This window comes from Odontesthes bonariensis, chromosome 17, assembly GCF_027942865.1.
Source record: "Odontesthes bonariensis isolate fOdoBon6 chromosome 17, fOdoBon6.hap1, whole genome shotgun sequence".
In the NCBI taxonomy this organism is placed as follows: domain Eukaryota; kingdom Metazoa; phylum Chordata; class Actinopteri; order Atheriniformes; family Atherinopsidae; genus Odontesthes; species Odontesthes bonariensis.
Genome location: NC_134522.1, coordinates 8,653,095 through 8,941,452, shown reverse-complemented (window position 1 = coordinate 8,941,452; position 288,358 = coordinate 8,653,095). Strand labels below are relative to the sequence as shown.

The 288,358-nt window shown below is 40.9% G+C and overlaps 12 protein-coding genes and 1 non-coding gene across 17 annotated transcripts; 6 read left to right on the top strand and 7 right to left on the bottom strand.

Annotated features, from left to right (window-relative positions):
- Positions 1 to 1,199: 1,199 nt before the first annotated feature.
- Positions 1,200 to 3,208, bottom strand: kcnf1b (potassium voltage-gated channel, subfamily F, member 1b). Its single transcript, XM_075447861.1, has one exon. The coding sequence runs from the start codon at positions 3,068 to 3,070 to the stop codon at positions 1,754 to 1,756; it is 1,317 nt and encodes a 438-aa protein (XP_075303976.1). The 5' UTR covers positions 3,071 to 3,208; the 3' UTR covers positions 1,200 to 1,753.
- A 3,252-nt stretch (positions 3,209 to 6,460) lies between these two features.
- atp6v1c2 (ATPase H+ transporting V1 subunit C2) lies at positions 6,461 to 15,252 on the bottom strand. Its single transcript, XM_075448628.1, has 12 exons — positions 15,097 to 15,252; positions 14,554 to 14,621; positions 13,030 to 13,115; positions 12,507 to 12,601; positions 11,359 to 11,450; positions 11,178 to 11,273; positions 11,021 to 11,089; positions 8,648 to 8,740; positions 8,469 to 8,556; positions 8,286 to 8,383; positions 8,076 to 8,206; positions 6,461 to 6,549 (listed from the first exon to the last, which is right to left on the bottom strand). Exons 1-12 carry the CDS (start codon positions 15,223 to 15,225, stop codon positions 6,461 to 6,463), a joined length of 1,134 nt encoding a protein of 377 aa, XP_075304743.1. The 5' UTR covers positions 15,226 to 15,252.
- Positions 15,253 to 16,799: 1,547 nt separating this feature from the next.
- On the top strand, positions 16,800 to 31,313 carry nol10 (nucleolar protein 10). 2 transcript variants are annotated; one of them, XM_075447835.1, is made up of 21 exons: positions 16,800 to 16,950; positions 18,479 to 18,524; positions 18,613 to 18,711; positions 18,814 to 18,891; positions 18,978 to 19,015; positions 20,407 to 20,543; positions 20,639 to 20,704; positions 20,814 to 20,874; positions 21,545 to 21,630; positions 21,847 to 21,925; positions 22,267 to 22,416; positions 22,910 to 22,976; positions 23,406 to 23,458; positions 24,978 to 25,104; positions 26,333 to 26,412; positions 26,547 to 26,645; positions 26,949 to 27,041; positions 27,840 to 28,016; positions 28,253 to 28,566; positions 28,755 to 28,857; positions 30,714 to 31,313. In XM_075447835.1, the coding sequence occupies exons 1-21, from the start codon at positions 16,885 to 16,887 to the stop codon at positions 30,873 to 30,875; spliced, it is 2,181 nt and encodes a 726-aa protein (XP_075303950.1). In that variant the 5' UTR covers positions 16,800 to 16,884; the 3' UTR covers positions 30,876 to 31,313. The 2 variants fall into 2 exon arrangements, with proteins under 2 accessions (XP_075303950.1, XP_075303949.1); XM_075447834.1 differs by lacking the exon at positions 30,714 to 31,313 and adding an exon at positions 30,458 to 30,706.
- Positions 31,314 to 41,514: 10,201 nt separating this feature from the next.
- On the top strand, positions 41,515 to 46,147 carry odc1 (ornithine decarboxylase 1). Its single transcript, XM_075488122.1, has 11 exons — positions 41,515 to 41,649; positions 42,442 to 42,590; positions 42,759 to 42,878; positions 43,032 to 43,205; positions 43,342 to 43,514; positions 43,597 to 43,813; positions 43,895 to 43,978; positions 44,093 to 44,255; positions 44,354 to 44,469; positions 44,569 to 44,783; positions 44,878 to 46,147. The coding sequence occupies exons 3-11, from the start codon at positions 42,792 to 42,794 to the stop codon at positions 45,014 to 45,016; spliced, it is 1,368 nt and encodes a 455-aa protein (XP_075344237.1). The 5' UTR covers positions 41,515 to 41,649; positions 42,442 to 42,590; positions 42,759 to 42,791; the 3' UTR covers positions 45,017 to 46,147.
- A 27-nt stretch (positions 46,148 to 46,174) lies between these two features.
- Positions 46,175 to 52,727, bottom strand: LOC142402582 (G-protein coupled receptor family C group 6 member A-like). The gene is made up of 6 exons (XM_075488121.1): positions 52,527 to 52,727; positions 52,126 to 52,438; positions 51,215 to 52,003; positions 48,704 to 48,904; positions 48,488 to 48,605; positions 46,175 to 48,099 (listed from the first exon to the last, which is right to left on the bottom strand). The coding sequence occupies exons 1-6, from the start codon at positions 52,691 to 52,693 to the stop codon at positions 47,159 to 47,161; spliced, it is 2,529 nt and encodes an 842-aa protein (XP_075344236.1). The 5' UTR covers positions 52,694 to 52,727; the 3' UTR covers positions 46,175 to 47,158.
- A 930-nt stretch (positions 52,728 to 53,657) lies between these two features.
- Positions 53,658 to 67,465, top strand: LOC142366185 (uncharacterized). The gene is made up of 8 exons (XM_075448003.1): positions 53,658 to 54,016; positions 54,354 to 54,518; positions 56,020 to 56,595; positions 58,933 to 59,052; positions 59,460 to 59,579; positions 64,917 to 65,036; positions 66,964 to 67,065; positions 67,228 to 67,465. Exons 1-8 carry the CDS (start codon positions 53,701 to 53,703, stop codon positions 67,278 to 67,280), a joined length of 1,572 nt encoding a protein of 523 aa, XP_075304118.1. The 5' UTR covers positions 53,658 to 53,700; the 3' UTR covers positions 67,281 to 67,465.
- A 2,233-nt stretch (positions 67,466 to 69,698) lies between these two features.
- On the top strand, positions 69,699 to 83,657 carry wdr35 (WD repeat domain 35). The gene is made up of 28 exons (XM_075448315.1): positions 69,699 to 70,093; positions 70,178 to 70,295; positions 70,696 to 70,767; positions 71,023 to 71,115; positions 71,200 to 71,328; positions 71,425 to 71,558; positions 71,678 to 71,843; positions 71,955 to 72,100; positions 73,086 to 73,211; positions 73,422 to 73,607; positions 73,720 to 73,755; positions 73,876 to 73,936; positions 75,035 to 75,179; positions 75,636 to 75,696; positions 75,971 to 76,024; positions 76,108 to 76,217; positions 76,343 to 76,562; positions 76,674 to 76,754; positions 76,940 to 77,076; positions 77,621 to 77,824; positions 77,917 to 78,063; positions 79,194 to 79,326; positions 79,447 to 79,557; positions 80,179 to 80,343; positions 80,970 to 81,110; positions 81,237 to 81,393; positions 82,621 to 82,861; positions 83,143 to 83,657. Exons 1-28 carry the CDS (start codon positions 70,070 to 70,072, stop codon positions 83,291 to 83,293), a joined length of 3,549 nt encoding a protein of 1,182 aa, XP_075304430.1. The 5' UTR covers positions 69,699 to 70,069; the 3' UTR covers positions 83,294 to 83,657.
- Positions 83,658 to 86,393: 2,736 nt separating this feature from the next.
- LOC142366300 (delayed-rectifier potassium channel regulatory subunit KCNS3-like) lies at positions 86,394 to 87,810 on the top strand. Its single transcript, XM_075448136.1, has one exon. The coding sequence runs from the start codon at positions 86,394 to 86,396 to the stop codon at positions 87,684 to 87,686; it is 1,293 nt and encodes a 430-aa protein (XP_075304251.1). The 3' UTR covers positions 87,687 to 87,810.
- A 13,756-nt stretch (positions 87,811 to 101,566) lies between these two features.
- fosl2 (FOS like 2, AP-1 transcription factor subunit) lies at positions 101,567 to 109,346 on the bottom strand. The gene is made up of 4 exons (XM_075488054.1): positions 108,625 to 109,346; positions 105,993 to 106,247; positions 105,667 to 105,774; positions 101,567 to 104,205 (listed from the first exon to the last, which is right to left on the bottom strand). Exons 1-4 carry the CDS (start codon positions 108,751 to 108,753, stop codon positions 103,660 to 103,662), a joined length of 1,038 nt encoding a protein of 345 aa, XP_075344169.1. The 5' UTR covers positions 108,754 to 109,346; the 3' UTR covers positions 101,567 to 103,659.
- Positions 109,347 to 126,561: 17,215 nt separating this feature from the next.
- babam2 (BRISC and BRCA1 A complex member 2) lies at positions 126,562 to 218,674 on the bottom strand. Of its 4 annotated transcripts, none has more exons than XM_075447509.1 (12): positions 218,572 to 218,674; positions 217,891 to 218,046; positions 214,779 to 214,855; positions 205,760 to 205,854; positions 185,369 to 185,563; positions 183,622 to 183,696; positions 150,143 to 150,252; positions 134,712 to 134,811; positions 128,533 to 128,603; positions 128,337 to 128,419; positions 128,075 to 128,228; positions 126,562 to 126,982 (listed from the first exon to the last, which is right to left on the bottom strand). In XM_075447509.1, exons 2-12 carry the CDS (start codon positions 218,025 to 218,027, stop codon positions 126,919 to 126,921), a joined length of 1,161 nt encoding a protein of 386 aa, XP_075303624.1. In that variant the 5' UTR covers positions 218,028 to 218,046; positions 218,572 to 218,674; the 3' UTR covers positions 126,562 to 126,918. The 4 variants fall into 4 exon arrangements, with proteins under 4 accessions (XP_075303624.1, XP_075303625.1, XP_075303626.1 ...); XM_075447510.1 differs by lacking the exon at positions 218,572 to 218,674 and adding an exon at positions 218,333 to 218,418; XM_075447511.1 differs by lacking the exon at positions 218,572 to 218,674 and adding an exon at positions 218,378 to 218,399.
- Positions 218,675 to 218,860: 186 nt separating this feature from the next.
- On the top strand, positions 218,861 to 266,952 carry rbks (ribokinase). The gene is made up of 9 exons (XM_075448100.1): positions 218,861 to 218,939; positions 223,219 to 223,280; positions 234,991 to 235,123; positions 236,132 to 236,195; positions 236,563 to 236,625; positions 237,505 to 237,669; positions 248,150 to 248,241; positions 254,243 to 254,431; positions 265,255 to 266,952. The coding sequence occupies exons 2-9, from the start codon at positions 223,222 to 223,224 to the stop codon at positions 265,426 to 265,428; spliced, it is 939 nt and encodes a 312-aa protein (XP_075304215.1). The 5' UTR covers positions 218,861 to 218,939; positions 223,219 to 223,221; the 3' UTR covers positions 265,429 to 266,952.
- mrpl33 (mitochondrial ribosomal protein L33) lies at positions 265,537 to 268,728 on the bottom strand. The gene is made up of 4 exons (XM_075448101.1): positions 268,611 to 268,728; positions 268,265 to 268,283; positions 267,558 to 267,664; positions 265,537 to 265,959 (listed from the first exon to the last, which is right to left on the bottom strand). Exons 1-4 carry the CDS (start codon positions 268,630 to 268,632, stop codon positions 265,910 to 265,912), a joined length of 198 nt encoding a protein of 65 aa, XP_075304216.1. The 5' UTR covers positions 268,633 to 268,728; the 3' UTR covers positions 265,537 to 265,909.
- An 11,991-nt stretch (positions 268,729 to 280,719) lies between these two features.
- On the bottom strand, positions 280,720 to 280,791 carry trnaa-ugc (transfer RNA alanine (anticodon UGC)). Its single transcript has one exon. It is a non-coding gene; the product is annotated as a tRNA-Ala (tRNA).
- Positions 280,792 to 288,358: the final 7,567 nt, after the last annotated feature.

Here is a 288,358-nt window from a genome sequence, read left to right as displayed (position 1 = left end):
AGTCATATGGCAACGTGGAGAAAGATACAGAAAGATGGAGACATGAGTACACATAGAAATACACAAGGATCAGATGCAAGATCAACAATGCCATTCATCTGGAAAACGCTGACCCCTGCCTGTTATGACTCACCCTCTCTCGGAACGATGAATTCTGTTTCTCAGTCTGAGCAATCAAGCTTTTTACTTCATCTTTCTTGTGCAAAAAAATAATAATACTTGCAGAAAGAAATGACTCATTGTGGCACCTTGCAGACAGCTTCTGCAGGATTTTTTAGATAAATACATTTTAGCAAATGTAACCACCTCTTCAAAGAATCTTGGAGGATATGAAATATGATTTTTTTTCAAAAACATGTTAAAGCTTTTAATTCATTGTGTTCTTAGTTTTGCTGTGTGTCTTTTTTACTCTCCCTCTGGATTCAAGCACTTCAGCCTCTTTATGTTTTACTTATTGGACTTCACCTGCTTGGGTCCGGCATTTTGGAGCTGAAAACTGTTATATGAAATTATAAATAGAATTTCAGATTTCTTTGTCCCAAAAACACTCAAAAATATACTGGAAATAGGATATTTGTTCACTTCATTGGTGTGACTGCTTAGCGGAAACTTGAGGTTAATTTAGATTTCAAATGAGAGATAATTTAAAGAAAGAAAATGTGGGAAAAGTGTTGTTTCTCTTAGGCTTACACAGCAAAAGCTGCAGTTCCTACCAACTTCCCAAATTAAGATTTAAAAGCATTGTCTTAATTTTGAATTACTGAGGAAATCTTAATTCAAGTCAAATATGTCCCATTTTGTCTGGATAAGCAGTTATTTTAGAAGTATATCAATGTACATGCTTCATTATCTACACTTTGAAAGATTGCTTGAAATTTGTCTTTTTTTATTTTGTTTCAAGACATTTTGCAGAAATTAGACTTTAATATCCTTACCACCAAAAAGGGATGTAAACTGAAAGCACAAGACAGTTTATATGAAGTAAATGTGGCCTTTTTATGCAGCTTAAACCTTGATTCTTTTCTCAAGGACTTTTTTCTTCATGTCCCTGGGACATTATAACATTAGACACACAATTATCATGGCCCAGTGTGGGATCAATGAGTCAACTTTGATAGTCTTCAAACAAAATATTCCTTTTTAATCCATATTACAGACCACGTTGCATCTTGTGACTCAGTTCTAGTCATACATCGTCTTTGCTCTTCTAATTTTACAATTTGAGATACTTCTTAAAGTGATGGAGGTAACCTTTCAATGGCTCTGAGTCCTTATTCACAACTTATGCTCCCAAAAAGTAAGGAAGATCGCAACTTATTGAAGAAAATTAATATTTTTCATGTCTGTCATAATATAGTGGTCAAATTTCTCTGTGCACAGAGGTATTATAAGTATGTTCAGAGGAGAGATCTTTTTTTAAGAATTTTTATTCTCATTTACTTTACCTGTTATTGGTATTGATGTAATGATTCTCCAAGTATATGCACAATTTATCATGCACATGTTTTTATTTTGTAACAACTTTCACACCTACAAAAGCAGCACATCATATGTTGCCCAAAGAACGCAACAACAGAGTAAAGGTAACATCTGTGTTATAGCAGTATGTACAGGCGTCCCACTGCATCTACAGGTCCTTGATAAGTCTCATATGGAATCTTGTTTCATACAGTATTATGCTATTCTTTTTATTTTGGAGGCAATTTACAGATTTCAAATAGTCTTAACTCGCTCAAACTGTTGTTTCTTCCTCCTACTCCTCACTTTTTCTGCGCGTCTGCCTGCCAGACTTCAGCTCCATCAGCTCCACTTCGTGCTTTGCTGCAGTCTCCAGAATTTTCTGCTTATTGTAGAACACGACAAAGTTATTAATGATGGGGTGGATGGGCAAGGCAATGGCTATCACTCCACAGAGAAAGCTCACGGCTGCGTTGCATTTGCCCAGGGTGGTTTTGGGGTAAATGTCTCCGTAGCCCACGGTGGTCATGGTGATGATGGCCCACCAGAAAGACTGCGGGATGCTCCTGAAAAGCGTCTCCGGATGGCTCTGCTCCATAGTGTAGCCTAGGGCAGAGAAAACGAATATTCCCACACCCATGTACATGAGGAGCAGCCCCAGCTCTTTGAGGCTCCTCTTCAGCGCGTAGGTCAATGTCTGCAGTCCCGAGGAGTGGCGCGCCAGCTTGAAAATACGCGCGATACGCATGATGCGCAGCGCCTGTACAGCCTGCTGGACGTTCACCAGCTCCATCATGGAGGTACCGAGGTAGGTGAGGGACAGAACCACATAGAAAGGCATGATTGCCATGAAGTCTATGATGTTCATGATGGAGAGCACAAAGCACAGCTTATTCGGGGAGGAGGCGAGACGCAGCAAGAACTCTGTGGTGAACCACAGCATGCACGCTGTCTCTATCCCTTCCAGAATCGGATGCTCCACCAGTTTTCCCTCCGCATCTGCCACCTGAAGCTCCGGAATGGTGCCTACACACATCACCACGGCTGAGACCAGAATGGAGAGGAAGGATCCAATGGCGATGATGCGCGCAGGCAAGGAGGATTCTGGCTTCTCCATCAGCCTCCACAAAAACTTCTGGCACCGCTGGGTGCCCGTGATGCACTGGTCCACATCCAGATCTTCCAAAATTACTTTAACTTTGTTTGCAATCTCTCTCAACTCTTCCTCCTTCTCACTTAGATAACTTTTACAGCATTCATCTAAAACACTTTGGTCTATCTTCCAGAACTCCATCTCCTTGATGAAACAAATGGGGCAAATGCCGCGTTTTATGTGGATTTCATCAAAGTAGTAAACGTCGATGATGCACTTGAAGGCGTCGGGATCTCGGTCAAAGTAAAACTCTTTTCTGCTCGGATCAAAGTCATCACAAAGGGACGAGATAACTTCAGAATTCTGAGTTGAGCAGTCCACCAGCTCCGCCAGTCTGCTCTCCGGGTAACGCTTTAAAACGTCCCCGAAAAGCATCACTCTGACTCCGCCAATGTTCACAGCGATCTCCCCCTCCGCGCAAACACCAGTTCTGTAATTTGGCTTCGGAATTGTCCACATTTTATTCAATGTTTGAAAGAATAAGACTTTATCCTAAAATGTATAATTAAAGCGTCCTAACCAGAAATAATGTCCATAATCTTGATGTGTAAAATGTTTCTCCTTCAGACTGTTTCGTGCACAGTGGCACAGCTTGAACGGCCAGCTCTCCTAACACCTCCCATCTGTCTCTTCCTCTCTCACACACACATGCACATGCATGCACATACATAGACAAGAACTGAACAAACGTGACATCTACTTGAAGAAAGATATTAATGTGCATCTGTTTGATTAAAAAAAACAAAAACAAATAAAAAGTCATTATTTTCCTGATGGAGAATTGTCCAACTGTAACATGTTTGAAAAATAAATAAATAGCTACAGCCTTATGCTTCATCTCTCTCTCAGATAAATAAGAACATGTCTTATATTGCTTGATGGGGAGGGACATTTAACCAGTTACCTACTGGAACTGACAGTGCTGCTTAAATCCAAAGACATTCTTCCAAAATACATTCAATGGATAAGAAAATCTGTGAAACTGGTTGCCTGACAGCAGAGAGAGTGCACTCTCTGGTGACTGAGCACTGAATAGCATTCAGTGGTAGAAAGTAACTGGATACATTCACCTAATTACTGCATTTAATTTTAATATACTAAATAGAAATATTTGTTGTCATATGTCTAAACTAGATACTGTACTAAAAAAAAAATCTTATTTGATTGACAAGCAATTTACAGACTAATGTCAACATTCTTGTCTTGTGACCCCTTGGAAATAATCCAAATAGAGTGTCACTTCAAACCGACTGGCCAAACATGGTTGAGGGTATGTGGTGGTTCGTTTTTTTTGTACATTTTAGTTATCTAAAGCATGTATACTCCAATCCTGGTGTCAGGTTTTGAGAGAAAAACTGCATCTGAATGGGTATACAAATAGACACAAGGATAATGTTACAGGTAAACACCTCATCCAGGTCCCTCAAAACAATTTTTATTGGTATAGAACACAGTGAAAGGATATATTAGCTGGACTACATTAATGGGTTAGCAGTAGATCTGTGTATTTTTGAATAACCAAATTTGGCATGTTTCATGCAATATCTGAAATAACATAAAAAGCAGCAATAAACAGCAATGGCAGTACAAATGAACAAAGACTTAGTTAATTCTTCCCCCCTGTCCTCCCAGATCATTTTATTTACAGTTTAAGCCAAATGTGCCAAATCTCTCCAGAATTCCACAAAGATCAGATGATATATGTTTGAGCAGTTGTGGAGCTTTATATTAAGACAGGCTTGTGGTGCCCAAAGTTATGACTAATGGTGGCCAGAAGGAATTTGCAAACATTTCAACCCTAGGAAATCATACTTCAAAAAAGTATCTCTACCTCACTGATATTTACACAGCATCTCAGACATAACCTGTAAGTCTTTGTTTGGCTCAAAGCTTTATTCAAAAATAGCTGTACTAAAATAGCAAGCTGTGTATCATGTAGTCTAAAGCATATTCAACCAGTTTAGTATTGCAGTCACATTTTACTATACCTTACAATTCATATACATAATAATCCTTCGCTAATTTATGACTCATGACTCATGATCTGTTAATTATGATAGAATATATCATGAACTCCTGTTTGTGCCTGAACTGGTGATCTATTCGCTGTGGTTTCATATGATTTCTTCACACTTAACAAATCATCAGTTAATGAATGTAAATTCACTGTTACTTCATGCATTGATTGATATGCCACCAAATGAACTGATCTCCACAAATATTCATTTAAATCACTCACCGACTGAAAGAAATAGCTTAATCTGAGGTGCTTCTTCTGATCAGTGGGTGAAACTTACGCATGAAAATTAGTCTCTGATGACAAGTTATTGATTTATTTTCAAAATGGCTTCAAATTTTATTATTTGATAACAGGTACGGTTCTTCTTACATGTAACCCTGAATGTATATTTGGCGAGACCAGCTAATTTGATTGTATCTCTATTAATGTTTGAAGTAACATTGTTTTTATTAAGTTGAAAGCTGTTGCAGAAATCGACAGTGAGCGAGCACCAGTTCATGGGGACAAATAAGAATTCATGATATATGCTGCATTCATTCACTTATGAAATCAACATAAGTCATGCATGTTGGGGTAATAGGTTATTCTAAATGTGTGATGGCCTTGTGATTGACTGGTGATCTGTGCAGGACATACCCTGCTCCTTGCTCCAATGGCAACTGCGACAGGCTTTAGTGACAGCCCCCGTGAATCTAAACTGGATTAAGTGGGTAGAAAATGGATGGATGGATGAGTCTGGAAAATGGATGGATGGGTTTTATGCCATTGAAATGACCTGCCAAATGGTCAGGGTTACAGTAACACAGCAGGATGGGATCTTATCAAAAAGTCAACAAAAGAATGCGTAGTTTAACACTCACTCACCCCCCCAGACTCACACTATTCAGTTAGATTCTCACTCAAAATGAAAAATGTTGTGTTTTGGCTCAGATAATCTTAGAAATCATTCTGCTTTTGTAAGGCTGTATATTGGACCATTTGCTTGAGAAAGTTGGAGCAAGAGAAAAAAGAAGGCAAACAAAATTTTATGTGGATCTGGATCACTTTCTTTAAAACTGCAGCTAAGACTTTGACTCTTGCAGTGCAATATACTGCCTAAAAACAGACACTGGGGTCCTGACAACACTTGTGTTCTTTTACTTCAAGTATTTGTCTTTAGAGTTTCAGAGCTGGATGATTTGGATTCAACTTCAGAAATGTCAACCTGACAGTGACAGCTACACTGTGTGTAGTTTATATGAATAGACTGAAGGGCATGGAAAATCCTAGCCAGATATATAATTAACAATGGGGATTACAGCTTTGGTTTTAATTTGCAGGACTTGTAAAGGAGCGTTTTTTTGCTGTTTTGGTATTTATTTCAATATTTGGATCAAATATTACATACAGTATAAACATTCATGATATCTGTTCCCTGTGTAATATACTGAAGAATTTGCTGACCTTGCTTTGTTGAATATCCACTTTCTTGAAAGAATGTGTTCACTTAAAATAGTTTAAGCCGTACAGTGATATCAACATTTACTGTATGGACTCTTTCAGGATTTAATGCTGCAGATATCTAAATGATTCTATACTTCCATATGCAGCACATTTCAAAGAGTAGTCCTCGTGCAGCCGGCATCGTTGTGATGACCTTCATTCATCCACTGAAAAGAATATTCTGCTCCTCCTGGCTCAAGATAAATGATGAAAATTATGATACCCAGAGAAATACTCTATTGTTGTGTCCTGTTTTACTGGTGATAGTCTTTTTCTGGCTCTGACATTCTAAGCTTGCAGCCGGTGTGACAAGGTCCTCTGTGCTTTGCTGTTCACGCTGCCGACTGCTAGCTAAGCACACTGGTGTTGATGTGGAAACAGATGTAGGAGGAGTACTCCTGCTGACAGAGTCCTGGGATGTCAGAGCTCACCTGATAACACAGAAAAAAAGTGTTACACACACACACACACACACCAATAAAACTGATCCTTGTCCTGGAGGAGGGCCTGCACCATCCACCAACAATACACCTTTTTGCAAGCAGCAAAAGTGAAACTGAAAGCTTTTTCTTTGATCTGGCAAATCTCTATTTGCATGAGAAAATGTTGTTTTATTTGGGATGGGCAGCAGATGGTTGAGAGTGATCTTCCTCATTCAAATAACACGAACACCCAGCTGGATGTTTCTGGTCTTTTAACAAAGAAAAATCATCCAAAATTTGCTCCAGTCAGCTTGTGGTTTTGTGTCCATATCAACCCCATTCTCCGATTTCATGGACCCTACCTACTCTGGAACCACGTCTTGTGGATTTGGAGGTGTGATGATTGCAGGTAAGCGTCTTGTTGTTTGTGTAAGAGATCTCCCCTGCTTATCCATTTAAATCGTATAGGCCATTTGCTTGAGTATATCAGCTTTTCCAATAGGCATGGCTGCTGGATCAAATTGTAAAAAATTTTGAAGTGAAAGTGTCCGGATGTGGTGAGGGGAAGGACACGGATGCAGACTTTTCCAAAAGAAAGCTTGGTTTATTAACAAAAATCAAAGTATCAACAGAAAGCGCAGCTGAACCGGATATCAAAAAACATAAACAAACAAAAGACTTTCATGGCATGGCATGGAATGGAATAAATAAATACTTAACTTTGGTCAGAACAGGTTGTGGCATGGCATGAAGGGCAGGGAAGACAAGCAAAGAACCAACAAACTGAGAGGGGAGGCAGGAAACTAAATAGGGAGTGAGTGATTGGTGACTGGGTGCAGCTGGAGGGGAATGACACAGGTGAAGTGAGTGAACCTAATGAACAGAATGCAGGGAAACTATAACATGGCTAACCTAAAAACTAAACATAGACTGAAACTCAAAAACTGTGACCTAAAACATGAAACTAAAAACATAAGTCCATGGGTGTGACAGAAAGATGTTTTTAGGGTGCAATCATCAAAAGTATTCAGAATCATCATGAGGCAAATCATCCCCCAGTCTTTAAAGGCTGCATAAAACTTATTGAAGTATAACTACTGTGCTTTGAAATGTGAGCAGCGTGCGACAGATGCTACACTAATAACAAAAGTCAGCAAAAGTTCTTTTGCTTGCATTGTATTAATGTTAGCAAACACTTCTTAATGATGTTTGCTTTGTCAATATGACCTTTGCCTGCTGGTAGATACAGGTCCATACATACTCTCTATACTCTTGATTTTATCCCTTGTATCTATTTTAGTGCCTGCTATACTGTACCTGATGCTGTAACAACGGGAATTCCCCGCTGTGGGACTAATAAAGTCTAATCTCATCTAATCTCATCTCAAAAATTATAAATGGCTTACAAACATAGTTGTGAAATAATTGTATAAAACAGCATGAAATGCTAAACAGCTGCAAAATGAATCACATCAGACACTGTTCTGTGTTTTGGATTGCATCAGTGTAATGCTGTCATGATTCTAACAGTTAGCTAGGCCACTTACATCTGTCGTACTGGCAGTTGGGTCCAAATACTCAAACAGTGATGAAAGTTCATCTTTCAGTTTTTTCGAGCGCTTCTTATCAGTCTGCAGCAGAAGCGCCTGATAATTCACAGGTAATCCATACCTGCCAGGACATATCATGCACATAAGTCTCATTAAAATCAATCATATTTTTACTGATCACTAATGCTATCATCACTGACCTGAGAACAGACTCCACAAACACCCTTAATGCTTTCAAGTGAATCCAGGCAATGAACACCTGACTGAAATTCACCTTCAGCCAGCGCACAAAGATTCCCTGTGGAGGAAACAATTAAAGTATTAATACTCTACATCGCAGTCTCGCATTAATCTATAGAGGGCGGACAAAATATCTGGCTCACATATTGCTCCTTTTTGTGAGTGCTGAGCTGCGTGAGCTCCTGCTGCTTCTTCTCCTCTAGATCAAAGCTGTACTCCCGCACAATGAACCTGTGTGGATCAGAGACTACATTATGGTAATTGACACAGATTACGGAACGTTGACTCCACTCGGTGTTTTCTGGCAAGTCCTCGTGCTTACTTGCTCTCCTGAGCTTTGGTTTTGAATTCGCACACAGCTCTTTTGAAGAGTGTAACTGAGAAGAGTCCCCCCTCTCCATCCTCAAGCAGCTTCCTGATGGTCAGAAACACACAATTATGACCCAAAAAAATTTATAAATAAAATAATCAAAGCAACATAACAACAGGTGAGGTTAAACCTGTGCAAGCTGCTGTATGGTTTGTTCCCCAAAAACCTCCAAAAAAAGTTCTTTCAGGCTGAGTTTGAGGGACTCATAAATTCATGACTTGAATAATCTCACATTATCCTTATTTTACTTCTGAAGTTACAGCAGAGCACTGCAAGATACACTGATATCCACGTTAATTCAAGATCACAAACTTTTGCCTGCACAGAATAACCCTAAATCCACCACTGATCCTCCCCCATGCTGGACAGTAAAGATTACACACTGAAGGACGATGCTTTCATCTAATGATGAACATAAATGCAACATTTTGAACCGTAGACCTTTAACTTTAACCTGTCTGTCCACAAGACTCTATCCCATTCATTCTCAGTCCGGTGGGAATATTTCCTTGGACCGCTTCTTTTCTTCGTGTTTACATGAGATCTGAGGTGTTTTTTGGCCTTTTAATGCTTAATGAAGGATGTTTCAGCATGCAATAATGATGACATTACCTACGGATATGATTAAAATCTACTATGATATAAATCATCAGACTTGTTGAAATAGGAGACTATAGCTGATCATTATCATATTTAACCTTACATTGTTTCCACATGCCATTGATAAGCGTGTACGCTTCACTTCCTCTGAAGTAGAGCTTTAAAAATGAAAAAACACATCTCATAATCACATACTACAGCAACACTACAATTACTTTCATTTAAATGCATATAGTATGCAGTTAGAGAGCTGACCTTACACTTATTCACACACACTGACTAAATATTGCTTCTCATAGAACCTGTGGTCACGGTTGCCAATTGTTTAATAAATCTAATACTGTTCTCAACAACATTCAAATGCAACATAACTGAGCCACAATAACATCACAAATTAACCTTTCCACAAGTCTTTGCACTGACCTCTTTTTCTTTACATGTTAGCTAAAACTCGAGTTTCTTTCAAGGATGCAACTTTATGCTTGTTAATTTAAGACTAAATTCATAGGAACTGTTTGTGCGTGCCAAACATACAGAGATGGTTTTTACAAAGTTTAGAGGCTACGAATGCAAAAGCCTGGTGCTCCAGCCTAGACCTCCAGATAGTTAAAAGCAAACGCTCAGCAGAACCTAAGTGGCCTTGAAGGGTTGTATGCTTCCAAAAGATCTGAAAAATACAAAGGAGCAAGAGCCAGTGAAAGGAAGCAAGTCCTGGGGAGAAGAGCCCGTATCTGTGTGTTTGTGTTGGAATATGAGCTGCAGCATTTTGGCCCAACTGCAGTCATGAGAGGGAGTCATCATCATCGTCATTTTTTGCGAATGTTACGCTGAGCCTTCCACTGCAGGTCTCAGCTCCTTATGTTTAAGTTAAGTTAAGTTTCTTGGTTGCCAAACTTGATTAAATATGTATTTTTGTTCAACTGGGTTACAAGTTTCTCTCCTGAGTCCCACTCTTTTGTCCAAATACGGTCACTTCTGCCCTCAAATAGGTCAAGATGTTCACTGCCTATTCAAAACGCCACATTATAAACCAGTGGGTGAAATCTCGATGGCTACATCCACTTCCTATATTCCTGTGTGTCTGTTCTCAGCCTTAAGAGTCCTCGTTCTTGTTCAAGATTCTCGTTTATTCCTGAATTTTATATATTTATTTTTTACTTTACCTAAGATCAAGGTCAATCTCTATTAGGTAGGACAATTATGAAGAATGGAGCAACTGTTCTATCCATAAATATCCTGCAACAGCTTTCAAAAAACCCCACAGAAGTCAAATAGCATCTCATCTAATCCATAACAAAATCTGAGATCTGAAGCTGAACATCTTTGATCTGCTGTTTGAAATTCTGTGGCAAAATCATTCGCCTTTGAAGTCTTTATTTACTTTTAAGTGTGCTCTACCTGTTGGAGGAAAACCCTGTGTCATTACCTCTAGTTCTTACTCTATTTACAAGTAATTTATATTCTTCTTGTGCCTCACATGATATCATAAAGTAATCAATTATTAAGAGCTTCTACAGGCTCCTGGTCTGAATACAAAATCCTCTTCTCTGTTGCTGATCCAAGCTACACAGACTCTTACTTTCTGCTGGTAATGGAACACCTGTTGTTACTTAGTCTGACCTCTTGGAGGCTGGGAACAGGTACTTAGAGCTTTGGTGGTACACTGACACTCAGTCTGAGTGGACTAGCTAATTCCTCAGCTCAGAGAGCGTAAACAAAGCTCACCTGCTCGACCGGGGAACCACAAACGCTGAAAAGGATTCATAGCTCTTCTCCCACAGCAGGTAACTCCCCCTGTAAACAGTGACGTGCACAAACACATTTACATCAACAGAATATCACAATAACACACACATACACACAAGCATGTCATGTGACTGACCTGCTCACCACTACCAGCAGAGTGGTGAGGTACTCTGAAACCACCAGATCTTGTTTCCTTATGATGCCATTCAGACTGCGAGTTTGCATATTCCCTCTAGAAAGACAGAAAAGCCAGCTCAGAAAATATATAGATGAAAGAACAATGTATTTTCACATCATATCTAACAGATATCACTCACTCTAGCTTGTGTTCGAGGCTTTGTAAGTTGGCTTTCACCCTGTTGTACGCCGCAGCTCGGGATTTTAATTCTGTCTCCACCAGCAAAACTTCCTGCAGAATAAAATATTCAGCAAGAATGTTTGATGTATGTTTGTAAAGACAGTTGTATAGGCATGCTTGCCATTATGCCAATCACTAGCGTTCATCTCATTACCTACAAAACTGTCTTGGAGACAGGGGCGATTTTAGGATCTGGTCTTTAGGGGTGCCCAGCCCCCAGTGCTCACAGAGGCACATTATTTCTCACTAATTGAGGCGAACTAGTACATTTATAAATTTTGGAGCCGTATTAGTTTTGCTTTGAGTAGTGTTTTCCCCTACAACATTCAATTTTGACCTCTTCATTTCAAAAGACTGTGGCTTGACAGGGATAACAGAGAGCCTGAGACAAATATTGAAGATAACTCAACATTTATTTTGGGAGTAAAGAGTTAAAACAAAAACAAATGCTAGAAAATAAATAAAATGGTCACTAAAATAATGCATCCTTGATCAAAAAAAAAAGTGTTTTTGCATGATATAATATTTTTAAAATGTGCTGAGCCAGGGGGTGCCGAGCTATCTCACGGTGGTGCCTTGGCACCACTAAAAATATCCTAGCCTCGCCCCTGCTTGGAGATGATCATTTTACCAATAATATCATGCACCACTAATTCAAAATTACTTTCTTTCATCCATACTTTTGCAACACTTAAATCACACCAAGTTAGTGTCAGAGACAGTGAGTCTGTTAGTTTAAAGTCATGTATGACTGCTAGCTTAGTGGTAGCTAGCAGTGCAAGATTCCACACTTTGTAGCTGGAAAATGGATTTGGTTTAATCTAATTTATTTATTTAGCCTTTACATAAGTAATTTATGTGGTTGAAGAAGATGTGGGCAGAATGAACTGATAATCCAGCCCTATCGCTACAGCTGTGAAGTATTTGCTTGGCCATTTCCACCATAAAGAAGTCCAGTCACTTCAGTGTGAGTCAGTATTTTTATGTAGGATGATCGCTGACACCTTTTTGGCAAAACTGCAATAGAAGTAGTTGTAAAACTACATTCAACTTAATAATAATCTGCTACAACTACCTTTACATGTCACTAATCAAACTAGTTTGCACCTTGTTGATGAGGTCTGCCAGGTTGGAGAGAGGCAGAGCTGTGGGATACTTGGCTTTGTCCCACTGAAACTTTGTCACGTAGCTCATCAGGTCCACTGAGAAACACACGCAGACTCTTGTGTTATAATCTAACTTAAAATTTTGCAATTACTAAAACATACAACAACAAAGCAAAAAAATACAGCCGCATTGCAAATATGCACACATTATAGGCACTCCAGCTCAAAGAGCACACTCCCTACAGGTAAAATACCCCTGAGAGATGTGAGGTAAGCTTTCTGGGGCGACAGGATGGCTCTCTGGTTCACGCTGTGCTCTGACGGGGAAGAGTGATCAGGTTAGTCGGGTTTGTGTTGATCAGCTGTTTTCTGATACAAAACTGAAGGTGATCGGTGTGGGATGAGTTGGAGCTCAGTTGTAGTTTTTTTAGGTGGCCTCTTTACACTGACTGATACTGTAATTAACACCTTCAGCATGAGTGTGCGTGTGTGTGTGTGTGTGTGTGTGTGTGTGCGTGACTCACCTCCATTGGCTAAGGCATTTTCCAGCACTTTGTCACTGGATGGCTCCATCACCTCCTTCATACACTGGCATGTTGTTTTTATCACACTGAGCAGGCAACAGGAAAAATACAGTAAGCATTCATGCTGAGAAAAAGAGAAAAATCTTTTTCTCATAGATAGATAGATAGATAGATAGATAGATAGATAGATAGATAGATAGATAGATAGATAGATAGATAGATAGATAGATAGATAGATAACTGTCCTTTTATTCCAAATTGAAAAATAAATCAATTTAATTTGATTTCTCTACCCTATGTTTTATTGAATGTGACACACAGTACATAAATGTCACAGTAAATGCACAACAGTTGGTCGTAATAGAAATTGACCCTTTTGGTTGCCATCAAGCTTCTGTCAGAATTTGACAAACATACAGCATTTGAGCACTCTTTGGGTGAAATCAATTGAGTTGGTTTTCTGTTATGAATCAGACTTTAAAGCAAGGTGAGCTAATCTAATTAGGCCAAAAGCTTAGGGAGACTGTTCCAAAAATCTTAGTTTTGTCCCGTTTTGTCCAGAACCAGCTCTGATGGGTGTTTGGGTCATTCTCATGTTTGAACGCCAAACTGTGTCAAAGTTTCAAAAATGGAGCTGATGGCTGGGAGAAATTTGGAAGAACACCTTCATGTACATAATTGGATCGTCTTTGGTTAACCTACCACTTCCACTAGCAGCAATTCATCCCAGAGGATGAGGATGCCACTGCCCTGCTTAACAGTTGCTGCATTGTTCTTTGGGTGTCATTTTTTATTTTTATTTTATTTCTGCAAACATTGTGACCAAACTAATACATTTTTTGTTTTGTGTATCTGTAAAACTCTCATTCAGAAGCCTTGACAACTATAGCAGTGTTATTTTCCCCTACATATATACAGCTTAAATTTGCCTATCTAAGTGTGAGCATATGATGTCTACTTTTCATATCTCACTACTTTTTACTTGGTCCCAAACACTCATGGTGGAGGGATGGGATGGGATGGTGGGAAGAGCTAAACTACATCCTGTTGTGACACTGAACACTTTGAGACTAATCAGGCACAATACTTTCAACACTGTACTTTTCTACTTCCCTGCCACTTGCATTTCCTATACTGCATGCTCGCCTGCAATTGGTTAGGACTAGTGCACTAAATTCTCATTTTTATGTTGAAACTCTTTCTCTATCAGTAAAATTAACAATATGATCTTCGGCCTGGAACTGTGCTTAGGTGCTAATTTCACCATTTACAGTGTATCGGCTCAGAAAGACCAGCAATGAATTTAAAATCAGGGGGAAAAACTAACCACAAGCTGCCCCTGACCATGAATTAAACATGACACAGACCGCACACAAGCTCAGAGTTACCAACCTTAATGAAGGACAAAAGCGGCACATTAGGCTACAAACATGCAATTATCATTTAGACAAATGGGCCTCAAGTTTATGAACAGATTAAGTGGAGAATACGTTGCTCAATCACTCTTTGATTGGCCATTTTTACCTCTCAGTCAGCGTGTCGAGTTTGGAGAGATCATCTGAAACGCTAAGCAGACTGTCCAGGATTCCCACCTGCAGCCACAACATACACAGCACAGTTAACATTTCTGTATATAATTTCCTGATATAACAAAAGACTCAACTTGTGAGACAGTTTCGTATGAGCGGTCACTTTCGAACTTACAGGCTTTAAAGATTCAGCCCATAAATCACTCTCAGCACCACATTTCAAGGGTTTTCGTGTAATACAGTTGAGCTACAGTGGTTTAAAAGTAGTTCCTGGCAGGCAGGCCGGACATTGATCATGTTGAGTGAAATGGGTCAGATGGAAATTTTGCCTCAAACTGTAGAGAGCAACCTGAGCCTTGATCCCTTCACCAGAGAAGGACACCAAACACCATCACCCTCCTCAACCACACTCTACTGTACTGGTTTAAACAAAGAACAAACATTCACTTCTTGCAGGGATGCCTTCTTATTTTGTACTCAGTAAAATTTAATTCAGTGCATCTTCAGACTCTTCAGTGGTATAGTTACACACCCTCACCTTCAGGTCTGGAATGGAGAACCTCCAGCTGGAGGCAAGGTGTGTTTTGGTGATGGTGCGCTTGAGTTTCTCTACACTGGTTAAACTGGTCTTGTCCATTGGGACAGAAATCAACCAAAAGTCTGTCATGACTTCCAGTGCTTTACATAGAGAGCTCCACTCAGAAATCCTCCCCACGACAACAGCCTTTGGCTCAAGAAAGCCTGTGATCCAGAGCAAAACATTGTACCGTCATATTATTTCTGTTACTGAAAATATATGAATATATGCATTTACTTTCATTCTAAACTAACTTTGTATGAAAGAATATACAGAATTGACAATAGTTTACTCTTTCCTCTATGATCACATCATATTTTCCTTAATTATTGATACATAAAACTACCTAAGTTCAACTTTAGGATAGAGACAAACTAAGGCTATCAAGGCATGGACTCACCTTCAGGTTACTCTCATGACCATCCTGTAAAAATTCCTCTGAGTCTTTTGGTCTGAGCAGCAGCTTCAACTGAGACTGACTGAGCCTGAGCAGCAGCTCCACTTTACACTGACTGACAGCCAGCCTGCTGTTTTCTGTCAGTCACAGGAAGCCCTTCTCACTCCAGGAAATGTCCAAATGTCCATTAGAAGAAAATGTCCATTAGAAGAAAATATCATTTGTAATTTTATGTTGCTATTCCTAAAACCTGCTAAATTTAGTTTCTCAGTGTTCTTGGACCTGTGTGCATAGATATGTTGGGATCAACAATGATCAAATAAATGTTTAATTAGCTGTTCATTTACATATATCTCTCTGTAATTTGCACAATAGGTGAGTCCCTAACAAGGACCATTTTCTGTCACGTATTACAAGCCTGTGAATAAATATTTTGTTTGATATTTAAACACTAACAACTGCGAACACTGAACTCTTCATCTGAGTATTTCTGGAGGTGAGCTTTACTGAATATCTGAAGTGAACATATAGTGCAGAGAAACAGTGAGAGTACAGTCCCTAAACAATCATTTGGTCTTATAAACTGTGGTTTGTTTGTCAGATGCAGTGCAGGCTGAACTGTGTTAATGCGCCTGTAAAATCAAAGCATATGAGCCTCACAGCTGTGGGCATTGTCGATGTTTAACAAAGCTCTATTCATAGTCAAATGTGTTTTTTTTTTAAACCTGGTGTTATGCCGAGAAGTGCATGTCTGCCGAGAAATGCATACCTAGTCGCGGGAACGCGCGTAAGACTTTTCAGGTGTAGATTATTACATTTATCCAGTAAAGTTAAAGTGATAATATTGAGCTGACAATGGTGTTTCATTCATTCATCTTTTTCCCATTTCTTCATCTAGATGAATAATACATGTTTACTTGTGATAATCCGACAATTGTACAGTTTAGAGCATCTCTTTCACCAATTATTATATTATTGTACAAATATTCCAAAGTAAGGGCCGTGAACACTTTTGTAGTAAGCCCGAAAAACGGTTGGAGACATTTCCCAGATGAAATGATCTAAAAATGAACCTAAAACTATGAAATTTGATTATTTTAAATTTAGAGACAATTTTGGACTTGTTGAAATTCGAAATTCGCAGACTTATTGGCAGACCAGTCCCGCGAATGGAGGTGCATTTGTCGGCATAACACCGGAACGTTTGAGAAGATAGTGAAAATTAAGGTTTCCAATCGGAACCAATTTCGACAAACTCAGCTCGGCTTCCGGTGTTTGGCTCGGTGAAAACAACGTGGATGTAGTGCCGTTTACAGTGTTATGAGGGGCGAGAGTAGCGTTCACTAATTACAATGCAGATATCCAGTGTAAACGATGTCAAAATTTATAATTTAAGCCATGGAAAGTCTCTTCCGGAGGTAAGAATTGCGGTTTGCTCCCCCCTGCCGCACACTTAGCTTCGAAGATTTGCTCAGTTGTTGGCTAACTCAGCTAGCCACGGGAAGAGTGTTTCTAACAATGTATTAAGGAAATATCAATGCTGATAAAAATATCTGCTTAACTCGCTGAAACTCCAAACCCGATGGCGGGGTTGACACATTTATTTATCTAAAATTACACCTTTGGTCCCAGCTGGAAACCATACAAATTAAAGATGAGTGAATTCAATTCAATTTAAAAAAAAAAAAAACTTTATTCGTTAGAGCAGCAAACAAGGCAACAATGTAAACACTAACGCAACTGTAAACAAGGACAAGAAAATAGTCGCACAGAGTACGGTCATTGCACAAATTTGGGGCTAATGGATTGAAATTGGTGGCTGCACGGTGGTGTGGTGGTTAGCACCGTCGCCTCACAGCAAGAAGGTTCAAGGTTCAACTCCCAGCTGGGGCCTTTCTGTGTGGAGTTTGCATATATCTATCCCCGTGTATGCGTGGGTTTTCTCTGTGTACTTCCGGTGTCCAAAAGAACATGCATGTTAGGTTAATTGGTGTCTCTAAAATTGTCCTGTATGGTTGTTTGTCTCTGTGTGGCCCTGTGATGGACTGGCGGCCTGTCCAGGGTGTACCCTGCCTCTCGCCCACTGACCGCTGGGATAGGCTCCAGCCCCCCGCGACCCGACCGACGGATTCAGCAGTATAGAAAATCAATGGATTGTAGTTAGTAGGTTGTGTTCCTTTAGAACAGAAAGCCTTGTCAAATGTCACCACTAAATATCCTAGCCTCGCCCCTGCTTGGAGATGATCATTTTACCAAGAAAATCATGCACCACTAATTCAAAATTACTTTCTTTCATCCATACTTTTGCAACACTTAAATCACACCAAGTTAGTGTCAGAGACAGTGAGTCTGTTAGTTTAAAGTCATGTATGACTGCTAGCTTAGTGGTAGCTAGCAGTGCAAGATTCCACACTTTGTAGCTGGAAAATGGATTTGGTTTAATCTAATTTATTTATTTAGCCTTTACATAAGTAATTTATGTGGTTGAAGAAGATGTGGGCAGAATGAATTGATAATCCAGCCCTATCGCTACAGCTGTGAAGTATTTGCTTGGCCATTTCCACCATAAAGAAGTCCAGTCACTTCAGTGTGAGTCAGTATTTTTATGTAGGATGATCGCTGACACCTTTTTGGCAAAACTGCAATAGAAGCAGTTGTAAAACCACATTAAACTTAATAATAATCTGCTACAACTACCTTTACATGTCACTAATCAAACTAGTTTGCACCTTGTTGATGAGGTCTGCCAGGTTGGAGAGAGGCAGAGCTGTGGGATACTTGGCTTTGTCCCACTGAAACTTTGTCACGTAGCTCATCAGGTCCACTGAGAAACACACGCAGACTCTTGTGTTATAATCTAACTTAAAATTTTGCAATTACTAAAACATACAACAACAAAGCAAAAAAATACAAAATACACTGATCATGTCTTTGTTTCTTCTGCAGTGGTTGTCTGATCGGAAGAAAAGGCAGCTCCAAAAGAAAGATGTCGGTGAGTCGACGGCACCACAGACTGGTTAATTTCCTCCAAAGTGTTTGGGGCATTGTTCTGACTTCTCTGTCCTTTCGTTTTCCCCCAGACATCCAGCGCAGGATTGAGCTCATCCAGGACTTTGAGATGCCCACAGTGTGCACCTCCATCAAAGTGTCCCGGGATGGTCAGTTCATCCTGGCAGCGGGTAAGACGAGATCCGCGTGTTTGGTTTTTCAGAAAACCTTCCTGCAACTTCCTGTTTAATGTCACTTCTGGAAAGTTGAGGTGCTCATTTAATGCTTTTCAGGCACTTACAAACCCAGAATTCGCTGCTACGACACCTATCAGCTGTCCCTGAAATTTGAGCGTTGCTTGGATTCAGATAGTAAGTCTGCAGCCACATCCTCTTGTTGCTTTACCTCCACCTTGTGGATGACTCAATTTAATGATTTTCTCTGCTCCCTCTCAAAGTTGTGGCCTTTGATATCCTGTCGGACGACTACTCTAAGGTGAGACACCAAAGGTGTTTTTGTCGCATACCTGTTCAGTTATTTATCGGTATAACCCGAACCGCTCATGAACCTCGCAACTCTCATGTCTCGAGCAACGCTCTAATGAAACCCCCTGCAACACAATACAACATGACATCAGTTCCCACCTGGCTGGCTGGGACCTAACACAACAATACCTTCACCCATGCTGCTGCTTTTTGGATTCATGTGTAATTTATGACATTATGTGTGAAGATTATGGTGGCTGCATTTGGTTCAGTAGGGTTATGGATTGTGAATGCTGAGTATTTTCACCTAAATGAACAAATGAATAATATCACACATATGTAGCCACATATATAAAGTCACATATGTTGAAATTTGTGGATCTGGTCACATTCAGAACAACACAATTAATGTACAAAGCGAGAAATAATCTATTGCCAAAAAACATACAAGGAATGTTTAGTGATAGGGAGGGGGATATAATCTAAGGGGAGACCTAAATTTAAAAAAAAAAAACAAAGGTCCGAACAAATATAAAAAGCATGTGCGTATCGAGCTGCGGGATGACTTTGTGGTCTGGAGACAGAAATAAAACAAAGTGCAAATATAATTCTGTTTTAAAAAAAAAAAAAAAAAAAAAAAGTACAAAAAAACATTTTTAAACAAGTACATGGAAGAGGAAGTATGTTAACGGAGGACGATGAGGGATAAATATATGAATAGAATAGGGTTAATTGTTATATTGTAATTTAATTAGTTTATGGTATATATTTATTAATGGGGATAGTTATATGAATATATATATATATATATATATATATATATATATATTGATATATATTCATATTTACATTTATATTTGCAAGGATATGTGTGTAGTATATATTTATTTTTGTGGTTATATATTTATATCAATATTTAGGAAGTGTATATATGGCATATATTTATATAGGTGTATTGTAGTTAGGATATTTACAAACTGAAGAGTTGATAAAAAGGGTGGGAAACTAAAAAAGTATTGTACTTCTTCCCATTCCTTTTTTGAACAATGTGCGGTGTTTTGTTATGTATTAGCACTTTATGTGATTGAACTTTTTTTCTTTCTTTTGTATGTACAAATAGTTACATACATTTTCTTTTTTATACATGTTTGAAAATAAAAATGATCTAATCTAATAATGAGACATGAATAATAGCAATAGTCAGCTGTCCCTCTCTGCATATCATCCCTGTTTTCTCACCCTTTTTCTGTCTTATGAAGCCACCATCCATTGGCTGAAACTATTTTTATTATCTGATTATTGAGTGTGATACCCAACACACTTGAATCTTCTGTATTTGTCTTTGTACTCCTGGTTTTGATTTGTATTAATTTGTTTTTATTTCACTGTAATTTTGTGCAGCTGGTCTTTCTGCACTGCGATCGCTACGTAGAGTTCCACTCCCAACACGGACACTACTACAAAACCCGGATCCCAAAGTTTGGTCGGGACTTTTCCTACCACTATCCCTCCTGTGACCTCTTCTTTGTGGGGATGAGGTGAGAATGCGAGTGTTGAGATCAAATGTTTTAGCCTCATTCTGTCTGTGTCACAGGACTCAGATACTATCACAGTTTTTGTATTTTACGTTCAGCTCAGAGGTTTACAGACTGAACCTGGAACAGGGACGCTTCCTGAATTCACTTCAGACTGATGCTGTGTAAGTACGGCCAGTTATTTTCCCCCTTCTGCTGACACTCTGCATATCTGAATGATCTGATGTGACCAGCTCATGCTCACGATGGATCTTTTTCTTGACTCGTCACCAGGGAGAACAATGTGTGCGACATCAACCCTGTCCATCATTTGTTTGCGACTGGAACCTCTGAGGTAAGCACCATCACAGGCTCACGGGTGGAGATAAAAAATGTCTTTGGTGCACAAGGGTTTTCTTGCCTGTCTCTTTTTTCCAAGTGAGTCAGCATAACCCGGTGGGAGATCATTCGGATTAGCTGTTTGCTGGAGAATTGATCGTTTTAGCCACTTTAGTAGTTTCTCTTTCTTTTCATCCTTACTTCCTTCTTTCTTCTTCTTCAACCAACAAGCTGAGTGTTGCCAACGCCACACGTGAAACAAAGTTCTCACTAACTGTATCCTTGAACTACACTCAAATTTCTTTCATAAACAAACACAGCTTTGTTGGCATTTGAAGTCTCTGTGCTCTTCAGATTTCCCTTGTTGAATACTGTGAACTGACTACAGCTGAAATGTTTAAGGTTAAGAGGACATGAGCAGCTCCCGGGAGCGTCGGTTTGGACCCAGAGCTTTGGTGCTGTTCCCACAGCTGTCTGAGTTTTTGTGAACTTTCTTTCTGGACTCTAGAAAGAAAGGGGGAAAACAATCCTAGCTGAAACCCATCTGCTTGTGGAGCGCATGTTGGGGAAAAAAATTTAATTTCCAAGTCTCACTCCTGCTGTGTTTTGCTCCTAAAATCTGTCTCGGTTCAAACTGCAGCTTGAGTTTCTCAAACTGTCTGAGATTTCCTCTGTTTGGTCTGCAGGGAAGGGTCGAATGTTGGGACCCTCGTGTCCGGAACCGAGTGGGCCTGCTGGACTGCGCCCTGAGCAGCCTCGCTGAAGGAACAGAGTAAGTGCAGCTGATCTCACCCTCATGGTGCAAATTTAGCTACATGGTGCTTTTCTGCAGACTGCAAGCTGTTTTGTCATCATGGCTCTCTGCAGAAATATCCAGCTTTTATTTATAATCTTGTCACAACAGAGTCCCAGGATATTGTCTCCTTTCTTTGTTTCACCTTTCTGTTCTGTTGATTTGATGATATTTAGCTTGTGTCTTTGCTGACAGAGTTCAAAGTTTGCCTTCCATCAGTGCGCTGAAGTTTAACGGCTCCCTCACCATGGCAGTAGGCACCAGCACGGGACAGGTGAGCTAAAAGATTCAGTCTTAGCTATGTTGTTTCCTCCTTTAAAGAGGAGTGAGAGCCAGCTCATGCATTTCCACATCTCTCTTCATCAGTCTGTTCAGCCAGAAAGCTCAACACTTCTCTGCTGCTGCATTCTGCGTCTGCTTTGTTTAGTTACTTACAATGAAGCCGCTAATGCAAAATAAGTTTGGACTAAAGTGTCAGGTGCTTTTGGGGCATTTGCAAAGTTTGCTGCAGTCAGAAACATACTTAAAACCATAAACCCATCCTTGTATTTCTCGGTTTTTGTGCTTCCTAAAGGATTCAGACGGTGTTTTTTCTTAATACGGCGTCTCTTGCAGGTGCTGCTGTATGATCTGCGCTCCAGTCAGCCACTGTTGGTCAAAGACCATTTCTACAACCTGCCAATCAAGTCTCTCAACTTCCACAATCAGCTGGACCTGGTTGTGTCTGCTGATTCCAAGATAATAAAGATGTGGAACAAAGACACCGTAAGTAACAGCTGTTTACAGAAGCCAAACTACAGCACCGATGCAAAGCTTTCAGATTGTTCTCCAGATTTCTCTCAACTTAAAGTATACTCTACTTTTTTATGCAATTCCACAACAATTCTCCAAAATCAAATGGAATATTTTAGTGGTGGATATAAGTGTGTGAGTCAGGATCGATAGAAAGATGGAAGGAAGAGGGGTTAACATTTCAACAAACCAAATACCTGAAGCGTCTTCAGGAAATCTCTAAAAAAAAAAGTCCTGGAGTTGGTCTGAGTTAGGACCTGAACTCAGCTGAGCATCTCTGAAAAAACAGGAAAATGACTCTCGTCTTACCCGGTTAAGCCTAAATGTTTGGAGGAAACTTGAAATGAAAACATGAGCTACCGGTAGCAGTATCTTATAAAAGTTGTCAGAAATCTTGCGCGTTATCTTGTGTGGCTGCAGAGACGTTAAAGTATATCGCCTTATCTCTGTCATATCTTCCCAACAGGGAAAGTTGTTCTCCTCCATACAACCTCAGAGCAACATCAATGACATCTGCATCTATCCTGATTCAGGTGAGAACAGCTCAAGCAGCAGAACATCTGTAAACATTTACACATCTGTTTTTTGTTTTTTTTAGATCAATGCAACATATGTAACAGCATAACTGAAAATGTAATTATGCAGAATAGAAGTGTTTCAAGCTCGAATTCTTGTTGATTTCTGTAAATTCAATCCGTCTTCTTCAGCTTCTCTTTACCTCCGGGTGGCGCCATCCTGCTCTTACATTTCCAAACGTTTTCACATTGTTAACTCGGTGACTTTAAGGGAATGAAATTAGAGGACTTCTCAGGGTTATTTAGCCCATGAATTCTTCCACATTTGGCCTCACTGCCTCTCAGCCATCCAAAGCTAGAACTCTAGTGGGTGTTTACAAGTGTTTTCATGACTTCCCTGCTTCTGTCCTCTCATTATTTTGTCGGCACTTCGTGTTTCTTTCACAGGTATGCTCTTCACTGCCAATGAAGACCCAAAGATGAACACGTTTTACATCCCGGTGAGTACAAACATGGGTCACAGTCACACCATGCTCATCAAGTGCCGCGATGAGCTCATACGTGCGTGATAGAAACGGATCCATAGTTCATAGTGCAGCAACAAATACCTGGTGTGACGGTACACACGGATGTGGCTGACAAGCCCTACGAGCAAATTCCCGTGTTATTTCAGAAAGCGTGAGTGTACAGTAAACGCCTCTTTGCTTTGTGTAAATGGGTACAAATCAACCATGACAGACTGGAGGTGGTGAACCATCTTTCTCACCCAGAAGAAGGTGAATGTATCAGATTCATTGCTAACTATCATTATAATGTGTTCATCCCACTCCGTTAACATGTTTTTATCATGATGTAGGGAGGATATATATGAGCAAACACGGTGTGATCATCTGTTTACTAAACCTTCTAAAAGAAACAGGATATCCGTTTAGGCTTGATTAAGGAACCTTCCTTTTATGTCCCTGCAATGTTTCCTGTGATGAAATCCTTCTCTGAGCGCTCGCCTGAGGAAGAAATATCAAAGAGAATAATATTTCTGTGGACCACGTACTGCCTGTTCTGTAAAGTCCCTGTGCTTGCCTCTAGAAAAAGCTGTAAAACGGGGATTTTTGTCCATTATCAGATTTGGACGAGGACTTGAGGCATTACGCTGTGGTCCAATCTAGTCTATGGGAATTTGTTTACAAAAATAAAGAAATGGTAGTTCAAACCGGTGTGTGTGTGTATATGTATATATATATATATATTGTTCTTTAAGTTATTTTACTCTGTCCTAGTGACACTTTAAGTGAGAAATAATTTGCATATTGGCTTTCAAAAGAGAACTAAATCAAGCATTTACTCTCATTTTACTGTTAATATGCCCTGGATTGACAAAATTAGGTCAATTATGCCAGAAAAAGGGTCAAATTCAAAGAAACCCATGTGTGTTGTATCCCTTAGCCCATCAAGCTGCGCCTGACAGGATAAACATGTTAAAGTCCTTGGATAGTTTCGGGTAGATGGGGGGCCAAACTCGTTTCTCTGGCACAAAAGTCTGAATTTCACCACTAAAAAGAGAAAACGTAGTCCAAACCCAAATATGTTCAATTTGTTAACATAAAACAAAGACATTTTGCAAAATCCCACAGAGTAGAGTAGCTGGAATGGGAGCCTGGCTGGCATCTTAAAAGTCACTTAACTGGGATTTAATCAGGAATCAACCTCATTTTTAATTAGTTTTCCATTTCAGACGACTGCATTAAACTTTGTATATTTGCTGAGCCTTTTTTTTTTTCACCCTCTGAAGAGGCAACACTTCTGCTCCTCTAATGATTTTAATGCATCACATGTGTTTTAAGTCGGTGCAATTCCTCTGTGATTCTCAGAAAAAAGGACAGGGCCATTTACTTCCAACGAGAATGGAAACATGAGCAGGAATAGTTCGTCTATTTTTGTTTCAACAAATACGTGACAGGTTTCAAACTCACCCAACAGTCTAAATCTGAACCCAGCATAAATGTGTGTGTGTGTGTTTAGGCTCTGGGCCCTGCACCACGCTGGTGCTCCTTCCTTGACAACCTAGCAGAGGAGCTGGAGGAGAGCCCAGAGAGCACGGTGTACGATGATTACAAGTTTGTAACCCGGAAGGACCTGGAAAATCTAGGTGAGACCTCGCTGCCTTATTTTCACATCACAGACCTGTCAACATGTGGAGTAAAACACTTTAAAGTAGAGCAGAAAACAAATCCCCAAAGCAAGCATGACCAAAGAGATTTCAAGAAATCTCAGGAAAAAAATAGTAGACTTAATCCCAGCCTTGGTCGTTTTACCCAAAACTGTGAATCAAAGTGAGTTCCTCCACTGCCATGAGGGCCGTTAGGATGGATAGACTGTCTAAGCAGAGGCCTGGGCAATGGTTGAGAGGTTTTAGGTAAGAAAAGTAGGGTGCTGGGGGGGAGCAAGAAGGGGGATGGAGTGGACACTGAAGGGGTTGAATGAACACTGGAATGCAGGCTCAGCAGTAAAGAGATCAAATGACAAGAAGCAGGAAGGTGGTTGGCTGACGTGGAATAAAGGAGAGGGGGGTGGACGTGGGGAGGGGCAGCAGTGTTGATTTACAGGAGCCGCGTAGTGTGGCGCTGTTATGTAACCTCGTAGCTGCTGGGGTCTACTGAGTACAGCGCATTGATAGAAGTTCCCGGGAGGAGCAAGTCATGATTGCATTTTTAACTCGACAAATATTTGCTGCAACGGTTCCATTAAACTGCCTGCCGTACCCATTCCCACCTCGGTGACTCACTTTTTGTGTTGCACCATGCAATTTGTCGGCACACGATCGAGTTTCGCCCTGTTACATAAGTTCATGCAGAGATGATGCAACAATACTGGTATTTCACACTCGTTCACATACGCAGGCAAGAGGAGGAACATGGGGGGGTGGGGGGGTGGGGGGGTGGGGGGGGGGGGGGGGGGGGGGGATCCAAATCTGCGCTGTTTGCCCAATCCCCAGTTTATATTCTAAGAAGAGCAAATCAATTCAATGTCCACAACTTCGACTTTAATTCCAATAATTATGGATTTATTAACATTCTTTAGCGAGGGCACAGCATGATCGCTCAATAAAAAAAGGTAAAAGATCAACATACTGGTAATACTCATTTTAAACAACTAAGTTTGATTACAACAGAGCTGTGGCTGGTGATTCCAGTCAAAATGAGGAAGCAAGAGAAGGAGTGAGACGCGATTGTTAAAGTTTTTTTCTGATCATATTTCTGAATATTTTTCATTTATTCAGTGTTTTTTTTTTCCTTCACAGATATTTTCTTCCATGTTTTTTGAAGATCTATATTTGACAAACGTCTACTTGAATTAGTTTTCCTTATTTGTTACAGGCTTGTCTCACCTGGTGGGATCGTCTCTCCTCAGAGCCTACATGCACGGCTTTTTCATGGACATAAGACTTTATCACAAGGTATGAGTTTAGCACTGCATCAGCTTCTCACTGTACCGCAGATATTTGTTGACCTCTGAACGGTTCTACAGCGATCGTGCTGTAGCTTACTGAACACTCGGTTTGACAGTTTTGCTTTCTGTGTTTGGCCACAGGTGAAAACGATGGCAAACCCGTTTGCATACGAGGAATATCGCAAGGATAAGATCCGTCAGAAGATTGAGGAGTCCAGAACTCAGAGAGTGCCGGTTAAGGTGAGAAAAGATGATTCATCTTCCCTGAAATCGTTACAGCTGAAGTGTTTAGCTCATGTTGATTTGATTATCAGTTTTATTTTTCATGATTCCCCCTCAAAAGCTAACTTCCTTCCAGTTGAGCTGTTAGTTTTTATGAAAAGTGGAAAAAGATCCTGCACTGTAGAAATTGTTAGATTTGGGAAATTTTCTTTAACACTGTTGGAGAGGATGTGTGTCGTGACTTGTATTTTAAGCAGATAACATCTTACACGCTCCCTGTTAGGATATCTGTCGTCACGTTTATATTTTGTTCTGACACAGAAACTGCCGAAGGTGAACAAGGAGCTGGCTCTCAAGCTGATGGAGGAGGGGGATGATGAGGCAGAAGAGGCCTTAAGGAAAAAGAAGGGCAAGGTAGGAAAACATAATTACAGATATCTCTATGGTCACACCCTGTTTCTGCTTTGAGATTTTTACCTCTTGAGTCACTTATTAAATTTGTTGAGACAAAGTCCCGTCTTTCTTTGAGCTCCTCCTGCTCCTCAAACATTTCAGACTTTGCTTTTGAATTACTTCCATACATTTCAGTTCCACCATGTAGAAATAGCTCTTCATTTCAGGGCACCATAATGTTTGGGTCACAGTAAATGTGGGTACATTAAAGCAGTCATGTTCAGTACTTTGTTGCATATCCCTCACCTGCAATGACTGATGCTCTGCCAAGCCTGCCTCTCCTGCAGCCACCTTCAGCTTCTGCTTGTTCAGGGGGCTTTTCCCTGGCTTGTCTCCATCAGCACATAAAAGACATGCTCAGGTGGATTTAAATTAGATGACTGGCTTTCCATTGTTAGGCTTTGAGTAACTCTGGTGTTGCCTTTGCAGTGTTTATGGGATCATTATCTTGTTGCAGGATGAAGCACCGTCCAATGAGTTGGGAGGCATTTACTGGAACTTAAGCCTTAAAACTTGAACAAGTCTGGGTATCTTATTCCTGCACTAATGAAGCGATGAAACAGACCTGAGTAATCGCAATCACCAGGGAAACCTCCCAAACATTATGGTGCCCTGAAATGAGGTGGACTATATATTAAAACTGGAAAGTTGCACCTGATCTAACGCTCTCATGTTTTCCATTAGAGTATCTGTAGGCAGTGTAATCGATTCAACCGTCAATCCAAACATTAAACAGTATCTGCTTTTGCCCAACTGCAGGCTCTCCCCAGCATCCTGGGAGACGACCGTTTCAAGGTGATGTTTGAAAACCCAGAATACCAAGTGGACGAGCAGAGCGAGGAGTTCCGGCTGCTCAACCCCATTGTCTCAAAGGTGGGACAAAAAAGGAAGAAGAAGCTGCGTCTGCTGGCACAGCAGGCTGCCGCCGCCGACCAGGTAATGCAGGCCTTTGCTTTGTTACTGTTCTGGAAGGTTTGGTCGTCTCCAGGCTTTAAGAAATGCAAACACGGAGCCGATTACATTTGCTTTCCTGTTAGAAAGGAAAAAATTCCAACGGAGCACAACTAGTGGCTTTTGAAATTGAATTTTATTTTAGAAATTGCACATTTTTATACGTCTGGCCTACAATCACAGGTGTGAAAACATAAATGAATAACTTTTTCTCTGTCCAGGCGGCTGAAGACGAAGAGGAGCCAGAGGGCCGAGCCAGCTCTGAGGAAGAAAGCTCAGACGATGACAAGAGCTGGGTGGAGGAAGTTAGGGAGCAGAGGAGGTTGCTGCGGGAGGAGGACAGAGACCGCAGGCGGCAGCGGAGGAAGCAGGCAGACCGCAACACCGTCCTGCTGGACAGGGAAGAGGACAAAGGGGAGAAAACCTCCAACATGGCCGAGAGCAAGAAGACGAGTCAGCCGCAGTTTTATCAGATCAAAGCCGGAGAGGAGTTCAGAAGTTTTAAAGACATGGCCCACAAACAGAAACTGCAGAAGTACGTGTTGGCAAATGTTTATAGTGGAACTGTTAGATGAGTGTGAGACTGTCTTTGAAACGTATATTCAGATTGCCTCAGAGAGAATCACCTTATCTGCTCTGTTCAAAGAAACCGAGCATCTGCACCTTACATACTGGGCACATTGGTCAGATATTCTGTCTGAGGATTGTGCCGCTTTCTTTCAGGGCTTCTCTGGAGGATCGCCTGAGGTTGGAGGAAAACTTTGGAATCAGCAACATGGCCGACACTGCAGTGGGCAGCAAACAGCTGACCTTCACTCTCAAAAAGGTACAAAACTAGTTTAATGTCAAATCAACTATTCTGAAAATGTTTCCCATCGTTCTGCTGCAACGCAGTCACGCAAATATAAAACACTTCTGTACTGTAGATGAGGTGTGTAACGGTGAAAAGAACGAGCTAATATGGTTTAGTTCATCCCCACCAGAAGAAGTACCATGTTTTATACAACAGAAGTCGGCACGGAGGCCCGAAGCTGCAAAACGCAACAGCAATGAAGTAAATGCAGCAAGAACTGCAAATGTCCAGAAAACACCACAAGACAATAAGTACTGTTGACTGAACAGAAACTACGTCATTTCAGAGAAGTTAACAAAACATTACAGTGAAACAGAAGACACGACATTTCAGGGAATGTTTCAGAAAGCACCAAAAGTAAAAGTTTAAAACACATCAAAGCAGACTGACACAGAAAGCAGGATTTCACTAAACACAATTACAACAAAGTACAGGGTTTTATATATATATATATATATATATATATATATATAGTACAAAGCAAAATGGAAAAGGAGGGGAAAAAAGGGACCTCCCTGGAAATGACATTTCATCTTCTACTGCTTAGAATCAGCTCAACCATCTGAGCAAAGGTCCTCAGACCTCTCTTCCTTTGGAAGAAGCTCACTTCAGCCGCTTGTATTCGCAGTTTCAGTCTTTTGGTCACTACCCACAGTTCATGATTACAGCCCAGCTCTCTCTTCACAACATACTGTTACAGCGTCCACATCACTCCAGACGCTGGAACCATCGCTCGCTCCATCCTACCCCACCTTACGTGAGGCAGTGACTCATTCGCTACCCATAGTGGGCAGTCCACCCTTTTTCTGTCTGGGGACCATGGCCTCAGAACTGTAAATCTTAATTCTCATCCCAGGTTCTTCACACTCTGCTTTAAACCGGCCCAGTGCCTGCTGGAGGTCTATGCTTGATGGAGCTAACAGAACTGCATCGTCTGCAAAAAAAAAAAAAAAAAAAACTAAGATGAAGTCCGAAGCCCACCAAAATGTCCAATGTTGAAGCACCTAAATCACAAAATGTACAAACACAAGCCAATATAATAGAAAATAACCTGTACAAGATGGTGAAAATGAACAAAAATAGAGCAAATACAAAAAAAATAATTCGGCATCTTAAAGAGGCAACGCCTCTTTTCCAAAAAAAAGGATCAAACAAACAGTTTCCAACTTAATGGGAAATACAGCAAGAACAAAGAAACCTGAATTCTCATTAAGAAACTAAATGGGTCACGGGTAAAGAATTTCAACTAAGGCGAACTGTTATGACCCCAGGTCTAGGGGATCAGGGTGGTAACATAAAATGTGTCCAGAGGGAAGAAGTTTAAGTGTAAAAATAATTTATTACAACAAAAAAGGTTCCCAAAACAAAAGAGGGGGTACACTGTAACCAAACAAACAACTAATTCAAAACACTAAACCAAACAAACAAGTAAAAGTACAAATCCAATCAACGTTTCCGTAAGTCTTTAAAGAAATGACTGCAACAAGCCAAGTGGGGGGATCAGCTGCACAAAATGACTTCCTAAAGCTGTCCCCATGGTGAAATGACTTCAGGAGCCTTTTATGATTTGCAGGTGGACCTCATCCCTCATGATTGGGTCGTCATCTCCCGCTGGTCCAATAGCGTAGCTTTGCAGTTCCCAGGCAGCCAATCACCCAAGAGTGCTCCAACACTCGAATCTGCATACACAAAGAGTCATGCACATCCTCTAGAGGCCAGGGGCCGTAACACGAACCAAACCACAAAGCCCTTGAAAAACTATTAATAAACTGTTATTCATTTTATTTAATAATAACGTTTGTTGAACACGCTTCTTTCCTCCTGCGCAGTCGGAGCAGCAGAGGAAGCAGCAGCAGCTGGAACACGAGCACCACGAAGAAAGGAAGAAGCTGAGACGCTCCGCCGGACACCTGAGCAGTGGCAGAGGAAGAGGAAGAGGCTGGGGTGGTAGAGGAAGGGGTGGCAGAGGAAGAGGAAGAGGCCGCCACTGAAAAGAATCCTCCACTAAGTGCTTGGACAGCTGAGGCATCCGAATCCTCAGTGTTGTCAAAGTGGTGTAGTTTTATCCATGAACTCACGTCTGACCAGTGGAAAAGGAACACTCCGTGCTGCTCTTGGGTGGTCGGAGCTCTGTTTAACTGCTCTCTGCAAATACAGAGCAACTGAAAAAATAACCTGTTATTACCTGTATGAATTTTCCAAGCTATCATCTGCGTCATGACTCCAACAGTGAGACATAATGAGTAATGATTCTGACTTCAGAGCATCCGGTTTCAGATGAAAAAGGATTTTGTACTTGTTTTTATGTTGTTTGATAATATATATTGACAAGCCAACTGACTGTGTGCATTGTATTTAGTACAAGATTTACACATAAGCATTGTTTTGGTTTTTTTTGATTGATTAAAAAAAAATCCCCATCCATTATTTTTATAATGACATGAAAATAGGTACTGCAGTTTATTGAAACATCTGCAAACATAAATGTTAAAACAGTATATCAGTAAAAAAACAAAAACAACTAACAAGCTAGAAAGTTAATATCTGGTCTGAGCTCTTTGATTCTCCAACACAGCCTGAACCCTCTGACGAGCTTTCTGTCCTTTCTTTAAGGAGTCTTCAGGAATAGTTCTCCAGGCTTCTTGAAGGACATCCCAAAGCTCTTCTTTGGATGTGGGCTGCCTTTTGTTCCGTTCTCTGCCAACATGATCCCACACTGCTTCAGTAATGTTGAGCTCCGGGCTCTGGGGAGGATTCATCCCTCCATCAGACCTGCTGCCACTGATTTTCAGTCCACTTCTTGTGTCATTTGGCACAGCTCAGCCTTTTCTCCCTGTTTCCCCTCCTTAAGAACGGCTTCTTGACAGCCACCCTTCCATGGAGCCCATTTCTGATGAGGCTTGGGCCAACGGCAGATGGATCAGCTGAAGGTCCAGATGCATCTCTCAGCTCCTGTGTCAGGTCTTTGCTGGATTTTAATCTTCTTTTGTTTTGCATTTATCCAGGACACACTGCACACCATGCTGAGATATGCCAGGTATTTGGCAACCACCTTGTTGATGGGTGCAACTAAGGAAATGGGAACAAATGATGTGTCATTGTTACTGGCTGCTAAGTAGTCTGTTATGTGTAGACACAACACTGGTTCATTCCTTGAGGTCAGACCCTCTTTATGCTTTAATGATTCATAGTGTTGAGTAGCCTAACAAACAAACGCATTCTTCTGAAAAAGGAAAGGACTGGACTAACAAATTGATAAAAAAAAAGGGGGGAAAAGCAGCCAATGTCAACACAGAACTGTCAGAAGCAAGACGAGGGGCAGAAAAGAATGTGAAGAATCAAGTGCGTCTCAGACCCATCCCCCACTGCGCTGATGATATCAAGTGTCTTTGCGTCAGCATTGGTCCAGTTCAAATATGAGGGAGTTCTCTGGCTTCCTGGCTCTTTTGAACTCATTTAATGTCACATTACTCTTCCACCACCTCAACTTTTATGATGGAATGTAGAGCGGCTCATCTATAAGAATTCCACTAAATTAAACTTGTTTTAGTCGTATTTTACTCTGGACTTCACCTCACGATAAACTTCTAATGTACTTCCACCCTTCAAGGAATATTTAAACATCTTCAGACACGTACTGATTTAATTCAGAGGGTTTGTTGATCAAATTGATGCTGCTCAAGTCTGTATGGTGGATATGAAACTAGTAAGGGCATTCTCCTTTTGCTGGCTCGCTTGAGTCTTTTCTTTTCCACAAACATTACTTATTTTTAGTTTGAGGGCACATCCTCTCACTTTCTAAACAGATGGAGGTTAACAAGAAGCATTAAGATTTGTTGATATTGTCATCAGCTTAGTGTTTTATCTGTCCTGATGACAAAGCTCCAGCCTGCTTTCCTCCTTTGTGTTGAGACATCAGTGGCACTGCTTCTCTGTGGGACACATAAACAGCATTGACTAACATGTCATCTGATGTTCCAGGAAAATCGTCCCCATTTTGTTTACACTGCTTTGGTTCACCGTGACAACTCGCAACTGGGACGCAGGAAGTGGGTCACCTAAAACAAAAATGAGGAAACAGAGTTTAACCCCATTAAAAATGCAACCCATGGGACTGCCTGAGTTGGGGGCGGGGGGGCGGTTCAGGTTTTAAACCATCACAAAAGTCTGCTTTGTGATAGAAAAGAATAGAATAGAATAAAAAAAATTCTTTATTCATTATGATGTAAGATATGAAGATAAGTGGCATGTGCATATTTCATTAATGTATGTTTTCAGGTGGAAACATGTGGAAACATGAAAAAACTCTGAGAAACAGAGGGATCATTTCTCCCATTCGATTTACCTGACTTACAACGGGGCTCTCTGCTCAAGTTACATTATGAACCACGCCTAAAGTTCAGATGGTCCAGAGCTGTAAAAGAACCACAAAGTCAAACGTCTCTCTCAGATGTCTACCATATGCCTTGAGGCTGGCAGTATGACGGATCATTGGCAGACAGATAATGTAAATTATTGCACATATGTGCGTCTTTTGACTGTAGCCTTTAATGTTAGCGACTTTTAGATCAGCCCGAGTCCTCCAAGCAAAGTGTATCTGTTATCTATGAAGTTAATTTTAAAAACAGCACACTGCTCAGGAGTGACTGTAGCTAATAAAATGAATTAGTTTTGGGGGGAAAGTGTTGACTAATGAGAGAAGATGCTTTTTGAATTCGAGCCTATTGGAGACAGAAATGTCTTTGAGCTGCTGGTGGCTATAAGTGCACTTTAAGGCACTTTCTTGTTAACTTTATATTTCTATAGTTGCATCCACTTTTGTATATGTTGTCTGACTAGCCCCACCCATTAACTAAGACGCTTCACTTGCATCGAATGCAGTGCTGTTCAGCCCTTAAACAGCATCTATTCTGAGGTTCCAACACCTGATCAGGTTGACGATATGTTCCCACTTTCAGTGTTTTAACAAAAGCCTGCCGAGCTGATGCAACTTTGCAGTCTTCTGTAGACGGTGTGAAGATAAAAAGAACAGTTAGCACCCCAGCTTGGGGCCCTCCCATCCTAGATTTCATGGAGTGAATGGAAGAACCATGACACCTAAAGTATAAAGCTGTGATATATATCTTCTCTCCGTGTCCTTTTTTTTTTCTGCAAATGGATCAAAGGAGTGAAATGTGCTGATGCAGCCTTTTCACAAGTGCTTCAGGCCAACCCAGGAACGCACAAAAGATGTTCCAGTGAAAATATGGTCACTTACTTTTTTTCCTTTTTTCTTTTTGGTCGCTGTCTCCACGCTGCTGAGCGAACGAACAAACTCTTGGCAGCGCAACCCTGAAAGAAGAGGAGATGATGAGTCAGCAGAGTGTCAGATTAAACAGTAGGAACAGAGCTGGGAAGTGGGGCAGCTGCAAGGTCAAATTTCACCATTACAATCATTTTAGAATTTTGTCTTTTTTTTTAGACAGGAATTAGACTTTTGTTGGACATTAAATTAATTTGGTGATCATTTTGTAAAAGATCACGGAAAATAAATCTGGTTCATGCTATTTTTATGTTTATATCTCTGCTTTTTTATTATACATTTGCTATCCAAGAAGTATAGCAAACCAAAATAGAAGGTTATTAAAAAGCAATATTGTGGTTTTCAGATTAAATGCACACATGATAGAGTTAACACTGGAGCTTCATTATCACTGTGACATTTAAATAATAAGCAGGACGTGTCCTCAGCAAACCAAACCTAATATGAAAGGAATTGGTTTGTTTGTCACTGAACCAGAATCAAAACTCATTTGCTTCCTTTATAAAATGCTTTGAGATGGCCTCTGTGGTGAAATGGTGCTACGTGAATAAAACGAAATCCAATTAAACTGGTCTTTTGAAGTAAGAAAGCACTTAACTAAGAACACATCCCTAATACCAGGTGAGGCCTCCATTTGCTCCCATACAGCCTCAGCTCTTGGTGTCATGACCTCTTCAACACTTAAAGCTTTCCTGTAAGATCTGGTCCATCTTGACATGACCAAATCTCATAGTTGTTGCAGATTGGTTAGCTGCACAGATGTGAAAACTCCCGTTCTTTCAAATGCTTGTTTCCTGCCCATCGACACTTCAGCATTTGGCAAAGCGCACAAAAGATCAAAAGTCAAGTTAAAATCTTATTTGGAAAACAAACAGTGAATAAATGAAGTAAACTATTTCCTTCTGAAATGTAGTGGGGCATAACGAATGAAAATTTGGATCAAATTAAGGTTCTTCCCATAGATAGTCTTGCTTCAGGCATCTTAAAAGCAACTGAAATACCCTCAATTATTTCTTATTTTAGTTTCCTTTAGCACTTTGATTTGCTTAATTTACTTTGGTTCTCTATTTAGTTCTTAGAACGTGTATATGACAGTTCTTTCTCTCACAAATATAAGCAATGAAAGGCACAATCACTCAATTTAACGCTCCTCTCTGTTTTTCTCTGGTTCGTTCTTACCTAGCACACCACAGTATATCACATCACAGATTTTTCCTTTCCTTCAGTGTGTTAAATCACTTTTAGTGCATGAGGAAGACAACAAAAAAGGGTTAAACTCTACTTGAGAGAGCAGTGCTGCTGAACTGCCTGGAACAACTTATCTGATGTCCAGCTTTTTCTTCCACATCATCATCTAAGGCATGGGCAGCCTGTGTAGTGGTTGAGTTAGATAGTCTCAAGCAAAAATGAAACACCTGCCTTGAACTTTGACATTTTAGATAATCAGATGGCCGCTCAGATCAATGCTGGCCTTAAAGAGACAGAAGTAAAAGCTTAGCTTTAAAGGTTACTGCACAAATGCACAGTATGAGAAATACAGTATATATATATTTTTTTAACATTAAGGCAGGTAAAGCTTTTCTGAAAGGCTTCTCACAAAGAAGTTACAAACCTGTATATAAGCATAATACAGGTTCTTTAGCATTATCCCATAAGGACTACTTGTGATGATAGGCTCCATAGTCAAATTGCCTTCTTTAGAAAAAGAGGGGGAAAAAAATACGAGTTAAGCCTGAAATCTCTGCACAGTTACTCTATAAAGAATGAGAACAGTAGATTACAAAACAATTCAAGAAGGTAGCAGCAGGGTGATGTCATACTTTTGAATTAACCAGCCATGGATGAGCCCAGTCAGCACCCACAAGAGCAAACCTTTAATTGACTTTTTTTTTTTTTAAAGGTATTGTGGTAACATGCCTGACACAACAGCCAAACCTAAATTACAAGCCACTTACTCTCTTTGGATACAGTGAAAATACAGAGCTTTACCTCTACTCTTTCCGAGGAATGTCTTTGTCACTAAAAAGACTCATTGTTGCATCTCTCATCTTATTTCATTCCAGCCTGCAGAGATTGCGAGAATAAAAGCATAAATGAATTGTAACTTATTGTACAATTTGCTACCAAGTGCTTCCTCTCCATGGTCACAAAATCCATTTAAATTTTGTTTATTATTTTGTTTATTGCAGGAAATGGAGCTTATTTGTGACTTCAACAAGCAGAATAATATGTTAAAACTTGACATTTAGCTAACTAAACCTGAGACGACCCACCTTTACAAGAGGATGCAAGATAAAACCAGTCACAAGTTTTTTTTTCTTATGTAAAACTGCACATGTGAGTTACTCATAGTATTCAGATAAAGAAGTGTTGCTCTTAGGCATGCACAAGGACAATCTTTAGACAGTATGTATTAATGGATGATGACACACGACCTTTCTCCCACTGTGCAAAGGTGGAGCCAAAACAGGGAACTTTGTGGTGCAAAGCTGAGTTGATGTCTTAAGCCCAGATTCTTTTTGCACTTAATATATACAAACAGTCATATATGCACCACACAGGCAGAATGCTTTCTGCTCAGGTTAAATAAAAATAAAAAAACTGTGAATGTCCAATGAGCTATTGTGAAATACTGACTTATCTTATACGCTCTGACTGGTGATTCATGTTGTCAGTCATCCCACTTTGAAATTCCTCACCAAATGTCCATAATCAAAGAGGCTAGGAGAAGTAAAATCTTATATTACCTGTTCCCAAAAAAACGGTGCCTTTATAAACACACAATCAGAGATGCAACATTATTACTAAGTAATTCTGTTTTTAGTGCCAGCTGTTAGCCAAAGGAAGAACTTGTTTAATTCTAATTCTTTATATATAAAAAGGAAGGCAGAGCATTCATTTTGGTGATCTGTGAGTTCGCTTCATCCCTGAAAAGCTTTTAAAGAATTCAAATTGTTTTTGATCATACATCAAAATTAAATAAAACCTCAAATTAAAAAGATTTCCTTCAAGTTTAGAAGTTTTTACTTGAGTAACAATCATCAAACGTTGGTTAAAATTAACCGGGTGACTCTTTGTCCCCGGGAGGGGTCATGAGATAATTTGAGGGTCACCAGATGGTTGTGAACAAAAAATAAGATTACATTAAAGTAACACATTTTAGAGAGGGGCTTTGTTTATAGATTGCATCAGTTGTACCAGTGACATGATTTGTATTAGTACAGATTTTATCGTGTTTTTGTGAACGGCAAAGAGTCTGATGATCGGGAACATGGTCACCAATCTGATTTGATTTTTTATGGGGGTCATTATTCAAAAGCAGAGGTTTCCACTTGAGGGTTACTATTGGTTTAAACATATGATGATACAACATTCTCAACATTTTTTACTTAATCATACATGCAATAACCCATAATTTATATTTAATGCTTTAGTTTCCAACATTATCTTTTATCATCATTATTTATTTTCATCATCTGCAAAGAAAGATTTAAATCTTAAACTGGATTTGAATTGGCATTCTTTCAGGTGATGGTAGTGTAGTAAAAAGAGTTTATTTTAATCTTAACAATCATGTTTCTTTCAAATAGTTTTGTGTTCTAACCAACCAAAGCAGCATTACTGTTTAAACCCAAACAGGAAGTGATGTTAGGAAGTGTTTTAGTAAAATGTGGTGTTATCAACAGAACGTAACCCAGAGATGAAAGAAGCAGTTGGAGAAAACACTCAAGAATGACGTTTGCTCCGATGTAGAAACACTCATATGAGTCGTATTACCCTCCTGCTGTGTGTTGTATTTAAGGGTATGAACACGCAACCTATTTGGTCGTTTTTGACTTTCGAACTTGTTGTGTACTGTAACGTTACTGTCAGATAACTGCATCAACTGTTGTCCGTTTGCTAGATAAATATCATTTTTAAATTGTCCCTGTGAAGCACTTTTGCCCAGACTGTACAGTAAGTAATGATCATGTATGTTTTAAACATCAATAAGCACCCCTACAGTTTACTCTGTTTGACGAGTTTTGTTTTTAAGTCATTTTGATACACTTTTCAACCTATTCCTTTGCTTCTCAAAAGGAATTGCTTGTTCCAGTGAAAATTATCTTTAATCATCTGGAATAAATCCCACAGAAGACACAGGAAATAAGCAGACTGAAGTATTTCATTCTGCAACAATGAATTAACAATGAAATAAAGAGAAAAAACACAGCTGGATGCAGCGATGCACTCACTGTCCCCAAGGCCTCTAACATCGCACTGTATCTTGTGGGTGTCCAATAACAATCATGATCCTTGTCTGTGGTGAGCCATTGCAAATGTGGGAGTTGGATCACAATGGTCCACAGTGGCGATAACAGCCACTGCACTCAGAGTCTGAGCTAGACATTACAAGAGGAAGGGAAGGAGAGGGGTGAAGGAGAGGGTAGAATTGCATGGGCACAAAAACCGAACTGAAAGGACACTTCTGGAATGAAGTACAACTTGTTTTAATGTTCTATTTTCTTGTGATTTTAAAGCTGATGAAAATCTGTTGAAAGTTAATTTGCGTTCAACTGTGTACCCATTTCCTGCCTGAGGGATTGGTTTGTGTAAGAGTTGAGGCCTGCCTTACAGCTGCAAATTCGGATTAAAGCAGGACTTTGAGGAAAACTGCTATGTATGAAAATGACTCCACATTATGTCATCATACAAATTTCCTACTTAACCCCATTTTAATTTCTAACCAATTCAAAAAGGGCTTCTTCTCTTTTTAGATTCTGACAATTAGACAGCTTGGTAAGAATGACTTCATTCACCAACCCTGCGTCAGATCTGAATGGAAACCCTGTTGTGCAAAGAGGAGAATGCCATCTTGATTGTGGCCTCAAGACCTGGAAAAGTTATTAAACCCACAGATATGTGGTCCTTGAGAAACCCTAAAGCTTCCTCTTGGTGTCTTAGTTGGGATGCCTGTGCAACATTTCCACATGTGTTAAGTCACATTAACCAAATTCTCCATTTTCCTCCATTTGGTAATGTCTGCTTGCAAACCAAATGTCTATGAAAGCAACCTTTGGACTGATTAAACTGTGTGGTAAGGGGGAAATGTCTGGGGTCTGGTCAAAAAAAAGCATTTTACTGCTTAGATGTAGAAGTCTCATTGAGGCCTTCTTTTTAAAGTGCACCCTATTTCCAGTGTTATACAGCAACATGTGCATTTTAAGTGATGTTAAACTGGGCATGACTATAGCTTTAAAGAATGTGCCAATCCCAGATTAGTGCTTTAATTATATATTTACAACTTTTTCTGGACTGTTGTGAGTATGAACTTGTGGTGATGCCTTGGCACGTCAACTATCCTGTGATCTACTTTAATCTCATCAGGCACGTCAGCAGCTCATAGCGAGACTGAGCAGGCTGCCGACAAGCCAAGTCACATCCCTGCAACCCAGTTGTCAGCCAGACTCAACAGATTGTTGCAGTCTGCCAGCATGAGCAGGCATCTCTGGGATTAACACAAATGTAGTGCATGTTTCTTGGAAGACAGCTGGCCACGTTGAACCTGCCTGTGCTAATCACCATCACAGAAAAGTCTACAAGGTGTATGAGACTTGACCAACATGGATTTTTTAATGGCCGGGCAATGAGTAATGTGTAATGCCATAATCGTGTTGCTGACGTTTTTTGTTTAATGAAATACAACAATTTAACAATATTCAAAAATGAGATACAAAATCACTGAAATGTACAATTCTAATGAACAATGATTAGTTTCTGGTGGAATATCAACTGCTGCAGTGGGAATCAACCAGATAAATGTCCATGAGTTTCTTAATCATTCAACACCAGCCACACTGGCTGTACAAACGTTACAGTTTCCCGACAATTCACCTAAATAAGTCAAAGTTCAAATTATATATTTTACATGAGATGATTACAGGATATTCTATTTTGATTATTGTTTATATGTTACAGAGCATAGATTGCATGATGAGTCATGGGGCCTCTCCAAAGTCTTTGTCACATCCGTGTCTTTTTCAAACAAGGAGCATTTGCTTTCTCCTTTACCCCAAAGAGAATATCTTCATTTTAACCTCGGTCTTCCTGTTCTGCACTGACTCTGTTGCTGGGTTCGGTGTTATTGATCTTGTGGCAAAAGCAAGGAACCCAATCACTTAAAACAAGTCCAAAAGTCTTAAAAAGGAAGCCCAAAATCACATATTATCAATGGACATGTCAACAGCGGAGACAAAGGTTTTTGTTGTAAAGTAGTATTGTGTAACTGACAGCCCAAGTATCTTAAAAACAGCAAATAACCAGCACAGTTTATCAGTCAGTATGAACATGGCACGAGGGGAAAAAAACTCAGACATAGTCGGATCAAAATCAAAACTCAATGAGCTTTTCAAAATCAGACTAATACACCCAGAAGTTGAGGTAGTAGCTTGATTTACTCCTGCATGTAATTTGCTCAACTAGACTCAAATAGGCCTCGCAGCTCTGTGCATGTTCCAAAGTTCCAGCTTTTTGTAAAAACAGTAAAGCCAGACGGCTAAGCAGATGGCAGGAAAGCTGCCCATTAGGACTATGTATGAACATGCAGTTGCTTAAAGCATTTCAAGGCTGTTGCTCTGCTCAAATAAAATCCTGATTTTATAACTGCATCATCATCCGACAAGATCACCATTTAAGTTACTTAAAGATAATGTCTGTGCAGTAAATTCAGCTGTACTTACACGTAGGACGATGTCTCAAAAAGAATGTTGGAAGCAGCAGAATGTCTTGAATGTTTGCTCAAAGTCGAATCAATTTGAATTCAATCTCTCTATTCCCCTCTTGTGCATGCAAACATTTCTTAGCACGGTGGTCCTGAAGATTTACTATTCAATACCATATATGACAAAGAAAAATGTGCAATAAGAGACAAAAAAAGTTTGTTTGCATCCATCATTCATAATAACTGTCAAATCATTTGAGAGTTTAATGTTCATCATAAAATTGTTCTCTATCTCTTAAGGGTTTTGCAAGAATAAATACATTTATTTTTTCAGTAAAAAAAAACCTGATGAAAGTGATTTCATGGTCTCTTGTGTGTGCTAACTAGTTCATACTTAGACATGTATTATCCACGCTGTAACGATTCACTTAAAGGTTGAACAGGCGGCAGTGCTTACAGTAATCTTATGTGTGATGGCTGCAGCGTAGAGGTCTCTTTATATCCTACCATGTGGATGAGGTGACAAGCCTGAACCGGTTCCTACTTGGATGGGAGGCCGGTTTCAGCTGGCTACGTTGCCGTGGTAACGGTCGCCCTATAAATACTCCGGAGCTCCTTCACCGGCTTGGCGGCTTCCAGTCACTCAGTCTCTGCGTAGAAGTAACACGGCCACCAGCTACGCACCTCATCGTGAAGGGGAACTCACTTTTTTAAACCCAGCTTTCTGGACTCATGGGCAAACTCTTTGTAAATGCTTTTTAAGGTAAGAGAATACGTTTTGTCGCCGGTAATATTAAATTTTAGCTTACTATTAGTACGCTGACACGGTTATAACGGCTTCTGTAAGAACTTTAAAAATAAATTGTGGTAGTTAAAAGTGTTTTATTTATTTATACGCTACTGTAACTGAAACCTTGGTTTAATTAAGAGTGGAACGAATATGTGGCGTTACAAAACTATTACGTTGTCGGTATGACAATCGGTTGATTCGCTAGCTAGCAATTTTCTTTGTTAACACTATGTAGCGGGTAAGCGTTGAGGGTAAGTCTGTGGCGTTACATTTTTAGGCTTTATAAGCCTAGTTCTGTTGTTTTTTTGTTTTTTTTATAAACCCAACGTTTTATTAATCGTTTGTCAATTTATATTAACCGTGTTAAGTGTGAATGAAATACTATATCGCCTCATGGCTTGAATGGTTCCAAGCGGAACCGGTATAAGAACGTCAGCGTAATCCTAAAACACTGATTGGATCACGTTTACTCCATCTTGTCAAGATGAAGGTGTGTCTTCTTTGTGATTGGCTGAATTGTATCAATGGGCGCGGCATGTCTCTTTCGATTACTTTTTTTTCCCCCAGTATTATGTTGTCGTGTAAGTTATAAAATGGACAGCTGCTGAGGGAAAACCAGAACTTTGTATATATTTTGCGGCTTAATGCTAATCAGTTTTAAGTGGAGTTAAATGATGCTCAGGATTCTGAATAAGTACAATAGATGACACTAGAAAGTCACTAAAAGTAATTTAAAATGTTAAGATAATATAATTTCCTTTATAGAATCCTCACTCTAGGAAATCGCACTCTGGCTGCTCAACAGGCCCTGGCCTTGAGTCTTATTTGAAGGGATTTAACTTCACTGGTGAGCCACCTTGGCTTCTCTGCACCTGAGTCACAGCAACTCCAAATTCCATCTCTTTCATATCCAAGTAAGTGACTCACTTCAGTCAATGCTTTGAGAATTACTCATCTTTTGATGTCGTCAGGCTTTTCTCATGATTGCAGAATAAAATGGGCTTGAGTATTTATGGCCACAAGAGAGGCTTTTGTCAAGGCTGCATGTGATCTAACCCTGTCCCCTTTCCCTCCCTCTTCAGTTTAGGAGTGATAAAGCAAAAGGACTCATCACCATGAACACTGCTGCATTCTCTTTCCTTGAGGAGGGTTTCTCTGCTCGGGATATTGTGGAGCAGAAGATCAATGAGTCATCCCTGACTGTAAGCAACCTGTGCTGGCATTGTTTGATACACAGATGGTCTCGTTTGCTAAAATATATCAACATGTTTAGTGCTGATTTTCATGTATTTACAGTTTAAATACTGAACTAATTTTTAGTAAAAACATGGGAATTTTATTTTTCCGTCTTACAGGATGACAGGGATGCCTTCTATGTCTGTGACTTGGGAGATGTGCTGAAGAAACACCTACGCTGGGTGAGGGCCTTGCCTCGCGTTACTCCCTTCTATGCCGTCAAATGCAACGACAGCCGGGCTGTAGTTATGACTTTGGCATCCCTGGGAACTGGCTTTGACTGCGCAAGCAAGGTATGTTTTGGGAAGATTTCCACACATTATCACTTTCCTTGGGATAAATTGCACTGGCAGCTTGTTTCTAAACTGACACTTTTTTTTTTTTTTTTTTTTTTTTTTTGTGCTGGCTGTTTACATTGTCACCCTTTAGACGGAGATTCAGTTGGTTCAGTCTCTGGGAGTTGATCCAAACAGAATCATCTATGCCAACCCCTGCAAGCAAGTTTCCCAAATAAAGTATGCGTCCGCCCACGGAGTGCAGATGATGACTTTTGATAGCGAAGTGGAACTCATGAAAGTCGCCCGTTGCCATGAGAATGCCAAGTAAGACTTTTAGCCAGGGAGCTATTTGGTTTTTACTCTGCGGTTTTGGCCTGTTTCTCAACTCTGTTTGTGTTGTGCCCAGGCTGGTGTTGCGCATTGCCACAGATGACTCTAAGGCAGTTTGTCGTCTGAGTGTGAAGTTCGGGGCCACACTCAAAGCCTGCCGGGGTCTTCTGGAGAGGGCCAAAGAACTGGGGCTGGATGTGATCGGCGTCAGCTTCCATGTCGGCAGCGGCTGCACTGACGCAGAGACCTACACCAAGGCTATAGCAGATGCCCGCTTAGTCTTCGATATGGGGGTGAGTTGTGACTGCATTCATGTGGCTAGGATCCAGGAGGGTTCTCTCTCAAAAACTAAGTCTTAATGTTATGACCTACAGGAAGAGCTGGGCTTCAACATGGATCTGCTGGACATCGGAGGTGGTTTCCCTGGTTCAGAGGATAGTGAACTGAAATTTGAAGAGGTGTGTGTGTGTATATATATATATATTTAGATTTATTTTTTTCTACACAAAGATGTGGCATTTGCAAAAAATGAAGTGCTTTGGTCTAATTTAAATGGTTGTATTCTGTTCTAGATAACTGCAGTAATCAACCCAGCCCTGGACAAGTATTTTCCTGTCGACGCTGGTGTTAAGGTCATTGCTGAGCCAGGACGCTTCTATGTGGCCTCTGCCTACACGTTGGTTGTTAACATCATTGCAAAGAAGGTCATCATGGATGACGAGTCGGCTTCTGATGGTAACCTCCTTGATTTTGAGTCGATTAAGATTTTAGAAAACTCTTTCCTCTTGACCTGACATTTGTTTTGACATGATTTCTGCCATTTCTTTCTGCAGAGGAAGACGAAGCGCCCTGTGACAGGACTCTGATGTACTACGTCAACGATGGTGTGTACGGATCCTTCAACTGCATACTGTATGACCATGCTCACTGTTTGCCAACACTGCATAAGGTTAGTGAAATTCAAGGACAGACGTGGCTGTTTATCATTGCTTATGTGGGTCTGTAAAAACTTTGACTGATGGCTATTCTGTTTAACTATTTCCAACAGAAGCCAAAGCCCGATGAGGACTTGTACCCCTGCAGTATCTGGGGCCCAACATGCGATGGCCTTGATCGCATCGTGGAGCAATGTAACCTGCCTGACCTGCAGGTGGGCGACTGGCTGGTGTTTGAGAACATGGGTGCCTACACTGTAGCTGCATCTTCCACCTTCAACGGCTTTCAGAGACCCGACATGTACTATGTCATGTCCCGCCTCGCCTGGTGAGTCGTAACACCAGCTGAAGTAGATTCATCAGGAAATCTGTTTAAGATGAGTCTAACTTTTATGTAATGCTCTTCTCCTCCCCCTCTTCAGGCAATATGTGCAGCAGATCTGTTCCCAGGGCCTTCCAGCTCCTGCAGAGGAGCCTGCCCTGTTGGAAGTGCCAGCATGTTGTGGCCGAGAGACCAGCTTGGACATGCCTACTAAGCCTTGTCCTGCCCACATGGTTTAGAAGTTCTGTAGAAAGAAGCTACGTTCTATCTATTCCTTTTTTTTTTTTTTTTTTTTTTTTTAAATTCCTAATTACCTGGTCAAAGTTCTTTGTTTGCTACAAATGTACGTGACATTTCAAGGCCAGTTACTTGAAAGGAGAATGAGAGGGACGCATTGTTGCGCACATTTTGTGTTCTGTATGGAAGCTGGGGATCACCCCTCAATGAAATGAGGCTGAATCACACTCTGGCCGTCTCTGTGGGTTCCAAGGCAGAGGTACAGGGCCGCTTGGTGCTTGAAGTATAACTGTAAACTGCAGTGCTATAGCTCAATATGAGGTGATTTGTTCAGTTTGAACACTGTAAGGAAATGCAGCTACATTATGAAATTTAAGAACCACTTTACTGACCGCTTCCCATCCCTGCTTAGCTCACAACTTGGAACAGATTTCAAAGAGGCGATGGGATAGTTGTTACTCCCCTGCATCACATGAAAGGAATCAGTTCATCACTGGCATTTTAGGGCCCTGTTGACATCTGAAGTCAAATTTCTAACTCATTAGTTGGTCAGATGTGTGTTTTTAATCCCTCTAATGGCTGCTATGTTAATATTTCTTCTCCATGATCTCCTCTTCAGTACAGAACCTATCCAGTGTTAATCCTAAAGATATTAAGAAGTGCTATGTGTTCTTTATTGGCATTTGTAAAAGTGATTTTAGTATTTATCTAACAATGCAGTCAGTTAATTTCTGTTGCATCTCACAGAAAAAGTGCCAGCATGCATCATGTACTGCATGTCCCGTGTTTACTCTTGAATCTGTGCTTATGTGGCTTCCCACCATAAATGCACAGACTCTGTAGACATTACTGATAAATGGGACTGCAGGAACAAATACAATCTTAAAGATTAACACTTTAAACACAGGGACTCAAGAAGCACACTGCCCCTCTCCTCTTCTCCTCTTTTTTTTTTTTTTTTTTTCTTTTTAGTTATTTGTAGAAGGAGAATTCTGACTACATTAACAAATCTCCCAGTTCACCAATGCATTTAAAATGGATATGAAAGAGACGGGATTGCACATTCGTATTGCTTTCCTATGGAAACTTTGAAGTTTTGTATTTTTTTTATTAAATAAAACATTACATGCAGAGCCAAATTATTGTGTGATTTGTTCAAGTACAAGCATCCAGGCACAAAGTGAGCAACTCAGATGGCTGGAGGGCCCCATCTGCTGGTTAGATGGTGTTGTTTCTTTGTTGGTTATTCCTGACATCAGTTTTTACTTTTACACAACATGGCTGAATTGTATAATAGAGGTAATCTAAAAGATGATGGGGTCAACTGTGGGGAATATTTGGCGTAAAACACGTTTCAATGTATGATTTTAAAAATTCAATCGAACCTTTTATCTTGCTTGAACATCAGCGGCTTCAGGTGAACTCAAGGCATAAATAAAACTCCAGGTTACATTTTCAAGTTGAATGTCTTTATTCTGGTTGTTTAATCATTAAATTTTAGCGCAAATCCTTCCATAACTTTGAGTTATCCTGCCAACAGACAAGCAGCTGAACCAACCACATGACTAAATCAGTATTTATTCACAGTACTGTATATGGATATGTACAATGTAAGAGCAAAACATGTAATTTACTTTAACTTTCACTTCACCGCAGACAGTATGAACTCTAGATATTTCATCTTTAAGCTCGTAAACTTAATTTAAATTTAAAGGGATATGCCACCCCCAGGCCAAATTAAGTGTATCCCCGCATTCCCGAGACGTTTTCCAAATCTCACAGCACTGACCACTGCTTGGTTGCGCATAATACATACATGCTAGCGTCGCCACTCGAAATATTTCGCCCAACGTGAATTAATTTACTTGATTTACCTTCTAATTACTGTGTGAGTGGTGTACTTTCACATCGAGTGCAAATGACTGTAAATCTACACAGAAGGCTTGTTTTGCTCATGTCGGTTTGGGAACTAGTTTCAGGTGCGGAAAATACAGCCGAAGCACACTCCCCGCTACGTCTTTGGGAATCCCCACCCCCGCTTTCTTCAAACAAACCAGCGTGAAGGGGGGTATTCCCAATGACGTAGTGGGGAGTGTCTTCCTTTCAGTGTGGATAACTACCAAGCTGCCCTGAACTATTTGACATTATGATTGCACCACAGGGATGCCTTTCTGCTCATAATGCTTCCTGATGTATTCAGTGATGGCTCTGTCGTTATTAAGCTCTTTTCTGAACAACATGATGTAACACTTGGGGGCCAAGTGACAGCCAAGGATGCTGAAGCTACAAATGAGGATTGCTGCACTGCTTATGGCAGGTCTGTACTTCCCCTTCAAGGTGAGGTAAAGTGGGAGGAATACAATCCATATGATTAAAAACAGCACCATACTAACAGCGATTAACTCTCCATTTTTGTATAAATCTGGCAACTGTTTACTTTTGTATGCGAACAGGAAACAAATAAGTCCCAAGAAAGCATTGTAGGCTATCGTGGCTATGAAAAACACCATTTGCGTACCATTTTCGACAATCTCACACTGGTGCAGAACTACACTGTTCTCTGGCTCCATCAAAAGATCTGGTGGTTTTACGATCAGCCACGCCACTGACAGAGCCAGCTGGATTCCAGAGATGATGATCACCACAGCTATTGGCTGATTAATCTTCTTAATCCAGGAGTCAACCCTCAGTTCAAATTTGAAGCCCACCAAGATCTGAAGCAGATTGGCCAAAATGCAGGAAATGCAGAGGGAAAAGGCAATTGCGAAGAGAGGGATGCCGAAACAAGAGGACCTCTTTTGGGGTTTTCCCAAAAAAGTAAATGTAAGGCAGAAGCAGCAAAGCAAGGACAAGAGCTCCAGGAAACACAAATAACCTCCAACAGCCTTCACAACAGGAGTTGTACGATAGCGTATGAAAATAATAGCAAACCCAATTGTGACAATTATCGCAAAGACCGCCAAACAGCTCAGGATGATGGAGACGGGATCCGTCCACTGGAGAAAGTCCTCATTTTTCTTCATACACGTATCCCTGAGTTCATCCAGTGAGTATTGCTCATCACCGCACCGTTCACATGCCGTACCTGCAGAACACAGGTGCAATTTAAATCGCATTAGGAAGGAAATGATCAGGATCATCATTGATTATTTACCCTGACTTGAAACTTTATATTCAAAATTATTGACATTCACTTGGATCTGATTTTTGTCCTCAGGATTGATGCTCAGCCTTTGAAAAGATGTCATCTATATGCAGTATTTTGTGTGTTTCATTGCACATTTTTCATTAAATTCTCTATGTAAGAATAAATGTGCATACTCTTTTTGCCAAGCATCTCACTTTATTGAGCTTAGATGCTATTTATTTTCTTATTATTTCATTTTTGTTTTTCTTATGATTCTCAGGTGAAACGAGTGAATGTCTAACACATAAAAGGACAGATGAGTGTACATTCGTAATGAAACACTGACCGTTTCCAGGGGAAAACTCCCCAGATGCACATGGAACACAATCGAGGCAGCACTTTTTCCCTTGTATTTTCAACATTTTTCCTGGTTCACATGTTTTGGAGCAGTTGAAAACCGTCACCTTCAAAGAGTGCAATAGAATTGGTGCATTAAATTGTAAAAAAAAAAGGGGAAAAAAAGACAATATTTTGTAATATAAAGAAATGATTCAATTTTCACCTCAACTTTCATGCTTCTGCTTAGACCCTCGTCGAGTTTGATTGTTCCATTTGGCCAATATTCTCCGATGTCTTGTATCTGTGTGACCTCTTTGGACATGTTCCAGTATACAATGTCATATCCTAAACTGGGGTCTCCATCTTTAAAGTATATACGTGTGCCGTCCACAGTGAAGTTGACTTTCTCGATTTCCTTCAGAAGCTGTGGAGATAAAAATAAACAGAAGTCGACTGAGATAAATTAATATATTTTGTAATAAAGTAACAATTCCAATCATTCAAATACATTTCTGTCTCTAAAATGTTAAGTGCTTAATATGTACAGAAAAATGCTCATAAATTAAAGAAAAAACGCCTGATGATTGTGCTGCAACTTCCCAGTTAATGTAGTTTAAGCACCCCAGAACTGCAACGTCAGCGCTAAAAATGACACTTTCGACCTCAATAAATCTCCACGTCGCTTCTGCTGTCTTTTAGTGAGTTTGACTTTTGGTTATAAATGCAGATATTACGTTTGTAGAACAAATGAGGTAAAGTTGACTCTCTTACCTTAAAGTAGTACAAATTGTTGATGACATTGATGTATTTTCAAGTAAAGCTAATTGATTTGATTAACTACTGCTCAAATAAACCCATTAAAAGGAGCAAACATTTGTCTAATGCTGTTAATTGTACAGTCTTCTAATTTGAGAAGTCAAGATTAGAAATCAAAGTTATAGGTAGTTCTGTTGTGTTTTTTTCCCCAGTCAGGATTCAGAAAATCTAACACACACGTTGCCACTGTCATAGAAGAGATGATCAGTTTTAACAGATGAAAACAATTCCATGTTTGTAGTTCAGAGGGGATTTGTCGTAGCAGCTTGTCAGTGCAGATTCTCAGTAATCCAGCTCATGGTAGTCCTGAACATTGGGTGGGTTAGTTTAGTAATTCTCACTACGAGTTGTTTACCTGCCTGAACAAGCATGTTTTGGTCACAAGATCCAATGTGTGAATGGTTGTTTAACCCCCCGGGAGGAGAGTCAAGGTGGATGCAGTCTCAGGTTTTACCTTCTGAGCATCTACAATGCAGCCTTGACTCTCCTCCCTGGGCAATGAGAGGTGGAACGTCTTCAAGAATCAAGTGGCTGATTGACCTTTCCAAGCTCTAGTGATGATAGGAATGAGACAAGTTAAAGAGGAGACTTTGAGGATGTAGGGTGGGAACAAAATGGAGAAAAAGGAGGAGGAAGTTTAAACTGTCATAAAAGTCACTGTCACAGCCTATGGGTTTTGTTTTGTTATTTCTTTGCTTGCTTTTGTGTTGTCTTTGTCAGATGATGTTCTCTATTCTAGCTTGCTTCATTTCGTGACTGGTTTATCACCTGCATCTTCACTAACTTCCCTTCCTGTTTAACTCTGGAGAGCTTCCCCCTTGTGTATTTGCTTATCGTCTCACCTGCATCATGTTTATTATCTTTGTATATCTAGTGCCAGGGTGCGTTTGCTCAGTGTCAGATCCTCATTGTTGTTATTGTTTGTGTAGTTTGACCTTCTTCTTTTTCCAACATTTCTTGTAATTTATGTATTTTTAGTTTGTGAGTGAAGTTTAAAATGTTATTATGTCCCTCACCTTGCTGCCTCTTCATCTGTGAGCCTGTATTTCGGTAATCACATTCTACTTATACACACCTTTGTCTGTCTACACTTGGTAATTGCCCTTAAATGTTGAAAATTGTGTACTGTATAATTATTATTGTTATTTTAGAAAGACATGGCTGCAAGAATGAATTTTGACTCTAACCCCTCAATCATCTCAGACTTCTAAGGCTGATAGAGACTGTTGACCGAGAGGCAGAAATAAAGTAGGAGGGATTGTAGTGCTTGTTAACAGAGGGCACATGCTCTCATGGAGGTACCCATTACGGGCATTAAGCCTCTGTAGATGGACAAACTTTCAATGCAGATATGCATTGCTAACAATGCACAGGTTCCGGTTATGATACTACACATTGATTGAATACTGATTGGTTAAAAGTTACCTTGAACCGGCCAACTAAAAGGTAAAAAGCCAAAAACCATAAAATGCAAAGGAGCACATGACCACAGCTGCACCGAACAATCTTAATTATTCAACAATTAGTTTCACTCTTTCACAAAACAGATCTTTCCACAGCAAAGCAAAGCTACAGGACCAACAACAGCTCTAATACAACTTAGAGACTGCCCCCAAGTAGGAGCAAAACACTAATATCTAGACGTACGTTTGCAAAGCACCAACAGAGAGTGTACGGAGAGCTATTCTGAAGAGGAGAATATCTGCACCTATACTGAACTGTTTATTTTTTCTTTTCTAATTTATAATTTTTCCTTAATGTATACTGCAATTAAAAAAACATTGTCTTGAGGAAAATACAGTGATATTCATAGGTTACAGATTATCATATTTGACTGACTTTTTCATACTCTTTAAACTTACTTAGTCATTTATGATTTACAGTAGCAACACAGTTTAGCAGGACATATTTACTGTACCTCAGCGGTTGTAAATCCGGTGGTACGTTCACAACGTTGGTTATCACATTTCAGCAAACTTCTGAGACCCTCAGCAACGACCTGAACGGCTAAATAGATGCTGTAGGATTCATCCTCGTCGATGTAAGAGGCCAAACAGTGTGGGTGCAAACACTGCATGGAGCAGTCATGTGCTTTTCTCTCCTCAGACTGATTTGAGCAAAGTGGATAGAGAGTCAAGTGATGTCTGATAATGGCGTTAGTCGTTCTGTTGAACATTGTGCTGACATAGTTTTCAAAACCAGGAACCTCATTTCTCTTAAAGATGAATCCAAAAACCTTTCCAGCCAGCTTAATACCTGGCATTTTAGAGATTCTAGAAGAGGTGGACCATGTGTCACTTGCAATCCAGGTTCTGTTGAGCTTTTCTTTGATAGCAGCTTCCATGATGATTTCAATATTAGCGTCCTTGGTGAACATGATGATGGCCTCAGCCGAAGACTTGTTCAAATTTCCCACTAGTTCTTTCAGCTTTAGTCGGGTATGGGAATTGTTTAGGCTGAAGTCACCAGACAGAATCTCAACAAATTCAACGCAGACATTCATTTTATTTAAGGTGTCTTCAAGGCGATCGCTACCATACTTCCCATACTCATCATCGCTTCCTACGATGGCCACTATTGTCCAGTCAAACTCGCACACCAGCCGAGAAATGCCTTCTGTTTGAAATTCATCACTGGAAACAGTTCGTAGAAAAGTGGGAAACTTGAACTTCTTGCTGAGCAACTCACTGGTTGATGCATAACTAATCTACAGTAAGCAGGAATGAATCATGTTAAAATATATTTACATCAAAAGACAGATTAGTTTCATTGATATTGGATTTTTAAGAAACTTGTTTCTAACTGTAATAAGATACAGACAAGACAAACCTGGGCAACTGATGATAGAGTAAAAATCCGTGCAACAGCTATAGATACTTCAGAGTATCTTTCACCAATCACCACTTTTGTGAGGGGCTCAGGTAAGGCTGAATGGATCTCTGAAGGTAGTAGACAGCTCTGAGGATCTGACTGGTTCTTCATCAGCTGCAGAGCTGCTCTGATGGCAAGGCTGACATCTCCACAAGTGTCGTACATGTCATATCCAAGGGTGAAGCCAGGTAGCACTCTCGGTATGCGCTGGTTTATTTCTTGGATGGCGTATATCATCACTTGACTGCGCAGGAACATTTGGATACTGTATCTGCAAAAATTGACAAAAGACATGTCATTTCAGAAATGATATATTTTCACTCTTGTACGTAAATTGATAGTACAGAGACAATACTTACTCACTACAGGAGAATTTCTCAGGCACTGTACTTCTGTTGATTTCTAAATGAATGGGGAAAAGTCCCCCAATGATGATGTCCCCAGAAGAATAAGCATGAAGAGGATCATCGCTCAAACAAGAGTGAGATACACCAATGATGCTCACAAGTAATCTCAAAAGGAACATTGTGCATGCAAGAAATGAGCGCAAACGTGTTTCGGCTTTATACTGATCTCTAGACTGAACTGGTTCTCAAATAAATTTCCCCTTTTTGCATTATTTTGACAGATAACAGAGGACATCCTCAAAATCCAAACAGACACGGAAACAGCAAGGTGATTTGAATGGCTTACAGGGAAACATTCATATGTGTTACACACGTTTCATTGTGACATCTCATCATCACGAGAACGCCACCTGAATCCGACTGTTATGTCTTTTACACTCTTCTAAAACCTCTGTGGTGCAATTTGAACTAAAGTCCATTGGATGGCAGTGTTTTTCTTTTATTTGGTCAAATATACAGTACAGAGAGAAAGTCCCGAGGTATTCCCAATTGCTTTATATTTCGCTTCCAAGCAGCCAGTCTTTCTCATAATCTGGTCATAAAGTGATCTTGAGGAATCCTGCCCAGAGCCCGGACCTCAACATTATTGAAGCAGTGTGGGATCATCATGTTGGCAGAGAACGGAACAAAATGCAGCCGACATCCAAAGAAGAGCTTTGGGATGTCCTTCAAGAAGCCTGGAGAACTATTCCTGAAGACTCCTTAAAGAAATGACAGAAAGCTGGTCTAAGAGGGTTCAGGCTGTGTTGAAGAATGTATATTTATTCTTTTTTTTTTACAAGATTCTATCATCTTTTAAAGTAACAACACTGAATAAATAAGATATTGATCGATGGAACAACTTATATTTGAGAAATGCAAGTGCATAACAGTGCTTAAGTGCAATGTAAACGTTTTATTAATTAAAAAAAACTGTTGACATCAGTATAATCAAATCTTACAGCTAAGCAGGAAAGAAATCTAATATCGGTTGCTGCTCTGAAACGACCCTCAGTTGGGGGTAAATGTGCCTGGATTGGACCTCTGGCTCCCCACGCCTTCTGTGGCCGTGGACCAGCTTATATAAATGTGGTTGTTAGTGGACACCCAGAGAAGGATCACAGCTAAACAACTGTGCTCAGCCGACATGACTTCTCCAATATGTGAGGTGATCGTCTTCATCGGCATCCTGGCAGCGAGTTCTCGGGGAACTTTAGCCCAGTCTCGGTCACAACAGCGGCAGATTCACTCAGCCGGCCCCCTGTTGTCCCCGCGGGTCCCTCCACGGGCCTACGAGCGCACCGACGATTTCGGATCTATTGAACAGACCTCTGTAGAAACGCAAAGCGCGGAGAGCTTCCAGGAGGCCCAGCAGGGTGATTACAGCTTCGAGCAGCGGCATGGCGCGCGAGCAGATGCCAATAATTACCTGACGCACAAGGAACGGAAAGATATGCGTAAAGGTTGGTTGGTAGATGCTGTGTGTCATCATGTTTGGTGTCAGTGTCCATCTGTTGTACAAACTGTGGATGAGTTTGGAAAACTCCAGATTATATTTTCCACAAAACTGACAGTTTTTTGTATCTATGTCTATTTCATATTTAGCCCATAAGGCCTTCATATGGCCCTTATCTTCCAATATATCCAAAGACTTTACTGGTGCTTTGGTTGAACCCCAATAATTAAAGGAAAAAGTTGTTTAAATTCTAATTCTAATAGCCTTTAGGCTTCATTTGCTCATCTTTATCCAAACCAACATCTGCTCTAATGGTGTCCCTCCTTTTGTTCTCTTTGGCACAGCTAGTGGCACTGATTCCAGGTTTAATCGCTATCAGCCCTCTCATCGCCAGCCGCCACTGAGAACCCAGCAATTCTCAGTGCGGCAGCAAGAAGCTGCACCATCTGAATCCTGGCAGCCTGCTCGAGAATCAATTGGTTCTCCAGTGTCCATCAGAAACAGCGCAGGTAACAAAGATGCGGAGACAGGGATGGTCTTTTGTCTCATCTCCAAGCCAGCCTCCTAAAATAATGTTTTCAATATATAATTCTGCAATGATTTACTCTGCCAATGCTACTCTGAATCTTGCTAAGGGTGAAATGCTCTAATGAGTCGCTGAGGAAGAAGTTTTTTAAAGTTGTGAGCCAAGTGATTACATCACGATTTCCTATTTAAAGTAGATCACATGAATGTATATAGTCCATTTTACATTCAAGCTTTACAAGCAATCTTTAAGGTGGAACCCCTTGTTTTACTACAATACAGTAATTTATGGATCACCCCACACCAACTCATTTGACCTCTTTAACTCCAAATACTTCCTTTTGTTGAACATTTTTAAGTTTGGCTTATAGAATGACATTTTTACAAGTTTTGTAATTGTTTTTAGGATTACTTATTGCTAAATTTTCTCTGGATTTGCTCAGTATTGAGATTATACTACTTGCATATAATCAGCATACATAAAACCCTTAAAATACTTTGCAGGTAAACAATTGTTACTTTACTGTTTAACTTAACATGGTAAAACAAGTAGCCCATCCTCCATGTATGTCAGTGGTGTGGACCTCAACAAAAAGCAAATGTTTCTGAAAGAATTTTAGGGGACGTTTATATCTGATTTTGCTGACATACCTAACAAATTTACTGGTGAGTGTTGGTGTCACACCACAAACCTTTAAGTCAACATTGCTCAAAGCTCTGATATGAACTTATTAAATTTATTATTGCTGCCAGTGAAAGGTACAGATTAGTCATATGATACATTTTAATATCTTCCCAGTGACCTGTCCATGCACCCCACCTCTTGTAATAGGCTTTAGCCCTCGAAAACCCTGAATTTTACTCTGTATGTTTCACATAAAACATTTTTGGGAATGTTAAAGTAATATATCTTGTAAGAAAACATCAAACAATCAAATGGCATATTTTTAAGCGTCAAAGCTCACACAAAAGTTTTACATGAGACCAAAAAAAGTAGTCTTTAGACATTTAAATATGAAACATATTCGTCAAAATTTAGTTGCAAGGAAATCCAAAATACAGAGCATATCGATTTTTAATGGAATATTCTTAATTTTAGTTGAAACATTTTTGGTTGGTGTAAATGTGATTGCTGGAAAACATGAGGCACCAACTTAGCAGGTAATAGTCCTCAGAATGTTATGGATGTTTAGTTCAAATTAAAAACCTAATCAAGTCAAAAGTAACTGATGAGGTATAGAAAGTCTTGGAAATGTCATATAAAAAAAAGTTGTCACACTTATCCCAATCACAGCTTCTGGTTTCCCAAAATTTAGTCATAATAATTATAAACGTTGGTTAACAGGTGTCCCAACTATTGAGTAGGTATTGGGATTTGGCTTTGCACTGTATTTCACCTGTTTATTTTCTACTAGTAACAGTTAGAATTTAGCATATTCACCCTTGCAAATATATTAAAATCATCAATTTTCAATTTTTTTATAGCAACAAGATCCAATTGCAGAAATCAGCCAATAGACCTGGTCTTCATCATAGACAGCTCGCGCAGCGTACGCCCTGCTGAGTTCGAAAAGGCCAAGGACTTTCTGCAGGACACGGTGGACAGCTTGGCCATCGGCTCTGATGCCACTCGAGTCGGCCTCGTTAATTATGCCAGCACAGTGCAGATCGAGTTTCTGCTCAACATGTATTCTGACAAGTCCTCCCTGAAGCAGGCATTGGCTCGTGTTGAGCCCCTCGCTTCAGGCACCATGACGGGCATGGCCATCAAAACCGCCATGGAGAAAGCTTTCACCAAGGAGGCCGGGGCCCGAGCTGGCTCCACGAACATCGCCAAGGTGGCCATCATAGTGACAGACGGGAGGCCTCAGGACAAGGTGGAGGAGGTGTCAGCAGCAGCCCGAGCATCTGGGATTGAGATCTACGCAGTGGGAGTAGATAGAGCTGATATGACGTCCCTCCGGCTCATGGCCAGCCGCCCTCATGATGACCATGTCTTCTATGTGGAAACCTATGGTGTCATAGAGAAGCTCACATCCAAATTTAGGGAAACCTTGTGTGGTAAGGATGATGATAATGGGAGTGCAGATATTCCAGTAGATGATAACGGACTAGACCTAAATGACAGGAAAGACGGTAATGGAATAGATAATGAACGTGACAATAAAGGAAACAACGGTATGTCAGATCCGTCCTCTTATATTCACCTGTGATCGTCACCTGGCAGCACCATAGAGGGAATCTTCATTCTAAAGTCACCAGTCCTCTTCTTTGGTCTTGAAAAGAAGGCCATGGTAACCACTGGTTGTCCCACCAACTGTTGCCATATGAATGGTGAGAAGTTGAGTGGTATTGATGCTTTCAGCATTAAACATGTACAAAAAATGTCACACTAACCAACTTAAAGAAGGGGACAAAACTCTGATCACTTGCTGACTCAGAGCAAAATTTACATACTTTAAAATGTTGGAAACTCAATATGGTGCTGTCTGTACTGTTCACAGGATGTGCAATGCTGTTCGCTGGCTGCACTGCATTTTGTGCTGCATGCCATATGTGCCATGCTCCATTAGCTGGAGGTGTGCTAAGCTAGTCCCCAGCTCAGGCTTCTGCAACCGCTGATAGCTTAACAGCAACTATCGTGCAAGGCAAAAGTTCTACGAGATTGCGCTAAATGTGACTGAAATGTATTTGAGTGGACATATTTTTACTGACAAAATTTTATTCAAAGTTTGCTCCGAATGAACCTCTAGCCTAAAGTTTATCTCTAACTATGCTAACAAAAATGCAAAAGCTTACAATGAGAAATTACTTCTTGTCATTGTAACTTTAAAATGTAAAAATTGTTCTAAAAATGTTTGGAATATAGCTTTTTTTTTTCTGCACAAGCTAAGCTAAATTAAGCTAACAGAGTGTTTGATTCAACTCTTAGTTAGCTTAGCTTAGCACAAGTGCTGGAAGTTACTGGTTGGCTCTTTCCAAAAGTAACTTTTAAAACTTCCAACCAGCACTATGGTGTAGGCTACAAATTATATATAATTTGTTGAAACCTTACAAAAAGAAAAAAAAATAAATATGTACATTAGATTAAACCCAACATAAAAGGAAGAACTTGTTATGGAGAAAAAAAGCAAAATGGTGCATTTTGCTGGTTCATATATGCATATTTAAGTGTTCTACAGAGGCTGCAATAACTCCTGATCTAACCCAACTGCAAAGTGCTAAGAAGAATTTGGGTGATATCAGAAGTGGGAAAGAATGAGGGTGAATTTAAAATGAAAGCATGATTTTTCATATTTAACATTATTTGTAGAGTACCCAAAGAGTAACAGTAGGATTTATATCTGAACTATTTTTGCACTCCCTCATGGAGTAGCCTACTTGCAATGTCAGATTGAGGATTGAGGTAAGGCTATACATGAGTCCTGTAACTAATATATCTGATAATTCCAGTAGTATAGCATTCAAATGTCTGGCTTTTTCCTTTACAATGATTACGTTTATAGCTGTTAACAGACAACCAGGGTTTGTAAAAAACCCTCAAGAAGAAAATCCCATTCTCTTGGAGAACAGAAGATGGTACTGACTACCCTTTGTCAAAGCCAGCTACTGATCTGGCTAATGATAAGCCGATGCCAGTTACAGTGGGAAATGAGAGGGCAGCCATTGATAAGTCTAACCCAGTAAGTTGCTGCATCAGATTCTGCTTTGGCTGGAAACTAGCTGGCCGGTTAGGACTTCAAAGCAGGCGGATGTTCAATTCTCTATGGTCAAACCAGCTGCCCCTAAGTTTGGTGCGTCTCTCCCCCCCCCCGTTATTAAGTTTTCACCATCTTAATAATATAAATGTCCATATTTACATGTCACCCTCCAACTTGTGGTAGCACCTAAACTAGCAAGCTTAAGGCTGCATGTTCCAGTCACACGACTTTCTCGATGCGTGTCATATGTATGTTTGGCGGGAAAGTTTGCTCTTAATTATGTGGTTGAACCTATCAAGTGTATTTAACCACACTCTGTGTTTCACTGAGAATAACTTCTGTTTAACAGCAGCTGTGATGGTCCAACTGAAGACACAATGGATATGAAAAAGCTTTCAGTAGAATTTTATATTTGAACTGTACTGTCTTGAATTTTCTTGGAAAATCCAGATGGTGTTCTAAGTTCAAAAGCCAATGCACCGTTACAATATTCCTCTCTCCCCACTTTCAAATGACTCTAATTTGAAACAAATAAATTCAGTATAACATCACTGTGGATGAATCACAGAGATCCTGCAATAACCTGCATGTTGTAGATTATCTAACTACTCACATACCCACTAACACAAAATTAAAACACTGAATAACTGATTTCACTAGACTTAAGCCAATAAGACAATCAAGTATTTCCTTTCAGGTTCGGATCCATGTGCTCAAGGACACAATTGCCAACATATTTGTGTCAACAGCGGCAACTCATACAACTGCAAATGTCCTCCAGGCTATGTCTTAAATCCGGACATGAAAACATGCTCAGGTAAGAATCTTTGTGTTTATGTTTGGACTTTTGCATCTAAAAAGCCCACAGCTTTATTCACTCTTTAAAAAAACTGTCACAAACATTGTATTTTGACTGAATATTGTTAAGATTTGATCTGGAATTAGATGGAAAGAAACAAAAAATGTTTTTGTAGATATTCAAATGGAACCATGGGATACTAAGTTAGTACATTGTACTGCCAACACTGCATACCATCTCTTGTTGTAAGTGTTTTTGCTTGTCCCAAATAGTTGGGCTAACACCATTCAGCACAAACTATGTAAGCAGAGCATGGTGAGAGCCCAGACTAATGAGCGTCACAAACTCCTAAAAGCAGAAACTCCTCACTGTTATCTCCCAACTAAAAACTGTGTCAGTCTCATGAGGGATTTTTTTCTTTGCAGGTTCAGATGCTTGTGCCCAGGGGCATGACTGCCAGCACATTTGTATCAACAATGGTGACTCATACACCTGCAAGTGTCGAATGGGATATGTGTTGAATGCAGACCAGAAAACATGTTCACGTAAGAACGTTAACTTTCTTTCTGAATTATATTTCTAAGCTGTTGTGACACATATCTGTTTTCATTAACATGTCAAGATTAAATGTCAAGAGTTATGGATGCCAAGAACAATGACACAAAGAGCATAAATGATTAAAGGAATGAAAAACGTCTTCACAATAATTTTCTAGGTAACATTTGTTAAATGCCTCGACGTGAATGAGACAGCTTAAACCCTGATATTTAACTTGTTCCACTAGCCCAAGCAGAGTCGATCTAGCCATCCCTTATACAGACCAAACATAAGTATCTCAGTGTCACTCGCACTTTGTCACATACAACTGTAGGTCACTTTGATCAGTACACCATTCAAATTCTAATCTATAAGTACTTTGTATCATTTGCTCATTCGCTGCATTGAGAGATGTTTTAAAGGCAATTCATGTTTTTTTTTTTAATTTGCATGTTTGCAAGGCCTGTGTGATGTAAATTTGATGTTCTGCGCCAGTCTGTGAGAGTCCACTGGCTCCCTCTGTCATGCCAAAAAATGTCTTACCGTGTAGACTGAGCACACTAACACATGAGCCCGGATCAATCTCCATTCAGAAAAAAGACAGACTAACAAGACGCTAGATTTGAGGAGAGCCTTTGGAAGAGAATCTCCATTATCCACATCTCTACAACCTATTGCAAACTGATTACATGCCATTGCATAGGAAGCCACGGCACAGTCAACTCAGATGGTAGTATGAATAGAAACGAACCACAACCAGAACCAGACCCGTAGAAGTAGTTTGTCTTGATTTAGCAGAGGGCGCTCAAGTATTAGCTTGGCCTTGATCCGCTTGTCGTTATGCCGTCATTCAATTTAGTTAACGGTATGTTTGCTGCTGCAAATATTGAGGAAACTAGTGAGTGAAGACATCCGAAGTGGACTCCTAAATTATTTTCTTGGTTCTTGAAGACATTTCACCTCCATCCCTAGAGAGACTGGCACAACACTAAAGTTTTCTGAAAAGCAGTGTTTGGAAGAATTTGGATTTAATACCATAAATGGCAATGTGACAAACAAAAATAAGGTAATTTGTACCAAGTAGTTGTCTTACTTGACAACAACAGCAAATCTGTAGATTGATCTCCTAGCTTGCCACCCAATTGAGGTAGTGGAGTGGGTGGAACCATCAGGGTGGAATCCAAACATTTCTGGACATCACATGGTTTGACACAACTGCCTATTATTTGCGGGAATGGAAATTTGAATGCATTTGAAGAAATATGTGGAGAGTGACAGCTCTGTACAGTAGGGACAATTTGAAAGGAACATGCAGGTTTTAAAAAGGCTTCATTATACGCCACAACAGGATATTTTCCGAACCCAAACCAAATTGTTTTGCATATACAAATAACAGGCATCATAATGTCAGAGATGAACCTAAGTGAAAAAACTGAAATTACAATGAAGTTTAACACCAGAGCGCAGGGTGTGCTGGAAAATGAAAAATGTATGCGTGTCTGCAATTTTAGAAACTGAAAATGATAATATGTCTTATACAAAATTATTACAAAAAACATAAAATCAAACAAAGTTACAAGAAGACACAAGACCCAAGTTAAAAATGATTTAAAGGGATAATATACAACCTCATGAAACTAGTGTTGTGGAGATTTAATCTGTGATATATTACCCCTTTAAAGCAGTGATACGCCACCATTTTGAGTCATCAATTTTGAGTCATGACCCTCAGGTTGTGGGTCATGATCTCCACCTATTAATGTTTGTGTACACTCAGATAATGTGATTTATAATAAGTCTAAAATGTGTTTAAACTGAAGAGGGATTTGTCCTCATGTGATATTTAGATAATTTAGAGCTTCTGCACAAATGCAGTAAGACTCAGTTATTTTAGAGATGGAAGTGTCTTTTCAGGCTCAGATATGTGCAGAAGGACATGACTGCCAACAAATTTGTCTCAGCAATGATGACTTTTGCATCTGCAAATGTTGAGAGGGACTTGTATTGAATGCAGACCAGTAGTTTTGGCACCTTGTTTTGTGTTCAGCATGGCTGAAGGTTTATAGGTATCATCTATTAACATACTAAGAGTTGGTTTCCAAAGCACAGCTTAGCTTTGGTGAACACAAGAGGGTTTAGCTTGTGTGCGATTTTATGTTGTTTATGTGAAAGCTTTTCTTTTCAGGTATGGACACATGTTCCCAAGGACATGATTGCCAACACATTTGTGTCAAAAATGGTGATTCTAATGTCTGCATGTGTCACAGTGGATATCTGTTGAATGCAGACACCAAAACATGCTCACGTAAGAACATTTTATACCATCTCTTGGTGCATTGTCCCAGGTTTTACTTACAACTTTGTTTCATTTCTACAGGTTTGACAGAGTTATCAATTGATGGACTGTCATTAATGTTTTGAGTGGCAGGGAACATGGTTTAGATTATTTTAAATGAAGAAAAGCAAGTACGCAGATATGTTGATTTATGATGCATGGGATGTACAGTGCTGTTTGAAAGTGTTGATCCATCCCTCATTTCAGACTTTCTTGTAATTTTTTTAAGTGTTCTTGAGAAACAGTTCTCTGAACTTTCTGTGGATAGTGGCTGCTTTTTCACTCATTTTCACTGTAGTCCATGTACCCGACCATTTTCAGAGGAACATTTTTTTCCTCTTAACACTGACCTCTAAATCCATCCATCTACCCCACCTGCTTCATCCAATTCAGGACCAGTTGAGTCATTCAAGCATTAAAAGGCACCTAACTCAAGGGGATGAACCAGTGTTCACTACACATAACAGATGACTTAGCAAAGAACAATTTTAAATGGTGTCTGTAATCACTTTGTTACCAGCAATTTGTCACAAAGACACCATGTGTTCCATTTTCCTTATTTGCATCGCTGAAAAAAAAAACTAAAGCTAACCAATTTGACAAAAAATCATATTTTTGTTCCAACAAGGTGATTTCCAAAGAGCTATTAGCTGAAAACTTGGCATATCTCAGCATGGTGTGCAGTGTGTCTTAAAACATTTGAGGAAACTGAACAAGTGGAGGACAAAAGAAGAAGTGTCAGGCCTAAAAACTAAGAATGACTGTCAAGAAGCCATTATTAAGGTAGGGAAACAGGGAGAAAAATCTGAGCTGTGCCAAAAACACAAGAAGTGGGCTGAAAATCAGTGGCAACAGGTCTGATGGAGGGATGAATCCTCCCCAGAGCCCGGACTTCAACATTATTGAAGCAGTGTGGGATCATGTTGACAGAGAACGGAACTTAAGGCAGCCATGGTGCTCATACCAAATAATGTCTTTCAAGCTCATCAGAATAGCTAATCTGTACAGTTTCTGTTTTTGATATATAAAATAATTCCACTTATGTTTGCGCTTATTTCCCGTTTTCCTGGGAGCATATAAAGAAATGACGGGTTTTTCAAGATTTTTGCACAGAACTGTATGCATCAAATATTGCAAGTTTCCCATGACTTGCATTTATTAAAAAGGCATAAATATCTGTTTTATTGCATAAAATACAACTTGGCAGGAGCCACCTGAAAGCTCTAGTTAGACTATCGCTGCAACTGCTGAAGCTGAAACAGAAATATCTTTATAGTAATAAGACATAGTAAAGATTTTGATTGCTTTTAGCACTTATAACTGTATCTTTTTTTTCTAAAAGCTTCGGTAGAGTCTTTAGACTAATGCAGTTGTACAGTGACTTCTTTTAGGCCAAGGAACCACCAGCTCTTAGTGATTTGGGGAGTTTTTTTAAGGAGAACATAGCAGAAGTTTTCATTTATTTTTCAATATGTAACTTCTTTATTTGTAGCTGTCACAGCCCATAAAACCAAATTGCAGCAGCATGTACAGATTTACATAGAGTTGGTGTTTCTTGTGTGCTTTTTCAGCTGTTAATCTGAGTCTGAATAACATTAATTGAGCATCTTCTTAAACTTAAACAATGGCAGACAGAGCATCTTAAAGGCCAAACTCCATGTACCTGATGTCCTTAGTTGTCAGATACATGCTGATGTGTCTCTTTTCAGGTTCTGATCCATGTGCCCGTGGACATGATTGCCAGCACATTTGTGAAAACAGTGATGACTCTTATATCTGCATGTGCCAAGTGGGGTATATGCTAAATGCAGACCAAAAAACATGCTCACGTAAGACTTTCCTATGATCACCATGTCTTGAACGGTTGTAAGTGCACTGTGCTTGGTTAAAGGAGGGATTAGATATAAAGTATGTGATTGTATCTGTCTAGATTTGTTGGTGTAAGTTTTGAAGTGTTTCTTTCAGGTTCAGATTTGTGTATCCAGAGGCATGGCTGTCAGCATATTTGTGTCACAAATGCTGATACTTACCTTTGCAAGTGTCAAGAGGGATATGTGTTGAATGCAGACCAGAAAACATGCTCTCAGAAGAAACTGGATTTTTACATATGTGTATATTTTATACATACTCGCTTTAGGTCCATGCACATGTGCTCAGGGACATGAGTGCCAGCATATTTGCATCAACACTGATGACTCATATATCTGTGAATCTCAAGAAGGATTTGTGTTGAGTGCAGACCAGAACACATGCTCATATAGGAACCAGTTTTCTAATGGTCTCTTTCTAATGTGGTTTACAGCAATCAGGTTGTTCTTCTATTGTTGAAGTAAATTTAGCCAGGTAGATGTGAAAGTCTTCCCTTTCAGGTTCAGAAACATGTGCAGACGGACATGACTGCCAGCACATTTGTGTCCGCACCGATGACTCGTACACATGCATATGTGAAACAGGATATATGTTGAATGCTGACCGTAAAACGTGCTCACGTAAGAAGCTGGAACTTTCCTTTGTTTTCCAGTACCTTAACATGTCATTTTCCAAACTAAAGAGTGATAAGAACGGAGCTTCTTGGATTTCGTCATCAACTATGGAAGTGTTTCTTTTCAGGATCGGATATATGTGCCCAGGGACATGACTGTCAGCATATTTGTGTCAAAAGTGGTGACTCGTATGTCTGCAAGTGTCGAGTGGGATATGTATTGAATGCAGACCAGAAAACATGCTCAAGTAAGAATTTAGATTCTTCATTACACTATCCATGTTTGGTGTTTTTGGTGTGAACAGACACAAGCACTACGTTTGTGATTGGTTTCCATTGCTCTAAATCTAAGTGAGCAGTGAAAACCTCAGGTCAATGTGAAGAAGGTATGGGATAGGGCATGCTGAAGCCAAAGTTCTCATGCCTGTGGGGTCCCTTTCTTTTGAAGACACATGAGACCAAAGGCTCACCAAAACCCAGATGATCATTTATGTCATAAGTTGGTGATGAATGAGTTTTTCCTCTCAGGCTCAGACGCATGTGCTCAGGGACACGACTGCCAGCACATATGTGTCAACAACGGGAACTCGTACATTTGCAAGTGTCGAGTGGGATACGTGCTGAACATGGATAAGAAAACATGCTCACGTAAGAAATTTCATTTCTCTCTATATTTTGTGTTATTAAAAAACAGATCCTAAAGCTACTCGGATGCTTCTTACATGCACAGGGTATGTCACGGTTTGGCAGAGGTTTTAGTGAATACGACTGGAGTGACAGAAAAATGTTGACTGAAGTGCAGTACCTCCTAACATATATTATTTTGCATAAGCAAACTTTCTTTCTGCTTATGCACTTCTCATCCACCCATATGCAATTAGTGTTTTAAGTAAGAAAAATTGATTTTGAAAGAATGGAAACCACAGCAACACTAGCATCTATATACCGATATTTCTACATCTAGTTAACTTTGGCAGCCTAATTGCTTTTTTAAATCCATGTTTGGAAATACTTCACCTCATAAAAAGGGAATCCACTCACTAGGTATGCTAAGAACGTTCTCTCTCATTTTGACATGTCTTCAGTATAGACGTGTCGCCATCTCCTTGCTTTGCATTATCATTTCTGCGACTGTGCAATTTTTTGTCATTTTCATGTGGTCAGACGTATTTTTTTTTTCAAACAGAGGGAAACATCTGTTTAAAAAAACATTTGGAGTATTGTAATTTAGGCCTGAACTACAGTAAGTCAGTCAGCAGTCAGTGTATCAGCAGGGGTGATTTGTAAAACTGAATGGCTTCTATAAATATGCCAGTGCAGAAATTTCCAATGTTTTTTTAATCATATTACAGCAGTTGTGCTCTAAGACACAAATGAAAATATCAAAGACCCTGCAGAAATGTTTTTCATTCACAGATTTTGTGTTAATGTAGCTGAAGCTTACTTCCTGGCTGGTCTGCTTTCTGACCAGTGCCGCACCTTCGACACTCCTGGAAGATTTGCCAGAGAGGAGCAAACACATCAGCAGATTTAATAAGCCTAATCTACCCTTGACCTTAGACTGCAATGGAAATGCAAAAGATATGAGCCTGAAATAATCTTTTTAGCTCTGTTAACTGGAAAAAAAAGCCCCGGGTGGGTAGACACACACAGTAATGACATTACATACGATCCCTTTTAGCACTACGTAACTAAACCATGTAGTTAAGGTGGCTATGGTAGGTTTGTTTTCCTCAAATATTTGAAAAGACTTTAAAATGTGCTTTACCAACGAGTAAAGCAGGATGTTAAAAGGTTTTGTTCTGGGTGCTTCTGGTTGAAAAGCTCCTACATCAGTGCTGACGTGAAATTATCCTGTACCAACTCCACAGAATAAAGCCAAGCCTATGATGCAGATTGGGTTTATACGTGTCAATAGATTTAGATGGCAATGCAACTCCAACAATAACTTCAGTTTTAATTATAATGGTATGACATTTATATATTTCCTTTTGCATTGCTCAGTTGTGGGAAAGTCTGCATCTAACTGTAACCAAGGCCTCAAATTCCAGTGACAAGGAGCACTTCTACTGGTCCAGCATGGTTTATAGACCAAAGAAATATACAGTGCAAGAAATGACACACTGGATCCAATCAGGAACCAAAGCAAAGATCTAAAAAAAATTATTTGACACAATTTGCATGTTGTTTGCTGTGATAGTTTTATTTTCAAGTGTTAAAGTTGTGTGGATATTTTGATTGAATTAAAGTTGATGTGTCTTATTATCCCACATACAGCTGTGCACAACTGAGCTCCATAAGTAAGCACTCTGGGGTGATGATTAAAGGATTTATATAGTTGAAACTGATTTTACTCACAATCAAAATCATGATTAATATCAGCTGCAGTATGGAAACCAATATGTTATAGTTTTCCTTTCAAATATCACCTAACTTTTATCTGATTTTATCTAACATTGAGTGTTGACTGAAACAGAAATAAAAACTGTGTTTTTTTTCTAAGTGTCCAGAAGGTAAGCACAGTCCTCTCATGCACCTCTTTGATACTTTTCGTCTTATCTTCTTATTGTTTCAGAGGAATTGCGGAGTGAAATAACTGAAGATGCTTGCATGTGTGAAGCTCAGATTGTGTTTCAGAAAAAAGTGCAGTCCACCATCCAGGAGCTGAGCAGGAAACATATCCTTTACCTGATACACACAAACTGAATCTGATTGCAGGATTTCAAACATTTGACTGTGATGTAAGAAAAATGGGCAAATGAGATTTTCTTATTGTGTCTAATTGGCACTTTTAATGAAAACCTACCAGGGAATTTAAGTTCCTTTACTACTTGATCACTTGATGAACTTTCAGACAAAGTGAGCGCATTTGAAGGTGATCTTCGACATTAAGGACTCTGATGCAACCCAAAGACAAATTTCCAGATTTTCAGTGCATCCAGTGTAATCAACCAGACGAAGTCACAATTTGTAATCCACAAATCTCTTCATTTTGGAGTAAAAATGTAAACAGTGTCAAATTTTTATGCAATATACTGGTGGTAGATGTGTTGTTTTTATCATGAACCTGCATTCATAGCTTAGGCTGCTCTTGACAGAGAGACTTAAAATGTAACCAGGTTAAAAACATTTCTTTTCTCATGTGTCTATGCATGAAATATCTTTTAACTTATCTAGACTGTTGTCTGATTTTACATTCATTTAAATGATTTTATTTGTTTCTCTTTATATTATTTTATGTATTTTTAATGCTTCTTGCACTCCCTGCTGCAATGCTTTTATTTTATGTAAAGCACTTTGAACTGTTTGTACATGAAATGTGCTATACAAATAAATTTGATTTGATTTTGATTTGATTTGATAAATGTTTACATCTACCTATATGATTAAAAAAATTAAAGACCTGTTTTTCCACCTAAAAGGTTTAGTAACTGAATTCAGATTCATAATTAGTCAGATGATTTGGGAATGTAAACAGCAAAGCTATGAAAACTATTCATTTAACAGACTGAATTTACAATTTCATGATGGTTTTCCTTTCTTTAGAGTGTGCTGGTGTTGCAATGCCCTCTTGTTCACTGCTTTGCAAACATTTTTTTAACTGTGCAGTTACATTGTATAACACAAAGTCTCCATCCATAGCAATAGCACAGCAGCTAATCTTTTATACAACAAGAGCGTTGTTGTTGATGTCAGATTGCAACATTATAGCAAGGGCTGCACTAAAACTGATCCAACAAGCATGTTACGTCACACTGAATTACTATAATCCTTGTCTTTGACACAAGAAATATATTTTTTAAATCTATTACGCAACTCTGATCGGTTATTACTGATTTGTTTACTACAAGCAGGTATAATTATTTTGGCAGGGAGGAGAAACAGTTCACAGAGTTCAGAAACGACTTAACGGTGACACTTGGCAAGACTTAGCTGCAGTCCTGGCCATTACAGACTTTTTTTTTTTAATGCAAAGTTTTAAGAACTTAGAGTATTATTGTTACACAGCAGGTTTACACACATGTACTGTATTTTCTCTCTCTGTTATAGACATGGTCTTTATGTGTAGCTGCATGTGCATGATATATTTTAGTGCCTTTGTATAAGAAGACAACTGTATATGTTCTAAGTGGAAATAACTGCACATGTGAAATAAATATCATGAAACGATGGACTATACACATCTATTGAATTGTCTGTTTGTAGTATGATTTAGCACGCAACTTAATAAAGTTATTGAAATGATGGTCCACATAATATCTGAATATATTCTGAAATGTTTTCATCTGAGAAGAAGTCAGTAGACTGACAAATTAGCTTACTTGTGATTTTTTTTAGGCTTACAAACAGGTTAGTTAACCTATACAGGGAGCCTGAGAGTATCTTGAGACAGATGTCTTTTCTTTATATTTCCCTGAAAGCAGGAAATGGGTGCAGAGATTTATTGAAATGTGTGAAAACATAAACGGTTATACAGTATATAACATAAAAGCTGCATTTGTACAAATTTAACAAGCTTGAAAGTCAGTATTTGGTCTGAGCACATTTATTCTTCAACACTACCTGAATCCTGTTTGATAAGCTTTCTTGTCATTTCTTTAAGCAGTCTTTCGGAACAGTTCTAGAAAGCTGTTCCCTTCTCTGTCAAGATGATCCCACACTGCTTCAATAATGTTGAGGTCCGGGCTCTGGGGAGGATTCATCCCTCCATCAGACCTGCTGCCACTGATTTTCAGTCCGCCTCTAGTGTCATTTGGCACAGCTCAGCCTTTTCTCCCTGTTTCCCTTCCTTAAGAACGGCTTCCTGACAGCCACCCTTCCATGGAGCCCATTTCTGATGAGGCTTGGGCCAACAGTAGATGGATCAACTGAAGGTCCAGATGCATCTCTCACTTCATTTCTTAATGACATCACTTTCACATATCGTTCATCTGATGTAAAAAGTCTTACACTTCTTTTTTTGTCCTCCATTCGTCCAGTTTCATCACAAATAAACTTTAAAGAACACACAGTGCACTTTCAAAGCCAAGAGCAGCTTTCCTGTAATTATTTATTTCTAAGCAATTATCTTGAGATCACAAGTTGATTATTTGTGTGTGCTAAATTTTGTGTGGAAAGGTGTTAAATGAAATATAGTTAAATAAAATTTGTGCTTGTTCTTCCCAAAAACTGGAGTCCTGAATAAAAACGTAATTAATAACTATTCAGCATGGAGGCAAAAATTATACTGACTGTTGGAGTTTACAAGAAAAAACTACAAGAACCAGGGGAGATCGCTCTCAACGCTTCCGGTTTATGGTTACCACGGGAGACGGAGGAAAGCTGCAACCTCTACTTTAGCCTGACAACTCAAGGAGTGAAACGTCGTATTTAAACAGTTTTGCAATGGTGTAGCTAATGTTTTTGAACATTAAATCAGACTTTGAGTATGTGAATCTATGACATTATCAGCGTGTTTGGCTTCGTATCGATAGTTAAAGCTAAATAAGCTAAGCTAACGGTCCAGGCTAACGTAAACGCCACATTCATATCAAGGCCTCGTGATGTACGTCGGAAATGTTTCCTTGTTTTAACGGCTTAGATTCATTACCAGTGTTTGCTTTTTGTAATCTGGAGTTAATTAGGATAATTACGCGGTAAGCCGTTATTCTTGGACTGACAGATCTGCTATCACCACCACCATGTTCATTTATCTCAGCAAGAAGGTGAGCAGTGTAACCACCGGTTAATATGTCAATAAAGTCAAAGTGTTGGTTAACAACATGTATGTCGTTTCCCGTGTCTTTTAGATTGCTATTCCCAACAATGTCAACCTGAAGTGTGTCTCCTGGAACAAAGACCAGGGCTTCATTGCCTGTGGAGGAGATGACGCTCTGCTGAAAGTGCTCAAGCTTGAAACTCAAACAAGTAAGTTGAGGATGTGAAGCTGGGAGCCACCTCCAGCTTTACCTGCTTTTTTAGGGGATTTGATGATAAAACCATCAGTTTAACTCAAATTAAAATACTTATACTTAAAAATTATGGTTGTGTTGATAAATGTCTCATATGTTCAGTTTCTTTGTTACAGTTTTGTTATATAACGTGCATGTGATTTAGATTTTGAAGGCCTTTAAAACTACGGCTTGTGCAGTTTGAAGGAAATCTTTTTAATCAGTGTTTTGGCTCAGCTCTGGTTCCTCTTAATCCAGTCACCGTAAATCGAAATGGTACCACTGTATTTGCTGGACAGACTTGCCATTGTTGTGTAATTGCTAAAAATGAGTGAATGATGGATGTAGAAAACAAAATTGCTGTTCTTTGTCAACAGATGATGCCAAACTAAAAGGTCTTGCTGCACCCAGTAACCTGTCCATGAACCAGACTCTGGAGGGGCACATCGGTAAGTCTTTGTCAGGCCTCTTGTTGTTGTAGGGTTAAACAACAAAAGTTCAGGCAGTGCACCACAATCAACCTGTTTTTGCTCTTAATTGCCAGCCTATTGTTGCCTAAAAATGATTGTTGACGCCATGCTGTTTGTTGGTTTTAAAGCCAGACTGTAAACCCAACACTATAAGAGGAAAAGTCGTGTTTAATGTCTTCTTTAAAGTAAGCCACGTGAACATGATCTCACTTTTTATCATTCAAACATATGCAGGTGCAGTGCAAGTGGTGACATGGAATGAGAAGTACGAGAAGCTGACGACCAGTGATGAAACCGGACTCATCATTGTGTGGATGCTTTACAAAGGTGAGAACTGCGGTCAAACTGAAATACGGGTTGATTTGCAATGAGCTTGTCGTGTTTAGCCGTCTCTCTTCGTCCCCTCCTGAGGTGCGTGGTACGAGGAGATGATCAATAACAGGAACAAGTCAGTGGTGAGGAGCATGAGCTGGAATGCTGATGGTCAAAAGATCTGCATTGTGTATGAGGATGGAGCCGTCATTGTGGGATCTGTAGATGGTATGATTACATAGAAAATCAATGCGTAGCGTCAGATCAGAAAAGCTCCCTTTTCAATGATTATTATGAACACATATTGCCTTGTGTTTTCTTTAGGAAACCGGATCTGGGGAAAGGAGCTGAAGGGAAGTCAGCTTGCTCATGTGGCATGGTCACCTGACAGTAGGATCCTCCTCTTTGGGATTGCCAATGGGGAAGTACACATCTATGACAATCAAGGAAACTTCATAGTGAGTGTTTAAGCTTAATCTTGTTTTTTGAACACGCTCGCCTGAAAATAAGATAAATAGCAATTCAGCTTGTGCTTTTCAATGTTACCCACTATAGAATAATTTGTGTGATGTTTCAGATGAAAATGACCGTCAGCTGTCTTACGCCGGCGAATGGAGCCGTCAGTATATCTGGTATCCACTGGTATGCAGGAACCAGGGGTTATGTTCAACCAGACTGTCCGTGTCTTGCCATATGTTACGACAATGGAAGATGCCAGATCATGCGTTATGAGAATGATGAAAGTAAGCAATAAAAAAGATAAACCTTTCAAGGACCTCATTGTGCTTTCATGTTTAAACTTAAATGGGATGTTTTCTGACGTTGCAACGCGATGTTTCTGCCTTTATTTGCAGAACCGGTGTGTATCGACACTTTGATGAACGTGGTCAGTATCCAGTGGAACCACTGTGGCAGTGTGCTGGCGGTGGCTGGTTCCCTCAGAGCCTCAAATAAAGAGAAAGAATTCAATGTGGTTCAATTCTACACACCATTCGGAGAGGTGACATGTCTTACGTTTGTGTATTGATTTTTTTTTTTGGTCACATTTAAGAATGAAAAACTTTGAATTTGACATATCTATACATTGGGAATTGGGGTTTTTAAGGTAGAAATTTCAGTTACTGGAAACAAAACTACTAAAATTAAGAAATCAAAGTGCATAAATATATTAGTGGTACATGTTGCTAATAGTATTCTGCATTTCATTCAAAGAATCTACTCGCTAATATCAAAACAAATTACAATAAAAGTGAGCGCAATGCAGTTCTTGTCAAATTAAGTCAAAGAAGTGATGGAGTAAATTAAAACACTCCTCAGAAGGCTTACTGCCTGGGAGCTTAGAGTAATGAAAGTTTTAAATCTGTAAAGAAATAGCATGCATTACTTGTGGGTAAAAACATTGTGTTGGTCCTTTAGAAGGTTTCTATAAGCTTAGTGATGCTTTCATGAACAGGTTACAGCTGTCAGTTCACAGAGCTCCACGGCCAAAGCCTTTTTATTTGAACAGTGTGGCATTGTGCCTCAGTGTAGCGGGTCCATGTGGAAAGACGTTTAATGGAGGTTTGCTCATTCATGTACCGAATGCCATTTCCTCCAGACATCTTGTCTTTTTCTTCTTTTTAATGTGTAGCTACTTGACAGTCTTCCAAGATTTTATTCAACCATTTTGAACTGGCTAGTTTAGATTTTTATGTCTGCTAATTAGAGGAGCATTGTTCAAGTTGAAATATTTTTACTACTATTTTCAGTTGAATGCTCTCAGTTCTTTACAATCCTGTCAATAACTCAGAGTCCAAGATAACGTAAAATAAATCATTCACATCATTACCAAAACTCATCATGAGTGAGGGGTTGTGGGCTTGAACTTACTACCTGAGGGATGTCTATCGAGCCTCATACACTCATACCAGTGTGGCTCTAAGAATGCTAAGGCATGGTGAAAATATGAAAGCGTATAGCATTATTTACTCTCTGTGTCCACACAGCATATAAGAACTCTCAAAGTACCGGGGAAGCAGATGTCAGGGGTTGGCTGGGAGGGCGGAGGGCTGCGAATCGGCCTGGCTGTAGACTCCTACATCTACTTTGCCAACATAAGACCAGATTATAAGGTAAATACTGTCACTCACACTGTCCAAGATACTCTTTATGTATCTTAAGAGTTTAATTTCATGAACAAAATTCTTGTTGTTGCTAAAAACAGGATGTTCAGTGTCAAATGTGCAGCTTTCTTCAGAGCAGTTGATCAGCTCCATCTGTTACAGTGTTAAAGACGATGCATATATAACTTGCGTCACCAGCATTTTCGTGTGTCTCAACAGTGGGGCTACTGCTGCAGCACAGTGGTGTATGCCTGCACAAAGCCAGAGCGGCAGGAGTACTGCGTTGTGTTCTGGGACACCAAAAACAATGAGAAGTTTGTCAAATATGTCAAGAGCTTGATGTCTATCACTACCTCTGGAGACTTTTGCATCCTGGCCAGCAAGGCGGATGAAACCCAACCACAGGTACAAAATGAAACAGGATCTGTATGCTTGTGAGACTGATGTCAGAGAAATAGGATAACAAATATGTTTCTGTTTTCTTGCCTTATTTTTTTTCTAATTTGTTGTCTCACAGGAGGATGCTGGCTTAGAAGCTGGGAGTCCTGCGAAGGTAATGTTGAATTCAAAACCTCACAAACAAACAAACAAACCTCAAACAGGGTTACATGTCTTGATATATTGTGCAGACACTGACTTGTGGAATGAAGTTACTCTGTTGTGTGTTTTTCAGTACGTCCTGATTCTCTGCAACTCCATTGGAACTCCACTGGACTCAAAATACATCAACATGGGTGAGTTTCAGATAAAATTGGTGGCTATACAGTTTCAAGTAAAGACATTGATGTGATTGTTCTTGTATCATAATCCTTCAGGCTTGTGTGCACATATATAAGTGAATGTGAAAATCTTGCACAGCACTGGAGTTATCAAAGCCCTGATTTGGCACAAGGTTGGTGAAACTCTCCAAGACAGTGTGAGTGATCACACTGTGTACAGAGACATCAGAGTTAGCATCCTGCTTCTTGTCACAGTTACTTCATCGACCCACAGTTTCCTTTAGCAGAGAGCACTGGGTGCTTTAACATGTCACAGTTACTCCGCACTGAGCTTCTTTCAGGAAAGGTTAAAGGTTTTCAAAGAGGCAAAGTTCAAGTTCTGCATGTTGGAAAGGCTCAGGTTTCTGGGTGAATTTAGGATAGCTCGACTTGATAAACAGTAAGAGAATGCGTTGTGTGGAGATGTCTGCGTTGTGTGGAGATGTCTACGTTTGTGGCCCCACAATGAATCGATGTCAGACTGTGAAAAGTCTGGGAACAAACTGCATTTTCCTCTCGGGACATGTACGTACGAGTTGGCCCATTCTGAAATGATTGTGTCTAGTTTGAAGTCACAGAACAGATTTGGAGTTGAAGCATTCCAGCATGTATACGCTCAACTAGACAGAAGTTGTGTTAGAAAATCAGCCAATTAAGACGATGCGTCGACTAACTAATAAAATCCTGTTTTAAATCATCTGAGAAAATCTCCTTTCGAGTAACTGAAAGACGACATCTGTGCATTGATTTCTTCATGGTCTCCCAGAGAGAAAGTTCAAAGTTGAATGTTTTCTAACACAATCCACAGCATTTTGGCATCTGACGTACTTTGGTCAGTAACTCAATTCCCCTCATGCATGCATGGCCAGATCGAAGTAGCTCGACTCAGCTGTTACCTAAACTCGCACAAAAAATGTTTACAAATTTGTCTTAAAGCAGTCCTCTACAATTGAAATGTGAGACCTACAGCCAATCATACTCTGATCCTCAATCAGTTAAGGATATGTGCAGAAAACTATTTACACTCCATTCAGAGTTTTATTTTGTTTTAATTTTACACTTCTTTTTGCTTAGATCCACTCTTTGTTACCATGACGAAGACACATGTCATTGCTGCATCCAAGGAAGCTTTTTACATATGGCAGTACAGAGTGGCAAAGAAACTGACGGCCCTGGAGATCAATCAAGTGACCAGAACAAAGAAAGGGGGGAGGGAGAGGTGAGTCTCCTAATATATACACATAGACATTTACAGTTGTCTTAAACTTCATCTAACTTGGATGGCATGAAGGCTGCAAAGGCAGGTCGTGGATTAGAGGAAGATTTTTACAGAAAGTCCACTTCAGGACTTGCAGTGCACATCAAGCAGATCATTGAACGCTTACAGGAAGGCAGGAGCACCACAGTGCGAGATTTTGTGAGTCAGTAGGTGAAACCTCGGCTGTACTGGCCCACCGTTACAGTGTGAAGTGTTGGTCCTGGCATTGCAATGAAAAGGACTCATTCATCTGAGTTGAAGTGCCACAGAGGTTCCAGACAGGCTGGGTGTGATGTGATGTTCTGCCAGGACCGTCCTCGCACCTGGACCACAAGTCGTGACAGGGGAGTGGGCAGCTGTTTGTCTGTCTGGCTGTCTGACTGCTTTCTCATGTGTTCCCACTTCCTGTCCCTCTAGGGTCTATCACATTGACAGCAGTCCATCTGGGGTCAATGACAGTTTTGAGAAAAACCTCCCAGTAAGGAAATTCTTCTTTTATCTCTTGTGCAAAGACTTTTAAACACAAAAAAAAAACAGACTGAGGAGACACTTCCGAGGCATTTTTGATACAAAAGTAAAATGACATTGAATTACAGTTAAAATAATTTTTTTTTTTAACAAATACCTAAAGGATAACAGGATTGGGGAGAATATTAGTTAACAATTTATACCAGGGACGACACAAAAACAGAGTTCACCATGAAGCAGATGAATTCTTATGGACTTATGTGTGTTTTTTTTTTATATATCAGGCAACTCGAGATCCCATCTGTTGCGTTACAGCAACAGATAAAACCCTGGTGGTGGTATGTACCTTCCTGTTTTTAACGAAGACTTTGAAATTAAACAATGAAATGAGACCAAGATAAAAGTGTTTGTGTCCTCACAGGGTCGTGAGTCTGGCACCATCCACAGATACAGCCTTCCAAATGTTGCTCTCATCCAGAAATACACTTTGAACAGCCGAGCCTATTACATGTCTCTGAACTGCAACTCCAGGTATGCATTGTTTGGTCTATTCACTGTGACAGACTGAGATAATGGTCAGTCTGATAGTCAGCTCACACACTTGTTGAGTTTTGGAACCTATTTGCTAAAGTGCCACGAATCTTTATCTTCTTTAGTCGTCTGGCCATAATCGACATCTCTGGTGTGCTGACGTTGTTGGACTTGGAAGTGCGTTCCACCGTAGAAAATGGCACGGGAAACCAGGCAGCTGCCGGAGATCCGTCCAAGTTTGAGCGCAAAGATGTTTGGGACATGAAGTGGGCGAATGATAACCCCGATCTGTTTGCCATGATGGAAAAGACCAGGATGTACGTCTTTAGGAACCTAGACCCAGAGGTGATTCTACAAGCTGGTTAAAACACAAACCAAGGATCTAATTTTCAACTAGAACTTCCTCTGCTCCGCCATGTTGTCACTAATTACACCCAATCTTATCTTCAAAAACAGGAACCGATCCAAACTTCTGGATACATATGCAACTTTGAAGACCTGGAAATCAAATCTGTCTTGCTTGATGAAATCATGAAGGTCATTTTTGAAACAAGAGACTCTTGATTGTCCTGAAACACAAACTTGTGATTAGATATTGTTGTTAACATTTAACAGCTGATTGCAAATTTGCTAGCTCATGGCTGTGCAGTGTTAATAGACAGGAGGAGAGGCTGTTGACTTAAATAAAGGCTCATAACATCTTAAATGATGTTTCCTTACAGGACCCAGAGAGGCCGGACAAAGACAACCTCATAAACTTTGAAATCCGCTCCCTGAGAGACAGTCGAGCGCTGATCGAAAAAGTGGGAATTGAAGACGCTTCACAGTTCATTGAAGACAATCCTCACCCAAGACTCTGGTAAATGAAAAATATGACTCCCATGTTTACACTTTTAGTGTCTGTGAGGACAGTTTTTGTTCGTAAAAAAATTTTCCTCATAACTTCTTTAGATAAAGTTAGTTTCTAAAGACTGCGTAACTCAGGCTGCACATGCAGATCCCCTTGTTCCTCTGTTGTTGTGCTGTTAGTAGAAATTATTTTTCTTTAGATATTAAAATTCAAAGCTTTTTGGGTGCCTCGTATAGATGCAAATAAATGTTACAGTCTATGTGGAGATCCTGGCATATATCACACTAGTATGAAAAAGATTCCTTTAAAAAAGAGATTAAATTCTAAATTGGAAAGAACTAACGGAGGCTCTTTCTTTCCATTTGAGTATATGAGGGAATATATTGGTGTAGGAGGGAAGTGATCAAGGAACAAAGATTCATTTGATCACTGTTGCATTTGTGTGTTTTCTGGTTAGGTGTCAGTTCTTGCAGGATCACTTCATGCTATGTAACCGTTCCGATCGGTTTTTAAACTCTTATCTGTTTATGTCTTTCCTTTCTGAACCCTTCAGGCGTTTGCTGGCGGAAGCAGCCCTCCAGAAACTGGATCTGAAGACAGCTGAGCAGGCGTTCGTCCGCTGCAAAGACTACCAGGGCATTGAGTTTGTCAAGCGCCTGGGCAACCTGCAGAGTGAGCCCATGAAAGAAGCCGAGGTAGCAGCCTACTTCGGCAGGTTTGACGAAGCAGACCGAATGTACCTGGATATGGATCGCAGGTACATCAAGCCGAGTTATGCAGATCACGTATGCTTTTGATGTGTTCTGAATTGGTTTTAATAGTGGAAAGCTGACATGTCTGTCTTTGTAGGGACCTAGCCATCAACCTCAAGATCAAGCTGGGAGACTGGTTCAAAGTGCTGGTGCTGCTCAAAAGCGGCTCTGGGGACTCTGATGATGCTCTGCTCGAACAGGCGTACAATGCAAATGGAGATTACTTTGCTGATAGACAGAAGTGGTATTTCATTTTTTTTTTTCCTATTCTTTCTATTGTTGTACAGAGTATATTTATAATGAGTGTAAAGGTATTTCCTTATATTAGATATTTACTTTACACTTGTGATACAAAGTATGTCAGCTTTTGGAAAAAGTTCCTCCGTGTGCTCTTTGCAACATTACAGCACGTGATGTACTTTTTACGATTTGATACTTGAATTTCCTCAATTACTTAAGTGTTTATTTTGAAGGAGGGTTGGGTTTTCATCCGCCCCTCACTTTTCACACCCTTTTAAAGTCATTAAATTGATTTAATTGTTTTTTTCTCATCAGTCTTTGAGCAGTTCTCCACAACTACAAAGCTAAAAAGAGGTTTTTTGGAGTGTTTTAATTATCTATTAGAAAACATACACCGACATGTTTTGATTAACAAAATGTTTGACTGTAGAAATCGCGTTAATGAAGTGATGCTCAGTGCCTCTAACACATGCCTTTTTTGTGGTCAGACTGCTCCGTCTTATTATTTCATCAGAGGACCTCAAGGATAATTTTCTGTTCTTTCGTGTTGTCATGTGACAACTTCACTCTGGGCGTGGTCGGTGGACTACCACACTGATTGTTTCCCACATAGGAACTCTGGGTTTCAGTCATACTGAACACGAGCTTGTTGGTTCCCTGTCTGATCAAGGTGTTTTATCCCAGATTCTTCCGTTTTGCAGCCCAATCCAAGAAGTCTTTTGGTGTTTTCGGGGCTTCAGAAATTTGAAACCTTTGATTTCTTGTATCAGCTGTGATTCCTTATAAAGACAGACTTGTAGTTTCTTTTTAAGAAGTTCCAGTGATTCCAATGAGGCAGAAGTGGACTGAAGTTGTAAAAGCATTGTAAGGGCAACTAGAAAGTCACAGCAATAGGAGTACTCAGTGTTTTTATGTAAATAGATATTTCTGTGTCTGATAAATGAACAAACACTCAGAAAAACCTGTTTTTACTTCATCTTTACGGAGAACGTTTTTATAGATTAATCCTCACTGCCGGGATGAGTAAACAACTGTCTCCTTGTTTTTGAGGGAATGTGATTGTTGTACTAGCCGGTAAGAAGGGTAAATGAGTTCTTTAAGATCAAACTTTTAAAGACGTTTCTTCCTCTAAAGGGTCAATGCAGTGAATTTCTACCTTGAGGGTCGTAACCAGGAGAGACTGGCAGAATGTTACTACATGTTGGAGGACTATGATGGCCTTGAGAGTTTGACCACAGATCTGCCAGAGAATCATAAATTGTTACCGGTGAGCCACACGTCCCAACAACCTGCGGAGGTTTTTCTGGCCTTTTATAGACATTAAGACTATTTGTAGCCATAAATTCCGCAGCATCTTATTTACTGACATTCTCTGTGTATGTCGCAGGAAATTGGACAAATGTTTGCCACTGTGGGTATGTGTGAACAAGCTGTGACCGCCTACCTTAAGTGCAACCAGCCCAAAGCTGCCGTCGACACGTGCGTCCATCTGAACCAGGTGAGAGACGGACAGAAATCCTGCGGCGCCAGAGTCTCTGAGCGACACTCAGTGATTCTCCGAGTGCACCAGCCGACCTGGCACCTGCTGTCCTCCCACTCCCACCCTCTGTCTGAGTGATGTCTAACTCTCCAGTGTGAATGCTGCTCCCAAACTGATCTTCCAATGTAAATTCGACACTTTTGTCTCAAATTTAAATGTTTAAATTTTCAAGATGCACTCAAAGAGAGAAAAGCTTTTGTTAGACAACTAAATTGGGCTGCAGTGGTTCTATGTTTAGCCACAGCTGGCTTTAGTTTAAATGATGTCAATCTTTTAGCTGTAATGAATGTCTTTAGCAGCCCCAGTTTCCTTCTCTCTCTACTCTCTGCGGTTTTTGACAACAAAATAAACAGGTCCTCTACGACTGGCTCCAGATTATTCGAAACTAGAGTGTCTGCTGTTATCCAGCTGTTGTGTACCAGCTGTGAGTCAATGGTTTTTAGGAGGGGTTGTTTGATTTTTAGTTTAAAAACAGACTTGCACGGGAGCTTAAATGAGAGTAAATGCTTTGTTTACTGTGACAAGCTTTCTGGTTATTATCAGTTTCAAATTAAAGCAAAAGTTTATTTTTTTCCTTAGTGGAACAAAGCAGTGGAACTGGCAAGAACCCTCAACATGAAGGAGATTAAATCTCTTCTTTCCAAATATGCCTCGCATCTTCTCGAGAAGAATAAAACTTTGGAGGCAGTTGAACTGTATCGGAAAGCCCACCACTTTCTTGATGCGGCCAAACTCATGTTTAAGGTAGGTTTATGCTTTTATTAGTGTTGTCAAATCTTTTTACATTCAGATTAAAGGCTTTATTCCAGAGATATACAACTCCAATGTGAATTGAAGTAAATTATCTGCTCATGACAGGAATTTGTTCCCTTATTATAGTGTGTTGTTCATTTAGTTTTTCATAATTCTCATTCCCTTTCATCTGTCCCCTAATGTGAATGATGTCATTTGCAGTTTCCTAAATATCATATATTTACCTCCAGGAAATATGATAAAACGTCTAACAGTTGTTTGCAGTCAAATAAGATAAGAGCTGCTAGATATGCTCAAACAATGCCCTGTAGGTTTTAGGGTTTTATTTGGGACCTTTAAAAAAAATCAGTGGTTTTAAAATAGCTTTGAGAGAAGCCACATGGTTCTGTCTAAAACTCCAGATGTGACAGATGTGAGGAGATCTACAGTAAAGGTGCTTCAAACAGCCAGGAAGAGCCGAATAAAGGGTCCTCATTGCTAAAACTTACCAACCAAAACTCCAGCATGTAATAACCAAAATATGTTAGTTTTTCAATTTTATTTGAATCAGTTTACTCTCTGCATAGTATTAAAATTGTAGCGACTGGTATCAGCAGTGTTGTGGTTGTTGGTTGTAGATCGCTGATGAGGAAGCAAAGAAAAGGAGCCGACCTCTGAGGGTGAAGAAGCTCTATGTGCTGGCCGCGCAGCTTGTTGAAAATTACCACGAGCAGGTGAAGACGTCGCAGCAGAGCAAAGTCAAAGGAAAGACGTCCGAGGTAATGTTCTGGAGTACATCTTTCACACTACAAGTACAAGTAATTCAGATTCGATTGGAGTATTTATGAGATATGAGAAATTAGTGTGTTAATTAGTGTCACTTGTCTATCACTGTGTGCACTTAGGCAACATTTGCACTTGCTGGCCTGCTGGAAGAAGATGCCGCCTCTTCAGACAATCGCATCGTGGACAACGCCTGGCGAGGAGCGGAGGCATACCACTTCTTCCTGCTCGCTCAAAGGCACCTGTATGCAGGCTACATGGAGAACGCCATGCGCACAGGTACCAAGCAACGCTGAACACATACCCAGATCCCAATCAATGATATTTGAGAGCTGAAATGATGGGTCAGATAATCGATAAGTAAATCAGATACTGTGAAACAATTGTCAGTTTTTCCTCATATAAGAAGCCAAATGTTCTCTTGTTTCTGGTTCCAGATGTGAGAATTTTTAGCTCGCTTGTTTTAAAATGTATTTTGAACTATTGCTTTGATAAAATTTTCCTATTTTTAATTTTTTTTGTTTTATTAGAAACAATTCTTTCAGTTTGGAAAAAAATGAAGATATTATGAAAATGTTGCGTGTTTTTCCTCACGTGCCCAGAGCTCACAACGTATGTTTAGTGCTTCACTTTGAGTGTTGAAAACAACCAAAGTTTCATATTTGAATCTGTTCCTCAGACTGTGTCGTTCTCAATAAGAGCGAATAGCAGGTCATGTTTTTTTCACCCTGCAGTTTCTTAATGTACTTTAAACCAATTTGGTTTCTGTTCTCTTCCACCACAAGTGATATTGGTAAACAACAGCACATCATTATCCCATCTAAATAGAAACAGCCCTCGTTAGTCATTATATCCCTCCTCCTACCAGATGCACAGCGTGGAAACACGACACTGAGAGTCTTCTGCCATCTAGTGTTGATAAACTGCATAAATGAACAAGCTATCTCACGCTGCTGATTCTCTGAGCTGAGTTGAAGTCACTCACAATGTTTGTGATAGTTAGAGAGAAGTTAATCAGTCCAGTATATTTGGTTTTGAGGTCATACTTGGACTATAATTTCAGAAGAGCGGCTGCTGATTATTCCGTGATGCCACAGATTCTGTGCACAATTCCTTTTTAAGACAAGTGCATTGCACAAAGAGGGCCATAAAAATCAAATTAACAAAGACGGGGGTTACAAAAATTGCTCATTTGATCACAACAAAATGTTATCAGCATGATATGTCAGGCAAAATGAATCTGTGCCTCTACAGCTTTATTTGTTGTGTTGTTGTGAAATGGCAAAAAGGTGATAACATTAAAGTCGTGCCTGGCCATCTTTTCCGCTTTTAGAGATCGTGACACGGAGCTGAGTGGAGTTTTATCTTATCGTGTAAGCTGTGTTTTGACTGGCTTGCAGATAGATACATATTGACGGTTTTTGCAGGCCTATTATTAGTCAATCTCCAGTCCTACCCTCGGTCTGAGTGGAAGTCTAACTTTCTACTGTTTATTCCATCTTAAAGCTCTCCACCTGCGCGAGTACGAGGACGTCATTCCAGCAGTGGAGATCTACTCTTTGCTCGCCATTTGCTCCGGAGCCAACCGGGCCTTCGGCACATGCTCAAAGGCTTTTATCAAGCTGGAATCCCTGGAGAGTCTGAGCTCTGAGCAACGGCAACTTTATGAGGATCTTGCCCTGGAGATCTTCACCAAGCACTCCCCAAAGGACACTCGCATGCTGGAGCCGAGCGGCTCTACAGAGGGGTGAGAGTCCAAATCAAACTGTGACTTCAAATCATTTGTAAAGAACGCATTTTTTAAGCTGGACGGTAAATATTGCTGTCATTTTTTCAAAAAGTGACAATAAAATGAAGATACGATGATTTGAAAATGACTCAATAAGTAATAAACTCTCCGCATGGAGCACCAGAACCAGGAGCACTTGTAAATATATGAAATATTCTCTAAACTGCTCGTGTGACCATCTGAACCAGTTGAAAGTTCATTGAATTTTCAAACTTCGGCTTTTTCTCTTCTTTTTTCAGGGCGGAGGGAAAATTACCCACATGCATTGTGACGGGTCTGCCGATCCAGGAGTACCAGTTTTGGATGTGCAGTGTGTGCAAACACTGCGCTGTGGAGCAGGAGATCAGTAGATATAACTGCTGCCCGCTGTGCCACAGTCCTGTGATGTGAAGCGCTGCACCTCCAGTTTCCCAGGAGCACATCATTACAGACACAAAAGGAAGTTTCAAAGCGTTTCAGCGCACATTCTTTATATATTCTTTATATCCGAGTTAATTTGTAGAAAACGTGAACAGAAAACGATTCACTGGTGGAAGCAGCCGTCTTGTTTCATGCTAAATGTTCCTCAAATGTTGGGTTTTTAACTCCTTACGAGGCAGCTACGTGGTTGTAAACAAAAACAATGTGTTCAAATAGTTTGTCTTCATTAAATAATCATATTGCTTTAACCTTGAATATTGTAAATAAATTGTGTCAATATTACAACTTTGTAACTATTTTTACATTGAAGTCGACGGTTGAATAAACTTAACAATTAAGCGCATTTGAAATGTCTGCTTATTTTATTGTTTATTGTTTTTTCGCTGCATTGTCAACTGTCGTACATGATGCTGAAAACTCAACATAATTTTCACCCCATTTTTACCCACAGGTTCCTGTAGAAGTAGCTTTGCATGCTCACAATATCAGCAGTGTTTACTGAGAACATCACCTGAGAGCAGCCATAACAGGTAGGAAAAGACTCTGCATGAACAGCCAGTGGAAGATAGAGATGAAGCCATCTTTTTTTTTTTTTTGTTCTAGCTCTTTATGTTGTCCTGAATTAAGAAGGTTTGGAAAACAATGAACATCAACCTTTTTCGTAGCCAAAAAATGAAACGGCAGTGGTTTCAGGGAATAATGTCGCTAAATTTAAAGTCAAACCATCGGGTATCCTAACGGCTCCTCCACTGTGCGTTGTATCAGACTTTCATGTCATATCACAGTCAGCTTCTGCCATCTACCGTTAAGAAATGACATCAATGAACAGGCTCCGCTAGAAGCATTCGCTCTATAAAGTTTCTTTTGTTGTTTGGGCTCTATGTTTCAGAGATTTTAAACCTGCATTGGAATCTTCAGGCTGTAGGACTCCTCCATGTTCCACTGCAGCTTCTCTTGTCATGTGTTAGTTAATGTTTATGTGAAGCAACTATTAATTATTCTGTCTTTGCTCTGACATTTTCTTCTTTTAAATTCCCATAAGGGATTACAGAGTTTCATCAAGCTTTGATGCGTCTACCCCACCATCAAGTTGCTGTTGATGCACTTACTGCTCTCCTGTGTGTGTACTTAAAAATAGTTCTCCATACCATACAGTCCATGCTCCATATCTAAATGTTTCAACATGCACATCTCCAGTCACCAGGAGTACTAACTTTTTAAGTATTACTTGTAGTAGATTAGATTAGATCTTGTACATCCTCCCACTCTGTGTACTCTTCCCCTTCCTCATCACGCTCTGATTAACACATACAGGCTCACGGGTACTTTTTTTTTACTTTGATCTTTGCTTCAGATTTTTTTAATGTTTACACATTAATCAATAGTGCTGCTGAGCCGCATTAAAATCGATCAGAGGCACATCACATCCTTTAATCCTTGTCATAATGTTGTATTTAGACAGGTAGAAGGATCTAGAGATAGATAGATGGACAAACTGTATTTTGGAGATGAAAACATGACATGAACCTCGACCCTCCCTGAAAAAAAAGGGGAAAACAACAGAAAAATGTTTATTTTTCTGTTTTTAAATGTTGTATTTTCTGTTTTTCTTGTTATTTTTACTCCTGCGGTCTTTTTTCCTGCTAGTTTATGTGTCTCGTTTAGTTTTCTGTTGTTTTCTGTTTCAGATTTTGCTAAAATGCTTTTTTCAGAATTTCTTTTTCTTTTTGTTCCTGTATTATCTGTTTTCTCGTTTTATTTATCCGTGCTGCTATTCTCTGCTCGTTCTTCTGTGTTTTCTCTTTTGCTTTTGGATTGTCTGCTTTCTGTTGAATTTTGAAAAGTGTTAGCTGAAACGTTGTTGCCTTTGGAGTTCCGTTTTTTTTTTGGTTTTATCATTCTCTTTTGCATCTGACGACAACTGTATCATAGAGATAGATAGATTTGTGTAAATATGTAGACACTGACAGATCTTTATTTCACAACAAACAGTGCAACCAAAGCCAAACGTCACTGAAAATATCAACATTGATGTGAAATCAAATGAAGAACAACAATCAGTCCCAAAAGAAGAAGCTCAAGAGCTATATATGTCAAGAAATATATATACAGTGAGGAAACACCTTAGTAAGACTGCTGCACCCTTAACTGATGACACATTATGCATTAAAGTTTAAACATGTTCTAACAGCCTGTTAGAGGAGGCTGTGCCTGCCTGTGAGAAACTGCATCCCGACCTGCGCAGGACTCACAGACGCCTCTCACTCCACCGCATGCAGCACTGTTCTCCACTCTGGACTGAGCAGAGCCGCACAACACAACAACACATGGCCAGGTAAGCAGCCGCTCCCGTCTTGTTAAGTGTCCGTGTCACTGAATGTGTTATCTGGAAACATTCTCTTATAGAGGAATTATTGTTTTACTTTTGATTATAGATCATTTTCAAGCAGAGTGATATCAATCAGAGGTATGAAGTTGATGAGTCTGCAGCACTTAAATGGTGCAGAAACATGTCCAATCTGACCTTGTCTTTCACTGGAGTTTAAAATGCCACCAAGTGTAATGCAAAAAAAGCCGCTGCTGCACGTTAGAGCTACACAGGAGTTAGCATTGACCTGCCCTCTGCATTCGTTGTTGAAGTGTAAAATATTACCCGCACATTAAAGGTGGAGAACAATTCATTGGATAGGACTAATTTTATGCCCTGAACCTTTTGTTTTTGGCCAAGCCAAAACTCATTTCTGTTGTTTTTTTACATTCTGTTATATACCTTCCAATATACCAACATAATGTCTAAAAGATAGAAATTGCACCACGAATGTAAGAAAATGTATATTTCTCCATTGTCAGTAAAGACTCCTTTGTAAGTAATGCTGACACTGTTCACTGCAGGGTGTCACAGGAACCCAGATGAAACCTGAGACTCGATGGGACTGATGTAAAGCTCCTCAATGTGATCAAATGACAGACAAGAAACTGGGGTGTGCAAGTTACATTTTGCCTGTGTTCAGGTAGCGAAGCCTCTGAGATTGTCAGCGAGTATAACCGAAAGGTAAACAGCAGCTTCATCATGGTGTATGGCCAGATCCTTCGTCAGCCCGATGATTGCTTCATGAATGTCAATGTGGGAGGATACAGGCAACGCATGGATCAAACTGTACTGAAGCGATTCCCACAGACACGTCTCGGTCGTCTCATGTGCTGCAGCTCCAAAGAAGCCATCCTGGAGCTCTGCGACGACTTCAGTCCCTCCGACATGGAGTACTACTTTGACCGCAGCCCTAGTTTTTTTTCTTACGTTCTCAACTTTTACCTGACGGGGAAAATCCATTTGGTGGATGGCTTGTGCGTCATCTCGTTTTTCCAGGAGATCGAGTACTGGGGCATCAAGGAGCGTCACCTGGACTTGTGCTGCAGCAACAGATTCCTGGAGCTGATGGAGCATGCTTGGACAGGCCTGGATCAGACTAGTGAAGACCAGCAGCTCAGCAGCTTGGGCTCTTCTGTCGAGGAGCTGTCAGCTTTGGAGGACGACTTTGAAGTGTTTGAAGGCTCCTGGTGTGCAAATGTCCGCAGAAATATTTGGCTTCAACTCGAGAATCCTGGTTTCTCCACCACAGCCAAAGTGTTGGCTGTGGTATCTATGAGTGTGGTCATCGTCTCCATCGTAGCCATGTGCTTGAACAGCATGCCAGAATTTAATCAGGTGGATTCTGATGAAAAGCCCATTGAGAACCCCGTGCTGGCTTTCTTTGAGAACCTCTGTGTCCTGTTCTTCTCTGCAGAGTTTGTTCTCCGTTTGGCAGTTGCACCCTCAGCCAAGAAGTTCTTGCTCAGTCCTCTTAATCTTATTGACTTGTTATCAATCATACCCTTCTACGTCACCTTAATCTGCGACAAAATGAACCCGGAAGATAATGCAGACCTGGAGAATGTCGGCAAAGTGGTTCAGATCTTGCGTTTGATGCGAGTGTTTCGTATTTTGAAGCTGGCTCGCCACTCAGCTGGCCTTCGCTCTCTTGGTGCCACACTGCGACACAGCTCCCGTGAAATGGGGCAGCTGGTGCTCTTCCTCTCTATGGGCGTATCCTTGTTTTCTTCTCTCATTTACTTTGTCGAGAAAGAATCTGAAGAGTCGGAGCTGCAGACGATCCCCATCGGCTGGTGGTGGGCCACTATTAGCATGACCACAGTGGGCTATGGGGACACGTTCCCAGTCACTGTAGCTGGGCGACTGATAGGAACTCTGTGCATCCTCTGCGGGCTGCTGATTGTGGCCATGCCCATCACAAACATCTTCAACAAGTTCTTCAAGTTTCACCAGAGGCAAAAACGCTTAGAGCTCGAGCAGAATAAAAACTGATCAAACTCTTGCCAAACACAGCTGAACACCACAAAGTCTCCATCCTAACGTATGGGTTTAAGATTTAGGCTGCAACACACCGGAACAGATACTGCTTACTAGTTAGCTACTTAAACTGTATTTTTATTAGCACTTTATGTCATTTTTCTAATGAAAATTGGAATTTGAAAATGTTTTATTTCCTCAGACGTACTGATAATAAGCCTCCCTCTTTTACTGGTTACTTTAAATAAGAAAAGGAATCCAGTACCTTATTTTTGACTATTTTTTTTAATGTCAGGTGTTTAGTAGGGATACAGGTCGTTTAAGCCATTGGCGTTTAGGCCGCAGTCGTTTAGGCCGACAGAGGAGTGGTTCAGGCCACGGGGAGCAGTCGTTTAGGCCAGGCTACCTGAGCAGCTGAAATCTTTATTATTGTACATTCGTTATTATAAGATATAAGTCAGCTCTACTGGTCTGTCTGGGTAGCCTACATATCTATGGTAAATTATTTAATAACCAACTTTAGTGTGGAAACGTTTTTTTTATTTAATAAATGGTGATTTATAAATTCATAAAATTGTGGAAATAATCATCCGCATTGTCACATTCATTGGACAATAATGCTGTAATTATTTAGAAGCCCGTTAGATTCGCGCGGTTTGTGAGAATTAAAATAGTGATTTATAAGATATGCCATCAAAAGGGTGACTGATCTGAAACCACCACATTCGTTGGACAATAGTATGACAGTAATATTTCAAATAAAATACAATTTAAGCAGAATATATAGGCCTACGAATAACTGTAAAACAACCACATATTTAGTGAATTTGTGTTCACGTGTATCAACCACGTCCCATCTCGCAAACGGGCTTCTAAATAACTAATTATTATTAATAATTAGGCCTATTGTCCAGCGAATGTGGTGGTTTCAGATCAGTCACCCTTTTGATGGCAATGCGGATGCTTATCTTATAGCCTAAATCACTATTTTAATTCTCACAAACCGCCAAACGGGCTTCTAAATGATTGGGCTACAGCATTATTGTCCAACGAATGTGTGCATGTGGTTTATTTTCACACAACGTTTGTTGGCAGTTTTGCATCTCCTCTTCCAATTTCCAAGCAACTCGCAGTTCTCTTAAGCGTCTTTCGTGCGCTTGTGTGTGTTTTAATGTTTAATGTTTATATCCTATGAATAACTGCAAAATAAACATGGCCAATATTTACCATAGATATGTAGGCTACCCAGACAGACCAGTAGAGCTGACTTATATCTTATAATAACGAATGTACAATAATAAAGATTTCAGCTGCTCAGGTAGCCTGGCCTAAACGACTGCAGGGGGGCCTAAACGACTGCGGCCTAAACGCCAATGGCCTAAATGACCTGCTCCCTTTAAGCCTGATTTATGGTCGGAAACCAGGTCGTCTGCGTGTGTGTCGCAGTTAACGCAGACATGCCCCCGCCCCTTACGCAGACACTACGCAGACACTACACAGACACTCTGGTGCACCTCCTCAAAATTGTAACTCACCGCAGACAGTGCCGCAGACATCGCCGCAGGGAGGAGAGAAAGGAGGCCTCTGATTGGTCAACTCTACATCCGCTCTACACTATGCGTATTTCCGGTTTGCTAACCGGCTGACGCTAACCGTGCTAACCGTGACGATTCTTTCGCCTCTCTGCCAGCTCCAGTAGTAGCAATATTTCTTCTATTTCTAGATCGATCAGCTGCATCTCAATCAAAGTGCGCATTCGTCCAGTCGCCATTGTTGTTGAATGACCTCCGTAACCGTAACTCCCACAATCCTAGCTTGTTCGTGATTGTCCCTCTTGCGTTGTGGCGTGGGATTAACATAGCGCAGACAGCACTTCAAGGCATAAATGAAAAATAACTGCGTCGTGTCTGCGACAAGCTCACTGCGACACACTGCTGCGAAGTATACACGAGCCTTTATTAGTGAGGTTTTTAGTGCTTGTTCTACCACTGCCAATACCAACATTCAGTCACACAAAGGTTAAGATTAAACAGGATGGAGTTTGAACCCAAATCCCCTTTTATTGAGCATCCTAAAACTGAAGATGATGCTATGACTATTTCAGATGCTCTTAATTATGTTAAAGGCCAAATGGATATGATATAGTGACATCTTGTGGCACTATAAACTGCCATCAACTTAAAACCTGAACGATACACACAGGACCTTTAATGTAATTTAGTTAACTCTGTTCGTGCTTCCTCCTTTCGCAAGTTGCGACAAAAAGATGTTTCTCCTGGCCAGTAATTATCAGGTGTGTGAATCTTTAGGTATCACAAAACTCAGTTAAAACTGTTGGGTTCACAATTTGATTACAGGTAGAAAAAAATTTCTATTTTTTTCCCCCACTGCCTGCAGACATATCAATGGTTGATGCCAAGGTCTGGCAAGAAACAATTTTTCTTATATATGCAATTTAATCTTGCATTTTTTTCTTGTGCATGGTGAGTGTGTCCTTCACCGGCCCTCTTTGACCATCTAATCTAACAAGCTTTATTAATTCAAAAAACCTTGATTTAGTCAGAGAGGCCAAGAATCGCCGACAGTGGCACACAAAAGGACAGGACAGATAAAGGCAAGGCAATTTTATTTGTAGAGCACAATTCGTACAGAAGGCAATTTAAGGTGAATTAAAAGACAATAGACAGAAAAATAGACAAAGACAGGTGTGTGTATAAGGTGTATTGTGGTGCGTATAGATGAATGTGTGGAAGTTTATGTTGTGGTCTGTAAGTAACCCACTTATCCACCGAAAGATAAAGCCAGCAGTCAGATATAAAGCAGTGATGTTGACCTTCAACACTGACTCAGCATCAACCAGTGACCACAGCCAGTGACAGGCTGAGTCACAGCTGGTGCTGGTGTGTTGGCCCAGTGCCACGCACCTCCACCAGTGCTCTGGATTGCCCCCCAATCCCAGCAGGAACCGTGTAGCCCAGATAGACCCTGCCAGGGCATGAGAATCCAGGAAAGACACCGAGCAGGACATCCTGAGTAAACCAGCGGCCCAGCGGGTATGGTACGGAGGGTAGGGGGAGGGTAAGCACCCCGGCCCCTCACACCTGCATCGCAACCCCGCCGAGGGTAAGACGCACGCCCCCCACCCCCGAGACACAGGACAAAGGGGGCGCGCCCCACCTGCAGGGAGAACCCAGGAGCTGCACGACACAGACCCCCCAGTACTAATTTCAAAGTTTTGTTCACAGTGTGCAAAGAAGTTAAAAGTAATCCTGAAAGCAGAGTTGAGTTTTGAAGTGTAAATTAATTAATAGAGGTTTTGTATTTGTTCCAATCCATCTGTTTTACAGATATAAAGTTCCCCTTTTCTCCTGGAAATCAAGGAGTTATGATCTTCTATCCCTTAGATTTGGACACTGGGGTCCATTTGGATGACTGGACGATCGCTAATACTTGACACTCAAAAGAAAGGATGCAGCACCTTATCCCTGCAACAGGGAAGGGGTAGAGTCAAATACAGAAGCCAGTGGTTACCTTTGTCAAACACATAAAGCATGTTTAAAAATGATATTTCAGTGTTCGGCTGCTGTAGTTGTTGAGTGATCACCTTCAGATTGGAGAATTGTTGGTTTGATCCTTAACTTCTCAGTCAACATGTTGAAGTATCCTCAGGCAAGACAATGAACCCTACATTTTACCTCAATGTGTTCCTTACTTGGCAGTCACTTAAGGCAAAAGCTATTTAAAAAGTAGGATAACCCATGACCCATCTAATCAACAGCTATTTATTGTTCATTAAGTAAACTTTAATGTACGTAAGTATAGATTTAAAAATGTCTTGATAACACAACACTCGTGCGTGTCTCCATTCCCACCGTCCTGCTGCAGTGCTGCTATTGATCTGTGTGTCGTTTTGTGTCTCTTGTGTTTGGTTGTAAAATGCTTTTAATTGCCCAATCCGGGGAGAGGCCCTTTGTTGTTTGCTGGCTCATCAGTGTAATGAGCTTCTAATCAATGAGTTAATAAAAATCCTAAGAAGGTGCCGAATTAGTAATTCACCCATGATGTGTATTGACACTCTGAACAGAAGATCAAATCTGACAATAAAGCTACTGTGTAAACATCTGTGTTGTAATCATTAGTTGTTTGTGTGCTGCATCTGTGAGGAAGTGTTTGATTTTTCTATTATTTGATGCTGCTTCTCTCCTCCTGCAGTAACCCTCATATCTGTGTTTTCCCTTCCAGAGTTTAGAAAGTGCTGATCAATGAAAAAGGACAAAATGTCCGAGCTGCCCTTTGAAAGATGCCAACGCGATGGACAACTGATCCCTATGCAGTTAGGTCAAAAAATATTTGGACACTCAGCAGTATTTGTTGTTTTAGGCGTTTAGCAAAACGTATTTAAGTTGCAGTTATGCAATGAATATGGACCTGATGTGCTGCTTTAGATCATTCACATCCATGTTGAAGGAAGGGTTTAGAAATGTAAAAATTAAACTCATTAAATGAAAATTATTTTTCGGAACTCACAGCCTGAATTCTGAAAGCCATTGGTATCATTTAATGACTGAGTGCCTTTACAACAGCTGTCTTTCTGGGTCTTTCTACCTTTAGTTTTGTCTTCAGCAGTGAAATGCAGCTCTGACAGGTATAAATCAAGTGATTGATGCTATGATTACAGAATATTCTTTATTTAGAGAGACATTTTTCATCAGTAATGTGCCATTGGAATTCGTAGATGGACGTCTAATGTTTGGCCCATTGTTGGTTTGAATCATCCCTCACTTGGTGCCCTTTCATACTGTCATGACAAGAACCCCAACGTCTGCTCCCCATGACCTCTCTCACAGGGTACCCCAAGGCTTGATACTGGGAACCCTTATTTTTGTAGTACACCAACTTCTTAGACCAGGTCATCTTCTCACAAGGCTGTTAGTGTCATTGCAATGTGGATTAACTGTTCCTCTTAGAGTTTCTGCACCAATCTCAGCATGTCTCTCATAGATATCCACATGGATTAAGAAAAACATCTTCATCTAAATTCTTTAATACTGATATTATTGGTCACCCCAACCAATCACTCCATCCAGCACTATAACATAATAAATATATTTTATTATCTATTCAACAAAAGTTGCAAGAAACAAGTTCTTCGTTCCCCTCACCACAAACATAAAATGTTTGGTCCTACATTGGACAATGGGAAAGGTCTAAAGACCACTGTTGTAACATTATTTTGACCAAAAACTGCAAGGGACACGTTTCTTACAGTCAGAAATTCAGTAAGATTATCATCTTTGTTCATTCTTGACTAACCAATCAATAGGAATGTAGCATTGAGGTTGACATTGACATTGATCAATGCAATGCTGGCGTGGTGAACAAAAAAACACCCAATATTGCTGATGAAAGCAAAATGATAGATAAGTAACTTGTGGAATTCTAACAAAGAGTAAAATCAGGTTAAGTTGTGGCAGCAGGAGCCTTGTCGGTATTATGTGTACGCACATGGTCATACCGTGGCCGTGTGAGCAAGTGTTTGATCGGAAGTTGTGTTGCTCTTAACGGTCAAAGCCTACAGTTCAGCAGGTGTCCACACCATAGTTGCTCCAGATAAAAGCATCTGCAAAATGACTAAATGGCATCACACAACCTCAACATGTTTAACATGTGATCTTGCCTCAAATCATGAGCTGTTCCAATAATTTATTTTACCATTGTTCTGATAGTCTAAGCCCTCCTTTCTGTTCTTAAGACTTGTGAATGGTTTGCTTCTTGTGGTGAATATTTCTCTTCAAGTATGAGTTGGATTTAGACAAGTCTTCTTCATTGATAGTGTTCTTTTACTTGGCTGGATGTTGTGAAGGGATTTTTTCTTACACAAAAAGGGTCCTAATGTCACTCACCACTGCTCTTCTCTGTGGACATCCAAGCTTTTATGTTCTATTTGCTCAAAATTAACTAAACGGTTTGTCCAGGACCCACTGATTCTGCTATCTCTGATGGATTTTTTTGTTGAAGGGGTCTCCTTCTATCAGCTAATCAGCTAAAATAAAAACATATCTGGATCTAAATATAAATCACAGCCTCTAAAATGCTGTCCTGTGACAGTAAGGATCTGCAGTCTGACCTGTCTCACAGGCAGCTGAGCACATTTATAGCACACCTGACAGCTGTCAAGAATTGTTAAGTAGCTTGTGGCTTCAGCGGCTAAATAAATGTTTAAATCAGCACTCAAAGGCGGGGTCATCTTTTCCACTTGGGTGTCTCCTGCGTAATCCCTTTACGTTTAAAGTCGCACAGTATTGCGGTCAGATTTTTTATTGCCTCCGTCTTTCTATGTTAAATCTTTCTCACATGGCACTGCCAGACTGGTCTAATCAGAGCTAATACAGCCACTGAGTGTCCAGTCCATCCAATCTTTTGAGTAATCGCATTTGTCCACTTGTCACTGAAAGCATCCAGAAGATTTCACACACCCGGCCTCTGCAGGTTTGCACATCATTTCTCAGCTGCATCACTGCTTCCCTCTGGCAGCTGCACAGAGGTTTGTGGCTATCAAACTGGACTTTGCCTGAATATCTCAGCTTTTTTTTATTGCTTTGCCGCTCTCTCACCGACTAGATTATAATCAATTTACCATTAATTACCCCTTTGGGTATCTGCTTCTCTGTTAACTCAGCAAGTGCACAATCACCAACAATCAAGGACATATTCATGAAGTGCGTCCCCTACAGTGGAGGGAAAACTAACACCCTCTGTGACTGAAACCTGAAAAGCAGTGTTATCTTAGATTCACAGTGAGTTTTAATCACATCTCAGCGTGGAAATCAATTCCACCCAAGGACACAAAGGTAGTGACAGGAGAGGCAGAGGAGAAATCGTTATACTCGGATATGAGGCTGCTGTGAGTGCATGCATCAGAGGAGTAAGCAAGGTCTTATTCTGCCAGACTTTCTGAGCTGTTTGCTCATGTTCATTTTTAGATTAATAAAAAGGAGAAAGTCACAAAGGAGCACAGTTAATTCTGCCACATGCTCTCAGCTGTAGATGTCTTTGAATGCCAAATTCCTTTACAATGATCATATTACACAATGTTTCGGTGCCAGTCACCTGACTGAGCCAGAGCGGGCTGAAAGCTCCCATAATATCAGTGTTGGATTTCAAGGAAAGTGCCCGTGCTTTGATTTATTCACAGCTATATTTGAAGGGATGTGGTTCACAAATACATAGATCACTCTGCTGACATATTATAATGATAAATCACTAGTATGATGAGAGAAAAAGGGGGCTGTGAACAGCTATTGTCTCAGAACTCAGTGTCAGATTTTCTGAACGTATTCAAGCTTGTTCTCAGATGGCCAGATCTATCCATCCATCCATTATCTATACACCGCTGAATCCGTCGATCGGGTCGCGGGCGGGCTGGAGCCCATCCCAGCAGTCAATGGGCGAGAGGCGGGGTACACCCTGGAAAGGCCGCCAGTCCATCGCAGGGCCACATAGAGACAAATGAGACAAACAACCATGCACGCTCACACTCACTCCTAAGGACAATTTAGAGATGCCAATCAACCTAACATGCATGATGGCGAGATCTAGATTACAGATATAAAATCTTTGATATACTGTACAGGTATGTATATATGCAGGTATGTGTGTGAGTATCGTACACCCTCTTTCACTTCTACCCTTTTACACATGAAGCCATCATTAAAAAGTGTTCTGGTCCTTATCAGGTCTTAAAATGAAGTAAATACAGATTCAGATGAATGACAACACTTGATGCATTACTCTGTGTAATTATTATAAAACTAAGACAAATGTCCAACCCATGATCCAACAGCTTGTAGAAGCAGCTTTAGCAGCAATGACTTGAAGTAATCCTTTTCTGTGTGACATCATCAGTCTCTCACATGGTTGTGGAGGTTCCACTCTTCTTTCCAGCGTTGCTTCAGTTCATTGAGGTTTGCAGCATTGGTTTCTGCACAGCTTTCTGAAGGCACCACCACAGCATCTCATCTCATCTTGATTCTTTTCTTTTTCACACATTCTGTTGTAGATTTGCTGCTGTGTTTGGTTTCCTCCAAACGTGCTGCTGTGCATTATGAGCAAACATCTCCACTTTGGTCTGGTCTGTCCAAAGGACATTGTTCCAGAAGTCTTGTGGTTTGTTCAGATGCAGCTTTGCAAACCTAAGCTGTGCTGCCATGTTCTTTTTAGAGAGAAGAGGCTTTCTCCTGCAGCCCTTCCAAACAAGCCATACTTGTTCAGTCTTTTTCTAACTGTGCTGTCATGAACTTTAACCTTTAACATGCTAACTGAGGCCTGTAGAGTCTGAGATGTAGCTCTTGGGTTTTTGACCTTGGGGGGAACTTCTTGGGACTTCCACTCCTGGGAAGATTGACAGTCCTGGATGTTTTCCACGTGAATAATATTTATCTCTGTAGAATGATGGAGTGCAGTGCCATAATTGAGCCAAACATTATTTTATGTGTGGGTACTTTGGTAGCCTCAGGAGTTGGGTCTATTATCAGAGTTATTAATTCATAAAGTTTTTTTTTTTTTTGTAGTCCTCCCCTGAACCGCTAGGCGGCAGTCATCCTTAATAGGAGCCTATTTATTCAAAGTGTGTTAATGAGTACAGCTGTGTTGCAGGCCCGGAAGTAAGTTTTATCCATGAGTGGCCCCTGCAGGAGTTCAATTACTCCACAAAACTGTGATTTATTGTGTAATCTGGATCACAGATCAAATACTTCTGAGTTAAATTAATTTGCAAAGGCAAAGATAAACATTTTGACCATCTTATTGGTTAGAAATGCAAATGCCACGCGGCCGCCCTCTGCACGTCATGCACGCGCGTGAATGAAGACTGTCTTTCTATCCTGAAGAACGCACGAAGGAGGAGCTGCTGAGCTTATGCGAGAGATTCATGGGGACCCCACAGACTTTGGAGACAGCAGGACGCCAAACAACGACCTTTCTCGTGAGGTAGAGTCACGTGAGGCCACAAAAAATAAATTTAATGACTATAAAAAAGGAGTAGATTAATTAAAAGATTTAAAAAAACAACAGGCTGAGACAAAAGGCTAAATTAACCACAGAAATTGGTTAAAGAAAAGCAGTGCAGGAGCTAATGAAATGAGTGTTTGAATCTGTGGTTGAATGTTTGTTGCTTTGGTGGATGAAGTTAAAATACAGAATAATTGAAAAATGTGTTGGATTGCAAGTAACTTGAAGAAAGAAAAGGTGATTATAATGTTTAATTACTGATGTGCTTAAATTATTAGTAAATCACATTTTACCTTCAAACTACAAAAGTGTATCCAAAGCTCAGTCTGATGACATGAACTGTATAAAGTATCTGAACCAAAACGATCCATTTAGTGGAGTTTAGTCGTAAGGAAAAAGGTAAATACACAATTAAAGTCAGTCAAGATGCTCATGTTAAGACATTTATGTGAGTCTAATGTGCATAAATCTCCACATCTGATCTCTGTTCCCTGCAACCACCGGGTTAAACATAACAGACGTATTCAACCACAAATAACAGAGAAGCACCGGGAGGCTGAATGCAAAGATTACAACAGCTCTCATTTTAACAGTAAGAGATGTTCCATGATGTAACATTGTTGAACTTTAGAAAACAAAGCCTTGGTGGAGGAAAGCTCAGCCATCAGAGATGATTGGAGCTGTTCCCCACAGGACATCCAGGGGACTCTGAATGCAGCTGTCTGCATAATGGTTCCTGAGCGTAGTTATGCGTTGGCATAGTAGTTCATATATGATGATCGTGCATTTTGGAAATGACCTCAAAGCTGTGGCTTGGGCTCCAGTTTAAACTGAAGATCTGAGGAGTTTCAAGCCTGAGACCCCTGGAAAATAAAATGGAATCGCAACACTTTGAGGATGTTCATTCAGCTTTTTTATTTAGTGAAAAAAAACAAATAAAAACCAAAAGAAAACACAGATATGACTCAAAACATTTTTGCCTTAATAGTGAAATATTCTGGCTTTTTAAAGCCTCATCATCAGTCAAATGGAAGAAGAAAAAAAAAAGGTAAACATTTTATAAAAACAAATGTTGAGTTACGTTTTTTACAAATCCAGAAAGTTCAGCTACTAAATAACATGGTTTTGTGTCCTACTTGTGTTTTGTTTCTTTTTTTACAACATAAAAAAGCTGAGTGTAGCTCAGTGTGGTGGTTATACTCCAGTCCTGCCTGGTTGTTGACGCTTTATGACGGTTACTGAATACCAGAACAAGATGGAAACATGGACATTTAATCTGCCGTTCAAATTGATACTTACTGTCTCGGCCTTGTCACCCATTGACAACATTTATCAGTGGTACTTAAATTATAGACCTGCATAGGACAGGAGATGATTTCTGTCAACAACTTGGTGAACAAAATCTCACGAAAACAGTTTTTTTACGTTACTTTAAACAGGATCTGGTTAAACTTTCCAAAGATTGCAGAAGAACAAAGAAGCGGCTTCTTTACAGCAGATCTTCTTACGACTCTTCACTTGATTATACTGATACAACTCTCATAAACGCATAAAAGCATGATTCTGAATCAAATAACAGCACATAGTTAACTCAAAGACAAATAAATTTGAGAAAACACAGAGCACAGGATATGGATAAGATGGTTAATAATTAAGATTTTAAGTAACTAGTGATTATTTTTTTTCCAAACAGCTCAGTTTAATAAACAAAGTTATTTAAAGATACTCAACATAACCCAGAATCTGACCTCAGTGATCAAAACATCGAGGTGATGTCAGGACATTTTTAAGAATTCAATGATTACGTCCCTGACGGTGGTTAGTTTGCTGGTAACATGTTCTGATAAGGCTGCATTAAAAGCTCTGTGTTCACTGTTTATGATTACGCAACAAGATTATGCAAGATGTTCATGATTGATTTAGAATTGTGCACGTTGTTGTGAAATGCTAAGATTAATTTCCAAGTGATGCTTTATCTGCTGTATCTAAAGCATCACAGGCACAGATGGATATTTAATTGATTTAAGTGATTTCAAAGTAATTAGCTCAACAAACCTGTGTGTGATATTTCATCACACGGGCTCTGTTGGTTATAGAACAAACGCACACAGTTAATCCACTTATGCTAACGTTTCCGGATTATCTGAACGGCGCAGCCTCAGGTGCTGTGGGTCTGTCGGTGAACTTGGGAATGCACTGAAGGTTCCTTCACATGCTTCAGACAGCTCCCCTTGGCTAAACTTTACCAGAACACATTGTCAGGTGTGTAATGAGTGATTAAAACAGAAAGTCTTCCTTTTCTAAAATCGGCCGATTCACAGCGAGTGAACCAAACGTTCCTGGCGTGACATTGAACTCTTTCAAGCTGCAATAATCGGTGATGCACAAACTTGTGAACACAGCTTGGATGCTGCATCTTCAAAGCAAAACGAATGACTAAGAAGTCCAAGTAAACTTTTCACTGTGTTGCAATGAACGTCCGTGACCACACGGGGGCAGCAAACACTCATGTGACAGGAAGCAGACCCTGTGCACCATCCACCAAATCTGCAGACAGAAATATAAACACACCTGAACCCTGTGATGTGGGCCTGCGGCACTGAAACTGCAGCTGTTCAGTAACTATTCTACAAAAAATGCCTTAGATACTCCAGCTAATGCATCCTGATCATTATGATGCACAGAGGCTGAATCGTATATCAAAGTATAACAAGATATAAACATTCAGCCCACTTTGTTATCAAGGTTTGTAACTAAGAATGGAAAGAAAAAGGCACCAAAGGGAAAGATATTGTTGTCACAGGAGGGGAATATCAGTAAGTTCTACAGATAAGAGACTAACTGGAGATCTTCGGTTCATTGGTGCTTCTCACAGCCCACTGACTCGCATGACTGTGATGGTGTTACAGCCACCAGGGCTGTGAACAGCCGTCTCTACCAGCGTACAGTGTGCCCGTGTTGCAATTTATACAGTTCTGTTTTTTAACTGCCTCCTTCACTGTGTCGGGAGGCATCGTGCCCCTAGCACACAACCTGTAGTTCCACATTCATAATTCATGGAACAAATTGCACGAGCTGGAAGTTCTTCTTTCTGTTGACCACATTTCATCCGCTACGAGTTCAATAATGAGCTTGTAAAAATAGCTTCATGTTGTCCATGTAATTTCTCTTTAAACTCTGAACAAAGTGTGTGTGTTTTCGGTGCAAAACGTTATCAGCCGCGTAGCTGCAGGAGGCGCTACCACTCTGTCATTATTCATTCTGCTGAACAGTCGTAAATTACTTTGATGTATTCGGCTGCCTTTTGATGTCCCCGACGCATCTTTCTGTCATCATACTGCTTGTGTAGCGTTCACATGACACATAAAAATGTTTTTAAAAGATCCTCAGGTGCTGAAAGCCAAGATGGCGCTCTCTGTGATTTTATGATTTACAGGCTTCAGTTGTGCATCTTAGATAATTACAGTTGATTTTGTTATATAAAAATCTAGTTATTATAAGGACTCAGCTGCTCAGGGATTTAGCCGGAGATAGTCGGGTGTAAATGGGAGCCCCGTCTGCACGTAACATTGAAAACACGTCGAGTGCTTACTGAGAATCTGATTTATAAAATATTGTTTTTGTTGTGTAAATTATTCTTGTCATGAGACTAAATGTAAACCTCAATTTCAGTTTCTTGATAACAAAACTGCATGTCAAATATAAAAGTTAAAATTAGTTATAAACCTGTTTTTTTTCAGTCATGGTGAGTATAACAGTTAAATAAATTTCTTTAACATCACCACATTTTTAGATGACAATAATTATGCACCGCACGTGTTCCCAACGTAGGTGCAACACTCCTACTGAAACCTTTTGAGCCCGACACAGGAAGAGAAAGAACAGTGAGTTACATGACGGGAGGAAGTGACATCATCAAGCTGTGTGCCAACAGACCAAAGAGGAGTCCGGTCTCCTACATTTTTCTAAAATGTTTCCAGTCTTGTCTCACTAATTGTCACTCTAAGCAGTGCAACTCTGTTTCTTTTATTACCAAAATAGTTTATTTCCTCTATTTAAACAAGTGAATCATCCCTTACTTCTACAGTTTATTATATTACACACAAAGTCGGCACCTTTTCCTGAGAAAATGCTGAATTAGGAACTGAATTGCAACACTTTCTTCTTTCATTGTGACTTAGAAAATATTCTAATTTGAAAATTTAGGTCATCATTGACAATGAAAACTCATATATCCGTTCACCCATGTGAATGCCTGTACGATCTGATTTTTATGAAAATAATAAATTATATTCTCAGCTCACAAAAGGCAAATATTTAAAAAAAAGTGTTACGACATTACTTAAAATACGTGAGAAACTATTGAATAATGGGGTAAAGTAGTTTCCAAAAGTTGCTTCAGTGGTCAGATGTGAAATCTTACCTGAAACCGAATGAGTGTTCAGTATATCTGTGTGGCTACTTTTAACTTATTATTTTTTTTTTTAAGTAAAAAGGTTGTGCCAGGCGTCGCAAATAGCAACTAAAATATCTCATAAAAAGTGTGACGGTGATGATCCAGTTAGACCTCTGTTTTATTTATATATATATTTTTAAATGCACAACATAAATTGTTTAAATGAAGGAGGCATTTTTAAAAAATTGTTGAAGCCTGACCCTTTAGTTTTATTGCCACCTTTAAAAAAAAAAAAAACTTCAGGTTGCACTGTGAAAAGTGCTGTATGAATAAAACCTAAATCAACACTTAACATATAAATGATTTTGAGTGTGTGTCAGAAATGATGTTGAATTATATCTCGTGTAGAAATAATCAGCATGATTGGTGAACTGACTCGAACAGCTTGTTGCGTGGGGAAGAAAAAGTGTCGTATGAGCAAAATAAGACCTTTCCATGTTGAAAATTATTTTATTATTCTTTTAAATTAACGAACACTGCTATACATATTGCTGTTTTTTATTCATTTTGAATGATTTTTGACAGTTAAAGCATTTGGAAAAGAAGAAATAGTAGTTGAACAGGCGACAGACAGTAGATGACATGTACAGTAGAGGATCTACAGTTGATGGCTTTACTATGTGTGTCGAGGGGCTCCGGAATATTCCAACATACAGACATAATGATATTTTTGGTTATCATCTCGCCTCTTCATGTTGTCATACACGATCAAAGACCCCCGTGCATCACATGATTCAACACCCAGTCACATTAAATCGAGATATAAACAGCCGACACGATCTTTCCAAACGAGTAGCAGCAGCTTGTGTTCAATTGCAAAATGTAGTTTCAGCATCCAGCGCAACAAATGTCGTCCAAGCGCAACTTTAATTCCTCTGATAATAAAACGGGTTTGAGTAAAGATGACGACCTCCTTTAAACCCACCCCCTCGCCGACATTAAATTAATCAGGAATGTCGCTCGTAAACAAACAAAAAAAAAAGTCTCAGATCTCGCTGTTCTGTCCTTCTCAGTGCACGGCATTTTAAACCCTCATCCCTTTAAGATACACACATGTAAAAATAACGACAAATAAGTTCTTGGCAGAACTCAAGAAATCTACTCTTTCATGTCAGGCCAGCTGTAGAGAGAGTCTTCTTCATCCCTTCCTCATCGACAAAAAGTGAACCAGTTCGGCTTCCACTAAAGTACCTCCATGTTGCACCCAGAAATCAGCACATCTGAGTAGAATTTAATTTTTTTTTTCTTTCTTTCTTTCTTTTTTTTTACTAAAGTGACAGATTTACAAACACCGTATAAACAGGGTTGACATCATTGGCAGCTGGCGACAGTCTGGACCATCGTGGCTTTTTCAAATTTGAGCAAAATCCCTCCTTTTAGACAAAGATGGACGACTTACAGGAATACACACATGTCATACAAACCTTTTTGGCTCTTTGAAACCTGACCCGCCCCCTGAGAGGCAGCGTTTGGGGGGGACACTGAAGATGTTTGTTTAGAGGACAAAGAAGTGCAACGGAGGAGGGTTTTGCTCAAACTTTTTTAAATGTCTGAGCGAAAAAGACTAATCTCTCTCGGTGCGACACAATGAGGAGATGAAATTTAAAAGTACCAACTCTGCAACAGCCAGCGGTCCTGCTGTCGGCGCTCTTCACAACGGGGTTCGACTACACATGAGAGATAATCCCTGACATCAATGTAAATCACATACACTTTGTCAAAAACAGGTTGTAAAGTTCAGGTACAGAATCACTGAGGAAAAGCACACAATACTATAAAGTCAAGCCACTATGGCAAAATAGAAAGTATTGAGGAACTAGTCATTGATTGAAAGTTGGCTCGTATCCTTTGCAACACTGAGGACGCGTCGCTTTTCTACAGGCAGATTAAAGGAGAGGACAAAGTCTCAACAAAAACACTTTGTAAATTTCATTTAGCACAGGCCATAAATACACTTAAAGAGATGGAAATAACATCAGAAAAGTGTACACACTCTGAGAAGCTATCCTGAATCAAAAGGACAAATCTAAATGGAAAAAAGATGAGGACGTCTTTGCTCATTGTCTCTCCTCAGACATTCCAGTAGAACGCTGACCTCGCTTAGTGATTTATTTATTGATTCGTCTTGGCAGAGTGCAAGTGTCAGCCACATGGCTTTTTAGACATTTTCAAAAAAATATATATTAAGAACTCGTTCTCTTGTAGCCCCACGCGGGCAAGTCTTTCTTCAGAACTGTCGGTAAACAAGTTGACACTCTGGGGTTGAAATGGCGACGGGATGATGCCGTTCAGGGTGGCTGCACACACGTTGACAAATAGAAAATTTCACGCTGAAGTCGGACGAGAGGAAACGCGGCGTAGCCCTTGTGGGTCTCCCTCCAGAGGGGAAGCGGCTCACACGGTCAGCTTGGTCTGGACTTTTAAATGTGCTTTAAAGACACCGGAGGGTCGCAGGGCGGAGGGGCAGTTGATCCTCGCGTTTGCTTTCAACCACAGTGTTTGTTACCCAGCTGCACCCCCGACTCAGAGCGCCAGGAGGGTGGGCGAGTTGAGGGAGTCGGAGGACTGGTCGCCGCTGCTGCTGCTGCGCCGGTGGGCCTTGGAACAAGACTCGGAGGAGGGTGAGGGGCTCTCGGGCTCCAGCATGTTGGGATAGGTGAAAATGAGGTTTGGAGCATTTGGTGTGGTGGCCGGGGTGGACGCCACCACCACCGGTGTGTTCAGGCTGTCTCCGTCTGGGCAGTACATCCCACCGCTGATGCCGTTGCCACCCAGGCAAATGGGCTTGATAACGGAGCGCTGAGGTTTGCCCACCTCGTCGTCCTCGGGCTCCTGCTTCACCACCACGTGGTTCATCTGAGCCCGGGAGCCCATGTTGGGGCGCATGGTGAGCGGGAGCGGGGCGCACTGCTGCTGCTGGTGCCCCGATGTCTGGTGGCGCTCCTCGATGGGCAGCTTGCACACGGGGTTGTGGGCGACCAGCATGAACTCCAGCTTGTCTTTCTCCTTCTGCAGACTCTCGATCTCTTTCTGCAGGTCTGCCTTCTCGTCCTCCAGCTTCTCAGTCTCCTGTTGGGACAAAAAGGAGAGGCACATGAGCTTAAAGAAAGAGTACCGGCAGTGTAAATCGGGATTTTTTTTTTTACGGTGGCACCATAGCTTGTTGGTTTTGGTGACATTATTCAAATGCCTCTTCAAATCTAGGCTAAAAACCTACTTATTTAGGATTACTTTTAATACCCAGTAGTATGATGACACTTTTATCTTTTATTTTGATTGATTTTGTTCTGTTCTTTTATTGTTTTTATGTTTACTTATTCCTCTCTTTATTTATTACCTGCTGTAAAGCACTTTGGTACATCGTAAGGATTGTCTGTATAAATAAAATACATTTACATTATCTGGAGCTTCATAATGCATGCGATAAAGCCAGAATTTCAACCTTCTTTAAACCAGATTGTATCTGTGATTCTCTAAAGTGCCAAAAGAGGGCACTGTTTGTTTACTTCCCTTCGCAGAAGCACAATCAGCATGTTTAAGACGGAATTTGTAGACGTTTGAACTTAAAATGTCTTCTTAAATCTGTCTGTTTACATTTGAGCATGGCATAACTGCAGTTTGTTGTGTGTGTGTGTGTGTCCTGGAGTAGTGACACCTACATCAACAATGTGTCATAAAGCGATAAAGATGGAAAAGATTTTGTCAGACACGAGGCAGACAAAGATATGTTGACAAGCTGTCTGAGAACTTTGAGTCATGGGCAAAGGTATGAGAAAGTTGTTCATCAGTAGCCTAGATGGGAGTTGTTCTGTGTGACTCTTAAGTGAAACTAGTCGAGATGCAGTACAAATATTGTGACTACATTCTACTGGACAGTGGCTCTTCCTTGTTTGGGTCTTTGATTAAATCAGGTGTGTGGAGAGGCAGAGAAGAAAGGTTTCTCTTTTTTTCTTTCTCTTCTGGAAGTCTTTGCTGTGGTGTGGTTGCGTGTGTGCCAGCACAAATCTCCATGTGGGATTGTGAGACGAGCAATTTTCCCCTTTTACAAAATGTCCTGCATTCATGAAGACAGCTGCCTACAGCAAATTCCATTCCAGGGTTTTTCTTTTTTTTTTTTCTTTTTTTTTTTTTTAAGGCCTGACAAGCTCAACCTCACTGTAATTCGGCTAATTAGTCCATTTAGATCCTGTTACTGTCTGCGAGGCATGAGCTGCGAGACAGCCTTACCTCTGTGTGCAGCTGCCCGAGACAAAAAGCTTTTCATTGCCTGTCATCTCCTCGCTCAGACCTTGCACTTAACGGCACTGTAAGAGTCAAACCAGTCCAGTGAGGTTGTAAATTAAGGAGTGGAGTTGAGTTGAAAAGGTCTGAGCTCCTAACACACTTCTGAACAAGAGTGACTTTTTTTCTTTTTTTCTCCTCCCTTATACAAAAATGTTGGATTTTCAGCAAAACGCTGAACGTGAAAAAGCAAAAAGGATGGATGTTACAGCTAAATTCGAGGAGCAAGATGAAGAAGAAGAGACTCACCCCTTGCAGCAGCTCGGTGAGCTCTCGTCTGCGGTTGCGGCACTTGGCCGCGGCTAACTTATTCCTCTCCCGTCTAACCCTCCTTTTCTCCTCTTCCTCTGGGGTGAGCTAAGGACAGACAAAGAAAGAAGATGGTTAAAAAAAAAAAAAAGAAGTTGTTTGACGGTCAATATGGAGCTCACTGCTGGCTGTGAGAATGATGGTTACACTAGTATCATAAAGCAAACCTAAGACGAGCTCTGCTTCCTCTAAACTTATTTACTTTATTGGTTAATGGTGATATCGATGGATTGGTTTTGTAGTCGGGATCACATTTTTGTCCTCACCTGTTCGTCTCTCTTGCGTCGGCCTCTGGCGTCGCCAATGGAGCGGATGACCCCGGGCCGAGCCAGTGGGTTGTGTGCCAGCAGCCCTGGCCCGTTGGTCAGGTGATGGCCGTAGGGGTGGGAGCGCGAGTACGGGTTGGACATGGAGGTGATGACTGTGGGCTGCACCATCCACTGCAGGTCTTGGCTGGTTGTGATTGCATTGATTGTGGGGATGAAGGCACTGTTGGAGCCAGGCATGTCAACCCTGTACTTCTGAAAAGAGAAGGAGGCAGGACAAGTTGATGAGAGGTAATGCATGATGGAGGGAAATGCTATACAAAAGTGGGGTGGCTGATGTGTTGCCAAAGGATGCAGTTTAATTCCATAAGCATCTTAGCTTCCGAGTTGCTCGCAGCACATTCGCAGCGACGCCTCCTCCACCACCCACCATTATCAAATTCACACATTTTCCACATTTCAAGCTTATAGTAATGATTCAATCCACATGGGCTGTGTATGTAACCCCTGGAGTAGAACAGTGACACATGCTGTGAATCATGTGGGAAAGCCCAAGGTGTCCAGCACATCACATTTTACTACAATGAGCCCAAGACGAACGCTGCTCTGGTGAATCTGCACATCTGGACTGGAGAAGTTTGAGTCGGATTTCAAAATAAATAAACCATGACTGTCTCACAAATGATGTGAGCTGGGGTTGAATTATCTCAGAAGATTTTAAATCTGATTTGCAACAAAAATGCAACTGTGTAGTTATGTAAGCCATCACTGATGAAGAATGACTCCAGACTGTTGATTACTAGTTTCAACCTCACTATTATGTTCATTATACATACATTTGTGTATGGAATTTCCCTACAATCAGAACTTATGTTAGATCAGTCTTGCCTCATGTTTTTGGTGTCAGCCTGCTTGTGTGCGTAATTTACACACGACCCCTCCCCCCTTCCCCATCTCCGTTATTCCCGACTTTCCGTCGGATATCCCGGCAGTCTATTGGAACTTTGTTTATCTGGTGAGTCATTGTGTATGGGATTTGTTAAGCACATGTGAAACTCGCTCAGTTCCAGTAAGAGGGGAAGCCGCCAGCTGTAACGAGCCTTGTTATCCAGAATTATACGAGAGGAATTTTTGGCCGGTTTGGTTTCAAAATACCAGCAAAACAATATTAAACACAAAGAAGATTGAATTAACTGTATGCAGAGGAGTTTGGCATACAGTAGAGTAATTGAGATTAAACTTAAAACATATGATATATATATATATATATATATATAATTCATTTATTGTCCAATAAACACACAAATATATCTTCCATTTGTCTCACAAAGAGGTCATGTTCCAGCCAGCTGTAATGGAAAACAGGCAGTCAGTGAGTGATTACAGGGAACCAGAGCAATGATAAATACGGGCCAAAAGTCGTTTACTGTAATATTGCGTGAGCCTGACGACACTTTTCCACAGAAGCGCACTACACGCAAGACAGGGTGTGGGGAAAAAGACGTGCCTATTTCCGGATTTAGATCCTATTATTTAGAATATACAGACTCGCTGTCGTCATGGCTTTGCACACCTACAGTTTGTGTATCTCGTTTGGAATTTTCGACCCCTGATGAAATGACAGACCGATGGCAGGGTCTGGTGTTAGGCAGTTTCTCTGGGTGAAGCAACCCGATAACTGCCATTTCCTCGCTGAGGAAATGTCCTGTGCTCCCGGTCTGAGCGCGCTTCCCGCTGGAGGAAATGTGCCATTTGCAGCCCGAGACCCGTCTGATCGAATTAGACCACGCTCTAACCACGTTTGCAAGCAGTCCACACACGACCGAAATTGAAAAATTACAATAAACATTTGCCACCTTTTTCTGAACCTTCATCTATTTCTGCAACAACACAATAAGCCACTACTGGCCAAAAGAAACCCGACATCTCCCATCGTCTGTGTTTACATGAACGCATCCAGCAGCACATGCCTGTTGCATTCAGTATAAGCTGGATCTCCAGCCTGTTTATTATAACACAGCTCAGAGTGTAAATAGCTCGGTGTATAGTGTTTGTCTGCTCTGGAGGGATTTATTTATGCGCGTAAAACGAGCCTCCACCGCTGCAATGTACTCGCCTGTTACAGTTTTACGGACGCACTGGACAGATAGCAGCACCCAAAAGACAGAATTTCACATCTGGAAATAAGAAGCTCACATCCATGTCGATGTGCCGCTTTTCTCCCACACCAAAGAGCGAGCAAACCTTATCAAATGTTTCCTTGAAATGACGATCTATTATGTTCCCATGCGTAAAATTACAATTCTTCAGCATTGACCGTGCGCACTGGCTGGAGAAAACATTTGCTATTTAATTCAGATATGTCATCAATTTGTGTGCGATTTGTGTCAAATGGTAAGAAAACAAATGAGATGTGCACAAGACTCGCATTTGTGGAGTCACCTCTGTAATAATCAGTGTCACTAGGTCCATGCGTTTCCCCTCCCAGGTGTATTATAAATCTGTTAAAGGAAGAAAGCGCGGCACCATGTTGAAAATAAATCATGAAATTCGGAGAGGTTGTGGACCTGAAAGAGGTGACACTTTTGGATAACTCCGTTAAATCTTTTCTGCATCAGCTCGTTGTTGTTACCTGGTAGCTTGAGGTAGAGATCGGACTTCCGATCGTGCTGCTGCCGCTTGTGAATGACTCTGGCTGGGCCGGAGAGGTGCTGCTGCCGCGGGACGAGGTGTCGTAGTTCCCGGAGTAGTCCTGGTACATGATCCAGGAAAGAGGAAGATTTCAGTGGACTGTTTGAGCTCTGGAGCCTTTCTCTTTAAATCCCCGCAGTAAAAAGGCACCAACAGGAGGAAAAAAAAATCCTCTGACTCGAGACGTTATTAATTGAGATATCCAAAGACGAGCAGGCAAAAGTGCAACTATGCTTCTGAAAACTAACCTATAACATCTTACAAATATTGCAAGTTGGATTTTTTTTTCTCTTGTTTGTCGTGCTTCTAAGATAATTTTCTTCTTGTGCTTTTGTTGATCTGTGCCGCAGGTAGACTACGCTGTCAAAGATCCTCTCAGGTGCGCAAAGTTTAACTTAAAGTCAGCAGCACACCTTCAGCAGTCAAATCCAGCAGAGAAGCGTCGGACTGTAGTTTGTGACTCACGCAGTTTAACGTTCGCTTTAAAGCCTATTGCCTGTTTTCAGTTTTCAGAATATTTTCCGTCGCCTTGCCTACTACTACTCTACGCGGAGCGCTCTGCTGTTCACGGAACAGTTCGAACTTTTTTTTCTTTTCCTTTTTACCCCACTTCCTAGAGATGACTCACTTCAATGGCACTATGAAGAACTGCAACGGCTTTTCAACTCCAACGAAACAATCTACGTCACGCCTGGGCGTTGCAACTTCAGCCAGGGAGGGGCCATCTCTGGATAAGGCAGTGAAAGGGAGAGATCCGCAATGACCGTCCTTCTCCTGGCGGACACGGGAGACATAATCGAAATCCGGGTTTACAGTTAAAGCAGCTAAAATATATCTCCAGATTTGAATTTATTTGTTACGGACGTCAGTGCCCGCTCTGGAGTTCACCATTTGTCTGACTTACTTTGGTTCATTGACGCATGTTTCCTAAAATGGGCAGTTGCGTCAATGAGCGCGTTTGGGTTTCCTTGGTAAAGGAAGCGTCAGACACTGGAGGGATTCCCTCCCTTTACGCGTTGCACTCTGGACTCGGAGCTGCTTGGGTCCAGGTTCGGTCACTCATCAGCGCAAGAGGGCATAAAATGTTACATGTATAGATAAAGAACACTGTAGTTTGGACAGTTAAGGCAGCTTATTTGAGGATTTTAATGTTTAGAATTCCGTATCAGCGTCTGTGGGTCCTGTCAGGGCATGAAAATAATCTATCGCCTGAAGACACGAGGGCTCAAAATCCACCAGTCTTCATCTGCTCCTGCTCTTTGAGCAGACGCACTCAGAATGATTTGGTATGCAGTGTTTGTGCACAAAGGGGTCTTTGTTTCATTTGGCTCCGACGTATTGTGCGTAATTTGGAGAGGTGGAACAAAACAGAGCAGTGCATGCCGCGCGGATGGTCACATTAACGTGGACCCACTGATTAGGTCAACACAACAGTGAAGCGAGGCTGCTTCAAAGGAATCGCTGAGAAATGTGGGCTAATTGTAATTCGGACGCACCTCATAAACAAGGGCACAGCGCCCAGAATCTGACACGTTACACGATATAAAATGGCGAATTAAGTATAATCCAATCTGCTATGGTTCCTATTTTAATCTGTATCTCCACAACTGGTGATGCTGAGCTCTCTTAAAGCTGTTTGCTGCGCATTTCTCTGCCAGAAAGAGTCGCTCCCGTCAAAAAGTTTCATATTCAGCTGGGGAAGTTGTGTGGGGGGGAAATTAGCTGCAGGGGGGTTTCTGAGGTGACCACTCTTCGGGGAGTGACTGCTTATGTGCTTGCTCATAACGCGAACACGTCAATTGTACTGTAGGTTCTCCAGCCCTCCAATATGTCACCCTTTCCAGAATTACTGGGTGTCATTTTTGTTACATTAACTTTTGACCTGCGCACTGATCTGTAGCAGAACTATTTGCTCGGGGACGCTCCTCTGAAACCGCTGCAGCGTTTCGAGCCTTCTGTCTCGAACCGGCGACCCAAAGCACGCCCGACCCAAGCAATACATCTTTGAGTGCTATTAATTTATGATTGATGTTTAGAAACCTGCCAGCGGCGCAGCTTTTGAATGGCAACTGTGTTGCTAAGCGACGCAGTTTCTGCTAAATTGCTTTGAGAAATCTAATCAGCCACAGACCTATAATTAATGCTCTAATATCGTTTGAAATGCACCCATCGGCATCAAGCAAGGCTGGAAACTGTGACACACTCTGTTCCAATGGGTCCATTTTTTTATTTTTTATATTTGAGTAATGAAGCCAATAATCTGGGGATATACAACAAACATGGACCAGTCAGTCAGACTTCACCGCTCCTGTTATTCTCACCGACGTCAGATAATAGATTCTAAACTTTAAGAGTTGGAAAAACTGTCGTGCAAAATCAGTTCACGGGTTCACGGCGAGGTCAGGGCACAGGAAGGCTCGTGGATCAGCATGCGCACAGAGGCCAGTTGATGCGCAGGTCGTGCGCCACTGGCGCGTCGCTGTCCCGCCATCACACATCATAGGGAATTATGTCCACTGACAGTCTGCGCCCAAGAGGCTTACCTGGCCGCCGTGCACGCGCTATAAGGACTCGTGACGCAGAGCTTTAACCTAATGCTGCCTTCAGGTACCGCCTAATGAATCCGAATCAGGCCAGTTTAAATAGAGGGCATCTCTCCTTTGGTCAAGAAGGGTAAATAAAAATAAATTGGTTTTTAAAATCAGAATTTGATCAAAATAAACCTAAACAAATCATACCACTAAGCTCCCATCTCTGTCATGAAGACTGTAGAGAGGGTAAATAATTTAACTAATATATTTTAAATGTGTCATTTTGTATGAAAAACGTTTTGGTTTTTTTAAAATGAAATTGGATGAAATGAGGGGAAAAAAATTATTTATACTGTAGGAAAGTTTTAGATCAGTGTTCACCCACTGATTTAAGGCAGAGCAATGAAAGGGCGGGACGGAAGACAACGGCAGAAAAAAGAAAGAGGCTCCCTCAGTCACCAAGTCAAAATGAAAATACACAATTGCACAATTTCCTTATCACATCCACAAGTGCAATGCTACTTAACTGCTCTGTTTCCATGTTGCAAATTGAATCAGTTAATCTCTCCCAGTTTTGACTCATTCTGAGATTGAGATTAGAATATCAGTATTTGAGAGAAAAATCAAATTTCTCAACTTGTTGGCTGTAGTTGTCTGCACTCTGACTGCCTGAACTCTGGACAGCATGTTGGTTTCTTTACCGCAGTGAACACATTTCCAGTACGACACAGCAAACTGAGTTTATCTGGACACTTTTACATCAGCCATAAAATTTACCACCTGTAGCACGTGCGGATAAACCTCTCTTAACCAGTGAACTAGGTAATCGCTTGCAGTCAGTTGTACATTTTTACGTACAGTCTTTGGAGATGATGAAAAAAATCATCTAATCCTTTTCATTAAAAATTTATAAAAATACAACAGACATCACACAATATATTACACTGTTTCACTATTTATCGAACAAAAACTGAACCAAAATGCAGAAATGGTGTGTTAAAACCACCCTTACTGCTTCTACTGGAATTAAAAGGAGAAGTAGCAGCCAGGTGTCATTTCCAAACTATGTGGAGTCCATGATTCTACAGAGAGAAAGATTATTCACAAGTGGAAAACATTCAGGACAGCTGTCAAACTTCCAAGGAGTGGACGTCCCAGCTCACCCCAAGATCAGAAAACCCAAGAGCTACATCTCAGACTCTACAGGCCTCAGTTAGCATGTTAAAGTTCATGACAGCACAGTTAGAAAATCCCTCCACAATGATTTGAGAGACTGATAACCTCTTACAGAAAAGGATTATAGGTTATTGCTACTAAAGGGGGTTCTAGCTGTTGGATCACAGAGTGGACTTAGCACAAATCCAGATGCAATGTGTGGAAAAACATAGTTTTTGTTAATTGATTAGTGACACAGTGTAACATGTGATGTGTAATTTTTCATTAAAGGTTTTATTTACCTTTTCTTAAGACCTGGTAAGAACCGAGTGAGCTTTTTTCTTTTTCTTCAAATTTCCTGGTATGTAACACCATACGTAAAATTAGCAGGAGATTATTTTATTGGAATATATATACTTTTCTAAGTGTGAGTGTGTGTGTATGTATGTATGTGTATATATATATATATATATATATATATAATTTTTTCATAATATTCCCAACTGTTTCCAAAAAGTGACCAGCATCCCCAATTTAAATGGGATTATCGCAGATAATGTTTAACACAGAGTAGAAAACGCAGCAGAAAACATGAGAAAGAGACACAGAGAAGCTCTACACGGCTGATTAATAATAGAAAATGTATGTAAACATAAACAGACTTTCCTCTAAGTGATTACTGATGTGCTTTACTCTTGCACAGACACTAACCTCCTTAAACACTTAATTATTGCTGATCTAATAATGCATATTTATTTAGATCACTTTTACTTGATAATTCTTTGTATGACATCAGACATATTGAGGTATTGCTTCTGCTGATGGTTGTGGGGTTTACTTGAACATTAGAGATGCACTTAATTTCCTATATATTGATTAACGTTTATGCTTTAATGTGGGCCTTTTCTGCATGAATTGATGGTTGAAATAAAAATGGCAAAATTCTGAATATAATAGAATGTAATACAGGAAAGTTCTCAGGCACTCTGTAGCACTTTTGAATATTTATTCTTCTGCAGATGAACTTTTCTCTTTTTATTCATCCTTGATAGGCCAACAAAAGTTTTCCTAGCTGACTTAAAATCAGGCTGCTTTTCTGTTTTCACCTTTTTTTTTCTTTCCCCCAGACAGAGAGGTGGACGTGTTGTACAGTATATGTGGAATGAACTCCGGTGGTTCTGCCACTATATTGTCATCATTACAGTTGTCAGAATAAGACCCGGCAGGATTTGAGACTGTCTGTGGTGCTGTTTGCTGTTATTAGCCCCCGTAGATTAAACAGGTGTGACTCACATGTGCTGTCTGATTCAGTTTGAGTTTGAGCCAGTACCTACCTGCTTTTTTTTTTTAAGTAAGAAACAGTCAAGAGACCCTTAAACTCATGCAAAAGTGTCTTTTCAACCTCTGAGTTTTCTCATTTCTATAAATTTAGAAAGTAAATAGCTGAGTGGGAGTGAGAGGAGGAGACTATTTCACCTGAAATAAGTCGGTGAGTTCTGATTGAATTTGTATTCATTTTTTAAATGTAGTATCTTATTATTATTTCATTGCTCTTGCATTTCTCTCTTTTCTTTTCCCTGTAACGTCATTCACATGTCTTGTTGTAATACCCTAACCTGGATAATAGCTCAGCATGATGAGCAATATTTAATCTCTCAGCTCAGGTGCAGCCAGTAGGACATACGTAGGCACCAAAGTGCTGACTAGGAGTGGAGAGAGTGGGGTAAAGAGCAGTCGGTACGACATACAGCAGGATTTAATATTGTGCTGGTGGCCTGTTGACACACTGCTGTTTTATTAAGCAAAGCAGCAAAGAAACGGCAACTTCTCGCTCTGTTGCAGTGAGCTGACTGACTCCAGCAGCCAGCTGCACCTTTTCTCCTCTCACACATACAAGTCGGTGATAATAGCAAACATGCACTCTGTTGTCTTATTATTTTGTGCAAGTTGAACTTATTAAATAAAAATCTAATCAGCAGTTTCTTGAGGATGCCCACTGTGCAGGAACATGGCTTTAAAAAGAGGCAGGATGCCAAACTGGCAGGCAGCTCCTGTGAATTAAAGTATCTGCCCATCAGTGATTTCATTTACCCGTTGCCTGGGTGACTCATGTGAAGTAGTCTAACACAACAGCGCGCAGGGATAATTTGAACGTTCTTGACCTCCCGAGAGTGGGATTGTGGAGAAAAGAATATGAATTCATTGGCTGCTTTTCCTCCAGAGGCTGGTTCTAGCAAAAAGCCCAGCAAATGCATCTCTGCGTCTAAAGACAGTCAAATTAACCCGATGTGGTGTTGTTTCAGCCTGAATGCCAGATCTCTCCATCTAAAACAATCACCAATTAAACTATTATTCAGGGATTATTGCAGCTGGGAATTGATAAACCCAAATATAAATAAATGGTAGTGGCCTGATATAAGGCTCACTAATAATGAATGAATGAATGAATGGGGCCCAATGGAGCTAGATGCTACAAATGGTCAGTTTCACCTAAGTCTCCTCAAGAGCGCTCAGATTTGAATGTAGTTTCTGAGAGCTCAACATGGGTTTCAAGTCAAAAATCTACTGAACGAGTACATATATCCCTTTGATTTCTTACAGGTTGGCTTCTTGTTGTCCACCACGCGCTAGCATTGTGCTAATGACAGCGCTCGACCAGAATTACGACCAGAGGCACCGCTTGACGGCTGGCTCCATACCAAGCGACAACAGAATTAAGATGGACTTTTTTCGCTTATGTTACCACAGCCTAAGAATCTGATGTTACCACACATTCTCTCTTACTACAGCTCTTCCTTGAAAACGCTGCTGCCTTTTAGACCAACAACAAGCAGGATTGTTGCCGTAAAGCGGCATCTCCGGTTGTAAGCTATGTATGACGTCATATACACTTCAAATCCTTTTTTTTAAGCTAATGAGTGGCTCTAAAAATCTAAAACTCAGCCATGGGTATTTTCTAAACATCCTCTTTCGAAAACAACATTCGAATTAGTAGAGAAAAAATTATATCTTGAGATAAGGGCACGAAAGGGCGTATAGCTCCATAGGACTCCATTCATTCTGGTCTCCAAAATTGAGCGCCCCACGTGGAAAAAGGGTGGAACTGCAACCAAAATCGCCTCGTTGGAAACCGAAAATGCACCGTGAGTGGCGTATCTGTACTATTATAGAATCTGTGCCAAAGTCCACCCCATGATGCAACAGTCTGTTGAACAACCTCTCTCACATGGTTGTGGAGGAATCTTGACCCACTTTTCTTTCTAACATTGCTTCAGCTCATTGAGGTTTGCAGCATTGGTTTATGCGCAGCTCTCTGAAGGTCCCACCACAGCATTTCAGTCAGGCTGAGGTCTGGACTCTGACTGGACCATTGCAACACCTTGATTCTTCTTCTTTTTCACACATTCTGTTGTAGATCTGCTGCAGGGTGCCCAGGTCCTGTGGCTGCAGAATGAGCCCACATCATCAGCCCTCCACCACTGTGCTTGACAGTTGGTTTGAGGTGTTTGTGCTGATATGCTGTGTTTGGTTTCCTCCGAACGTGCTGTTCTTTTGTTGTTGTTGTGTTTGTTCTTTTGAGAGGGAGAAGAGGCTTTGTCCTGCAATCCTTCCAAACAAGCCATACTTGTTTATTCTTTTTCTAACATGCTGTCATGAACTTTCACATTTTATTGTCTGGCCTTGGGGTGAACTGGCTGCTCCTCTAAGGTAATTGCTGATGTCTTTCCTCCTGATCTATTTATTTAACATACTATGTCTTGATCCGTAAAAACTTGGAATTAAAGGAGGGTGTATTTTGATTTTCCCTTGACAGTAAAAAAAAACAAAACATATTTTACAGTCGACATGAAACTCTCCAATTGAGAGGAAGTTATTTTTGCAAATAATGTTTATTTAAAGATTCCACTTTACATTACTGCTGCTGGATGTGGAGATGACTCTATCTTTACAGGAAACAAATGCAATTTGACCATTTGATTCTCTCTCTCAACTTTCATGACAGTCAGGTCCTTGATGACTGTCTTACTTTGGAGAAGAAGAGTGGTGAAACTTTCATCAGAGGGGAACAAGAATGTGTCAGCCTCCTCTTAAAAGCCGTCATGCTGTCTTTGCTCGTTTCCTACTGCAGAAAGGAAAAATACTGAATGACATCATCTAACATCGGCTACAATTTGTCTTCATATTATTGTGGTGTTACACTATCTGACACAGGAGCCGTTTTTAGTAATTTACCATTCGGCCCTGTTTAATCAGCTGGCTGCAGGCAAAAAGCCATGTGGAGACACACAATTACCTGTCCTGAGCATACAGTACCTTCCAATCAACACATCCGAGTGCGCTCTTGACAGTAACTTCACAAGCGTTAAGGTATCAGTTCCTGATACAATGGAAGGAAGTGCGTCACAGGCACGCAATACCTCGAGACAAAGAAGAATGGAACGCTGCTCGGGCAAAAACAGCGGAGAGAGAAGGGGAAGTGTTGGAGCATGTGGTGGAAGAAGTGAACAAATAACGGTGTCTGACAGAAGAAAGACCGCAAGTGGTCGGGGGACTTCTGAGCAGGCACCGAGCGGTCAACACAGCCACCTGCAGCTCGCTAACGAACGGGACCCTGACGTTGCTTCCACTTTTACTGGACTGCTTGTTTTCGGTGGAAGAAAACACAACTCGCCCCACACCTTCACACTACACTCAACACTGGAAACCGAGGAAAGGAAAATGTTGGCTGCCTGACAAGAGTGGGCTTATTATTTTGTTTTGGTTCTCCTGCGAGTTGTTTTCCTCGCCGTTGTACCAAAACAGTCAAATCAAATGGCATTTCTGAGTGCAGCATCAGTTCTCACACAATGTGCAAGTTTATCTCAGACCGTCAACAACGCTGTCGGTGTAATTTCTGAGTATGCTGGTCTGAGAGCACAAACCGAGGGCTGCGCAGCTTGGAATGTTAATGGGTTTTGGTCGAGTTGCTGTTGTTTGACCTCAGCTGAAAAACCATCACGCTGTTGTCTAAAGCTGAAGGGCTGAACAGAAGCAAACCAACACAACCTTTAAATCACAAGCAGTTCAACTACAGGGTTGTTGTTGTTAAATCTTGGAACATCTTTGTTTCCGATGTTGTTTTGTTGTCAGCCCTTCCCAGAAATCTCCCGTTGAACAAAAAACCGTGGGTGGTACGCCACCTTCGTTCACTTTGGATTTTCACTTGATGTCTGTGTTTAAAAGCTTTTGATCTGTGCTGCTAACTGCCCATTTTTTTTTTTCTTAAAGCCTGGAAATGCTAACGGATCACTTCCCACGCATCTGAACATTTTCCCAGTAAGTGGTAAAGGTGTGCCGGAGTTTGTGTCGATCTATTTGAACATGTGCAGTGTGGTTTTGAGGTGCTGCACAGTTGCATTGGAAACCATCGCTTCTTTCTCTGTTGGAGCTGAAGGAAAGATGACTGTTGTCTTTAGACGCAGGCTTACATTGTTCCATGTAAGCATAAAGGATTCTTGTTTGTGGCCGTAAACATTTAAGTTTCGTACTCTGAGGTTCATCTTCACTGCAGAAGATTCCACCTTGAAATTCAAATGTTTGGGTGCTGTCAATTTCTATCACTTCTGAACACAAAGCTGACAGTCGTCCCGTCAAAACCAGGAGATACGTTTGAATGTTTCATTCCCCCCCTGTAATGTCAAAGTTTTCCTTGTCTTTTTGATTAATTGAAAATAGTCAAAGAGGATTAAAGACTAAACCCACCTGTGCATGAGAGTTGGAAAGGGGTCTTAGAGATGTATGAGTTATCAGTTCCATTCTGTAACTGAACTTTCTTATGGAAGTTTTGCATCGATTTGTGTGTTGTAACAAGAGATTTCCTTTCCTTTTTGATTACTTGAACACATATTTAACAGTCAATAGAAATACAGACTTGCAGCATCTCATTAAACTGCCATGAAAGTATTCACTTTCTACATTTAACCTTTTTTTTTTTTTTTAAATTCAGAAAAAAGAGACATTTGTTTGGTTTGAGAACAGCCCCATAAACCAGAGAATTTTTTGAAAATACATGACAGAACTGTCACTCAAACTGTACAAGAACCCATTTTTTTCTGTCCTCTAAAGAAAGGAAAAAGTATGTGAAGGTCACATAAAGAATGGGTTGAATTTAGCCAGTTTATTGATTAAATGGTAGAAGAATTGAGTCATTAAACAAAGCATGTCCAACCCATGATGCGGTGGACTGTGTGAGAGTCAGTACGGCTGAATTTAAGTTGATGATGCTGCACTTATAAAATCAAATCTTTGGGCTGGTTTGGAACTGTGGAGGATGAATTGAGTGCCTAGGCCCATTTGAGTCTAGCTGAACTTATACGTGCGGGAGTGATTTCAACATTTTGGTCCAGTTTTGGACAAACAAAAAACGTGATTACATTCTGGTGAAGTTTATCAATTAGAAACGACTTGGATTTTAGGTCAGATCTTAGAGGAGAAACATCTTTGTCTTTGCATCTTTGTTATAAATCTCCCTTTTCTGGTTGGCAGGGTGATCATCTTCAACAGAAACAAACACGATGCAGGCTTGAAAGAAAGCGTCCCACTTTAAAAAGGTTCCTTGGACTGTACCAGGTACTTTTGGGTTGGGGTGTAGATTATTTTCTACATAGAAACAACACCATAAGTCGTGTAGGTGTTGTTAAAAAATATGTCTATGACCTTGAGGGGTGGTGTGAAGAACACGCATGATTTGTTTTCTAACCATAACCAAGTATTTTTGTTGTTTAGACTAAGTCGAGTGAAAGCTAAAATAATCCAAATAAGAATCTTTATAGGACTAAAATGTTTTAAGGGGTCTTGTGAGTTAATTGGGATAGGAGTGCCCCCTGAAGGATGATGTACCTTCACAGCATTTGGTACTTCTCATGCTGGGAAAGCTCATCCTCTCAAGCAGGAGCTAAAAAAAAAAAAAACTACAATCAGCCACAGTTGTGGTGCGATAACTTTGAAAAGAATCTTTCATTGACTGTTATAGAAAATGCTCTTATGGTCCTTAAGTCTCTAAGATGACCAAAATTCGCACTGTGGTCTTAGACATCAATGTCCTGGAGTTGTCATCCAGCTTTCTTATGTTGTGTTTTTTTTTTTTTTTTTAAAGTGAGTGGAAATGCTTCTCTGAGTTTTAGAAACCCTGAATGGTTCCATCTGACATTCGGGACAAGTGACCTGTATGGCTGTTTGGTCTGATGGATTTTCTCTTAATGAGACAACAAAGTACAACGTAGCACATCATGTGAACTTGTAATTTCGGTCATTAATCAAACAGAAACGGGGAATAGAAATCTGGGAAGGAGGGTGTGTTTCAGTCCCTCCTCCTTCGGTGCGTCCATTCCTTCCAGCTCGATGCAGGCTTAATGTGAGTGTTGAAAAGTGGAAAATTTAATTAGGCTGCCAAGGGGGGTTTGTGTCACTTGGCACGAGCCATCCCCCACCCTCCACCAACACCATTAACCCCCCCCCCCCCCCCCCCCACCTCCTCCAGCCCTCACACCCTTTGCTCTTATCCCATTTGCTGCAACGACCCTCATGTTTGCACTTCTTTTTGTACTTTCACCAAATCCTTTGGGACATGACCCACCAGGCCAAAGAGGCAGATGGAGGTCAACAGTTTACTGCAGCACAGAGCTCGTGAAGTGGGTGTGAACTGAAGTGTGGATACACTGAAGCAGTGTGCTGTATGCTGCAGGAGAGCAGGCGTGCTGATCGGCCATTTTCATCCTGCTGCTTCTTGTGACATAATTACTACCACGCTGTTATCACCCCATGCTTCATCTTAGATTGTTGCTCATATCTACCCTTGTAGGTTTTTTTTTTTTTATCCTCACCGTGGTAAACTTATGTGTGAAACTGAATTAAGTAGCAACACTGTTGAAGAGATGTGGCTAAAAGCAACAATAATAACAAGAATGGTTTTGTTGATTTGATTTTATGTTTTTAGAGCCTCTTTGTTTGTTATGTTGGGAATGGCCGGAGTCACCTGTTTGTGTGTCTGTGACAATAATATGCTGTCAGCCCTCCAGCCATCATATACAGAGAGCACAGGCTGGGGTATTGAGTGGAAATTGTATTTCATCACCGGTGTAGAAATTGTGTGTAAAGCCCTTCTGTCAATTACTTTTGGTTTGAGTCAAACAGGTGATTTACCTAGTGGTGTCGGAACATTGAAACTTCAGAAATGTCTCAGCTTGTAACTATTTAATGTGCAAATTAGCTGCAAAAGCAACAATTCTTAGTCTAAAAAGGAAGTCACCTTGTATAGCCATGCTTTTATAAAGGAGGGCTGCTCCTTTTACATGAAAATTACGTGGCTGTGTCACAGCTTATTTAGTTGTACAACAAAGACTACTGCTGACTGTATGGATGATGTGCCACACTTTCATTTCACCCTAGATAACTGAAGCTGATTCAGTCTGCAGTTAGTAGAGGGGTGGAGTTGTAATCGTGAAAGTAAATCGTGTTATTCATCTGTATGCCGTCTTTGGTTACAATTCCTGTTAATAAATCTCTATGTGAGCCCAGCACTTGTACAGCTATACACATGAATTTGTTGTCATGCTAAAGAGGCACAAAGGCGCCATCAAAAGCCCACAAAAATGTGAAGTGATCGTAAAGGAAAACGTTCTGGACACTAAAGTCGTGAACTGCGGTATCTCAGAATATTATTATTATTATTTTTTTTTTTTAAGGTTTACAAACTAATCTGGTGTTGCTTTAAAGATGTAGCGAACATTAATTCAGTTATAATCCAGTGTAATCAAATGTATTATAATTAAAGAAACCGAAGGATTGCGTTGCTTATTCCTCTGGCATGCACGAGGCAACAGTGGGGAGAAAACTTTCTTTCACAGGAAGAAACCATCAGCAGACCAAGGAAAGAGCACTCAACAAACACCATAATCCCTGGCAAGAGATATGTTGAAGAAAAAAGAGAAACAAAAGTTAGTGACAACAATAATATCTCAATCTAATATCTATATGAAAGCGATCCTATAATTACTGACATATAGTGGAAAAGTTGGAGATGGCAAATATCACAAATACCATCTACCCACTCTAACATAGCTCAGCTGGAACCTTTGTTCTTCATAAGAGATGTTCTTTGTCGAAGTGAAATTTAGTTTTCGATAATGTTATAAAATGTATGAAGTTATTTCATGTAATAACGTCCAGTCGAACACATTTCTTCAGAACTGTTGCAGAATAGTGGGCATGTGCCTACGGGGACCACTCGAGCTGACCAATCAGAGCAGGATTGGTGGCTGCACTCGCAGCACCAATGGTGTCTGGCTCAGGTGGTAAAACTGGTGGCCAACTAATTGCACAATTTATGGTCTGGTCATGGTAACATTATAGGCAGCACCAATGAGTTAACTTCATCTTTGGGCAGAGATGTTAATGCGTTTTGTGCTACTCATAATTTCATTCTTGAAGTTTTGGTGGGAATATATTTATGAGCTACAGAACCTAAAAATTCAGATTTTGAGCAAATCTTTTGGCATCATACGTGGCCAGAATATAACTTGCATGTTCACCAAAGGATTTCAAAACCACCAAATAAACTTTTACAGTAAATGTTTGTGCTGTAAATGAAACGCTGCTGAACGTGGCTCCCGTGTTGCAGCTCACAGGGTGAAAACTCGAGTAGAAAACATGGGAATGTCATGCACCTTTACCTTAAATCTGAGTGCTGTAGGGTTCTGTAGCACATTTTCCTCTTTATTAGCAGATGTTAACAAGATGGATGGAAAACTTTAACCTTCAAATTTCGATGCAGAATCGCTCGTTGATGCCAAGCTGATGCCTGGATTGTTCTTCATCACGTGGCCGCATCACATCCTGTCAGCCTCAAAAGAAAACTTTCTCTCAACTCGTCATGAAACGTGCTTATCCCGCGTGCACTCTTCCAACTTATGGATATTTATTTTTTGAAGGATTGAGGGAGGGACGGGGGAGTAAGGGGGGAAACGGGAGCGGGTGGCGGCTGTGTTGATGGTGGAGGGAAGAAGGAGTCTTGTCACATTACATGTACCTGTCTGAGTGTATCTTCACTCGTAGCCGTCATCTTACCTGACAGGTCTATCAGTGTCCACGGCTGATCAGAACGCGTCCCTCAGCCTGACAGGCTGAACCGACAGCGCCACAATCCAGACTGACAGCTCCTCAGGTAGCTGGTGGATGATGGGAGGGAGGAAGAGGAAGGAGACGGGGAGGAAGGCCACGGAGCAAGAGGAGTAAATTAGAGTGAGTAAACACCTTGAGCTAATCCAAGCTGCATGACTGATCTTAATGCTAATTTTATAAAATTATCTGATAATAAAGTCATTTTAAGATCATGGATTGTAAACGAGTGCCAGGAAATTCCTTTTAAAACTCCATTATAGCCAAGAATCTGCCGAGGAGAAACTGAATCTCATCTTTTATGACAATCGTGCGTGTTGAACCGCAGCCAAACAGTGTGCTTAAGGAGAGCTGCATTCCAGAGAAGAAACACCTGCGGGATGTGCTTTAGTAAAGGTTTAAATCGAGTGTCTATGATCACACCCAGAGGGGCGAATGAGGAAGGCCCCTCCCCACTTTTTGAAAAAATCTGTCTTTATCTTGTCAAAAGCCATCGAAAACAAGCTCATCAAGAACACCCTGACAAGACGAGGATGAGACAAAACGGGAAAACCTACAAGCTCCAGAGCTAGGACTCATTTGATCAGCTTAGCTACGCTCTCCTGGCTTCTCATGTACGAGGAGTAATTAGCAATTAACAATCAGGGTTTAAGTGGATCCAGTTATTATCTGTAAGCAAGGCTTTTGGAGGAGGGGGGTCTGTCTATTTGACACAAGATTGTAGCTGCAAAACTTCTGTGCTCCTCAGGTTTGTTTGGGGGAAAAAAAAGAAAGAAGAAGAATGAGGGACCCAAGCAGTAATTCTCTCGTTTTCACGACATCTCTGGGCCGTTTTTTTTCCTTCAAATTCCCAGATCAAACAGGCTGTAACAAAAGGCCCCAAATCCCCCCTCCGCTCGCCGCCTCCTGCTCTCTCTTTCCAAAATTAGTTAAGCCTCTCAGCTCCATCATCCTCAACATGGCTTGCATCAACAACCCTACGCTGCATCGCAAATGCTGCATAGCCTCTGAAATCTCTCCCTCCCTTTGAACGTGCTGAAGATGAGGCGGGGGGGGAACCCTCCACATGTCACTCTGAATTTGGACTTGGAGACAAAACACAAAGTACCCCACAGCCACTTCAGTTTCTTTTGTCTTTTCTTGGCAAATTTGTGAAGTCTGAAGGCTGGAATGCAAAAAATAAAGGTAAAAAAAAAAAAAAAGAGTCAGGCGAGGCTGACAGATTGGACGACTCGGACGCAGTGACAGGGAGGTAAACAACCTCCACTAATGTCCGCCTTCACCGCTCGCTGACATTCAGGCCTTTTTGGATGCTCCTCGTTTTCCTCTCATTACCTCATCTTTGCAACTGCCCCGGCTGTCATCTCTGTTCACAAGGAGGATGATTCAGGATTTTTCAATCACTCCCTACTTTTCTGTTATCACTGTTGCCTGTAAACTCCCAACTTTGTCCGCCTCTGACATACTTTTCTAGTCTTGGGAAAGTTTCCAGTGAGTCGCCTGATTTCTGGGGTGAAGTGGGGAGGGAAGTGCTAACTCTGGGTTGTTGCCCAGGAAGGTGCCACTTGCTGAGCTTTAAATGATCCTGTTTCACACACTTGTCAGGCTGGCAGGTCCTCACTGCCTCCGAACTCACTGCTTACAGGGTTGTCAGCAGTGCACTTAACGTTAATCTAATGCTAATATTCATGTTGCCTGCTCCCTTGAGCTAAGGACACCTGTTTCTGAACACACGGCATGACCATGCTCAGCAACAAAGACTCATTTAGCCACCAGGAGGTCCGCAGCAGAAACGAAGCTCCTGTAACCTCAAGCCACACACTGCGGTAAGAAAATGCTTAAAAGAAAGCAGAAACACCACTCGATTGCTCGCTCAACCTCTGAGGGCGAAATAACCATTTCATTTTCAGTCCAGCAAAGCGTGAGCTCATCAAAACCAGCCTCATCAATTTAATCATCCCATGTCCGAAGACTTCAAGCTAATTATTCCAGCCTTTAATTATTCCGTCCGACTGCCATTGAGATCTCTCAAAGACAGCTGGATTAGTGGATTTGGAGCATTAGCTGGGAGGGTTGGCAGACCTCTGCACTGTGATTCAGGAGGTTGTGAAATACTTCTTCAAAAGGTACCTTGAGCTGCACCTTCACAGGATCATTAACGCCGGATAAATCCATGTTAAGTTGCTTAAAAGCGTGTAAAGGTGAACCATGTTTAGGTGCAGACACTTTTTGGGGGAGGAGGCTAACGGAATGCGACTCAAGCATTGGGACAGTGACACAGTTTAATCCACTTTGGAAGGAATTGTTTACAAGTAACTTAAAGGGCTTATGTCAGTTTGGGTCAACATCAGTGAGTGAATAAAACTTCAGGAGTGACGGTTTGCTCCGATTTACATGCAGAATTTATGAACTTCACCTTCTGCAGTGTCATGATCTGTATTCGAGGAAGGCTGATGATTCATCCACTCTTTGCGTTGCAACTTATGTAAAGCAACATTTCAGATTTAGCAGTTTTGGGCTGAAGCAGAGCTAAACGCACATCGAGATCCAACACTATTGAAAATCAATCGGTACCTTTTTGAGCTGAGAGTCGTGATGCCTGGAGCTGGCTGTCAAGTTCAACTATTCTTTGCTTATGCTCGTTAAAGATGCTTCCCATCATGAGGCTATCCCTCCTCTGAACTCACTCTGTGTTAGACACCCCCCCCCCCCCAGCTCTCCAAAATGAGAGCAGCTCATCCTGCGGCTGACAGCCGAGATGTTTTGAAAGCAGGTCGGGAAAGGTTAGAGCGACAAACATGCAGCGGGGCAGGGAAAAAGACAAAAAGAATCTTGGTTTTTAATTATTTTATTAAGGGGCCTTGATGCTATTAAATGCCCCAGATACATTCACTCTATAGCTCTCAATTAGAGTTGACAGTTGCTGCTTTACCAACAATAAATATAGCAAAAGGCTGTGCCTTAGGCCAGGAAGGACCCCTAACTATGACCCTCATATTTAATGATGAAAACAAGCGCACACTCTTCCTCACTCCAGCACACACCCGAGCACGCACAGGCACGTGCACGCACACACACTCATCCTCTCTTTGCTCTAACAGGGCATCGGTGTGTGGGTAAAACGGAGCCACAGCAAACGGCGTCTCGGAGGTTTGGAAACACATCAGACATCGAGGTGTATGCATTACCGAGCACCTTGACACGTTCGAGCGGAACATCCTTTTAAATTTGTGAGTAGCAAGTTGTTCATAGTTTATATTTGGCCACAGTGGGTGTGCACTATTCATTACCTGTAACACAATATCTGGCTGAATTGGATGAATTTGAATCCAAATTTGATCCATTAACCAGGTAACCCTAAATCCAAATGTTCCATCCGTCTGTTAGCTTTCGCTTCTCTAAGGTCGGGTCGAGGAGGGAAACTGAAATTATTCCTGCACCATATTGCTGACATCACCTCACTCCATGAGGGGGTCATTTAATGGTTTAAGCTGTGCAAAATGTTAGAATGAAAATATTTAAGAAACAATTTTTAATCAATTGGGGACACGAACCGATTTCAAGTGTCTTATTGACTTTAATTTTGTGTAACATATTTACTACCCTATACTGACAATCTTGTTTGAAGTAAACATAATGGTATGTTAGTGGTGTATCTCATGTGTTACATGGACTGTGTAACCACAGTATGCCGTTTGTTACTCACCATCTGAAACATGGTATTAGTTGTTAATAAGGATTTTTTTTTTTACCAGCTTCATCTGGTGTTTCATGAAGAGGAGGAGAACGCACGGCAGATGTGAGTTAAGTGTGTTTTTCCTTCCCTTTTTTTTTTTAAAGACATTCAGAGACAGTAAATCAAATCAAACATTTGACTTATTAGATGAATCTTCAAAGAGCATGTTGCTGTTTAGTCACCAGACATGAACTTGAGTGATTAAAGTCTCTTTTAGAAAGCTTTGTTAGCTCCTGTGCTAACAAACGGAACAAAATGAAACTCACAGGTTTATTCAGTACTTGAAAACCATGACACATAGTCAGGAGAGACGCATTTTTAATGGGGCAAAAAAAGTACGAGGACACATTTGTCAGTAACTTGCAGTACTGTCAATGTGTGTCTATAAGACTTCACAGGAAGTTTAAGAAACAAGCATTTTAACAATCAATGGTGAGTAACAAAATGCTCTTCTCACATCAGAATTGCTGCATGACGTAACAATATTTATTAATTTTAACTGTGCCGACAACAGTTATAATCGATCTTCACTGCTTCCATCGCAGTGCCTGAACAACAAAGTTTCTTAGATTAGAGAGTCTTTGAAGAAGGCTGCTATCATCACATACAGATACACAAAGGCGCATACATACGCCACACATCACGAATCGAGAGAAAACTAGAGTTTCCCGTTGGCAAAGGCTCCCTCTTGGAACTGAGGGATGAAGGTCTTGAAGTACGTCCTGAGCGAGAAACAAAGAGACATCAATCTGTGACAATTGTGTTCATCAGGCATCAAACTAATTCACTGAGTCAATCCAGCAATTATTGAGCATCTAAGTGGACAAAAAAAAAAAAGGCTGACTGTGTTTACTCCATTGTTCTTCTATGGGACTTCAATGCCCATGTGGGCAATGATGGTGCGACTGGGAGGAACGGCCTCCCTGATCTAAACCCGAGCACAGTTTTGTTTAGGGACTTCCGTGCTCGTCATAGATTGCCCATTACAAATCCCATGTTCGATCATTAGGTGGTTCATAAGTGTACCTGGTACCAGGCCACCTCAGGCCAAGGTCAATAATCGACTTTGTATTTGTACTGTCAGACCTGCAGCCAGTCTTGAACACTCGGGTTAGGGGGGGAGCAGAGCTGTCTGGTGGTGTGTTGGCAGGGAACTCTGGCTGTGAGCTCTACTCTCATACCTCTGCGAATTTCTTCCACATACCTGGGGAATTAAATCTGAATGGACTATGTTCAGGACCTGTGGCCTGAAGGTTGTCTGTGCGGTAACCACAGGATCCGCTGGTGGACGCCAGTAGTGAGGGAAGGAGGCCTTTTGGGCTTGGTTGGCTAAAAGGCTGCAGTGTTGGTGGTTGCTGAAGATAAAACTCATGTATGGGAGAAATTCATTGTGGCCATGAAGAAGGACTTTATTGCAAACCATTCAACTCGGAAAGGGAAAGCAGGGGCCTTCCCTGCTTGTTCTCGGCTTGGCCAGAACTGCTGACCCAAACTCGCTGAGGTAGTTAAATACCTTAAAAAGCACCGGGGTGAGATATAGTGGGGCTGTCTTGGCTGAGACTGGCAGAACGGGGTGGTGGTGGTTCCCATTTTTAAGAAAGGGTACCACGTTACTCCAGGGTGTCACAGAGGAGGCTCAGATTCAGGAGGAGCAGTGTGGTTTTCCCCCAGGTCGTGGCACAGTGGATCTGGTCCACTTGACCATCTAGTCTACTCGTGTTTTGTAGACTTGGGAAAGGTATATGATGTGGTTCTTTTGGCATATTCAAGTCAAAATTTACACAAAACATTTTCATCCGGCAGGTTCTACTTACTTTGCCCTCTTGGCCATCTCATTGCCGTCCCAGCGAGGGCTGTAGGGATACGATGTCTGCACCTGAGAATACAGCTGACCACTGCTGGTAAAGTGGTACACGGACTGGAAGGTGAGGGTGGGCTGGTCCCTGGGAAAATACAGTGGTAGATCCACTACAAGGTGGAGGGGGACAAGAAGACGGAAATGTAGAAAAGCAGGTAACTGAATCTAAAAGTAATTAAAGAGAAAAACAAACATTGTGTTGTGTGTGAGACTCCTACCATGAACTAGGAAGCAGAAGTCTTTCCACATGAGCAGAAGGGTGAGTTTTGTGAACCCCTCGGCATCGTACTCCACCACCCCCCTACAACACACACACACACACACACACACACACACACACACACACACACACACTCATGCCTTACTTTCATGAAAGATGATGAACTGCGCGGAAGACCGTGATGGTTAACTCACATTCCAAAGTGGCTGAGGAAAGCAGCGATGTACTCCCTCCTCTTGTGATAGCCCTGGATGACGTACTGCACCTGGACAGAACAAAGTGGAAGTGTTAGTACAGACACAGCTACAACAGGAAGGGATGGCTGACCTCAATCACTTTCTGGGGAGAGGATTTATTATATTTCAACTGGACAGCAGGTCAGAAAGTGAGCTGCAAGATGCTTTTTATCCACAGGTTTGTGCTCCTTTCATTTTCAGCATTTCCATTTCAGATACTTCAGTCAGCAAACATGTTTACATCAGAACTTATTTTTTTTTTAAGAGTTTGCAGCTTCAAAGCACAGAGGAAATATGTGTTTCAATCCGGGTGTCACAGAACCACTACTGGAAATCCAAAAAGCAGAATTTAACCTCTTTAAAAGCTTAACAGGTGTTGTTTGCGTCACTATTGTTGATCAATCTGCAAACCTCTGTCTTTTGAGTGCAATGGTTAAATGTTTCATCAGCATTCAGAATCGTATCAAATGACTGAAGTACAAACGGCTGCAGCTCGGCATTTGTGGGAGCACATGGTCCACGATGAGGTCGAAAGTAGTAACCAGCCCAAATTATCTTAGAGTACAGCCTGCGGGAGTGTAATACCAACACTCCTGTTCTCTGGGAGGCAGAAGTACACTGGACCAGTCAGTCGTACCCCACAGAGCAGTGATAATAAACCTGCTCCTACACGCAGAGACTTTAATCAGCAAGCGTATCTGCGCTTAAAGAAGTGTTTGAATTTGCTACTTTTGGTACAAACACGGCATTACTACCTTTAGGAGCAATTGTGGAGCTTGTTGAGAGGTGGTGACTGCTAGAGTCAACTGCTATTTATCTTCCCAGGTATCGCATTTGGTAGTTTGCACAAATACAAGTAAACTGATAGATCAAGAGGTGTCTTCTATGCCTTGTTGGAAGTGTTGCTGGCTCTCTTGGACGACATGAAGCTTTTAACGCTGGTTAGGAAGGCCATCGTGATAAACTGGGTCAGGAACAACCTTCTTTCAAGTCAAACCAGGAGATGAAATTATTGAAATGGGGACTGAGTAAAAATAAGGTCCATGTATACAATAAATATTTACCCCGATCTTGATCCTTAAATGCTGTCCAAACATGACGTCATATCTTTTATCTAAAGACTGTCATCTAAAAACGCCTGATGCAAATCCCTGGTAAGAGTTCGTATTAATCATTACTCACGCTACGTTATTTCTCTACATAAAATTAGGATGATTTCACTTTTGCTCGGAGGAAAAGTAAAAGTTATCGGGTCCTCGTGACAGCGGTGGCAACAGTAACACTACCGGGAAACACCAGGGGCTCAAATATCATTGCTACCTAAAGATGTAATTTATACAAGCGGACATATACGAACCCTCTTTTCTGCCAAAGTGAGCTGAAGTTGACAGGTGTGATTAACAATTAAGTCCAGAGAGGAGAAACTCAGGGCTGGCTTTCCTGCTGAATGACCTGGGCAGGTGAGAAGGCCTGCAGTCATCCAGCCAGCTGTGAAGGTGACCGTGCCGGTGGAGCTCTGATACCTGGAATCGTTATTGTGGTTTTGACAAGTGAACTTTGCCATGAAACCTATTAAATACTGAAGGAGAGCGATTCCAGCTCTGCAACTACAACAAATGAACCTGAAGTCCTAATCGGACATCGTGCACACAAGGCTTCACCTCCCAAACAGCAGCAAAGACACATCGTCTATATGTCTGGAAGTGTGTATATACAGTAATACAATCTTATCCTAACTCCCTGCAGTAGTAAACACGTGTGGATGTATCATGCTTCAGCTGGAGTTAGTTTTTTGCCACTGCAAAGTGCACATTTGTGATTACTCATCAAGCACGTATGAATGGCAGCATTTTGTGACAGTAGTAATCTCTGAAACACAGTTGTGTGTTTGATGGGTCTCGTCACTTCAAGCACTCAAACACAGACCCACACTGTGACTCAGCCTCCTGTTCAATTATGTTTACATGGAACGGCGGAGGCGGCAATTTAGCTTTCTCAAAAGCTTCAAGGCCACATATTCGAAGGACTGTTTATTTAGTCACACCGTGTGTGCGTTTTAAAGGAACTGTGGATCACTGAACATTCACACCCTCAATAAGAATGGATTTCCTGCACCCACTGTCAATGCAACTCACAGCCAAGCCCTCCTGTTGGCAGCCTGGAGCACTGAGTGATGCAAGACAGGTGATCTTACTCCGCAGGTATTCAAACCTGCCCGCACACATGATTCCTCGCCCATGCATCCGTTTACTGTGGTTCTGCATGTATCCGTGTGATGCAACATTGCTGGTAGAGCTTTACTGCTGTGCAATTAAAGATCGCTGTCACATTCACACCACCCCCGCCTCTCATATCATAAAGTGTGACTGATCTGATTTTATAAACATTAATGCCGCTTGGTTGTCTGAGCACATCTACTTTCAGCATACAGTTGAAATCAAACGATAATGCTAAAAATCCAATCGATACAAAACAAATTCAATTTAGGAATAATTACGATGTAGTTCACATTTGGACGTGTTAATGAAAAAGTAAATTTAGTATAAAAACATATCCACATATCAGAAATATCATGACTCACTGTTGAGTATGCAGTCTGCTCAGCTTGTGGGACACTCACCCACAAAGTTCGCTGCTCTTTTCTTTGTTTACAGTAAAGAAGTCACCGTACTGATTAATCAGCCTGATGATTCATGTGTTGTGCCGTATCGTCCCACCACCGTTACGCTGACGGTAGAGATGAACTTCACTGAAACCAAAGTGTACGCGTTTGTGTTCAATCATCTGTACATAAACCTCTCCGCCAAACATTTGTTCAACTGAATGTGAAATCTTTACCTGCTTGTTTACAATTATAAATCCACATTTTTTTTGCCTTGTTACTGTATACTATAATATAACAGCCCATAAATACAGTAGATTGCAAGTTAAATAGAAGACAACTAGACTAAGTAAAAATAAATAAATCAGCATCAGTTGATACCTAAATGTACTAGGTTGATTAACAGGTGCATCTGTGGGCAGCACAGTGCTGCTGCTATGGAAACTTAACCTACATTTCTTCCACAGGAACCTTTTCAAGGAACTAGGATCTTTTAGGGGGTCTTTTCCTTACCCTTCCCTCCATTTCAGCCACAGGAACCAGGGGCTAAAAAGAGGGAGGTATTGCATGCAAGACTACGGTGAACCATTGGTGTGGATCTTACAGAGCTGAATGTTTCAGATTCAACATTCACAAAAGCTCAGAAAATCTGTTTAAATGCATTTATTTCTCAGAGCTCTGGAATGAATGAGGAGACTGAGCTTAGATTGTGACTAGAAAGCGGTGAAATCAGAGCAAACAATCAATTTGGCCCTACATTTGTGGGAGACTTAACACCACTGTTATAAAAACAAACCTCGATGTGAGCCCTGCACATGTACAGCCATACACACAGATTTATTGTCATGTTAAAGAGGCCACAAAGACGCTATCAACAGCCCCCCCAAAAAAGTTAAGCGACCGTAAAGCAGAACAATGTGGTGCGGGGCAGGAAACCAAAGTCATGAACTGCGGTATCTCAGCCCCCAGACACACTGGGGACATTTAATGCCCCTAGAAATGGGCATAACCTGAGCAAATGCACTTCAAAACAAGTTAGAAGTACATTATTTTAAGGTTTAGAAACTTCTCTGGTGATGCTTTAAAAGAATCTACCTGAAAGGAGTTGAATAGAAACTCCTTTCGAGCTCCAGGAGGCAAGATACCTCTGACTGTCACAAGAAAAGCAGCGAAATCTGAGCAATAAAATGTTCATCTCTGATCTTTTCACAGCGGTTGTGTTGTAAGACACAAATAAAAATGTAACATTAACATAATTGGAGTTAACGCAGCTGAAGCAGACTTCCTAGTTTTACTCAAGGCTCAGCATTTCAGTGCAGAGACTCTGGCGAGGACTTAATTTGCCTAATCTACTCTAAACCTCAGACCCAGGCCTGAATTAATCATTCAGCTCCTGTTAAAAAAAAGAAAAAGAAAAGCAGAAGCCGTTTCAGTTCTGGGTGCTGTTGGTCGAAATGAACATGTGTTCATTTTTAAAATCAGACACTGCTACTTGTGTCAATCCATTAACTGTCGACCTTTAGCCAGAAGTGTTGATGTTTCTGGCAGGTATGACACCTCATGGAAAAGTGGAACAGACCGAAAAGGCGTCTATGTAACTGCCACAACGTTTGTATTTAATTAAACTGTCCTGTTAAGAGTATTTCTTGTTATTTACAGTTTACTCTGTCACATTTATGTTGTTGAAGGTCAACAGGAGCTTCTGGGACCAGAATGGGAGGAAGTCGCTCTTACCATTACATTCTATTCAATGCATCAACTGCACATATGTATTTAAATGTGCCTCAAGTTTATGGGTCCAAACCAAAGTCATAGCCTCTATGATTCTGCATAGTCTTCAGCACAGTAGATATGAGCAGCATGCTGTGTAATAAGAATAAACAAAGATGTGAGCCTGAGAACATCTTAATTAAAATGTTGCGTTTACAAACAGCAACACCTATTTCTGCAGATTTTATGAGCGATGGTGGAGGAAATAAGACAATCACAAGGTTCCAGGTAATGTTGAAAGTACTGTGTCTCTACCATAGCTGTTTTCTGGGGTGAATTACTCCTGAATACACTGGTTTCCTGTGGTGGAATTAGAGGAGGCCGTGGAAAGAATTCTTTAAAAGACCCAAATTCCTGGAAAATGTTGCTACAATCCAAACATAGCTTCACATAATTACCGTAAACTGAACAGTCTCTGTTGGCTAAATAAGATCAATGCTGCTGGACTGATGTTTACTTCATCACCAGTTTTTCACTTGACGGTTCCAGACCTCCCAAATCTGTAATAATTTGTAGTGTGATTTAAAGTGAGAGTCTGGCAGGAGGCTCCAGATTTGCTGCGGTGGTGAAAGCAACAGCTTCACATAAAAAGTGCTCAGTGTAATAATTACTCATTTATGACATGTTAGTTTTCTCTAGTGCTGCAAATCTTGATGCTAGTTGATCATTCTAGGGTAGAAAGAAATCTGTATATAATTGTTAACCCATAAATTAGATTCATCCAGCTAAAAGATATAAAAACTGCTCTGAAAGCAGTGCCTTAAATGAGCTCTCAGCCCTCCTGGAAACCAATGGGAGTCATTTCTGTTAGAGGAGGTTTTGAACTGATCATTTCCTGCTTTAACACTACAACAGAGATGGGGACATTCTGAACAGAACTCTTCATTCCTGAAGTCCCTCTTGCTTTATCTGCGGTTGACACTGCTTTTCAACAAGGCTCTACACACACACACACACACACACACACACACACACACACGCTGGGGCCACTTTCAGGGAACTGGAGGGAGCGACTGACACGATGAGACACGGAGAGAAATCAGGAGCAGGTTTTACACTGATCAGATTCCAGGTGAACAGGAAGAAACAGAGGATACGTGCGTGCTTAGAGTGCACGCCTGTGTGTGAAGGTGCGGGGGAAGGGCATTTGCCCTGAAGGAAATGGCATAACACCATGTCCATGTTGCATATCTACTTGTCAACCTGCAGAGGCCAACGAGCACTCAGACAGGCGATGGAGGCTGGCCAAATCGCCCACGCAGGCAGACGACAGACACACGTGCATGAATACACATCCAGCATCCTTCAGTGCACATATGCTTTGCTGCACAAAATGCGTGATAAATTATTCATGCACCTGTCACACACCGGTACAAAAGAGGATTAAATCTTCTAATTAAGACACGATTGTATTGAAATACAAAAGTCTTTATCAAATCCTGTGTCTTTGTGACAGGCTGCTACTAACAAAAGATACAATTTAAAAGTTTTTCTTTGCCAAGTTGTCTGTTATGTGAAGAGCAACACTGGTTCATCCTTTGAGTTAGGAGCCTTTTTTGTGCTTAAATGAAAAAAAGCTGCCAATGTCCAAAGACAAATTTTGCAATAACCTCAAAAAAATCTGGAGAGATATGGCTTTCAACCAATTTAAAATATCACAAAGTCTTGCTGCTCGGAAGCGAAATATAAAGAAAGAAATGATGGACTTTTGCAAAGGACTCTACGGTGCACTCAAATAACTTGGCAACTTAGCAGTGATTTTTACCTTGTTGGTGAGTAGCTGACACACTTGGGGGACATAATCAATTAGGCATCCACCGCTGGGAAACGCTGGGATATGAAGTGCTGAAGAGCCTCCCAGAGCACTGATTGGAAAAAGAGAGAAAAGCCAAACAGTCAGCATTGAAATTCTAATTATTATAGCATATTACATATCACATATTTAAACTTGGATCTATTTTAAGACACTTTTATGGCCTCGGGACCAATTCAAGACTGTGTGTGACTGCTTGATTATTTTTTTTTTAATAAATAAATGTTAACCACCAGGCAACAAATCGCACAGGAAGCACATCAACATTTGCCGCCATGTACCTGAAATTGAGAAATAAAAAAAGGAGAAAAAAAGCGTGAGTCATGCCAGTGGCATCTTTTTCATTCTTCTTCACTTGTTCAGTTATTATTTTGACATCCTTCTGATTTAATCCTGCAGCACAGCTCCATTAGTGATTAGCGCATGCTTATTTAATCAGGAAATTTGCTGCTGCAGCTCTCCAGTGACTAACCAAGCAGAGTAGTCACACTCCCTCATTTTTTTCTGATCTGGGGCAAAAAAACAAAGGGAATACCCTGAGGATGGGTTAAAGGTCTTAAGAAAGTGCTTTAATGCCTTAAATGCTCATTTTAGGACACATAGAGGGATGGGGGTTCTTCCGATGCTTTCTATTTTTATTTCATTCTTCATTACAGCGGAACAGTCATAGGACATTTAGAAATGCTGTTCCGTCTTTTGAAAATCAATGCTGAAGTGGCCATTTACGAGGTTAAGCATGGATAACGCACGCACATAGCAGACATCATGCAATATCATGTCAAATGTCAAATATATAGCGTATTCGGAGATGCTGTCCTTTGTGCTTGTACTTTAGAAAGTCTTTAATACATACAAAGGTGAAACATATTGTTGAGTTACGGCCTGTAAAACATAAGCCCATCGGTTTCATTTCATCACCCATTCACAACTGGCAAATTCTTCCCATGAAACATTTCCCAGAATTTCACCCTGTTATGCAACAAAAACACAAGAAGAATTGCACAAGACCAAAAACTCTATTGCAAAGAAAGGCTGTGAGGGTAGAAGAAGAAGGTGGAGAGCCTGGTGATGCATTCCACCTTTCCGTCATGAGCCAAGACCACAATGTTTCTGTGAAAAACTTCTTAATACAGGTCGCCAAAGGTTCAGCAGGGACAAACTGGGCCTAAGAGGTTTCATTAGAATAACAAACAAACACAAAAGTCCACTGAGTTGAGTCTGAGGTCACCAAAATCCTGTTAAGATACCAGTCAGAGCGCTCCACAAAGATTCAAATATATGATATATATAAGAGCTGTTATTAGCTGGTGCTCAGCTGAATATTAATGAGGTCCTATTCACAGAGAAGCAGTGCATTTCATGAAGCCATTTTTATTGTCAAAATCCTTTTCTCAAGCAATCCAAAGCCACCATTTACAGTGGGCTTTGTGCACATAATTAGCATTAGCCTGCGCATTTTGCCATGCACCAACAAATAGTCTATTGAAAATGGCTTACAGCTATGAGGAGAGAAGCCTTTGAAAATGAAAGACGAAGAGATGCCCATCTATCCTCCCACAGATCTAAGAATAGCTCCATATCATTCAGATGGAAATGCGGACAGAGGCACAAAATAGATGGCTGTGTGTTCGTCATTCATTTGTGTCAGTGGCAGGCATCTGAACAAATGTGATGCTTTATAGATTTCAGTGGTTTTGAACTTGAAAATACTTGTAAATGGAGGCTGATCAGCCACTAACAGCCACATCAATGTGTTCAGATATCCAAAACTTTTGTTCCAAGCTAGAACTGGGATGTAAATTCTCTCTTCAAGTTCAAGTTGCTATTGATTAAGGTCATTTTAAGCCATCTATTCATCCTGCGGGAAGTTTCAAATCCACATCTCTTTTACCTTTGTAACAACTTGTTACCAAACTGCTACCCTTCAATTTTATCTAAAAAAATAATGCTGAAGTACAAATGGCGTTTAAAGGTGAACAATCCCTTAATGCCAGAGAGAGCATTTAACGTTTAAAACCAATAGAAGTTAGGATTATTTAGGCATTCATGGGCTAATTTAACAATAAAAAAATCTGAAAAAATAAGAATAAAACGCATGATTTTAGTTAAAATACAGAACAGGTAAACCATGTCTGCCGCTCCGCTTCTTTTCTTACTTAATTTGAACAGAAATGCAAATCTTATTTTTATTATTATTATTATTTTTTTTAAAGCAACCAAAGCTGTAAGATTCCTAAAGTACGGTAAATAATATAATATTTCTCCATAAAACAGTGGATTGCGCAGTTTAATGATTTTCTTTATTTGCTTTCAGTTGTTTCTACAAAATTCACAAATAATGTCAATTTAATGGCTGATTTTAAAGGGAAAATGACCCTGAGACCTCTAGTTTTTCCCTTCCTGTTCACAGTTTCATGCTTCATACGACCAGATGGGTCATCCCAGATGATTGCCACACGATTCACTTCATAGGTTTGGATTTGAGTCGGTGTGAAAGTAAACACAGGTATCAGTTGTTTGGATCTCCATCTTGTGCAGAATATTCATCTAGTTCTGTTGGCTTGTTCACATGTGAGGCTGCACAAAAAGCTTTTGCTTTAGCATTTTCTGACAGGTTTTATTAGCACAAAGAGAGCAGTCCAGGCCAGTCTTTTCTTTCAGTATTTTTTTTCTATTAAATCTCCAGGGTGTCAAGTCTGTCAAAGCCACAAATAAATTTGACACGCAGGGTTTTAACAAGTCTGGCTTCAGCACCTGTTGATTTCCGGAAAGTCGGCCTCACACATGGAAACAAACTGCCATAGGTGGAAGAATATGCTAGTTAGAGGTCCTAAACTGAATCCTCATGAATTTGGCTGTTTCAGGAGACTTTTTTATGTGTTTATCTTCAGTCAGACTCTAAACCAAATGTTTAAGATGATCAATAGCAAAGACTTAGTTTGGCCTTGACTGAGGATTTTATTTGCTTGCTTTGTGCTTTACTTGCATTCATGGTATCGTTTTCTCCTCGTCATTATTGCTTCTTGTAATTCTTCCTGCTGTGTTTCTGTTGTAGATGATCTTGTGTACAGCACTTTGGTCAGTTATGTTGGTTATTAATGTAAATAAACTTGATTGGTTTCATGTCTGTTTTGCCACACACACAGCAGTCATTGATTAGAAACGAAATGGGTTGTGTTTAACTGAAATTGTCCTTTCAGATGATTATTTTCAATAGATTCAGTGATGATTTTAATGCTCTTATTAAACGCTTTACTGCTGCTACGTGTGCTTAAACAATAGCTATGCTGATCCTCAGAACTACTTCTACTTGTATCTTACTGTTTCCTACCATCATTGTTGCTCTCTCTATAGATATTATTATATCTATTATTTTATTATTTAATATTCCATGTTTTTTTTTAGGGTGCCATAGTACAACTGGTCACCAGGACTACAGATGAAAACTAGCCTTTGGCTAACTCTGGCATGTTACAGATGTACTGTTATTAATATGCACTGTCCTGTTAATAAATAAAATTGAAATTGAATTGAAAATCTGGAGGGTTCCATGTTGTAGACACAGTCATGGATCAGAAACAATTTCCCCAAATATAAGTTTTTTTAAAGCCATTTTTAGAATTGACTAGCATTTGGCAAAGCCTAGAGTGCCATTAGCTTAAAACCATTTACAAAGATTACAAGAAAGTCTGGTACCTTGGAAGCAAAAAGTACAGACCTTTGCTCAGTGCTGTATACAATACATACAGTATACTTGTTTAATTTTGCTAAACAGGGAGCACAGTTGTTAAAACAGTCCTGGAAAGACACCATATCTTTGATAAAATGAGTGTCCTCAGATGCAGTAAGTGCTTTAAACTGATCCTCCTGTGGGTGGACTAAGAATCTAGACATTATGGTGTTTTACTCTTTGAGTGGCACCCTGAAGAGTCCTCGCTTTCTGTCTCCACTGGTGACACCACTCTCAACACTACCCACACATACCAGAGTCACCATGCAGACATGCTGCCCAACACAAGCCCTCTGAGCAATGCAACCTACTGTACAACACATTTACAGTAGACTGTGTACATGTACGCATGTAAACATGCACACACTCATGCTGTACTGTGACAGGGCCGCCTGTGACTTCATCAAACGGAGAGATTATCCTCTGTGACTCAGGTGGATGGTGACGAAGTTCAGTTTGTTTGTTTGTTTGTTTTGTGTGTGTGGCAGCAGGGCAGTGACGATGTGAGAGCAGATATAGGCTCAAGTGGAAGCTGTGATTCATTATCAAAGTGGAAGATGAGGCCAGTAGGAACAGTTTGGAGATTTAAATGTAGTTTCAAAGGCACAGCATTTCCATTTTGATTGCCTTCATCATTTCCTAAAGCCTGCAGGGCTGCAAAGTCTGCTTGTAGACTGTTTGGACCAAATAATACATTTCCTATACTTCCTCTATGAATGGACAAGGCACCTCTTGCCTAGGGCAACTGGAGTAAGTGACCTCTTTCTCACAGTATGAGATGACCGTCTTGGCCTATCAGTGCTGAAATTACGTAGATTCTCTGTATGTCAACCCTTTGGATAAAATCAAAATAACAAAAGCTTCAGCCACAACTATTATACACTCTCATAGGTATGTGATAACCTTGGGAAACAGAGTCGTGTCCCCTATTCACCCTTTCAACCAGCTGTAGATGCCGTATTTTGCAGCAGGGATGATGCACATGACCGTCTGACCTCCACTTTCTAACCCCACATGTCACAAACAAATGGAGAGCTGCCCGCCCTCAACTTAAAAAGCACAGGGATGGTAGGAAAACCTTCCAGCCTCAAAGACCTGCTCATTGTCACAGAGCAGATGGGGCATTTTTCAAATAAATCGAAAAAGACGACGGAAACAATTGACATTTCTCTATATATTTTCAAACCGATGCGTTACAATCACTTGTAAAAGACATTTTCAGCCAAAAGAAAACCCATCCATGAAATAAAATTTCAGTGTGAACACATTTTGACTGCACTGCACAATAATCTTCCTAAAGTCTATTCTCTTTGTGTTGTACAGATTGCCATGCACTCGTTTACCCAATTTTCTGGTGACTCCTACAGACTTAGTCTAAGGGTCCGACCCTTTTAAACGTAGTGTAGACGAGTACGTTTATTATAAAACAGACACTAAATTGTGAAGCTGCAGTCAGTTTAGATTCACTTTCTAGTCTCCTTACAAAACAAACAGAGCTAGTCAGATTTAATTGTCTGACTTCAGTGAAGACATTTAGCAGAAAAAAAAAAAGGAAAAGTGTTGAGGAAACTCTGCTCCTGATAAAGCAGCTTCAAGGAGACAGGGAGGAAAAAGAGGCAGCAGCGTGTTAGATGTGTCTGCATCGACATCTTAGACTGTCAAACGAGTTTGCCGGGTTGGTGGAGAATTTATTTTATCAGACTTGACAATTTCTGAGTGCGACAAGATGTTCACAAAACCTTGAAAAATATCTGATTGAAATGCAGAGATTTTTCAAAGGCCATAAAACACCTCTACAGACCCTGGAGAAGGGACACACACACAGTAAGTATACACCCACACAGAACATGCACAAACACACACACGGGCACCTAAAGGCAAATGCAGATACACAAACATTAGTGCACTGCAGCCTAAAACTGTCTCTCTGTGTTGATTTTTCTGGGCTCCTAAATCTGGTTTGGGGGCAGAGACGGTGCCCACTCGATTCTTTTATGCAATGCAGCAGGTTTTCTGGGGGAAGGAGAGATGTATCCAACTCATCTCATGGGCACAGTACAATCAGGTAAACGAGCAGTGAGAGCGAAAATGAAAAGAGCAACGAGTCTGGTTATAAAACACTCAAAGAGGGAGGCTGGAATGAAGAAGGAATCAAAGTCTTTGCAGATAAGTGGTTCCTAATCATGACTCCACAGCCCAATTAAACACTGAAATTGTGATGCAAGCTGCAGTGACACGAACTCATTACTTAGTCAAATCTTTCATTATCACAGGTACAGCTCCGATGAGCCATCCTAATGAGCATTTTTATTGCTGCAGGGGACATTCCCTTCCAGCACAAATTTTTACTTTACGGTTCATGCAAATACAGTCGCAGTACACACCACATGTTAAAAGCCTTAAAAGTCACCAGGTATTTAAAGCTGCATAAAAAGGGAGACAAAAAGAAATTAAAAATTAGACAAATTCCCTTGACCAAGCAGTTGGTCACAGTGGGGAGAAAAAAAACAAACAAACTTCTGTTTACCAGGAAGTAACCAAAAACAGGAATAAGAAGGGCAAAAGATGGAGTTTGAGAGTTTTGCAAAGCTCTACCTCACATACAAACTGACGTCACAATGCCTGGATCACTGGACGCTTTGGCGCCGTTTCAGGATCTCTTTAACATTAAGATTTTTACACGTAGTTTGGAGAAATAATGAAAAATTAAGGAAAAGCAATGTTGCCAGAAGTAATTTATGTTATCCCCTCAGGAATTGTTTTGATACCGAAAAAATCCACAGGGACAGATGTGCTTGATCTGAAGTCTCAAAGGCTATTCAAGTATTTTATTTGACTACCTATAGATGCAAGTAAACGCACTCCCACCTGCCCCACATGATCCCTGTAACAAACTACTGCTCCTCATTACTATTCCGTCTCAGTGGGATACTTGAATCCTACATTTTAAAGGCCTGATAATACCGCGACCTCCACCGCAACACGACTGAATAAAGACGTGATTTAACTTGACAACAAATGCGCTGCAAAGGCGCCTCCAAAACTCACATTTTTTAATGCTCTGTAAATGTCCACATTAATTTAACTCTTAACAGTTTGTCTAACTGAGTTGGGAGAGAAATGCTGGAGTACAACACCATGTCTTTCACAATGTATTTCCTTCCAGGCGCCCTGTATAACATTGTATAACAAATGAACACTGAACTTTAAGCAGGTGCATCCGTAAACCTACAGAATTAAGAGTGTTTTAACTTCTCATAATCAATAATGCATGCTGAAAAAGAAGTAAATAAAGCCCCCTCAGAGGGAGGAGCCCCTGCAATTGTCTACTGCACAATCTCGGTAAAAATGTGGGAGTCTTGTTGGGGTAATACTATTTCTTTTTCCCCCTTTGCTGCTCTGCAAGGATAAAAACATTTGAGTGATGATCTGTTTGAAGAGAGAGGAAGAAAAAGTAACAGAGAGAGCAAGAAAAAGAGGAAAAGGGAATAGAAATAGAGGTATAACGCTAGCTCAGGGGGCTTACGAGTCTGCGTTCAGAGCCAGATCCAAGCTCTGCTGAAAGACGCAAAAGTGAGATATCAAACAACTCAGGAGTGATGGGAGAGAAGAGTAGAGAGGTGGAGGGAAGAGAAAACGAGACAGGGAAAAGCTCTCCTTTCCTGCGCGTCGTGTTTTTTTATTGCGCCGTTTGAGTCGAGCAAAGAACGACCTTGCTGGGTAGAGCACCGTGCTTCTTTCCCTTTTAAGTCCCACTCACTCTCTCAGCTCCCTTTGAGGATCAGCCAGAGGGATCAGCATAGGAGCGAAAGTGATAGAAAAGCAGAGAAAGATGGAGGAAGAAGAGACGAGCGGCACTCATGTGAAAAACAGGCGGGGTGGGAGGTGGGTGGAAGAAACATACGACCAATGCGGCTGGAGTTACAAACTTGAAAAAAGTTAATGAAGTGATGAGTGAACATGACAGAAGTGAGGTGTGGAGAGCGGAGGACACACAAAATAAATGATCAAATTAAACCATAAAGGAAGAGAAACTGCAGGCACAAATTTGGACTTCTCAGAATTAATGCTGTTGACAGCCTCTGTCAATGAAATCCAGTTGGGCCAAAACCAAAGCTGAAATCTAATATTAATAGTATAATATTAATAATAATAACAACACATTTCATACAAGAACTGACTGAAACTCCCAGAGCAGATCGGCTTTCGTTTCTTGTTTTTCTTTTGTTAAAAGTCAGCTTTTATAAAGTAAAGCCTTATTTTTGGTAATACTTGTAGCTGAATATTGTTTTTCAGCTGCAGCCACTGAATGTATTCATATGATTACATCTCTGCTGTATCAAGCGACAGTGGTGAAATCCACCTTTTCTATGCTCGTTACAACCTGCCTGACTGAGCGGTTCTGCAAAAAGTATGCAGCATGTAATCCACTGCAATTTCATCGTCCGTTTTCATGCAACTGTCGTGCTTTGCATTAAAAGTACACAGTGAAGACAAAAAAACAGTATCTGTCCGTATCTGCACAAGATGCATTTAGCAGCAGAATGAATCCAACATGAAATCTCTGCATTGTAAACTTGGAGAAAACAAGACTGAAACCTAAAACCATGTGCTGAGTTGCAGTGATTTGCTTCTTATGTGGGTATGACTGATTAAAACACAGCAAACTCAGATGGAAAAATGCAACCCCCCCAAACCCCCAGCTTAATAGGAAAACATGGTGCTGTGCACATAAAATCGCGCTAAAGTGCAGCTTGCAGGTTTTGTTCGTATCCGCTCCAACACTGTGTATATAAGACGGGATGGTACGGTTTTCTTGTAGCCGTGATAAAGCCTATAAGGAGGCAGAATCCACAGTTTCTCTGAACTAAAGGAGGTAAAATAGAGTTAGCGTTCATGCCTAGGTGCACTTTGTGCAGGTGAAGAAACTGGACTCCACAGATGCAGCTGTACAACAAATGTGACAGCGTGTTGCACTCATTTCAGACAGGGAGATTATTCTAAATGGGATGTAGAAGCCGGAATTCTTTGAGGCTAATAGCAGAAAGCAGTTTACTCCATGCAGCTCTTTCACCTGTATGTCTCCATCAGCATCAGGCTGCCTGTTCACGGGTGCACAAACTGAGGGACCAAAGGTGACGGAGCACTCACACACAACCCAACAGAAGCAGGAACCGTGCACTGGGATTCTACTTTGCTTTTTTACGTTCTTAACTTATTCAGTTTATCCTTGAAGTTTCTGGCACTAAAAATCAAAGCTTAACGTTTTTTCTTTTTTCATAAAGTCTGTTATATGACTAATAACCCACCGGCTAATCCCTGGGGATAAGGTTCTGTTTTTGGTCATGTTTAATGCTTCAGCAGTAATCACCAATTACTTCTAAGATCATTGCCGATGTCACTCCTCCCAAGTGTGTTAACACGCACCTGAATGCTCCAGACCAGCAAACTGCCAAAACTTCTGCTTTTGTAGAGGCGCTCACACTTGATGATCAGGTACTCAGGTGCATTAGATCAGCAGCACCCGGCTGACACTTACCCTCTTAATCCATGGAAACAGGAAGGGTGGACTTCTGCATTTTGGTTAAGTTTTTGTTAAATAAATGTGTTGTTCATCTGAGGTTGTATTTTCCCAATTTTAAGATCCCCCCCCCCTCATCATGTCCTGATACATAATAGTGTACTTTCTTTTCCACAAACCTGCATTTAAAGGGTTAAGGTGGGAAGAGTTGTTGCTTAAAACTAGTCAGAGTGAGTTAGAGCAAAACTGTATGTAGAGGAAATGAGGGAAAAGGGAGAATACACGGATGGATAGAAGATGACAACGGAAAAAGGAATAAGTGAAACGTAGAACGACAGAAAGACGGTAGACATGAAGAGGCCCTGAACATTTTAACTCTGAGACGATGTAGCCGATATGACACCCAAACACAGCAATCCAGCTGTGTTAAAACCAGATCTGGGCCGGTCTGTGGATCTGTCAGTTGCTACAGTCACAGCTTGAAAAAAACGAGGACCGAGTTAAACATTGTCCAAATCTGCTCTGATGTGAGTTTTATCGATGAAGGTTTGTGGTAGCTGGAATTAATGCAGAGCCTCTTGAATGTCAACCAAATGAAAAACAGATACGTGCAGGCGCACTGCAACAAATGAGTTTTCCTCTCCACTGGAGCCAAATGCAGAGATAATGGGCATAAACACGATACCAAAGACTAACAGGGGTCAGCGAGGACATGGAGGGAAACTTGACAGGGTAACACATCTGCATAAACATAAGTACAGCAAATGCTTGGCTCAAAAACATCTGCATGCTAAATGAAGACACATTCTTCATGAATACAAACAAATGCAAAAAAAACTCGCAAACACATGCATTCGCTTGTCTTCAAACAACGGTGAAGAAGACGTGCATTTTTGCCCTGGGTCATGAATTAAAACACTCCCACACAGCTGACAAAAAGGTGCACAAAAACATGGAGCAGAGCATATTCACGGATGGCCTTAATTTGCATATGTGCAAATATGGCAAGACAAAGAGGAAACATTAAGCAGGAGAAGAGATCTGGTAAATGAGAGCTTGGCTCAATGAGGCAATGTTAAGCCTCTGCATTTTGAGATGTTTCTGAAAGGGTTTGTTCCTCTCCTCCTTTATCTAACCCCCCTGCTGCGTCGCAAGCATCCCCTCCGCAGCTCCCCGCCTTCAGCCTCCCTCTGTCAGTTCTCGTCTTGCAGCTGGCAAAGAGAGGGAGCCTCTCACGCCACGGCCGCAGCTTCAGTCTGGTGTTGCACAGTGCGAAGGTCAGTCTGTCTCTCAAACACAAATATGCAACAAATGCAAAAAATCTCCACCCTAAAGCGTTCTGTTATTTCGACACCTCAGCGGCACTCTTGATGAAAGCCACTTCAACCCAAGTGGATCTTTAACACAGAAAAGCAGCCACGAAAAACAGCACGTTTCTCGTTAAAAACGAGGCAAAACAAAAGCACAAGAACGTCTTGTAATGTTATATCTAATGATTCACATGAGGCATTAGTGAAACATCCTGCAAGTTATGCTTCATCAAGGCAAGCAATGCCTCTTCTGTCAGCAGAGATATCTCGCCGTCTCCCACTTTAATGGTCAGATTTGCTCTTGCAGCATGAAATAAATGAGGATTATGTGGGACAGACAGTAGGTACACGCGTACGTGACCTTTTGTGCGATGTAATTAGCTGCTGCATGGGGATAAGGTCGTGTTCGTTTTATCAGAAAGGAGATGAGGAGTGGTTGTGTGTTTGTATTTAGATTTTATTTAACGAATTTTCTTGGATTTATTGGTCTAAAATTATTGACATGCAAAAACACAGCAACCAGCAGCTGCTAAACAGCTGCAATAAAAGAAACATGGAGCATGCGGCAAAGTAAAGGTCTTTGTCACTGAGAAGTTCAGCTAAAAAGATCTCTGCTGAATCTAACTGAAATGAGGAGGGAGAGGAGTTAGAGAGAAATCCAGTCTGGTGTAACAATACTTTCAATACTGTTATCGATTCACATCAAGAAAATGTGATTGAGAGAAATTAAATGGTACACATGAGGTGGTTTTTGCATGTTTTGAAGGAGACTTAATGCACCCCACGGGGAATCGAAACAACTTTTCAAACTGCGTCTGACCTGCAAAGATTGTCATTATGCAATTCAGCAGATGTTTCAGATCTGAGTCGACAGGCAACTAAACTCAAGTGACTGACTGGCATCTTCCCAGATATGATATAATTTCCCAGATATTCCCAGAAATAACTGTAATTCCTAAAAAGCTCTCTCCATTTTCCTCTTGTTGATGTCCACCACAGTTGTATTTGTCTTCCTCAAGGTTTCCAGTTGGGAAAACTACTTTTTCTACTGAATTACCAGTGAAAATGTAGCCTAAACAGACAAAAAGTAACACAATGTAAACCAATTTATTCACTTCAAACCAGTTAATAAAAACATATCCAATTCTTTTTTTGTGGCTTTTCAAAAGATTGCTTCAGATTTGTTTAGTTGATGAATAAAAACAACTATAGACGACCTTTCAGGGGTTGGGACACGCTGAAGTTGTGGAAGACCATTGTGTTTGCTGTTATTCTTCTGACCAGGATCAATACTGCCAATCATTTAGGAAAAAGATCCCACACCAAAGCAGCTTTTCCTGGATGAACAGAAGAAAAATGCAGTCCTAAGATGGGAGAAACCAGCTGCAGACTGACTGGAAGTAATTCATCAACTGCAGTTTATTCTTCTCGAGCTGTTGCTTCTTTCTCTGTCCTTGCCGTGGTTCAAATAAATAAGGATGAACACTTCAGATAATTCCTCTGACGTGTGGAATATCAGCCAAATATTCATTCCTGGCAAGTGGAAATAAATAATTCCGAGCTCGATTTATTGACTGAAGTATGTCCCACTACAACAGGTGCTGATATGCCTCCTTTCAGCTTGTCAGTACATAACTGTACATTTCATAAGTGCCATGCTATTTTTTTTTGTTTTTTAAATTTTTTAAAATTATTCTTATTGGATAGTTCCGTTATTTCTGGGTCAAATAGTAGTTTGATTTCCAACTACATTATCCGGCTAACACGGGAACATATGTTATTTAAATGTACTTACTAAAATAATTGATACAACCAGGACTGGAGGAAATGAAACTAACAGTCAGAATTCCAAACGATTTCAGTCCGTTATATATAAAACACAAACACAGTTGAGAACATTAAGTTGTTTTCCGCAGTTCTTTTGACTCAAGAGCTCTAAAAACTTGCTTTTAATCAAAACCAATGCCAACTGAGCGAGTTTATCTATTTATGTGAATGCAGCAGTTCACACTTGTGCAAGGTTGAAAGCCCAATCTTCCTTTCCTTTTGGTGAAAAAGAATCAAAGTGCTCATTCTGCCGTGACACCAACACGTTTAGTTGCTGTCAGTTTGAATAATGTCTCCGACAGTGACAGTGAGGACTGTAAAGGTTACAGAGATAATGGAATGAAAAAGAAAAAGGAGGTATGGAGGAATTAGAAATTTTTTATAAATTGAAATGAGCCACAGAAATACAGTGAAGAGAAAAAACAGCATGTTGAGACACAGAAGGAGAAAGAAAGCAGTGGTGGGGGGGAAGAAGAGGTCTCTTAACCTGGTGCGACGGGGCGTGTGCTTGTAAATAAACATCATTCTGAGATTATTCCGGGCACGGAAGCTCAGACCGTGAGGCCCTCAGGTCAGAGTGGGCCCATACCTGGCTCTTTTCCTCACATCTATATGTATACCTACGAGGGCCTTGTGCTGAGAGCGGAGCCAATTCAAATACTGGTACATGCATGCAAACATATGGATACGGGCACGTGTGGACATTTGGAATATAAAAACCCACATTCACGCATGCCTGCAAACACATCTGCACACACGACAAACACACACACACACACACACACACACACACACACACACACACACGCACACACACACACACACACACACACACACACACACACACACACACACACAAATGCAAACTGACAAATGTACACAAACACACAAATTATAACAATACAAAAAGATTTACTGAAACGATAACAGTAGGCACAGTGCTGGAGTACCCACACAGTGCCCTGACTCTGAAAAACTGCACACACACACACACACACACACACACACACACACACACACTTACAGAGTTACCACCGCGGATATCTGCAGACATCCAGTCATCCCCAGCTAATATGTGTCATCCATCTCTTTTTCCTATTCGGCCCATATTGTTTTAAAGAAAGCGACTGATGAGGCCAGACATTGGTATGTGGGATTATTCTTGGTGACTTAATATGGTGCGAGATGCTCACTCACGAGCTCGCTCACTGTATCCTGCATCCTCAAAAATCAAAAGCGGTGAAGAGCGAGTCCACGTCAACTTTGGCTGACCCTCCTCATCATTTTCAAGATGGCCAACCTTTGGGAGCTCAGTTTCAGGAAACAAATGTGGATATTTTTTATCTAGAAACACCTCATGTGAATGTGCCTGTTGATGACCATGTAAAGTGCAAAAACCAGAGGACGAGAAATAGAGAACGCAGACAAACAAAACAGCAAAGTAACAACTGAAAAGGCTGCATGCAGACAGGAGCGGGAATGATGCAGACGAGGTTAGAGGCTTTCTGTCATCTCAAACAATGCGAGAGCTCGCAGCCTTTGTGAGGAATTAAAAGGACTTCCACAAGAGCACTGCTCTGCATTTCAGCGAGACATGTTTACAAGAAGATACTCAGGTTTCAGCTTATATACTGAACTGTCTGCAGCGCTGCATCCATCCTGCTTGCACAAGGAGTTTTCACATCCTGGCTCCATTAACCAGGCAACTGCATGTGAAGGTGTGGGATCATCCACTTTGTTACCATGAGAATCCTGTTTCTTCACCTCAGTGCCTAAATTGTTCCCCATTCTGAATGATATGTGTTCAAATGCTAAATCAGCCTATTAAAGCTTTAGCACCTTTCTGTGCACTAGCAGCGGAGAAACATATTTGATAATCAGAGTGAAATGCAAATAGTTCCAGCTGAATCATGTTCATTTTCAAGAAGTCTTCTCCAGGCACTGATTAAACCCTGAAAAGCTAATCTTTTGATTAAAATGACATGTTAGGCTTCATTTTGAATGTAAATAATCCCCCTTATAATATGGAGTTATCAATTAGGAATGTTGGAACACAACAAATTATGAGTTACAGCAGGGGTCCGGATCCCTATCTCATTAGACAATTTGATACGTATCTGGATACAGAGGGTACGATATGATTCAAGGGCAATGCATTTTCAAACAGAACAACGCGTCTCTGATCATTTACATTAGTAAAAATCAGAAAATTCGTCAAATTTAAACAAAGTTAAGAATTTTTCTTTCTACATGAAAACTATTATAAATGTGTCAGAATTACTATACATGTGGCATCGGTTATGGAGCTTCAAATAGATATGTGTAATAAAAGACTTTGAGCACATTTGTTGGTGAAATACTGTCCAGTATCCTTTTCTGCGGCTGTAATTGATGTACAGTCAAAACCTTTTCAGTATCCATGTCTTTATATTTTGTGGTGCTGCTTGTGTTAGCTGTATCAACATCTGTAGATTCACCCTGATGTCTCACCAGGTGAGTGTTTATATTTGTCATGCTGCAGCTGCACTTGATAGATGCTTAGAGACTTTTGTTCAATATTCCTACTTTCTTTTAGAATCAAAATCATTTCCTAACTTTAGATTTGATGGTGCATTGTATGTGTAGTAACACTGAAATCTTGCTTTGACTAGTTATTTAATAAACCAACTTTAAACCACAGAATTGGTCCAGCAGATGTTTTATGCTACATTTTAGTAAACCCAGCAGTCCATTTACCTACATATGTTTTTACAGCTCGAAGCATTGGATGAGTGCCGTTTCTGAGCAGTATCCCTGGAAAGTGAGAGGGATTACCTGTTATGTATGAAACTCATAATTTGCAGCCTGCGGTTACATGGTAGAAATGCTCAGCTGTGGTGTTGACCGCTTGTTACAGTCATATATTTCTGTTCAAAAGCTTTACATTTCAACAGGCGATCTTTGAATTAAACATCTCCATGAAAACTCACTCGACAGACTGAAAAAATGTACTCACTGCTCAATGCTGGGAGAAAGGTAAAGTTTAGGGAAGACTTGGCTCGCCTCAGCATCCTCAAAGCTCACTGAGAGAAGGGCCACATCCTCTCCGGGGTCCAGTGCCGTGTCCTTAGGAGAGAAGAAGTCGGGTTTGTTGATGTTATTCGGCAACAACTGATCAGATCATCAAATTACAAACAAAACTAGATACTAAACACGTGGATAATACAAACAAAAGCTCTGTGAATATCAGCGTGGATCAGTCAGACATTTTGGTCCCGATATAAATATCTACAGCTGATAAAGCTTTAAAGTTCTGTACATTCATGCCCACTGAGACTGGATTAAAATGCAATTATTAGACCTCTGTCCATTTAGAACTTTAAACTTTTGCAGTAAATATCTAAACTCGATCGATACTGAGGCTTCAAATATACCTCATGCTACGAGTCCTCCATCTTTTCTTTACAGAATGCTTCTCATCTGGGAAGCTTCTCCTCTCGCACCTCCAACTCAAAAGATTTCCTTCCATTTCAATCAATACATCTGTCTAAAAAGATTACATAACAGCTCAAGATTTACTCACATGTATGCACATAAATGTGACCCAAATCATCCTTTACGCCTCAGGCACACTTCCTTCCTTTCTTAGGTGCTTAACTACAGCAATTGTTTCTTGGCTTCTGAGTGCTGCCAAAATGCGGGTGACCTACGCTCAATGCCGTGCCTGAACACTTTGTGCACTGCTGCTATGCTGCGTTCAGTGTGTCAGCTGTTCTCTTTCACCAAATCCGTGTAGAAAAACTTCCACAAACCTTTGCCAGACTTGATATGAGGATTGAAAGGTTTCAGATTCAGAGTCAAACACACCCCCGAGGATGATGCATGTCAAACTCCGTACAAGAAGTGTGCAAATCCCAAAATATTGAATGAGATAGAAAAATAAAGAGCAAAGACACCAGCAGAAACATCTGTTTTGTTTCATGCCACATTAGCTTCAGCAGCTGCCCCCCCAGCTGAGCTGATGTCTGGGAGCACCAATCAAATCATGTGTGAGATGGAAGCAGAGGCCACCCGGAGCTGCTCGCTACAAACCTCATCCGACTCTCTGAGGTTCTAATTTCTCAATCTGTGATGTTTTTCCTAGAGCATGGCTATTTCCCAGGCGCTGCCATTAGTGCAATTCCGCATCAAGCACCATTCCAGTTTCCCTCCGCCGACAGAGGCTCGGCAGCGTTAATCAAATGTCTTACAGATGGTTTGAACTCATCCATTTGTTATAATTGCTGCCCGCCGTGGTGAGAGGAAATCTAACCACCATACATGATGGACAGAGACACAGTGCAACCAGTTTACTGCAGAGCAGCCTCCAACATGATCAGGCTATTAACCAATCACTCGCTTTGGTGTGCTGATAACCAAACCAAACTCGCCACTGCTTTCAGAGAAACAGGCCTGAGTGGTCATTTCCATCCCAAGTAGGGTGGAAGTAATTTCTTAATTTGATTACTTTGAACGCTGCTTCATCAAAGCAAAAAACGAATGAATTAATCGAAAAGAAAATAATCAATAGAAAATAGAAAAGACCCCAAGAGTATGTTAAATGTCAGGGGAAAGGCTAGTTAATTAGCAATGATCTTTTATCGTAACACATGCAGATATTACACAACTATGGCCGAAGCTGTGCTGTCACGCAGTCTGCCCTGTCGTAGCAGATATATTAGCGGGTAAAGACATAAGAAGTAGAAGGGAGGGAGAGGAAGACGACAGGGTGTGTGGCATTCAAAAGTGTTGCCTGATGAAATCAGCTCACATCAATATAGTGTGCATCAGTAAACAAGAACTGCTTTCTGCCTCACAGCAGCGCCCGCGGCTTCAACCGCTGACGAAGGGGGACAGATCGGAACGGGCGTGGGGACGTGGAGCCAGGGTGGGAGTGGGGCTTGGGAAAATATATATTCTTTTTTTTTTGCTCCAGTTCGTAGCTGTCAAGTCCTGTTCTCATCTTTCTGGGGTGATTTAATGGATGCTTCCTATCAACTGGGAGAGGAGCAAACCGCTGGATGACAACCAACAGGAAGGTGAGGGGACCAGAGTGGACGCATGGGACGGCTCTGCGTGGACAGCAGCAGACCAACCCTCGACTCGAAGGGAGCCGTTGAAAGCCTCTTTGTGGAATGATTCACACTCATCTCGTCCAGAAAACAGCAAAAAGCTGTCACAAGTCATACTGCATCAGTGAAACAAACTAAAACTAAAGGGAGACCCTTTAACTTTAGCTCATGTCATTCTAAATTAATGTAATATGCAAAGCTTGTTTAGAGGCGTCAAACCACACGTCAGAGTAATTATCAGTGATTATTTACCACTTATCTGTTCTATTACGTGTTATTTAATTAGCCTAAAACATGTTAGCTGCTCCATGAGGCTGTTTTAGGCCTAGCGTGGTTTCCAGATGAAAGGTAATATCTGCGTTCTGCTTCACAGGATTGTTTAAAAAGTTAGTATTTTCTAATTAGCACAAAACAAAGTGTAGCTGAACCGGAGGGCAATGTCTTTTTTTTTTTTTTTTTTTTTTTACAGGTCGAATGATCGAAGCGGCTTTAATTGCATGAACAAATTGAAAACAATAATAGCAGACATCTTTATTCATTCAAAAGTAAGTCGACAAAGGCCGACATGAACCCTTCAGACTGCAGCTCCTCGCCTGTAAAACTTTCATCCACTTTCAAAAATCTCTTTTTCAAAAGCAGCTGCCCTGTTGTGCCGCTGTGAAACGCCTTACATTCAGTAACTCTGCTATAAATAATTATTTAAAACACATTGTTCAAACCAAAGCAAAAAAAAAAAAGTGCACGTGTGGAAATTAAACAGGACTTTAATACAGCCATTTACACATAGCAGTAAAATATAAATAAACAATAATAAGTTAAAAATACAACAAAAAAAAGAGCAGATTGTAAATGAGACAAGCTTGCGAATCTTTCAAAAACTGTTAAGCTTCGTCCTTAAAGCAGAGAGGGTGTCTGACTGGGAGCTGCTTCCACAGGAGAGAAGCCTGAAAAGTGAAGGCTCTGCCTCCCATTCCAGATCAGAAACTACCAGTAACTGCAAGTAAACCTGCACTGACAGCAAAGTCTTATTGTGCGGCGATAAGAGACAAGAGGAGCTTGGCCCTTAAGGGCTTTATATCTGATAGAGGATTTTAAATTCTGTGCTTAATCATATGCACGGGGAGTCACACAGAGGCTGAGTTTAGAGAAACATGATCTACTCTGGCTGCAGCGTTTTGTTTGGACAACCACTTAAAAAGGTAGCAGCACAGCCAAGATGTGAAAAATACACGGGCCGGGCTCTCTGTGTAAACGTGGGAAAGGATGCATTTGGTTTTTGGTAATATTATGCAGATGAAAGAAGGCTTTAGAGGGAAATACAAGGTTAGAAATGACAAAAAGGTTCAATCAAATCAAAAGTGAAAGCCAGGGTAATGCCATGCAGAGTATCTAAATGGTTAAAGAGTGAATCAGGCCTTAATGTCTCCCAGACATGTTGGTAACTTCAGTAACTGATTCATTTCCCTGGATTTAATAAATAAAATTGAGCTGCAGGTCATCAGCGTAACAATGAAAATGCATGTCCTGTCCCTCCAGATGATGCCGACCAAAGGGAGCACGTAAACGTGCTTATTAATGAACTTAATTAGAAGAAGCAGCATAGGAGATGGAGCCCGAACATACAGTTTACTGGCAACTTCAATCTAAATGATTCTAATATCAGGATGTCCAAGTCGCTCCCTGCCAAGCCTCCGGCTGATTAAAAAGAAAGTCCTTCTCCTCAAATACAAAGTTTTTAGGAGTTCCATCATATCTGAACCATGGTTCAGTATCATCCCACATAGTGTTCTGACACTGCAGTCTTATTTGTGGTTCTTTGAGCATCTACAAGTAAAATAAGAGGCTGAGCCGTCAGAAATTCAGCTCTCCACTTATTTTCTAAGACTTTTTTTTACTATAGAGTGGCTCGGTGAAGTGTGTAGAAAGTCTAGTTCATCCGAGGCAGAGATCTGAAGGCAATTTATGCACTTTTTTTGACGTGTGAGCACATGCAAACTGGTTCTAAGCCATTTGTGACTCTTCCAACGATGTAGTTGTGGCAGTCAGACAAGATAACACAAATGTTGTAATAACACATAAAAGTTTAATTTTCATTTATATGAACTTATATGAACCACAGTTTTAGGTGCTCAGACAAATGGTCCCTGAAGAACAAAAGTACTTAAAAGCAGTACATTTATTACTAAATGTTTTACTTTGTAATGACTACTGAGAGAGAAACAAAGACGTTTGTCTCTGAGGGTCAAACTTCATGATGCAATTTTGTGGCGAACAGAAATCTTCTTAAATGGTACGTTTAGAGTAAATGAAACTGAGGGGCAATACAAATGATTTACTTGACAGCTGGTTTTGGTTACGGAATACACAGTGAGCTAACGAGATGCCCTTGCATTGTGGTGGTAATTTAGATGCCTTGTAAAACTGATAATTTTCTTCTCTCAAAACTTTGGGAATCTAAACTGAACTGGTATCCCAAAGAGAGCAAACATTGACCTTTGAGCCTGCTTGTCTTGAAACCATTTCTTAAACTGGAACAAAACAGCATTGTAATGTAATAAAAGCCCCCAAATGGCCATTAATGTTTCTCCCTTTAAACCAAATACACTGGAGGGCATCTGCTGCTTGCTTATGTAAAGAGTTAGTGGAAAAGGGACATTAAAAAAAGCCTTTGCTCCACAGGCCACAGGCAGGACCTTAATGAAGAGACTTCTTCATCAGTAAGTAATGAGCACTGAAATGGACTCAGTCGGAGGACTGGGAGACAGGGACCGCATCCTGCAGCAGTAGTGTTCAGATGTTGAGACAGTATTTACTACATGCCCCCAGAGAATGTGACTCAAGTGCTCAAGGAGTGGCTTTAAGAGCGGGTGAAGGGCATGTACGTGTGTGGACATCAAGGTCAGAGGGAGCCTCCGAGTCAACCGCTTTTCACGTGGCCAACATCCCACATCTTCCAGCCTGCTTCATCTTCCAAGCACATGAACACACGCAGACGCCTTCCCCTTATGTCCGTCCTTGTGCTTCCTGATGCCCCGGCCTCTGGCATCTCCTCAGTATCGCATATGACAGGTTGGAGATGTGACAGCTGTCCTTATGCCGGACCAAGTCTGGCCAAAGTCACAACACACAGAAACACACTCATGCACTGCAAGGCTCAAACATGGGAGGTAAGGGCACTCCGTCCGCCTCCTTCGCCCAACTTTAAATGTCATGCCCAGCGTAATGGGGCGACTGGACTGACGGGAAGGTTGTTGTGCGAGGACGTGTCCAGCTTGTAGGCGGGCATGCCGCTGTGCATATGCTCAAGCCTGTGTTTCCTCCTTGCACAGCTGGTAACGGAGGAACATTTAGAAGCCACCAAAAAAAATCTGAAACTACAAGAAGGTAAACTTACTTTGCTCAATCTGGTCTTTGTGATGATGACTGAAAACCTCAAGAAGGTCCAGCAACAGGAATGTTAAAGACAAAGAGGAAAAACCTTCCAATCAAGAGAAATAGAGTAGTACTCTGTTCAACATTTAAATTAAAGCCTTCTACCTTTATTTAACTGCAAACAAACAGGCAGTTTAAGCTCTGGACTTCAAATCCGAGTTGATTTCTGATGTGAAGAGACCCTAACAGAGTGACAACAAACCGATTACTGAATGTCTTGATTAAAAAGGGTTTTTTATAATACTTTTAAAATATGTAAACATGTAGTGGACACACGTTGGTCAATAATAACTCAAGCAGTGGTCCAATCAAATAGCTGTTGAGCTCTAACTGTAGTTCGACTCAACTGTTTATGTAATCATACCGATTGTTGCTTCTTTTCAGGTGTATTTAGTCTATTTTCAAAGAAATTACTCTGAGTTAACCGAAACTGGCAGAATTAAATCCAACAAAATAAAATTGCTGTGTCCTCTTGTAAGAAATGCTAAGAATTATTTGTGTTCGGTAGGAATGAGAATCGAGAACCAGCTCCCAGTAGTTCGGTTCTGTGGGATCGTCAATCCGCCTGCCTCCCGTTTATAGGTCCTGCTAACGTCTGATGATGACGATTTGCTCGATGACATCAAGTGCACGCTTCGTAATTTGGCTCAAACATGACGTCGAGGCAAACTTTGATTATATTTCACCAAAAAGGACAATACTAGGGCCAGTTGCAACACGTGCAGAGCTTTGATCACAGGAAATATCTCCAACATGCTAAAACATTTGACCACACAGCATGCAATTATTTTTGCATGAATGTAAAGTCTTTGACGTGCTGCTTAGCGATGGCGGCAACTTTTGCGGGGGAGGTTGTGGAGATGTCACTGTTGTGTGCATTAACTAAAACTACATCAACATTTAGTTGACGAGGGCTGCAAGAGTGAGGCAGAGTTAGATATATAGAGTCATATATTTTACTATATTTGTACACTATATAACCGGATGAGAATCGATAAGGAACCGAATTGATAAGAGATATTGATAATGGATGATTGCTAAATTCTTAACAATTCCCATCCCCAGGGTTCAGTGTCAAGAGATTTCAGCAAAACAGGAACAAAGAGTGTATCTGTATGAAATAATAATGCTTTAAGTCCTTCAGCAGAGTAAAGGGAATGAATGGCTGATGCACTAAGTTTTGTATTTGTGTCATAGCTTTGACGGACACTTACGCCATCGCGTCCTAAGGGAAAGAAGTGAGAGGCCAAAGTGGCTCACTGCATGACACGCAACGGTCCGATTGAGAAAGCGAGTTGCAGATATCGTTTCTAATGATGTGCTGCTTCTGCTGATACAGCGGCCACACTGAGCCCTCCACCTCACAATACAGAGCACACAAGAGCAAGAACATGGGGGACACATCTGAGACGACCTAATGCCTTTTCTGCTCTCTTCTCCCGCAAACAATCGGCTTATAAACTCAGGGTAGATGGTTAACTGGGTCACATAGTTGTACTCAGTGCCCGGGCTTAATTTTGACATGAGGACAATGGGCATGAGATTACAGAGTACACATGCTCCACCTGGACCCGTGTTGGTACAACAGCACCCAAACACACCTAATTACGGCCCTGTCACCTCAGTCACAAAGCTCTGCGCCAGGGGCGTGTTTGCAAACAGAAGAGAACCACATGCGTGCGTTTATGTCTCTTTTCCCTTTTCTCTTTTTCTGGGGAATATAAGTCCAATAATGTGATGGGTGCGGCCACAAATAATAACCCGTCCAAACAAGTTAAGCAGAAAGTTATTTCTTTAGATTTTAGTCTGAGATTAAGGGCTGTTGCATTTACTCATCACCTTCCATTTATACTGTATACTGTCACAGTACATTATCAAAGTCCTTTTCAGTAAAATATGAGTACTAATTTAAGCAGTACTGAGATGATCGAGAGGATCCTTAAATATGTCACAAATTAGAGAATTAAAGAAATGGTATAAAAGACAAAATTATGCCGTTTTTTTTCGAATGACGTCAACATTTTTCAAGCTTAGCCGTGTTAAACAAAGCCTCCTAAAAAGTGTGTAAAAAAAAAAGCAAACACTTCCATATGATCAGTTGTAAGTGCTTCAACAAATAAATGAGCAGGAATAAAGTCAGTATGCTACTAATAAGCCTCCCAAAAACATGCAAGGGTATCACCTCATGCTGATGTATAGAGCAGGGCTGCATGATATCAAAGATTTTCTGTGACAGCAAAAGAAAAATGCAGATACTCACATCTGACTTCAATCACTTATCTGGATACAATGTTTCATCATCAAATGATTGTTTTGATTTTCAAGTGAAGCAGATCTGCAAAGAAAATGAATATATCTAAAAAAGAAAATATGCTTTTCCCTGAAATGTAGCAAAGTTGGCCTTCGATGTACCCGAATGTGGGACTAATGCGTTTTCTGTCCCTAAATGAAGAACCAATATCATTTTTGTTCTGTAAATAACGATTAAAAGAAACCCAAGGGCACTTAAATCTGAGTGAACACTGTTCAATGTCCTACAAATCGCCTACAAACCAGTCATAGTTTCCCTTTCTGTCACGCAATAAAAAAGTTGATCGACTTGATTTAGCTCATTTGATTATTACAGTATAGATGCTGAAACCGTATGTGGTGCAGCTCTACGTTTGATAACAATGTTTGTTTTCAGATAAAGTCAAACGCAGACAGACTGCCTACACACGAGAGTCGTGAGAAAAATGTTCACGTCTCCAACGATGCTATAAAGTTCTCAGCAAACGGAGATGCTTGGTGTTATGTGCACATATGCATCAAGTGTTCACATTCTTCTTTGGCTTCTACCCAAATGAAGCCGATGGAGAGAAAGATGTCTCACGAATCTTAGACATTTCAAACAAGAAGAAACCTTGTTTGTATTATAGATTACGTATATCCAAAATGCTGTGTCCTACAGCCACCACAGAAAATTAACACAGAAAGTCAAAACCAACTACAGGCTAAACGTCTCATATAATCCCTTTGGAGTCGGTTCATTTCAAAACTCCTCTTTTGACTGATAATGAACTTAACCAGTCACATTCCACTGTTTGTTTTTTGTTGCCAGTGTAAGCCATACCGCATGCATTTTTCAGTATATGAATGACAACGTTATTCACCGTGGCCTTTCAGTGCGTCAGTTTGATTTAATAATAAAAAAAATGATGAAAGATTTAGGGAAAAAGCTGAAAACAAGTCAAAAGTGCAATGAGTTGCAAAAAACATTTTCTAAGGAAGTCTTTGCCCTAAAAACTCACAAGCTTCACACCCATTGCTTGGAAATGAGATTGAATGAGACACCTATTTCTGAGTCACAACTTCTCACTTCACGCCAGCTATATTTATATAACACCAAACAACATAAGTAATTTCAAGACATCTTACAAAGTGAGGTCAAATGTTTCAGTCCATTGTAGCATGGGTGAAACACAGCACAATATGATAATGCAACCGGCAGGGTCAAAGCTGGGCCAACAGTGCAGTCAGTGCACGTTTTATTAGAAGAGAAAGAAGTGTATTACTGTAAAAGGTCTTCTTATCACAGTGTTTTTAATTGATGCAAATGTTGATGCAAACTTGACAATATCAAGGATCTATCTCTGCAGTTATCTGTGCATCAACATGTAAAGTGACTGCACAGCTGAGGCAGATTTTTGTTCATCAGATGTAATACGAGAGGTTTCCAGGTGCTATCAAATTGTGGAGGCGATCCTTCCAAAACAAGTCACTGGACAAAAAGTCTAAAATGAAGGGGCAGTTGTTGTTTCCCAAATGCTCAGAATGATCGTTTTTCCTGCTAAGAGAGATCATGAAAGAAAGCGCTTCTGCGCAGTCTTTCATTACTAATATGTTTCAGAAACATCAAGAATGATAAGAGGCTCTGACCTACTCAGAGTTTTAGTAATCTCATTCATAATGTCAATCCAGAAAGGCTGGATATGGCTGTGGAGTACAAAACTAGGAAACAGTGTGGCCACTTGGATGTGACACACCTCTGGATGTATAGCGTGTAGTTTCTCTTTAAAGAAACGAAGCCTGCAGACAATGTTACACATTTTTATAACAATTACGGATGTTTTTGAAACACTACAAAGAAACGATTATTTTGCAATATGCATCTTCTTAAGATTGCTCAAGACCCCGTGACTGGCTTTACACAATCTAAACTGAATTAAAGAGACTCTGTCCAGATTTGTGGGAGCAAAAGTCAGGTTTTTAGCAATCGTAGCAGAAAAGATGCAGGTTTAAGGTTGAAGTGAACCTTGATTTTCTTCCAGACCTGAATGAGACTATTATTTTCTGGTGGGGGCTAATAGGATCAGGCCTATGGAGTATGGACAGCAGTCCTCCTGCTCCATTTTTAGCCAGTTGTGTGTTGTTGTTGAAGTGTTTAAACAGAAAGTTAAAGTCTTTAAGGCCGCAACATAATAATAGAGCTGGGGCTGAAATAATTCTTGGAGTAAGTTAAATAACTGGAAAACAAAAAAAGATTTCAAAGTCGCCGTGTTTCACATAGACAGTCATTACTGTCGCACGACATGCTTACGTGCCGTGTTACATTTGTAAGACTGATTTCATTCATGATATGATGGAGGAAACTGGAGAAAACAACCAGGAGCAAAATCGGACGAGAGGATGAAAAACATTTAAAGTTTGGGACCAACACAAAGGTAACTTTTTATGTCAGTATTTTATGTAAATAAGTATGTGCTGCAGCCCAAAATATGGCATTATACTTTTAAGACCCAGTTTTCCTGCCAACTTAGGTTTAGATAGATGTTTTTGGTCAATTCAGTGAGCCGTAACTCCTCACAGCAAAGGAACTATGAAAAAATTTTTTAAATGCTTTGTCGCAAAAAAAAAAGGTAGTCTTAAACATGTTTCTTTGCTTTAGCCGCCAGGCAAAACCAACTTTATTTTATGACCAATACATTCATAACTGGGACAATTAGGCGGGCGGGAGTCATATGTGTGACTGTGGTCAAGTGTTAGTGATGGTGTGTCATTGATAACATGTCACTGCAATGATCCGGCCTCAGTTGCACACACAAAGTGTGTGATGCTGGGGCTCAGAGCCACAAGGGTGACTCAAGTATGTGCATGTGGATTATTAATGAATCTGTGTGCTATGTTTACACCGATGACACAATACAGAGTGACCTGCAAGTCAACTGCTTCTTTATTTAGACCTCATAGTAACAAAATGATGTCGAACATGTTTAAATTCCTAGTTTACAGGAACATTTGTTCCAAACAGCCAATTAGCTAATTTCAGACATTTGAATCACTGCAGCTCTTTACCCTCATTTGTAACCAATGGGATGTTGAGCTTAAAAAACTAAAAAAATGCTTGAATTACAAATTTTTCTTGGAAAAAAAATGGTTTGGCTCAGAGGGAACCACCCAATCACAAACTGAAGCATTTAAAACAACTAACCAGATGTGTTTTCTACGTGGTGACAATATGTGGCATTAATTATAATTTAAGCACTGCTTACAGAACAAAACTTTGGTTTATTTTTATCTTGAACTGTTGCACACCTTTCTATCAATGTAAGTTAATCACACTATGATTAAAAAGCAGAGCTACTGCTGCATTTTTTTTTTTACTTGCAGAGCCTGTTAAATGGACCGCATGTGCTGCATTTCTATAGCACTTTTCTATAGTAATCATGCACTGAAAGTGCTTTATGCTACAATCCACATACATCCAAGAAGACAGATAATCAGGATGACGAGCATCTGAAGGTATAAATGAAAAATAACATATAGATAGTGTACAACTTGTTTGAGAGCGAGGGTGGAAAGTAGGCCATATGGAAGTAATTCCATGGAGGCGAGGAGAAGTGAGGAGGGGGGGACGGAGAGGGAAGAGGTGGAGGGTGGGGGGGGGGGGGGGGGTATATTCTCTTGAGATAGTAATGCTGGAAACCTCTGAAGCTCGGTTGGGGTACTGGCAGGTGGGTGGGAATCCGTGTTCGGAGATGCAGTGTGGGTGGTTATTGGAGGGGGTTGAGGTAGGAGGTTGAAGAATCGCAGAGGGAGACAGGAGGCGAGTTTGACCTTTTGGTTTCGAGGAGTCACACTGGGGTTACTGGAGCATTGGGGAGTGGATTTGAGCTCCACGCTCTCTAGCCACCCCTCCCGAGGCTGTGATTTCTCTTTAACCGCCTCGCTCCACAGAGAACGTTAAGTTACTCTCGCTTACCTCCCTAAATAAGATTTTTTTTTTCCTTCAAAAGGAGCCAGTGGTAGCTTCCAATGTTAGATGTCTTCTAAAAGGCAGAGATGCTTCTTAATATACAGCTTCACAATATATTTTACAGCCATAAGGCTTTTTAACAGTGACTGCTGAGTTCTTCTCAAATTGATTGATTGATTTTTTTTAATTTATTTATTTAGTCATTTAATATTATTATTATTATTGTTATTATTAGTAGTATTTTTTAAATTATAATTGGTATTATTATTGTTGTTGCTAATATACAATCATTGTAAATATTTAGCATTTTTTTTTAGCTACTTGACTAATTTGAATTTCCCCCAATGGGAGATGAATAAAGTATTTTTCTATTCTATTCTTCTATTTTATATCCTGATACAGAAGACGAAGGCTTCATCTATTTTTATCTGCTCACAGGGATGCAAAGAACATCAATAGAGGGGGGGGGTTCCGACAAGTAAAGATTGAACTGCCTCGTAAACCCTGTTCTAAATTAAAGAACAAGAAAAGCTACACTTACTGCCTGTACTGGGAGTTCTCAGAATAACAAACAGGAAAACATTTAAATAGAAACCCACAAAGACAAACAAAAGGCCTGAAGTGTCATCACCATCAAGGTGAGCCATACTGAGAAAACGTGGCCTGAATGCATGTCTGCCATGGCATCATGATGCAACAGATGACTCAGATGGAGTGAGGAATATGCTGTTTATCATGTGCAAACAATTATCAATTCATCAGCGTCAGAGGCATTCTGTGGCATTAGTCACTGCATATGCTCCACACCTAGCTATGATATGATACAGAAAGACCTCATAGGCCAAATGTTTGTCATCGGTGCAATGAGAGTGTGCCGAGGTGCTTCTGATGAATTCTCACTTTTGATGAGGAACAACAAGTTCAGCAGGGCCGCATAAAAGGAAATGTTGTTGAAAAATAGGAAAACACGAATAAGACGGAGCAGCTGTGAGCACCTCATCATGCGGCGAGGCTCTGGTGCCACTCGTCATGTGTCACAACACGATATGGTGGAGAATGCCCAACTCTTCCACCTCAGGGCGCGACCTTTGTGACAGCGTCGCCTGTCAAAGAAGGCTGATGGGTCAGTGGATAAGCAAACCTTCTGCCCTTGTCACATTTACACTTATGGCTTTTTAACATCTCCAGAATGCAAACAGAAAACTTAATAGCCAAATGAAAAGTAGGTCTGGAGGATCACCACAGCCAGTTAATTAGAGGTCTGAGGAGTGGAAGTTTGATCAAGTGATAGTGAGTATTTATGTTTTAGATAAGCAGGTTATGTCTTAAGAGGAGTTGGGCCTAAAAAAAAAGATCTTTCAATCACAAGCAGGGAGTAATATGCTGTAGAAATTATTAAAGAAAAAAAAAAAAACTAAATTATACTAATATTTTGTTTATTGTGTGTTTTGCAAACAAATTACACACGAAATACAAGTGTAAGAAGGTGAAGACTCCCCATAATTACACAAAGTCTATAAAACAATTATACAAAAAGGTTCACGAAAAGGCAAATTATGGTTGCCTGGTTACAAAGCTCATTCCAACTACAAGATCAATTCACCAATTTCAGCATCCTGCTTTTATTCTGAAAGTTCTGACAGGAAGTGGTTATTTTACAGTTCTTAGTGGATATGGATCAGAGAGCCACCATTTTTGGATCATCCATTTTGAAAACAAGTCTACAGGACGCACGGTGCTGTCAACGAGCGGCGTCCTCACTGTGTCACGACTTTGTGCTCGTTTCACACTGAACATTAACGATCTGCCCCGTTCCTGTGGTAGAAGGAGTCGTACATGCAGTGCATCATTCATACACTCACATAATGACTGTGTCACTTTCTCCGTTTTACCATTAAGGTTTTTGGAACATTTGCATTAGTCGTACCTCTTTTAGTTTAAAGGGTCGTACATATGCCTGCAGATTTTTCATTTTTTAAAACACACTCCCATAACGGCGCACGTTATAAACGTCGGGCGGTGCGTGCGTGACTCTGAAGTCGACTTCAAAGCACCCAGCCAGCCAGATGTGTTGTGTCATCAAATACAGGGCGAGCTGCCTTTAGTGAGGTCGAGAAACAGCAACCATAAACTTAGCTTAATTCACTCACAATGCAATCTGCTTCTCTGTGCAGGAGAGTTGTATGTAAACATTTCCAGTCCGAGGTAGAAGAATATGGAAAGAAGTAAAGTAACAAAAGCAAATCAATATGTTTAAGTTTTTTTACAGAGCAGTGCTACACCTCCAATTTAGATTTATTTTAGGACGTGTGGTCATAAGTGCTGATATTTATCTATGTATTGCATCAAAACTAGAAACATGACTGATGATTATATTTAAACAAACGAAAACTCATTTTGAATCATGTTCTCTGTTGAGTTTATGCCAAGAAAGAAATTCCTCTGACTGACTAACCCCCCCGACACCGTCAGTCAACGTGATGAGTCTAAACCAAACATCATCTTTCGCTCGGCCAAACGGAGCTGACAACTTTAAGAATATACTTTTGGCATTGTGCGCTCTGGTCTGCGACAACATACTGGGAGACCAAAGGTCTACAAGTCCCAACAACAAGCCCCTCTGACATCAGACCAACAGCTGTTTGCTCAAAAACACAGCACTTTCTCCCCAGCTGTGCCATTTCACTGCTTTGTTTCTCGGGAAGAAACGATCGTCTGCAACTCATGAGGAAATGTAAAGTGAGCCTGCCAGACACAACAGTTAAAGCAGCTTATGCAGGTAACCCTGCTGCATTATGTCAAGTCATGCCTCATTTTCCTGCCCTGCCCTAACAAGTCCTGCCAACCAGAACTGTGAGGGGGATGGGTATCAAACCACAGCCTCCACAGGCCTCCACACTTCTTGCTGATATGGTTTTTACAGACAGATAAAACAAGTGGCAACATTTATGTCCAAACTGTATGTTGCCCGTTTTTGATGAATACATGTATAAAAAGTCTGGTTAAAACCTAAAGTTTTAAATGGGACCTGCCAATAAACAGTTGCTGTAAGTTATCATTGAGCAAACCTGCTTTGAATGGCTTTGCAAACTTGACCTTCGGCACCTCCTTAGTCACACTCTGAGAAACCATGCAGAGCAGAGAGTGCTGCAGCAGTTTAACAGTAATGATTATGTCATAAGTTCAAATATTTACATTTGGCTCTCTGGGTGTTTCAGGGTGTGGGCATCACTTACCACAAATTGATATTTACAAGAACACACATCAAGTGCTATTTGGTTTCCATGGTTGTCTTTTTTTCAGGATTTAGACGAAGGTTACGGTATATCCAGCTGTCTGTATGCACAGTCAGATCTATTCCTGGTGATATGCAGTAATTTGGAATGACCTCACACTCCTCATGACCTCTTTACTTAATCCCCTTTACATCAGCATGATGAATTACAATAGCCTGATTTATAGCATGCTTTAACACTGTGGCAGTCTATAAATAGAGACTTATCTGAAATTTACTAGAATCCGCTTTCCATTATTACCAGCAGGGAACTGGAATGTCTGGAACAAACCCTGAACACTTCCAGTAACACCATTTCACCTAAAAGCCTTGAAGTTTCAAAAAATGGGCAGCAGCCAAATTCCTGGGCCATCATGTATGTACAACTAAAACAAAGTGCCATCTCTGAAAATTAACCCGGTGGGAGAATGTGCGGGAGGAGCCCTGAAGTCTTGAGCACCATCTCCTCACAGAAGTCATAAGAATGTCTCCACCCCAGTTACTGTTGTGCGTCTATGAAAAGCCATACTTGTGTAAGCAGAAACACTATTGGTCTAATAATCTTTGAGGATTTAGTTGAACATCGGAGAGCCAAAAACCAACCCGGCGTCATCTTTTCCTCCCGGTCCTGGAGGCAAATACTTCATCCACTTAATCCATAACCTGTTTTATCGAGCACATTGAAAACCTGATGAATTTAATTTCCCACTGTGGACATGTCTTCTCATGTTGCCACAACCACGATCACCAGTTGGCGGTGAAGCTTTGGATGATACTTTACCTGTGCGTTGGCAAGGACAGCAAACAGATGAAATTTCAACAGCAAATGTTGAAGAAGAGACTCAATGGGCTTCTTAAGTCTCAGGTTTCCTCTGATCCTTCCACCTCTGTCACATAATCTGAACAGTGTTTCACTTAGAACAGACCAAAGCTTCTCTCCAGACTCAGCGTAACACCAAGACTGCTGTCTCTACGTTGTAAGAGCTTCATATTGGATGCCACTGACAAAAGATCAACTAATTGACCTCTGACTGTTCCTGTCTGTCAGCCCAGCTCTGCTCTGTCAGTGGGGTTACATGGCACTGAAAGGATCAGATAATTGGCTAAATTACAATAAGATTGAGTTATTAAATGCATGTATACACCTTAATCTGACAAGAAATTGGGTCAAATCGAGTTGCTCGCGATCGGATTAAGACCCCGAGATAACTCGGGTTGAAAGTCAAAATAAACGTGCTTGTAGACGGTGAAGCACGTGGTGAATTAGACTTTGCGTTCTGCGCATGCTCGAGATTTTTCCCCGGGGTCGAGAACCGGAAGTCGAAGGAGACGATATTACTGTTGTTGCCGTCGTTGGAAAGAAACAAACAACGCGATGGAGAATGCGCCGTTGTGCATCGCGTTTGTGCAACACGCAGCTCATCACAAACAAAATATAGAGGGACGTAGCTTCATCTTTCCCTTCATTCGCCATTTTCTCGAATGCCTGAGTTTGGTGTTTAAGGGGTCAACCAGAAGTGGCTCTATTAGCAATAGTTGAAATGGGTACAGCGCCACCTATCGTATCGGAGTATGACATGCTTTGTGCCTATGATCCGGTTCATTCACCGCCATATATCCAAGGATAATTACCCTTGCTCAACGCATTCTTATTGTAATTTAGTCAATTATCCGATCCTTTCAGTGCCATGTGACCCCAATGACTTGATGCTTTCTGTTGATGACACCATGATAACACATTTTCATAAGAAATTCACTTCCTTATCAAGCTGCCTTTGGTATCAATGGATACATTTTACGGACTTGTTTTGGTGCTCTGAAAAATGACTGAATATCTCCTTTTCTTTTCTGTTTTAACTGACCTGAGGTCCGTTTCACATAGCAGGTTTAGTGAAAACTCTGAGTTGGTTAACCCTGAAATGAGGGAAACCCTGAGTTTTCCGTTTCACAAAGGGAGGTAACTCAACCCCGACAAAGAGGGGTAACTCTAGCCTGTTTCACAAAGAGAGGTAACTTAACCTCTCGGTCAGTTACCGTAGTAACAGACTCTATGAACCTAACCTGGTCGGGACCAGGTTTTATTCAAGAAACCTCGAGTTTCTTTCTGTCTCCGCCCTCTTTCAGCCACACACGCCATTTGATTTCCTCATTCATTCAGTCAGCAGAGCGAGTTCTTCTACTTCTAGAAGTCCATTAGGCACAGTAGGAGGCAACTTTTTTTCACCAACATGTCCTTTTGACAACGATCCCGTGGATGAAGGTGCAGCATTATTGCGCAGAGAAATAAATATTCGTCGGAGATGGTTATCAGACCGCGCATAGACTTTTGCATTTACAGACAATTATCTTTTTGAGCAGCACCATCAGAATGTGTTGGGACAAAAGAAAAAAAAGACATAAAAGACAAATAAATATTTGTATGAATAGGCTTAAAAAAGACATATATAGGCCTATTATATTTTATAAAGGCACTCGTGTCTTGGGGGTGGATTCCCTCAGCCACTGCCCTCCCGTTAGAGGTGGTGGTGCTGGGCAGTGCACCACCCGTTTTTCGGGCATCTGCCTTCTTTCTGTTGGCTCAGTAGAAGTCTGTGTTAGTTTAAATAGGCTTAATTATTTAACAGAACATGATATAGATGATTACTCTAAATTGTCCTTCTGAGTGACTGTGAGTGTGTATGGTTGTTTGTCTCGTTTGTCTCAATGGGGCCCTGTGATGGACTGGCGGCCTGTCCAGGGTGTACCCCGCCTCTTGCCCATTGACCGCTGGGATAGGCTCCAGCCCCCCCGCGACCCGACTGACGGATTCAGCGGTGTATAGATAATGGATGGATGGATGATATAGATGAGAAGACATAGTTTATGTGTGTGAAAACAGAATTATGTTGGGAATAAAATAACTGCACAGTCAAGTAGCCACTTAATATTTATTTTACAGTGTAAAACATGATCAAAATGAGGTACCTCCATGCCGAGGTCTCACCTGTTTGAACAATGTTTTTATATTTCATCTTAAACTGCTGCCAAGTGCGCTTCTCCCCCGCGGGATTGCACCTAAATGAAATAAATGAATGGGCTACCATTCAAGCGGTTTCCCTGTAATATTATTGGGATTGCAAAGGACTACATTTAAACTTACACTTTTGCTGCTGCAACGGTGTTGCACTTATTTCTAAAAACGTATTGAAACTCGCCGTATGAGCGCATTAAGATTTCCAATTCGAGGTTGGTGAAAAACGTAGCCCCTCCTCTTCCCCGTTGCCAAGGTGACTCGTCGAATCGGGGCTCCATTGATGCTGGCTTTTTAAAGTTGTGGTGCACGCGCTAAACTCAAGGTGAACTTACTCAGAGTTGATTAACCTCACTCAAATCAGCGTTTCTGGAACCGAAAACTCAGAGTTTTCTATCTCAGAGTAGATCAACTCAGAGATCAGGAATAGACTCAGAGTTGGTTGAACCTGCTTTGTGAAACGGACCCCTGAAGTCCAAGAGTCCAAGTCCAAAAATGCTATGAAAACACCCAGAAACACATGTAATATTTCAACTTGGAATTAATTTGACTATTTAGCACAAGTTAAACTTAAGATAATATCAGAGAAATTATTATTATTATTATTATTATTATTATTATTGTCTAAATAAGACAACACATGCTGTTAGGTCAGTATCGCAGAAAAAGGTTCTACGTCAAAATTGACAGAAATGTGATGGTTTTGACACAGACCGCTTGAGCTTCTACAATCTGACAAGATTCTACTGTGACTTGAAGGAGAAAATAAATGCAGTCTGGTTACAGCCGCCCAACCAGATTGCCGGCTCCCCACAGTCGGCACGCAGCAGGATCCGCAGAAGCGCACAGTCAGCGGCTGTAGAGAAGCTGAGCGCGCTCCGATGGTTCCCGTCTTTTCCTCTGAGCCTGGTGGGCTCAGATGGACTCACCATGGTCCCCACTGCTACCAAACTCCATAGTTTTGTCACTGTATCAAGCCTGCTTACATCAATCAGCCCTCCCTTCATGCCAACCTGCGTCAGCCACACTCTGTACCGTCACCCTTTTCACAAGTCCTTTGTGTTTTCCTTCCCCTTTTATTCAAAGTTCAGCAGCTGTGCGTCTCTCTGAGCCCGCACAATTACCTGCGACGATGACCACTTCAACAGTTTGTTACTAATCTAAAGCATAAACAGGCTTCTGCCTCTGTGGTGAGCACTTTGAGCTCACTCTGAAGTTCCTCTTGTTCTCTGAAGCAGAATTTGCTGTTGTTGACTGGATCTGTAACAGGAGGGATGCGTTATGGTACTGACTCATATGTGCGCTCAATTTCACCACATTTACTGGGAGGAACAACAAATGTAATATGTTGTGCTGTTGTTCATCTGACCTTGTATTTACCCAATTTCAAAGACCTGATAAAAGGCAAGATGATGAGCAGATCTTTATTTTGAGTGTGCATATCTCCAATACTGAATGTGATTGCGTGTGACTAAGCAAGCAGGGGTCCTGGTAACTTCACAGGGACAGAAACTCACATGCATGCTTTGTTAGCCAGGCTGCAGAGGAAGCAGGGCATTTGCATCCATCTATGAATCCAGGGCTTTTTCTTTTTTTTTTTTTTTTTTTACTGCAACAGGTGCTTTTTTCAAAGATGGCTCAGAGATTGCTCACATGCACTAATGATTAAAAACATTATTCTGCCCGTGTTCGGTGGGTTGAAACATTATTTCCTTACACGCTAGTACACAGGTGTCCTTTGATTTCAGTGGTTTGGTAACTGCCTTTCTGCCCGTTTCTTTTTCTTTTTGTCCCTGACTGCCAGAAACGAGAGTAAGATGAAAGCATGTTATCATGACGAAAAGGCAGCCTCATCCAGGCTCCCTTTAACTTTCTGACTGTGTGACATTTTCTCAGAGGGCTGAAGAGAGCCAGATGTTAAACCACCTGGCAGTGATCACAGCTGGGTTTTCACATCCACAGAGATAGTGATCGGGACAAATCGGATGCTAAATTCTTTATGTCGAGCCAAGTCAGCTTTGCATTTCACTATCGTGAATAAATCTATAAAAGACAACCAATGCAGATTTATAGATTTCAGGAGTTTTTTTTTTTTATGTACATAAAAAATTAGCTACGACGGCCAAACCAAACAATTTAGAGGAGAAACAGTGAATTTTGTGTCGATAACAACAATATCCAATCAAACTAACAATAAAATTCTTAAAATATCAACGATTTTTAAAGTGAGCTGTCTCTTTTACATATTATAGGAAAAACAAACAAACAAAAAAAAAAATCACTTTTTTCTATGCTGCACTCACTGTACCTTGCAGCAATTGAAACAGTTGTTTCTTTGGTAAGATATTAGTTATATACTTAACAGTTTTTCATGTTATCTGCTAAAAACAGGCAGTCCAACTTGGACCAGTTCAACACAAGAGACTGTGCCGAAGAGAGGGACAGCATGGTCAAACTGCAGATGAGAATGTAAGTGTTTGATGATAAAATTGCCCGTCAAATATTTTTCTATCTGTATGGTGTGAGCTCTCGCACCATAATAACGTGATGAGTGTTATGAAGCAGCACAGATCTGAAAAGAGATAGACGTGACAAAGAAACCGCTTCCTACTACACCCCTGCCATCACAAACAAACACAGCAGAGAGGTAGCGGTGTTTAAAGAAGTATGAGATAAGACTGAGGTTTGTCACAGAACAAAGAAACAAAGCAGAATTCTTCAGACATAGATGTACACTACGGCTCTTTAATCACACAGACACAAGGCTCAAACCCAAAAAACTTCCAAAACAGAAAAGTACAAGGAGACAAGAATAAGTCTATGTACAAAAACACACCACCACACACGTCTAGTGGGTTGCAAGATATGACCGAGATGGATTACTTTGGTACTGACGCGGTTTCTGATGGTAGCAGCGGGTGTGGTTTAAGAACTTCTTCTGGCAGCTGTTTTCCCCAGAAATACGACAATAGAGCAGCAGCTCAGTTCAGTCAGTGTGAAACTCAATGTGAAATAAACTGTACTTCCTTTAGCACTTACCCACAAACCACACTGCACTCCGCACACGCTTTCATTATATAACAGCAGAGAGAAAGAAGACATTTTCATCAAATTTATAAAAAATTGACCATATTCTTGGACAAAATGCTACAGTCTACTGGTTTGGTACAAAATATTAATTTGAATATTGATATGTATTTTATATGAGGCCCCTGGTCTCCTCACTTTGAACAATAAACCCAGAACCCACCGACCCACGCTAAAACTCGTCTTTTGCAACTGCATTCAGCTTCTTGCAACAGAGGAGTTTCAGTTTGCTGACACAGCAAACTCAGGAGAGGAATGTGCATTTCCTGCCATAAGTTTTGACTCAAAGCAGTAACCCATATTTGACATTGTTTTGATATATTAGCGATTAGAAACAAGCCATCTGAAAACATACTTTCTAATTTCTTATTGCCAAGTTCTTGAAAATGAAAGGGAAAAAAAAATCTTTCAACACTTTCTGCGTCTTCATGTCATATTTCGGTTTCAGACCTTTTATGCCTGACATTTAAATTCATCTTCAATTGCGTACCAAGTTATAATACATTCACCGTTTAAAAGCCACATAATTGTTTATCTGCATGAAAGCATTGGCTGGCCTTTTCAGATTTCACTCACACTACATTAGTGAAGCCCAAACTGGCAATTACTTGACAGAGTCTTTTGGGCAACTTGCTTTCTGACTAAATGCCATGTCTCAGTGCTGCACAGATACACCATCACTCAGCAACAGGGGTCTAAAGACAAAAAAAAATGTGGTTTACCTTGATTCTCACGTAGTAGAAACAATAAATGTAATTTATGAATGAGGTATTATAAACAGAATGTGCTTATATCAAGGAGAGCCCAGCGACAGTACGGTTCGTTACAGTCTCTGGAAAAAAGGGTTTCTGGCTTTCAAACCTGTAGAGTTTGAAAAGACTGTTCACGGTGCAATTTCACATTGAAATCAGCTACATGAATTCACACGTTTATGTGTTATAACATGCCCTGTGGCCTGCAGTAAGTCAGAAAAACCACCAAACGTTGCAGCAGTCGTTTCCGAACTGAAGTGTTCTGCGCTTCTACTTTAGACGATATGTTTTAAATAAATAAATAAATCTCTGAGATTATTTTTGTTTTGCAGGCTTCCTTCAGTCAGTAGGTACAAATGTGTGTTCTTGCAGTGCATGAAGCACATATTGCAGCCAGTTATTTCGTTTAAATGGCTGTTTTCAAACATACGACCAATCTAAAAAGTTAACCTTCCTATATTTGTGAACAAGCCTCTATTGGACCACATTTGTGTAATAAACAGAGATTTGATCTATTGTAACCGTCTTCAAAGCTGATTTTGGCTGACTTTAATTCTCTTTCTTAGAATATATTTTGATTTCATTTGAATCCAAATGCTCATTAATGAAAAAACCCTAAAAATCTAAAACTAAAGAGCTTCACTTTACTAGGCGGGTTTTTGTGAAAATGTAACTTGGAGGGAATTACAGCGTACACCATAAACGTCTGGTGTAGAACTGACCGAGCCGTGCGATAGACTGGAAATCAGCCCAACGCATACCCTGTTGGCCGATGGCAGCTGGTATGGGCTCCAGCTACCCTAAATAGGATTAATTGGGTTTGGAAAATGGATCAAACTGATGGCTGCTTTGGGACCACAATGGCACAGAAAGTGCAACATGAAATTATATGAAACAATTCTGATAATGCAACACTTTGCATCGAGTCTTTAGATTTTTTTACAATATTACCTGAATATCTGCATGAGGCCACATCAGACAACTTGCAGCTGCCAGATGCTAATTCATCATCACAGACATCATGTTGCTGTTTGTTGTTGTGCTCAAATCTGTGAACGTGAATGCTGAAACTTAACTGCCCATTTGGGATGAATATGTTTTCCAAACTGAACTGACATTTTGGGACCTCGATCTTCAACAACGGAAAATGGCAGAGCCAGGAATGTAATGTATTTCCTCTTAATGACGAGTAGTCACTGCTGATGCCAGAGAGGGACAGCAGAGACCGCTGGCTGTGGGCGCATGCTGGCTTAAATATTAGCTTAAATAAAACCTTTTGTTAGCTTTGTCACACCCAATTAGAATAATTGAAAGAATAGACACTTGAGATTTATCATCTAATTTTTCAAGGAGGTCCAAAAACGCAGAGAACAACAAAACACTTATTAACCACATTACATAACATAAAAACAAACACAAAAAGACATTGAGCTCAAACACCCATTCTCTCACACACGCACACACCTGAAAAAAACCCAGAACAACTTCAAACATTTTGTTAATTTGGTAGATAACAGTGAGTCTATAATTCAAGAATCAAGAGGTTGTTTTAAGATATTACAATTAAAAGACAATGAAAAGCTGTAACAGAGCTCAAATATTGGGAGAGGTTACTCCAATCTGAAGGAGCTTTAAATTACAATGACCCCACGTCCAACTTCTTTCTAAATTCGTGGAACAAAAAAAAAAAGCGCATCATATGTGAGAAAATATGGAGAACAATTAAAATGAACTCAACTGGAAACAGACTCAACTATTGCTGCAAAATACATAAAAATGATCTTGTCAACATGTGGAATATCACTGTTGCAAATGACTCGGTGAATTTTCTTTACTTGACATTTCGACTGGGGATAGTGGAACAAATATGAGGGCTGCATTCCTTTAAGAGGAAGTGTTACTTTAGTGCATGTTCTGCAACTGACCCGCAATACCAAGTGAGATTATCATCTCTTTACGTTGAAAGGGAGAACAATGAATTGACCTATGAAGGGAGCTCAGACAACCATAACACTTCATAAATTAGCAGTGTGGGGCTTAAGAGAAAGTTCAGGGTCTAGTTCAAAATATTTCAGTCAACTTTCTCAAGTGGAGACCCAGCATTACATTTATTATAGATTTTTATTTGGACATGTTGAGCGTGGCCCTGCCATCATCCAGGCTGTGCCCTGCCTCTTACCCAATGGCAGCTGGAATAAGATAAAGCACCCCTGCGAGCCTGAATTGGATTAAGTGGGTACAGAAAATGGATGGATGGATGTTCAGCGCAGTGATGCCATTTTAAATGTCAAATTAAGTTTGTTTTTTTAAACATTTTCTCAGCGGTTTAGTTTTACATCACAGGAAACACCAACAGTGAGCTTTAGGTCTTACAGACTCACTGTCAAAGACATATTTCTGTGCAAAGTGTGCGTGTCATCGCTTGTTTTAAGGGGTCCTTCTTCTCATCACATGTATGTATGATGGTTCACACCTCCATGTTCTAGACACACGATTGCCAGATTTTTAAGTTGGTCTTCTAAATAACCTTTGGCACATAGTGTGCATCTTTCAAGCCTTCGACATCCACTTTTGAAATCATGTTATTGGACTCATGTCATAAGAATTCTTTTACATTGTCCCTGTTATGTCCCTGTGTTATTTTCAGACTTTTTTTAATCTACAGCAACCAGAAAAATGTGCACAAATGAGTAACTTTTACATGAAAATTAAAATCAGGAATATATATATATATATTTTTAAAAAAGAGATTCACACTCTTTTGAATTAACAAATAAATGTTGCAAATATAAAATCATTTACTTTGCAGTTTGAGTGTTGACAGTCCAACAGGAGCTCAGATTCAGCAGGAAAAGCACTGGTTTTATAGCCGGCTGGACAAAAAGCAGAGATGAGACAGAGCTGAGGCAAAGGAGCAGCACACTCTGAACGCTATGGGAGTAACCTGCAATTATTTTATAGCTTTTAAGATTCCTGAGCTCTTAGTCAGTGTTTACTGTGCAAGGGCAAGGCAAGGCCACAAATTACAACAACTAGCTCTGGCACCGAATGCTCAACAGTCACGCACAGGCCTGGGCTTTCTTTCAAAGTGGCAGACAGACTCTAAATTAAAAGAGTAAAGGGTAATGGAGGTGAGGTGGCTTTCAGGTAATTTTTGTTTGTCATGTGATAACCAGAATTTGCATCCCCATACTTTTTAAGCCGTTGTAGTCGCCCTTTATGATGTTGCAGCCGTACTCTCCGTCACATTCACCTGCTCATGGGTAACAGTAATACGCTGCCGGGTGTTCATGCACGTGCAGCGTCCACCAGCCTCGTTTTCCAGGTTTGGTTTGTGCATGCAATTGTGAAAGAGCCATCATGTGACGCAGGGGGCCATCTTCAGCCACGACTTCTCCAAAAGCTCAACTGCCATGCAGAGAGGGACAGAAACCGCAACGACAACAGCCTCGTGGGAGGTTGAGAAAGTAGCAGCAATTATGTGGCAACTGGAGAGCTGAGGTGACTGTGGCCACTGCAGGCTGATGAGGCTTCTGGCTCGTGTCCTGCGACGCTAAAGGTAGCCACCGAGTCCTCGCAGAAAAGTGATGAGATAAAGTGAGAATTTGGACAAACAAAATAAGCACCAGTGGCATCCTGGCATTCCCATGCGGTGATTCAGCGGTGTAGGCCGTCACATAAGTGGCTCTGTGTCACTCTCCAGCTAACTTAATTTGGATCTCTGAGGAGGAGGTGTTGAGGTGTTCTTTACCAAAAAAAAAAGAAAAAAAGTGATAAAACATGATACCAGGAATGCAACTCTGAAGGATTTAAACAGTTTTTAGTTATCTAATAGGCTCAATTTTACTTGACGGCTTTAACATCTACTAATAGCAACTCCAGATTGATATAATGGAGCAAAATTAAGCATTTTTTGTGTGAAATCTCAACTTTCAGGTGATGAAAACTTGGGAAGACAACGCATCACATCATTTTTACATATGGAGTAAATGCCTAATTTCAGAGTAGCGTGTCTCTTTGTCCATTTGTTCCCTATATTCCCCACTTTCACTATGTATGCATGTTTCCACTACAGCTTTAAGTGTAGATTTAGCTTTCCCATCCGTTTCGTCACAATTTAATCTCAGAAAGTCCCAGAACAAAAGTTTAAGCTTCTAATGCAAGACTCTTTGCGGCCATGTTGCTTTATGCAGAGCTTTCCTCATTGGACATATAAACAACAGAAGAGGGCCGTGTGCTTTGATAAAACAAGGACTCATACTGGCGGCTGCAGCCATGGACACAACATGGAAACTCATGTAGACTCAATTGAGGCTTCAGTCAAAGGCTCAGGAAGCTGGAAATGTTTTAAAATAATCATATAAAAAATGTTTACATGCTAATTGGACTAGTAATAGAGAATATATGAAGGATTAGGCACAGCTAATCATTTAAAATGATTAATTAGTGGGAACAGATGCACACACACATCAAGGAAAAACTATTTTCAGTGTAAAAAATAAGCTTTGAAAAACTCAAGAGTTTTTCTTACGTTTTCAGAACTAAATGAATGATTCGTCTGTCAAAGAAATAAGGATTTCAGCCATCTTTATTCACATTTCAAGCTTTTAAGATGTTACCTTTGGCCTACAACGATCAACACAAAAACAAACATTTGTTTAGTTTCAGTCGGTATATCTTTAATGCACATTTTGAAGTTGTTTATGAGGTTAACAGGTTGATGGAAATAGAAAAGTAACTTCCTCAGTTTCGCTAAAAGTCTTTACACTCTTTGAGGTGCTTTTTCATTCATTGTATAAGAGCCAATGTGTGTTAGTGGAGTTATTTCTGACATGGGCATGAATAATCACATGAGCAACCAGTTGTTTCTGCTTCCAGAAAATACACATGACTAATACTCACTGACAAGAAAAAATAATCCTAAACACTTTATGTAGTTTTGTTAAGGGCCACCTCTCTGGTGCTGCTGTGGTCAGAGAACCTTGAGCTGCGACTGTGAGCCTCCCGAGGTCAATAAAAGATGGATATCAATCCTGTTGTAGTCTCAGACCACTTTATGACACATTAACTTTAACAACATTTCTCTACTTTAACTCATTTCAATGCATTAACTCTGACCGATGAGTTATGACCATTAAACAACTAAAACCACAGTTAAATCCATGCTTTAAAAAGGTGGAATATACCTCTTTTTTGTCGTTTTCTCTCAGCAATCGTTCAGCTTTTGGTAACTTTTTCAAACTGAATGACAACTGGATGACGCATCGCCGTTACCCTGTGAACGCTTTAGTTTACTGCTCAAATAACAGCTCCACATTTGCTGATAACTAGGTTATGACTTTGAATAGATGCAATATCATTTGAAACCTTGATTAGTCCATCAGTGGGCTGGTAAAATCAATCGTTGGAATAAAAAAAACACGTATATAAGCCTTCTGAATCGATCAAACACCAACCTGAGGCCATTACAGTTTGATCCTTCTTGTAATCCATTTAACACTAAAATGGTAATAAAGGCTAAAGGCTACAGCAGGGGTGTCAAACTGGTCCATGAAAGGGCCGTGTGGCTGCAGGTTTTTGTTCCAACCCTGCGACAGCACAGCTGACTTGTTTCATTCAATCAACTGAACTGTCTGCACTGAAGGTCTTACCAGTTCAGTTGATTGAAGGAAACAAGTCAGCTGTGCTGTCGCAGGGTTGGAACAAAAACCTGCAGCCACACGGTCCTTTCATGGGTCAGTTTGACACCCCTGGGCTACAGGGATCATTTTATTTCCTTCTAACCCTAAATTATGCAGAACAAAGAGGCGGAAGCTTTAAATAGAGGTTGATCATGCAGTCAGTGGCATTTTGAACTTGGTATCAGTGCAGAATCTCGAGCAGTTACGCAGTTTAAATAACGTGTGAACAACACGTCTGTTTAGCCGAGATTCAGGACCCATCTCTCAAACTCAAGACTAATCATTTTTTGGCTTTCAAACATGTTTTTTTTTTTTTTGCTTTATTTTTATCTATTCATTTGAAACCAAACAAACTGATACATCAGAATGCTAAATGCCAACAATGTTCAGACTTTCTGGCTCAAAAGGGCATTTTTCACTCACACAGTTTTCTCATTGACCCCTGGAGATGAACTCCTATCACTGCATTTAAAAGATAGACATCGTCACATTCAGATAAAGTGAAACAAAAGCAAATGAGCCTTCAAGTGAAATATCACAAGTTCAAAAAGGGTCAACTTCTCTTATCAAATACAACTCTGTTGCAGAGCTGGAGGGCAATTTCAAAATAATACACAATTAGATATTAGACTTATTGTGTGTTTTTGTAGGTTGGTTTCAACAGTCCCTACAGGATCACCTCTGCCTCCAAAAACAGCAAACTGCCAAACTCAAGGCAATCAGAGTTTTTCTAAAACTTTTCAGCTGAATTGTGAACATCCCTGAAGCCTTTCACTCGAATCAGCCACATTTTTAAGCTTTGCTAAATGACACACTGGAAAAAAAGTCCCAGGTAAGCAGCAATTAATTATTAGACACATGGAAACAATCTGCTTGTTTTTGTAACACGACAATGATGAGGACTGTAATGCAAAGAGCTCTCTGCAGAGATGGATTACAGCGTGCCACACAAGGCCATCAGCTTGTCATCATCTCTGCTGAGCCCCTGGGTGGGGGGCAGGGGGAGATGCTGTGTTTTCGCCCTCCTGCTCCTGAGGTGGAAGACATTGTTAAACACAGCCCCAGGGAGCATGTTCTGGGAGGTTCATTAGGAGGGAATTTTCATGGCCCCAACCCCACTCCTCAAGTCAAGTGTTTACCGAGGAGATATTAGAATGAAGACCCATATGGTCCACACTTTGATTCAAATAAAGGGCAGTTAAAATCCGGATTTAACATCAAACACTGCCTAATTAAGTGAATTTAGTCTTGATGTTTGGGGATACAACTTTTGCTCAAGGCTGATTCAAATGTTAATATTTGAATGACAATATTTATATAAAAAAAAAAAAAAAAAAAAAAAAAAAAAAAAAAGGTTAACAGGAGGGAGAAAATAAATTAAAAAAAAAATCAAGTCAGTGATTCTGGTATGAATGAGAAGACAGAATAACAGCCCGCAGCTCTGCTTCACCCTGACCCTCCCCTGTCAGCTGCTGCCTGTGGAGCTTCGAAGGTTAAAGCGAGTGCATGTGAAGGGGGCAGGGGGGGTGGGGTGCAGGACCAAAAATAATTAGAGTAAAAATAATTAAGTGCTCTTACTCAAGCATGCACAGCTTGTACAGACAAAACAAGGATGCAGGGATGCCCAGGGCGTAGTGCTACCATCCCTCAGGTCATCTCTGCAGGAGACACAGTGGAGGAGTGGAACGCTTGCTAGTTGGGAGGCTGGGGACAAAACGGGGTCCAAACTGAACCGAAGCAAAGCTGGCTTTAAATTAGAAGCAAAACTGGGTTATTTGACAGCCCGAGTTGACTGAAACAGAAAGGCAGGACCCTGGCAGTGCTCAATCAATAAGAAAAAAACTCTATTAAAGTACCGGGTACTCTCAAAAGTTCTACCCCCAAACCAGGGCCATGTTTGAATGTGAGATATCCATCCACTACTTCATTTTGTCCCTGGTTCCTTGAATGGATAAGAAAGGAGACAGGGTTAGGAAACTCCAAAAGTCCCAAGTCTGTGTGGAAAGTTTCCTCCAGCTGAGTAAACAAAGTCATTTCTTCTGCTTTCATATTTCAGAGCAGATAATATAAACACAGCAAACGCACAGCGGCTGCTTGAGGACCCGAATCGCATACTTATTTCCCATACACTGCAGTCACTTCAGAGCTGGTGACATGGGTGAGCGCTTGTGGGGGAAACAAAGCTCAAGTGAAGCAAGAGCAGAGGGGCTCAGTCACGAACATGACATCACTCATACGATCAGAAACGTGGAATTCTGGAAACAAACTGCGGCTGCATTCATACTGCGGGTACTCCAGAAACAAGGACGGACAACAAAAATGAAGGCTGCAATTAATGGAAAGATGCGTTTACGTGCACCGCGACTACCGGCCACGCTACAAAATCTAAGCAATATGCACAAACATGCTATGCACTGTGCAGAGAGGTCAAATGGCAGCGCTGACAGAGGGTAAAGGAATCTCAAATGGGTGACAAGCAAGAGGTCAAGGTACGATCAAAGAATGAGACACTAAAACTGTGCCCAAGAGGACTACATGGCCTTTAAAGGGGAAGAAAACTGCCAAGATCCATCTGTGTGCATTTCACCTCCCTTCATCTCCGCTCTCAGCATCCTTCCTACTCTTTCACTTCGACTATGACAGTCTGCCCCCCTCCCCTGTAAAAAAATAATCAAATAAATAAACTAGCATTCCTCCCTCCCTGCCCGAGGTGGAATGGTCCATGCAGGAAGGTAAACATGTCCACTGTCGTGAGCTCAGACCACGCGGATGCTTTGCTTCAGGTAACAGTCGTCCTCCACAGCTCTGTGCCCACCAGCAACATCTCAGCATTCACTAGCACTGCACACTAGCCTGTGTCTGAACAGATTTCCGCTTCACTGCCAAGCCCTCCCTCCTCAAGCAAGGACATCCGTGGATTTGATGGGAGCGTTGATTTAAATCAGGGTCAACAGTCCGACCTCTACCTACAGCACCTGGCTGATGGCTGATATTCTGTCTGAAAAGCATCTACTGTACATCTTGACTTCTGGAGTTGGGACTTTTTTTTTTGTAAAGACCATCCGTTAAATAGGTTGGAACTCATCTCGAAGGCTCAGTGGGCGTTCAGCCAAAAACAGCCCAGCATTAAAAAGGCTGGTGAGGGCAGGTTGGTTCAGGTAGCAGTAAAACAATATACAGTTTCTATGCGGGGAGCCCAGATTCAGCAGGAGATCTGCAGCTCTGAATGCTTATTAGACAGCCAAACGATTCAGAGTGCTTAACGATACTATGAGCCAGAGCAAAGTGAGAAGAAACGCCGTTAAAAATATGAAGCGTTTTAGAAAATAATCAAGCAACAGTGTGCCAAAAACTGAGCTGGGGTCCTTCATTATTAATTAAAGCCATTTAGCAGTTCAGCCAAACATGGTGGAACATGTACTGAGCACTTGAAAGCAATTAGGCATCCACCATAAATGACCTTGGATCTTAAATGCCACGGGAAGCGAGCTCAGGGAAAAAGACAAGCAGCGACGGTTCGCAAAAAGAAGCATTGTTATTTGTCTGATTGACAAAAATGAAAAATCCATTAAGGTAAAGTGTTAAAAAAGGAGGACTTGTGAGAGACAACGGAAAGCATACAGCATTAAACATGATGCTTAATGAATCAGCAGGTGAAACTATGGAGGCTACATCTGCCTCTTATATACAGCCAATGGATTACATACGACTGGATGAATAAGACATTCTTCTACCTGCCTGTCAAAAGAATACTTTACCCAGCAGAAAAAGCATTACAATGTCTCTAAAATGGCCCTTCAAGAGCACAGACTGTATATAAAAGACAAAAACTACCACAGAAAAGAACATTTCTACTCTTCAATGCTCCGGTGTGGATGAACTGAAAGCTTTGCTGGCTGAAACATGAAGAATCTTTTACCAAACACACCCAAACTGTCTGATGTTTGGTGACGCAGTTCTACAAGTTTAAACTGATTTTGGGTGTAAAATCAATTAAGAAGTCAAGACAAAGACAAATCTTTAAAAATCTATAATTGTCTTTTATATTTGGCATTTACTTTTAGAGAGCGATTCGGGTTTTCAAGTACATTTCAGGGTCACTCCGCTTCATATTTTAAACTTCTGGACAGGCACATAATAACAGTGAAAAAAATAAAAATACACCTGAATATGTGACCCTGACATGCTCATCAGATGTGTTCATCATTAAAAGCAAAAGAAAAGGATGCAGACTTAGAGCAGAGAGCACAAACACTGGGTCAGCTCGGCAAAAATAGACTAAAAGCCTTCTTTTTTTAGTAGTTTGTAGCCACAGAAGACAAGTTGTCAAAAAACCCTCCATCTTAACTCAATCTCCATTCAACAAATGATGTATATGAAGTGCAATCCATGGAGTATGAATGATTTTTCATTTTAAACTTGTAGTCCCAGTGCTTCTTTATATGGGGAATATATATGGGAGATTCATCTGCTCAGTCAGGAACGACTGCAGGATTAGATGCATTAATTACACTTCAGCTGCTCTGTAACAGTATGGAATTACTTCCAGAGCAGACATGTGCACTGCATGACAACAATCGACTTCACACTGCACACACACACACACACACACACTGACAGAAGCAATTGCATGACAACTGTCAAAGTGAAAATTCAGGTCATTGAGTTTGGTACAGAGTCCAGTCCAGCCTATATGCTGCACAGCCATGCTTCTCTGTAATGCGTAGGTGGACAAGGTGTGGGCTGATGATGTTCATTACTTTCCTCTCTGCGAGTCAATACTCTTCCTCAGCGTTCAGACACTCCCTTGCTGATACTATGTATACCCTAGCTGCCAAATACAGCACAATACTGTGTGTGAAGCAAAGAAAATGATGCGGGGAAAGGTGCCGGGGGTGATAATCTACATCAAAGGTTTGAGCTTTTTAATAAAAAAAGGGCCGTTAAATATTCAGATTCTTTGATACTATTGTTTCACTGGTTGTACAGCCGCCACCACCCACTGGTTAAAGGTCAGTCAGTGTGTGGCTCGTTTCTGCAAGTGACAGCAAGCATGTCAAAAAGAAAAAAAAAAAAAAAAAAAGAATGGAAAAAAAAGAAATAAGTCAACTATAGCGCTTCCTTCAGGGCTCAGTCTAGAACCGTTCCCGGCTCAAGACATACACGGGGAAAAAATAAATAAAAATAAATGTTCCAGCATGAGTGGAATGTGACTGTGACTTGATGAGTCCTTTCACAGAGCTGCAGGTCTGACAGAAAGAGACACAGCTGATGATGGTTGCTGTTTCCCTTATGTTTACTATCAGTTCCCTTCACAAACAGCAACCAGGCTGGAAAAGGATGGAGAGCCAAGGCCTCCAGCTCGCATGCCGCTGATGATCGGGGGTGAAGGAGGAGAATGAGAGGAGATAAAGGACAGAAACAGAAAGCAGAGAGAGAGAGAGAGAGAGAGAGAGAGAGAGAGAGAGAGAGAGAGAGAGAGAGAGAGAGAGAGAGAGAGAGAGAGAGAGAGAGAGAGAGAGAGAGAGAGAGAGAGAGAGAGAGAGAAATACATATACACAGAGTGTGCGTTTGTGTTGAGGCTAAGCTGCCTCCAGACACCACGCGGCTCAGAGCTGATCGACAGTGACGGCTTGCTGATTAGTCAACTCACAGCCACAGCCCCCCCCCCCCCTCAAAAGACCCGAGTCTGCGCACACGCACAAACACAGAAGTTAATCTAAATAAATCCCACTGTGATCAGCGCAAATGTTCTAAACACACACAAAGATGCAACCTGATCAGCAGTCGTCATCTGATAAGAACTGAGGAAAGTATGCGTAACGACTAACGCAGGTCTGCACAATGTGAAGAGTGAGAGGGCCGTGATAATGGCCGACGTACGATATGCGAGTAGGGACGGTGGGTAACTACCTTAAGGAGATAAACAGGGATGTTGCTGAAGTCCACGGGGAGTTTGAGAAGGAAGCGGGCTGAAAACTCTCCCGTCTGGAGAAAGGAGAAACAGAGGTGAAGGGCTTTAGAAAGTGCACATAAAACAGGTTAAAACATATTTCATGTGGCATTTTATCAACATTTTCAAGTGATAAACATAAAGACAAAGTCAGTGATTTACAAACAAATTTAAACTCTCAAATGCTTTTTATTTCATGCTTCTTGTTGCTTCAGAAATAATAGATTATTAATGATATCTGGATGGTTTTTAAAGCCTGTTTTAATAGAGTTGCAGGCATAAATGTGTTGCCTGGAGAAAAAGAAAAAAAAGGATAGTGACAAATAAGATTGGTAAAGCATCGAGGGTTTTATACACCATCCTACCTTCCAGAACACAATTCAGACCGGAGCTTAATTGTTTGACCCAGCAACATACCATAATACATACATGCAGAATCATCTTTTGCTGCCACGTCTAACGGGAAATGTGAGCCTCTGTTACAGGTTTTATTTCCCAGTTTGTTGTTTTTCTGCCCAAACACAAAACTTTACATCCACTGGGAAGCTCACAGGTAAAACACAGTCTGTAAACCTCCTCTCACCATTTCTTTCTTTCTTTCTTCTTATCATTAGAATTTCGCCACAGTTTTTTCTTTACCAATTTTCAAGGACAAAAAAACCATGACTGAGACGATCATTTAACACCTTATGAGAGCACAAACACAGCTGAGTTTAAGCTTTAAAAATGGACACGTTTTTCAGATTCTGACAACACTCCCCTCAAGTGTCGACTCTATTAGCACGACTTTCCCTCAGTGTTATGCTGAAATGTTTGCACAGAGCAGCAGTGCCCGCTTCGTGGACATATTTACCGAAGAGAAAATATAATGAACTTTTAGGTGTATTCTTAAAACACAGCAGGCGTATGAGAGACGATGCTACATTCAAACAATGGATAAATTCAAGCATCGTGGTTCGATTTTGCTGCAGGTTTACTGCTTTTGTTTATGAAATATTAAAATAAACTCAAAAATTTCAAAATGCCACGTCTGTTCTGACATTTCCTACAGAAATGTTACCATTATGTGGAGCATTATATATGCGATATTACTCTGAGAAACTACTCTTTTCCATTTTTATTTTCCATGAGCAAGAAAAAAACCCCAGAAATATTCTAATTGAATTTAATAATTCAATATGGGGACATATTAAACTATTAAAGCCTCCTATAGTTTCACAGTTAATTAACTGTACTAATACTAAAACTGCATATCAAAGATTTATATGTAATATGTACATGCAGCCTGATCGTGTGAAGCATAAAAAGGTAAAAACTGAACATCTTGTGCTGTTCATCAGTTATTGTCAGTTAGTTCTTAACTATGTGTTTTTACACATAGTTACACATACTATAGAGAGACATGTGCGAGCATGTTGTGAGTGACCAGCAGTCCAGTTTTAAATAAAAAAAAACATGTTCAAACTGCAAAGCTTTTGTTCAAAGAACAGGAAGTCTTATCAAATGCTGTTTCCTGTGGAAAGTTTTCCACAAAAGAGAGTGGCTCTTACTACAGTAATTTGATTACATCAGATGCTTTATTAAACCAATGATATGAATGAATAAATAAGGGGTGTAACCAACCTTTTTCTTGTTTTTCCAACAATAAAACTACATTGCTTCGGTAAAATCTCAGACACCACAGAAAGTCAGTGATCAGGCTCTTACCCAGCTGTTCTTCCGTCCGGCGTAAATCTCCAAGTTGCGGCCAAAGCTTGGATCTTCCAGCAGGCTGTCGTACTCAAACAGAAGCCTGGAGCTCTCACGCAGACGCTGGCACTGGTATTGATGGTACTGCTGGATGAGCTCCTTCACCAGCTGAAGTAAACACTCTGGGTTCCCTGCATCCCAGTGGACCAAGTGCTGAAACACACACCAAACAGCAAGAGGAGTCAGACAAAATCAGCAAAATTAGTAGATTACTGTAGAGTAAAATAAACTAACAGATCAGCAGCTGCCTTTTTCGGGGTATCAGTTTGGGCAGATCTGAAAAGATTTCCTCCAAAATGACTTTATGGACAAACTTAAAGGGTAAGGATGGAGCACAGTCCACCTCCAATGAACCACACCAAATCTTGCAATTGTAAGGAATAATATCCTAATTCATACAGTATATAAAGTGTTCTGTCTTTGCCTTTCCATCATGTTTAAACAAGCAGACAAACAGCACTGAAACAAATCTCTCACTTTGCCTTTTAGAACAAGCAGAGCGGATAGGGCTGATAAGGAAGGAATATTCAAATGTTATTGATGACCAACTGTAAATTTTGACCAGCAAACCAACATTTCCAGCATAACAAGAAGTACAGTCATCAAACATGCAGCTGGAATTGAAAGGAAAAATGGAGTTTGGTGACAACTGAAGAGTTTATGAGTTCAAATAACCCATCTAAACATAATAAATACAAGAAAATGCTGAAAACTACTTCAAAGCATTTGCATCAAGGGCTGAGAATAGTAGTAGGGTTTAGGAAGAACACTAATGGAACAAGGAAGACAAAAAAAAAGTTTTAAAAAAACCTGATACTGACCAACTAATTTCCATTAAAAGATCAGACGGAAAGGGTAGTGCTGAAGGATGTCCTGTGACCACACAGTGATTTCATCTGATATGGAAAAGTACCAAGACTGACCTCCGCAATCTGCCATCTTACTTTTCTAACTCCCGGTGCTGCAATGATTGACATTTATAGATACGGTCATTTGGAGATTGTTTATTCTTTCAGCTCGAATGTTTTACATATCTGGGAAATTATCTGGTCCATATCAGACACTGAGTCATTATTTATTTGACTAATTCAAGATGCAGAAAACTACTCTTACTGATTCCACAGGAATTAAGAGGGTAAATAGCAGCCAAGAGCTACTAATCAAATGCAATTGATTAACTGATGATCAGTAAGTGTGAGCATCTCTATAAAAAGCAGAATTTTAGTCAGTTTGCTGGTCTGGAGCATTCAGGTGTGTGTTAACACAATGCCAAGAAGCAAAGACATCAGCAACGATCTTAGAGCGAAAATTGTTGCTGCTCATCAATCTGGGAGGGGGTATAAAGTCATTTATAAAGTTCATGACAGTACAATTAGAAAAAGACTGAACAAGTATGGCTTGTTTTGAAGGGTTGCAGGAGAAAGCCTCTTCTCTCTAAAAAGAACATGGCAGCACAGCTTAGGTTTGTAAAGCTGCATCTGAACAAACCACAAGACTTCTGGAACATTGGGCCTCATGCAAGAACATTTTCGTATTTTTATTCAAAATTTCTTTTTTTCTTTTCACTTTTTTCGTATGAAGGACTCGTACGAACACGACACGTCAGATTCAACAAACGCTCTTAACTTCGGAAAAAGTGTGTAAACGACCTGCGTAAATGATGAATCACACCTGTGCGTATCTAAGTTCACGTGCACGAGGATAGTAGATTTGCATACATACTCCATGCCCAAAATAATACCATATAAGGAGCTGTGCTTCCTCTCTCCTGTGCCAGGAAGTGTTGAGTGTTGAGTCATGAGAATGACATCAAGAAGCAAAAAGAACAACTTTACGGGCTCTGAGACTGAAGTTCTGCTTTCAGAGATCCAAAAAGGAAAATCTGTCATTTTTAGCAGTGTCAGCAGTGGAGTTACGGGACCTGCTAAAGCCAAGAAATGGGAAGCAATTACGAGTGCTGTTTATTCCGTGTCACCGAAATAAAAAAATAAATGGTTTGATATGAAAATGGCTTAAAAAAAAACGTCTCGCCCTGGGGAGGCGATCGATGAGACTGCAACTAAAGCCGTGCAATCAGTTGTTGCCTCATCATGATGGCACTCTGATGGGGTGGTCCATGAGGGGGGTCTTCTGGCACCACACCTTCTGGTCTGCCTGGGCTGATTCAGGTGGAGACCCTCGTTCATGGCAATATTGCGCCATGAACGAGGAATCGAGACACACCCACCTGGCCTTCAGCTCAGTGCGCTCCACGACAGCACGGGTGCTCTGATGCGTATATGTGTCTCGTGCTCCAATTATGATTGGCAGTCCAGCCACGGGATGAAAGTCCCTCTTAATTTGTACTTGTGGGACAGCGGTGTATGGGAATTTGATGTACCGTGGGTGATAAACTGATGAGAGTTTTGATGACCAAGGGGAGCGCACGACTCACAAGGGACACCCCCGATCTGTCTCCAGTCTCTCTCTGAAAGGTTCCCGTGGCCAAAAACCCAAGGGTGGTGAGGACCTGGACGTGTGGTGGAATTGGGTTTGATCGGCGTGTTTTTCTCTGGAGTCGTGGCTCTAGCAAGCTGCATATTTGTAGCAGCACAGTCCTTGGGAATCTTAATCGTGATGTCAGCCATTCGTCTGTCTCCACACGGTCTCTTCCAAGAGCCTGACGCACTAAGGCATCCAAAAGTAGCAAGACAGCCGCTGCGCTTCCCGTTACAGATTCAAATGAACCTTCAATTAGTGCACAATTTAAGTCAAACAGAATAATGTCAGCATAATTATGGAGTATAATGTATATTTATTTATGTTTTCTTCAAAGTAATTAAATATACAATCCATTAGTCAAGCAAACTTGATTGGAATAACAGCGGACTATTTTACGAAACTCCTACGACAGGTCTGGATCACTCGTAAATTCTGTTCGTACCTGAAAGAAAACGTAAAATATGAAAAGATTGGTGAATGCGCAAATTCTCTTAAATCACTCGTACGGACGATTTAAGAACAAATCTGTGCGTACGAACGGTTCTTGCATGAGGCCCATTGTTCTTTGGACAGACCAGACCAAAGTGGAGATGTTTGCTCATAATGCACAGCAGCACGTTTGGAGGAAACCAAACACAGCATATCAGCACAAACACCAAATATCAACTGTCAAGCACGGTGGTGGAGGGCTGATGATCTGGGCTTGTTCTGCAGCCAATGGACCATCAACTCCTCTGGATACCAAAGTTTTCTAGAGTCAGATGTGAGGCCATGTGTCTGACAGCTGAAGCTGGGCTGAAACTGGCTCATCAACAGGACAATGATCCCAGACACAGCAGCAGATCTACAGCAGAATGTGTGAAAAAGAAAAGAATCAAGGTGTTGCAATGGTCCAGTCAGAGTCCAGACCTCAGCCTGACTGAGATGCTGTGGTGGGACCTTCAGAGAGCTGCGCATAAACCAACGCTGGAAACCTCAATGAGCTGAAGCAACGTTAGAAAGAAGAGTGGGCCAAGATTCCTCCACAACCATGTGAGAGACTGATGATGTCACACAGAAAACCATTACTTCAACTTACTGCTGCTAAAGCTGCTTCTACAAGCTGTTGGATCATGAGGTGGACTTAGTTTTTCACACCCCGTTCTAAATTTTGTCTTAGTTTTTGCCCAATAAATAATGACAGGGTGTAATGTATCATGTGTTGTTGTTCCTCTGAGGTTGTTTTCACCTCATTTTAAGAACTGGTCATTTTTTTTCATTATGTCCTAATACATAAAATCTTAGAGTTGAAAGAGGGTGTAATTTAATTTTACATGAGTGTACTAATTACAGTGCAGCAGCTGACCCGGGATTTATTATGCAACTGGAGTTTGGAAAGCTGAGGCACGTTTGTGTATTTCCTTCTCTAGTTAATCATATCTCTGTCATGTTAGGCATTTCAGCTTTTCATTCTGAGAGCCTGGCATGCACATATGATCCCCAGTTCAAACTGTCTCAGTTTCAGTCGACACGAACAGCACTTGACTCCTTTCACTGAAGACAAAAGCCAACGTGCATTACAGGATTAAACTACAACCATCTGTCTCCTACGAGTGAGCAGAAGCAGCTAAACACGACAAACTGGTTTAGTTTGACCAAAGAGAAGGTTTTCTTCTCTTAAAGCGAACCAGCTCATTGATGCACAGTGAAAACAATTAGGGCTGGGTGAGTTCACGCGTTATTATCGCGTTAACTCGTTAATTATTTAATGCGATAAATATTTTATTGCGCATTAACGCACTTTTTTTTAATTAATTGAAAAAAATATATTATTTTTTGGGGCTTTTGTGCCTTTAATGGATAGGAAAGTTCAGAGAGACAGGAAGCAGGTGGCAGAGAGAGGGGGAATGATATGCAGCACAGGACCGTCCGATGCGGGACTCGAATCGGGGCCAGCTGCAGCGAGGACTATAGCCTCTTGTACATGGGGCGCCTGCTCAACCCACTACACCAAGGACCACTCCTGTTTTATTATTTATTTTATTATTGTAAAAGTCTGTTGCTCACAGGCTTTTAGTTTGTAAAAGTCTGCTGCGGAACCGGAAAAGAAAGTAATTTGTAGATCCACCAAACATGGAGAAGGGTATGGAACTTTTACTCGGCCATTTTCATTTTAAAGTTGACAGAACCAAAGTCATCTGTAAACACTGCAAAGTTGAATTGTCTTCTCACCGAAGTAGTTCCCGTCTAAAATATCACTTAGACAAAACACACAACTGATAGCAGCAAGTCATTCAAGGAAACAGACAGTGGAGCGAGGCTTCTACATAAAAACTACAGAAAGATGCTGATGTTAAAAGTGTGTTTGCACAACAAATGTTATGGCACTTTCATTCATATGGCAGCACATTTAAAATTAAACTAAATGCTAAAAGCTTTACACTACTTTTGAATTCATTTTTGGATTTTGCGTACAAATGCGATTAATCGTGATTAATCAGGGAAATCATTTGATTAATTAGATTAACAAATTTTAATCGTTGCCCAGCCCTAAAATAATGTATCTAAAGAATAATACGGTGTAAAAATAAATAGCAAAATTATTTTCTGGTCTAATTAAGACAAATGAATGGTTGAGATCTTTACAGGTAATGCTGTGCGTGGTTATAATGCACCACATGCAAATAAAGACCAAATCATAAAAAAGAAAACTCTTTAATGAATTTACCGCTCTCTTTGTCGATAACTCTCTGTTTAAAGAGATAAATGAAGAAGAAAATGGCTCTTTGATAAGCTGTGACTAAGCAATTTTCCCAGAAATGGAATTTTATTAACATCATTTTGGAAGAGAATGAATTTGCTAATTTTTTTTTTATGTGAAGTGGATCCTAAAGGCGGGAATGGTGGTTCAGGTCTCCCTTCAGTCGTCAGAGAAAAAGTGATACCTTTCCCCAACTCATTTCGAAAGGGAAAAACTGCCGACAGACCCAATGAACCATGAAACCTGATGACATAACTGATAAAGTACATGTGTAACTTATCTGCTTTGCTGTGGCAGTCAGGCAAAAGCAAGTCAGTCCATTCAAAACTAAACAGACAATGAAAGTGCAGCCAGCATTGGAAAGATTGATAAGTGCTGGAATTAAAAATCAACACTCTTTAGATTTATGTGGCAGAAGCAGTCGCTTGTCACCCTGACTGTCTGTCTGGAAGCCAGAGCATAAGGAGAAAGCCTCCATTGTTTCAGGAGGGGGTGGGGTGGAAAAGAGGTGGCAGTGGCAAAGGAAGGCTAAACAGAGACAGTGACCTCATCGTCCTGATCCACCAGTGGTTACCAGCAATGCCGGGATTCCCGAAATGAGGGGGAGACGCAAACAAGGATGGGCATTGTCCAAAAAAGGCAGTCAGAGCCCCGGGGCATGATCGAGCTGAAACTGAGGAGAGACTGAGCAAGTGCTGTGTCAGGACTGTGACAGAAAATATCAGTGAAACTCAGCTGAGGAGGACAAGAGCAGGCGAGGGGTGGGCTCAGAGGTGGAAGAGGGGGGAGAAACAACGCTGCACAGTTCAGGCAAGCAGGCCAAGTCAATATGAAAACTGGACCAACACCCTGCATATTTGCTTCTGCTGATGGGTAATAAAGAAAGTGCAACTGAACTTCTAAATGAAAATGACTCCAGTGAGTATGAGCACATCTTTATTGCTATATGCACGCACTGAAATATGTGTTTCTTGAAGACAGAAAGCTGAGAAAAATCGAGGTAATAAGATGTGTGGGTGTGAGGACTGTAATGCAGGATGAACACTCCTGTAATTACAGCCGAGGTGTCCTTGAAGTCAGTGGTTGAAACTCAGATATTACGATATTCCACCGTCCTCTGTGAACCTGACGTCATGGCAACAGAAACATCTGAGAATCGTCAAAAATGATTGTTTTACCATTTTTCCATTAAAGTGGTTCAGAGATGGTTCCAAGACCAGTTCTAGTTTTTTATTCTATAAGCTAACAAAACTGCTTTGGTTTTCCAAAGACACTTTATCTGCACAAATCCCAGCAAAACGATGCTCCGTCATCAGTGCAGTTCATGAACCTTGAAAACAGGTTTTATGCTAGCAAGGTTTTGAGTAAATTCATGGGTGCCTGTTCAAAATGTGGTCAGTAGAAACTTAAATATTTTACTGCATTTAAGCAAACATTTTTTATTTTAAACCATCCAGTGGTTGTCAAGACATCTCTCTCTCATTGTCGCACTGGAGGGGAAGTCAAAGCAGCAGCAATAATCTGTTTGACCCACCATCTGAGGATCCTGAAACAGTAAAATGTTATGGCCTTCCTTTAGAAGTTGAGATATCTTGAACTTTGGACTGCCCTAAACACTGCCCTGAACAGCTAAAATGGCTAAAAATTCCCCATTAAGGCCAATAACAGGACACATCACTAGTTTCTCTCATGTTGAACCGAATGTTCCGACTCCGAGTTAACAAGGTAGCGCTTGAACGCTGAAGAGAACATTGGTCGAACATAGAGGCAAAGAGAATGAGAAGCACTGAGCCAAAAAGCTCTGTTCATGTGCTGCAGTGTGTGGCGCGGCTGTGTGCAGACATGTGAGTCTGTACAGACTCTTCACTGAATTGATTTTACACGCTCCGCTGAAGGCTGTGTGTGCCAAAACAAATCTATGTGTTGTTTTTTTTTTTTTTTACATTTTTATGTATTTCTTTTTTTTCATGAATAGGTTAAGCCCTGCGGAAAATGTACAGATTTGATACATGTGAAACCATAAAAGACGCTATAGTCACAAACCGAGCAGTTTGAAAGCTGATATTTAACATTTGATGGAAATGACGTGAAAAGAAAAAGCCATCCACGTGCCCTCTAGATCAGTCTGTTTGGAAGGAACATCTTTCTTAGGGCTTTAACCACAGGGGGTAAGTATCACAGGCCTCAACAATAGTCCTCGGTTCAATCTAGACCTTCTAATCCAATTATTTTGTCACAACACATGGGCTAAACCTGTGTCAGATGATTTAAGCCTTACCTTGGCTGATGATAAAACCTGTCACTCCAACAAATAAACCACCGATACCTTCTATTTTTTGAAAAGAGTGCATATCAGTAAGGGCAATTTATAATCGTATTACCTTAAGATATTAGGATTTGATTCATTATCAATGTTAAAAACTGCACATCCAAAATATAGTGGATTAGCATTAGGATTTAGCATTTGGGGTATACATTGAGCGGTTGAGTCGAAGTCATGAAAACACAGTCACTGTGCCAACACAAGCAGAAATATTATAAAACACCACGCCTTTTAAAAAGAAAATGCTCCTTCTCTCTGCTTATTGATTAAATTGCTCAAATTGCACCTCTTCAGATTACAAAGACTGAAATTTATTTTAGGGGAAATTAAGAAAAACGGTGAAAGAGAAATTCAATAGTTAGACAAACAGACTTCAAATACCAAATTTAATGTTTTCTGAATTAACTTTGGCATTTTAAACCATCTTTTTTCAAGGCATTAGCTCACGGAGGGGGCAGATCCCCGTTTAAAGTTTATGATCCATCCGACTACAAAATATCCTAAATCCACGACAAGAACTACACTTTCCAAATCATCACGTTCTGAGATCACGATGGCATTTGAGCCAATTCATTTCTTCACTTTGATGGCGTTCATGTTGCTTAGCAGTTTGATTCACCAAAGATCAGGAAATAAAGCGAAATAGGGCCCAGCTGCAAATCACAGGGCTTAAGTGTAACAAAAACTAAAAGAAATGTATAATCCAAAAGTTAAAGGCAAATGTATGAGCTATGTCGCGGCTGAAGTAGACGAAGTTATAAATAACGGCATAATCATTTGTACGTACTTGCCTTTATGTACAAAACACACTGGGCACGTTTTGGATTGGAGGACGGTTCTTTGTTATACGAGTGATGAGACTCCTGCAACAACACAAACTAAATAATTACATGCATCAAATGACACTTGTAATCCAAAGAAATGTCAAGATCCAGTGGGGGACCCCCAGCTGCGTCTCCTTGAGTCAAGAAACCACACTTGAAAACGCAGACGGCTTCCAAGTGCCAACTACGATGTTCAGTCTACGCCGGCACAAGAGAACACAACCTGTATTTTATCGTTTAGAATCAAAAATCTGCTTTTGAAATCATTAATTTCTTTGTACATCCAGTTAATGGTTAAGATCACTTTGAAGCACTACAGAATTCATTCAATGTGCTAAAGAGTGATCTTTCTCTCCAACAGAGCCAACATTCAACATGTTGAACGAGCACAAAAAGGCGTTTACTGCGTCTAAGAGAGCCGAAAAAGACAGGCAAAAGGTCCACGGATGCTCGAGACGGTCAGTTTAGACTTAATCTACAAATTTGGTAGCCCTTTTTGACAAATAAAGCAACTTTTTGGATGAGCAGACTACAGTGCTAAATTGAGACGGAAAGATATTTCTTCCTCGCAGTAGGTATCCTATCCCATCTCCCTGCTCTTCTACTCTGTGCAATCAGCTAAATCAGCGAGCAGCCGCACCCACAAGGGAGCTAAGAAATTAGTAACATGTAAATACAGCCAGCACAGACACCGACTTTATCTAATGGGTGTGGAGATCTTTTTCAGAGGATGTTACAATCTAATATCTGAAACTTTGAAAGTGTGCAGCCACTAGCCATCAAATATCCAAAGTGGAATTTTAAAAAAAAGCAGCATTGAGAAGAGAAAACCTGCGATATACTCTTACAGAGAATGGCTGCCAGTAAAGTTACTGATATGAACTGTTCTTTAACCAAACTCAGAACCATGAATTTCAAATTAGTGAGGTGCTACTCAAAATGAGAGAATATGTCAACATGTCTTTGGTTCCTTTAAGCTTCAGTAAGGATATATAATGCATATGCATTGAGGAAAGACCCAAAGAAAACCAGCGTTTTCCCTTTAAGAACAAAATGTACACCTAAATTGGGCATCTTCACACTGAATAGACCCAAGTTGACAGAATTATGTCTTCCTGTGCCATCCGTCTGTATCATCTTCCATCCAATATTTATCTTAGTCCAATGAGAGAAAGACTGGCATCTGAAACTGCAAGATAATTATATAGGCCAAGAGAAGATATTTGTTTTTACGTCTTAAATGTGATTTTTATAGATGCTGGCAACCTGATCCAATGAATCGCTGTAGACTTGAAAGTGTGAGGCATTAAAAACTCCCAAGTATTAAATTAATCTCTGTTAGTCTCTAATTCAAGTGTGGGCTCACACCCTGTTTCGCCCCCGGAGAGTGCCAAGTGTAAGATCATGCTAAATTGCTCTTGTCATGTGTTTAAGACACTTGGCATTCTCAGCCCAGTGTTTTTCACTGGGATCTGTGCGGCTCGTGTCCAACACAGCACAACTTGTTGACAGAAATAGCACTTTTGCGACTACTTTTCCTGGGGTTCTGACACCTCTTCAGCCCAGAATCAACCCACTGTGAGGGGTGAAAGAGTGGAGCCCATCTTGGCACTCAATTTCTCCCATCCATCAGCTGGTGTTTAGAAATGACCAGACTCCTTTTCCATCAGCCATCTCTGGTGGCTAACAATAACCTTCCCATTAAAAGTATTCCCAGACCTGTCAGTGAGCCCTGCCAATAATAAACTCCAATAAAAGCTGGAACGCATTATTCCCTCAAGCAGGAAGGAAGCAGGAGCAACAGTTGGTACACTATGCTCACATTGACATAATCTTGCTTTATAGGCCATCTGAGGGCCTTTGTTAGAGCAGTAACAGGGGACGAGCTGGAGCTGCAGATAGGAAGCGCTCACCAATGCTTGGCATTCAGGATTACCAGGGGGTAAACCTGAAGCTGGGAACGTTTGCTTTTCCGAGAATTATTAGAATGGCTTCGCACTACTTGTTCACAGTGGGACTTTTACTGATGGCTACAAAGTCTGCAAGACAAAAACTTCTTTAATAAGTCATGACTTTATTTTATTTTTTAAAAAGACACTTAAAAAAAATCTTCAATTCATCCAAAAAAGATAAATTAAATGTCACACTGTCCCACTGATTCCTAAAAAATCTATAAAAATGTGAAGGAAACTTATAAAGTTTTTTTTGCACAAGTGTAGTTTCTTAATTCATGAAGAATATCATGGATAATAATAATTAATTAAACTTTTTTTCCAGATGTAATCTACAGAGATTTATCATGATGAAATATTCAGTCTGCTGACGTGGCTTCTCAATGCATCCTCAAAAGCTTTAGTATTTGATTTTGTAATACTACTTCAGAGTGGTGTTGAGCAATAGTTCTCCAGGTTTTCTGAAGGTCTTTTAAAGTTTTTCTTTAGAAATTTGGTGCTTTTTCACTCATTTTCAGTCCAGTACTTGTACCCGACCATTTTCAGAGAATTCATTTTATCTTTGTTAAGCCACTAAACACTGACTTATGAATCCTTGAAGCATAAAAAAGACAACTCATGGGATGAACCAGTGTTAGTGTCTGCACATAACAGACCACTTAGCAAAGAACCAATATTAAATCTATGAAAATGATCAAAAATTAACAGTTTGACAGAAAATAGCATTTTTGCAGCATCTCCATTTTTGCCTTGTATGCTATAGTGATACTTCCTCTTTTATATTTGCACACTTTTCAATATATCGCTGCCCCCATTTTTTGTTTTTCTGGCAACATATAAAGAGATTAGGGATGGTTCAAGTCTCTTACAAAGTACTGTAAATCTGAAATGAGGCCACAATGTGGCTGTGGTGTTTGGTTTGAGAACCCAATCCAGGACGTTAATGTCAACAGAGAGCCATTAGAACGCAACTGGAGATAAACAGTTGGTGGTGCAGCTGCAGACGGGGCACAACAAAATGACAGCATTTAAACTGCACCACTCAAACTTCAAACGGTGGTAAAAAAAAAAAAATCATCAAAATACATTTATTTGAAGCAAATCATGGCTCATTTCTGTATATAAAGGTGAGTGGAAACTAATAAATTTAAGTGGGTTACTGGGGCAAAAGAAAGATTGTCACTCACACCGTTTTAAGCCAAATCTCAAATCAAGGTTACGTCCAGTATTGTAATTCTGCAGTCAGTTTGCACTGCAAGTTCACCCTTCAACTTCCACAGCTAATTTGACACAAATGCACCGTGTCAAATTACTGTGACAACTGAAAGCTGTGTAGTAGAGAGATCAGACCCACACAGCAGCATACACAATGCCTTGAATTTGCAGCGTGCCGCCTCTCGTCTCTCCGGCGGAGCACTGCAGGCTGGACATGTGAGAACATGTTGAGGTCATGTGCATAAAAGGCCCATAGAGGTTAAACCTGGTCTCGGGCGCAAGCACATACAGTCTGAAAAACATGCAAAATGCTGGGGAACTCCCAAAATGTTAAGTGCCTGCACACACCACCGGGCAAGTCTAGACCAGAGAAATGATACATTACACACAAAGAGAGGGGACAAAGGGGCAGACAAATGGTAGTATTGCTGGAGTAAAAAAAAAACAGAGGTGCAATTACAGATAACTGTCCTTATGTCCTGCACACTTACTCCCATCTCCTGGGGGGGGGGGGGGGGGTTAAAGAAGATAAAGGCTGCAGTTTGTGTTAATAAAACACCGTCTTTTCCCACTTTGAATGTCATCTATGCATCAAATCCAGGCCGGACAGCCGATAACTAGGAAATGATGCACCTGAATATAGGCAGCAGTTACAGATCTTGACAGTGTTGTTATGTCTGGAAACATGAGTGGGACATTCTGTCCCACAGTGGGTTGTCTGGCTTCATCTGATGTCCCTGCCGTCACTGTGAGTGAGCTGGAGCTGGAGAGCTGTTTATATGAACAACTGTCAGTGAGCCACAATCCACATGATTTAAAGTGACTGGGTAAGAACACAGAAAACCTGCATGGGCCTTTTATGGCTTCACATGGGTTGGTACTGAAATACCTAGAACTCATCGCACACGTGGGTGTGTTTGGTGAGCATGTACAACACATTATGCTAGGTTGTAGATAGCAGAGATTTCAAGATTACAGAACAGTGCACCGTAATCATAAAGTGACCGCAACATTTTTCTAAGAAGAGCAAAAAAAAAAAGCAAAAAGCATCAGCATTATCACATCGAGACCTGCTGCATCATGTGCACCTGATACAGAAATTCTACATCAAACGCTTACACAATCAGATTTATTTGCTTATTTAAAGGCATTTCGTGCCATCTCCTAAGAATACTACTTTAACTGTCATCACTCACTGAAAGTGGCCGTGTGATGCAACATCATCTGCGTAATGCATTGGAAGTAGTATTACTCTCCACCTTCCCTCCCTTCCTGCCTCTGTGTTTGTCATTTCCTCCCCTCGGGTCATTTTTCCCAGCAAGCCGTGGGCAGATTTGCTCTTTTGTATTCCTGTCACTAAGTTTGGTGAACACATGTCTTTCCAAACTAACTCCTCTTCCCCCAGGCTCTGGTTTACTGGCTAAAGTCGGGTGTGTTGTCACTGATAACCGGCAGGCTGGGACCACTTCTAACTAAATCTTGATGTGAAATTGGTGACGAGTCTCAATTTATCACGGATTTTCTTGGTAACAGCATGATGTAGAAAAACTTACAACCGAACTAGATCAGAAGCCTGTGTTACAACAAGCATAAAGCAGTGCTACGTGTGCCAGAGCACATTTGCTCTCCCAAGTTTCCAACAAAACAAATCCTGCCGACACATGTGAGCACATGAAAACTCGAACTCGGTTGGTTTAGTTTGGCTTCGCTGGCATAATCAAAGTGGACAGTATATTAGGAACATCCAGTTCAAAAGCGCAACCGGCACCACAAAGTGTCAGCAATTTAAACCTGCAGTTCTGTTTCAACAACAGGTGAGCATTATAGCCTTCATCAACCCCAGTGCTTTTTTTTTTGTTTGTTTTAACACCCAACATCTTTCCCCCCACTGGCCACCAGTAGGTTTTGTAACTTGTAACACCAGCAACTGATAAACAATTTAACTGTCTCTGTCTTTTTTTTTTTTTCAGCGAACCAATGTGACCTGCATGCTTTGCTGTTTTTAACTGGCTCTGACCCATCAGGTTTCCACTTCTGAGAAGCATCAATTAAGCCATTCAGAACTGATGTTTCTTTTAAAAAGAAAAGAAAAAAAGACTAAAATGACGGCACGTTCTTCAGTAATGAGCATTGTACAGTTTCAGTGTATATAAGCCATATCTTGATTGTCTATTGAGTACTTCCAGTAAACAAGTCTTAATGGAAGGTGTGTATTATAAGACCAAACTCAATAGTGAGATATGTTGGATCAGATCTGAATCCACCAATGTGTCAGAATGGTTAGGTGCTGCTTAAAGACCTCTTCTTTGTCAATAATAAACCCAATAGACTGGAAGAAGACCTTGTGTTATTATGGTCCTAATGTTGGCATGAAGGCTGACATGAGTGACCTGCTATAAACAAGCTTCACACAATGAGTTACAAAGCACTCTGAGGTGGGGAGCAGCCCTGGTGGCCAATTAGCCACAGTCTGGATCCTGTTTAGCCTTCGTTGGCTGGTTCCACTCAACCCCTGCACCCCTGCAACAATGAACCCTCAATAAATCTGAGCCAGACTCTGCTCATATTCCATGGCTCATGGAAATAATCTACAGTAAAGGGTTTATTTGTGGGACATGTGGCCTCTCATCATCCTGCTGGTGTATTCAAGTCTCCTTTATCCCTCTTGCAGTGTGGTTTGAATGTTGAAAGGACTTCTCTCAATAATCACAGAGGTTCGAGGAGTTATTTGTTGTTGCTGCCTCAGGAGTTTGAGTTACTACACTGCGACAGCGACACAGAGGTTTTGGGAGGTCCCTTAGTGCTTCTTTTTTTCTTCAAAGTGGGAGAAAAATAATTATGTGGAAACTGCTCACAGTTACCGTAGTTATAATTACATCACTGACATATCTACAATTACAGTTTCATTATTCAAGTGTGTTCAGTATTCAAATGATGTTGAAATGGGTCTACGCCAATATAGTTTTCTACTTATAATCATGGCTAACTGCAGGAAATTCACACCATAAAGCCCTTTTATCATCCAAACTGAGCATGATGACAGCTCTGAGGTTCCACTTTGCACAGTGAGCAGTATATCTTAATAAGAGGAAATGGGACTTTAAGGATTTCAGTAAGACTCGAGCAGCCACAGTTCATTGTTGGACTGCTCTTATTATACAACAGTTTGTCCGTTTCTCTATTCAGCTATCAAGCAAGTCTTACCACCTGTTGGTAAATTAGATGATTAGAGTGAACTAGCTGCCCCGTGTGTGGTCAAAAAGTGGCGGCATGGGCCGTAATAAACGCTGAAAGAAAAAACTTGAAGACAAAAGTCACAAAGAAAATCCAAACCAGTGGTCATATAGGAGATAAAAAAACGGAGCGAGAGCTTCGGGATTTGTTTCAGCAATTGTTATTTTTCTTCCAGGTCAGCACATATTGAATTAGTTTACTCTCTGGAAGTAGAAACAAGACGATCATTTTTTGTAATCAAATCAAATCAAATCAAATTTATTTGTATAGCACATTTCATGTACAAACAGTTCAAAGTGCTTTACATAAAATAAAAGCATTGCAGCAGGGAGTGCAAGAAGCATTAAAAATACATAAAATAATATAAAGAGAAACAAATAAAATCATTTAAATGAATTTAAAATCAGGCAACAGTCTAGATAAGTTAAAAGATATTTCATGCATAGACACATGAGAAAAGAAATGTTTTTAACCTGGATTTAAAAATGTCTACATTTGGTGAAAGTTTAATCTCCACTGGCAGTTTGTTCCACTTATTTGCAGCATAACAGCTAAATGCTGCTTCTCCATGTTTAGTCTGGACTCTGGACTGGACCAGCTGACCTGAGTCCTTGGATCTAAGAGCTCTGCTGGGTTTATATTCTCTGAACATATCACAGATGTATTTTGGGCCTAAACCATTCTGGGATTTGTAAACCATCAGCAGGCTTTTAAAATCTATTCTATGACTGACTGGAAGCCAGTGTAAAGATTTTAATCTGTTAATCTGTTATATAAGAAAAAAAAGTATCTTAGATCAGAATTTATTTTTCTAAAATCCGTTTCCATCGCCATCTTCAAGTAGGATAAACTATAATTACCTCTTTTTTTCAAAAGGACAAAAACCAAGTCAAGGAAGCATTTTCTTTTTTGTTTCACAGACTGCGCCCCTCCATCTGTGCATTGTGACATCACGATATACTCTCTCATCTCTTATGTTTACATGATATCAGGAGACTTTGCTAACAGCGCGTCAGCACGTGCTACGAAGGTCCCCGAAACAAACTGCGACACAGAACCAGACAGAACCACTGTCGCCATTTTTGGACAAGACCCGATCGACCTGCTGGTTAACAGAACGACTCTTAAAATCAAGTTGCCAAATACATGTGAATCTTCTTTGTTGTCTTTGAGCTGCTTTGCCAGCACAGGAGGAGGAGACTACTGTAATGTGATCGTCTGTCAGTGCTGACAAATTGCTGCACATTGAACTATTTAAGCAGATGAGGGAAGATCAAAGGCTTTGGGTTGTCAATACCAGCGCTTTGGGAAACATAATAAGGCGAGTACATCCCACTTATACACTGTGTACATGGAGTTATCCGTCACTGTGGAACTTGTGCTGCTCTGGTTGAGTTTTCAGTTTCCATTTGAAGGGAGATTTTCCTCTTTTTTCTTTTGGTAAATGATGCTGTGTGGATGTGATTGGAAAATACGCATGTTTCTGGACGGAGTTAGAAAATCATGGACTCAACAGGGATCCTCATGCTCAAAACCTGCAGAAACAAACAATTTCGAACCCTGATACCATATCAAACCCAACTGTCCTGACCATCCATCGTGGGTCACGTGCACCGCGTTTCATCTCGTCTTTTTCTTTGTGACAACGATACATTTCTCTGTCTAAACAGAAACATGGATAACAAACCTTGTAAAGGCCTGGTGACAGCAGGGAAAAACACAAGCCTAAACAGAGAAGCTAATGATACCCTTGGCTGCCTGTAAACAAGAGCAATATGTTGCTGAGACATCAAGAATCCCACCAGTCACTGACAGAGGACCTAAAATTAGCCTTATGTTTACCCCCACTGGATAACAAAGGAAAGAAGCATACGTTTTGTGAGCTCCACGTCTTCTGGATTAGGGGTCATCCAGAGTCAGTGGCACACTAAAAAGTTTTACTCATCATTAAGTGGCAGATTCTTATCATGTCTCCCAAATAATTCAATGCTTCGTTGCACTTGTGCAGACAAGCGGTCCACTTGTTTTGAGACTATTCTAGAGTCTCGCAGCCAGCGTCGTTTGTGAACATTCCCCGGAGATATGGGAGGAAATTTAAGAAACTGCTTGGAATTCAGAGGTTTTTAATAGTGAGAGGGGAACGTCCTTCCTGAAAATCTACAGGAAAAAGGAGGGACGAGTGGGAGAGAAGGATCTCAGGCAGAGAGGCAAACAGAGAGATTATGAAAGCGCGGAGTGCAAAACACAGCGAGAAAATAAGTGAGAAAATAAACAAGCGATGGGCTGCCGAGCACTGGCTCAGCAGAGGTACTTCCCCTTATGTGCACAGCTGGATTTATGAGACGGTGAGCAATTCTCCCCCCTCTCTTCTCCCAGACTCTGACACAAGCAGGGGAATTTAGCTCCACCGTGCTAGTCTGCTTCAGAAATAGCTCCGGACAACTGTGTAGAGGCTGAACGACGACGGCTATGAAGCACTGAGCAGTCTGCAAATTTCAACCTATATTTATACACCTAAAACGGTCCCGCTAATAGACGTTAATTTCATTATCAACACCGTACAAGGTCAGTGATTAATGCGATGATGCAGTTTCAAGTCACACTCCGACCGTTGTGTGTCTTCCTCAGATGGAAAAACAAACCACGTTTGTAGAATTTTTAATGCTTCTTACACTCCCTGCTGCAATGCTTTTATTTTATGTAAAGCACTTTGAATTGTTTGTACATGAAATGTGCTATATAAATAAATTTGATTTGATTTGATTAGAAGCCAGTGGAAGATTTCAATTAAAAAAACAAAAAAGGGGATTTTTTTATTTTTTTTTTTACCATCACACATACTACAGTTGCAGTGGCTTCAGTGGAAGTAATGAGGATTTTCCACTCGTCTTGCATGGCCCGTTTTAGCCCTACCAGGCGAAAACGTCTAATTTCCATCAATGTGACGACAACTGAACATGCCTGAGTCCAGTCTGAATGAGCACCCTTGTTGTCCTTCTGCTGCGGCGGCAGTTTTAGCAAAAATTACTTTTACAAGCTTTACATTTACGCTTTCAGCACAAATCTGAACTGCGACGGTGAAAAATGTTCCAACTCCACGCCTTCTTTGTCACAATTTGTGTTTTTTCACAATATCTGAGCCAAATGAACATAAAAAACAGCTGAAAGTTTATGCTGCAGTTATAACAGCTGACTGATCAGGGAAGATGGAGTCCCCAGGTGAAGATGAAGCTCAAAACAACACTCATCACTTTAAGGGCTATAAAAACCTCAAGAGTAAGAAGTCAATAGCTGGGTTTTTCATTCATTGGTAAAGAAAACATGAAGGAACTTTTGGAAAAGACACAAAAAGAAATTTCAGTCAGATATGTTTCTATTAACCCTGTTTGAGGTGAATAAGTGTCAAAAACAGGCCGGCAGCACATACGATGTTGTAATTCAGTAGAAGAAGTAGTTGTCCTAACTGGAAACAAACATACAGGTTTTTTCTTCAGGAATTACTTTAATTTCTGGGAATAGCTGGGATGTTATATTACATCAGGGAAGCTACTGCTCAGTAAGTGAGTTTATTGATTGTTGGCTCAGACCAGAAACAGCTGGTGAGTCACGTCACTCTAATCATTGTCAGATCAAACTGGATTCGTAGTGTTATTTTCATTACCCCTATTGCGTAACCAGTCTACTTTGAAGAAGGCAAAAAACCACCTCAAGTGAGAGAAAAAAATTCCTGCACATTAGTGGTAAGTATTATTGATATTTTTTGGCCAGTTTCCATCCACACTTTCACATGAACGTCTCCTCAATGCAATTCAAAACTCACAAGAGCTAATCAGAGCTCTTTGTAACATCCATCTAATCAATAAACATATATTAAAGTTATTTTTGCAGCTGCTCTCATCCACCCCACAGTGTGCTTGACAAACTTATATTAATCATTATGGCAACACGATGTGTCAATATAAGAAACGCATTCAGATCAATCACTCGGGCCATATTTGGAGGTGGTCTTGGCTCATTTATCGAAACATTTGTTTAGTCAGGGGCCACTCGCATCACTGATCTTCACTGCAAATATGTAGGTATGTGTTTGTTCACATTATTATGAAATCCATGTATCACGAATGTTAACATCCAGCTTCATGCTGATGTGAAATGAATCAACAGCAAGCTGTGGAGATATATATATAGCAAACTGTGTTTCAGGCTAAAAGTTTCACTGAACTGATCATTGAGACCCCGTCAATGGAAAAAAAACTGTCGGGATAATATCAAATCAGTGGAAAATAGTGTTTTTTAGAGGTGTTTTACTTCTCTTGTTGTGTCTGATAAAAATAACTAAGCTCATTGAAATCCTCTTAAGTAATTCAGCTTTAAGTGTGACTCAGGAGAATCTGTGATTTTATAGAAACATCAAGAGACCTGCTGATGTCATGTCTGTCGCTCAGCTGACGTAGCTGTGCCTACGTGTTTAAGCAGGTAGCTTGTTGGGACACATTTTATTGCCAGGTGTAAACATACTCGGAGCTGGATATTACCAAATATAAACAGGTCCAAACTATAACTCTGCGTGAACCTGCTGGGCGCAACCAGTACACATATTCCTGATATGAACATGAATTTGAACTTTACTTCTACTCTTTACCTTGTGATCATTACCATGAAAAAGAATGCAGTTATTGCTGCTATTGTAACTCCTCCAAAACTGCCAACATCTGTCTCAGAGTATCATTAACCTCTGAGTTTGCAGACATATCAGGCACCACAACACTGCACAAAGGTCTTTTATTAAAACCGGACTTCCAGGTTCAAACTTCATGACCGAAAGCAACGCAAGTAAACGGCAGCTCCTTTTTATTATCCAACGCTGTGCTGTTTGTAAGTCTCCACAAACACTTTACCTTAACAGGCTTTCTTAAAATTCATCAAAACAAGGCAGCAAAGATGTGATACTGCAGAGACAGTAAATCTTTAAAAAGACATGTACGCATACTGGGTAAAGTCCACGTGAAGCTCAGTTTGTGCAGTGGAGACATTGTTTTTTTACATGCTCCTCTGGTTAATGTGGAGAAAAATAGCCATTTTCTGTATGAAATTAAAACACACAAAATTGGAAATGGTTACTTGGAAACTGCCTTTAACAGAAAGGTGATAATGTTCATAATAAAAGAATAAATTATGACAAAGTGAAGGTCAAACAAAAATTGTCATGAATTTCAAGTTAAACTTCTCTGAGGCAGTCCATTAACAGAACCCTCAAACTCAATGCAATTCAATCAAATGTGCAGCTAAGTGCAAATAATAATGATAATTATCTACCGCTTTTCTTACAAGACACATTACTGCCTGTTTTTTTTCTTTTTCTATTTAGACTAGCTCTCTAGTGAATCACAGTTTCGCAAAAATGATGGAACTTACAGATAAAACAGGTCTAAACAAAGTAAGGGATTAAAAAAAAAAAAAAACACAGAATTACGGCAACAATGGCGGATACCTGCACACCCACACTGCCTGCATTGTTATGCTTTTTGTGTGCATTCACCGTAAAAGACTCAGGATTTCATATTCTTTCTGAATACTCACAGGTAGCTCTGAGGGTTCGGGGAGAAACTCTGCATCTTCGCCAAAAATAAAATCTGGAGGCAGTTCTGGGAACTGTGCATTGAAGATGATATCCCCTAAGAAAACAGAAGAATGATCAGTATCTGATGGATGAATGATGCATTTTTGTAAAAGGTTAAAAGGTTTAGTCGTCTCATAGAAATCTGTTTTTGACAAATGAAAAAATAAAAAACTTTCAGTATATTTCTTGGCATTAGTTCACAAATCTGCTTTGAATACAGCACAAACAAGTGGTTGGAACAATCTGACTTCATCTTAACCTCATCAGAGGGTTGAATCAGATGTGTGCCGACTTGTCAAGGCACCGATGTGTCCTTCAGCGGCTGCATTAAATGCATGTAAGCACTTGAGCTCCATTATTAAAAACATCTTAAGTAATAAGAAAACTTCACATTCAGCACTCAAATCTTGGCAAACAGGTTTGTCCTGTAACGATAATTGCTTTGGTTCAGCATTTTTAATATTATTACATGTTTGAGTCCAGAATTACCAGGATTTCATCAATTATTACTTACAAAATGATCCGATATTCCTCTTAAGTCACATTCACAGCCTGACAAAACTAAGACACACATGGTTGCACTCTTCGTGACTTTATTGAACACACAGGGAGTAATCGGTCACAGTTCAGTTCACTCTGAGCTAACAGAGTAAGGTAATCCAGCTGAGGAGATGTGACTGGTGGTGGGAGTTGTAAAAATGCCGCTCCCTACATAAATAAAAGCCATGCAAAGTCTGTTGACAAAGTCTCAAATCTTCAAAGAAAGGCTGGTTGGTGTGAACTACGTCTCTATCTCAACAACTTTGACAGGGCATTTGTAGAAGAATTATGGCGATACATAAAGCTGGAAAATTGATTCTGGAGGCCTGAGCGTTCAACAATCTACATGTGGAGGGAATCGATGGCTCCTGCTACTCTCAGTAGGCGCACTCCCACTGTAGGAACCTTTTGCAGTTCCTATAACCTTTTCAGGAATAGGGACGTTTTTTCGCGCATTCGGACATACAGGAACTAAGGACCACAGCCCTCAGTTCCTGTAACCATTTTAGCTCCTTCTCCAAAGCCGGGTCTTTTCTGGGGTCCATAGGAACACACATGACGTAGGTGTTTGGTGGTTGGTAGCTACGCCCCTTGTCAGATATCCGCTTCTTGCGGCCCCGCCATTTTTAAAAACTACTGTTGCAGCTATGAAGACAGCTACGAAGTTTTTTTCTCTCCTTACTGTTCACAGGTTTTGTTTTGTTTTGTTGTTGAGTGTGGCGCTAAAGTAACACGTCACTGTCGCAGACGGTTGCGTCACATCAAGGCAAAGCAATTTTATTTGTAGAGCACAATTCGTACACAAGGCAATTCAAAGTGCTTTACAGCTACCTAAAATCACAAGAAGGCAATAAAATCATTCCAAAAAAAAAAAAAAAAAAAAACTAAAAATAATCATTAATTCATTCATTTAAAAGTGAAGAGTGCAGATAAAATACTTTCAGGTGTCATATGCACAGCTGAATAGAACTGTTTTCAGCCTGGATTTAAACATCGTCAGAGTTGAAGCCTGTCTCACATCTTCTGGAAGGCTGTTCCAGATTTTAGGAGCATAAAACTGAAACGCAGCCTCACCTTGTTTAGTCCTGACTAATCAATCCCTATCAAGGTCCCTGACTCGTGCAAATGCAAAATAAAACAGTTCCCCTGGGGAAGTAGCCTGGGAATTCCCATGCTGCTTTGCGCGCGATTTCATTCACACTGCAAAGGCAGCCTGGAAACCTCCGCCCTTATTTTTGCCTGAGTTAGGGAACCAATCACAGAACGGGGGAGGGCAGCAAGACGATGACGACGTCTATGCGCGACACCGAAGCTTGTAGAGTGTTAATCCAACATGGCAGCGGACACAACGTTACCGTTCGATGCAGCCTTAGAAAGTGTTTTAAGTAGCTTAGAACGCAAGTTTACTTTTAAAAAAGAGCAACGTTTGGCGTTGAAAGATTTCATTGCCAAGAAGGATGTATTTCCTCGTCGAATTTCTGTCGCTCTACATACATCATCTGGTATAAGTGATACAATTGGCTATGAATCGCGCGCAAAGCAGCATGGGAAGAACCAGACGCCATTTGATAGACATTCGTAGCGCCCAATAAACGGCTCTAGGCATTCGTAAACCACGCCTCAAATACGAGAAAATGCACACCTAGTTCCCAGACCACCATCTCATCGAGATGTGGACACGTCAGCCAGGCTACTGGGGAAGGGCAATTCCTAGAAAGAAATTTGAGGTGGACAGTTCTTAGAACTTCTGTCTGAAAGCGGCTAAGAAGAGAAGGTGTCCTGCAAACAAAACACCGTACAACCCTGAAAACGAGCTTCTGGGTAACTAAAATGATCCAGGTGTAATGCTGTTGGGAGACTAAAACGAGTGTATACATGCAGATTTCTTAAAGGCGATAAAGCTTTACCAGCATTACCATTATGACCAGTGGACTGCTGTGACAGGAAGGAGCAGCATCCGACTACACTAAAGGCCGTGGTGGACCATTATTTCTGATGACAACTGCTTTCTGACAAAAAAAAAAAAAAAAATCCTTTATCCTCTTTGATCTGACAGCAGGAATCTGAGTAACAAAGAATGAACTGCCAGCCAATGTGAAGACTGATACAATGGATCAATCGCGCCTCAGTTAATAGGCATTTTCAGCCCACGGGAACCAGAAATAACTACTGAAGGGTAGTTTCCTCTCACTTTTATATCTGCATCGCAGAGAAACTGGAGAATAAGAATGTTGTCCTGTGGGGAGATCCTCAGCCTCAACAACATAACTGCCTGATCAAAATGTGCCTCATCTGCATCGACCTGCGGAAGAGGCACATTCCGACTAAACTTGTTTCATGGGCTTCCTTGTTCCAGTAGGTTCAGGCCTGACACATTTAGTAAAAAATTAGCATGTCCACCCACGTGTTATGCTTACGTCACTGCGAATTGTAGCTGAAGGAGATGAAAACCTGTATTGATGCAGGACTGAATGATAAATGCAGCCTTTTCTATTGAAGACAAAAGACAAATTCAACTTTATGACAAAGATTAACATTTATTCAGGAGAATAAAGGCACCAAGTCCCAAGACCACAACCTCTTGTCAACTGAGAAGCATTACAAAGGGAGTATTAGGGTTTGGGGCTACCTCAGAACCTTGATGCGACGCAATCACTGAGCAAAAGATTCATCGAAAAATGTTTTTAGGAAAATTAACAGGCGAATTTAAGGGTGAGAATGTGCGATGCAACATTTAAAAAAAAAAGAAAAAGAAAACTCATGTTGCAGAGTTCTCTTAATGCAGTTTCGTGACGAGGGTCATTTACTCATGACGTCCCGAAAATATTGATGAACAAACAGTTCCGTAGGAGGGATGTGTCCAAAATTCCTCTGTATTGTTGTGCAACTCTCGTAAGCAGCTACCGGAAAGATGCAGGGTGTTGCTGCTAAATAAGTCTCTGCTTGCATGTTATACAAGAGTTCACTTCTTTCAGCTTTAACCGTAAAATATCACACATAGTTCAAAGAAAAAAGATTTTAGTATCAATCAATTCACAGTCCCTGCATTGATGCTTTATAGTACAAAAAAACCTCATCAACTTTTTGTTTATTCTACATTAGAACTGAAGAAATAAGAAAGGAGAAGATCGGGAAGGTTCTCGCTCAGCCGAGGATATGATAACAACATGCTGTTTGGGCTGGTTCACAGTGTTCTGATATTATGTTACACAATTCTATTTGTGTGCTGCAAGACTGTTCTGTTCTGCTTTTTCGTTGTTCCAGCAACAGCCTGCCAAACGTACACATATGGTTGTATTTTTCCAGTGGAGAAAGAGTCAAACAAGGAAACGAGAAGATGTGTTGTAAATCTGTTACAAACCACTGGAAGCCAGTCAGAAAACTCCTGGCATGGCTCCAGAGGGAAATGGAGGCCTTCCAAGTGCAAACTTTACAGGTTATAACGGAGGCTTTTATACCCTGCTTTGTTCAAACATCCTGAGACGGCCGTGAAGAAGCCTCAGTCAAGAGCGCAGTCTAGTCGCTGCATAACGCGTCTTCTCAAACTCCCCCTTCTTTTTCAACCAGACATTTTACTGAAGTCATGAGGGCATAATGGGCACAACAACAAAGGCCAAAATTGTTGTTTGCAGCCACGGTGCTGAAGGGAAGGGGAGAGGGGGGGGCCAGGGACTGCATTAATGGTGCTTGGCTCTGTGCAGAGCGCACCATGCTTTTGCACGCCATCACCAGGCAAGTCCAGAGACCAACCTGCAGCTCTGCTTCCTTCATTTAACAAACCTGTTTCCTCAGGCCAAAGCACAGGAAAACAGCAACTAACACAACAGCTGCAGAGACGGTGTGTGCCATACCAGAATGCCGGCGCTACATTTTTGTTATGTTTTTGTCTGGTTGTTTTTTCCTGCCTCACTCGCTTATAACAAAAAAAACACACAAAACAATAACAAAAAGTACGACAGCTTCTCTTAAAAAACAGTAGGCAAAAGTCTTGTTCTACCCTTCATTTTTATATACAGTACTAGGAAAACAGGTAACTGGTGTAGCAATTTATCAAAACATGCTAACATAAATGTAAATACATCAGAAAGCAAAAACAGTTTGTACATTTCTAGCAAGCTTTAGAGTGAATATTTGGTCTGAGCTCCTTTATTCTTCACCACAGCCTGAACCCTCTTAGAAAAGCTTTCTGTCATTTCTTTAAGGAGTCTTCAGGAATAGTTCTCCAGGCTTCTTGAAGGACATCCCAAAGCTCTTCTTTGGATGTGGGCTGCCTTTTGTTCCGTTCTTTGCCAAGATGATCCCACACTGCTTCAGTAATGTTGAGCTCTGGGCTCTGGGGAGGATTCATCCCTCCATCAGACCTGCTGCCACTGATTTTCAGTCCACTTCTTGTGTCCTTTGGCACAGCTCAGCTTTTTCTCCCTGTTTCCCTTCCTTAAGAACGGCTTCTTGACAGCCACCCTTCCATGGAGCCCATTTCTGATGAGGCTTGGGCCAACAGCAGATGGATCAGCTGAAGGTCCAGATGCATCTCTCAGCTCCTGTGTCAGGTCTTTGCTGGATTTTTTCCTCTTTCTTAAGGACATCACTTTCAGATCCTGTTCATCTGCTGGAGATAGTTCTTTAGGCCTGACACTTCTTCTTTTGTCCTCCACTTGTCCAGTTTCCTCCAATGTTTTAAGGACACACTGCACACCATGCTGAGATATGCCAAGTTTTCAGCTAACAGCTCTTTGGGAATCACCTTGTTGATGATCTTTGATCATTTTTCATAGATGCAACTAAAAAAAAATGGGAACAAAGTATGTGTCATTGTGACTGGCTGCTAGCAACAAAGTGCCTAAAGACACAATTACATATTTTTAAGTTGTCTGTTATGTACAGACACAACACTGGTTCATCCTTTGAGTCAGGTGCCTTTTTATGCTTGTATGATTCATAGGCCAGTGTTAAGTGGTTTAACAAACACTTTTCCTCTGAAAATGGTCAGGTACAAGAACTGGACTGAAAATAAATTAAAAAAGCAGCCAATGTCCAAAGAAAAGACCTTCAGAAAGTTTGGAGAACTGTTGCTCAGGAACACTTTAAAAATGTCTGGCTGTTTGGAAGCAAAATATCTGAAAAAAAAAAAACCTGAGGGGTGGATCCAGACATTTGCACAGTACCATATATCCCAATGTGTAATGTGAAAATTCATTAAATACCAGGGCACGCGGAGATAACTGCCTCTAATGGCCTCCTTTCAAGTAACACTGACTCTTCTGCACATTCTAGCTTTGAAATACAGACAATTTTTTTTCTTTCATTGTGCGAAAACATCAAAATAAGTTCAAGTGTTGCCACGGATGGTAATAACTGTTTCTACAGCTTTCTGCCTGTGTGTGTGTAGCTTATTCTTAAAGACATTCAAAAAAATTCTTTTAAATCCAAGGCGAGGAAAAATAAGGAAATTATTATTTTAAATGTAAGTAAATATTTGTCTCATGAGATCCATCTTCCACACACCACACAGATCTCTTTATCGTCTTTGCTGAGCACAGCAAACATCCACAGTGTACAGCAGATAAGAAACAATACGTACAACTTAAGCTAATGACGTCAACAACAGAGTGATGGCGTCAGGAGTCGACAAACCTGCAATTAAAAGCCATTGGTCTTCACAAAATGAATGAATATGTTGACTTTTGCATTACTTTGATGATAGACTCTGGGTCAGCTCAGTTCAACAAAGCATATTCCAGTGACCAGCCTCAGACTTCGAGTCAATTTAAATGATTCTGATACAGCTTGTGACCGTGAATTGTTAGCTTGTATGATCCTGAAAAGGATTACAAAGTAATCTTAAGGAGTTTAGTTCTGAGTTCGTGTCGTCCAATCTCCGTAGCAGTGGCCACCCATGTGAGAATGTCAAAGGCAGTACAGTGACCATTACATAATTCTATAACTGCGATTATTTGGGGTAATTGTGATCATGTCTGCATGATAGATCTCAGTCTCAGTGGCCATCATAGTCATCTTCATTCAACCGTACAAAAACATTTGGGTGAAATTAACAGATCCGTAAAATGTCCACCATTTGATCCAGGTGATGCGCTTTCGATCAAAGTCTTGTAGCACCCGTATATTCTGCTTTGGACGAGGTACGTTTGATTTCATGTGAAACACCAGATGAAATGGCAGACGTAGACAATACATAGGTCATGCAAATGAAAAGAATTAAAACAAATCAGCGAAATCAAATATTTTAATTCAACTAAAATCTAACAACGGCGACAGCCCGAGCAGAAATCATAGTGCACGATTCCATGTCAGGACACCATGGAGGATCGCTGCAGGCTTTAAGTTTTGTCTGAAAGGTTCATACTTAAATGAGGCATTGTCCTAAAGAGGAAGTGAGGTGTTCATCTAAACATCTTATAGAATAATCTCAGAGTGGTGGTGCCTCTAAAGCCCATTAGATGCTGAAGATGCAGACAATGATGCTACACATCCTCATAACAGGTCAGAGCCCCAACCTTTACCCAGCAGAAGCTGAGCTTCCTCTGCTGCCTCTGATTCACACACGGGGAGATGTGATAAAAAAAATAAAACAACTTCCATTAATGATTAAAATGGTTGCTCATAACTTGGCTAAGACCCGATGCACATTGGGGGGTACGGAAACAACCCTGTGAATTGTGTTTGAACAGCTCTCAGCTTCTGATCCGAGCCAACAAACAACATTCATTCATTTTATGAGTCTTTTCAAAAGAGCGCTTCGGATTTGGATGATGGGAAATTTCTGTTTGTTGATGCTCCCAGTAAAGGTTCAACCAGAAATAAAGCCAATAGTCGACTTACTTCAAAGAAGCCATAACAATCTTTATGTCTGGTGTTTGTTTAGCTTAAGTAAATGTGTTTTTGTGTATATCTGAGACCTCACATCAACAGTTAGTACAGAAAAGCAGACTGGCGTACACTCTGTGCCTTTACTGATTTAACGTCGCAGAAAATTTCATCACAGTTGATGTTTTTTTTTGTGTGTGTGTGTGTGTGTGTGTGTGTGTGTGTGTGTGTGTGTGTGTGTGTGTGTGTGTGTATGTGCAAAATTTCAAAACCAAGTTTTCAGGGGCTTCATACATTCCTTGAGTCTAGCCACAACTTCCTGACATGGGTCACAACCATTTTTGCCGGGGCCAGATTTTGTGCAAATTCTGCAAAGTAAGCAAAGCCGACTTCCTCTATGTGTCCATAGGGTTCTTCCCAAAGTGAGGCCACATTTCTACCATGGCCATGTTTTTTCTGCTTTGAAGATCTGAGGGCTGAAGATTAATGCTTTGATTTTAAAAGCCGACTTAAGTGTGTAGGCATCTGATATCGAGTCATCAGCCACAGAAACTTGCGTCACCCCCCCTGGTTGGCCTTTCTTGTGTCACGTACTGATTCTGTGAAATAAGTGAAGATCGGGTCTGCAGCGTCTGTTGAAAGACTCAGATGAATGTGAACAACTAAATGAATGATCTAATTGATGATCATCATTACACCGAGTGATTTTCTCCACTGCACATTTAAGGTGGAATGCTCAGAGAGAAAGGTTTCTGATGTGGGGACTTGATGATGAAGTGAGAGACCCTTCCAGGAAAAGTTTAGTGGGACAAGCAACAGGAAGTGGAGTGGTATTTGTGGATTTCACAGATTCAGCATCACCACCATAAAAGAAATAGTCATTTTGTTTTGATAGTAAACAGATTCCTGTGGGTGCTTTCTCTCTCACTGCTTACTTTGTAACAGCCGCTTCAAAAACATCAAAATCATGCTGTTTATTAAGGTGAGACACAGAGAGTTAATGTGCCAATTTATATCAATAATCCTTTTTTTTTCTCCATTTAGCCTCTGATCCCTGTGTGCCGAATATGTGCTTAGAATAAATCCCTGATTAGATTTCACAAATTCACAGGCTGACCTTAAACCACTTTAAACTGGCAAACAGTGAGATGGAAATTAATCAAGCTCGGACTGACACATCTGTAATAAATTCATTTCAGTCATTTTCACACTCGAGGCCCATTTCTTTAAACAATAATCACATTAAACTGCAAATTGAAATCCAGCCAGAGCTCACATTTCAGAGTACAAAGACCTGACAGATGGATGTAAAAGCTGGAATCAAAACACATCACACTGTGCAATCAGCATGATTAGACTTCAAAGTGTTCCACCTTAATTTGCGCTTGCTGCAAATCAATTTAAAAACACTTCGCTGCATAAAAATGAACAGAAATGACTCATTTGAACTCATAAGAGCCTTTGCTGACCCCTCGTACCTTAACTGCAGCCATTACCACTTTGTGGCTTAATATGGAAAAGAAATGTTTGCCGAGCGTTATCGCTCAAAAACGTCTGAAGTATGTTAAGCTTGTTGGACTTGTGTGAACAAACAGGGCCGACTCCATTACTTACATTTCAGGGTTTCTCCAGCATACGGGATGTGAAGTTTGAAGCGATCGCAGCAAGGACCCGGAGTCAGAGAAGTGCATCTGGACAGAAAATGAAGAGAGAATCAGCAGCTGCGATCAGGAATTAAACAGAATAATTCACCCGGAATCATTTTTCATTAGAGATACACAAAAACTGCATGAAAACAAACAATTAGCATGTGAAGGGAAAAGCAAGTTTGAGCAAACACACATATCTAGAGAGCCTTACCATCACCAGAATGAAGATTATGTACATTAATGAGAGTCATTAGCACGATTTTGCAGACTCTTGGACCAGTTATGGTTACCTAAAAGCTAAGAACGCAACATTAACCTGGCTACCATGTCATCCTTTCCTTCGTCTTCCTCCTTACTCTGCTAGAAAGAGGAACATAACTTAATAGCTTAACTATTTTAATAATCATCTATTTTTTGTCTTAACTTAATCTACATGGCTCAGTGAAATGTGACTGAGGGTTAAAAGCAGCATAATAATGCCAGATTAAAAAATGTGATAAAAAATGTAATTACATTTTAACCATCAAAAATAAAATACATATATTAAGCATCATCAGTTTCTTTATAAATCACCACACATTTAGAACCAAGAAACTATAAGAGATGTGATTTGTTAGGGTTATAACACAACTATCCTAAAAGTGTACAAAAACTCATTTCTCCTCCATTTTACCAAAAATATATAATGAACAGCAACCAAACTTGATCGTTTCTTTCAATAGAGAAAGTAAGAGCATTTCCACATGCAGATTATAAAGAACACTCAATGAATTTGGACCAAACTAATGTGCAGCCTCATCAGTGAAGTTAATAAATAAATACTTTTTTTTTTTTAAAGAGCTTAGATTTGCTGGAAGATGAACTCTGTTGCAGAGCGATGGTGCGTCAGGGTAAGAAGAGTGGTACAGGAAGTGCTGCACGCATCGTGCCAAGTTTCCACTGTACCAGCCTGTGTGTGTGTCTGTGTGTGTGTGTGTGTGGGGGGGGGGGCTTTATGATCTGTGGTTGCCTCAGTTGGTTAAGTCCAGGTTCAGTAACATTATGTGCCCCAAAAAGAAACAAAACGAGGTCAGCTGACTTCCTGAATACACTAAAGGACCAGGTTTTCTGTTTATTATGAGATGATAATGTCGGGATTCCACATCTTAAATTGTGAAATAGTTGTTCAGAAGCATTAAACTTCAATAACGGCAACTGAAACCTTTGTCAGAGGCTGTGGCACAACGTCAGAACCCATCAAGGCTTTTTAGTCATGTGGCTGCCGGGTTGGGCAGTGAGAGGACTGTTGAGCGTGGCAAATTAATTTTCTATTGGGTTAATGCGACTTTAGCCGATATTTTCAATGCATGAAGCTTAAATCCTGAAGAGCATAAACGTACAGAACCCATTGCCTATGTGTTAGTTTAAAGTGAAATGTACATGTTTTTATACTAAACATTACCGAGCTTGAACAGCCCCTTACCGTAATGTAGGAGGCAGAAAGCACAACATTAGAGTGGACCCGCTTAACATGAACACTATAAATCTAAATATGAATCTACAACCCCTGGCAAAAATTATGGAGTCACTAATCTTGGAAGGTGTTCAATTGTTTTATTTAGTTAAAAAAAAAAAAAAAAAAATGAATATCACAGATATGACAACTTTCACAGCTGAACATTCTAGCTCTCTGTAACATCTTAAAAAATAATAATAATAAAATACCTAAACCTTTTGGCAATTTCTTTTTTTTTTTTCTTTTTAGATCAAGTAGAGGGAGAAAAAGATTATGGAATCACCTTAGTTTCTTAAACAAATACCTTAAAAAGTTTAAATGTGCAAATGAGTCTGCAGGTAAAGCTTTAAACGAGCCGTTGCAGCCACCTGATCGACAGGAAACATGGCCCCAAGAATAGAGCCGCCAGTGACAAACTATGGAAATGATTAGAAAACTCCTTTAAGGAGGTAATTCAACACGGGGTGGGGGAAAATATGTTGGTTGTGGGACAAGTACAAACAAAATGGGATGTAAAAGATAAACATTAAGGTCGACCAAGGAAGACATCAAAGAGTCAGGACAGAAAACTCAACGCAGTGTCTGAAAAGAAAAATGGACAACAAAAGATATATACAAAAAACAACTAATGAACAGAAACAGAAGTCAGTGTTTGTAAATTAACTATATGAAACCAGCTAAAGGAAATGAGATTCCCATCCAGAAAGCCAAATATAAACCATCACCAACCCCTAAAGGAAGTAAAAAAGGTCACAGTGGGCTAAAGACAAGAAGTCGTGGTCTGTGGATGATTGGATGAGAGTGGTATTCAGTGATGAACCCCCAATCTGAGACCAAGCTGGAACATTTGGGTATTACAGGTCAAAAGAAACCTATAAAGATGACTGCCCAACGAAAACAAGCACAATCATTGATGATAAGGGGTTGATGTTGGGTAAAGGACCGGAAGAGATGGCCGCCATTACCTCTACAGTAAATGTTCAGGTGAACACCGACATCTTTAACACTTTTCTCAACCCTCAGTCAGGAGGATTGGAAATGACAGAGGTAATTTTTCAGGATGACGATGCATCTCGCCACACAGCAAAGATGTGGTCAGCAAACAGTCTGCATCTCAAGTATTCATTTATTATATAAAAGAGCTCTGTCCTGCAGAGCCGATCTGTCAACAGCTGCACAATAAAGTTAGAACCTGATTAATGAATAACATTGTTTTTCCCCATTCAGGACATCCTCAAAGAATTCAAGTTGTCAGAAAAGACAAAGGGAGTTGCTACAAGGGTATAACCATCGTGTTTTGTTCATGATTCACTGCAGAAAACAACTAAATAAATGATTTTTCCTGATGATTTTATGACCGAGTGTTATCCTTGTGACCTCTATAAAATTTCTGATTCTGCAGTGTTGAAAATTAGCTCTGAAACCAGCCACTACTCCCACCTCACATCTCCAGGCTCTCACATTTCAAACTGTGTACTTATGTCATGCTCAGGGAGTTTGTGTCATGTGAAACCCATCAGTGCAGCATCCTGGAAATGTAAAAATGACTGAGTGGATCTTGTGGTTCAAAACCTGGTCTCACCCGGTTTTAAGGTCTGTCACCCGGAGACAGTTTGTGGAGTCGAGACCCACCCTGCCATTCCTCACCACGCTACACAGCAAGGGACGTAGCTCAGGTGAGATCCGGTGCAGCGCAACCTCAGGTGACATGTTGTTCATTGTATCCGCCCCAAGGAATCTGTGAGGACACGACAGTCAAACAATGTTAAAATATAATTACAACTGGGTTTTTACACAGCAAATGCATACACTTTCATTAAATCTGAAGACTGAAAGTACGTGACCTGCTTAAAATGGTCATGGAAATGTTCCTAGACGCCTAAGAATCAATTTCCTGCTCTTTGATTTTAGGTTTCTGACCAAGTTGTTTGGTGAAAACATTGCTTTACGATAACAACATCTGGATTAATAAAATGCCTGGTAGTTTAACATCGTAACACATTTATAAACAAGCCTCCTATTACATTATTAAATGCACACGAAGGGCTCATTGTGGTGGAAACACAAACCGTAGAAAAAAGGAGATGCAGTTCTTAAAGATGCCGTAGATTTTAACGCTCTCAAACTTTGAATCGTTAGCCGATGTTAGCTTAGCACTGGTTGGTGAAACGTTTGCAAAAAATATGAACACATAACGCACTAAAGACATAGCTTGGTAATTACTACCCATTCAAATACACAACACGGCGAGGGTAAAAAGTACCTGAACGAGCTGGAAAGTCAATTTATGTGAGCTTGAACTCCAATGTTTACTTCATTATCTTAAAGCTTCCGGTATAAATTGTTTGGGTCCTTGAGATAGCCGTTTTTTTTAATGCCTGTTGTCAAGGGATTTAAAAAAAATAATTCAACAGTTAATATGTCATGATATATAATTTATAAAGTATTTTTGATTTGACATAAACATACCTAAACTATATAAAGTCAAATTAAAAATAAAAGCTGAGATTTAGAGATAACAATTGCTCTGGCAGTAGTTACAACGTTAGGCTGCTGTCCTCCTGCACTTTGACCGTAACTTAGCAGTGGTTGTTCAGTTGTCCACTCTGCAAGAGCAAATTTGAGTTCAAGGTAAATTTTGTGACACATTTCGCTGAAACATTTTGTCCCAGTGTACTTGATGTATAGTTAGTGTTAATTTCATTAAGCTGAGTTATGTTCCCTTTGCATTTTTGGCTCTTCATTCCAAAATGTTCATATCAGAAAGAATGGAGTTACTGTACATTTACTTTGTTACTGAGCAGTAACTGCAAGATTTATTGCTCGCAACATCGCTTTTTACATGTCAGTGCAGCAACGTGTTTATATCTACTGCTGGCTTCAGTTTTTTTGTTTTGTTTATATATATATATATATATCAGGCTATGACAAAATAAAAATAGACTTTAAAAAATTGAATATACATTTTTACATGTCTGTCCTCAGTCATTTGGGCATATGTTAACTTATTAAACTGTAACACAAGCCTGTTGTTTTAACTTCAGTGATTAGATTTATTTGAAATTTGCACAAGTACAGAACAGTGAAGTTATATTGGCGTTACTGTATGTGCTACTGGTAAAAATATGTGCACAATATGAAAAAATGCACATGATAAATAAGTATACATATATAATCTTGCATCCTGTTACATACAAACTCTCACTTCCTAGCACACATTGAAAAATCTGGGCCACCTCTGGCATATGCGTCTGAGCATGCTCATAACGTGGATAATTTCAGGCGTCATCTGTAGAAGAGCAGATTGAATTAAACTGAGATATGGGAAGAATAACAGTCATTTTGACAGGAAGCAACAATGTGGCTGCAGGTAAAACAAGAGAGAAATGCTGCACAAAAGTCTTACACAAATTATTCATTTAAAAGATTGAATTGACATTGTTTTATGATCGATATTTTAGATTAAAATGGCGACATTTTATTTAGAGTCTAAATGGGTAAGCAGCCCGGCCTGAGAATTATATGAGGCCACAGGTGGGCTACACGAATACTGCAGATGTGGGTGAAATATACTCGCTAACTGGTTTGATTTTGAAGAGTCCATTTAAATAATCAACGTGCATGAACTACACTGTGCAAAAGTGTTGATTCAGCCCTCATTTATTTATATTTTCTTCCAAGCAGTCACACTTCCCTGTTATATTTTAAAGTGCTCTTGAGCAATAGTTTTCCAGGCTTTCTGAAGGTCTTCTCTTTGGACACTGGCTGTTGTTTCACTGATTTTCAATCCATTCCTTGGACCAGTGTTTTTAAAATGTTTAAAAAGGAACCTAACTCAACGGATGAACCCGTGTTGTGTTCACACAACAGACAACTTAGCAGAGAGACCATTTTAAATTGTGTCTTTAGGCACTTTGTTACTAGCATCCTGGCACAGAGAAACATCATTTGTTCCCATTTCTTTAGTTACATATATGAAAAATGATCAAAAATCCCCAACAAGGTGATTCCCAAGGAGGAAAGAATCCAGCAAAGACCTGACACAGGATCTGAGAGATGCATCTGGACCTTCAGCTGATCCATCTGCTGTTGGCCCAAGCCTCATCAGAAATGGGCTCCATGGAAGGGTGGCTGTCAAGAAGCCGTTCTTAAAGTGATACTCCGGAGTAGATTCAACTAGGGGTCATTTGAACCGTGATATTCAGCCAAGTAGCCCACCCGCAGTTTTTTCGATATTGGCTGAACATCAGCTGAGTTACTGAGTTATCCCGAATAGCTTCGTACAAGGGTTAATGGATCCTGGTCCGTATCTCCAAAATTACCACACTAAAATCACATGCCATGACACCAAACTTCTACAGTAGTACAAATATGGTCTGTACTCACCAAACGATGCATTTGGAAGTTTGAAAATAGTCCAGGAGTTAATTATTATCAACACAAGCCTGATAGCTTCTCTGCAGCTAAAGCTGCGTCGACGTCACTTCAGGGAGCTGGGAGCTTCAAAATAAGATGAGGGTTGGTCTACTACTGTAGACAACAAAGCAAGGCTGCTCAGTTTCTCCATTGATAAAATAACTTCACAACTCTACAACATAAAAATTCATAAAAAAAACATGTAGAATATAGCATATACTTTGTTGTCTACAGTAGTAGATCAACCCTCATCTTATTTTGAAGCTCCCAGCTCTCTGAAGTGACGTCGACGCAGCTTTAGCTGCAGAGAAGCTATCAGGCTTGTGTTGATAATAATAAACTCCTGGACTATTTTCAAACTTCCAAATGCATCGTTTGGTGAGTACAGACCATATTTGTACTACTGTAGAAGTTTGGTGTCATGGCATGTGATTTTAGTGTGGTAATTTTGGAGATACGGACCAGGATCCATTAACCCTTGTACGAAGCTATTTGGGATAACTCTGTAACTCAGCTGATGTTCAGCCAATATCGAAAAAACTGCGGGTGGGCTACTTGGCTGGATGTCACGGTTCAAATGACCCCAGGTTGAATCTACTCCGGAGTATCACTTTAAGGAAGGGAAACAGGGAGAAAAGGCTGAGCTGTGCCAAAGGACACAAGAAGTGGACTGAAAATCAGTGGCAACAGGTCTGATGGAGGGATGAATCCTCCCCAGAGCCCAGACCTGAACATCTGAAGCAGTGTGGGATCATGTTGGCAGAGAACGGAACAAAAGGCAGCCCACATCCAAAGAAGAGCTTTGGGATGTCCTTCAAGAAGCCTGGAGAACTATTCCTGAAGACTCCTTAAAGAAATGACAGAAAGCTTGTTGAAGAGGGTTCAGGCTGTGTTGATGGATAAAGGAGCTCAGACCAAATATTCACTCTAAAGCTTGTTAGAACTGTGCAAACTTTGCTCACATCTTAATAAATCACTGCACATATTTCTTGATTTTCTGACAATATATAAGGACTTGCAGGGGGGCCCAAGACCTTACTCCGAATTTTGTTTTGATTCCTTTTTATATCCGATATAGGGAAAACATTTCAAGGAATGAACGTCTGAAATGTGTTGACCTTGTTCAAAACAAATAAAAGGCAAAGCTAACTTTGTGATCTTAATCAAATAAGAGTACAAAGGTCTGTGCGTGCAGCATTATCAGTTTTGCTCCTACATGAGGGCAGTTTGACTGATTCACGACTGGGAAAGTCCGTCTTCATGGGGGTGACTCAGAATCAATCTGAACGCCGCCAACAAAAGCAACCGCAGTAGAATATGTTCAGCTGGTTATCATCCAAACACTACTGGTGGGATTCCTTTCGGGATATGAGGAGCTTTCCACACTAAGCTACACTTTGTGACCAAAAGAAGAGCATTTCACAAACAGTGTGCTTATTGGGCTGAAAGAGTTGATTTTAAGAAGTACTCTAGTGATTACAGTCGTTATCTAAACTTCTGAAACACATTTTATACATAAATGGTCATATTACTGGAATAAGGGTCATTATGCCGTTAAGTCTCGACTCCTTGACTAGACGTGGGCAAAATATCTTTCAGGGAATTTAAAATGGGTTCAGAAGCATTTTCTCGTGGATTTCCTCTTCATGGTTTAACCCTCTGTGAGCAACCTTGATTTGCATTTAGATGAAATAGTTTGAATTCATCACTTTGTCATGTTGGAGTGCAGAGATGTCTGTGATAGCATTCATTTGGGACACATAACACCTTTTGCACTAAACCGCACACGCAGACGCTTTGTAACCGAAGCTGATCAGCCACTGTGTGATCATTCAGCTCAATGTCAACAAGTGCAGGAGAACTGTAGAGGTGTTCCTTGCTCCTTCAGGAGGGCAGGTGTCGTAATATTCTTCTGCAGCTGAAGTGAAGGGGGTTCTCGGTTGACTTTGTCTGCCTGCAGAGGAAGGCAATATTCTGCGAGATGTGGGAGAAAGAACTGAGCCGTCCTACAGCCAGCGGCCAAGCTTTCCAAGTCTTCTGCTGCCTAGGAAGAGATTTGAGGAGATTAACATGCTAGCATTAGCTCTGATACAAGCAGAGGATTGAATTAATTAAAGAGTTCGCAGGGTTGTTGTGTTTCACGTGGTGTAGCATTGAAATGCCCCCCCATCCTCCCCAAAAAGATTGGAATATGTCCAGCTCAGCCTGCCATTTTGCTCTATTTTTACCTTCTTCCTTCTTGTTTCAGTCAAGCTCTTGTGAATGTGGGGGATAAATGAAATCAAGTCTTTGTTGTTCGGAGGCTGTTGAGAAAGTAGTTTACATATTTTTCCTGAAATGTCCCTGCTGTGCTTTAGATAATGGCCTCATTTCTGAATGTGGCGCACAGTACTGAAAATGTTGAGGCAATCTCCTAAATCATCAACGTGTCATTTAAATGACGGCTCTCAAAGATAAGAAAGGAAATAACACAAACATACGTCTTGATCACCAGATCATGACTGAGGACGCCTTTGATGTCGTGGTGGTCGGCTCCTGTATGACCGACTTGGTGAGGTGAGTATTTAACTCAACTTTACTACGAAGTCCCTGATAACACAAACTCTGTGTGCTGGCTGCAGTGACCATAAATCAACCTGATATTTGAGAAGGAGTCTCAGTAGAAATTCTCCTGCTGATTCTGGGCTCAGGAAACTCCTCTGCTTCCTCAGGTGGAACCAACAGGAAGCAGCATGTCGGGCAAATTTTCACTGCCTTATTAGGAAATGTATTCCAAAAACTCCAAAGCAGTTTATCAACATTTGGGTCAGAATCTTGTATGATGCTCGATATGTGAATGGATCTGATGGGTTTGTTTGTGTGTTAAAAAAAAACAGTAAATGGACTGAAATGTCGAACAATCTGTGTATATTTGGACTGATTAACTTCCTATTTAACCCAGCGGTTCCGTCACAAACGTTTGGCAAACCAGGAGGTCCAGAGATGATTTATTAGTCGCACATTGTGAGATATGGTACAGATATTAGTCATTACTAAATATATAAATTACGGCTGGGCGAGTTAACTCATTATTATCGCGTTAACTCGTTAATTATTTAACGCCAATAAATATTTTATCGTGCATTAACGCAGGTTTTTTTATTTTTTATTTTTTATTTTTGTATTTTTTAAACATTTTTTTCAGGCTTTTATTTTGTAAAAGTCTGTTGCTGTCTGCTGCGGAACCGGAAAAGAAAGTAATCGGCGGATCCACCAAACATGGCGAAGGGTACGGAACTTTTACTCGGCCATTTTCATTTTAAAGTTCTTCCAGACGGCGGAGTCGACAGAACCAAAGTCATCTGTAAACACTGCCAAGTTGAATTGTCTTCTCAGCGTAGTAGTTCCAGTCTAAAATATCACTTAAAGGCAAAACACACAACTGATAGCAGCAAGTCATTCAAGGAAACAGACAGTGGAGCGAGGCTTCTACATAAAAATGCTGATGTTAAAAGTGTGTTTGCACAACAAATGTTATGGCACTTTCATTTTTATGGCAGCACATTTAAAATAAAACTAAATGCTAAAAGCTATACACTACTTTTGAATTCATTTTGGGATTTTGCGTACAAATTAATCGTGATTAATCAGGGAAATCGTGATTAATTAGATTAAACATTTTAATCGTTGCCCAGCCCTAATATAAATATATACCTATGACATTAATAGATATCAGTAACTAAATACATAGAATATAAATGTTTTATAAAAGGATCTGTTTCAATTTACCTCGTTTTTTTCAGTGGCTCTGGCTTTGACCGACTTATACCGCTTTTACACCAAAAACAAAGTATTAAATCAGTTTCTTTTTCAGCCAATCATTTCCTCTCACACCGCCAGTAGTAACGTGTTTAGTCTCAGTGCTCTCAGAGCTGCGAGTTACATCCAGAAACTACCACCCATGGGGCAATGCTTTAAGATCCAGCCACCTTGATTTTACCTGCAGTCAGGTGAAAGCTATCAATCTTTTCTCTCTTTGTCCGTGAGTTGTTGCCTCCTTGTGAGACGACTGAAAGATGTGTGTTACTGTAAAGAAGAAGTGAACCCTTAGGAGGCATTGACATTCTGCCCTCTGAGAGTTAAATTACTGGTTTTGTCACCAAAGTTTTGAAGCCACAACAACAACCTCCAATTCCAAAAAAAAGACTGGTGCAAAATGTGAATAAAAACAAAATGCAATGATTTTCATTCACAATAGAGCGGCAGCAGCACCTCTCAAAAGATTTGGGACAGGGGCAACAAAAGGCTGCTCAGTAACATGTCTGTGTTTCAAATGAGAACCTTAAAGAAGCAGAGTCTCTTCAGAGGCGATTCAGATACTGAGAGATTCTGGACGTCTCTGTGAGCAAGAGACTCAGCTGAAAATCAATACTGGATGTCTGTGATATTCAGGCAGCATTAAAAACAAACATGATTCTGTCCTGGAAAACACTGCATGGGCTCAGGAACACTTCCAGAAAGCATTGTCAGTGAGCATAGTTCAACTGACGCAAAGTGGAAAACTATTCTGTGGTTAATTAATTAAATCACGGACATCCTGTCCTCTGGACTAAAGAGGAGAGGGACCATCCAGCTTGTTATCAGCACTCAGTTAAAAGCCTTCCCCTCTGATGGTATGTGGGCGCATTAGTGTCTATGGAACTGGCAACATGCACATCTGGAAAGGCTCCATCAATGCTGAAATATACACAGGTCTTAGAGCAACATATGCAACATATTTTTTTTACCTGGGATTGTGCATATAGAGCATACGGTCCCTGTCAGAAACAATAATCTGAGACTGTGAAAGTATTCTTGATATAACCATCTAATAAATCAAACTTACCCTCTAATGTGGGAGCTGATTTATTCCTGCGGTTTATTGCAATATTCTCCCAACAGTAAGCAAACCTTGAGCTGATGTAACAAACACCACAGATAGCTTCAGTCAAATATCGGACATGCAGACCTGTCCTTTTCTTGCTCTTTACTGTGTTTTGGAAAATTTACAATCTACCAACCAACAAAGATTATCCAAGTTTGAACAGAATATTCCAGCAACATTGGTCTGTACTTAAGAAATTGAGTTTGTTCTAATAAAATACAAACAGGTCTAAACTGGACTCAGTTTAGACTAAACTCACTAAACTCACAATTTGCCAGAAAATTTAGTTTTGTTTAAGACAAAATACTTAGACAGAGACATTTTCACCCAGTGCAACTAATGTGAGCCTTGTTTGAAAGCTACAGGTAGCCACAGCTGAGAGAATCAGTTGTGATTTTGGATTTAAAAATGTTCCATTTTGTAAACTAATTAGAGCCCTGCTGTACTGCAGATTTTGGGAAATCAAGGAGGAATGTGGAGCCGTGAATCTGCCACCTTTTATCAACACCCGGCACAGAAACAGACATCTCAACAGATTAAGTCATTCAGAGGATGCACATCAGCTTAAAACGTATTCCCCTTTGTTATTATTAACCACCACCACAACAACTGTCCTGCATGGACTATATTTTTGAAATGCCCGTCTGTGGAAAATTCAGCATGAGGACTGAAGGGAGTTTTCCATCGTGGCTCGAAATGGAGTGCAGAGTTCTGCCAACACAAGAATAGAGGAAGTGGTTTAAAGTTAGACAATGCTGCTGCTGCCTGTAAAGTATTTTTCCTCAAAATGCTACAGGGGACTGTGGTGGAAGTGTTTGGTTCAACAATGTCAAGGCCATTAGACAGTAAAAAGCAAGTTGACTCCAGGTTTTATTTTATATCATTTTGCTAAATCCCTACATGTGAAGTTTAAAACAGTAGCACACGTATCTCAGGAGCTGCTCCTCTAAGTTACTGCAGGCTGTAAACCAAAGTCCCTGATCTGAGATGATGGGAACATCTCGTGTTATAACCAACTCAGGCTTCAAAGATTCAAAGTGTGCAGATAATCTGGTATAACTGCTGCTTACGAAAATGTCAGCGTTGCATCATCCTCGTACGTGGTAAGATGTGTTGAGCCAAGAAGGATCCATTCCCACAAATCATTAGTCATCAACTGCAGCACAATGTGTTGGTTGAAAACAATCTATCACCCTCCTTTGTGAGCAGTGACGCAATCTCAAAAGACACTTAAATCAGCTTTAAAGTCAGAACTCCTCGCGAGCTCCAGCCAGCTAAATGTGTGCGCAGCAGTTCGGCATCTGCATGTTCACTTGTGTTCCAGCAAATGGAGATCTGAATAAACAATCTGTGCTGCTGGGCTGCGGAGGAGTTTCTGTGGCACTCATCAGAAACACATGCCCTCTCCTACTGGGTTTATCAAGAGGAAGCATTTATTTTGTTGCTCATTAGACATTCAACCAGTGACTTTCTGCTTTGAAGGGCAGGAGTTGTCAATTAAGACTCTAATAAGCTTACCGAAAATGGTCTGTTTTTTTTAAGGGTGGGGTGGGGGCTTTTCGGGTGGAGGTCAGAATGCGGAAAGGGGAATACATTTGCAGCCCTTCAAAGTGACATGCGTGGCTTTGAAGTGAGAGATCCAGTCAGTGTTTGGTTGGCAGTACAATTGACTGTCTGACAGCAGAGGCACACACTCACAGTCCTTCAAGCTTCAAACACCCGAAAGTAAAACAGTCTGTAGTGTTTAGCTGTAGCAATCAGTCAGGCTGAAAGGTGCATTGTTAGGTAGGGAGAGGTTATTTCTACCATCTGCAGCTCACAAAAGAGGAGGTGAAGATCTTTTCAGGCTTTTAACCCTGTTGTCAAAGCAATACACTGCCCCCTACTGCTGCAGCTCACTGAGTGGAGACGCTTCTCAATGTCGCTGCTCTCTGAAAGCAAAGGATGTTGTGAAACAAAAAAAGAACTGAAGCTATCAAAATACAGGGATGTTTTTACTAGAAATGATCTCAAGCAGACTCACAAATGACCTCATTCATATTGCTGTAAAATTTGATTTTAAAAGAAAATATGACAGCAATGACAGGATTACTTACAGTCCTGGACCACATGAGAGGAAGGACCCATGATTTGTTTTATTCACTGTTGGGGGTATGCAGTTTTGAAGCTAAACTCATATCACACATGTTGATGACTAAAAATTCTTAACTGAGGACAGAACTTTTTCCCCGAGGTTTGACATTTGGCCACGTAGTTTTTCCCTAATCTGGCTTACTGACAGTAAAAAGTTAACATCAGTTAACATAGTTTAGTTGAAAGTTTTTTTTAGTAGTTTCAGTAGAGAAAACACTGTCTAGTGTGAGTTTTTCACTAATCACAACCTAAACTGTGCAGTTACAAATTGTTTGCAAGTGCTATAAAGTTGTGTTTTTATCCTACATATATTTATCCTAAAATATTCTTTAGACAGTAATGTGCAAAAGACTTCAGCCCTTATGTCTTTATTATATTGTCAGGAAAGCAGGAAGTGGGTGCAATGATTTATTGAAACATGTGCAAACATAAAAGTAAATACAATATAAAAGGCAACAACAACATTTTTGTAATTCTAACAAACTTCAAAGTGAATATTTGGTCTGAGCACCTTTATCCTCCAGCACAGCCTGAACCCTCTTCAACGAGATTTCTGTCCTTTCTTTAAGGAGTCTTCAGGAATAGTTCTCCAGGCTTCTTGAAGGACATCCCAAAGCTCTTCTTTGGATGTCGGCTGCCTTTTGTTCCATTCTCTGTCAGGATGATCCCACACTGCTTCAGTTATGTTGAGGTCCGGGCTCTGGGGAGGATCCATCCCTCCATCAGACCTGCTGCCACTGATTTTCAGTCCACTTCTTGTGTCCTTTGGCACAGCTCAGCCTTTTCTCCCTGTTTCCCTTCCTTAAGAACGGCTTCCTGACAGCCACCCTTCCATGGAGCCCATTTCTGATGAGGCTTGGGCCAACAGCAGATGGATCAGCTGAAGGTCCAGATGCATCTCTCAGCTCCTGTGTCAGGTCTTTGCTGGATTTTTTCCTCTTTCTTAAGGACATCACTTTCAGATCCTGTTCATCTGCTGTAGATCGTTCTTTAGGCCTGACACTTCTTCTTTTGTCCTCCACTTGTCCAGTTTCCTCAAATGTTTTAAGGACACACTGCACACCATGCTGAGATATGCCAAGTTTTCAGCTAACAGCTCTTTGGGAATCACCTTGTTGCTGCAGAAATCCTATTTTCTGTTCGTCAAACTGTAATCTTTGGTGTTTTTCATAGATGCCACCGAACTTTTGCTCAAGACCATTTTAAAAGATTATAAGAAAATCAGTCTGCTTGGTAGCAAAATCTAAAGAAATTAGGGTTGACTCAAGACTCAAATCGTACAGTTCTGTAACTCTCCTGTTGTCTTTTCAATAAACTGAAGGTCTACATGGCAACATTTTGTGCAAATCTATGAAAGGATACATGAAATAAACAGAGCACTGATGTTTCAATAAGCATAAACCAATTCAGATATTGAGTAGCTTGATAAGTGGCTTGTTATAACTCATGGTATAGTCCATTTTTAGCCACTAAGTGTATAATAGCAAATCTCACATTGTTGTGACAAATGGTGCAAACACACAAAAATACACAAAAACACCCACTTATACACCTCTTGCTGACAAAGCAGTCATATAATAATGTTCATGCAAGGTATTTTCTGCTCTCTCAGTCTTTTTTTTGTAAAGTCCCTTCACCTTGTTCCGATTTCCTGGAATCTCAGCAATAAGAACCTTTGTGGACAAGGGCAATTATACAAGATAGATCCAAACAATCTCATCTCAGTGGTCCATGGATTTAGAAAAAAAACTTGACTCACAATACAAAGAGAAGGTCATTGCACCGTAACTAAATTATCATTTATTTTTTGCACTACAACCATGCAGTATGCATCCATACCACTCACTAGTTTTACCAAACGTTCACACATGTAAAGGCTTGAAATCACTCCGAGTTTCTTAACTTTTTAAGTCCTCTTTGTAGGTGGACCTGGAAAGACGATATCTATTTCAGATTGTGGAAAAACAACATTTCATTTGTTTTTTGTGCATATCTACTTCCCTGTGTTGCTCACCAACAACTGAGGCATGGCTTTAACAGCGACGGAGAAGAGGGAAATGAGAGCCAGCCTCAAAACAAACACTTCACGTCACTGAACACCTGCTTTGACCTTTTGGTTCCGTGGGAGAAAACGCACTGAGGTTGCACTTTAGCACATAACTGCCCTGTTTGCTTGGTGCACTCACCACAGACAACAATAGCCAAGTGTCTCTCAGGGCTTGATGAGGCGTGGGTGGGTTTATCTAAGAATTTGGAAATCTGTTTTTCTTACCTGACAGTGATCCGGCCACAGGTGGCTGTCAGCCAAAGGTTTAGTCATTATGTTGAAAACTTTGCCATGACAGTGTTTCTTTAAAGTACAACAATAATCATTACAACAACAGCTAACAAGAAGCGTTCATAACAGCCAATTTATCACCATCACATACTAAACCAAAGAGACAAAGGTTCTCCCCACACAGAAATTGTTGATACCACTGTAAAATAACAGTGTCATCCATAAGAAATGTGCATGTTTTTGGTCTTTCACAGATTAATACAGATCTACACATGGGACCATGTGGCCTAATGGAGAAGGCTTTTGGCTTCAGATCAGAATATTGAGGCTTGAACTATTCAGACGTAGGGTGTTGTAATTATCGCATTGAATCTTTCCAATATGAAAGCAAACTGAAAAACTGAAAATAGTTTACAGTAAAGAACATGGTGTGTTGTTTGCTGTGTAGTGGCTGCAGCTGAGGAGGTTGAGTGGTCATCCTTGAACTGGAAGGTTGCTGCTAGGATCCCCAACTTTCCCAGTCTGCACGTTAGAACTGAGCAATATAAAGAACCCCACCTTGCTCCCCATTGCGATCCTCGATTGTAAGTTTCTGCTCTATAAATGTAATGTAATGTGCATTTCTTGAGCATTAAACAAGACCCAAGCTTAGCTACCTGTGGTTTTTGTTGTGTTTGAGGATTAAACAGACCAAACAGAACAAAAAAACAGCCAAAGGGAACTAATCGGCAGCTGGGATAGACTCCAGCCCCCTGCGACCCTCAACTGGATTAAGATGAAACTAACAGAAATTACCACTATTTGATAGTTACCCAACTGATAGTTGATGCCCTTTTAATGTCTGATCAGTGGCATGTAAGTGTAGATTTAAAGCCTCCAACTTCTTATCTATAGACAGTTAACTTATATTAAAGTACACCCCATTAACTTAGAAAAGGCCATTTTCTTTTCAAATTTAGAGAAAAAGATGGTCAAAATTTCTATTACTGCTGATCCGAAAAATTCAGTTTACTTAATTTATTCATATAGCAGCAGTTCACACAAAAGTCATCTCAGGACACTTTACAGAGAGACTAAACAAGTTGAGTTTAAGTCCAAGAAAGTATGTTTGAATCCATTAACAATCCATTTCACTCCAATCAAAATTACATTAATTCCATTCCCATTGTAAGCCAGTTTACGACCATTTAATCGTTGTATTCATGAAATGCCAATTCATAAGAGGCTGTTGGTATTAATGTTTCACCCTAAAATGTCACATTCTTAACTTTTTCAAGCTTCTAAAAAGCGCATTGCATGTTCACACAGACACTAATACAGTGCTTCCAATTATATGTACGCACTCCTTATACAGTATGCATCAATTTTTCCCAACAATCCCACATTGATGAACTTATTGAGGGCAATGAGGGGTTCAGTGTCTTGCCCAAGAATGCACTGGGGATCGTACTGCAAAACTTCTGGATGGAAAGCGACCACTTCACCAGTGGAGCAACACCCCTCCATATGATAGTCATGACTTTTCTAAAGGTCGACACTGCACGTGTATTATTGAACTGTTTTTGGGATATATACGGCAGCCTTTCTTTACCGTCATTTTACTGTATATTGTTTAAATCACTTACCATCTTCACCACAAAAAATGCTAAAAACGCACAATTTTTCACATCTGTAACATAAGCATCATCAAAGTGTCATTCATTTTCTAACATAATGAAGGTGGATAGATGTGGTCTATTATTATCAAATAATAAGATATGTCATTTTCCTGTTGCCAGTAAGTGGTGTTACTGCTGTTATTGAATATTTGCCTCTGGATCCTTTAGAGCAGTTCAGAGAAGATTGAACGCTGTGAGCTACACAACTTTCTGTTTCACGAGAAAACATCCAAATTTACTCGATGCAGCATAGATACCTTTTTGAACATGTTTCGATCTAACTTGGATCATTGTCAGGTCCGTAGTTTGAACAAACAGAGAACACACCCACATTCATTCCTCTCACTGTGCAAACTGTTAGATTTTGGTGGCCCTGAACTTGTTTTCTGATGTACTCTGTTTGAAAACATCTAAATTTGGCATGCTGCTGTTGCTTCTCTTCAAAAATTCAGTGACTATTTCAAAATTCTTCAAAATTCAAAATGGCTAAAATCCTGTTGGGTTTAAGGTTTGCTCCAAGAGGCTTTTTTTTAGGTCTTGAGATATTACTAATAACTTACAGGCTATGGAACTAACATAAGCCCCTTTCACACTGAGACCCGCTACCTTAGCGGGTCCAAATTGCACCTTCGACCCGCGTCGAGCAATGTGAACGCTTGGCATGTTAGGTGACCCGTGTCGCCTGAAGCCGAGTTCAGGGGGCGTTGCCTAGTGACAGAGCGTCACACGAAACACATAAAATGCTGGGCGTGTACAATGACGTAGGCACAAGCCATGCGTCGGAGGTAGGGTTAAATACACCTTGAGGACTCGATGCAATTGTATATGCAGTTCATGGAGATGTTATTTTACGGGGTGTGGATGGTTACAACGTGGGATGCCGCCGAAGAACATATGCGGAGAATACAAGAGCACTATAGTCCCCGACGGCCACGCCCACGTCCGACCCGTGTCAATTGCGTTCACACCAAACTCGGCTCGGCAAAAAGACTAGGGTCCGACGCGGGTCGAAAGGCGAGTCGATTTGACGCGGCAGCCCGGGTCGGCAGTGTGAACGCAACAGCGGACACGCTAAATTCGCGGATTAAACGCGGGTTATTCCTCAGTGTGAAAGGGGCTATAGATTAAATATATTATAAACACCAATTTTAGGCCTGTTAAGCACGTTTAGTCCCTATTAATGTAATATGTATAAATACAGTATAAATTGTTTTTGTTTTTTCATTAAAGAGCAAAGCATTAACTATAGAAATGATTAACTATTTTTGATAGTTGGGGACAGTAGTCTGCAGATTAAAGTACCCATGAATTCAAAGTGTTTTCTTATTGTCCATCTTGGGCAGTGTAACATGCCATAACTGGCCTAACAAAGAAAAGAAAAACTGATTTTTATTACTAATGACATTTTGGAATTTGGAAAATGCATAAAAACTACCACTTTAATTGATATTTTCTATCAAACAGTAAGATGGACCAACAGATTTGTATTTATTTGTTCAAATAACTATTGCCTGGAAAGCAATGGATATTTTGCATATTTCATTAAAATTTGTTTAAACCCTTCTACAAAAAAAAAAGGAAAGAAAAAACACAAGACAGAAATGTTATGAATTACCATAGTTAAATGTAAATTAATAGGCTGCTTTGACATTTTAGGAAATGTGTTCATCTGCTTTCCCTGATTAGCGTTGTTAGCTTGGTAGCTTAGCTTAGCATAGCATTGCACAAGAACTGACAGACTGACTTTTTTAATGCAAAATTCAAATCTATCGATAAATGTGTTAATTTGTGATTGTTTAAGGGACTGGTAAGATGACCTTATGACTTTTGAATAGAGCCAGTTTAGCTGTTTCACTTAATTCAATCTTTGTGCTAAAGCTAAGCTAACTGATAGCGGACAGTTGCCATATTTTCCACATAGACACAAAAGCCTCTCTTTATTTCTTGAGTGTGGAATTTATTAAGCCATGTAGGAATGCATTTTTCTAATATTTTGCCAAATGATTTGTTTGGTTCTGTATTGTTGTCCTGTGATGCTTTCTGTGTAGTATTTCAAACATTACAAAAGGTTTGTTCTGACAAAACATATATTCATTGTATTTATATACATTTATAAGTTTGATGCAGTGTTCAAAGTATCCAAGAGTCATTAACAAGGTAACAAAGGTTATAGGATCGGTCATGAATGTGTGTAGTGGATGAGTGTGTCTGTGTGTGTTTTTACAAGAAGAACCTTTGTTCTCTTTCCTTTTAGCCACATTTCAGCCTGGCAGACCCAACATCCTGTTATAACTTTGGGTATTTTAGTGTTTTCACACAGTGGTGCAAAAACAGCAGCATTTTCAACAACAACCTGCTCAGTTACTGGATATCCTGGGATTGAGTGAACTTACTGTAACAGCACACCTGCCACAGACACTACTCACACACAAGCATAGAGAAGGGAAACAACAGGGTGAAAAACAAGTTTATGACAACATTTGCCACCCGCAAACCCTCTGGCCTCAGGCCAGTATTGCCCATGGCCAAACCACATAGTCCTGACATCCAGCATGAGGCTTTCTGTTGTCTCACCCCCATGTTACTCACCACCCACTTCAGCCTCGCGATTGGTGAATTCAGGGAACAGACTGCTCCTCCCGAGGATAACCACCTGTAGCATGTCAGCCTTGAGGGAGGGTATGACTTGACCAACCCTGATGAGTCAGGCCTTACTGCTCTGGCCATTGTCAAGTTGAGGCATCTATGAGATTTGCTGGTTGCATCATTTGCAAATTTAGAGATGCTTGCATCAGTCTATCGAATGTCTATTGAATGGTTTGGTAAAACACTACTTTTTTGAGTGATTTAGACAGTTTTTACTCACGTAGTGTCTGTTTTAATCACTGCAGTTGTGTCCAAGCAGAAATTAGGGAAAAAGTGTCCTTCATTACGCCATTCATTTCAGCAATGTTTACATTCTTTTGACCTCTCAGGCCTTCACAAAATCGAAAGATGTAATCATCAGTGGACTCCACAGAAAACTACTCTCTCTGTCCTTCCAAAACATTTTCAGTGATAATTAAAAATATGATAACATGGGAAGGATTTGACCCCGAAAGTTTATCTTCATATTTTGGTTCTCACAGTGCAGAATATAATGTTTTTTAAACTTTAATGTAACATTTCTCAGCCTCTATTTCTGTCAACATCCAATCACAACATTCCTCCGAGTGCTTTGATTTTCATTCCTTAGCTGAGAACGTTTCTGTGAATATGCACTCCTTAAAATTGTGTCCACTGTTTTTTCCTCAGCCAGGCACCCAGGCTACCCAAAGCAGGAGAAACCATCCATGGTCACAAGTTCTTCATCGGCTTTGGAGGAAAAGGGGCCAACCAGTGCATACAAGCTGCTAGACTGGGAGTCAAAACCGCTATGATCTGCAAGGTATGAAATCGTCATTTGGTTTGTATTCAAACACTGCTGCTGTATGAGTTTGGATTGAAGTTCGGATTCTTGTATTTATATATCTAAAAAAGAGGTACTTTGACTTATCCAACATTTGGCTTGTCCATTTCCACTCACTAGAAATAATAGGCTATCATCTACCATAGCGCACCAACGAGTTTACAAACGCCAAGAAACCTTTTAGCTTCGTTCTACAACATCAACTCTCCATGCCTCATTTTCTCTTGATCAATACCATAGCGCATGCATACGCCCACCCACGCTTGCGCGCCTTCAAACAAGCCTATTCCCATGCTATACAACCCCAAGTCTCAAATCAGTAAGCTCAGCGTGGCCTTTCAACCTGAACACTAAAGCACCAAAGCTCCACCTCTGTCAGAACAAAGAGGCCCGATCGATAAAAACCTAGTGCGGGAAGAGCTCTCCGGGCATGGGGAGAACCCAAAAATAGACACCCGGGCTTGTCGAAAACATCCAATGCGAAAGGCCGCTCATCAAAGAGAATGGGGCCAAGCCGCCCATACCATCCCAACCCACTATCACAGGCAGCTAGAAGTGCCCGCATTTTGGCACGTTTTTTTGTAAAGCGTGGGTTCGAAGTAGACGCCTTGGAGCAAGGTGGGGACCCCTTCCACAACCCAAAGTAGCTACAGATGTGGACATCCCAGAGCGGATTAGGGGAAGAGGGGAAGGAGGGAAACAAAACGATTGCGAGGTGGGCATGAAGAGGCGTGAAGGCGGGGTTATCGTGTCTTCAAGGCTTGGCGCAGCTGGTCGTGTGTTTGCGCGTGTGTGCATCTGTTGGCTATGTGTGTTCGTTTTTGCACATTTTCGGCGGCGGCACCATGCCAGTATGCTGGCAGGGCCCACGAAAATCCAACCCAACTGAGATTTGAGTATACCACTTTTCAAAAGTTGCCGCTAACCAAGTCTGACCCCGCTTGACACTCTCTTTGTTGGAATCGTTTTGCCTTCAATGTTTTCTAGGTTGGTAAAGACTTCTTTGGAGACAATTACATCCAGAACTTCAAGGACAATGATGTGCACACAGGTAGGATGTTTGTTTTGCTTGTTTTCTTCTTAACATTCACATAGTGCATGGAAAAAAGGTCACAATCAGGGCAATGCTTTTTATAGCCTGTGTTAGTTACTTGAGGTTTTTGGATACACTGGAAAGTTTGCAAGTCTGTTTTTATGGCCAATTGTTGTGAAACCATTTGTTGAAAAGCGGTTTTTCAAACGTTTTGCCAAGTGATTTTACATCCATTTGTAAACCAAATGCACTGGAGGGAATTAGAAGGACTTCTACAGGTGTGTGATGAATGATTTGAGAGGTTAGAATTACATATTTGAGCAGAAAAAAATAAATAATAGATGCTTCCAAAACGTCCAAATACCTCTTTTCCTCTCTGTCTCAGGCTTTGTCAGGCAAACCTCTGAGGCAGCCACAGGAGCTGCTTCCATCACTGTCAACGATGCAGGTAAATGCTTGTGCCACTAACCTATGTTGCCCTGCTGAGATCCAAAAAGCTCTTTGAGTGGTGGAAATGATTTCATGCATGCACCGCCAAGAGTACTGGTGGGCTATCAGCACACTCTTTTTTACTACACACACGCACACAATACTACCTTTGAGTAACCACTCTTCAAGAGACTGTAATCATATTCAGATACACATTCACCAAACCATGCAGAAAATCCACAGGATGGGTCCAAGTCTTGAATCTGAAACTTCTTTTCTGCCATTTAATATTAAATGGAGCTGGAGTTAGTTCTGTCAGCATTTACTTTCAGTCATTTAGCTGACACTTTTTATCCAAATCAGCTTATGATACTTTTATAACAAAGTAAATACAACAGAATGTGCAAGTAAGAGCAGGTCAGAGTGTTTTTTTCTGAACTCATAAAGGGGACACACATCAACCCCAGTTTGTGAGTTCAAAACTCACTCCAAAAAAAAAAAAGGTTTGAGCTGAAAATGTATCTTTAAAAAGAAATTATAAACTAAAAGATCGTTAAGCTGTTTAACCCATTTGGATCAAAGATGCCTGAGAAAACGTTCTCCTAAACCAGAGCATTGTTTGACAACTGTTTCCTAAAACCTGAGTGTTTACTGTAAAACATGCAATGCAAACATCTCATATCGCCTGAAACAACAACTTTTGTAAGAAGAGTTTTTAAAAAGCTTTGGGTAGCATGAGGAAAACTGATTTAATCTGAAATGCACCATGATATGAGACACCACCGCCTCTCACACCGCTTATCACACATTTATGGTGGTGAAAGTTACAGTTGAGTTTCACACTTGTCATAAAGCTGCTTTTGTGTGCTGAAAGATTTCTTTTGATGCTCACGGGCAGGTGAAAATGCCATCGTGATTGTGGCCGGTGCCAACATGCTGCTGGGCAAAGACGAGCTACAAGAAGTACTTCCTGCCATCAGAAAAACAAAAGTATTGGTGTGTCAGCTGGAGATAAACGCACAGACGTCCCTCCAGGCTCTGCAAATGGCTCGCGACAACAAAGGTCAGCCAGTGTCCATGCACTCTGTGTCCAATATGTGTGAATTTTTAGTTACACTGATAATAAGTTTAAAAAGAATCATAAAGCCACTGTTTTATGATGCAGAGCCAGTGGCTACATTTGAATTTCCTAAATAAAATCTCTTAATTTGGTCTTTAAAGGCTCAGTCAGGTAGATTCTCATCGTTTGTTGCTGTTTTTGGTTTTATTTTCAGTGTAGTCATTTTTCTACACCATTTTACAACATTGTTCACATGTTGAATGGAAAAGTGTTGGTATAAAACAAAGGTTATGGATTCATGGTTGGACAGTTAAGGACACTTATGCCAAAAAAAAGTACCAAAAAGGTCCAAAAGAAGTTATAAAACCACTCGAGCAGTATAATCCAGTTCTCTGCTGGCCATCTGTGTTCTCAGTATGTTTCAAAGCCTCACAGTTTTGAGTGTATGCAGCGCTTCGGTGTTAATCCTCATTCACAACACAGGCAATCCTCCTCCTCTGGCCGCAGGACCATACATGGCTGAGTGGAGGTTTTACACAAGTGTACGTATTCATTAGATCTGCAAAGAAAGAATGTCTGAAATACAGACAAAAGCTGCATTTGTCAGATACGTAGACTGTTGCATGGACCTTTTTTGGACACAGAAGTGACCATATTTGAACAAGAGGGTGGAGCTGGAGAGTGATCCTTGAAAACTCCCTGGACAAAAGTATGTATTTTAAAACCTAATGTCTATTTCAATTTGGGATTGTGTACCAAATATCCACCAACAGACTGAGAAACTCTTGGTAATGACACTATAATGAGTTGTGGGAACAATTTATTGACATGAGACATGTTGGCGTTTGTTCAACTGGAGCAGAGGACTGAACTGGGATGGGTTCCTTTGGGTCCCACGAGACCCAACATACACCTCTGTCTTAACATAGCCGAGGCAGCAGTGGGCCGTCAAAAAAATAAAATGTGGGTTCCAGCGTGACACCGGCTCCAGTCCCTAGCTAGCTTAAAGCACAGCGATGGAATCAACATAAAGCTAAGAGGAACGGTAAAGCGGGACTCCACGGTGCAAACATGAAGGTAAGTCAATCTCACACCTGGAACGTTTTTTCTGTCGCAGACATGTTTCATACATTAAACTGAAGAAGATGGGAGAATGCCCAAAATCAGTGGAACCATTTAGTTTATTCGATTCGACTATCCGGCGGATCCTCCTCTCCAGTACCCCCGAAAAGACCTTACCAGGGAGGCTGAGGAGTGTGATCCCCCTATAGTTGGAACACACCCTCCGGTCCCCCTTTTTAAAGAGGGGGACCACCACCCCGATCTGCCAGTCCAGAGGCACTGCCCCCGATGTCCACGCGATGCTGCAGAGGCGTGTCAACCAAGACAGCCCTACAACATCCAGAGCTTTGAGGAACTCAGGACGGACCTCATCCACCCCCGGGGCCTTGCCACCGAGGAGTTTTTTGACCACCTCGGCAACCTCAGCCCCAGAAATGGGAGGCCCCACGTCCGAGCTCCCCAACTCTGCTTCCTCATCGGAAGGCGTGTCGGTAGGATTGAGGAGGCCCTCGAAGTATTCCCCCCACCGACTCACGACGTCCCTAGTCTAAGTCAGCAGAGCCCCGCCCTCACCATACACGGTGTTGACGGTGCATCGCTTCCCCCCTCTGAGCCGCCGGATGGTGGACCAGAATCTCCTCGAGGCCGTCCGGAAGTCGTTCTCCATGGCCTCCCCGAACTCCTCCCAAGCCCGAGTTTTTGCCTCAGCAACCGCCGAGGCTGCGTTCCGCTTGGCCTGTCGGTACCCATCAGCTGCTTCCAGAGTCCCACTGGCCAAAAAGGCCCGATAGGACTCTTTCTTCAGCTTGACGGCCTCCCTCACCACTGGGGTCCACCAGCGGGTTCGGGGATTGCCGCCACGACAGGCACCGATCACCTTACGGCCACAGCTCCGGTCGGCCGCCTCAACAATGGAGGCACGGAACATGGCCCATTCGGGCTCAATGTCCCCCACCTCCCCCGGGACATGGTTGAAGCTCTGCCGGAGGTGGGAGTTGAAACTCCTCCTTACAGGGGATTCCGCCAGCCGTTCCCAACAGACCCTCACAATACGTTTGGGCCTGCCAGGTCTGACCGGCTTCCTCCCCCACCAGCGGAGCCAACTCACCACCAGGTGGTGATCAGTTGACAGCTCCGCCCCTCTCTTCACCCGAGTGTCCAGGACATATGGCCGCAAGTCCGACGATACGACTACAAAGTCGATCATCGAGCTGCGGCCTAGGGTGTCCTGGTGCCAAGTGCACATATGGACACCCTAATGCCTGAACATGGTGTTCGTTATGGACAGTCCGTGACGAGCACAGAAGTCCAACAACAAAACACCACTCTGATTCAGATCGGGGGGGCCGTTCCTCCCAATCACGCCCCTCCAGGTCTCACTGTCATTGCCCACGTGAGCATTGAAGTCCCCCAGCAGGACGAGGGAGTCTCCCGGAGGAGCACTCTCCAGTGCCTCCTCCAGGGACTCCAAAAAGGGTGGGTACTCTGAACTGCCGTTCGGTGCATAAGCACAAACAACAGTCAGGACCCATCCCCCCACCCTAAGGCGGAGGGAGGCTACCCTCTCGTCTACCGGGGTGAACCCCAATGTACAGGCGCACAGCCAGGGGGCGATAAGTATGCCCACACCTGCTCTACGCCTCTCACCGCGGGCAACTCCAGAGTGGAAGAGAGTCCAACCCCTCTCGAGGAGGCTGGTTCCGGAGCCCAAGCCATGCGTCGAGGTGAGTCCGACTATATCTAGCCGGAACCGCTCAGCCTCGCGCATCAGCTCAGGCTCCTTCCCCAGCAGAGAGGTGACGTTCCACGTCCCAAGAGCCAGCTTCAGTAGCCGAGGATCAGACCGCCAAGGTCCCTGCCTTCGGCTGCCGCCCAGCTCACACTGCACCCGACCCCCATGGCCCCTCCCACAGGTGGTGAGCCTGTCGGAAGGGGGACCCGTGTCGTTCCTTCGGGCTGTGCCCGACCGAGCCCCACGGGCACAGACTCGGCCACCAGGCGCTCGCCGGCGGGCCCCACCCCTGGGCCTGGCTCCAGGGGGAGGCCCCGGTGACCCACGTCCGGGCAAGGGAACACGGTGTCCATTTTCTTTGATCATCATAGGGGTTTTTGTGAGCTGTTCTTTGTCTGGTCCCTCATCTAAGATCTGTTTGCCATGGGTGACCCTACCAGGGGCTTAAAGCCCCAGACAACATAGCTCCCAGACTCATTGGGGCACACTAACCCCCCCACCACGGTAAGGTGACAGCTCAAGGGGGAAGTCGAATATCAGATTCAGGAGGTGCAGTGTGGTTTTCGTCCTGGCCGTGGAACAGTGGACCAGCTCTATACCCTCCGCAGGATCCTGGAGGGAGCATGGGAGTTCACCCAACCGGTCTACATGTGTTTTGTGGACTTGGAGAAGGCGTTCGACCGTGTCCCTCGGGGACTCTTGTGGGGGGTGCTCCGGGAGTATGGAGTGCCGGACTCCTTGATATGGGCTGTCCGGTCTCTGTATGACCGGTGTCAGAGTTTGGTCCGCATTGCCGGCAGTAAGTCGGACATGTTTCCTGTGAGGGTTGGACTCCGTCAGGGCTGCCCTTTGTCACCGATTCTGTTCATAATTTTTATGGACAGAATTTCTAGGCGCAGCCAGGGCGTTGAGGGGGTCCGGTTTGGCGACCTCAGAATCGGGTCTCTGCATTTTGCGGACGATTTGGTTCTGTTGGCGTCGTCAGGCCGTGACCTCCAGCTCTCACTGGAGCGGTTCGCAGCCGAGTGTGAAGCGGCTGGGATGACCATCAGCACCTCCAAGTCTGAGACCATGGTCTTCGGCCGGAAAAGGGTGGAATGCTCTCTCCGGGTCGGGAATGAGATCCTTCCCCAAGTGGAGGAGTTCAAGTATCTCGGGGTCTTGTTCACGAGTGAGGGACGAATGGAACAGGAGATTGACAGACGGATCGGTGCGGCGTCTGCAGTGATGCGGGCTCTGCACCGGCCCGTCCTGGTGAAGAAGGAGCTGAGCCAGAAGGCGAAGCTCTCGATTTACCGGTCAATCTATGTTCCTACCCTCACCTATGGTCACGAGCTGTGGGTAGTGACCGAAAGAACGAGATCGCGAATACAAGCGGCCGAAATGAGTTTCCTCCGCAGGTTGTCTGGGCTCTCCCTTAGAAATAGGGTGAGAAGCTCGGTCATCCGGGAGGCTCGGATTAGAACCGCTGCTCCTCCGCATCGAGAGGAGTCAGATGAGGTGGCTCGGGCATCTGGTGAGAATGCCTCCTGGACGCCTCCCCGGTGAGGTGTTCCGGGCCCGTCCCACTGGGAGGAGGCCCCGGGGAAGACCCAGGACACGTTGGAGAGACTATGTTTCTCGGCTGGCCTGGGAACGCCTCGGGGTCCCCCAAGAAGAGCTGGAGGAAGTGGCCGGGGACAGGGACGTCTGGGTCTCTTTGCTTAAGCTGCTGCCCCCGCGACCCGATCCCCGGACCAGCGGAAGATAATGGATGGATGGATGGATGGCATTTAGTTTATTGCCGGACTCTAAATATGAGTCTAAAAGGGAATGCAGATTATGTAATCAGACATGTGACTGCACTCTGGTTACGTCCACTTTTAGCAACCAAGTGGCAAAAAGACAGCTGGCTCAAACGTCACAGAATGTTTGGCTGGCTGGAAAACACAGAAAACTCCCAGAAATATGGTGAAAAGCTATCGTGCCATCAACGGTACCTACAGATTCAGAAAGAAGTCGTATTTTTATTTTTACAAAATTCTGAAAAGTAAACAGAAGGGAGCCAAATTAATTTCTGCCGTTCACAAAGACGACTGGAATCCAGGCTCAGAAACGTAGATTTGCAGTAAACACTTAACGCTCATCCGTATCCGGTGTATTCAATTTCTGAGTAAAAATCATTATTGTGCAATATTATAACAAACCAAAGACATGATGAGCTATTTAGAATCGCCCATTTACAGTCCATGTAACTGCGTCAACATTTTTGCTCATATTGGACTGTGTTGTGGATGAGGGTTAGATGTTAGCCAGATGAGACGACACAAAATACAACAGCAGCTCTGTTCTGTAAAGGAAACCAAATATGTTCAATGTCATTTTAATATAAGTTTTGATGGGCAGTTAAATCAAATGTTTTCCCATTGTTAGATGTTGAGAGGATAACTAGAAAAATCTTATTAGAGACCATGATAACGCGGTAAAAATTGTGCCCATAAATCTTTTTTACTCTGCTCAGATGTAACATGGGCTGGATTCTGGAATCCGGTGGTTTCTAACACTATAGTTTCATCCATGCTCACAGGTTTCGTTATAAAAATATGAATAGAATAAAAGATGTTAGTGCAAAGCTGTCTGTATATGACCAGGATGTTGACCTTACTCTCTCTTTGAAGTACGACCAGGAACCCAGACGTTTGTGAGATTTGATGCTCTAGAAAAAGACACGCATAAACATTTGAAACCCCGATTTCTGGACAGATGTTTTGGCCTGTGGTCCACAGATTCTTTGGCAGATCGCAAAGATCTCAGTCAAGACCAACACTCTTTGATTTAAGATGATAATACTCCCAATCCTACCTCTAGTAGCGGCAGCCATGTTGTATGTATTGCCAATAAGGAGGCTTCAATTCAAGCCCACTGTGTTTAAATAGATCAGTGACATAGGTGCATACCCTCTGTGGGAGTCTGAGACATTGTGGAATCAGCCATTAGTGCTATTTTACAAGACACATGCACACTGGCTTTACTTTTGACACCCACTGACAACATCCATCTATACATCTATCCATTTACAGGGCAGATAAAGCAAAACAAAAGGCAAAAACTCTACATCTTTACAATATCAGATCTGTGGATGCTGACGTTCACTTTCTGCACGTTTGCAGCACTCACTGTGAAAGAGTGGCTCTCTGAACAGGACAGCGCACCTTTACCTCACATGCGGTCAGGCAGGCCCTCATACAAACATCGGTTTCAAGGATACTGTTATCATCATGAGGATTTTAAACCAACTGACCTCAGCGTATCGGGTAGTTGCCACACAGCAGGATATACATAGTATTACTTTAAAGGTGGTTTTGTGAAGCCCCCACATGCCACTGACTTGTATGACCTAATCAAGCGAGGCTCAAGAAGTGGACCATAGTCATATTCTCACAAGTATTTTCCAAAAACAAGGATTCATGCACCAAGAAGGGCTCATTTTGGACCACCACCCTCGCTCGGTCCCATCTCTGCCTCCACCTTAGTTTCATAACCAAGTTACTGAGCTAATCGTCCTATTATTAGCAGCCCTCCACGTCATCCGAGACGTCTGGGGAGCCTCTCGCCTCTGTCATCGGGGCCTGTCGTCCATAATCGCCCGCTGCAGGCTGCCAGAACGATGGAGTCGCAGCCATAACCGTGTTGCAGATGGGATACCCAGATGGCCTCTCTGAGCGCCTCCCTCCTTCTTCCAGCCCCCCTCCTCACCGTGTCAACCGTACCGCGGCATTCAGCTCGGCATGAGGCACCAGAAGAGATGCAAGGCGAGCGGGGACGTTTGGCAAAGATGCCACCTCCACGTTGCCACACCAGAGCATTGCGTAAATGGAGCTCTCTCGAGGGACTGGGTGTTAATGGATTTGTCGACAGAGATTTAATGACGCGGGGGTGAAGCGACACTCAAATTACGCAAATGTCACCATCGAGAAACACATACTGTGGATGCCAGATCTTAGAAAGCCTTGATAACCTATGCAGAAAAGTTTACCCCTCGCGTATGCAGTTATGTGAGGGAAAAACTTTTGTATGCATTATTTATTGCCATTTAACATTTAATATTGAGAAGTTAATGGAATTGAAATAGCTGTGAGAACTGTGGAAATGGAAGGAGATGTGCAGTTTCACTCTTTCTATCCCTTTCCGCTTTCATCCCTTCTTCCTCCTCCTCTTCCTTGTCTAAGCAAGAAGCTGCTATTATATTTCTCACCAGATGCAATTAGAGCCTCTTAAAGCCCTTTCACATACTCACTGATGACTCATTTCTTTTGTGTGTGTGTGTGTGTGTGTGTGTGTGTGTGTGTGTGTGTGTGTGTGTGTGTGTGTGTGTGTGTGTGTGTGCATGTGTGTGTCTTAATGTTTTCACTCTGGCCGTGTTTCCCATCCACCTTTCCTCCAAAAGCAACCACATCAGCAAACAGCTGTATTTTTGTGCACCTCCAGCTCATGTGCGACCAGACTTTGAACCTCGGAGCATAAAAGCCCAGAGTCATGACACACAAACGCACACGTGCTCCGCTGCCAGACGTGACTCAGTATCCACACATCCCAGAATTGCCACATCTGTCCCAAGCAGCTGTGAGTGGATGTGTCAGCGCTGGTTTGGGCGGTTTCACCAACACCTGGAGAGCAAAACAAAGCAACCTGAGGCAGACGCGACGGTTTGTAAGACGCGCGGAGGAGCTGCTCGAATCATCAGTGAGGCAGAGTCCTTCATGCATTAGTGTATCAGGGATTTCACTCAAGCTACTCCTGTGAGAATATTGGTGAGATTCCATCCTCAGCTGTCTTCTACTTGCTCATTACATGGAAATGTAATGAGCAACTGACCTTTGTATTTGACATCAGCTGGTCTGTCCATGGCTACAAATAATAACATGATTATTATTGCGCAATTCCATTACTTCAAGTATTTTCTCTTTATAAACCATCAAAAAGAAGTTAGAAAAGCCGCAATTATTAAAGTAAAACTGAATTTGTCTGCAGCAGCATGATTGCATAAAAAGGTCAGTTTGACCCATGGAGAGTAGGACTTTCTCAGCATTTTGTCTATGAACTGTGCCTGCATCATGCTTCGACATGGAAAATAATTACCAGAGGAACAGTGGATTATCACAAAGCTGGAACAGGATCCAGGAAAATAGATGACTAACTAAATCTCAGAAGTAATCAGGAGCTATTGAAGGAACCATGGCACTTCTAATCAGAGCTGCAGTGGCCATCCTCCTCAGATAATGCCACATAATAGCTGTGAAAAGCAGATGGGCAAGTGTTCCAGACTTGGTACAGGTGTTATCTGTGGAGTTTCTGTGACATCAGACCGTATGAAGGACTCTGCACAATCTCAACTTCTATAAATGGCAACCAAGAAAGAAATGGTGCTCTTTGGCGCACAGATGCAAAAATAAACTTTGAATAAACATTGAACAATACAAGAAAGCCGGTTGATGTTTATAACACATTCTCCAACCAAATGAGACAAAGATAAATAGTTTTGTTCAGACAGGGTCCAGTATGTCTGAGGCGTAGCTCGCCAGGACTACCGGTGAGAGCAAAAGATGCCACATAGAGGACATTTACAGATTGAACCATGAATTCTTGTGAAATAAGAAAGTGAAGATGACTCCCACTCTCTAAGGGGAAAAGGGGAATATTCCACCATGAATATCATCTGAAACATCTTTCCGAAATCACACAAGAGCTTTTAAAGAAGTAAAAAGTACTAACTGTGGTGTTGATGTATCAACAAATCAAACGAGGAAATGGTGTCTGCTAACATGACGGTGAAATTGTAACAAGTATAGATTTCAGCCCTAAACGTGACAGTTTTCTATCCCTAACCAATTAATGTTATTGAGTAAACTCAACTAAAGTGTATGAACAAATGATCGATGAGGACGTATCAATGGGAGGACTTCGAGCCGAGAGCAGCTATCTGTCTCTGAAAACTGGAAGAACCCTCCACGCTGAAGAGGAATGAGTTTGGCATCAAAAACTAGGATTTAGAACATTTTATATTTGAATCTCAGCACTGGCAGCTGCACTGATTAATGCTGCAGTGTATTTGCACAGCACTGTTTGTCTCTTAAACCCATTCAAATCTGATGCACCGTACACTTTCTTTATTACTCTCAGACCGGGAGTGTCAGGTGCCTTCTTTTACCTTTCATCTAAGCACTGCATGGTGCTGAATTTCATAAAAGTCCAATAGAAGAACTGATGTTGAAGAAGTGTTCGAAGTTTCCTTTAATTCACCCCAAAGAAAACAAGCGATCCATACATGGCCACCACAGTCTCAACAGCTGAAAAATTGACATGACTTTTAAGTAACCAGGAGCTGTAAGCTGGCTAACATCCTTTTATTGTGACATAATAGGTTGAACTTGGATTTTATGAACATAAGAATATAATGCAGTTGACTGGTGAATCTAGACACAAATTTCATTATCAAATTTGGCAAACTAAACAGAGCATGTACTGGATCTTTAATTCTTATCAAGAAAAGCATCTTCTGCAAGACAGCTGGCTATGAGAAGGCTGACACATTTCAGAGATCTCACGCTTGTCTTGGAAAATGAAGTAATGGAAACTGTGGCGCAATTCAGTCAACAACGAGAGAGAGTCGGAAAGAGCCCGGTGTCACCTCCCTGCCCAATGTCCCTCGCTCGTGGGAATACATAAATGCAGCACAAGTTCTGCGTGTGTGCTGAAAAACAGACATCATTTCCACTTTTACTCGCGAGCAGGCCAACATCCACCTCAAAGCGCCAGGTGGCCAAAGCCCTGCGCAAACCCACGCAGCTGCTCTCTTATGTGCCCACGCAAAGACACACACACACACACACACACACACGGCAACAAGAAACACAATTCTGCACAACAGACTTTGATGTCACCGGCACTGATACGTACATTTCCCTCAGACGCTCACACTCTCACAAGGCTTTATTTTGTACACAGAGATATCAGAATTAATCGCCTCGTCAAGCTGGGCTTATCCTCACACATACACAGAAATCACGGTATTAGATGCATTAATGCTCGCTGCTCATGAATATGCATCAGACAGTGATTTGCAACACATACAGAGGATTACTTCTGACACACACTCTCGCTCTCGCGCTCCTTAATGCACAGAGAGGGTCACAACTCATCACACCCACACACTGACACACATATATACGGTTATATGTACACCTCATGTTGAACCCTCACTCCTCATGCAAACCTGGAATTGTAAACCCTGCAGAAAGCAGCAGGATGTGAGATCTTTTCATCATTTTTTTTTTCCTCTCAGAATGCTAATTTGATTGTTGAAAAGGTGTCTTTTTTTTTTTTTTATAGAAGCTTATCCACTTGAGCTTTGCTTGCCAGAGCAAACCCCCAGTGATAGCCCGCTCGCCTTTGTTCCCGTATGACGTACAATTTAGGTGTCGCCAGATCTTAGCAGTGTGGCTCAGAAATGAAAAAAAAGATTGTTCAAAGAATTGTAAAATGTGTCACTGAGGGACATTGTTCAGATTTGCGTCCTTTCAAAGAGAAGCTGACAGCTGTAACTTGGTGCACCAGTGGGAACAATTCCATTTTTCAGGCCCTGTTAATGACTGCATGTTATCCTGTTATCTGTAGCTTGTGATGTTTGACGCTGTTGTTTTCTTGTTGCAGTCAAGACAATATTCAACCCAGCACCAGCCGTCCCTGACTTGGATTACAATTTCTACAGAGTGTCTGATGTGTTCTGCTGTAATGAGTCTGAGGTGATGATTCACACAAGCACCAACACATACACACTTAAGAGTCCCCACTATTCATCACAGCAGCATAAATCTGTCCTCACACAATAACTTTGTGTTTCTCAGACTTCCACACATGAGAAAACTAAACGAGCTGAACACAAACAACGGTCGAAGAAACTGCATGCGGTTTACAGAGCAATTAAAAGACCCTAAAATAGGCAGAGGTATGAAAGGTGGAAAAAGGTTGTGTTTTACAGATAGCACTATGTAGCATCGATGGCTGGTTAACTCAGTTCAACTCAACTTTATTTATATAGCACGTTTCAAACACAAGTATAACTCAAAGTGCTTTACAGAGCAAGAGCAAAATGAACACAAAACAGCCAAGGATCAAAAAAAAAGGAAGTAATTCAATTAAGTTGCTCATGAAAGCAATGAAAATAGCAATGAAAGCAGTGAAATCAGACTTTAAACAGAAGGGTTGGAGGTATAGAAAAGACAAACAATAAAGGGAATAACAAGCGAATCCGTGAGTTTGTGACTTTATTGGTTACATTAAAACAACGATTTTTTTTATATTACAGGTTTTACCTTTGTATAGTCAGTTTTGAAAGAAAATGTCTTAAACATTTTGATTTGTGTAATTACACAGCTTGTCATCATTCATATACCTGTGTTGGCTAAGTACTGATATAAAGTTTTTACTTGAGTGGATTCGATACGTAGTTTGCTACTAGTTTTAGACCTCATCCTCTATTTGAGAAGATACAGCAAGCTAAAAGTAGTCCCTGCTAATTATATCTTATGACCAGCTGGAAGTGTGCAGTGGTGTATTTCTCTGCAACCGCCTTCGGTTTTTCTCTTATTTCTATTTTTTCATAATGTTTTAGAAACAGACAAAAATATGGGGGAAACTACACAAAGTGGATTTGCAGCTTCATAATTTCAGAAGATTAAATCAAATTTCAGAACATTTGCTGCACAGAATAAAGTAGTTTGAACAAGATTTATTTAATAACCTGTAACCTCACAAACACAGTCAGTTAGTGATTTGTGCGTTTGGACTTGGACTATGGGCTGTAATATGCTTTTCAGCTTAAACACTACATTCATTCCACTTTTACTCTTGCGTTATTGTGCTTTGAAAAGCCAATAGCGCAAAGTTAATGTTCACTCAGCACCATTAGAAGGAAACGATGGGAAGTTTGAGATGTTATGAGCTCCCACACCTTCACAGTTTTTCACAGATCCATCTGCACATCCTGGGTCATGAACCCTGCCGGCACATCAGTTACCCCACTGCAGCGCTCATCCATCCATGTGAACTCTCTGCTGTGAAGAAGGCAACAAATATGTCTCCTCCCTTTTACAGTAAAAACCGTGTCAAGGCACCCAGTGAGTTGACTGTCAGATGATGACGGATGAGTGGCAGGGGGCAGGGATAGATGGGAATAGTAGTAAAAACAACATGGCAGATGTGCTCTTTGGCTGAGTCAGTCACCCCCTCGGGGATAAAGTGGATGAGAGTTTGCAAGGCAGTCTTTTTTTGATGTGGTGATGCAGGATGCCGAGGTGGCGTCGCCAGGTGTGGGAACATGAAAGGGAGAGTTGACGAAAGCGCTACACGTCTTCTCTGCTTTTTCACGGGTGTCAGGTCATGGAAGTGCTGTCATGGTATTTATTGTGCCGTATGCAGGGGTTGAAAGTGCACAGAATATACCACCCAGGGACAGGAATTAGTACTCTGCTGACACTTTACTCAAGTTGAGGTGAAACAGTAAATATCTGCTGAACTCACAGCGTCTGATGTGTGTTTAAAGTTAAAGACAAAGTATTTTTGCATTTAATGGTGTGGAAAAAGCCAAAAGAAGTGGAGGTAATCATCCACAAAAATCAGCAGGAGTGTCTTACAAAAGTAGAAAAATATCTTATTGTCAAGGTTATACTATTAAAAACAAAACCAGATTCATCAAATCAACTCATTTTAACTGATAAGTTTAAAGTTTAAGTTTATTCAACAGATTTAAGCATGAGTTGTTCTGTTTTGTTTTGAAATTTTTACCTTTTTTAAATCATTTTAAAGTTAAAAAAACTATACTAACAGAGCTCCGACCATGCAGTGTTACACAGCACATAACATATGCTTAGTATCACTTCTGTTGTAAGCAGGGAATATGCCTGCACCACAGGTGAGAGCAGCATGTAGTTCACCTTATGTTTACATTTTTACGCTGTGTGCCCCTTCACACAGAAAAGCTGTGTTTTTTAAAATTAAGTCACCAGAGTCAGCATTTATTTTGGCAGTATCAGCCAGCACTGGCTTAAACCTTTTTCACACGTGAACACCAGAGAATGTCTGGAAAATGTGCGGAAAATTAAGTGTGGATTTCCTCTGCAGTTGCTCTTTCACATGTGCACTTCACAGCGTGAGATGTGAGACAACCAGAAATACTTCAGAGTGCCGACTCTGTGTACACAGAGGAGGTGGAAGAGATGGATGGGGCTCCCTGATGACTGTTTCTGAGTTGATAATAACTCCACATTTACTTTAATGTTTCCACCTCAGATAAAGCAACATGCAGGTCAGCAGAGAAAGAAGGAAGCTGCAACTCTATTCACACATCGCTCGGCCATGTTCTGCGGTTATTAACAGGGACGGTTGAATAATCTTCATAAGAATTCCAGAGAAAATGCTGGATTCTGACATACAGCCCCTCCAGAAGATGTCTGGGAAATATCAGGGCTGCAGTGCACTCATATGTTTCTTCCCGGTACTGTGCAGAGGTCTCGAGCCATCCATCATGTATTTGTTTTTAGCTTCCAGGCAGCCAGACTTTCTTGTCATCTTTTGAATGCTCTTGAGCAATTGTTCTCCAGACTTTCTCAAGGTCTTTCAAAGTTTTTCTTTCTACACATACTCAGTCCAGTCCTTGTTAAACACTGATCTATAAATCATTCAAGCACCTGACTCAAGGAATGAACCAGTGTTTTCTCTATGCATAACAATTTTAAATAGAGTTTTTCGGCACTTTGTTACCAGCAGCCTGTCACAATGACGTGAATTTCCATGTCTTTAGTTGAAGCTATGACAAATGCCATCAAGTAGTATGGTGATTCCCAAAGGGCTATTAGATTAAAACTTGGCATATCTCAGCATGGTGTGCAGTGTGTCCTTAAAACATTTGAGTGTCAAGAAGCCGTTCTTAAGGAAGGGAAACAGGGAGAAAAGGCTGAGCTGTGCCAAAGGACACAAGAAGTGGGCTGAAAATCAGTGGCAACAGGTCTGATGGAAGGATGAATCCTCCCCAGAGCCCGGACCTCAACATTACTGAAGCAGTGTGGGATCATCCTGACAGAGAACGGAACAAAAGACAGCCCACATCCATCCAAAGAAGAGCTTTGGGATGTCCTTCAAGAAGCCTGGAGAACTATTCCTGAAGACTCCTTAAAGAAAGGACAGAAAGCTCGTCTGAGAGGGTTCAGGCTGTGTTGGAGAATAAAAGTGCTCAGACCAAATACTGACTTTCAAACTTATTATAACTGTACAAACTCTGTTTTGTCCTTACATACTGTATTTCCATTTATGTTTGTACTTGTTTCAATAAGTTTCTACACCCATTTCCCGACAGTATATAAAGAAGTGAGGGGTGGCTCAGGACTTGTTGACTGAACGATTTATTTAACATGAATTTACATCTAAATAAAGTCGTTGAATATCAGATCTGTGTGAAGCAGAGAAGGAAAGAAATATACAATTATAAAACAAACTGTAACAAGCGCACCTGTTTATGCATAAACAAGGACTTTCTTTGAAATACACCCACATTGTTAATAATTTTATACTGCATATGTTGAAAAAGAAATTGCTGCTCTTATACATGTGTGATAAGCACACACACACTCACACACACACACACACACACACACACACACACACACACACACACACACACACACAAAGTGGTAATTCTACGTGAACACAGAGGGAGGTAGATTGATTCCCTGCCCTGGTGTGAAGCTGATGACTAACAAAACGGCTCTTTTTCTCTTTTGGCATCTGACTGCAGCGGGGTGGCTGCAGGCTCTAAAAGCACTGATACGCGCCACGATTTATTTTTTTTTAACTTCCCCAGGTCATTGTTCACTTTCACAGATCACAGGAGGGGGGGGGGGGGGCTGCATCTTGACCCTCCCGTGCGATACTATACTAGCTGGCACACATTCTGCACAGGTGAATGTTTTTCTGTGTGTGGTCTCTCGACGTGCGGGGTGGGAGGGGTGAAAGGGAGCTTTCAGGATAACAAAGTGCAGGCGCTCTTTGATCCTCAGCCCACATGCTACGCTAAAGTGCCTTACAGTGAAGGGAAACATCTTTGATGTCCACCTGAAGAACACCGGCGCCCAAATGGATGTGTCGTGCACAGATCACACGCTTTATTAAGAGTGTGATAAGGCAGCGAGATGTTTTAGGTCATGGATGCGTTAAATGCTGTTGGTGCTTAGTGTAAGTACTACGGTGAAGTTATTTTAATCCTGTCAAAAAATGTGAGGAAAGTCGGCACCAAAATAAATCTCTAATACACTATTTAATCCAACTGCTCAAAGATTTTGTTGATAAGCTGTAATATTTTCTATTTAGGAGCTGGAATGAACCATTTTTATCTGATGCAGTCTGGTTTTTTAATTATTGCTCCTCTTTAATTAAAACACAGTTTTTATATCACATTTATTAGAAATTAGTCAGGTAAACATGAAAATAAATAGATCTATTTTCCAAATAAAAGGCCAGTTGAGTAAATGCAGTTATATTTATATATTGTTAATATTTATTTAATAATATCCTTTCTTTAAAGCTTTGATTTTGATCCTTAAACATAGAGTCAAACCAAATCTCCGTGCACGATGGAGATAACAGGGTACTTTATTAGTTATAAGTGTGTAGGTGTGTGTGTCTGTCCAACTGTGTGTGCGCTGTTACGTTGAAGTGTGGAGACACAACAGACAAAAATAAACCACAGCGAATGGATAGTAAATGACACAATAATTTCTAATGTGCAGAGCATGTTTTTAGCTAATTGTTTAAAACCTCACACAGTATTCTGTAAACTGCATGTTTGCTCAGACTATTAATCATTGTCGCTTTGTGAAATAGAGAGAATGCCATGGTTTTGCTACAGTAGTGATAAAAACTGATCAAAGCAGAGATCAGGAGTCAATTTGATTTAGAATTATTTCTCTAGCCTGTAGAACTATTGCTCAAGACCATTGCTCAGCACAGTCATGTCATGTTTTGTATGGGCAGCATCTCCGTGTTAAAAATAGGATTGAATCAGGTTAACACAGAGTTTTGCTGACTGAAAACACAGCGTGCTGTAAAAACTCCGCCACAGTAAAGAACAGTAACAGTGAGGCTCTTAGAGGTTCCTGCTGTGCAGAAAACAATACTGCGGCTAATCTTCGTCAGGGTTCCCATGACTCGGAGGAGAACTGCCGCGGCCTTGAAGACTCTCAAACATCAGCTGTTTGAGCCCTGCTTTGTCACAGTTTAGTCATGCTGGAGCCAGATGAAGTCAGAGGATCTTCTCTTTGAGAATGTGTGGCCTGCAGACCACTGACGGATCCTGCAGAGCCCTCAGACTGAGTGTGCTTTATGAGTCTGTCTGACTGCTATCAGTGTGTAATTAAGAGCTGACTCATACCAGAACTGTTAACACAAAACAGTTAGCTACAGAAAGGAAAGAATAGACTACAAATTAGAGATCTGTGGGCATAAATGGCTGCGATATATTTAACTGTGTCCATTAAAGTGACAAAACATTTTTTAAATAAAAAGGCAGAAGATGCAGCTTTGAGTTACATGCAGGACGTGGTACTCTGGTTTTCGCCTTGGGGACTTTCCATTATGCAGTTTTTATTTATCCCACACCAGTTTGGGTTTTTCTCTGTTTTTAACTGTAATTCCTAACTTCTGGTTAAAGTGGCTCTCCGAAAACGCTGATTTATTTATGTGTCCTGCGTACAGGCAGAGCTGCTCACTGGCTGCCCGGTGAATAATGTGGATGAAGCACATCGCGCCGCTCAGGAGCTGCTGAGGCGAGGCTGCGGCGCGGTCATCATCACTTTGGGACCCCAAGGCTGTGTGGTGCTTAAGGCACCGGAGTCAACCTCAACACACGTTCCAGGTACCGCAGTCACAGCGGTGGATACGACGGTAAGAATGACACAAACACTCATACGTCTTTATATGTCAGTCATTACATATTTCAGGCTGTCATATTCTCTCTGAGCTCGATGTGATGTTTTCAGCGCTCAGGATAATATTAAAGTTAAATGTTATTCATTCAGGAGATCATTTTCACCTAAGAAAATCAAGCTGCAGCTATTTTGATTATCCACTCCCTTCTTATGGTTTCTCAGTTTTGAGAATATGCTGGTTTTCTTTTGCGTATGACAGTATTCAAACATATGGGAATTTAAGGCTATTCTACAACATGAATTTTTGTTTTAACAAAACATTTTCTAATTCACCTATTTAATTTTTAAGAATTAATCAAGAACTGATTAAATAAGAGATGGTCATCACTCATCTCCACCCTGGTTAAGAAATAACTCAAAGGGCTAAATTCCAAAACTAAATGTCTTATTAAGTAAAGTAAACTTGAAATGCCACAAACTAGAGACACGAAATCTAAACATTTTTATTTATTTGATTTTTTTTCAGCTACACCACAACGCAGTGATTTGCAAATCTCAGAAACCAGTATTTTATTCATAGTTGAAAGTGAGACATTTTACTATTTAATTAAAGAAATGAGCTCATCTGGAATTAGAAATGTGTCGAAACAGTTGGGAGGGACAACAAAATGCTGGGAAAAATGGCACTGAAAGAAGCAGCCGGAGGAACATGTTGAAACTAATTTGGTTAATTGGCAACAGGTCAGTAATGTAATTGGAAAAAAAGAACACCTCAGAGAGGCAGAGTCTCTCAGAAGTTAAGATGGGCAGGGGTCCAGCAATCTGCATTAAAAACTGTGTCAACAAATTGTGGATCTTCAGGTCCTCAGGCAGCTCTGCATTAAAAACAGACCTGATTCTGTCCTGGAAATCATTGCATGGGCTCAGGAACACTTCCAGAAATCATTGTCTATGAACACAGCTCATCGTAGCATCCATAGATGCAGGTTTAAAGCTCTATCATTCAGAGAAGAAGCCATATGTGAACAGGATCCAGAAACACTTCCATCTTCTCTGAACCAAAGCTCCTTTAAAATGAACTGAGGCAAAGTGTAGAATTGTTGTGTGGTCGGAAGAATTGAAATTGTTTTTGGAAATCTTGGTTGCTGCGTCCTCCAGACTGAAGCTAACATGTTATGGTAGGGGGGCGTTAGTGCCTATGGAACTGGAAACTTGTACATCTGGTAAGGCTCAATCAATGCTGAAAGGTGTAAATATAGACCATGTTTAACCACACACTGCATGTATTCCAGCAGTGGTAGTGGTAGAGTCCAGGTGCTGGACTGACCGGCCTGCAGTCCAGACCTTTCACCATCTGAAAACATCATTAAACAGCATCATGAAACACAAGTTATGAAAAAAAGGAGTGCTGAGCAGCTAAAATCCTCTATCAGATAAGAATGGGACAACATTCCTCTTCTAAAGGTCCAGCAGCTGGTCTCCTCAGTTCCCAGATGTTTACAGATGTTGTTAAAATAAGAGGGGATTCTACACAATGGTAAACAAGGACCTGTCCCAACTTTTATGAGACGTGTTGCTGCCCTCAAATTCAAGATGAGCTAATATTTTTAACGACATAGTAAGATGTCAGACTTGTTCTGTTGTGAATTAAATATTAGTTTATCAGAGTTGGGGTTCTTCATCTATTATGACAAATATATACAATTTTGGGTGGCTTCAGAAGAGACTTCTATTGTCTTTGATTTATTTGATATTATTCTATTCTGGGAACAGATGCTTTAAAGGAAATACTGTCAGCAGTAAGTTGAACTGCAGATATTCTTGATCTCAGTAAAATGTGTATGCTGACAAAAAGAACTTTCCACATCAAATGGAAAATTATTATTGTGCCCACCTGTTGTGGAGATCTGAAATCTGTCAGGAATTCACTCTCTTTCACAGAGGAAATAGTCAGATTCACACTTTCCTGCTACTCCTGGAGATCAGCATGAAGGTTGTGACCCCCGCCTGCTTCCCCTAAACGATTCTAATCTTTAAAACAGGGCTAAGAGTGCATTGAGTCATTTCATAACGGCCTCTGTGGCCTGTTTTCGTCACATGAGCCTGGGCTGGATGTTTGCATTTCCTGCCACAGAGGGTTTTGTGGGCTTGTGTTATACCAGCCAAGCACGTCATCACACAGAAGTGTTGATCACGTCTTTACTTCAATCAAACTGGGACAGGTTTAATTGTTTGTGTAATGGCTCATGTGCACAAAACTTTCCTTAGAAACTTTTATTGTGCAATCATTTCTCAGAGCTGGAGTGAAGCCATCATGTGGTGTTTGTACATCAAACCCACAACAGAGATTATGAGAGAACATGTACAGCAGATTCAATTTCTTAAGAAATCTTGATGGGTGTCAATGCAGCTACTGCCAGCCGAGATCCATAACTTGATAGACAGTTTCTAAAAAAAGAGTTCACGTTCATCTCATTTGAATATCCATTAGCTTTTGTTTTGCCTGTGAAACAAGTTTCAAATTATTATTTTAATGACCTGCAAGAATTAATCTTGTTAGACATCCAACTTCTACAAATCTACAGATCCTCTCACTAAGTTCACCTGTTTGATGAGCTCTGATCAGAGATGACACACTCAATTTGCATGAGCATTTAAGTCGAGCTAAGAGTTCAACCAGGCCGTTTAACCGCCTTGTCTAAGTTTACATGCACAGGAGAAGAATCGAGTTATTCGTTTATCGCGCATCGTAGATGCATGTATAGCTGAATTCACTGCACAGATGTTGTCTTTAGGTTGTATTTAGATTGATTTTTGTTCAGTTGAGGCCTCGGGCAGAGCGACAGTCTGCCAAAATGCATGTGGGACGTATTCTACCCCCAACCGCATTATCTGGTTGTGTTAGTTTTGCTTTGTGAGCTTAGGATTCATATAATTTCAGATTTGGTCCAAATAAGTCAATCATTTTATTTTTCTAGAGTCACGTAAACATGCTGAATATCTGTTATTATTCAGGACAAATAGGAGCAGCCACGATTGAAAATTTCACAGAGAAAGAAGAACCTGATGCGTCAGTGGTTGCTATGGTGATTACCGCCTTTATGGGGATGTAGTGGGAAGGGAAGGAAACTGGACAACACGGACTGGAAACACAGACTCGATGTTCACAAACTATAAGTTCTACTGGAGAAATTCTTGAAGATTGTGTGGCAGAATCTTGTGCTGGACATAGATGTATTTTCTAATGATTTACTTTGTACCAAACAGTTTTCATGACCAATTAAAGAGACCCTTCGTAGCTCAAATATAAAAGGAGTAAAATGGATTTCTGGTGGAAGAAGACAAAAACATTTTGATTTTTAAATTGTACATCTAGAGTTTTTTTTTCTCTAGATGTACAATTTATTTATGGGTATGATTATGTTTAAAAATAAATTTTCTGAATATTTTACATCATCACACTAACCTGAAAATTTTGGGAGAAAATCATAATGCAATAGTGTAAAAAACTGAAAAGATACGGAAATATTCATTCAGACAGTGTTTCCTGTGACCCGTTTAAACATGGAATGATGCTTCCTCTTTTAAATATGCCTGAGCTACAGCTACAACCACAGTGTGTTTTCTCAAAGTGAGACAGCAAAACTTTTTTAGTTGATACGGTTTTTACACTGGCGCTCTCCCTATAAAGCAATAAGCAGTGTATTTTGAGTGTGTGAAACAGAGGAGAGACGGAGGGGTTTGGTGTTGTAGCCGGACTAAACAGCGTCATCTTCTTGTTTTCTCAGGTCCCTTTGCAGAGACATAATGCTTACTTTTGTTCGGTGTGTGACCTCCTCCCCTCCTTCGAAAACCAGACACATAACTACCCTCATTCACCATCTTCACTCTTCCCACATAACCCCCCCAGGAGTACTCGCCCTCCACCCCTATCCTCCTCCTGTCGTGACTCACCCATTGGGCTTGCACCAGTCAGCACAAAGTTGTGGTCGGGCCTGCTGCATGTCCCCCCTCCAACACACATCGTCTGTTCTTTGATAGGCCCATAAATCCTGTTGTGTTTAACTGTTTTGGACATCGTAATCCCTCTTCCAGTAAAGCTCTCTCTGCTTTTTACTGGTGAGGGAATAAAAATAAAAAAACAACAGGTTGTTATCATGCACTGCGTCTGAGCTTGTTCTGGTAACTCCGGCCTCTCGGTTGTGATGCTTTTGTGTGATAACGGCCGTTTTCTCCCCGGCAGAAATGTTTCTGAAAGGTGGCGCGCTTTTTGCGGTGATTGCATTAGGATGTAAATTGAAATCTGTGAACATCAACACGCCAACTCACCTGCGATTTCTCACTAATTTAGCTCGCAGGTGGCATGACAAACACAAACCCAGCTTTTACCATCACTCCACTTTGTTCCAACTCATCACAGACGGAATGCGTCTGATTGATTGATGCAGCCTGCTTAATTAGGTGCTAATGTGAGTGCATAAACATTCAGCTTTCTTTTGACAGTAACTATTTCATCATCACCTCCCTCTCCAACTGTCTGAATAACATTCTGTACACAGCAGGAGTAATTATGGTCTGAGTCAGGGCCGTGAATCTGGAAAAATAAGAAAACAAATCCTCTACTGTGGGTCTCCCCCATCCCTCCTCCTTCATCCATTTGTGCCTTTTTTGTCTTAAATTGAGTGCAGGCTTCCCTCACTGAGATCACAGCCTGGGCTGTTTTGTGTGGACAGTTGGATGAAACTTAAGCGAGCACACACACACACACACACGAGCGCACATCCAGTGCCTTTTAGCCCCAGCAGAACCTGGGTGGCCTCGGTTTCTACTGCTCTGGGAGGTCCGAAAGGTAGACATTTCTGCCTAAACCAGACATTACAGCGACCCAGTAGGTCTGGACGGGCAAATTATTCCCATTCTTTTCCACTGAGAGGAGACACGCAAGAGGCGATTGCATGATTCCTTCCTGGAAGTCTGAGGTAAGCGAATGCCTCCTGAGCTTTGCATTCCTGGACCCTGCGAGCTGTGGGTCACAAGCACAAAAACTGCCACATCACCGTGTTTTAATGGAGCCCACGTGAGGCGGCAGCTGCTGTTTAGCAACCCAGATGTGTGACCACTTCATAGTCATGTTGATCAGTGTTCTACACAAAGCACATCGGAGCAATTATGTGTGTTTTTGATCTCCGAGTCTTCCTGGCTCATTACTTTAAGGGAGTCGTCCTCGGTTCGGTATCACCGGAAGCTCCCTGGCGTGGAAGCCGCTGTGAGTCATCGCTGCCCCTCGGTTGGTCTCTACTCTCCCCAGGGTGCCTTTCGTTGTCAGAGGGGTAGGCTGCAGGTGTTAACTGCTCACAGCTCCATCTGTCACCCTGGAATGGGAGTCAGGATCACAGGAGGCGAGTTGTGGAGGCTGGCAAGCTTCAGAGGGTCCATCAGACTCTTTTAGAGATTTGAAATGTTCTAGAAGTTTTGGAGGTATCGCGCCCGTCTTTGATGCTTGGTGCTCACTGCTTCACTTTACATAGATAAGAGATCTATGAAAGAGTGTGGGCGCTCCTGTTGTCTCTGGATCTTCTGCTGATGGACTTCTGTTTCTGTGTGCTCCTTTGTTTGCAGCTATTTCTGCTTGTTTGAACTATTCAGCTTTTCATCTTTATTCCAAACGCACAGCATCATGCTTGTGGAAAAGATAATTTCCCTGGAGTTTTTGTCTGCTGCTTTGATTTCATTCAATTGTCAGGGGCATTTCCTGTGAACTTTTGAACTCTTACTTATTAGAAAGTGAGCATCAGGCACTTTTCCATTACCTGGTTTGGAGGGAATAAATTTTTCCGTGAAGTATCATCGGCAGGTGACATATTATATGGCTCGAATAAACAGAGGGGTGGTCGCCATCCAGAAATAAAACTTATAGGGAAAAGTTATTTCAGGTGCTTGACAAATATACACACATATGAGTGAAAATATGGCATCCACACCCAAGAATAATGTTCAAAATATCTTCTTCTGACAAGAAATAATATGATCCTGATCAGTAAAAATACATGTACTTTTCATCTGTTTTGCACAAGCTGTTTCCGTCCTTGGTTGTGCTCAGCAACACTTTCAAAAACAGGCAAAAACTTCTCGCAAGCTACTCTGACTCGTCAACTTTTCAACTTAAAAAAATGGACAATAAAAATTTCTGTAGAACTAGAGGCAGGAAACTAAGTATCGAGTTCACTGTGAGAGAATAACATCATGTCCTCGACTTTTACCCTAACCCTAATCATTTTGCCTTCTCAACAACATCAGAATTTTTAAATGCTATTTAGACCCATTGCCACGAGATCATGTTAAAAAATATGACACAAAATATGCTCCTCCTGTCTCCTATTCCCCAAACAATAATGACGGATCCCACTGCAAAGAAGAGGAACGAGACAAAAATAATGGTGGTTAATCCTCTCCAGCAATAACAAAGGGTATGTGCAGGAAAACTGGAGCTGGTGGCTCAGTTATTGTCATAAACAGGCCCAGTTCAGCACAGAGTTCCAGAGAATGACTCCCTCATCTTAGTTTAGTAAATTAGTGTCATCTCCAAACACACGCTCTCTCCACACTCTGACATTTGCATCCATCAGCAGCAAAAGAGCAGCCATTGTTTTTTTTTGGACAAGGCACCATCATATTCACGCATCCTTTTATAGGCCACATCCGATTGCCTACACCTTGTCGCCTTAATTACACACGATCCACAGCATCAGTTACGCATGATAATTGACTTATTCAGTGTGTCCTCGCCCACCGGTGGGAGGGTTTTCCTTCCTGGAGAGTTTGATCTGGGCATCATTGATGCAGTCACCCCAAACAGAGAAGGTTCAGTTTCCTGAGCGACTTTTTACGGGAGGTTTTCAGCTTCCTTAGTTTGACTGTTTCTGGATATTGTGCATGAAAATGCATTTGGTTTCGGTACTGAGGTGACTAAACTGGAAATGACAATAGTAGATGGGTTCTGCGCCTTTTAGATGTTACACTTGAACCTCAAATGATGAAACTAGCTGTGCATCTCTTTACATAATTTGAATTTTACAAAAGGCACAGCACCGTAACCAGACTTCTGTGAAGAGAGAGTTCTTTGTAATTTGATGCTTGGACTGAATTCAGATAAGAACTAACAAGACAGTCAGCACATATTCATGACTGCTCCAGACCATCATTTTTATACTTTACATCCCAAACTGCGTGAAAACGGGTGTACTTACCTTTTTCTATATAATGCCCATGATGGTTGCATCCATCTTTTAAGCCAAACCTTAAAAGAAGTCAAGTCAAGGAGTCAAGTCTTTTTATTGTCAGATACACAGAACAACAGAGTCAGACTGGGAGTAAGAGTTCTTGTAACAGTCCTTTGACCATTTACAAGTCAAGCAGTTTCTATAAGTCAACATTAACTTGCTGTAGTATCTCAAAGCACAAAGCGACTAGTCAAGGAGTTCAGAGCACACTTTGTTAATCTGGTGAGTTCTCACAGAGGTGACTGCCATCATGATTCCCAACTTCAGTGTGAGCACCAGCAGGGAAGAGGCAGAGGGAAGGCAGCAGGGGTCAAGGCGCGACAGACGAGGGCAACCGGCAAGAGCATCACAGCTCCTCCACACCAAGCGCTTGTGTCACTTGATTGACAGGCCTCCAGATCTAACCTTCATCAAAGTGTGTCGAGGGCAGAGGCAGCGAGCTGAAGGGGGAAGCGCGTGTCAACCTTGTTGAGCTTCATTCACTTGATCCAGTAGCGTCACATGTCAGTCTCAGCGAAGGAGACGTTGTTATTAAGACAGAGAAAGGTTGGACGGTGGCTCATCCAGTCAAGTTAGCAGAAGGCTAGACTGGAACAATGAAGTCCTGTTTTGTAAGTCTGCCAGTGCTTTTGAGTCTGTAAAGACAGCGAGCCTTAGCTGGCAAACTGTACGTCTGTTTAACCAGTCGCTTAAACCTGTAATCAGTATTTTATTTGGGCATCTTATTACACATGTGGATATGATAGATATATGTAATGCAGTGTTATTTAAAGTGAAAAAGAGAAATGAACATAAATGTGCAGCGTACGGCTCATTAATCCAGTGCTTTTACAGTTTTTTAGAAATCACTACCCAGCGGACACAACCAGGCAAGGTTTCAATACAGATGTTTGCTGAACGCTTTTGAAATATTCAGCAGGGAAACATGTATTGAGACGTAGCCTTTTGACACCCTCAACGGCCAGGAATATACTCGCTTTTAAGGCCACCTCACATGTCCTGCGTTATGGAGCGTCACTTCAGCTAATTCTCAGAAATCAACGCTATGTACATAAAATTTAAACAGAAGTGACCAGTGGAGGCGCTGCAGAGATGGTGTGACTGGAAATCCAACTTCCATGATTTAGGGGTCTTGAATAGCATCCAAAATACTGCAGCCGTCAAGCTCTGCTGTTGTTCTAACATCTTTCAAAAACTAGCCTCTTTTTTTACATCCTGCAAATCTTGAATTTCTGAGTTCCCTTGTGTGCCCCCTAGTGGAATATTCAGGTAACAAGCTCATTCATCTAAAAAGCATTTAACCCTATTTAGCGCTGTTGACTGATATCCATGTCACAGTTTGTCATGAGATCGGGTTCACCCAGAAAACACCAGCTCATTTAATTGTTTCAATTAATTAATTAGTATTGAACACGATCAAATCAACTTCTGAGATGGATAGATCTCAGATTTGAACTGTCAAACGTTCTGCAGTACCGAAGAGATGATTAATTTAAACTTCAAAATTAAACTTTTTATTTTTAATAATTTATGTCTAATTCAGCTCACTGGTCAAAAAACAATCAACCAAAGGGATTACAGCAAGAAAAAAATGCAAATTTTAGCTTCGCTCCATTAGGACAGAAAGAACACAACTATGTTTAAACATAAAGAAAATGTTCATTTTCACTTAGAAACACTGGATTCTATAATTCTTTGCTAAAATTCACTAAAACCAAAAAAACTGCCTGGTGCTAAGTTACAAGTTCAAGGTTTTGGAAAAAGTTAAGGTACATTGTGAAGATAAATTACTTATAATTGGCTACAGTGCAAACTTTTTATTTACCTCTCTAAAGGTTTTTCCTCATAATTAAATCATCCAACTGCATCAAGTCTGTTGAAATAAAAGGAGATAAAAGGGAAACCTGTTTGGTCGTTTGAGTGGAGTCCACTTTCAGGTGGATGGATGAACCTCTTCCACATGGAGAAGCTGCACATGACGGAGGTATAATTTGACAGGCTTATTGTCTACTTGTTAAAAAAAAAAAAAAAAAAAGAAAAAGAAAGTAGTTTGCTGATTAACAGAAACCTGTTTCTGCCACCACCCTGCCGGGTGTGGCATGAAACGGATGAAGGTTGGTTTCGCCGGGATTTGGCGGTAGATTACAGGCATGTCCACAGGCGATTTGGAAAAAGAATAAAAGAGGAATAAAACCCTGCGGTTAACAAGATAATCATCTCGTAATGACAACGAAGGCTTAAATCTTGTTGTTCACACTGTTCTCGACACACTGCGATGATCATCGGCTCCCAACCCCCACTGGAGTGTTATCATCGGGCCAGACCCAAACCAGTGGGACCGCTTCACCGAAGCCTGGTTTCCAAACGCTGGCTGCAGCCAGGCCCAGCCCAGCTGCCGAGCAGACATAAACACCCCACGGGTTTAAACATGGAAATCCACCAGGCCAGTGAAATGTTTCATCTCTGATCTCACTTTTTCCAGCATCTCTGCAGTCCATACCAGCGGCGAGCAGAGTGGGGGAAGGGTGCCATAATTCCCCTTTAAATGTCAAATCAACACTTCTTTTCATATGCTACGTACAGGAGCATGTTCGAACCTGCCTATCAGACATGAACCTCTCTGCCAGGGCAGGGTCAGATTTAAGGGGTTTTATCATCTGCCCCATGTCACTGAATCATCTCCACACAGCCATCACTGTGAGAAAAGAAAAGGGTTACTTTGAGCTTGGAGGGTAACCGGGGGGGCAGCTTACAAAGGTGCTCAGAGAAGAGAGTGCAATGAACTCTCTTTAGAGCCGAGGTGATGAGTAATGGAGCGGGCTTGTGAGAACCAGTGTCGGGGGGCCGTTTGTGGTTAAACATGAGCGTGTCCCTACATACCACTGTGCCTTTTCCCATCAGCGAACCCCCCCCCCCCCAACCAACCCCCCCCCCCCCCCCCCCTCCAGGGCGTAGACAGCACATTCCATCTTTATCAATAGATGAGGGAAAAAAGGAGGATTTATGTGCCTCCAGTGAAGCCAAAACCAGAGCTGCTGGCAGTTATGGTGAAACCATAAAAACAGCCATGTGTTGCTCAGCTGACTGAAAAACAATTAACCAACCGCCTGTCGTTTGATTTATTCTGTCCTTTTCAATCTTCAAGTTTGATTTAAAAAAAAAAAAAAAAAAAAAAAACATACCATCATGCTCTCCACTGAACAGTTCAGGTTTTTCTGGGTTGTTTACCAAAAAATACTTTGAAAAACAACCGATGCTGTGGAAAATTAATCAAAGATCAAAGCCCTTCAATGGTATTTTAGAAGATAAGCTGACTGATGACACATTCCACACCACAAAATAAGGTTTTTCAAACCACTTCAGGCTCCAAAAAGGAGTACAAGACCCAAGAGAGGCAGACCAATGTCACAGCACCCCCTGCTGAAGCTTACTGATTGTTTGCATAGTGATCCTGCTCTTTGCAGGAAAAATAAATAAATAAAAAAATCTTAAAAGAAGCAAAAGCTCTGCAGCATAGATTTATTTAATAATGCATTAACGTGCGATTGTTTCTCCTCAGGGAGCTGGAGACAGCTTTATCGGAGCACTGGCATTCTACATGGCTAATCACTCCTCAATGCCTCTGGAGGAGATGGCCCGCAGAGCCAATCAGGTGGCGGCGGTGAGCGTGCAGGGCGTCGGCACGCAGACGTCATTCCCGTTCAAACGGGACCTACCGGCCAAACTGTTCTGAGACCAGCTGAGCAGCTGGAGCAAGTCTGGACTGACTGACCACTGAAGTGTCTCATGGAATCAGTTGGTTGGATTACTGAACAAATCAGACAGTGTGACAGTGAAGCTGTACAGGATGTAATCTAGATCATTTATTTAACAGAATTATCCCTAAAGGATCACAACTTACAAATGGTTTGAGCACGTTTACAGAGTCTGAATATTTCACGATGAACCATGCAAACACATTATTCCACGACCGAACAGGTTTAAATCAAAGAGGTTGTGGTGGTCCGTGTAAAGTCTCTTCAGTAAAGTGATGGCGGCTGTCGATGCTCAGTCATGCTGAGCTGCAGCTTTTTTTATTGATCCAAGAAGAAATCCTCTGAAGCCGCCAGCCGATCAGAAGCATTGACCCTCCAGAGCTTTGTGGAATCCATGACAATAAAGATAGTCTGTTCAACCCTCGCAGGCTTATGTTGTCCGTATGTGTCGGTGCATCGTTAAATTGATTTGATCTTCCTCTTCTCAAAGAAAAGGACGTGCTTGTTCACTGCGAAGACAGCAGGCAGACGGAAAACAGACGTCAAGAGACAATTTACCACCTCTGAGCTCGACATTTTAACACGTATGCACATTAGCACCAGCTGCATTAGTAAGCTCGAGCTGTTTTGGTGTTATTAGGTCACGTCTTTCAGCTGGGTTTCACATGCAGTGACGGTAATTTCTACATTCTACAGAAAGCTTCTCCCACAGCGTGCTCACACGCAGTCTGCAACACTGGACGAGTGCAAGTTATCTGAAGCAAAATGGGTTCATCATGAACAGCTTTGCGTTGATTTTTGTTTCTATAAATGTAATCCACATGGAGACAATTGGGTCTTCAAGGATGTATTTTGCTAAACAATGACAAAAGAAAACAGATTTTTGGTGAAAATTGGTGTCTTAATAATTTCTGAAGCTGAGACGAGTGGAATATTTACACCCCCCACTGACTTCTGACCCTGATGTTAGCAACGATTCAAGTATTTACACCAGTTATATTTAAATGATCATAATAATGAACTTTTATTTATTTAGTATAAATCTATTAAACAATTAAAGACAGATTAAACAGCTTGAAATTAATGTGATCTGTACAAGCACAAGTATGTAACTGCTTACTTTTAATTTGAAATGTCTGAGCTTTATTGATCATTTGGTGTAACTGTAATGTTTTACAGTTCATTAGTGTTTGATGAATGGACCTTGATATTTTTCTATTTTTTAGTAAACACCCTCGCCTTTTGTCTCTGAGTTTGTACATTCCGTCTTAGTCCTTCCCACTTGAGCTATGAGGAGCTGAGGTGACATACAGGCGGCGGAAATATCAGGAAAACATGAGCTACGATGCTAATCTTAGCTGTTTTAAATGGGGCTGCATTCCACTTCTGCTCGTGCAGTTAGTTGTGGAAGGTGCACAGAAGTGGAATGCAGCCTTCATTAAAACAGTGCTTGTGCTTTTATGAGTCAAAATGAATTTGCTGTAATGATTGCTCGAGGTGGAAATGCATACATTGAATTAAACTACCTTGTTTTGGAGCAGGCATTTTAAACTGGCATTAGTTAAATGGTTTTGTTACAGCCTACTGCTGTATTTTACAATGGGTTTCATGAACATCAGCTGTGACCATGATGACATATACCACATGTGCCTGTAATTCAGTTTGCAACGTGGGATTAATGAGTCACAGCTCCAGATAAGACTTGCAAAATAGATATTCATGAGCATCCTCACTTAAAGCTCCTCGTGCTTTGCATTTAAGAACTGAGAGCTTTCAAGATGCTCCAACATCAAGGACGCAGGAGAGAGATGGGGAGGCGCAGATTAAAGAAACAAACCTCCTGATTGAGCACTACCGATGCACAGTGGCACAGTCCACCGCCACTTTAGTCACGAAGTCTACCTTTGGAGTCTTACATGGGCTTTTTTTCAACCTTTACACTTTCCTATTTATCTTTTAAGCAGTTCATTGTTGTTGAATGTTCTCACCTTTCTGGAATTAACATCAGCTAAAAACCTCTGACTTTCATGAATCTCTGTGGGGAGGGATTTGGAGCTTTCAAGTGCGTCCCAGCTCTGAGGAGAACACGCAGTCGGTCACAACTTACCGAACGGATCATGTTTGCGCAGCACCAGTTTCTCTCTGAGGCGATTCCTCTTTGTGTTGAAGAAATAACCCGTTCCTGCAGCGCTCATCATCTGCACCAGGATGGTCCTGAAGGAGGACAACACAACTGAAATGCTGAGTACACTCAGTATAGTTTGATAGCAAAAAATAAAGAGCCGTGAAAAAGTCACATGTCCAGTTTCCTCAAATGTTTTAAGGACACACTGCACACCATGCTGAGATATGCCAAGTTTTCAGCTAATAGCTCTTTGTGGAATCACCTTGTTGCTGCAAAAGTGCTTTTTTCTGTCTGTCAAACTTTGTTATCTTTGGCATTTTCACAAATGCAACTAAAGAAATGGGAGCACATGATGCGTCTTTGTGAAAGGCTGCTGGTAGCAAAGTGCCTAAAGATAATATTTATAATTGCCAAGTTGTTTGTACTGTGTAGACACAACATTGGCTCGTCTCTTAAGTCTTATTTTATGCTATGATTGCTTAAACAATTCATACCTGAAATTATTCAAGACCGTACTGGAAAGGAGTGAAAAAGCAGCCAATGTCCTTAAAAATAAGCCAGAAGAGCTACTGATCAAGACCATCTTAAGACATTACAGGAAAGTCTGGCTGCTTCGAAGCTAAATATAAAGAAAAGAGGGCTAGATTTAGACTTTTTTACAATACTGTGTGTTCAGACACTTCACTTACTTGGATTTTGCTTTGGCCACTGAAAAAAGAAAAGAGCACGGAAAATGCGTTTGAATTAGAAACAAGACTTCTAGAAATATAACTGTCATGAATGTATATACATTTATACAGCTACATTTAAAGTTAACTACTTAACTCACAACAAAGTCGCAAGATGACACGTTTTTAAATGACTTATACAGTATATATAAGTGATGATGACGGTGGGTATATGTTCCAGTAGAAATGTTCATGTTTAGCATTAGCATGTTAGCTAAGCCGACGCTATAACTAACTGTATATATAAGGACGACGCGGTGTTAACAGGCATTCTTCACTACATTCATTATGGGAATTAGATACTCACAGTTTGCGGTGGTAAGAAACATTATGAGGAGCTTAAATTACAATTAAAACACTCTATTAGATCACAACTTTATCCAAAGCAGGTCACATTGAACGCTTGTTGTTCCGGTGCATGAAAAAAACACATCCGGGTCTTCTTAAAGGTACAGTACACCCGATCTCCCAAAGCTGAATTTAGAAACCGAAAAGGTCCCTAAACCACAGTTTTTTCTTTCCCACATGAAAACTTAGACTGGTCAGAACCGGTGTAGGTTATCTTACAGATAATAAAGGCTCTTTTAAGCATACTTTGACTTTTCTAGTAAAATAATCTATCCAGATTTTGACCAGTCTAAAGGTCCGGTCATAAACCTTTTTTGCTTTTGATGTTTCTCACTCAGCACAATTACGTATATGCACATTTGAGTCAAGCTATAGTTACAGCTCGACTTGGCCATTTAACTGAACCACAGTCCTTGTCCCAGTGGACATTCACAAAAGCAAAATCGAGTTTATGACCGAGGTATGTTAAACAGCGTGCTATTGACTGCGGGAAAACATTCGGGACATTGTGACGCACAACTTCTTTAGAGATCATCATAGACATAAGTATAGCCAGATTTACTGTGCAGATGTTGTCTTTAAGTTACTTTATTGGTGGTTTTGTTTGGTAATGAAACAGTTGTAAAATCTGGATTTTATTAGACCAGAGCGACAGTCTGAAAATGCCCCAAGCAATTGTGAGTAGACACCTAGTCTTCATGGACAGATTTTTCGTCACAACCTCTAACGTGTTTAGCCGTGTAACATCAACAACAATAAAATGTGAATGACAGCAGATTTAATGGGAATTAATCTGTAATAAATTGCACAAAAAGATGTACGTTGTCCCTTGTGTGTATTTTTTATTTAACCTCATTTTGTTTTCCAACACGAAAAGTGCTAAGGAAAAGAGAAGAATTTATTTTTGTGGTTATTTTGAGGTTATTCCACCTGCATCTGGATAAAACACTTCCTCACACCGCCCAAAGTCTGCCAGATTTGGCCCCCACCCCTCATCCATAATCCCACTCCATACTGGCTCCCACCTAGGGCTGCATACTGAGCCCCCCTACTGTACGCCCTGTATACCTACGACTGTACTCCAACTCAATCATCAAATATGCTGATGATAACACCGTGGTCAAACTCATCTCAGACGGGGATGAGACCGCTTACAGGGCTGAGGAAGAGAAACTGTCCTCCTGATGCTCAGCAAACAACCTGATTCTGAACGTCGATAAAACAAAAGAACTGGACTTCAGGAAGCAAATGCAAGACCACACTCCCGTCTTCAAAAACGGAGAGCGTGTGGAAACTGTCACCACCTTTAGGTTTCTGAGTACCCACATCTCCGACGAACTCTCCTGGACTCATCACATCAAGGCCCTGGTGAAGAAGGCTCACTGTACTCACATCCTGTCTGGGTGTGTGATACACTGTGTCCACAGCTGAGGACAGGAAGTCTGTGCAGAGGGTCCAAACCGCTGCCCAAAAAATATCATCTGGTGCCATCTGGCCTCCATGGATGATTTGTTCAGATCCTGCAGGTAAACCTCGGACCATCACAGGAGACCCCTCCCAACCAGCCCATCTCTTGTTTGACCGGCTGCCCTCTGGACGGCACTTCAGGTCAATTAAGTCTCACACCAGCAGACTCACAAACGGCTTCTTCCCCTGGGCCATACAGACTGCAAATAATCATAAACACAAACATATTATGAGCTCCCACAATTTTGTTGTACCCTGGTGTGCAATGACAATAAAATCTATTCTATTCTATTCTTGATCTGGACCTGATCTCTTGTGGTGTTGAAAAGCAGTGAAATAGCCCCTTTTTGTGGAGTTTGACAAATAAAGAAAAGGGTTTCACAAAATGACTGTGTTTAAAAGAATCTTTATTTTTTCTAGGGCAGTCTAATTCATATTTGATTAGCCTAAATCTTGTGTTTTTTTTAATCTGGACCGGGTCTAAGGCTTTATAGATCTCGGCCGGTAAACGGCCCTTTTCTCTCTTTGCTCTTAAATGCCGAATTGGAAGACAACTTTTTACTTTTTCTTCATCTTCAATACAATATTTCTGGATATGTGTTTGATCCTGGTGGATATAGAATACTTTTTTATTGTTTTATATTCACAAGGTTTTTAGTCATAGCCCAGATTGCAGACACTTTTGGGCCACATTTGGCACTTATGACTCCGTTGGTACTGAAAGGTATTAAGGCCTAACATGGATTACTGCAAGCCTTGTAGGGTCAGCTGTGGATCTGTGGCTGGCTTTAGACAGCCATTGACCTTGTTCTTGTGCCATCATTCAAGGCCAAATATGGGCCATTACAAACCCCGGATATGGTCAAAGAAACAGTCAAATATGGGCAATTACAAACCCCAGATTAGGCCTAAGATAATACCAAGAAATAGTAATTCGGTATAATAGTGATTTACTGTGAAGTCAGAAATAGACAAAAATCTTGGAAGTAGTGATTCACACATTGAAAATTTGAATGATGGAAAAGGTTGGCCAAGAAAGCCACAATTTCCAATTTCCTGCACTCATAAGCCCCTTCCCACAGAGAGCACTCAACACTTGTTTGCGCAGTAAATTCAGTCATCCTCAGCTCTGACTGAGAAGTTAAAAGCAGAGGGGCTACATATGCACGCACAGATGTGGCTGAAATTACTGGAACCACAATCTAGCATGTTATTTTTTGGTTTAGAGAACAAATGAAAATGTCATTGACAAAAACATGGAAACTCTTAACCTAATATTTCTGTAGCACCACAGTCACTGCAGACAAGAACTGTTTGGAGCTCTTCATGAGAATTCAGCACTTCTCTGTCGGTGTGTTGTTCCACTGTCCCAGCTCATTCTTCAGAGATACAGCGGATCAGGATTTAATTGTCCCCTTCACAGATTCAAGGTGCAGCAAATCAGCCCCATCCTCCTTTTTTTTCTTTTTTACAGCATTAATAATTATTTCTAACGCTTTTTTAAACCATTCTTTAAACAATTAAAGATTCTTGTATGAATATGGAAGTAATGAGATTTCAAAAAGCTCCCATTTTAAAGATTCTTCTCTACATGCATATCACCTCCAGTGTCTCTTTTGCATTTCCTTTTCCTGACTCCTCTCCATCCATGCGTCCATTTTCTTCCGCTTATTCAAGGTCAGGCTGCAAAAGATCTCCTGGGAGATCCCAGGCCAAAGGGAATACATATCCTTCCAGCTGATTCTGGGTTTGCCCTGTTGGACATGCATGAAAAAGCTTCAGGGGACATCTGAATCATATGCCTGAACCACCTCAGCAGCCTTGTGAGTCCTACACACAATGTAAACAAGCTCAGCTTTGTGCCTCTGATGCAGACACACCTCTCCCTTTGGTTATACTCGGACTGAATGGCTTGCAACAGCAACTCCAGTACCCTGTACTCCCGCAGCACCCCTCACAGCTTCCCCTACAGAATCTCTAAGGAGGCACGGTTCTAAGCCTTCTCCAAAACTATAAAACACATGTAAACTGCATGGTCAAACTCCCCTCACCCCTTAGCAACTCCACAAGGGTAAAAACTTGGTTGACCTTTCCACGACCTTGAAAACCACTCTGCGCCTCTTGAGTCTGAGGCTCAACTTTCATTCGTACAATGAATTTTTTGGGGTAAAGCAATGGAAAAAATGATTAAGACGCACACTATGTCTGCAGAGAGGCAACATCAGCTTGCATCCCATCTACTGTTCATTCATTGCATGGTATTTCTTCACATCTTCTTGAAAGGTGAATCAGACACCATTTTAGGTCCTTCTTTGTGTCTTTTGAAGTTTTTTCCAGGTTCTGTTTCATTTCAATTGTTCCATTGTACAGTCTGGAGTCAGTTTTCCTCTTGCAGCCACATAGACCTGAGTCATGGTTCTATGGATCTCAGCCTTTTTTGCCCTGGAGGCTCCTGCACCGGTACAAGTTGGTACCTGTTATCAGACCACATCTGATGGTATTTGTCCAAGGTATGTAAGTGTCAGATATTCAATAAAGAAACTGTCTTATAGGCTACAGCTATGAACAAAATACATATAGTCCTTGTTGTGCTTTATTCTTGCTGCATCACAGCACACCACTCAAAGTAATGTATTTCAGTTGGATGTTTCTTTTGTTTTAGCCAGAATTGAATAATTCTTCAGATAAAGCAGGACTTTCCAACCAGTGAGCTTGAAAAGTGAGATTAAATAATAGACTTTGTGTCAAGGTCTATCTTAAGGTACCTTGTGAATTTTTGTAACCAAGAATTTAAAAAAAAAATGTTATCTTTCAGGTCTCATGGAAAAACCAATGAATAAAAGCATATTTAGCCTTTTTCATGTCACTGCCTGCTATGAACTTTGAGGGGATGGGATCCTCCAGCTTGGTATCAGTAAACAGCATAGTTATACCACTGCAGTTCATGTCATGTCTTGACGACATCCTTTTATTGATGTTTATGTGTCATTTCATGCTATATACAGTGACAGGTTGAATCCATTCCCGGTACTTTTACCCAGATCTTTACCACCATGACACCACGTTTGGTTCGGATGCCTAAACTTCACCAAAGCAAACAAGTGAAAACAAGAGTGATGTCTAAGACAAATGAACCGTTGAAAGCATCGGGTCAAAGAGAAAACAATCTCAGAGCTCATTGATGACAAGCAGGAATGAACCATCACATGTACCAACACCTTTACTCTAAAAGGGCACCATTGGAGATAAGATAGACACATGAGTGAGTGAAAGGACGAGGAGGCATCACATTCAAAAGGATCAGTCATGAATTCTATACCACTTTATTATTCTCCAAAGTAAAATGATATTGTTGCCGTATATCCCGCTGAGAAAAGAAAGAAAATCTATTAAAAAAAAGGAACAAATAGTAACTGCATAAAGCCACTGAGTAGCATCGTTATTATGAAATCAAGAGGAAGATTTTTAAGAGATCATTTGGGAAAAAAATGTGAGCTGAAAAATAGAACACCCCAAATATTCACTGTTCATTTCCTCATTGTTTCTGGTCTTTGTGAATGGCTTTGTGCATTTGCTGGTTGTGGGTGTCATACACTCGAGGGGTCATTAAGTTCTAAACTGACATGATTTCTTTTCTTCTACCGCTAATTATACCTGCTGAACAGCCTCTCATGTCAGGAGCATCTCTTTCTTATGCAAACAGGATCTTCCTCTGTTGTATGAGAGGCCACAGGCCTACTATCCGTCTGGTGAATGATTATTTGTGAGCTCTTTTCTTAACAATGAAACAAAATGCTCTATAAGAAGGGATAAGGTGAGTTAGAGTTGGATGGATGTTCACGAAAAGCACATAAAAAATGTTTGATAAACGCAGCAGACGTTGACAGAAGCTCCCTCAAAGAGGAACGTTTTAAAGAGGGATTTGAAGGTGGCTTTAAAAGGGACACTAAAGAAAAACATTCGATCTCACTTCTAAGTTTTCTAACTGTAATCTGGGAAAAGATGTATTTTGGGGTCATTTAAGGCTTTGAATGTGAGCTTTAAGATTTTAAAATCAATACGAAACTGAGCAGGTAGCCAGTGCAGGGTGGCAGGTACAAAGGTGATGTGTTCGTGCCTTTTTTTTTTTGTCCTGTTAATGAGTCCAGCTGTGGCATTATAAAACACCTGTAGATAACAGGGGAAGCCTCAGCAGTTGAAAGAAAAAACAGTCTTAAACTGGAAAAACAACACTGAAGAACACAATAAGGTTAGAATCAAATGTTACCCCTGGATTCCTGCAGCATATACAGCTGAGTCTACTTCAGATTTGTCCAATTTAGACTGAGTTTAGATTTTCTATCAGATTCTTTTGAGAGCTCCAAGGGGAGCTTTTCTTGTTTTTTTTTTCTTTTCTTGAATAGATATAGAAAGGCAGAGATCTATTAAAAAAGCTGATTGTGCCTTTTGTCCATGAAGTGGTTCAATTAGACTTAAGGATGTTGAATTAAATGCAGGGCTCTCAAGTTTTCAAGTTTGCTTGGAGTGAGATTCGGGGCCGGGCCGTGTGCGTGGGGGGGGGTTTCCTTTCGTTTTTTTTGGGGGGGGGGGGGGTCCCTTGCAGTATCCCATCGCCATGAACTAGCTACTTAAAGAACAAAGAAATTGTTTTATTTGTACCAAAATCACAAATCTTCACTTTTACACTAAATTCTGCTATATTTTAAAATAAATTGTTTTAGGTATGCAAAGTCTTAACAAACAAAAAAACAGACAAATTAAATTAAGAAAAACAAACATAACCCCAAATGGGCCCCTTGAGCAGTCCCTCTCTGTGTGTGTTTGTTTATGAGTGTTGTAAGTGTTTGTGGCAGATTTTGATGCTTGATGACTGATATTGGGGGCTCCCATTTAAAGCACTGTGGCTCAATGTCAGCCATTTTCACAGTCATGATGGATGACAGAGTTCCATTCAGAGCCAACGTGTTCCTGGTCTTGGTTTTATTGAGCCCCACCATGGAAAAAACCCTCTCTGCATCAGCATTTCAGTGTGGCACAACTAATACCAGTTTGGCAATTGTAGATAGCCTTATTGGGAATCTGCTCATACCAGTCACCTTTGAAAAAAATTAACCACGGAAGCCTAATTACACTCCTACATATTTTTCATTTTTCATTAAGTTGCTCATGTCAAAGGGTGTGTGCTGAATATTTAGGCCTACTACTCCAACGAACACTTTAATCGGCAGGTATTGGTCTTTTACAAAGAGTAGGAAAACTATAGTAACTAATAACAGATTCAAATAAATGAAGATATGACCTGCTGATGATCCTGACGGTTCTCTTCCACCTCCAGCTCGTCTACAACTTCTGCACGCATTCAGAGCATAATAGGTTATGTCCGCTGTGCATTCATGGAACGCTTGCTTGCAGCTGAAAGCTATTTCAGACCTCACCCGGCAACAAGAAATTCTGTTTTCTGATTGGCTGAGAAATTTTTGTGATTTGCCAATGGGTTGCTAAATCAAGACAGCTGTACCAGAGCTATAGTTCTGAGCTGTACGAGCGCACAGTAACCTGCCATTGACTCGTTTATAGTATCGGCCATTAGAATTTCTGTGCGACGAAGTTGATCATTTCTCAGCGTGAGAAATGGCATGTATGGCGTGTGAGCGTGTAAACTTGTTGAAATGCGTGTGTTTCACGCTCATTGCGTGAGACTTGAGAGCCCTGTAAATGCAATCCAAATCTTATGGTCAGAGGCTGCGTTGAGAATGTGAGCGTATCTCTCAGGATTGATGATGTTGCACTTTAAATATAATTGTATCGTGACTGCTGATATTAGTAGCTGCAATTAGAGCAACTGATAAGGAAGGTCCGACCGGAATTGACCATTTGTAGTACATTTAACGACATGATGACTTATTCAGTTCAGTTGTTTTGATTTGAAGTCATAATGGAAAAAGCTCATGGTGATACTAGCTGCTAGTCACCATGTCTGTGGCCTCCGGCAGCCAGCTCGGATTCCATGAATAGGCTGTAAGGAAACAGATGAAGGACATTCAGGAATGTCCCAATCGTTCAGTGAAAGACTGTCTGTCAAAGGAAGACAAATGACTCTGATACTAATAATGTCACCATGGAAATCCCCCCCAAGTCCTCACAATGTCGTAGCCTAATATCTTTTTTTCCTTGTAGCCACAGTAAAACAGAGGTGGAATGAGAATTTAATCAGCTCTGAAGCTGAAGTATTCTTGACTAAACCAAGTTTCACTCTCATGATGCTTTACCTCTCCTTGTTAAACATGTCACACACTTTGATGCTACATTAACAGCAAAATAAAAGTATGTCTCGTTCCGTGGGTGAAAATAAAAAACACACAGAAGTGGCAGTTATGCCTCCTTGTTTTTTAACAAGCTGACACACTTTCCTGAGGTCTTAATGAAAGGTTTCTGACATGCTTTGGACCAAATTCCACAGAGAGACAGCACAACAGCTCCCTTTTCAGACATGTCTGTACAGCTCTGTTCATAGCAGCTGTCTTGTGAAGAGTACACAGTTATGTGCTACCAAGCAAACATAAGTCAGGACACAGATTACAGTCAATAACCATTAAGGCACTTTATTAACGTATAAGAGAGCAGAACAGTAAAAAGCCTGAGAGCAGTCAGAACTAATGTGGGGGTTGATCTGACTGAACAGAACAAACTTGTCGCTCAAAGTGGTCCTTCATATCATAATTCTTAATCTTGAGTCTTAATATCTCTTGGGTCAAGCTGACCATAGCAAGTACAGAGTACCCCCAAATATGGGCAGCTTGCCTGCCATACATGACACAGAGCCTCTGACTGCATGTGAACAGATTCTAACTCAAAATTAAGCTTTAATTAAAGCTTATAAGAAATGACCAACTGGTATGTAAAAAAAAAGGGACACTGGCGGGTTGCAAACAAGTCTTCCATAACTGAGGTGAAAATACTGAAACTCAAACTGAGACTAACAGAATTAATTTGGCTGTAGGAATGTCAGAAGGACACCAGGAATGAGAATAAATTGACTAATAAACCGCAGAAGGTGAGACTACAAGCACAAAGTGAGACTACAAGCACAAAGTGAGATCTAATTGGATAACGAGGTGCAGATTAATCAAATCATGGCAACAGGACAAAAAAAAAGCAAACGAACTGAATACAAAAGAGGATCTTAACAAACACAGCAAGTTTCAGAAAACCAAGACTTAAACTGTAAATAAATGAAAAAATAAATAAATGAAAAAACTGATGAAGCAGAAACAAGCAGTGCTTCCCATGAAAACAGTAACAAAACCAGAGATTTAGTATTCTAAAAAAGTATAATTTCCATGCTAAAAGAGATAATAAAGTCACTGAAGCTCCTTTCTTTAGCGTGTGGAGAATGTGTTCAGCTCTCATCGTGTCTGCTGCTCAGATACTTCCAGGTCACTTCATTCAGGAAGGAACTTTCTCAAGCAAAAAAGACCACTCAGCTGGACCCCAGGCTTCAGTTTGCTGACTGCCACACACCTATCCTTCATTACTCATTACCACATTCTTCCAGGGTTTCTTTATATTTTGCCAGATCACTTTCTTCCTTATAGATTAGTTGCTCCCCATTCCTCCCTGTCATTGGCTGCCTTGGATTCTTTTCTTTTGGATTTTTACTCAAATTTGTATCGCCTGCTTTGTTGTGCTCTTTGATTACTTCACAAGTTATTGAAGTTGGGAATTATTCTTAGCCGACCTGTTTCTTGTGTGTTTGGGGTCACTTTTGTAATGCTTGTGACGTCCTTAGTCACCAAATCCAGTAAATCACCTTTAAGATGTGGTGGAGTGGGGATGAGTCAGCTGACAGATGATGTGATTACTTGAGATCAAGATGATGATTTCAGAGAAAATGGAGGCCCCTTGGTGTATTTCCCATAAATATGACCTTGTTTTAATGTATTTCATCTCTGTTTGAATTCAGAGTTCTCTTGAAACTTAAATCAGTTCCTTTTGCACATTCAATTTTTTTGAGTACACCATTCAGCTCTGTAAATTTCTAATTGACAACTTTCTGGAAAGATAATCATGCCTTTATTTTATTGCTACAGCGCATTGCAATAAAATAACCATTATGAAAATGGAGGTTAGGATGTCTGAACAATCACAGTGCCCTTCAGCTACCTTTCAAGCATCCGGGGTTTTCTGCTCTGCCTGCCGTCACTGGGGAAAAACAGACAAAAGGCTTATTGTCTCCGTAGCTCATCTTCATCTAAAAAGAAGGCCTAGTGTATGCGACAATGTGGTCCCACAGGCTCATAGATTAGACAGAGATCAGAAGTAATAAGTGAACATGTACTAATGAGGCTAAATGCAGCTGTATTGGTAAACCCAGGGGAAAAAGTCACACATTAAAGCGGAAATGAACATGAATGTTATTGGACTGGCCGAGCAGCGCTGTAACCAGGCAGGGAGCAGCTGTCAGGATGTGTGTGGAGGAGCCTGCGTCACTGAGGGATAATTCTGAGAAGGAGGCTGAGACCACAAGCTCCAGCTTCGGCTCTCCTCCTCCACCACCCCACCCACTCAGCACTCTCCACTGCCGCTCCGGACGTTAGCTCCTCTTTCTGTCTCCCACTTCACTGCACGGATGTTCATTGCTCTCTCTCACATGCTCTCCCTTTTCATTTATGACCTTCTATGCCACAGCTTCCCCTCTTTTTGTGTTTAAGATACTTGAGCCGCCATTCTCATTAAGAGTGGCTGACAACAAGGAAACAGGTATGGGTGCAGCATCCTTCAAGTTTGGAGATTTGTCTTTTAGATTATTATCAGTATGGCATTGAGGAAAGACACAACTAAGTTCAACGCTGATGGACAAGAAAGATGATTTTGAAAACTTAGTTTGCGGTCAGCCAAAACTGCCTCCTAAAACTGTCTCCTTACTGTATAAATGTCGTGCTTTTTCATTCGAAATGTAAAGAAAGTGACACTTAACAATCTGCTGAAACACATCAACGATTTCACAATGTATCTCTCAATATTTTAAACTTAAGCACAGGTTTAGAGAACTTGTTTGACGCTTTCTAAGAAAAAAAACATGATATTTTTGGCCTGTTCGTATTTGTATTAATGTTAGACTTCAGGCAGTGCAACAGGGAGAGTGGGAGAATTATTTGGGATGTCCTTAGCTAAGGATTTTCCCTCTGAGGGTTGCTGGTTTAATCCCCAACTTCCTCAGTCTACATGCTGCAACATCCTTTGGTAAGACACAGAACCTCACATTCCCACTTGGATGTGTTTCTAACGTTTAAGTCACTTTAGGGAAAAGGATCTGCTAAATGAGTGTAAGTAATTAAGAAAATTATTTTGGTCTTTTTATGGGATTTTTTGGCAATGTCTTTCTTGCTCTTGAACAAGAGCAAGAGGTCAGCAGCCAAGTCAGCAGGAAATATGAGCTTCTTGCAGAGACACAGACACAGGATTGGGTAAAACAACAGATTTATGGCAGGCTAGAAAAAAATGTTACATTCTCTGGAGAAGAGAGGCATCCTTAATTATTAAGTGGAAGAAAATTGAACTGGCAACTACTCAAATTGGGAAAGCAGGTGAGTCTGGGGCCCAGACTCTACCAACTGGCTTTGGTAAGGTTGGTAAACAGAAAGTCTCAGTCACTCTTGGTGAAGTCTGAATCTGTGAGCAACCAAGCGACACTTTGAATTACAAAGTGAAACAACCAAAAGGATTGTCAGAGTTTGAGAAACTGTTTAAACCAACATCAACTTGTCAGTCTAATTCCTATATGTAAAAGAAACCAAGTCTACTACCATGCAAATGATCATGCACGGTGGTGGAAGCATTATGCTGTGGAGTTGTCATTGGTCACAGGGACACAGACACTTGTGAAGGTTCAGAGAAGGTTAAATGGAGTGAAGTCAGGAGATATCCTAAAAGAAAGCCTGTTCAAGTTGGTCCGGGCCGACAATTTGGCAGGAGAATGACCCTCAGTATACAGCCAAGGCAGTACTGCAAAGGCGAAGGAACCCAGTAATATCCAGTAATATTCTGATTTAACCCTGGCTGAACGTCTCTGGGTAGTCTTAAGGTTGGAGATCAGCACAAGAACCAAATACAGCACTAAACTGAGAGGTAGACAGGTGCAAATTAAAAGGGAATCTTAATGATAGCTTACAGCTACAGTAAACTGGAAGGTTATACAAACAAGCACAGGGAAGCAGCAACAGGATAACAATCAGGAAAAAAGAAAACAGCAGTTCAAACGTACAGACTAAGACAGACGAGGTTCAGACGGGACTTCATAAAAAATCACTGACAAGAAACAATAATTAGAGTGGAAAAAAGCAGAGGAAAGAAAACAAACACATAAAAGAACAGTTCTATATAACACTATACGTGTTATACCTGCAAAAACACATAAATAATAAATACAGTAGCTAAAACAGAGTTGCTACAATTCCTCAAGGGCACCTTGTGGCATGGAGGTGGACTGCCACTCCACCAGCGGTCAGTTCACCAGTCTTTGGGCAGTGAGAGCGGGAACCTAACTGCCAACTTTCAGATGACCCACTCTCTAAGCCACGGCTGTCTAAAAGAGTTTTCAATGGAGATGCCGGGGATTGAACCCGGGACCTCATACATGCAAAGCATGCGCTCTACCACTGAGCTACATCCCCTCACAACAGACGATGCTAACCGATAAAATTTTCTCAAGCCTAAGTGAAAGTGGTTTCCTGTGCAGCTCTGGGACGTCCGACATGTTGAGCTGTCATTGATATCTGTTTGTAATTTTTAATGTTGCATATGATGCCAGCGTGCAAAAGACGCATGCGTTCGGTGGAGAGCTCCGCTCCAGCTGGCTGCTGTGACAGGTCACTGACACTGTATTTCTGCTCAATCTAACACGTTTCAGACTCGCCCGATTTACATTATACCTGTATTTTGATATTTGAAATTTCAGGGGATTTTGATATTAGATTATTAAAGTTGGTTTGCGAGGTTGTGGAGTTCCTCTAAAAATGAAAATAAAAAAACGGCTATAATAGGCTATTAAAGGAATTGTCGGAAAGGCGTAATGTTTATAAAAAATAAAACATATAGGCTACCGTCATTCCGACAATAGGAGGAAAAAAGTGTCGGAATGACGGGACGTTTGATAGAAAATTGAGTGTCGCCATTTCGACAATTTGAGGCCCAGAATGACACCATGTAACCTTCTGATGAGGCTTGGGCCAACAGCAGATGGATCAGCTGAAGCTCCAGATGCATGTCTCAGCTCCTGTGTCAGGTCTTTGCTGGAGTTTTTCCTCTTTCTTAAGGACATCACTTTCAGATCCTGTTCATCTGCTGTAGATAGTGTTTTAGGCCTGACACTTCTTCTTCTTTTGTCCTCCACTTGTCCAGTTTCCTCAAATGCTTGAAGGAAAGACTTCAAGCATTTGAAGACAGCACACAATGCTGAGGTATGCCAAGTTTCAGCGTTATTGTTCGCAGTTTTCATTGATGCAACTAAATAAATGGGAACAAATTATGTGTATTTGTGATAGGCTGCTGGTAATAAAGTGCCTTGAAGATGCTATTTAAAATTGGTTCTTTGCTAAATTGTCTGTTATGTATAGACAAAACACTGGTTCATTCCTTGAGTTTGGAACCAGTATATGCTTAAATGATTAATTGCAATAATTTATAGATTATGCTGGCTTTAAAATAACTAGAACATTTGAACATTACTTTTTACTCTCCAATGAGAAGGAAACCAGTTTGTGTTATATTTAACAAAGCAGTGGTATTATGCAGTTAGTGCTGACTCATCTTTGAGTCAGCGTAGAGTATACACACTTTTAACACTCAGAGGTGTGATACTAGTCAGTTTCTCTTTTGTGGATTTCCCATAATGTTTCTCTAAATCAAGTAATAACAAAAGCACATGCTGATGATGTGTGTGTTTACTGAAGCTGATTGCTCCCAATACTGGCTGATAAGTTCTGAATAATTTCAAGTAACACCTACACAGAGCCATTTACACAATAAACAAGCCCCAACTCACTGTCAAAACAACTTTTTGCTGTTCATTTGACCTCCCATCCTGATCCCAGTAGGTGACATTATGACTCACACACATAGAGGCAGAGGCACCAAACACCACACACCGGTTCACAACTCCTTGACTTGCGTCAGCACAATGTCCTGATAACTATTATATAAAAGGACAGAATGAATAAGATGAGGTGATCTCATGAAGTGTTTTTTTTTTTTATCCTTTCACCTCACTACAGCTGAATCTTCACCAGCTGTCCTGAAGCAAATGATCTGTATTTCTAAGAAAATAAATGGTCAGTAGCCAGCAGCAAGAATTGTCTTCCATCCTATTAAGACTAAACAAAGCTTTGACGTCAGTGCTGGTCCTTTTATGAGTTGTTCCATTTTTTTTCAAACTTTTTTCCCTTCTTTTCTTTTTTTATTTACCAATATTTATAGGTTTTCAAGACTGTTTTTTCAACAATCATGGCCACCGTCGTGTCACAGCTCCCAGATTTCCTTGTATGATCATATCCTCCTGGTAGGCTAATGCCCAGATAATGTGTGCATGTCATCAATTGCTTTAAAAACAGAAGTTTTCACGTCGCAAAGAACAAGTGATGCACCACCACCACTCACAGAGCACAGCACTTTGTTTTTGTTTCGGAGAGGTCTTCGGAAAAATGTGTTTTTGGCTGCGGGGGCAAGTTGACCCCTTTCAGCTTCTATAAAGACCCAGTGATCTTGGTTCGGTTGATGCAGTTACTTTTTTCAGGTCAGCATCACAGTCACAGTTTATGAACACTAAAACTCAAGGCTGTTCCAACACTAAAAGGGTATGAGTCTGAACCTCAAGTGGTAAGTGGTAGTCACAAATTATCAAATGAACCAACCATTGCTTTTTTTGAAAATGTTGCTGCGAAGGCTGCTAAATCTTCCAATTAAGGCTGTGATAACTGTGAAAGGCAGATTAGCAACAGTTAAAGGGACCCTTTTTCAGCCTTGTGAAGTTCTCAGTCTTTTCTAGAAGCTCTTTTTGTACAAACACAGCAACACATATAAACCCGCAGGGTTCCCCTACAACAGAATTTTTGGACATGCAGGGTCCACCCAACTGGTTTTGGTACAGTCATGGGACCTGTCGCCATGGCAATGGGAAAACTGTAGCAATGCTTTCTGCAGTGAAACATCTTTTTTTATGTATTTTAAAATTTAAGCTATGATGTTTTCTAACATTAATCAAGCATATTTAGTGTGGAAAGAAGCAGCTGTAGAGTCTAGGATGTTGAAATAAAGACCAAACTTGAGTCAGGCTACTGTCCCACTTCTCCTTGACCATTTCCAAGGTGGGAAAAACCGATTGAAATACATAAATTTCAACTTAATACTTGTCCTAGAAAACTCTGCAGCATCAAATATGCAACTTTGGCAAACAATAATAACAAACAAAAACAATACTATTAGTAGATGATGTCAAGAGTCCAAGACACAACTACAACCGCAAGTATTGCCCCGCCAAACGAAGTCAGGCTTAAGATCACATGAGACTACCACTGAAAGATGGAGAGTTTGAAGGCTATAAATATATTAAAACACAGCGCAGGAAGAGCAGTGCACAGCCTGACAGTGGGAGCTTGTGAACCTTAGCTCAGGGCAAACAAAACAATCATCTACAGATCTTCTACAACAGAAGTTCAGCAAAATTCGTGTTTAAAAAGACAGCCAATTAGTTGGTATATGCCTCTTTTATCTGTATTTGCATCTCCTGAGGGAAAAAAGATTTGAAGAATTTATTTCAGTCTATTTAAAAAAAACAACAACACATTTTTGATTCATCAAAAAAGATTATGCCTTTACAGATTCTTGTGGGATGCACAATCACATTTCTCAGTACCAATTTAGATTATTTTGATCATTTCTAAATCTGATTATGCACACTGGGATTGAGACACAGATACACAGCTCTCCATACGCATTTGTAAATAATCCTGCTCCAGTTATGGCTCCATATGGTAAGGGATTCTTTGTGTCAGCAGATCTATGAAGGATAGTAATCCGGACAGCTCTCTCATTCTGGTGGTCTCAGAATCAGCACCATGGACAGCAGTGATGACACACCATAGACCAAAATATTGCAGCTGATTTAACTGTTTCATTCAGCTCGCCTTGTTATGACTCACAAGCCTGCAGACACATAAAGTCACAATAATTTGAGTCCCTGCTGAGAAATAGAACTGCAGAAGAAAAATGCTTATCCGACTGGGAAAAACAGCTACTTCACTTAAATTATAATGTGGACTTAATGGAGACTTACCACCAGTGGTAAGGTATGAATGGGTGACAAAACTGGATTGTTTATCCACCTTAACTAAGTGGCTTCTGTTTTTCTTTTCTTTTTTTTAACCACGATGAGTGTTGCTGTATGTTCTAACTTAAATCCCACACTTCTTGTTCTGCAACTGTTTTTTTCAAACAAACATAATCAAGCCCTACTTCCAAACGAGCTGTGCCACAGAACACAAAAATTATTTTATTTGAAGTTTCTGTGCTTTTCATCCACCAACCATTGGGAGACTAATTCAGGAGGTACTCTTATGGGTTGTATTTAAAAGGCAGGGCCTTTCAACATACATGTTGGCCACATGTAGCGTACCAAGGACTGTATTTGAACTCTTGCTGTCACCATCTAGATCTTTTTAAAATGGAAATCATAAAACTAAAAAAATGGATCTGACAGCAGAAAAAATTGTTAGACATTTAATGCTCAAGATCATAATTAGCTCAGCAGCTCTCATTATGCTGAGAATCTGTACCTCTGACAATTTGTAGGTGGCTTTTTTACTTTTAGAATATTTTATTGCACTTTACACCCACATCTTTACTTGAATTTCAGTACTGAAACAAAAGGCATTCTTAATTTCCATAAAACAAGCATAGATACTGTCAGAGTATCCTCACATTCAGTCTCTAATTCATTATCAGCGAGGCTGTTCCAGATAATGCTCCATGATCACATCACACTCTGGTTCCATCTCGGCTCTCTCTGGAGCTTTTGAGGCAACTTGTCTGTTTCTATATATCTTTATCTAGCTGTCCAGTGTCATTGGAAAAACATGGGAACATCTCCCAGGGTGGATGTTTTGCTTTCAGCATGACCCAGATTTTAATGTTCATGTTCAGCCTTGCAGTGAGGCGATCTAATCTCATATTTATATGGCAGTACAAATCAAATTTTAGGTTTGTTTTTGTGTAAATCCAGTGAGCACAATTTGCATTTGAATGTTCTGTATTAATAGTATCCTGTGTGCCTTTTTTGAATGACAGCACATTTTTATCGTCATCATTCACAGCGGGCATCTGTGGCATCTTATCCATTTCCTGTTTGAAGACATAGACAGAAGCTGATAAAGGCAAAAACAAACAGCAGAATGGTCTGAATTGTCTCCCCACCTGCGTAAATGGAAGCAATTGAGTCAGTCATGATGTCACGAACTGATGTGCATCAGGTTACTATGGTAACACCAATTGCAGGATAACGAAGTCCCCAGATCGAATTTCCACATAGGCAACAGGTCTGTGAAGGTGGGCTTATGGCACGAAGAGTCATGTCTGGTTAATGAAACTAACATGGATTTAAAAGGTTAAAAATCACTGAAATAGGACACGTGCTTGAGTGTTGTTTAAATCTTTTAAAGCCCTTCAAATTGTCTTGATTTGAACCGCGCAGAATTATGAATAAGATGTTTAAACTTTTCACAAGAGTGGGACAAAATTTCCTTTTCGCTCCAAGGTGTCAGTTCCTGCTCTTCTATATTCAGCTCAGTCCTAAATATAGACCTGCTTGATGAGTCCACAATAGCCTGCTACCTTACAGAGTCGAACTGATGACCACAGTGATGTCAGCAGTAATGTTATAAAACAGGCAGCCAGTGTGTCCTCCTCCCATCTGTTCTCTCTCCTCTGTCTCTATTTCTCTGTGTTCCATGACGCAAAGCCTGAGTGGGAGTGGACAAACCTTCTGCTCCCTGAGAGGACTGAGTGGGCCGCTGCCATCCGCTGTGTATGCACCAGAAATGGAGGCTGAGATGGAGGTATATGGCAGTGGAAAGGGGGGGGGGGAGAGAAGGCTTCTGAAGAAAAGTGAGTCAAAGCCTGAGAGAAAGTGACAGTGATAGATACAGAAAAGTGAATTATCGAGATGAATGGGAGAAAGGAAAGGCGAGAGAGTGATAGCTCAGACTCTAGGATTTTTTTTTCTTGAAACAGAGGTGGGAAATCTTAATGAGAGAGGAAATGCAGAGACGGAATCTAAAGTCTAATAAAGGGGAGATGAGGATAGGAAATAGGCAGAGGAAACAGACAAGAAGAGAAAACAGATCAAAAAGAATCAGGAATTGATTTTGGGAATGAATAGATCTGAAATAATTTGTTTAAAATGATCAAATTGGTGATATTTGCTGATTCAGTATTATTCAAGTATTATTGTATGGGCAATTAATTCCACTGCTTTATCAAATACATACAATTAGTATGAAATGAGAAGGAAAAAAACAGAAGTCTGAAACCAAACATAGAAGTCATCTTCTGTTGGCAGGAGTAGTAGGTGGAAAAGCAGCACCTTTATCCCCTGAGTAGAACTGCTGCTACATTTTCCTGCACTTTGGTGTGTTGTGTTTGAATAGGTTGATAAATAGATAAATACTGATGATTTTGGGTGGTCAAACATAACCTGAAAGTATACTGGAAAAATCTCTTGTCTTTTCATAGTGCAACTCGTCAGCCAGATAACCGAAAAAGGGAAAACTTAATTGCTTTCTGTGGTGCTGACAGGTCATTTTAATGCATTACTTGTCTTCACATTGTAATGCATAGTTAAGAAAACAACACTCATACAGTACATAAAAAAACAAAGATGACTTTTACCAAACAGTGAAACTGACTTTAAATAATGCAAAGGTGAAAACTAGAAGCCATTCGAGCAGCTTGTAGAGCTTACTCCCCCTAAAAGACCAAAGTGTACTCTTACCCCCGTCTCTGCAGGAGGATTAAAGACTGATCTCTCTGCACCACAAGGGACGGACTCATATGCACTAACATGCACATACGTCCTGACTGGTTTCCACAACACAGGAACAAGAATTACAAACACAGAGGGAGAGTGCCTCCAGGTTCTCATCCTCATTAAATTAATAATCTATTTAAAGGGACACTATGTAATAAATTAAGTCATTTATTAGCTCAAATCAACATATTCATTCATAAGTTAGTCCTCATTGGTGTAAAATGATCTCTGTCAAAAATCTCACTTATCCTCCTGAGTGAAGAATAACTTGTCTGTATCTACATAGAGCAGGTAAGCTCTATGGAGGCTGCCATGTCCTTCCGGTCTATGAAAAATGACGAAGTGCCGAGAGGGACATAAAGCACTTCGAATCGCGATTTCCCCACCAGGCCTACAAGCAGAAATGACGTCATTGTGACGTCATTTCCGCCAAATGGCTTATTACAGCCGCTAATGCTAAATAGATTTTATTCCTTGGCACATATGTCTTTGTGTTCATTAGCTTTCTTTTTGTAAGTGCATCATCTTCTTCTTTTTATTATTATTCCTATGCTCCCCCTGGATATCTTCTTTTTGGCATTATGCTCACATTTGTAAACTGTTATTTTGTTGATTTACTAATAAAGTTAAAAAAAAAAAAAATGCTAAATAGATTTTATCTCGTAAATGATCCCACTAATAATGCATTGATTGTTACCAAACTTCTGCCGTAGTACACATAGGCTCTTAACTCACAAAACGAGGCATTAGAAAGTTTGTAAGTTTACCGGGAGTTTATTTACCGCTGCTAATGCTCCTATTGCTAACGCAGGCTAATGCTAACGCTGCGTCGACGTCACTTCCGGTAACTCCCGGAATATGACTAATTGCATTGCTTGCACACCAAAGGAGATGTTATGTTATCTGACATGTTATCTGTCATCTGTATTCATAGTGTTGTTGTATGTGTGTTATGTAATCCTTTGTACTGTGTGTCTTGATTTCTTTTTGTTTGTATGGACCTTGAGTCTGAAGCTATAGCTTCTTGAATCTTGACACATTCCGCTTGCCGTAGTTCAAGAAGTTGCAGCGCACATTTGAAAACGTGAGGCGCTAGAGAGCAAATTCATTCAACTTTGCAAAATAAAATTGCACCACTAGATGGGGGAAGAAATTACATAGTG

Bases quoted from the DNA above. Each gene is read 5' to 3' on its own strand.
- mrpl33 (XM_075448101.1), bottom strand. From the start codon at position 268,632: ATGTTTCTTACCACCGCAAACT. The intron at 265,960-267,557 runs GTAAGTTGTGAC...CTGTCTTCGCAG, and splicing joins GCGCAAACATGATCCGTTCG to TGAACAAGCACGTCCTTTTC.
- LOC142366300 (XM_075448136.1), top strand. From the start codon at position 86,394: ATGGTGTATGGCCAGATCCTTCGTCAGCCCGATGATTGCTTCATGAAT.
- fosl2 (XM_075488054.1), bottom strand. From the start codon at position 108,753: ATGTACCAGGACTACTCCGGGAACTACGACACCTCGTCCCGCGGCAGC. The intron at 105,775-105,992 runs GTGAGGACAAAA...GTCTGTCCTTAG, and splicing joins GACGCAAGAGAGACGAACAG to CTCACCCCAGAGGAAGAGGA. The intron at 104,206-105,666 runs GTGAGTCTCTTC...TTGTCCCAACAG, and splicing joins TCACCGAGCTGCTGCAAGGG to GAGACTGAGAAGCTGGAGGA.
- LOC142366185 (XM_075448003.1), top strand. From the start codon at position 53,701: ATGACTTCTCCAATATGTGAGGTGATCGTCTTCATCGGCATCCTGGCA. The intron at 54,017-54,353 runs GTTGGTTGGTAG...TCTTTGGCACAG, and splicing joins ACGGAAAGATATGCGTAAAG to CTAGTGGCACTGATTCCAGG. The intron at 59,580-64,916 runs GTAAGAACGTTA...TTTTCCTCTCAG, and splicing joins AGACCAGAAAACATGTTCAC to GCTCAGACGCATGTGCTCAG.
- nol10 (XM_075447834.1), top strand. From the start codon at position 16,885: ATGCAGATATCCAGTGTAAACGATGTCAAAATTTATAATTTAAGCCAT. The intron at 16,951-18,478 runs GTAAGAATTGCG...TTTCTTCTGCAG, and splicing joins ATGGAAAGTCTCTTCCGGAG to TGGTTGTCTGATCGGAAGAA. The intron at 20,705-20,813 runs GTAAGTACGGCC...ACTCGTCACCAG, and splicing joins TCACTTCAGACTGATGCTGT to GGAGAACAATGTGTGCGACA.
- odc1 (XM_075488122.1), top strand. From the start codon at position 42,792: ATGAACACTGCTGCATTCTCTTTCCTTGAGGAGGGTTTCTCTGCTCGG. The intron at 42,879-43,031 runs GTAAGCAACCTG...TCCGTCTTACAG, and splicing joins TCAATGAGTCATCCCTGACT to GATGACAGGGATGCCTTCTA. The intron at 43,515-43,596 runs GTAAGACTTTTA...TGTTGTGCCCAG, and splicing joins CGTTGCCATGAGAATGCCAA to GCTGGTGTTGCGCATTGCCA.
- atp6v1c2 (XM_075448628.1), bottom strand. From the start codon at position 15,225: ATGACAGACTTTTGGTTGATTTCTGTCCCAATGGACAAGACCAGTTTA. The intron at 13,116-14,553 runs GTAAAAATGGCC...TTGCCTGCTCAG, and splicing joins CTCGACACGCTGACTGAGAG to TGTGATAAAAACAACATGCC. The intron at 11,451-12,506 runs GTGCAAACTAGT...TTTATTCTGCAG, and splicing joins TGGCAGACCTCATCAACAAG to GAAGTTTTGCTGGTGGAGAC.
- rbks (XM_075448100.1), top strand. From the start codon at position 223,222: ATGACTGAGGACGCCTTTGATGTCGTGGTGGTCGGCTCCTGTATGACC. The intron at 223,281-234,990 runs GTGAGTATTTAA...TTTTTTCCTCAG, and splicing joins TGTATGACCGACTTGGTGAG to CCAGGCACCCAGGCTACCCA. The intron at 254,432-265,254 runs GTAAGAATGACA...GTTTCTCCTCAG, and splicing joins TCACAGCGGTGGATACGACG to GGAGCTGGAGACAGCTTTAT.
- LOC142402582 (XM_075488121.1), bottom strand. From the start codon at position 52,693: ATGTTCCTTTTGAGATTACTTGTGAGCATCATTGGTGTATCTCACTCT. The intron at 48,606-48,703 runs GTGAAAATTGAA...CACTCTTTGAAG, and splicing joins GCAGAAGCATGAAAGTTGAG to GTGACGGTTTTCAACTGCTC. The intron at 48,100-48,487 runs GTCAGTGTTTCA...TGTGTTCTGCAG, and splicing joins GGAGTTTTCCCCTGGAAACG to GTACGGCATGTGAACGGTGC.
- kcnf1b (XM_075447861.1), bottom strand. From the start codon at position 3,070: ATGTGGACAATTCCGAAGCCAAATTACAGAACTGGTGTTTGCGCGGAG.
- babam2 (XM_075447508.1), bottom strand. The intron at 128,229-128,336 runs GTAGGAGTCTCA...TCCACCTTGTAG, and splicing joins CTTCTGCTTCCTAGTTCATG to TGGATCTACCACTGTATTTT. The intron at 126,983-128,074 runs GTAAGTAGAACC...TTTCTCGCTCAG, and splicing joins GAGATGGCCAAGAGGGCAAA to GACGTACTTCAAGACCTTCA.
- wdr35 (XM_075448315.1), top strand. From the start codon at position 70,070: ATGTTCATTTATCTCAGCAAGAAG. The intron at 70,768-71,022 runs GTAAGTCTTTGT...AAACATATGCAG, and splicing joins GACTCTGGAGGGGCACATCG to GTGCAGTGCAAGTGGTGACA. The intron at 77,825-77,916 runs GTACATCAAGCC...CTGTCTTTGTAG, and splicing joins TACCTGGATATGGATCGCAG to GGACCTAGCCATCAACCTCA.